This window comes from Mauremys reevesii, linkage group 1 (genome assembly GCF_016161935.1).
Source record: "Mauremys reevesii isolate NIE-2019 linkage group 1, ASM1616193v1, whole genome shotgun sequence".
NCBI lineage: Eukaryota > Metazoa > Chordata > Testudines > Geoemydidae > Mauremys > Mauremys reevesii.
In genome coordinates this window covers 127,725,346-127,977,809 of record NC_052623.1, presented here as the reverse complement: position 1 = coordinate 127,977,809, position 252,464 = coordinate 127,725,346, and the positions used below count along the sequence as shown (strand labels likewise).

General features: G+C 43.8%; 5 protein-coding genes and 1 long non-coding RNA gene across 17 annotated transcripts; 3 read left to right on the top strand and 3 right to left on the bottom strand.

The window, feature by feature from the left end:
- Positions 1 to 10,741: 10,741 nt before the first annotated feature.
- ASMTL (acetylserotonin O-methyltransferase like) lies at positions 10,742 to 68,382 on the top strand. 4 transcript variants are annotated; one of them, XM_039527914.1, is made up of 14 exons: positions 10,742 to 10,829; positions 17,777 to 17,908; positions 19,995 to 20,042; positions 20,779 to 20,843; positions 23,867 to 23,928; positions 28,178 to 28,286; positions 36,987 to 37,413; positions 40,958 to 41,120; positions 43,305 to 43,489; positions 48,997 to 49,129; positions 50,773 to 50,916; positions 51,778 to 51,900; positions 54,445 to 54,674; positions 68,124 to 68,263. In XM_039527914.1, the coding sequence occupies exons 2-13, from the start codon at positions 17,900 to 17,902 to the stop codon at positions 54,660 to 54,662; spliced, it is 1,686 nt and encodes a 561-aa protein (XP_039383848.1). In that variant the 5' UTR covers positions 10,742 to 10,829; positions 17,777 to 17,899; the 3' UTR covers positions 54,663 to 54,674; positions 68,124 to 68,263. The 4 variants fall into 4 exon arrangements, with proteins under 4 accessions (XP_039383848.1, XP_039383834.1, XP_039383838.1 ...); XM_039527900.1 differs by lacking the exon at positions 10,742 to 10,829 and adding an exon at positions 15,437 to 15,590; XM_039527904.1 differs by lacking the exons at positions 10,742 to 10,829; positions 54,445 to 54,674 and adding an exon at positions 15,437 to 15,590 and having other exon boundaries at positions 68,124 to 68,382.
- On the bottom strand, positions 67,536 to 73,008 carry LOC120399565. Its single transcript, XR_005595230.1, has 3 exons — positions 72,953 to 73,008; positions 70,688 to 70,738; positions 67,536 to 67,730 (listed from the first exon to the last, which is right to left on the bottom strand). It is a non-coding gene; the product is annotated as an uncharacterized LOC120399565 (long non-coding RNA).
- Positions 73,009 to 74,013: 1,005 nt separating this feature from the next.
- On the top strand, positions 74,014 to 78,796 carry SLC25A6 (solute carrier family 25 member 6). Of its 2 annotated transcripts, none has more exons than XM_039499205.1 (4): positions 74,014 to 74,197; positions 75,595 to 76,081; positions 77,021 to 77,161; positions 77,660 to 78,796. In XM_039499205.1, exons 1-4 carry the CDS (start codon positions 74,087 to 74,089, stop codon positions 77,815 to 77,817), a joined length of 897 nt encoding a protein of 298 aa, XP_039355139.1. In that variant the 5' UTR covers positions 74,014 to 74,086; the 3' UTR covers positions 77,818 to 78,796. The 2 variants fall into 2 exon arrangements, with proteins under 2 accessions (XP_039355139.1, XP_039355133.1); XM_039499199.1 differs by lacking the exon at positions 74,014 to 74,197 and adding an exon at positions 74,931 to 75,011.
- Positions 78,797 to 85,399: 6,603 nt separating this feature from the next.
- On the bottom strand, positions 85,400 to 186,431 carry LOC120395898 (granulocyte-macrophage colony-stimulating factor receptor subunit alpha-like). 5 transcript variants are annotated; one of them, XM_039520729.1, is made up of 13 exons: positions 186,379 to 186,431; positions 112,857 to 112,969; positions 110,191 to 110,308; positions 109,869 to 110,002; positions 106,438 to 106,564; positions 105,646 to 105,775; positions 105,378 to 105,553; positions 104,302 to 104,456; positions 94,693 to 94,728; positions 91,837 to 91,975; positions 90,227 to 90,326; positions 86,976 to 87,066; positions 85,400 to 86,065 (listed from the first exon to the last, which is right to left on the bottom strand). In XM_039520729.1, exons 3-13 carry the CDS (start codon positions 110,273 to 110,275, stop codon positions 85,994 to 85,996), a joined length of 1,245 nt encoding a protein of 414 aa, XP_039376663.1. In that variant the 5' UTR covers positions 110,276 to 110,308; positions 112,857 to 112,969; positions 186,379 to 186,431; the 3' UTR covers positions 85,400 to 85,993. The 5 variants fall into 5 exon arrangements, with proteins under 5 accessions (XP_039376663.1, XP_039376655.1, XP_039376642.1 ...); XM_039520721.1 differs by lacking the exon at positions 186,379 to 186,431 and adding an exon at positions 124,386 to 124,497; XM_039520708.1 differs by lacking the exons at positions 112,857 to 112,969; positions 186,379 to 186,431 and adding an exon at positions 124,386 to 124,556.
- LOC120395922 (granulocyte-macrophage colony-stimulating factor receptor subunit alpha-like) lies at positions 157,403 to 187,380 on the bottom strand. 3 transcript variants are annotated; one of them, XM_039520740.1, is made up of 10 exons: positions 187,024 to 187,376; positions 176,157 to 176,274; positions 175,835 to 175,968; positions 172,304 to 172,430; positions 171,508 to 171,637; positions 171,240 to 171,415; positions 170,844 to 170,998; positions 161,044 to 161,079; positions 158,176 to 158,314; positions 157,403 to 157,592 (listed from the first exon to the last, which is right to left on the bottom strand). In XM_039520740.1, the coding sequence occupies exons 1-10, from the start codon at positions 187,138 to 187,140 to the stop codon at positions 157,579 to 157,581; spliced, it is 1,146 nt and encodes a 381-aa protein (XP_039376674.1). In that variant the 5' UTR covers positions 187,141 to 187,376; the 3' UTR covers positions 157,403 to 157,578. The 3 variants fall into 3 exon arrangements, with proteins under 3 accessions (XP_039376674.1, XP_039376689.1, XP_039376682.1); XM_039520748.1 differs by having other exon boundaries at positions 157,522 to 157,592; positions 158,185 to 158,314; positions 187,024 to 187,375; XM_039520755.1 differs by lacking the exon at positions 161,044 to 161,079 and having other exon boundaries at positions 187,024 to 187,380.
- Positions 187,381 to 219,450: 32,070 nt separating this feature from the next.
- LOC120395279 (interleukin-5 receptor subunit alpha-like) lies at positions 219,451 to 251,899 on the top strand. 2 transcript variants are annotated; one of them, XM_039519532.1, is made up of 12 exons: positions 219,451 to 219,750; positions 220,759 to 220,920; positions 230,742 to 230,890; positions 231,052 to 231,199; positions 232,071 to 232,179; positions 232,261 to 232,448; positions 233,792 to 233,928; positions 240,825 to 240,969; positions 245,435 to 245,534; positions 246,300 to 246,390; positions 247,581 to 247,647; positions 248,258 to 251,899. In XM_039519532.1, exons 2-12 carry the CDS (start codon positions 220,848 to 220,850, stop codon positions 248,344 to 248,346), a joined length of 1,296 nt encoding a protein of 431 aa, XP_039375466.1. In that variant the 5' UTR covers positions 219,451 to 219,750; positions 220,759 to 220,847; the 3' UTR covers positions 248,347 to 251,899. The 2 variants fall into 2 exon arrangements, with proteins under 2 accessions (XP_039375466.1, XP_039375465.1); XM_039519531.1 differs by having other exon boundaries at positions 247,578 to 247,647.
- Positions 251,900 to 252,464: the final 565 nt, after the last annotated feature.

Below are 252,464 nucleotides of genomic sequence, written 5' to 3'. Positions count from 1 at the left end.
ACTGGTCACTCTTCCTAGCTGAGGGTCACACTGGTGCCCACCACAGGTGCAGATTGCATGTCTGGCACCCTTTTTGGCAGCAGGACCCTGCTGATCAGCCACCTAGACCCTGGAACCAGTGCCACAGCCCCTCCTCCCCAGTTACTTAGACATGTGCCCCCCGGAGTCCACCTAGCTGGGTGATCCCTAGTTTCTCAAGTTACTCTGTTCAAGGACCACATGGCAGGTAAAGTAAGGAACACAGGCTTAGCAAAATAACTTCTTAAACACACATTTTATTCTTAGACTGCACAAAGAGCAGTACAGATCTAGGCAAAACAACAAACACTTGAATGCAGTCCCCCACCAGACTGATCTGATCTCTATTCTTGATCCAAGATCTGTCCATGTTCTGGCTAGGAAGGACTCCCTTTTCTTCCCTGCAGCAGTGGTCGGCTTCCTTTGCTTTACTTTTAAAAGCAATTTCTGACACCTTTTCCTGCTTCTCTTCTTATGCTGGGATTTTCCATTCTCCAATGCCACCTCTCTGGGCTGGTGTGCATAAACGTTGCTAACAGTTAATGGTTTCACTAGTAGCCCCCTATTGTTCCTCTAGAGTAGGACTATTCAAGATAGATGGCACTGTTTCAGCTTCTCAGACATCAGCCTGGTCTACACATACATTTTGCTGGCATAGCTATCTTGGTCAGGGATGTGATTTCCGCCCCGCCTCTTACTGACGTAGTACACCAGAAAAAGCCCTGTTGTAGATGCAGTCATGCCAATAAAAAAGTCAATTTGCTAGTATTGCTTACTCTCTTCGTGGAACTGGCATTAAAGAATTCTTTAGTCAGTATAAATTAAATCTCCAGTAGGGAGATTTGTTGGTATAGCTCTATTGGCAAACTCTTTCAAGTGTAGCCAATTCTATAATCTGTGTTTTGCCCCAGAATGGAAGTTCTAATTCACAGTGACTGTCACAGCTCCAACTAGTGTTCATAAAACCAAATAGCATTCATAACTGGACACAGATATATTCCCCAAACAGTCACAGGCACCCTTTGATAATTGATGTCAAAAGAGAGACTAAGCATTTTAAGGTTCTCAGACTTACTGAAAAACTTTGTCCAACCTCCCCACTTCCCCCACAAAAAAACCCCCCAAACAAAACTGATAGTAGCCCATGCAGCAATTTTGTGACCATACATTAAATATGAAGTAATCTTCATAACGGTCAGGAAAGCATGGCTTTTGCAACTCTCAGAAAGTTCAGATTTAATGTCATCCTGTCATAATAAATACGACCACAGAGCTCCCGTTTGTTGGACTTGCCACCTCAGAAAGCAAGATTTGGGTTAATATTTTAAAAAATCCAAGATGGAGTGGGAAAGGTTCTGAAAGCTAATTGGAACATTTTGTGCACATCCACATCGATAGACAATAGGATGTTCTAATACCACAGTTATGCTGCAGATACAGGGCCTTTAAGGGGTGACTCTGGATTTATGCCAATGTAACCAAGAGCAGAACATCACCCACACTATACACTTCCATGTATTCACAAAGTGAATTTTGAACTTCACCTTCCCAAATGCTGCCAAATTCTGCTGCCAAATCTATTAACAAGTCTTTACACTATACATCAGTGAATACTTGAGGAATAAATATAGTTCCACTTTGTATTGTGGCTGATATCAGGTGAACAAACACTAAAGCATATTAATTATTATCAGAGTCCCCTATCTGGTATTCCCCAATGTTGCCAAATGTTGTGATTTTATTTTTTGTGATGTTTAGTGTTTTTCTTAAAGCCCCAGAATTAGGCTGGAATTATGCTATTACCCCAAAATCTTCAACTGTCATTTTAAAAAAAATTGAGCTATTCTGGTAGAAGAGAAAACCTTGAAAATGTGAAGTAAGTGCACTGTGAAGGATGAAAAACCAGAAGGCAAAGAAAAAGAACTCAACATTTATTTCAAACAATCTCATGATTTTTGAACATTTTTGATTAGCTGCTCTTATCTGTAAGGCTTGTACATTACCACAGCTGAGACTCAAAATGGGACCTTCATGGTCCACAAGAAGTTCTGATAGGTTAGCCAAAGTAATTCTCCCTTTGGCTAATCTAATTAAAACTGTTCAAAGTTTGTCTGGCCAGCCATTAGCATTAAGAGTGGCTTTCTAAATTTGGGGGGAGAAAATTACACTCTGGTTCAGAAGGACTGCTGGCAATTGTGTTCAGCTGTCACATCATAGTTAGAAACAAGCCAATTGTGGTGAACCCACCAGCAGGGAAGGGGTTAAGAAGAGCCTTTGGGTCCAGCTGGCCCCACTCCGTTATACCTGCAGCCAATGTCAGGCCTGGAGGGGAGCTTGGGGCTGACAGGTGAAAAGGCAAGAGCCAATGGCCACCCTACCTGAGGAAAGGATCACTAGCTTGCGGACTGAGGCAGCCACCAGGGATGAAGCACTGTCTTCTTGGCTGATAGAGAAAGAGGCCTAGGAGCACCCAGCCTGGGAGGAACTCAGGTGACCAAAGCACAGAGACCTGGGGGGAGCGGGGGGGTTCTGACCCCACCAAACTTATGGCTGCCCTGCCTGGAGAAACCTGGGGACCACAGCAGGATACCACCCAGAGTCCATGAGGGGGCACTACTAAGAGACAAGCCACCACAGGAACTTGGATCATAAGGGCCATGCCCCAAACTAAAGGGAAACAGTAGGAAGTAGCCCTGGGCAGTGAATGTAGACTCCCTGCTGTAGACTCAGTACTCGGAGTGAAATAAACAGGGCCTTGGGCTGGGACCATAGGCATAGTTTGACTTCTGTACTTGGAGGGACAGCTTCAGTCAGGCCAACTATATAGGGTGGAGGAGGAGGGCACAAATTCTGCAGCTGCCTGATATTTGCAGTTTGTGGGGGGAGCAATGCCTCCCCTAACCTGCAAATTATCTCCATGGTTGGGACTTGGTAGAGTCCTTAAAGACTAAGGCACCTTGATGACAGAAGCAGGGGCAGGAAGCCAGGCACTCCAATCACTAGACCGGTTGGCTTTCCAAGCCCCACATTATGTCACTGAAATGTATCTAAAGTTTTCAAGGTCAAAACCAAGCCATTTGTATATTAAAGGAATACAGAAATATAATGTTAGATGTCAGGTGACATTTTTTTTTAAAGAATGTTTTTAACTCCTTCATATCCATAAGATACTGAACAGATTTACTACTAACTTTCTAGAAGATTGTCTGTGCACTAACTGTATGTAGTGTAAGTTTTGTGAGGATAAACTTTAATCTTCATATCTAACAAAGGGATTTAGCCCTTGATATGGGACTACTCAGATACCAAAAGTTATGCACATGCTTAAGTGCTTTGCTTGATTACGTCCTTAAACCTTGTTACAACTACAAATCTCAACACAGCCTAAATATGAAGCTATTACCTATGCCCTTTTATGTCCTTCATCCTGCAAACACTTACATACATGCTTAACTTCTCATATGCTTAAAGTCAAGCACGTATATAAATGTTTGCAGGAATGGGGCCTTAAACTTTCAACAGAAATGAACAAGAAATTATAGTTATGCTATGGTTGTTACTTAAAAGCTAAGAAGCTTGGGGGATATAGAGCAGGGTTTCAAACAGGGGTCGCCGCTTGTGTAGGGAAAGCCCCTGGCGGGCCGAGCCGTTGTGTTTACCTGCCCCATCTGCAGGTCCAGCTGATTGCGGCGCCCACTAGCCGCGGATCGCTGCTCCGGGCCAATGGGAGCTGCTGGAAGTGGTGGCCAGTAAGTCCCTCGGCCTGCGCCGCTTCCAGCAGCTCCCATGGGCCTGGAGCCGCGATTTGGCTGGACCTGCGGACGGGGAAGGTAAACACACCAGCCCAGCCTGCCAGGGGCTTTCGCTACACAAGCAGCTTCCCCTGCTTGAGAAACCCTGATATAAAGAAAACTGAAGTAATATACTGCCATCTTGTGGCTAATTGAATGAGAAGATATTTAGGGAAAAAAAGAACATACTGGTGGTATGCCTAAGTATAGGAAACTACTGAGTTAGGGCTAATAATTAATTTTACAGTAGTGTTAATATTTTGCCTGAACTGGCAAATGTTTCATCACCAATATCCTTTGCAAAAGACCTTTACTGGAGTTACACTATTTTACTTCCTATGACCATCACAGTTTGCAAGGTAAAAGTCTTTGAGGAACAGAGACTTTAAAAAGTTAAATAACTTTTGTTTCACAAAATACCGAATCTAAACTGCTTTATGGGCTCACTGCTGTGCAAATTTTAAACAATGTCTGTTTCATTGGTTGCACAGACCAAACAATAGTTTGATTTTGCCAACTTATTAATTTAACTTGTTTTTGAGTAGAAGCTGTATTTTTTCCTCATAGTTTTCATTCTGGAAAACATAAAGTTACATTTCTAACACTGAATGTAATAAGAAGAAAAGAAAAAATCTGAGTCATTTTGTTTTAAGGTTTACAATATTTTAGTGACTAATTCTGGAATCCTTTGTCCTTGAAGACTAGAAAGATGAGTCACTAAAACAAGAAATATATTTAAAAACATTGGGCTAGTTTCAGCTCTTAGTTTTACCTGTGTAAAGCTATTAACTTCAGTGTGGTTGCAGAGGTCTAACTGAGAAAACAGAATTTGGCTTATTTTTCTGATGTCTGCAGAATTAAAGGGTTGTTGATGTTTTGGTTTGGTTTTTGGTTTGGGGGTTTTTCTTTACAGAAATCAGTGTTAACTCTGCAAGTACAGTTAAAGGATTACAACATTTGTGGTTACAAATGTCACAAACAAACTGCTTTGTAGTTTCATGAAAAAAATACCTCCAGCTTTAAAAAAAAAAAAATTAATGTATTTTCTCCATTGTCCCCAGTTTACATTCTCAGGCACATTGCAAAAAAAGCCCTCCTGAGTACATTTTATAACATTAAACAGGAAAAAAGTATAGATCTATCAGCTTAGCTGCCACTCACAGATGCTATTTTCTTCTTATATTACTATATTTCTATGGCTAATCAGATTATTAACTGGACCTTCAGATAAAATGTATTTGATCTGTCTCATAAAAGACCCATAATGTGATTGAAACCCTGACGGAATTAGCATGAGCGTGAGGGTTTATCTTCATTGCAGCGTTAACTGAAGTTATTGTTAACTTAAGTGTTGTAGTCTAGCTTGACTGAGGCTGCAAAGTATGTGAGCTACACAAAGCAAGTGGATTAGCAGCACAGAGTGGCTTCATCTCCACTACAATACTAGCCCGAGTATCAGCACCCTGCAAGCTTACAAATGCTAGAGATTTTGTGTGTGCGCAGCTGTCAGGTTGGGGCAACACTTGAGTTATTATATAATTCAAGCTAACAATGGAGTGAAGACAAGTCCAGAATGTGACTATCAAACAGATGTTGCGAGACTTGGGAGAAAAAATACACGGGTGGGGAAATATAGATATATTTACAGAAAGAAGAATTTGGAGGAATTTCCAAATAGGGGAGCTAAAACATTCCCATCAATAGGCATAAAAGTAGTGGAAACCAACTCTTTAAGGCCAAATGTCTGCCACAGAGAAGTGGGAGAGAGTTGAGATAATATTTCTCCTTCTCGCCAACCCATCAGTAGCCCATTGTGCACACAATATGCAATTGAGCTTCCCTGTCAGTTTGGGAGGAGTGGATTGGTGATGGGAAAGGGGAGAGAAAGAGGTGGTAGAGCTGAGATAGATTGCTTCACCGTAACCTCTCAGCACCTGGAAATCTGGGGGAATTTTCCCGAAGTAAGTTAATGCTGACAGTATGGCCGCAAGAAAGAAAACACAACACACAGTCAACTTGTAGAACTCGTTGCCAGGGGATATTGTAAAGGCCAAAACTATAACCGGGTTAAAAAAATTAAATAAGTTCATGGAGGATAGGTTCTTCAATGGCTATTAGCCAAGATGGTCAGGGATGCAACCCACCCCATTCTCTGGCTGTTTATAAGCCATAGAGTACCAGAAGCTGGGACTGGATGACAGGGGATGGATCACTTGATAATTGCTCTATTCTGTTCATTCCCTCAGAAGACAGGATACTGGGCTAGATGGATCTTTGGTCTGACCCAGTATGGCGATTCTTATGTTATGTTCTAATATCATTGAGATAATGTGCTAGCCAAGGCGAGACAGGTTTCCTGGCTACTTCCCACTCCAAGAAAGTGCTCACAGCCCTTGAAAGCTGTAAAGGACTGTGACAGGGCAGCTGCCCCTCACTGGCTGGCAAAGGATTAATAGCAGCCCTTGGAGCGGCTGTGCAGAACCCAGACAACTAGAGGAAGGCTTAGAGGCAGCCAATCAGGGCTAGGCTGGGTCCTATAAGAAGGGCTGCTGGGCAGAGAGGAGCTCAGTCTCTTCCTGGAGCTTGAGGGAGAAGGACTGGCTGCCTATAAGGAGAAGTACCTGGGACAGAGCAGTGCTGGGCAGGGAGCAAGCAGAGCTCCAGCCTGGCTGGCTCCCAGACTGTGGCCTTGTGCAGGGCTTCCCAGAGGGGGCGGGGGGGGGAAGTGGGGCAATTTGCCCCAGGCTCCGCAGGGGCCCCCACGAGCATGGCTGAGGCTCCCTCCACAGCCCCGTCTCCTCCTCTCCCCTCTCCCGGAGCCTCAGCCCATCCAGCAGCATCCCGGACAGCTACAGCATGGCTCCGGCGGGGCCCCTGAGCCCTGCCCCGCTCAGAGCGGCATGGTGAGGGGGCGGGGCTGTGAGCTCCAGGCTGAGCGGAGGGAGCTGAGCTCAGCGTGGAGTTCCCAGCCTCGCCCCCTCACCACGTGGCTCTGAGCGGGGCAGAGCTCAGGCCCCGCCGGAGACACGCTGCCTCTGTCGAGGAAAGGTCCTGGATGCGCTGAGGCTGCGGGTGAGAGGGGAGCCAGGGGTAAGAGGCCAGGGCTGGGGGGGTTGGCTAAGGGGCAGGGAGTCCTGGGGACAGGGAGGGGGCAGAGGTTGAGGGGGCGATCAGGGGACAGGGAACGGGAGGGTTGGATTGTGGGCATTCCAGGGGTCTGTCAGGATTCAGCGAGGGGTGATAGGGGTTGGGGCAGTCAGGGGACAGGGAGCAGGGGTGGGGTCCTGGGGTGGTAGTGGATGGTCTCTGGGGGACGGTGAGGGGGCAAGGAGCAGGATGGGTCAGGGATTCTGAGGGGGCCAGGCAGTTGGGGGGCAGGAAGTCGGTGGGGGTCAGATAGGGGGCAGGGCCAGGCTGTTTGGGAAGCACAGCCTTCCCTACCCTAAAGCTCATTCAGCAGTTTGAGGCTTGCAAAAGATCCAAGCTGTTAGCTTTTCCATTAGGGCTACCATCCCTTTCACTTCTCAAATGCCAAATTATAGTCTATATTTAATTTCAGTGCCTTAGGGGGATTCATGTCAGGGGAGGGTAGCTTCATTTAAAATTAGTCACTGGGGGTGGGATCACAAGAGAAGAGCAATCCTACACCACCTACCTCCTTCCCAACCCTACCAAGGGAGACCCGCCCCCTTACACTTCCTGAGGCTCCAGAGGGGTTAATTCAGTGGTTCTCAAACTTTTGTACTGGTGACCCTTTCACATAGCAAACCTGTGAGTATGACCGCCCCCCTTATAAATTAAAAACGCTTTTTTGTATAATTAACACTATTATAAATGCTGGAGGCAAAGCAAGGTTTGAGGTGGAGGCTGACAGCTCGCAGCCCCCAGTAATAACCTCGTGACCCCCTGAGGGGTCCTGACCCCCAGTTTGAGAACCCCTGGGGTAATTTAATTTTACACCCTATGTCCATTCACATGCATGTGCTATTTTGAGCATTTCAGTTTTCACAACATAGGCTCATCCCAGATTTGGAACAAGCTCAAATGCTCAGTTTGTGGAGTATGTACATAAGATATGCTAAAGACAAACCCACAGTAACCGTCTCCAGTTTGTGAGGGACCCCATGGAGCCAGTCTCTAGGAAACAGATAAATGCATGGAGGTTAAGTCCATTACTGGCTATTAGCCAGGATGGGTAAGGAATGGTGTCCCTAGCCTCTGTTTGTCAGAGGGTGGAGATGGATGGCAGGAGAGAGATCACTTGATCATTACCTGTTTAGGTTTACTCCCTCTGGGGCACTTGGCATTGGCCATTGTCGGTAGACAGGATACTGGGCTGGATGGACCTTTGGTTTGACCCAGTATGGCTGTTCTTATATTCTAACCTAAATGAACCCAAAGTTATGGAGACAGATATGAGTCAAGGAAGCCAGCAGAGTATCAGAAACCTGGAAAAATCTCTGACTGGATGGGCTCAGGCGTTTGGTCACAAACTTAGGTGGTTCAAAAAGTTTTGGATTTTTTTTTAAGCAGAATTTTTTTATTGTTTCTTTAAACAATCAAACACAGCAAGCAGCAGATATTTGGCCACACACTTCTGAAACCCCAAACCATATTCAGGATATGGCAGACTAATTTCAGCTTTTCAATTAAAAAAACCACAACAAATTTTGAAGGAAAGCAGACGTTGTCCGTGATTTTTTTCTGCTTTTTAAAAACCCCTAGTTTTCGACCCAGAAATGGTTTTGACGGCACATATTTGTCCAACCCTTTTAATAAGCTTTAGTGCCTTTTAGCACTAGCTGATTCTGAGAACCAGTGATACCTTGTAAAGAAGTTTTCTCAGAACTGGATTTGTGCCGAGATGCAGAAGGTTCATTTTTCCCAGGGCCGCCCATGGGGGGGAGCAAGTGGGGCAATTTGCGCTGGGCCCCACAGGGGCCCCCACGAGAATATAGTATTGTAATTTTTTTTATGAAAGGGGCCCCCGAAATTGCTTTGCCCCAGGCCCCCTGAATCCTCTGGGCGGCCCTGGCCTTGTGTAGCGAAGTGAAGACTCACTGTTGTGGCACCTCCTACTGGAAGTCTTGAGAATTAGCTTTTCAGCATCAGAGCGCCTCCTGGTGGCCAGTGTCTTGCCTGCTTCAGGTCCCCTGTATCCCTCCTGCATCCCGGTGACCTCTATCTCAGGGTTCTGCCCACTGCAGTACTCCCACATGCTGGGTCTCCCCTCCCAGGCAAACCCCCAACCCTCTCACCTACCTTGCTTCAGTGGCTACTGCCAGTCAGCATCTAGCCCCCACTCACTGGGGCAGACTGCAGTTTGTAATGGCCACTCATCATTGGCAAGGGGTTAGGACCTGCTGCCTCTGCCTATTCCCAGGCTGCACCTCTGTAGCCCCAGCACTGTTGTAGGCCTTCAACAAGGCCTGCAGCCTGGGGGTTTACCAGGCTGGAACTCCCTAGCTTGCTTGCCCTATTCCCCAGCACTGCTCCAGTTCAGGTACCTTCCTCTCAGGCAGCTAGCCCTTCTCCCTCCAGGGCTGGAGAGAGACTCCCTGCCTCAAGCCCGCCCATGATTGTCTCCCTGGGGCAGCCCTTTCCCAGGGCTGTTTTAACCCTGTCAGGGTCGGAGGGGGATGACCACCCCGCTACACCTTGATACAGGGGTCAAGTAGGTGCTGGGGCTATGGGGAAGTGGCCCAGGGAAAGCAGGTAGCGGCAGAGGGGAAGGAGAGGCAGTGAGCGGCTACCAGCTATAGGGTCCCTGGGTTGGGGCCCAGAGTAGCGGGTGGGCCTTCCCCCCGCTCTTTGCCCCACTGGCTGCCAAGAGAAGTGGCCAGCCAAAGGACTGCAGTTTGCCCCTGAGTGAGGGGCTGGACCGGGGCTGCAGTTCACCAGTGCGGTGAGAAGCCGGGCGAAGGACTGCCGGTTCCCCCGGAACGGGGGAGACAATGGAGTTGGGGCACAGCTGGAGGGCCATGCCCTGAAGAGGACACCGTGGTCCGGGAGTGATGCGGTCCCCACAGACAGTGGAGATGGTGTTGAAGTAGTGACGGAGAGTGAGACACCACAAGAGGAGGGCACCCTGCTGATAGAGCTAATTCCCGGAGCAACCAGTAGGAGGCATAGCTCTTAAGCATTCTTTGGGCTTAGAGTAGAAACCTTTGAGGAGTCTGGGCGCTCCTTCTGTATGTGGCTCTCCTCTGAATCATGCACTCTCTCACACTGACCTCTGCAAGTGCTGCAAGAGGGAGGAGAAGGACCATCCCCATTGCTCACAGCAGGGTATGTGAGAGGCAGGAACAGAGTCACCCTGAGCTGCTGGATTCTTTAGCTCCTTCCTCTCCTTTCCCCTCCTGTGAGAATGGCTTCAGGTTTGCCGAGGGGAGGGAGAAAGCTTTCTGTAGAAGCTCTAATTGGTTACTCTACCCCAGGAGGTGGGCAAGTGGGGCAAGTAGCCAACAAGAGGCGATTTTCCCCCAAGTAGCACTCAAATTCACTAGTAGGCTGGACCTTATTATGTTGCGGCGAGGCTGGCTCCAGCCACAGCCAAAATCCTGTCACTTGCAAAAAAAAAAGATCATGAAAGTTGGCAACATTGGCCCCTTCAAGATTTAATGACCCTCTGTTGTTAACTCTGTGCCACCATTCGTTGGAGGTAAAAGAATAACAGAGAAGGCAGCAAACTCCTCATTCAAAATGGAGTCTGCAGACTGACACAGATACACATAAAGAGCCCCCCCAATGTCAAACAGAATTCAGAAGTTGTACATAGATTCCCCAAATTATTGCTGTAAAGGAGACTGAACAGCCAATGCCCATGGCCCTGTCAAAATAAAATTTGCCTTCAAAGGCAAACCCAATGCTTAAAAGATCCTTAAAAGAGGCTGACTATATTACCTTTTGCAAACAGATCTATTCTGATGCAGAACCTCAGCAGTTCAGCTGCATGGTTAAATGACTTGAGAGAAGACTGTATCAGATCATTCACAGAGAGTCACCTTTGGGATAAGAAAGGTAAGAGATTAAGCACTATTCACCCAGACTCTTTTGGGAGTACTATTCTGAGCAGGGAAATCCAAGAAGAAAGGGCCTACAACTCTTCAGGCTGTAAGCTCATACGCAATGATTTCCTTGACTGTTTGGGAAACAGATTGTAGGCTATAAAAGGAATGATGGGCCCATCCTTTGTAGTATGGGATTCTGAACCCTGTTTTTGAAACTTACCTTAGGTCAAAAAATTTCAAATGTGGGTGCCTAAAGTTAGGTTCTCACATCCATACCCTTAAAGCTATTTAAGCACCTAACTCTCATTGGTCTCAATGGGAATTAGGCACCTAAATGCCTTTGAGGAGCTAGGCCCTAAATCCATATTTCGGTACCTATCTATGGCTCTCATTACCAAAGTATCTAAGCATTTCACAGTCTCTACTGAAGGGAAGTGGTATTGTGTTCATGGTACAGATAGAGAATTCACACACACACAGAGACTAAGTCCACAGAGAGAGACTAAGTCCAAGATCATACAGGAAGTCTGTAGCAGAGTCCAAGGTTAACACCCTAACTACTGGACCATCCTTCCTCTCAGGGGCTTCTCCCCTAAATGTGGCATGACTTTCAAATGTACTAACTTTAGGCACCCATCTATTACCGCATTTCTATATATACACGTGATACTGTCACACATGTGATCAACTGCAGCAACTAGGCAGGAGACAGTGCAGAGGGGCCTCCTGAGAGACACACATACTTAGTGAGCCTGGCTTGGAAACCTGCAAGCTTCTATTTGCTAAAATAGAGACTAGACTGGAGAGGGCACCTAGGCACTAGGCATGAAGAGCCCTGATTCTTGACTGGACTCCCCCATGGACTCAAACAACCACCACTATTTTTCACCTTGAACTGTCACTGTTTAAATCTTTGTACCATGGTATTTGCAATCTTTCCCTTTCCTGCCAGCCCTAGTAAAATACCCTTTCCCTTAGCCCAGTATCTGAGTGGTTATGGGATCGGGCACAGAAGGTGAGGAGTGCAGAAAGTCTCTCCTTTGGCAGCAAGTCCCTCCGTCCGAGAGGGACTGAGGGACCTGCCGCTGAATTGCCGCCGGTTGTCAGCAAGGGAGAGGGGTAGCACGTCCGGCTCTTCGGCGGAAATTCGGCGGTGGGTCCCTCAATCCCTCTCAGGGGGAAGGACCTGCCGCTGTTCTTCGGCGGAAGTTCAGTGGTAGGTCCTTCTCTCTGAAAGGGATTGAGGGATCCACCGCCGAATTTCCGCCGAAGAGCGGCAGTAATTCAGCGGCAGGTCCTTCCCTCCCAGAGGAACATGCCACCAAAGAGCCGGACGTGCCGCTCCTGTCCCTTGCCTCGGGCGCAAAAATCCCTAGTTATGGCTCTGCCCCCATAGCAGCTCCCCTGGCATCCTGTCATCTCTGTGTAGTGGAACTGCATAGTTCTCCTGATAAGGGAGTTTCAGTATTTGCAGAGACACTGTATACAAATAAAGTAATTCCAGTAAACCCAAATTTAAATAATTGAGGTTACTCTGAATTTACACAGGTGTAAATGAGAGTAGAATTTAGCCCTTAAAACATTCTCTGATATTTCACAGTTATCACGATGATGAGCATCGTGTAAGAACATAGGCAAAAAGGAAGAGATCTAAAACTGGAATACCAATCTTCCGATACAGTAAAAGCCTTTACAGTTCAGAGCTTTACATTCACCTCTAATTCTTACCTTGCTTTTTTCAAAATATAGTAGGTTTGAAAAAGTTGAGTTTCACAACTAACCTTGGATGAGCTAATCTTTGACCAGAGTATCCACAGTAGGCAGCCACGTTTCCAATAACTACTGCTGTCAATGTTCTTCATCTCAGTCAACTCACTGGAATCTCACACTTATACTTTTAATTTCTGAAAATCTGCAACTGAGTGGTTTATAATGGTTACCTGTCAATAATAAATTTTCAGAACTCAAAAGTATAAGTGTGAGACTCATCTACTTCTCCTCTCTGTGTTAGCTTATTTTACATTGCTTAGCTTGTTCTCATAGGGATATTTGAACTTTGCCACATATATACCACCATAAGTAACTATGGAGTCAGGTTGATTAGCAGTAGGGAGGAAAAAAAATCTTTCAAACTTTTGATTAATACAAGCACTATTTAAACAATTTGATCATTACTTCTTACTTTACTTGAATAAACAGATACAACTCTGCTCTCTAGAGCAGCACATCACCAAAATACAATATCATTTCCTGAAATCATATGGGGTATTGTGTGAAATAATGACTTTGGATCAGTAATTATTATGGTCCAAATCCCAAGAAGAACTGATTATTTGAATTCTATTAACTTCAATGGGGAGTTGCAGCAGTTCAGTAGATGCTATACACTTATTAGGATTTGGTCTGATATTAATACTCATGGTGAGAAACTGGTCAGACTAGATGATCATAATAATCCTTTCTGATTTCAAAAATCTGTGAAAGTACTCACATGGACAGTTCCATTCACTTTGGTGAGACTAAATGTATGAGGAATTGTTCATTAACAGGAGTGAAAAGCTCACAATCTGGCCCATAAGAAGACAGACGAGGGACTGGGATATCTGGACTTCATCATTTACAGATGTTTCAGTCTCTTTTCTGGAAAACAATTGCTGCACATTTTATGGTTGCAGAAATATTTTCTTTTGTCTGAATTTCCTATAATTGTTGCCAAATGAAAATTCTACCACTTTTGTACTGATGCTTATTTTGAAAGGTATTTTCCCATTTATTTATGCATACCTACAAGTGGTCTTCATTTGTGATTTTGATTGGTTTCCACTTACATAAACCCTTTAATGATTTTCCATGATTATTTGTAACTGAGTTGGCATACGGCCAGATAATGAAAATATTAATCAGTTCCATGTCTAGAAATTTCTTGCAAATGTATGTTTAGGGTTTTTATTTTGAAAAAAATATATAGGTAGGGTGACCAGATGTCCTGATAAAATCAGAACTGTCCCGATATTTAACCCTTTGTCCCATGTCCTGATCAATGTACGATCGGGACACCACTTGTCCTGATAGTCAGGTAAGGAGGCAAGTGGGAGGGAGGTAATGACCTCATAAGTGCTCCAGGGCTGGAGCATCCATGGGGAAAAATTGCAGCCAAGCTCCTCACTTCCTTCTCCCCGCAGCCTCCAGTGCTTCCCACTGCCTAACAGCTGTTTGGCGGCGCTTAGCGCTTTCCAGGAGGGAGGTGGGGAGGAGCGGGTATGCAGCACACTCAGGGGAGGAGGTGGAGAAGAAGCGGGGCAGGGGCAGGGATTTGGGGAAAGGGGGTGGACTGGGGGCGGGGTGAGGGTGGTGCAGGAGCAGGAAGAGGCGGGGGTGGGTGAGTACCCACCCAGCAGAGGGGAAGTCAACGCTGGGGGGGGGGTGAAGAGGCGAGCAGTGGGTGGGGGACTGAGGAGGGACGCAGCAAGCCAGTGGCAGGCTGGGGGATGAGGCAGGGCGCAGTGGGGGGGCTGAGTGGGCAGGTGGCAGGACCAGGGGCAGAGTGGGGGAGGAGCCTGGGAGGAGCGGGGGTGGACTGTGGGCAGGGCTGATGGCACCCCACTGTGTCCTAATATTTTAGTGTGGTGATCTGGTCACCCTATATATAGGGTGTGCAAACCCTCACATTCAGCATCATGTGACATGAGAGTCAAGGATGAAGATATTATCTAAAGATGTTAAAAAATTCTACACCTTCTAAAGTACCCAAACACTGGAAATAAGTCAGGAAATGAACTGTTAAAGGATCAAGCTAGCTCCTTGCTGCCATGTATCTTGATTAGCCCATGGGACTCAGGGCAGGTCGCCACTTAAAAAGCTGCAATAACACTTTAGTGAAGATGCTTCTAGGCGAACAGGACAGGAGAGCTTCTCCCATCAGTGTAGTTAAGCCACTTTCCTTTTCAGACCGCTGAGCAACATCATTTTCCTGAAGTGTGTAGTGTAGACCAGCCCTCAGTGTTATTCAAAGGAAAGCATCCTGCAGAACAGATTGCAGTCTTGCCAACTCACCAGTTCATCAAATGTCTCGTAATTTTCTGAAAGCCTCAGCAGCTGGAATCAAGAGTTTGCAGGTGAAGCTCAGCATTAATTAATAATAAAAATTAAATAATAAAATTTAGCCCTTGTGGTGGCAGAGAAAAGGTTGAAAATGCAAGGTGAGTGTACCTGTGTATTTCTCCTTTTAATCTCACAATTTTTAAACCAGGCTTTTCATTTTGGAGCCTGAATAGTGATTTTTAAGCACTTTGAGGTTCCCAATACTGCAGGTGGAAGCTGAAAACTGCAAGACTGACTCTCCTGGACTAAATCCGCCCCTGTATCCAACTTTCCAGCCGTCTGTCTCTCCATTCCCGCCAGCTACTTTGTTGCATTAGTATTTTGTACCCCCCCAGTGTGGATAAGTGTCTGTCTGTCCCATTTCGAACGTGCCCAGCTCGCCGGGGCAGCTTCCCCCTGGGCCCCGCCAGGAGCGCTCGCGGCTCCCCCCTGCAGCGCGCCCGTCCCGCCCTCCCGGCCCGGAGGCGGGTCCCACTGCCCCGCTCCGCCCCGCTCGCTGCGCCGTATAAACGCGCCGCTCGTCGAGCCTCAGTGCCGTGCGGGGGAGATCCCGGGCCTTCCCGCAGCCGCCGCGGCCATGGTGCTGAAGCCGGTGATCGGGAAGCTGGTCAGCAAGAGGGTGGTGCTGGCCAGCGCCTCCCCCCGCCGGCAGGAGATCCTCACCAACGTGGTGAGTCCGGGGCAGCGCCGCCTGGGCCCCCTGCCGTTAGTGGGCCATAGTGGGGTGAGGGCACTCGGCGTATGGCTACATTGCAGAGTCTGCCCTGCACTTCGACACCGGTGCTGGCGCTGGGCAGGGGCTGCACCCCGTGAGGTGGGAGGGTGCTGGAGCTCCAGCCTGGAAGTCTCCACAGCAATTGACGAGCCCCAGTCAGCCGGCACCACCCACCGGCCGGTCCCTGTTGTCTAATTGCGGTGGAGACATACACTTTCCAATGCGCTTGCAAGGATGCCCAGCCCTGCTTGGCCATAGCTCCCACATGCTCCCTGGAAATGCCCCTGCAGCAGCTGGGCTCCTCTGTGGCAAACAGGAGAGTGGTTTAACAGTCTGCCTAGTGGCCATTATGCCCCTCTTCCCTGTTGTTGCCGTCTTGACATTTTTAAAGTTGGAAGACCTGTGTTTCTGGGTTTATATGTGACCAGAAGAACAATATTTTTTAAATAAATGGCACTTGAGTAGAGTCTTGGGGCAGGAGGCAGGTTATGCAACTGGGAAGTAGCCTGCTGGTGTGGCTGGGGCAAGGAAGCTGAACAAAATGAAGTTCTTAGGAACATACCATTGGGTGATGCCAATTCCCACAGATAAGACGTGAAACTTGTTCGGTCAGCCTATCGGGTGGTCTCAATACATGCAACAAAGAGCAGAGGAAGAGGGCTGTTTGGGGTAGGGAATGCAGCTAAAATAGTAATGTTTTATCTTGTTACTGTTGTAAGCTGTCTGTGAAAAGGGTGCCTAAGAATACAATACACTGTGCCAGATTCTCAGCTGGTGTTAAGTGGTGAATTTACAGTTTATATCAGTAGAAGATGTGGCCCTGTGTATTGGTTTTGCATTACTGCCTTCCAGGAATTTTTGGGAAAACCCCATCAAGTGTTAATGTCAGTCATACAGTGTTATAGTATCCATGAGACTTATTTTTTTTTATTTTTACACTTCATCTAAAGAATTGTGTTGCACACATTTTGATCAATACTTCATATTAACAGTGATGGGTAGAAGTAAAAACAGACAAACAATGCTAGCGTTTTATTTGCAGGGGGAGGAAGTGAGTTGAGGTTGTTTGCACTAGATCACATCACATAATCCCCAAAAACCTTTTGATTTATGCTTTTTCTCAGCCACACTTTCTTCCCCCCACCCCTTCAAACATACCATAGATTGTGTCTCGGCGTGAAATCCTGTTTTCATTGAAGTCACTGGTGAAACAAGATTCAACCTGTAGTTTGGAGGCAGGAATTAGGGGGAAAAAATCCAGAAAGCTAAACAGGTTGCAGTGACAAAACTAATATGTGTATTTCTGGCTACATGTGAATGTTTACATTTAAGCATAAATTTGATAGTTGTGTTTCGGTTAAATGTTGTGTAGCAAAACTCATACTTACAGAGATTTATCCACAGTGCAGCACAAGTAAATGCCAAGATTATATCTACTGAAGACTTCACGGCACAGATCTAATTTACATGGGAAGCACACAGATACTACAATGATGGGTGTTATAGCAAACACAAAAGAAGAGAGATGTCATGCATTTGTGGTTAGGTTGTTACATGCATAGCTGACAAGAGTAAAATGATTATAAGTACTCCAAGTGTAAAACTTTTGTTTGTCATGGATAGATTTTCTTGCCTTTATCTTGAGATGTTTACATATTGAGAGTAAATTCAAAACAATTCAATACAACAGGGTTTTTGCTTCTCAGATGAAACGCACACAATCAGAATTTAGGTTATTTGTTTTTTTTTTAATTTTGATTGTATACTGCTGATGAGTGAAGTTTGCAGTGTTTGCCCTAGATTGTTATGTTTGCAATAGATTTGTAGTTCTAGAGTTTGTTTATATGTTGTTACCAATATCTATCCTTTTCTTTCTCTCTTGAAGACAATTGACATTTTATAGTAGGTTAATTTTTAAAAATAAATAACTAGATAATTTTCACTGATATTTCTCAGATTAGCTTCCACTCTATTCTAATTTACTATTTACACGATTAAATATAATTTGCACTGTAGAGGAAATGAGACGTAAAAATTTAGAATAAAAAAAAAGCAAAATCCACTTAATCTGTTTCTTTTATGGGTTCCTTCCAAAAGACTTGATGATGCTCACTGCATTGCCTTTCCTTTGTATATTATAGGGTCTCCGATTTGAGGTGGTTCCATCCTGGTTTAAAGAGACCCTTGAGAAGTCATCTTTTGCAGCCCCTTACGAGTATGCCATAGAAACAGCAAAGCAGAAGGCACTTGAAGTGGCAAATAGAATGCATCTAGTGAGTCTGTCAGCTATTTCAATAGTCAAATCTTTGTGTGGTATGTTTGTGTGGTATGTGTTGTTCTCACTATTTATTACTGTTATGTGCACTTGTAAAGGTAGTAAGTATACAGGTGCATTTGCATCCTTTAAGCAAACAGACCCATTTTCCCCATGTCACTATTGTGGCAACTACCTGTTGAAATGGGCTAGACTTGCTAAAAGGAACTCCAATGTCTTCAGTTTGTGAAAGGCCAAAACCGCAATTACAGACAGCTGTGACAGCAGGCAGAAGCTTTAAATTGAGGTATAATTGCCAAGTCCTGCCAACAGCCAACTATACAAATTGAGACCGAGATAGTTAGACTTCGTCCAGGATTTCCAGGCACTTGGTGAGCAGAGATGCAATTCTATTTAGGTCCTATGAGGAGATACAGAACTGACCGTCATTGGCATGCCGATGATACTGTAACCCATCATGCCTTGCAGTCTCTGAGTGGCTTCAGGTATTGCTTGAATAAGAAGTGTGACTGGAGTGAGCAGTGTGAGCCTTCATAAATTAAGCAAAAAAACAGCTGCCCAGCACGCAGCCCTCTGACCTCATTCTGAAAACAATGAACTAAAGCAATTTGGTCTGCCTCTCCACTAGTCCCATATTCAAGCCAATAGGGCCTTGTGAGTAATGTTGTCGAAATCCAGTAATAGATTTATCAGCATAATATTAGACTTCTGCCTCCTGCCCTAATATGCTCCACCACAGTAATTAAGGCTGGTTCTGTGCCACAACCAAGCCTGAAGCTCAACTGATTAGGTTAAAAAAAATCCTTATAGGCTGTCGTTTGCTACTGGTGTTGATCTGCAAATATTTCCTTAATGACCTTCCTCTGGAAGGGAGGAATAGAGACTAATCCTTTTCTGAGATCGATTCACATATACTGAATGTGCCCTACCAACACAGTTGCCAAATGACACTATCTGCCAGCGCAAATATTGAATTATCTCCTATGTAAATGATTACACAGATTCATATCTGTTTCTGTCACTTTCTTTTTCTGACTATGGTGTGATATTAGGGGAGTGGATTTCAAACCTTAACAAGAATATAGTGGACTTTAATTGTGGAATAGTATTAAAAATTTTCCTGCTACTTCTTATTTTTCTTAGTCCATCCAGACAGATTTTGAGCACTTCCTATGTACAGGATTTAGTTAAGTAGCATATGGATGTAGGTGTACCATTTAAAACTAATCAGTATGTTAGTGCTTTCACTTTCTATTATGAGATCAAATCTTGCACTGTTTCCCAGTAGAGTTCCTACTCTCATTTGCTGTATTAACTTTTACTTAATATATTAAGACTAGAGCCTTCTCTATTTATGAAAATAAGCTGCCATAAGAAGCAGTAAGTTTCTGTCAACAGTTGCTTCCATCATGAACAATAAATAAATGTAAGTCTTAGCCATATTACATCGTAAAATAATAAACTGTAGGGTTAGTGTCTGAAATCATCCAAATGAAATGTAGGCAAGCAAAAAATCCTGGACAACAAGAACAGTTTGCAGTTTGAGAGCAGGGAGAGGGAAGAAGGAAAGGGCTGAGAGAATTCTATAAAACCAAACCTTAGAACTCCTTTTAATGGCTGGATACTTTTAAATTCAGGTGGTTTAGGGGTATGCAAGTACACTTAAGGACATCTATAACAATGGCATTGTGGTACTCATGTTTAATGTGTTTCAATGATTTCTGTATCCAATACACTTGGCTTATTACAAAAAAAGGTTGTTTTGTAACTGGCAGCCTTGAAACTCAACCTATGCTTGGAGAGTTGAGTTGGGATCTAATCTTTCCTGAGTGCACTTCATCATCAATACAAGTTCTGCAGGCAAAATCATACCCTCAGTTATTTCTGCCCACAGTCCTTGCTGTCCCTGGTTTTTCACAGATGTAACTGAATTCTGTTAAGGATTCTTAGACTTCAGCTACCTCCTAGATATATTTAGATCAATACCTTTCAAGTGGTAAAGCTACAGTGTCTTGAGTTGGATATTCTGGGGTTTTTTGTTGATTGTTTTTTCCTTTTTTTTTTTTGTCTCCTCATCTTTCCAGAAACACCTTAGAACTCCAGATATTGTTATAGGAGCAGACACTATTGTGGTAAGAATATTTGTGTATTTTAGCAGTAGTTTGAATCATGTCTGACCAGTGCCTAAAACTCTCTTGTTGGGGTCTAACTTCATAGAAATTTAAAGATGGAAAAGGCCTGACTACTCATCTAGTCCATCCTCCTGTCAATCCAGAATTCTCCCTATGGTATATTTTCTAGTACTTAGCCTGGTTTGAAATGTCTAAAATGACAGGGTTTCCACCACTACCTTTTTTTTTTTTTTTTTTTTTTAGACCTACTCCATATTCCATAATCAGTATCGGGCTTTCTACTATGTTGGAAGAGGCACTCAGTTATTTGACAGCTGTGAGCATCAGGAAATGTGCATTGCCTAAGCAATGCCATTTAAGACATTTTTAACAGCCAACACAAATGGTACTCTTACTGGTAGTCTCAGCAAAGAGGGTAAAGAGAGAATTATGATAGACACTGAATTAGCCACTCACCTCTGCAGATTCTTCTGGCAGTCACAGGGTGGAGGGGAAGCTTGCACTGATAGTATGTGCTCATGTCTCCAAGGTTCTTATCTAGTGCTTTTTATCCATAGGTCTCAAAAAGCTTTACAGAGGAGATCAGTATCATTATATGATACTTAACATTATACTTTTCAGTAGACTGATGTTGCTGGCAGGGCTGGCTGAAATCTCGGTTTGAAAAGTCTGTGTGACTGATCTCAATTTCAGCATATTAGAGATACACTGCGGAGTATTTTTCTTTCTATTTCAGAGTGTCGGAAAACAGATTCTGGAGAAACCGGTTGATAAACAAGATGCATATAAGATGCTGTCAAGGTTTGTAGTTTTAAATAAGATTAGATGAGTTAATCAGGCAATTCTATAATCAGGCAGTGTTTTCTGAAGCAACTGGCACTGCAAAATTCTATAACATTCATGCACAGAGATGCATAAAAGATAACAATATATATGCTTGGTGGGGCTAGGACCATCTTTTTGTTCTGTGTTTGTACAGTGTGTAGCATAGTGGGGACTTGATCCATAACTGGGACTCCTAGGCAGTATAATAATACAAGATAATAAATAAAATATTATTACAAGTTACTAATCTGTACAAGGGATGTGAAATATGGTGTGCTTAGAATCCATCGCTTTGAATTTCCTGACTTGTGTCCTTCTAGAGTCTCAATAACAATGTTGCATTAGTATCATTAGGATAAGTTCTTTTTTATTTGCATTGCAATTGTTTTATTATTGACTTCCTTAATAATAAAGTTCTTTAACAGTACAAGCATTTGGTATTGGTCCTTTGCCTCTCCTCAGGTGTGGTTTGCATGATGTGTGTACTAGGAGAAAACTAATCAGGAATTCCTTTATTTGGAGCCACATTGTGCTCTCCTTTACAGTAGCAAAAAAATTTTTTGATGGAAGTACACTGAATTTACATTGGTGTAACCAAGAGCAAAATTTTTGCCTTTTTTTTTTTTTTTTTACTGTCCTATCTTATTCCCCTGTCATACATTGAGGTCCTTAAGTCATCTCAGGCTTCTATTTCTCTCCTTTGAATGTAGTTCAACCATTTGAGCTTAATGATGCCCTCTTCCCCATGTTTCAGACTCATTCTGTTGCTTACCATATGTGAGCTATTTCATTAATGCAATTATTTCTTTCTGCAGCTCATCACTTTTAATAAGCACCAATTACACAATACTGTAGCCTGTTACCAGGCTAGCACACTTGAATTGATTGTCACTCCATCTCTTAAAGCTCTAATGCTGTTAGGCTGTTATCCTGTCCTGAGGCCTGAAGGAGAAATCAGATTGTATCTCAGTCTGAAGAAACCATGTTTGCCTTCCAGAGGCAACTCAGTTACCTACCTTTTTTCCCCTTAAAGGTTTGCAGTTCCTAGATCATGGCAATAAACATTTAAGTAACCGTAAAAAAAAAAAAAAGTCATCAAAGTGAATGTGTTTGTGCCAGTTTTGTGAGAAGTAAGCTTTTAGTGTAAGACAAATATCCAAGATGATAAGTACATAGTAAAAATTCATAAACTAAGAAATACTTGCCTACAGTAGTCATGTGTGGGAGGAGTGCAGCTCTGGGTTATTCAGGTGGGACTAGTAAGTAGGAGGTTACACGGTCACATTTTCTCAAGGCTGCCATTCTACCATTTTTAGAATAAAATGGTGTCTTTGTTAAAGAATGATATGTGAAAAGTCTGCTGATCATACTTCTATTGTGTAGCAAACTGCCAGTGACATGACTTATTGAATATGAGCTGATGAAAGAGACAGACTAATTTAGGAAAAATTCACTGGACGGAACACATGGCATATGGCTTTCTGGGAACTTTGCTTTGTGGCTCTAATTTAGATTTTGTGCTGTTGAATTAGGTTTCTCCATTTGATGGAGACATAAAAAGTAATGGTTGTTCAGAGCAAGTGAGTAAGGGCAGAATGTGATATTATCAGGAGACCAAACATATCCCACCAAACTCATGAAAGACTGGAAAGGGTCTTCTGATTTAGTACATAATTTTGCTTGAAATTATACCATGTTTGGTGGCTCCCAGAAAATAGTCACTTTTGCACTAAACTTACAAAGATGTTAGTTTATATTAATTCTGATCCACAATCTTGTGAGCTACATTACTAAAAAAAAAAGTCATCCCAAAACTTTTAAAACAAGCATGGATATGCAATATATTTGAAATCTTTGTTTTTTTTTCTTCAGGATAATCCCTGTTGGGGTCATTTTGCATCCGGTGCTAGCAGTGTAAATTCTTGTCTCTTATCTGTGTGTTAATTATCATAATCAGCTACACAAACTTTCAAGGGGCCAGAATGGACGATTTATATTGAGTAGTTTCATGCTTCACAAGTAGTTTACTTCAATGGGACTAACTAGGGTGGGAGGTACTATCTGATATGAGTTAAGGGTATCACAATTCAGCGTTAGGATACTATTTCATAATCAGACTGCCTAAGAAGTTAAGCTGTCTTGCCTCAGTTTACATTGGTTCTGCTTACACATCTATGAACTGTACAATTTTCGCGCTCTCTCTCACTTTTTAAAAAAAAAATGTTCAATGTTCCGTGCAAAGAGGGTAGTTAACTACTCAGGAAAGTAAAGTCCTTTTCATGACAAAATAAACAATATCAGTTCAAGCTTTCTGCACTTCCCTGCTGATATTTCTGAGCCATTCTTTGAAAGCATCATCCCTAGGCAGGTGCAAGGGACAGTTCATTCTCCTTGTTCCTTTGCAGCCTGATTCTGCCACTCTCAGTAGAGCTGAGTGGTACTTTGCTCCATCAATAGCCCGGTTGAAATGAATGGGAATACTGGTGTAGCAAGGTACCAGTATTCCCATTCAGCATGAGGAAAGGTTGTATAACCTAGCCCTTCATGGATTTTCTTTTTGCTGAAGCTGTCTATCAGAATGCCATTTATGATGGTGATGATCTTGTTTTGCCCATGAGATTGACACTTCTCCTCTGGTATAGTAAAATAATAAAACAAAACAAAAATCCTAATTTTACCTCAGTATAAATGAACATATTTTAGGCCACTGAACAGCCAGCAGGTGTTAATGTTTTGGGGACACTAAGCATTGAAAGATTCCAATTACTGTACCAATCCTTCTGCACCATTTTGTGTTTTAGCTCTTCACCTTTGTGAAAGAAAAAACAAAACCCAATGTCCTGTGTGTAAGGATATGAACCAGAGCTGGTATTTTTCTGTGGTGTCCGTTGGCTTATTTGTGGAACACTCTGTAAACCTGTGAAATAGTAATGCAGTGATGCATTAGTGAAGAACGTACTTCATAAAACTCATAGTGATTCTTCATTTTTCCCTCATAGGTTGAGTGGGAAGGAGCACAGTGTCTTTACGGGAGTGGCCATTGTTCACTGTAGCAGTAAAGGTAATTGCAGAGAAGTGTGCAGATACCTATGTGGTAAAGTCGTATGTTCTTACAGACATATGTTATCGAATTCTACTCTAATTGTGAAGATGGAACCCTTTCATACAACATCTGATTCTGCCACCCTTTCCCATACTGAGGAGTGGATTATCTGTAATTAAATAAAATGAGCAAACAGTCCTACAAACAAAACACTATGCTGCACATAAAGGATGATGAGAGAATGGATGCCAGATGTTAGTTGGATCACATAATGCATTACTGAAGGGCACTCAGATATTATGGTGTTGAGTGGTATAAGAGCCTATTAAGAATAGAATAGGCACTTAATTGAACTCAGCAGGGCTACTGAAAGAGCCTGATCCAGTACCCACTGAAATCAGTGAGAGTATCTCCCCGCTCACTTCAGCGGACGTTGGATCAGGCCCAGAGTAAACATGAGAGGTGGCAGAATCTGATCCATAGTCCTTTTTCTTGCTGGGCTTTATTCTGGTGAGAATGAAGGGACTGTTGTTCAAGTATGGTGAAGATTATCACATGTATGGGTCCTACTTAGTTTCTTAATATCTAGGTTGTAAAGAGAATGGATTTCTAGAAAATTACTTTTCATTATTAGTAGCAGTTCTAAAAAATCCTGTTGGGTGGTAAGTGAAATAATGGTTTGTACATTACCTTTTAACTGCAGTCCTGGGTTTGAGATTGACCTGCACCATATTTTGTTTCATAAATAATTCATTCAGATTAGTGGATTTCTGATCAGTAAGAGATTTTTCCATCAAATTATGACGACTAACAGGGTCTCATTGTTTCCTTGTACTCTCCCATTGGTCTGTCTATATCCATCTGTTGTCTTGTATCTTATACTTAGATTGTAAGGTTGCAGGAACGGTCTTTGTTCTATGTCTGTACAGCACCTAGCACAATAGCATCCTGGTTCATGACGAGGACTCCTAGGCAGTATAACAGCAATAATAAATATTATAGTAAATATTATAGTATTACCATCATTCCAGACATGGGGTAAAATCCTGGCACCCTTGAACTTGATGGCAAAGCTCCCATTGAGTTCAGTCAAGCCAGGATTTCACTCAGGAAACTCCCAGAAGTATCAGTTTTCTGAAATTTGTCCAAACCTCTTGCCCCTCTTTCTCTGTTTGCAATTGCCATACAATTCCCTGAAAAGCTTTTTTCAGAATAAATGCTTTTACCTTTAAAAAATAAACCAGTTGTATCAGCAGCCCAGTGCCCATATTAAAAAAAAATGCAGTGGTGGGAGAAACTACTGTAAAAAAAGTTGTCAAGTGGTTTTCAAAGGGTTTAGATAAACAGTAATTTAAAATATATATATTCAGATTAGTGGAAAATGACTATGGATCAGATTCTGCCACCTCTCATGTTTACTCTGGGCCTGATCCAACGTCTGCTGAAGTGAGCAGGGAGATACTCTCACTGATTTCAGTGGGTACTGGATCAGGCTCTTTCAGTAGCCTTGCTGAGTTCAATTAAGTGCCTATTCTATTCTTAATAGGCTCTTATACCACTCAACACCATAATATCTGAGTGCCCTTCAGTAATGCATTATGTGATCCAACTAACATCTGGCATCCATTCTCTCATCATTCTTTATGTGCAGCATAGTGTTTTGTTTGTAGGACTGTATGTGTGTGTGTGTGTATGTATGTATGTATGTGTGTATATATATATATATATATATATATATATATATATATATATATACTCTTACTTTCTTCTTCTCTTTTTTTTGCTTAAAAAAAAAGAAGAGCCTATATATAATATATATATATAATTAGTGATCCAGTACTATTGACAGTATGACAGCAGATTCCATTTTGTTTGAGTATATGCACTTAAGCTAAAGCAGAATTTGATGAATAAAAATATTCCCCAGAATATTGCAATCAGAGAGAAGCTTGTGGAGCACACCATTTATCAGTTAGCAGCCCATTAAAAAGCCTGTTACCAAGCATCTTACTGAATGACCATACTGTCATCCTGAAAGGACATTGTCAATTTATGTTCAATAACTTATGCATAATTGTTTTTACTCACTGTTTGTAACCATTTATGAAATCATTAAGTTGCTTTATGAGAAATGTTAATGTTTTCCATCACTCACGCTGTAGTATTTGGATAAAACTCTTATCTCTGATCCATACTGCAGTTCTCTGGCGTATTCTGCCAAGAAACTTCCACTTCTGTCAGAATATTAACTAGGGATCTGCAGTGCAGATAAGAGGAGAATATTGCTCTTAGTTTGGTAGGGAACAAGGATGGAAACTTAATGCTCTATCATTAATTAGGGCATCGTTTGTTACCAGTATATGTATGTGGGGCAGTATGCTTCAAATCCCTTAGCGCAACCCACATGGGCTCTAATTCCAGCACTCAAAGGCATTTTTCCATGCAGCAAAATCCGCCCCTAGTGCTGCACAACTCTGCATTGCAGGTTGCTCACAACCAGCTTCCAGCTAAAAAAACCAAAAGTGCTTGTGTCAGCTTAAAAGGGGTATTACAACTCTGCACTACTCTTTACTGCTGCAGAGGAAATGATAGGATAAAAGGGATTGTTGGATGAAAGAGACTGCTGCTTGCAGCTATTGTATGTGCTTATATGCACTGCTGCAGTTTTATGCTGTGACACATTGCTAGGTATAATGGCATTCACAATGTTAGCGGAGTGACTACTACATTTCTTTTACTCTGTTTTTGATTGCATGTCCACTGAATCTGATTTTGAGCTAGGCAGATTTCTTGCCAGTGCAGGCAATCAACCAGTAGTCCTACAATGACAGAATTAATTCTGGGAGCATTCTATAAAGGAGGAATAAGATCCTCCTCTCCAAATTTTGTCCTACTATGATCTCTTTCTCCCGCTCCACCTGGGTAAGTAGTTACACGCTGTGACTCTGCAGAATTAGATAATGTGGGGTTTTACTCACTTTGGGTTTCTTGAATAGATATTCCACTGAACTTGGCAGTAAGCCCTTTTGTTGCTTACTCCTGGGGGAATTCTGCACCAAACAAATAAAAAATTCTGCGCACAATATTTTAAAATTATGCATATTTTTTGTCAGAATAACACAATATAATCAAGCTGGTTTCAATTATTTTGCTAATTTATTTAAACTGCAATACAGTGGATGGAGAATGGGAATGGGGAGCATTGGAGGAAATCGCCAAGCCCCCTTTGTCTAATAGTAATGTAGCTGTATTGACCGTTTACTTCTAGTTATTAGTCATCAAATATATGCAGCCATATGCTCAGTGTTGCATCATAGGCAACTGAAGAGGAAGTGAGGGCTGGGGACTCAAACTCACAATTTATATTGGCTACTGACCATCTCCAGAGGTCAGTAGCAAACAGTTCATGGAGCACATTTTGATAGGAAACTTTTTCAGTCCAAACATTTAGACCAGTTCTAATCACTAAAGCACCACACTGTCCTTTACAATACGGCTCCTTTATACCACTCTGGCAATGTAAAGGAGCCTTAAAATGTTTACACCTGTTTTATACTCCTGGGGGAATTCCCTAAGAACAATGGGAACAATTCACTAAGCAGACAGGCTGCTGCATTCTGCTCTGCCTGAGGGAACAGAGCCTGCCCCATGCCTACCTCTTCAGAAACACCCCAAAGCCCTGCCCCTCCATGCCGAGCGTGCTGCAATAGCGAGCGAGAGGGACAGAGTGTCTCTCTCTTATGCACGACTGCCCAGCCCCCTTCCACCTCCCCAGTGGTGAAGTATGTGTCCACCAGCTGCTCTGGGTGCCCAAACCAATCTGCCTGCATTGCTGGGGTGTGCATGACCTCTCTTGCGACTTCCCTTTGCTTCCCCATCAGAAGTCCTTTTTCTGCAGGGAAGCAAAGAAATCTGCAAGGTCCATGAATTCTGCGCAAGCACAGTGACACAGAATCCCCCCCCAGGAGTAGCATATATCTATACAGGAATCTGGACCTTTCACTGACAAAGGCCATGAATGAGGGAGGCAAGGAAGTAGGTCAGATTTTTGAGCCCACTAACCTTAAAAGCATCTCTTTTAAATACAGTAAATCTCTTTTAAATCCTAAAATAGAATCAAAAGTCTGTCTGTCTATACATTTCTTGGATGAACAATGTCAGTTCAGAGTATTCAAAAGGTAAACCATTTATCAAGATTTATTTTATCCTTTAGTCTCATTACTTTCATGTTACAATTTTTTGTTTACAGTAGGATTTTTTATTGTAGATAATCGTCTGGAGACTGAAGTCACTGATTTCTATGAAGAGACAAAAGTTAAATTTGCTGAACTGTCTGAGGAGCTTTTATGGGAATATATTCACAGTGGAGAACCAATGTAAGTAGGTTCTAACTTGAGTATAGGCCTTAAGACATTGTTGACCTCAAATACGAAGCAAGCAGTATGCCGTGTCCTTGGGGGAAACTGGCCATGTGTATATGCAGTCATTGATGTGCTGCGTGAAGCAAAAAGGAAGTTAATGTTGCATTCACAACATTGACTAGCATTTGAATTCCCAGGGTGGAACTCTGAACCCAATCTTTTTAAAACTGCTAGCAGTCTTTTTTTTCCAATAGCTTCTTAATTTGAAAGCTCAGGCAATGGATGACCCAATGGAATTGTTCAGTATTCTGTTTCAGGCCCAATTTTAGTTTAATTATTGCCTGATCCAATGAAGATAATTGGAACCCATCTACTGACTTCAGTAAGCAATTAAACAGATTGTTAGTGTGAAAAGAATTAGGCCCTATATGTATATAGTATGGAAAGTTGGAAGAGCCTTAGCTTATCCTTACACTTACAGTGAACTGTATCCTGCATTCTGTGAGGCACTTTCAACTCCTCCTGAAGTCCACTGGTGTTTAGGACATGCAGCAGCTCACAGTAGTGAGGATCTAGAGCCAGTTATCATTGCATGTCCCAGGTACGAGTGTACTACCTACAGCAGAACTTCTACAAAGCGGAGAAAACACATTCTGTCTTGCATTTGTTATGTGTTAATCAGCACTAATAAATGTCCATGTTGAACTAACAGCTTAATCAAGATATCCAGAGAGCTGGAAGGAGTCTTTGCTTAGATTTATCTATGAGATGAGTCTTTAACAGCTACGACTTCTACCTGTAAACCAATAATGGGGCAGCGGCAGCTGAAGGGACTGTAATGTTAGAGCTTCTCATCTCTATGGAAAACTCTGCAAACACATAAAGAATCAGTACAGAAGTGGCTGCACTGCTTTCAGTGGAAGGCAGGTCTGGGATTAGCAGGGTTACTGTAGGGAAGGGGTATGGTGTGCAAATTACATGGGGAAATTGACAGACTGTATTCCCACATTAGTTTGATTCTAGCCAGTGCTACTTGGCAGGGGTAGGTAATAAAAAAACCCAGTAGACTGTAAACCTAATTTAAAAAAAAAATACAGTAGAAGGTTTGTATTGCTACAGAGAAAGATGCACGTTTTTCTGTTGTATGGATTTGTACTCGTCATGACTCACAGTGGTCCATTCTGGCCTTGGAATCTATGATTATCCAGTCTGACCTCCTGTGTAACATAGGCCATAGAACTTCCCCAAAATAATTCCTAGAGCAGATCTTCTAGAAAAACATCCAATCTTGATTTTAAAATGGCCAGTGATGGAGAATCTACCCACAACCCTTAGTAAGTTGTTCCAGTGGTTGATTACCCTCACTGTTAAAAACATGCGTTTTATTTCCGGTCTGAACTTGTTTAGCTTCAACTTCCAGACCATAGCTCATGTTTTACCTTCTTGTGTTAGACTGAAGAGTCTATTATCAAATATTTATTCCCCATCCAGGTACTTAAAGACTGTAATCAAGTCACCTCTTAATCTTCTTCTCTTTGTTAAGCTGAATAAATTGAGCTCCTTGAGTCTATCACTATAAGGCATGTTTTCCACTCCTTTAATAATTCTCATGCCTCTTCTCTGAACCCTCTCTAATTTATCAACATCCTTCTTGAATTGAGGACACCAAATCTGAAAACAGTATTCCAGTAATTGTTACACTAATGCCAAATAGTATAACCTCCCTGCTCCTACTTGAGATTCATGTTGATCTATCTCAGGATTGTTTTAGTCCTTTTGGCAGCTGATTATTCACCACAACCTCCAAATCTTTTCCAGTGTTATGGCTTCTCAGCATAGAGTCCCCCACCCTGTTAGCATGGCCTGCATTCTTTGTTCCTAGATGTATACATTTACATTTAACCATATTGAAAATGCATGTTATTTGCTTGTGCTCAGCTTACCAAATGATCCAGATCACTCTGTCCTTTTTGTTGTTTACCACTCCCCCAATTTTTGTGTCATCCTCAAACTTTGAGTGATGATTTTATGTTTTCTTCTAGGACATTGATATAAATGTTAAAGAGTGTAGGGCCAAGAACTGATTTATGTAGAAGGCTACTACAAACACACCTACTTGATAACGATTCGCCATTTACAGTTACATTTTGACATCTGTCAGCTAGCCAGCTTTTAATCTGTTTTAATGTGCTCCATGTTCATTTTATATTATTCTAAATATTTAATCGAATTGTCATGCAGTACTAAGTCAAACACCTTGCATCAACACTATTGTGTTTATCAACCAAAACTGTAATTCATTAACTTTGACATGGGTGGAGTATACTCCTAAACAATTGCACTTTAACTAGAGGTAGTTTTTTGTCTCAAAAGTGTGATCTGTTTGTTTTTTATTCTTCTGGGGAAAGTCGTACCATTGAGGTAATGCTTGCTTGGTGTTCTCATTAAAATAAATGGTAATAATCATGCAGTGGATCAGAGTTTGAGACTAATGGAGTCTTTCATCTCCAAGTCAGCCTGGGCTGAACCCTCTGGTGGTGTGGGGTTGAAAAGTATTTCTGGTGCTGAGACCCTTCTAAATAATGTAATAGGCTTATTGACAGCTCAGAAAAGAGCAGCATTGCTGTGCTGTGGAGAACTTTTTCCAGCCACCTTTGGATACATGGAATATCGCACAATGAAGCATCTTGTAGAATGTAAAAAGCGGGAGGGAAATAAGAGATGAACCTTCTTGATTTTGGAGAATAACCTTTCATATTTCTAAATCAACTGAGTCATTTTGTCTTATTCAGCTGACGTTTGTAAATTCATTTTAATTTGTGAATGCCGTTAACATTCCCTCGAGAGAGAAGATGTTAAATAAAATTGAACCTAGCACAGATCCTTAGTCTTTACAGTCCATCAACCAGTATCAGGCCTTCTGTGTCCTCCCTTTTATCCAAGCCTACTTGAATAAGGTTTTCAGGAAGATTTCAGGAGACACTTAAATGCTTTATTAACATTCAGTTGTATTAGATTTGCCGTGTTCCCTGTTCCTCTCCCTCCACTTCCCCCTCCACCCCGACCACCCTCCACTAATTAGCCAGCATTCTTAGAATGTCATGAGTGTTCATGGAGACAGGTGGGTTTGTATAAAATTTAACTAGCACTAATCAGTCCAAGGCTGGGGAAGTGAGAAATCTAAGGCAGCTATGGCGCTTACACATTATGTATCTATAAAAGAATTGCCAGATCTGTCACATAGCCCAGTACTGCATGATTTTGTAATCCATTATACTACATATACTCTACACCCAGCTATGGACCAGATCATTGGTCCCTGCTCCACCCCCCTTCAGCTATATCTACAATACCATGCCCAGAAAACTGTGTAGAGCCAGTCTATACAACTTGTCTACACAGTCTGTTCCAGCCCTCTGCTAGCACGGGAGCTGTGATGAAGGTAAAAGGGTAAGTTTCCAGAGTGCCCTCAGGGGTTGTTACTTTTAGCATAAGTAAGTTAGTGCAGCCTCAGAGCTTGTGGTAGGAGCTGAGCTGGCCTCCAGCTGACCCTGAGATTGGGAGAGTGCAAAGGTGATTTTGAGCTAGATTTGTCCCAGTCCTCTAGAGTGATGCAATAAGCATAGATCTGAAGATTTGGCTCTATAACTCTTAATTTCCTGTCTTGTATGTTTAAAACCTCAACCTTCGTGTTACGTTGGCCTTGCTTTTGGCTAATAATTAATAATATAATCACATTTAGTGGGATAAAAGGAACCAAAGTGAATTTGACCCAAACAGGAATAATTAAATCTGGGCCAGGAGCAGTTTGTTACAAAGAATAAGGGGATCACTTGGGCTGTTTGGGGAAAACAATACATTTTTTTTTAGAGTGCAGATTAGCAGAGAAATTCCCAGTATGCTTTTGGGAACTCTGATTTAGTGAACTAATCTCCCTTGAGTATGCAGCTGATGAGAAAGATGAGACTTGAGGGACAAACTATTGGGATTTTTAGATAGAATTTAAGGCTTAGAATGAGAAGTCCAGGTGTTGTGACTATGGCCTCTGGAAGAGTGAGAGAGCATTGCTGAAGCACAGATGCAGCAGAGCTGCTCTTGGGAGGATTTGGAAAGCACATCTTAGCTGTTATTTCTGCTACCAGGCATTTGTTAATTCACAGCGAGAGATCCAGGTGGGCTTCTGGGGGTCAAAAGTTCACATAATCTATTCTGCCCCTGTCTGAGACAGATCAGACTGAAAACTGTATACCTGAGAGGAGGGGAAGCATCTGCTCTGGGTTTGTGTGGGAGCAATTGAGGATACCAACCTACAAATTACATGCAAACCAACGGATGCCCTGGGAGGAGGAAGTCTTTCTTTCATCCATCTTTTCCTGTCTCTATTTATATAGGCTAAAGCAGTCCTTTACTGAAGAACTTGTTCGGACATTACTTATGCTCCAACTAAGAAGCTTTTTCTTGTGAGGGTCCAGCTTCATGATGTCGTGGCCAACTTGGTCATTACACAGAATACCAAAAAGCTAAGCAACATCTGTATTATTGAGGATTGCATCAAGTTGCTGGTGACATAGTGGACAAAAAAATAACCAACAACACTGTAATACAAAGATTGGCATAATCGGTGCTTCTGATATTTACTAGACCTCTCTGAGCCAGGGTCTAAATCTACAAGCATGAAGCAGATATAAAAAATGATGTGGAAAGCTCTGTTCTGGGGCAGCATATTTGTGATGAATCCAGCTTCTCTCCCAAACTTCTGGAAAGGGTGCTGAAATGGCTTCTGGGGCTGTCCCTGGATTCTGCACAGGGACTCTTTCATATCACTCTCTAGGTAGTGGGTGTCAGACAAATAGGAAGCCTCCCAATCTTTTGGCTGCTGGTGGGGAGAAAATAAAACGCTGTTCTCTCCCTCTGTGGTTCCCCCCCTGCTCTCCTTCCCACCCTGGAGCTTCCTAGCTGCTGTGAGTGTCTTTACTATCTCCTTCCCCCCAGCTGTCCAAATAGTTTTGGGGGTGGGAAGGGCTGGGCCTCAGCTATTCTATACCTTCTGGCTTCTGTGACATTACATAGGGGGTCCTATCTGCTACTCCCTTGCTCCAGCTTCAAATTTGGAATCTCTTCTCTAGTGATAGTGAATAGCTCTAGTGCAGTGGTTCCCAAACTGGGGTTTGTGAACCCCTGGGGGTTTGTGAAATGTTACAGGGGAGTCTCGGGGGGCGGGGGGAAATCCCTAATGGCGGACAGAGTTGTCCCTAGGGACTCCAGGCAGCACAGGGTCAGCAGCCTGGAGTCCCTGGACTTCCAAGAGCTAAGTAGATCAAAGCAAGCCTATCTATCACACTGAGGTGATTTAACTTTCAAGACTCCTTATAAGAAATGGAAAGGGAAGTGGATATTTTTTGCTGTTTTTTAAACTAAATAGGCAGCTAGTATTTTTTTTAAAATATTATGAAGAACAAGTTTAAGCTTTGTTGTAACGTGCGTTGTTTGCCTGGACTGCTCAAGACCTGAATGCTTGTGTAGGAGGAACTCTTTTTGAGTTGATTTCTTAAAAACCTTCATGCCGTTTCACATCTGATACTCTTTGATGAAACATAGGAGCCTTGTCTTATAACAGGCTTATTCAAAGTGATACAAGCTATGAAAGTGAGATCTTGGAATAGTGTTGCCGTTTTCATAATGTAATAAAAATACTGATTAGTTAATAATAATAATAATTAATAATAAATAGTGTGTAATCATGTCATAAAAACAAATTTTATATTTTCAAGATCACTGCTTTTATAATTTATACTCAGGTAAAGGAAAAAATCCCTGGAAATTCTCATTTTTAGGAGGGGATTCGCAAGACTTGACATTTTAGTGAAAGGGGTTCACAGGTTGTTAAAGTTTGGGAACCACTGCTCTAGTGCCTTTCTCTGCTTCTGCTCTTAATTCCCAAGCAGCAGCAAATTAATATGAATGTGATTTCTGTTAATTTCATTGCCCTCCACAGGGCTTTCAGTAGCAGCAATTATTCTTAAAAACCTCCAATGACAACTTGCCTAGGTAATTTGTTCCAGTGCTTATCTATCTTTACAGGGAGGAAGTTTTTCTTGATGTCCAACCTAAATCTCTCTTGCTGCAATTTAAGCACATTGCTTCTTGTCATGCCCTCACTGGTTAAAGAGATCAATTTATCACCCACCTCTTTATAACAACCTTTTATTTACTTGAAGACTGTTATCATGTCCCCTGCCCCCCCAATCTTCTCTTCTCGAGACTAAACAAACCCAGTTTCTTCCATCTTTCCTCATAGATGATATGTTTTAGACTTTTTATCATTTTTGGTGCTCTCCTCTGGACTTGCTCCAATTTGTTCACGTTTTTCCTGAAGTGTGGTGCCCAGAACTGGACACAGTACTCCAGTTGAGGCCTTATCAGTTCTGAGTAGAATAGAAGAATTACTTCTCATGTCTTGCTTACAACACTTCTGGTACTACATCCCAGAATGATGTTCACTTTTTTTGCAAAAGTGGTACATGTTGACTTATATTTAGTTTGTGATCCATTATTACCACCCCCAGAACCTTTCCGCGGTACTCCTTCCTAGGGAGTCCTTTCCCATTTTTGTATGTGTGCAACTGATTGTTCCTTCCTAATTGTAACACTTTGCCTTTGTCCTTATTGAATTTCATCCTATTTATTTCAGACCATTTCTCCAGTTTGTCAAGATCATTTTGAATTCTAATCCTGTCCTTCAATGCACTTGCAACCCCTCCCAGCTTGGTATCATGAGCAAACTTTATAAGAAATAGTTCAATGCTAAAGCCAGAAAAAGCCATTGCAAACTGTCAGTCTCTGCACCTGCCTATCTAGGAGGACAGCACTGCTTGGTTCATATTTGTAAAGTTATCATTGCAACCACCAGGGCTAGATATTTAACTCCTTAAATGAAAGCTTAGTCTGCACCCATGGCACTTTCTCGTCCTAGCATCACACTTGCCAAGAAAAGCTTCCTACCTACCACCGGAGCGTAGGAGAGCGGATTTTTCAAACCCTGTGCTTAATTATAATCCATAGCAGAGATAGGCACATGGACAACCTGTGGGTTTCAGCCCCAGGCTCTCAACGAATAAAGGCCAAAGTTACAGCTTGCATAAGCAGGCACAGTTTTATTGAAGTCAACCTTGCACCCAGAGTTAATTTGGAACCTGGCTTAACCCATCAAGTTTCTGGAGTTGGATCTGATCTCTGTATGAAAAGACAGTTGCCCTGCTGCCTCTTTGTACCTGTCAAAGCTGTGTTAGCCATTTGGCTCCAGTCCAGTATGGCCTTTCACAGTAGCTAACATAGTAGAGATTATCCTGCCCATTTACCCATTGTTACACAGTTGAAGTATCACTCATAAATACAATTTTTGGGACATGATTTCTAGGTTGTTTAACAGATGAAAAGGGAGCATTCCCGTGTGCTGTAATTTTTGAGCCCCCACCTTTAGAAGTATTCTCCTGAAATATGGATACTGCATCCCTTTTCATTGCTTGTAGAACGTATTGGATGTGCACATGGCTTCCCCTTGACCTCAGGAGGAATCACATCCAAGGGCAGTCAGTGAAGCATGTTTTTTGGTACAACGCTGACATTAGTGAGTTGCATTTTTTTTTAAAAAAGAGAATGTTTAACAGTGGTTAAAAAGTCAAGGTCCTCAAGGGCATTCTTATTAATTGCAAGATCCAATGTAGGTGAATTGATGTAGTCTGCTGCTCTTGCATAACTGATAACCCTAAAAGACTGCTTTAGAAAAAGGTCTGTGATCGCCACATATCAGTAAATTCATCTAGTCTGAAATGTCAACAAGGTGGTAGTTCACTGCTAGAGCTTAAAAAAAAGCCATTGTGAAAGTGTGTGTAAAGTGTAAATATTTACCAATTCCTTGAAGTTTAGCGCTGGAGGAATTATTAGGAAACCAATGGGAGGGAATTTTCATTCATGTCAGTGTATATAACTTTTCACTCTACAAATAGAAACTGTGGCTAGGTAGTAATATGTGGCATTGTGTGCAGTTACGTACAGGCAGATGGTGAGGCACTAGGGTAAAAGCACTTCTGCATGTGTTGTTGATCACAGTGAATTTATGCCCAGGGTAAACCTTGGTAGTTGAAAGTCTGACAGCACCTCTTGCAGTGGGAAAGGACTGAAGTAAAATGCTAGAAAGGGGTTCTCCCCTGAAGTCCAGTGCTCACTTTTTATCAGATCTTCCTTAGCAAAATAATGTGCTTGCTGTGGCTGGCCACAACGTAGCTCATGCATGTCACCTCAGTGAAAGTCAGAATGACATTACACTACTGGAGTGTTAGTCCGCTTACTAAAAAGTCTTGGACCAGGATCTCATTGATTTCACCAGGGTTGAATATGGACTAGTGGGTAATGATGGCTTTCTCATTTGAACTCAGTTGTCTAGTGTTATGTAGTGAAAGAGCAAACGTTATTGTTGTGATTCCAAAGCTGCAGTGTTGAACCAGGACTGTTTTAAAAAAAAGAAAATTAGTTTAATCCATCTCTAGCTTTAACACACTAGTTCAATCAAGGCAAAGTTCTGCCATTTCCATTCTTCTAAAACATGTTTATACACCTGGATCTACAATCAGTACTAAGTGGTTACTCCTTTCCTCCATCCCCACATTCACTCTTAACCATTGTCTTAACTAAATGTCTGTATTTTTCCCCCCGCAGGGACAAAGCTGGTGGTTATGGAATCCAGGCCCTTGGTGGAATGTTAGTAGAATATGTTCATGGAGACTTCTTGAATGTGGTGGGCTTTCCTCTGAATCACTTCTGCAGAAAGTTAGCGGAGTTGTATTATCCACCCCTCAAACATACTATACAGCATGTCAAGCATGACTCTATCCCCTCCGTCGAGACTTTTGAGAACCTCAGTGACGGAGAGAGTGACTCTTCAAATCCCATGCAGCATAAAAGTGCTAACACATTAGAGAGGAATGGGGTGCCCCTCTCAGGAGCCGTTCATACTCCAGTAAACAGTGGTAGCATCAAGCCTGTTTCTACAGTGGCTGTGGAAAATCAGAGTGGAGTGAGGGAATATCCAACTAAATTCCCATCAAAAATTGTAGAACTTACAGATGGCTTCAGAGCTTCAAAGGTAAAAAAAAAAAAAATACCGCTCCTTGATCTAATTTTCTCTGCACTGGTGAGCTAATATAATTCAAATTTGTATTTTTAAACATTTATGTGTAGTTTGGAGGTTCTAATAATAAAGCAGTACTACAGCACTATGCATGTGTATGGGGAACAGCCCAATTCAAACAAATGATCAAATGCATTTATTTTACTCTAATATTCATTCTGATTCTATGTGTGTTATGCAAGAGAATGGCATCTTCCAGCAGCTGCACCAGTGACCAGACTGTAGTACCAGTGCACATTCCAGTAAGAGGCTCGAAAACAACAGTAACCTCAGGGATTTACTGCACTGGGCTAGCAAGGGCAGCAGAATGCCTAGGGGCATTTTGAAAAGTACCTTTTAGTGATACAAATACTGTCTGTGCATGTTTTGTTACGACATTCCAAAGCAGCAGCCAATTTTCCCTCTAATTTTTCCCACGGATATGCAGAATGAATTTTGTTATGTGCACCCAATATGGAGGTGATGTGTGACTCCCCACAGCTCTCTCTCCCTGCAGCAGCACCTTGGCTGGGGGTGAAGAGGCACCTCTTCCCGCGGCAGCTCTGGGCCAGGGCTGGGTTGGGCCTGGGGGAGGGGCGCCACTCCCCCTGGCTGCAGCAGGTCCTGGACTGGGGCCAGGGGAGGGCCGCCTCTCCCCTGGGCCAAGGGAGGGGCGCTTCTGCCCCTGGCCATGGCAGGTCCAGGGCTAGCCCTGAGCACCTGCACGGCACTGAATATGTTGCTGTGTGGCCACGCAGCTTAGAGGGAACTTAGGCAGCAGCATGGAGGGACATCTTAAGAAGTGCCCTTAATAATGAGCACCCTTAGATTTAAGGCAAGTAGCAATGCCCCTCTGAAACATAGACCTAGAATGCCACTGAATAAATTCTCTAGTGCATTTTTCTTCAGATCTGATCCTAACAGGTGCTGAGCACCTGTATCTCCTATTGATTTCAGAAAGTGGAGGAACAAAGGTGGGAGAGAGGAGGGGCAAAATCAGGATGGGACAGGGACATGTATATAAGAGGAAAGAGATGATTACATAACGTTAAAATATTATGTACTTGTAACATTTAATTCATAGTAATCAGAACTATTATCTAAAACAACATAAATGATGAGAGAAATATATATTATGGAAATGTCCATAGTGGCTCCTCTCCTACGGCTGTGTTGAGATTTGCACTTGAAGTAATATTAAAATCTTTTTTCATTGTAATTATTTGAATTTAATCTCCGTTTGGCACAATAACACTTCAGAGGGCAATGAACTTTCTATGTAACTTTTTTTTAGTGAATGTTCCCTGTTAACTTCTGCAGAGGAAACACTTGCAAAATGCCCCAATTTAAAATAAATACCGGTATTTTTATATATATATGTAATGTCTGTTGTTCTCTACCTTATTCCTTTATCCTTCCATGTATTTGTATTGTAGGTTCCTGTAAGAACCGCCTTCTCTTGATTGCTCAGATTTTGTTTTTTATCTCTACTTTTCACTGAAATACTTCTGTAAGAATCTCTTGTGTGTGAACCAGGGCTGTGGCTGATGATCACAATGCAGTAGCTTGTGTTGGGCCTTCATGAAGACATGTGCACAGAAGCTAATATTCATGTGCACTCTAGCAATCAGCTGTACCTGGAAACAGATAAATGGATAATTTTAATCACTGCCAGGTTTTCTATTCAGAGCCAGACTAGTGCGACTGAAGAAAAGGTAACAGCAGTGAAGAAAGAGAAGATGAAATAAATACCAAGTATTCTAACTGGAAACGGAGAGAGATGTGGTCTCTTCACAAAACTCTGAACCAGAAACTCCTGGGGTGAAATCCTGGCCTCACTGAAGACAATGGGAGGTTGCTGTTGACTTCAGTGGGCACAGGATAGGATTGTTGAAGTCTAATCCCAATTTTGACACTCTGCGACTTTGGGCAAATCTCATCCTATGTCTGCCTGCACTGCCCCTTCTATAAAATGGAGACAATAATGTTGTGAAGCTAGTTAGTTTGTAAAATGCTTCAAAGACTGAAAGTATAATGAAAACTAACAGCTAAACTGTAATTCAATTCAATTTAATTTGACCTTTACATGGGTTCAGAGCCCTCACAATGCAGGCTGAAATCAACTACAAGCAAGAAAAACCTAGTAATCATCTTTATTAAAATGATGTCTAGGAACTTTTTGCTTGGTCCTGCACTCAGTGAGGTCAGTGGAAGTTCAGGGTTAAATTTGGTTTGGTTTGGTTCCTCTGTAACTATACAGGACCCAACACATCTTGAATGGGACCTTTGGGTGCTATCATAATTTAACTACTGGCTCTATTTGTTAATGTTATGCCAATAACCTAATTTTCAGTGCTGACTTACAACTCAGAGGCCTTGAGCTGGCCATTAATCATCTTCTACCACTACTATTAAGAAACTGTTTAAACACTTGCTGTGCTCACCAGAACCTTCCCCTCTCTCTGGCTAAACGTAATAACATTTTTGACAAAACCGTGTATATTTTTGAATGCAGCAATGATTTGGAACATGCATTAACAACAAGAATCGTATTGTTAAATTTAGGCAGGCATGTTCATTTTTGTGGCATCTTGGAGACAATCTCAATTATATATTCTACCTTCACCCCCAAAATAGCAAACATTTTAAATATAAAAATCACGAATATGAAGCCCCTACATTTCAGCTGCAATTTTTCCATCTGATTTCTAACAGAATTTCAACCCTCTTCTTCCCTCTCCACTCTGTGTTGATTTTTTTTTCTTTTATAGTTCCTCAGAAACAGTATTAATTGAAGGAACAGTGCAACCTAATCTCAGCTATGAAGGTGCATATTGTTGCATAATATAAAAATTCCTCTCCAATACAAGCATGTACTATATAAGTTTAGTTAAGGTGCTCATATGTGCTTGTGGGTTTTTGCTGTTTTTGTTTTGTTTTTTAGAAAATTAGTATGGAATGAATTATAGCTGTTAAAACAAAAAAATACATTTTGAAGAAATTTCAAATTATTTTCTTAGGAAAATCAACTCAAATTAGATTTGATGTGTTTTCTCTATGGTCCCAATTCCGAAGCATACTTGAACCCATGCTGACCTTATGAAACGTATTTAAAGCTAGTCATGTGCTTAAGTATCCTGATGAATAAGAGTCTAAGACACAAACCCTGAAGTAGGCATTTCAAGTTCTTTCAAGCTTTAACCAGTAATTTTTTTTTTCATCTAACATTGTTACCATGGCAAAGATGCTGACATCTCTGGTATGATGCCAGGAACAAACTGTCCCAGAAGTAACAGGGCTGAACTGAAATGTTCTGCAGGAAAAATTCAACAGACTCAAGCAGTTCTAAAGTTCTTTATGGCATGGTTTTGCCTTCACACAACTACTATACTCTGAACTTAATTCATACCTCTGGAAAGCTTTCCAGAATGTTTGTACTTTTGTTTTAAAACAAATGTGTTATTTTTTTAGTTGTAGTAATTTTTAATTTAACTCAATAATGTATATTTCATATACACAGGCTTTGTTTGTGGCCTCTAAACTGAAAGTGTTTGATCTTCTGAAAGATAAATGTATACTGAAGGCTGTGGATGTTGCCAATAAGATAGAAACCTCTGTGTGTGGAACAGAAAGACTGCTCGATGCTTGTGCTTCTCTTGGATTGCTGGAGAAAACCCATCAAGGTGACTTTTTTACTGTAAAACAATTCACATGTAGGGGACCGGGAGAGCTGGAAGAAGGAACTTCTAATGTATTGTCCACTGTGAAAACTAAGCTGTTTGTACCTGTTCACTGGGGCTCTACAGGAAACTTTACTAGTCCTTGGCAAATTAAACTGTTATTAATTATTAAGTATTATTAATAATAATTTTGTTTATTATGGTACTGCTTACGAGCCAGTGAAGATCAGGGCTCCACTGCACTGTGCAAACACAGAGAAGTAGCCTCAAAGCGCTTGAAATCTAAACAAACAAGACAGACACAGTGTAGGGGAAGGGGTGTAACACACAAGCAATGTGAAGGCAGCAAATGGCATGTTAGTTCCATGACTTGGAGGGATGTGTAGGTTTAGTTAGAAGGGGATCAAAGTCAAATCAAAGTTCCCCCAAGCCAATGGCTTGTTGAGCTGAGGGGATCAGCTCCGTGGAAAAGGGAAGGGGAGCTTAGGGGAATGGAGCAGAGGAGAAGAGAGGCAAGTGTGGAGTGAAGTTGAGGTGAATAGACTGTTAGGGAATGGGAGAAGGAGAGGCCATGTAAGAGTAAACACCTAATCGGCACAGGGCAGAGACAGTCAAGTCAAATTTAGAACCATCCTCTGGATGTCCAGAGATCCCTGCTGTGGCTGCTTCTGCCCCTGCCAGTTGGGGTGTCTGGCTGGCTTCACTCTGCAGCTTTCCTCCAAAGCCGTTTGTTCCCAGAAGAAGGAGGAGAGGTTTCCTCTGCACAGTTCTGGGTCCAGGAGGATAATGGGAGGAGGGGTGGCCCTGGCTGTGTTTCATTTTCCCACCCTCACTCCCTTTGCCCCAGTGCAGCAGTTCCTGCTTTGGCTGCCTCTGCTCCTGCCTGCTTCTGTCTCAGTGTGGGCCAAACAACAAGGGACAAATTTTGCTCTGAGTTTACATTAGTGCAGGACCACTGATTGCAGTAGTGTAGCCATGGATGTGACGGAGAGAAGACTTTCAGAATGTGGCACTGAAACTGGACAACAGTCAACTATTGCAACTTATAATTGCCAATATTTTAAGATACAAACAGGTGATGGAACAATTAAGAAGCTCAGCCTTCCCTTTTCAATCTGCACTACGTAATTTTAAGTTCCCAGATACACATCACGTAGTAATAAACCTTTTAAAGATGATGAAAAGGTGCCTAGCAAAAGAAACCCTTGAGCAACTTATCAACTGGTTTTGTTAAGAACAAAGCCCTAAAGGAAGACTGTAGATTGAGAGAGGCTTAAATGCATATGATTTAAGAACAGTGGGGAAAGGAGAGGAATAAGATTCAAAGGCAAGTGCATCACAGGGAATGGGGAGAATCCCTGGGTGGCTTCTCCCACTTCTGGGAGCCTGTATGGCAGCTGCACTCTGGGCAGGGAACTGCGTGCAGAGCTGACAGGACTCTTCCCCCCCACACACTGCCTGACTTAGGTCGGTGGAAGCACTTCTGGTGAGGATGCGCACCGCTGACACAAGGAAGGTTGTGTGGACATGCACCACCACAGTAATTACTGCAGTGGCTGTAAATCAATCTAATATAGGTCAACTTAGGTTTGTAGTGTAGACATAGCCTATGCTTGTACAGCACCCAGTGCAGTGACATTCCAATCCTAATTGGGGCCTTTTAGTAAAATAAATATTCACTACTACTACACGTTACTTATTGGCTTTTAAAATCCAATTAAAAAAAGAGAGCACTTTTAATTTCACAATCACTGAGACACATTACAAGCAGGGAGGTGGGCTTTTCTCAGTAATAACTTCTGGTTTGTGTCACATCTGTAACATGAAAAGCAAGAACATCTAAATCTATTCTTTGGTATCTTAACTGCAAATTGCTGTTTTGTGTTGAACTTGCTGTGATGTGGATAACATATGGCTATGCAAATCAACTGGACAGTGTGTACAGACTGAACAAAGCAAATGTAATTTTTTTTTTAATTAAACATGTTGCAGATCAAGAGACAGGTCATCAGCTGATGTAAATCTGCTGGAGTCAGGGGAGCTGTCCATCCTACACCAGTGGAGAATCTTACCGCAAACATTTAACTGAAAATTATACTCATTTGTATAGCAAATTTAGTCACTAGTTACATGGCTGCTGCTACAACACTGCAAAAAACTAGTTAACAGTTTTTTTTCGCCCTTAAGGTTACAGTAATACAGATTCAGCTAACACATATCTGGTGTCAGACAGAGAATATTCACTTCATGGCTACATTATCCACTCTAATGACCGTCTTTGGCATCTCTTTACACACCTGGAGGCTGCTGTCAAAGAGGGGACCATGCAGACACATCGGGCTTTTGGAAAGGAAACAGAGGACTTGTTTCAGGTAATGCAAACTCTGGTCCTTATTTTGTGTTTATGCTACTTGTGCACTGATGAACAGGAAATAATTATCCAGTTGGGAAAACCATAGGGCCCAGGAAAAATTGACTAATGAGAATTGCAGACTGAGCACATCATAGATTCTAGGACTGGAAGGGACCTCGAGAGGTCATCGAGTCCAGTCGCCTGCCCTCATGGCAGGACCAAATACTGTCTAGACCATCCCTGATAGACATTTATCTAACCTACTCTTAAATATCTCCAGAGATGGAGATTCCACGACCTCCCTAGGCAATTTATTCCAGTGTTTAACCACCCCGACAGGAACTTTTTCCTAATGTCCAACCTAAATCTCCCTTGCTGCAGTTTAGCCCATTGCTTCTTGTTCTATCCTTAGAGGCTAAGATGAACAAGTTTTCTCCCTCTTCCTTATGACACCCTTTTAGATACCTGAAAACTGCGATCATGACCCCTCTCAGTCTTCTCTTTTCCAAACTAAACAAACCCAATTCTTTCAGCCTTCCTTCATAGGTCATGTTCTCAAGACCTTTAATCATTATTATTGCTCTTCTCTGGACCCTGTCCAATTTCTCCACATCTTTCTTGAAATGCGGTGCCCAGAACTGGACACAGAACTCCAGTTGAGGCCTAACCAGCGCGGAGTATCATCACACAGATCATTTATTCACATTCCTAGATTACAATAATCGGAAATGTCTCAAATACCAATATATTTGACTCTTTAAGGCCCTGATCCTTCTCCCATTAAAGTCAATGGCAAAACTCACATTGACTTTAATGGTGCAGGATTGGGCGGTAGGGTGTTGAGGCAATTGAAATGTCACAGTATAGTTACCAAAACCCAGAATTAATATCTACAAGGTATGTACTTCATCTCTCCTGAAAGCTTGTCATCCAAAACTGATTTCAGTAGAAGACCAGAAATATTTCAGCACTTGAGACAAGATCTGAGCTTAACTTTGCTCCTGACCAGAATCTGCTTTGACACCAAACTTATTCTTCCTTTATCTGAGCATGTCTATAAATCTGCCTTGCATTGAGTCAAAGATTTTCAGAATTCTCCATCCCTTGAGTCTCCCTCTAAGTATTTGTCTCACTTATTTCTATCTCAGATGCAATTAGGGTCATATATATCATGCCATTTGTAGCTTTGCAAGGACTATACAATTTATCCCTTTGCCAATATTCTCTTTGCACTACAAATATCCCACAAATGCCACTCCCCTGCCATATTTTCTCTCACATTTTGTGTGCTTGTCACAGAAGGGGGCTGGAGTTGATGTGGGGGGCGTGGGGAAGCAGAGGGCATGCAGCAGCATGGGTGGCAGAGGTCCAGGAGCTAATGGATTGTCTGTAGAAGAAGCTTGGAGGGCTGTAGGGACTAAGAGTTTCTTTCTGCAAGGTGCTGAGTGCCTCTTGAGAGGTGTTGGACACCCTCAACTTCCATTGACCTCAGAGCTCTAAGGTTGGGAGGGCCTAAATATATATAGGGCCTTGAGATCAATGAACACCTTGATTTGAACCTAGAAATGAATAGGGGCCAGAGTCTTTGGATACAGGTGTAACATGTTAACACTGCTAAGCAAATTGGCTCATGCATTCAAAGCAGTTTTCAGCATAGCCCTATGCAAAAGTTATTAAAGCAATCTATTCTAGAGGTTACAGTGGCATGCATAACTATAGCAAGGGAATGTGGGAGACAAACAGCTGCTTGCTCTCAGTGGCTCAAAAGCTACAAAAATGGGAAGCAGGCATACTGTGCAGTCTCCTCATCCAGTCCTATGTTGTGGTCTTCCTACTGAAAGCCTTCAGCCAACAGTGGTTCTTAACCTTTACTGCAGCCTGCACTCCTTTGGTTCTCAAAAATATGTTCTCACACCCCTTATCAAAAATCGTTGAAGTAAGTTCTTTAAATCTAGATATATTGTAACTATAGAATGAAAGAGAGAGAATTATATATTTATTTTAATTTTGCAGTTAACATTTAACGCAGTAATCGTTAAAAAATGTATAATGTTAATAAATACACAGGCTTGATGAAACAAAGTAGTTGTACTTATGTACCTGTGCTTAATTTTGTGTTTTCGATCATTTTCTTTCTAAAAAAATCTGGCATGTCTCACACCCCCAGAAAGGGCATCTCGCACCTCCAGGGGGTGCGTGCACTCCAGGTTAAGAACCACTGCCCTTGATGGGAGAATATTGACTTGAGGACACTGAGCAACCCCGTCAAGTGCTTGCATGAACTTGGGGGATCAGAATATACTTCTTCCCTGTGCACCATGACAGCAGTGGAGATCAGTTGATGGACTCTCATTTCCAGGGTCTAGATCTGAATATGGGGAAGCCAGGGGCAGCTGTTTCTATTCCCTCACCTCTGGAATGTGCTTCCTACATTCACCTGGTACACTGTGCCAAGGTCACACTCTGATAAAGTCCAACCGTTTGCTCAGGTTTCACCCACATGTTTGAAGGGTAAGACTGAGTCTGTTTACTTTCACATCAGTCAGTTACTCTTTTTCTGTATGTAACATTTATGTAAGTGTGCTTAGAGGGATGGTGAGAGGCTTCTTAAAAATCATGGACTATCTCCTCTCACCCAATAAACATAGCATTTTATAAGTATTAGCTAATCAGTGCTGTCAGCATCATTTAGGTAAGTATTCTCATTTTACAGTTGCTCAAACTGTGGCATACGTAGGGTAAGTGACTCAGTAACAATCTCACAAGGAGTCTCTTTCTACTAGGCATTTATTTATCTTATTTCATTTCCCTATGATAGTCTTCCCAAATTCCTCTTTTCTAAACTTCAGGGAATCAGAAATGCTATGGCCAAACTTAGAAATATCAGGATTTTTAAGGGACCTCAAGAGGTCATCTAGTCTAACCCCCAGCTCAAAGCAGGACCAATCCCCATACAGATTTTTACCCCAGTTCCCTAAATGGCCCCCTCAAGGATTGAGCTCACAATGCTGGGTTTAGCAGGCCAATGCTCAAACCCCTGAGCTATCCCTCCCCCTTCTCACTGCCTCAGGCAGGAAGATCATATTCCTTCTTAGATGGCCCAGAATTCAATTGCAAACTACCTTCCTGGTTTTCCAAACTCTTTGGGCTTTCTCCACACACTTTAGCTGCCTTTCTCTAGCATGATCAGTAGTCTACTTCCATCTACACTACCATCTTTTCTCTGTGTCTCTTCTCAGTTGAGAGGGTGGGACACTCTCGCTTCTTCAAATGTCTGTCTGGGACTCTTTTTTTCCCTCCTTTCGCTCAGCCAGTTAGCCTCTCTGAAATTACAGATTAATACAAAAATATACTCTGCTCTACACTGAAAATCACTGCTAGAGCCCAGGAAAGCAATCTGTTAAGAAGCCATTTCTTTTCTTTGTATAACTTCCAGTTACATAATGCCTGCTAAGAAGTTCCTGCTGACAAAGAATTATAGATATAAATAAATGTCAGCATTCAGTGAAAACAATTGGGAAACATAGCAGGAAAAAACACAACCCAAAAACAATTTAGAAGCAAAGATTCACTCCTTTCTCTCAAAATAAGTTTACAGTATAAACAGACACCTAGCTCTCTTGAATGGAGCTTAATTATTATATAAATGCATATGCCACAGGTATAACTGGTTAAAGAAAGCATTTTGTTATCCCCTGATGGATTGCCTCTTTCTCTGTGCCATACTGCCCTGGCTCCAGCCAGCAGGGGTGCTCAAGCTGAATTCCCGTTGTTATAAAAGAGGGGGCAGTTGGCAGTCGTTTCTTGGAAGGTCTCCAGAACTCTGGAGCTTGGTCCAAAATAATCGGCATTTGGTGACCTTCCTAGCATGCTGGAAAAGACATTTGTTTGATCAGGTTTTTAGAGTGGGCTGACGGTATGCTTCCCACAATGATGAAGGGGTGGAAAGGACTTGTAGATGGCTGGCTGGCTAGTTCCTATTGAATTGACCATTTAAAATCTGCTTAGATTGAGTTATTAAAGACAGGCTGGGTAAAGTAATATCTTTTAGTGAAAGAAAGAAGCTTTTGAGCTACACAGAGCTCTTCTTCAGGTCTGGGAAAGGTACTTAGTGTGGCACAGCTAAATAGAACATGTAACCGATGTTAACTACTTAATCTAAACAATCTATTATAAGAGACCATTCAAGTGAAGTGAACAGTTAACATCTCTGCAGTCATATGACACAAAAGGGGGGTTACAAATTGTTGTAATAAGCCATAAATCCAATGTCTGTCTTATTAAAACAGTGATTTTTCTGGTCTAGCTAAGTTATGAATTTAAGCTCCCATGCTCATGTTTTTCAAGGTGTTAGGCAGGTCCCTTTTTGAGGATGAGGACTGAGAAGTCAGATATGGAGTGATTTGTTCTGTGAAAAGTGTTCACCCACTGGTGTTAAGCTGTTTTTGGCTTTTTTCTGTGTGAGTTCATTTGAGAGTCTGGTTTCACGCCCAGAGTTGTTGCGGCATTTAGTGCACTGTTTGAGGTAAACCACATTTTGTGATAGACATGTGTAGGACCCATGGATGTTGAAAGGTGTGTTGTGGGGGTATTGATTATCATAGCAATGGAGGTATGGGTGCAGGTTTTACACCTGTTGTTCTGGAAGGGTCTGGTGCCACTTTGAGTTGGTGAGTACTGGTCTATATGGAGCTTGTTTCTGATGTTTAGTGTGGGTTGTAATTGATACCCCGTACAGGTTTCAGTGTGTGGTGATAGGTGAGAACTAGGGGTGTGAGGCTAGAGGCTTTTTTACTTCTGTATTGAAGCAGGTTCTTTTAGGGTGTTTGGGTGGCCTCTTCTATGATGCAATCTACTTCCCTGGTGGAATTTCATTATTTGGTGAAGGCGGCTTTAAGTGTGCTAAGGTGTGTATCCCGGAATTTCTCCTTGGAGCACATTCTGTGGTATCTGAGTACCTGGCTGTAGATAACTGATTTCTTGGTGTGTTTAAGGTGGTTACTGGATCTGTGAATGGAAGTGCAGTGATCCATGGGTTTCTTGTGTGTAGCTGTCTGTAGGGTTCCATTGTTGAAGCTGATTGTGGTGTCCAGGAAGGTGATGCACATGCAGGAGTGTTCTAGAGAGTTTGATGGATGGTGGTGGTTGCTGAAGTTGTGATGGAAATCTATGATCAGAAATGTGTTAACTACTTTTGCTAAACAATCTGTTCCAATCTAAATACAATCTTGTATTTAGCTGTGACACTGCATACATTTCCCTGACCTGAAGAAGAGCTCTGTGTAACTCGAAGGCTTGTCTCTTTCACCTACAATCTTGGTCCAATAAAAGATATTACCTCACCCACCTTGTCACTCTCATATTCTGGGACCAATGCAGTTACAACAACAGTGGCAAATAACATAGATTGTCTTATGGTATTAATGGTGTGGTAGAGCACCGAGATTCTTGGATAGGCATCTTTTCAGTTATTTAAATCACAATAAATTAAGTGCATAAATAAAATCTTTGTATTCTGTTTTTAAGGATTCCTGTTGTCACAGTGTGGAGGCAAAGCGGCGCTTCATGACTGCCATGCATAGCATTGCCAAATTGACAGCAAGAGATGTGGCAACAGCTTTTGATCTTTCACCATTTAGATCTGTCTGTGATTTGGGAGGTATTGCTACTAGACTGACTTGTATACAAATTAATGAAATATACATACATCATAGTTTTAAGAAAATCTAATAAAAAATTACAATTGTTGCTCTCTAACTGGTAAATTTTCTGCTGTTATTAGCTTTGATAGAAAGCTAAAATGAAGTTAAATGGAAGTACACTCGCTTAAAATACTGTTCATTTACTTTGAGTATGGCTGTTAAGTCGGGGGAAGGGTTTCCCCCAGGAGAAGCAATGTGGTTCAGTAGCTGGGACTGGGAATTCCATTTCCAGCTCTTCCATTGCCTTACTGTGTGATCTTCACATGTTAATTATGTCAAGATTTTCAGAAATGATTGACATTTGGATGCCTCTATTTTTGGTGCGAAACTTGAGTTATTTTAAAGGGGCCTGCTTTATAGAGGGTTTACAGAGCATTTTCTGAAATCCAGGGCCCTTTCAGGTGTCTTTTATTGGACACCCAAAATGACTAATCACTCTTGAAAATCTTGACCTTGGTCACTTGTAAAATGCTTACCCACCTGTGTAAAGAATTTGGAAAAGCACTATGGAAGTGCTAGGGTAAGCAGCCTGGTGGGCCAGGCCGGTTTGTTTACCTGCCGCATCTGCCAGTTCGGCCGACCGCGGCTCCCACTGGCTGCAGTTTGCCGCTCCAGGCCAATGAGGGCTGCGGGAAGCGGCTCAGGCTGAGGGATGTGCTGGCCGCCACTTCCCGCAGCCCTCATTGGCCTGGAGCGGCAAACTGCAGCCAGTGGGAGCCGCAATCAGCCGAACCCGCAGATGCGGCAGGTCTGAGCAAACTGGCTCAGCCTTGCGGGCCGCATGCCAAAGGTTGCCGATCCCTGGATTAGAATTAAAATTGTAATTGAATTTAGAAAATTTAAAAACTTTCAGATACAAAATCTCTAATTGGATAAAAATCCAAGATGGCCCCCACAAGTATTTGGTATTGTTTTGTAGCTTAGCACTGCAATGTCCCAATTCCAGTCTTCAAAGGGATCCAGTTGGAGAACCACCATTCTCTAGGGTATGCTGTCTGTAGGAATCAGCATGGAGTTAATGCTATTCCTAGCTGTGCCTGCACCTCCACTGAGAGGGCGTATTATGTAGGCAAAAGACTGTGTAAAAGAGAGCTCCTGAGAGAACTGTGCTGCCCAGGGGGTGGGAGGGTGGACAGCACATAGGGACCAGCACAGTCCACGGTTGGAACTGCTTTTACCAGTGAACCTCCACAGAGTTTGGAGCTCCTACTCCTTTCCTTGCATCCTTTGCCCCCTAACGGGAGCACTATTCAAACTATACAAGAATTGCCAGTAATAATAATGCCTAGCTCTGCATCCATAGTTTACAAAGGAGGTCAATGTCATTAACCTTGGGGAAACTGAGGCACAGAGACAGGAAGTGACTTGCCCACATAGATCCAGCAGGCTAGTGGTAAAGCCAAGAATAGAACCTAGGTCTCCTTAGTCCCACTCCAGACCTGTGTCCACTAGGCAACACTAGCTCCCAAGTCCCCTATAGAGTCTCTTGGCCACCCCCATCCTTAACTTAGTGCTATTGTATTTGAGTAAGGTACAATATGAACTTTTGTCTGCAGATATAAAGGAAAAGATTCACTTAGTTATTTTTTACTTACTACAGGTTGCACTGGAGTTCTGGCCCATGAGCTAGTACAAAAATACCCAAACCTAAACGTAACTGTATTTGACCTTCCAGACGTCATTGCAAATGTCTCTTGCTTTCAGCCTTCAGGACAGCACATAACTCCAGTGATGTTCATAGCAGGTAACTATTAGGCTGACAATCCTGGTTCACTGTGCAGCATGGACAGAGCACACTGGTCTGCTCCAGCGAAAGTGTGAGCAGAAGCTATGTCTGGGGGCAAACAAGATTAAGCACAAGGCAGAATCCTCCATGTTGAGTGAAAGTCTTAGGTCCTTGCATGTTACTTCATTTCCTCATAAGACAGCAGGGTAAAAAGAGACTGGGTGAGAGTGGAAAATAGTGGTGACTGAGGAGACATGGCTTAAGTGATACCAGTGAGGGGCCCTGGCTGGACACTCCTCCTGTGTATGCCGTATTAACTTGCTTGAGGATACTTCCATTACCAACACAATTCCATTTCATTTCTTGACTCAGGCTTCTACATGGTTCATTAACTTCACAGTATTCTTGACATGAATTGTCCTTCTCTCACCATGTCTTCTGTAACTGCAAATCAAAATATTGCATGTGTAGCACAGTGCATAACCAGTGCTGAAGCCTTTATTCATGACTTCATGTCTTCTTAACTATTGAAACTCTCTACCTTGGCTCACCAGTTCTGAGTTCTGAATTCCAGCAAATGTAGGAAGTTGCATACAGAAAAACCTGTCCTCATCACCTCTGCTGGCTCCCTATTTATTTTAGGATGCAAACTGTGGTTCCTCTCCTGGTTTCTAAAATGTTTCATGGACTTGCTAATTGGAGCAGAAGAAAGTTCAAAACAAATGTACATTAAAACTAAACTGACACTGAAATTATTTTACTTTGTATGTTCTGCATCCCAAACTACATCCATACTATAAATAAACATCCATTGTTCCCTAAATATCTTTCACTTTGCTTTGTAGAATTGTATCATACCAAGTATACATTTTCTAACAGGTGACTTCTTCAAAGATAATCTTCCAGAAGCAGATCTTTACATCCTTTCGCTAATTCTACATGACTTGAATGATGAAAAGATTCACATATTGTTAAGCAAAATATCAGCTATTTGCAAACCAGGTAAGGGTTTTTCATCTTTTTTTTTTTTTCCTTGGGGTATGTCTGCACTGGCAAGTTTTTGCGCAACAAGTTATACCACTTCTATTAAACCGCTGTTGCGTGTCCACGGTGAGCTTCTTGTGATGGTAGAGCGCATCCACATTAGCAGCTCTTGGGCAAAGACAGCAGTGCATTGTGGGTAGCTATCCCACTGTGCAACTGGCTGCAGGGTGCTTTGGGAAGGGTTTGCAATGCCTCATGGGGCAGGCACAGCATCACATGATGCAGGTTTCCCAATTCCATCCTACTACATTGCCAGCTGCTTTTCAACTGGTGTGTGTGTGTGGAGGGGTGGGAGAGACAGTGTGTTTTGTGGGACAGAGAGTGTCTCAGCATGCTGTCTTGTAAGTTCAGACAGTGGCAGGAAGCAACCAGTACTGAGGCAGGGGGAACCCCTGACATCAGCCCCCGCCTCCTTTCCCTACTCTCTGCAGAGCGGCCACTTGAGGGATTATGGAGGCCAGCTGAGTGCTTTCTGCACTGTAATGTGTTTACACTGCCAATACAGCGCTGGAGTCTCTGTGCTTTAAGGATTACAACTCTTGTTGAGATGGGTTTTTTTTTTTTTTTTTTTGCAACACTGCAACTGCGGAGTTTCTGCGCACTAAGTGGCTTGGCAGTGTGTACACCTCGGGAGTTACACTGCAGAAAGCTGCTTTACTGTGCAGTAACTTGCCAGTGTAGACAGGGCCTTAGTGTTTCCAGCATAGTGCTTAATAGCAGGAGGATTTTATGGGTAGCGGTTTACGACTCCAATTAAAAATGAACGTCTGTCATCAATTTTTTTCTTCCCCATCTTAAAATAGAAGCCTTTACAAATTGTGTTATGGCACAACATACTAAGAAGCAAAAGGTTATCAAGGCTGTCATTGTGCAAAGGAACCATCAATTCACTTATTTATATTTAATTTCTAAATCTATCATTTATATAAAAATGATACCTATTTTGATTGTCTCTCTCTCTCCCGCCCCCTTAGTGTGTTGCTTTCCATCATCGACCCTGAACCTATAAACACTTACGCATATGCTTATATTAACTCATGAGAGTAGTGCATAAATGTTTTCAGGATCGGGGTTTGATGGTAAACTCTTCAGGAGATGGGGGCTGGGTTTTTTTCTGTGTGTGAATAGTGCTTAGCATATTCTGGATGTTATCGGAATAAAAATAATGACGTGTTCCAGAAATATGAACCTCACATATGCCCAGAGCCATCCCTAGGGTATGGCAAAGCGAGGTGACCGCCCCCTGGGCCCAGCGCTTTGGGGGCCTCGCACTTGGTTGGGAGGCAGGTGGGGGGCAGGCAGGGGGTGAGGAGGAGCCCCCCCCTACCAACCTTCCCCTCCTCCCAGTGCCTCCTGCCAACTGGCAGGCCCCCCCGATCAGTGCCTCCCTCTCCTTCTCATTTTGCTATGACTGGAGGCGCTGTGGGGGGGGAGAGGAGGGGAGCGAGGGAGCAGTGTGCTTGGGGAGAGGGCGGAACTTTGTGGGGAAGAGGCAGGGCGGGGGTGGGAAGAGGCGAGGTGGGGATGGGGTCTTGGGGGAAGGGGTGGAGTAGGGGTGGGGCTGAGGGAAGCACCCCCGCCCCCGGCAGATAGAAATTTGACGCTTATGTCCCGGGCCCTGCACCCGCCCCCAGGGAAGGCTCTGCACCCCTCTAGGGATGGCCCTGCATATGCTGTACCATACCCTATGCGCAATATAAAAATGCCAAAGGGAGGAGGGAACTAGTAGAAGGACTGAGGAGGAGAAAGGTGATAACCAAATGATAACTGCATTTGCCAGGATGGAGAACAGGAGATATGACAAAAAGTTCTTGCAAGCAGTGGATGTAGAGAGCAGTAAGAGAAAACCAGGGCCGCTTGCTTCAAAGGACAGTTTGGAATACCTCGTGGCTAAATATTGCCGCAAAGGAGTCTCTGTGATTGGCCGATGACATTTATAGGGGAGGCCTTAATGATATCATTAGCTGATAACTTTTACTTCAAGTAGTAACCATGCTGTTTGCTGAATCACCCCTGTAAACCAAAGGGAGGAATGCCTGCTTTCTCGTATGCCTTACTATCTTCCTAATCTAGCAGGAAATGGTCACTATAGTGGCCTTGAATCCTTTTCTGTGAAATAGAATTACATCTGGTCTGTATGAAATACTTTAAGACAATTCTCCAACACCTTCATGTTTTATACCTTTAGAATAGTCTATTGTTAGCTTGAGAGAATGTGCTTTGACAAGCGATAAAACCATAGGTGGTTTCAGGGTTTTTATGTTTTCTGATTTCTATATGAAAGTTCCCTAATCCTCCTAGCATGAAATAACTACCTTTCCACTTCAGGGTAAGAAATGAAAGGGAAATGCTGTCCAAAGGCTCACACAGTGAACTCATTAACACATCAATCTTAGGTACACATCTTCCCCATTTATAACAGCATTTGAACCAACAGCATTGCAGTTTGGAAGCTAAGAATATTTTATTGAACCATTTTTGGTTGTTGTTTTGAAAACACAGGAAGTGCCTTGCTACTGGCAGAAATTGTGCTTGATGAAGAGAAGACACGCCCTCCTAGAGCAGTATTACAGTCTCTCAGTATGACTGAAGGAAAGCAGAGAAATGGCTCAGAGTATAAGCAACTACTGGAGAAATATGGATTCACCAATGTGCAAATTAAAATTACAGGAAACATTTTAGATGCGATTTTGGGCTTTAAGAAAACTTCTGCCCATTAGTTTGCACTGCAAGTAAGTGTGGCACTGAGCTTTTGTAACTTAACTTTCATACAGCTATCAACCAGCCATAATATGGATTGTTTTCTCAATTGCTTAGGTATAGTATGAACTGTGTATATAAAGTACTCTAGAAAATGGTCAAAAGCTGCAGAAATTTTCTTGCTCCTTAAGCAACTTATTCAGTAGTTACCAATCATTGCATTTGTCTTTACAAAAGTGCACTTTGCACAACTTCGGCAATTTTGGGGTGCTCTCTCCTTTAGCTCATTGGTCCTTAGTGCTTTGCTCAGAAGTAGAGGAGGGAAACAACCTTGAAATGCATGTTTTTGCAAACAGGAATAAAAAAAGAAAAAGGTGGGATTGTAAGAAGTCTTAGGATCATAGGCAACTGCCCCTTTGTCACTTAGGTGATTGTGAAACTCCCACCCATGTGACAAGGATCTTTACTACTGTAGACTCAGGTCCTACAGTGACCATAATTTCACTGCAGCCTCTGTAGAGGCTGTCTTACAAGTGAATTGGCCACCCACGTGCTCTCAAACTGAGAGCCTGACTCATACCACTCAAATACAGCTGTTCTTGAGAGAAGAGTCCACGTGGTAAAAGGTTAGGTGATGACATCCTCTTTCTGGCTGTTACAATAACTCCTCACTTAAAGTTATCCGGTTAACATTGTTTCATTGTTACGTTGCTGATCAATTTGAGAACATGCTCATTTAAAGTTGTGCAATGCTCCCTTATAACGTTGTTTGGCAGCCGCCTGCTTTGTCCACTGCTTGTAGAAAGAGCAGCCCATTGGAGCTAGCTGGTGGGGGCTTGGAACCAGGAATCCGCTCCCTGCTATGGCAGCCGCCCAGTTGCCAGCAATTCAGCTGTCCCTCCCCCCACTGCCTGTGCTGCTCCTGCCCTCTGCCTTGGAGCTGCTCCCAGGAGCCTCCTGTTTGCTGAGCGGTGGAGTGGGGGAGAGAAAGAGGGGTGCTAATGTCAGGGTGTTCCTGTCCCCCGCTCCTGCCCCTCATCATCATAGAGCGGGCTGGGACAGAACAAGGCTCAGGACGGAAGGAGCTTGCTGGCAGCACCTGCTGTCTCAACTTGCTGATCTACTTAAAAGGCAGTGTACTTAGAGTGGACTCAGCATACTTAAAGGGGCAATGTGTGTCTCTCTCACACACATATGGTGTGTGTCTCTGCCATGCTGTCTTCCCTCCCTCCATTTGTGCTGCCTTGTAGAGTGTGAGGCTACATAAACAACGTGTTAACCCTTGAGGGCTCAGCCGAGTGCTAGTTCATCATTTAGCAGTAAGGCATTCCCTGGGAAATATCCCATCCTCTTCCACCCTCTGACTTCACCACCTCAACCAAGCTTCACAATCATCATTGCTATGTATAGTATTAAATTGTTTGTTTAAAACATATACTCTGTGTGTGTGTGTGTGTGTGTGTGTGTGTGTGTACACACACACACACACACACACACACACACACACACACACACACACACACACACACACACACACACACACACACCTCTACCCCGATATAACGCTGTCCTCAGGAGCCAAAAAATCTTTCCGCATTACAGGTGAAACCGCATTATATCGAACTTGCTTTGATCTGCTGGAGCACGCAGCCCCACCCCTCTGGAGCGCTGCTTTACTGCATTGTATCCGAATTCATGTTATATTGGGTCGTGTTATATCAGGGTAGAGGTGTATATAATATCGTGTTTTGTCTGGCGAAAAAAGATTCCGTGGAACCTAACTCCCCCCCATTTACATTCATTCTTATGGGGAAATCTGATTCACTTAATATCGTTTCCCTTAAAGTACCATTTTTCAGGAACATAATTACAAAGTTAAGCGAGGAGTTATAGTATTTCTTATATAAATACTAGTGCTCTTCCCTTCTTTCCAACTCCATGCTGATAGAAGGGGAATATAGAAAAGCCAGTTTTTCATTCTGTGATTTTTAATTGGAGGGATAAGTATATATTGTATGTCCAGATTATCAACTAATTTGTCACTGTGGTTTTCCCCTATTTCATATGCTGTTTTTTTTTTCTGATATCTCTTCGATTGTGAGTTTTTTCATATAAAACATATTTTGCTAAAGCTGTCGTGGAACTCCCCTGCCTGTAAATAAAGCTACTGTTTTTTCATCTCTGGGAAGTTGTGAGTTTACTGGCTGCAGCAGATTTCCATAGCAATATCGCCACTCAGCCAGGATAAAAGAGGAGAGGCTGTACTTACACTCAGCTGCTGACATCAGCAACTTTCAAAGATGCTTTTAGGAAGGGCAAGAGTTACATAGTTTTGTCTGGTGGAGTTTGTCTTCTCAAGTGCACCATAAATGTCTGTCATTAACATAATTACTTTTCTCTTTGAGCACTTAGCAGGGTAAAGGGGCCCTGATAAGTTAAATTATCAGCGAGGGGCATATTTATTACAATATGTTTCAACCATGCAAATTCATCATGAATATTTGTCACCCTCTACTTACCCATGTTTTCCAATAATGATGATTTACCTGTAGCAGTTTCTTGCCCTGGATGAGTAGAATTTGGTAAGGTTGTATATCCAGCTACTGAAAACTAAATAAACTAAAAACAAGTTTCTCTCTGTTTTGGTACCAAAAAAGGTCTCTTTCTACTTTTAATTGATCTGCATTGAAAAAGATAGAAGTTTTACTGTTTGATTCTGTCTCACCAAGCATGTGACTGATTTACATAAGCTGTAAAACTATCATATTCTACCATACTGTCAAATTAATATTATGCCCTCTAATTATTGTGTACTCACTTATTGTTTGTAAAACTTTTTTATAGAACACTGTTGGCTAAAACATAAACTCAGTGTCTTAAACTAGAAAAGCACAACATTATATATTTACTCCACATTAGTCCCTTGAAGATAGGTGTCTGCATTAACTTTAGCTTTGCAGAATTAGGTGTGGGGGGAGGGAGCTTACCGTTTGAAAAGTCCATATAAGACATGCATATGAAGCAGCTGTTGAAACAAATAACATTCTTTGTGAACCGGGACAGCTAAAATCATTTTCGCTAACTGGTTTTGAATGTCTCACAAAGGGTGGCTAATGAGCTGCAGGAGAATGTGCTTTGCTCAACAGCGGGTGTCTGTGTGCTGCTAGCTTGTCTCCAAACTATTTCAGAGAGATTTGCTGACATGCAGGAAAGATCAATGCTGTATGTCTTTCAGAGAGCAGAGAGGAAAGACATTTGCAACGTTTTCACTTGCTGTTGACAGGCCTATTACTTCCATTGCCAAGACACCCACTGAGTTCAGTGGAAGTATAGTGTGTGCAAGGAATTCAGGGTTGGGCAGGGCAGGGAGAGGAGTTTATGATCATTTTAAATACTACAGAATTACTGGGAGAGTGATAGACATTCCAAATACTAGATCAGGGATAGTCAACCTATGGCACGGGTGCCGAAGGCGGCATGCGAGCTGATTTTCAGTGGCACTCACATTGCCTGGGTCTTGGCCACTGGTCCAGGGGGCTCTGCATTTTAATTTAATTTTAAATGAAGCTTCCTAAACATTTTAAAAGCCTTATTTACTTTACATACAACAATAGTTTAGTTATATGTTATAGACTTATAGAAAGAGACCTTCTAAGAACGTTAAAATGTATTACTGGCACGCAAAACCTTAAATTAGAGTGAATGAATGAAGACTCGGCACCCACTTCTGAAAGGTTGCTGACCCCTGTACTAGATAGACCAATAATCTGATTTTTATAAAGGTACAAACATTGATATGCCACTTCCCTGGACAAAATTCATTTCTATTCACTATTGTTATAATGACTGGGTCGTAAAGTTTCCTTATTGAAAAAACTGTCTGAACAATGTTTAAGTCAAGGATAATTTTGAGCTATTAAAATTAATTATCCAAATCTGCATAATCTTTAATGAGGGATTATTTTGTATCATCCAGATGTCTGAACTGTTGCCAATACTAAAGTCCACTTATTTGCTGTTTGGTGGTAAGCTGCTTCACAGTAGTAGGAATGCCCATGTTGATATGAGGAACTCCACCCACTGACATGAATGTAACTGTTTGTGTCTGCGTGTCTGATTTCATATGCATGAGAGGATGTTCATATGAATTCAGTTCACTTATCAGAATTTCATCCAACACGTTTATTTGAATGTGGGATCATTTACGGATGTCTGTATAAATGGCATAGAGGAAGTCCAGTGTAGACAAATCAGGTAATGGAACTGTTATGTCTGAGAGACCAAATAGATCACCAAATGAATGTAAAAAGGTGTAAAATATTGAGGATTAAAAGGTCAGTAGACACAGGGAGGGAAATGAGAGAAAAGAGAGCTCAGATGCTTACTCACTGAATGATGAGCTGAGAAGAATCCTTGAGGGCTGTGGGGGGATGTCTGGTAAGACAAAGCAGAGTTGTGTTTGGATTTTTTTTTCCCTAACCCAATAGAAAAATGGCAACCCTAGCACGCTCACTACAGATATTAACTACGTTCTGTGCCTGGGACAGCAAAGGGGCTGTGGTGTGGCTCAATCTGAGCCTCAAGTGCAGGAGTTTAGGCAGTGTTGTCTAAAGGCTGTGCCCCCTCATCCCCTTCTTGGATGCCAGTTCAGTTTTGGATCGGTTTGTCGTTGTGCTGGGATGGAGCAGGGGGGCTTCCAGGCTTCTTCATTGCATCCCCTGCTGTCTTTCTACCATGATGGGTTGTTAGGAGAGGCATCACCTCCTCCCTGACATTTCCCATATCTCCAACGGCCTTATTGGGGATGGAGTTAAGGACTCCATTTCTGAGGCTAAGTGTTGGGGTTGGTCAACTACAAAGCAGGTTTGTGGCTGCAGCCTAGGCAAGCGCCCCCCCCCCCCCTTTTTGTCCTCCCCGATATACTTTCAAGCCCTGCCTGCTGAGAAGCACTCTAGCAATAGCAGCATCCCTGGCCCACAGAACTGTATCAATGGGCCTAAACCTACTACCATGGAAGTCAATGGGAGTTTTGCCATGTTATACTTGAAGCGAGGATTAAATCGGTTGCTGGAGGGAATGGGGGACCCTAGGCAGCAGCAATAACTTCCCTCACTTTTGGAGTACTCCAGCCACCAGGAGCTGAAGACTAGGTTCATGGTTCCAGTTGAGCCCATTTGATGAAGAGAAAAAATGAGTACAACATTGCCCTTGCACAGAACCAGCCTATTAAAATAAATGAGGATTATGGGTAATCTGTAACAAGATTAGTTGCCATTCTTAGAAACGAGAACATAATCTGCAGTGGCCCTGACACACAGGTCGTCATCTGCTTTTACTTGAAGCATTTATATTGTGCAAGTCCAGACTTACCTTTTTCTCTTTCCCCCACCCCCTGCCCTTCCATTGCAGTCACTGTGTAATACTTGGGCCCATTGCTATTTTCCCATGTTCTTATGCTATTCTAAATGGAAACCCTTGTGTATTATTGCTGCCTTGCTGCAAGAAATTTTAAAATTAGCTTTTATAGGGCTGTCCTATACGTTTCTACCTCTGATTTCTCTCTGCAGCTTTCCAAACATACAATGCCTGATTCACTGCTGCGTCGCTCCTGTTTTATAGCAATGTAACTTCATTAATTTCATTTGAGTTACACTGGTGTAGAATTGGGCTAATGCAAAGACCATTACAATCATTTCCTCCTGACCTTCTGCTAAGAGATCAAAGAGTCTCACCTAGTATTTTCCGCTGCTATAAGGATAAGGGTGACAAACCTTGAACCCAAGTTAGGCTTAGATAGGGTTCAAGGCTTTTCTCGAGAAGGATCTTCGTTCCTACTGTAAAATACTCCTTACCTGTAGTTGTTTTGTTTTTTCTTCTTCGAGTGATTGCTCCAATGCATTCCAGTTAGGTGTGCGCGCGCGTGCAGCTTCTCCGGAACTTTTCCCCTAGCAACCCCGGCGGGCGCTGGGCGCCTGGAGTGGCGCCGCTATGGCGCTAAATATATACCCCAGCCGGCCCGTCCGCTCCTCAGTTCCTTCTTACCGCCCGTGACGGCCGGTCGGAACTGTGGAGTGCTCTCTGCCCTCCACCACCCTAGCCTTCACTCTTCGTTTTTTGTATATATATAGTTAGTTGTATAGTTAGTGTTTCAGTTATTATAGTTATCTTAGTGTAGTTGTTCTAGGTAGTAGTTGGTTAAGGGGGGTTTCCCCCCCCTTTTCCCTCCCCGGTGCGGGCTCATGCCCAGGGCACCGGGCTTCAAGCCCTGCGCTGTGTGCCAAAAGCCTATGCCCGTTGGCGATCCACACGACGCTTGCCTCCGTTGCCTCGGAGAAGGACATCGCACCGACAAGTGCGTTATCTGTTCTGCTTTTAAGCCACGGACACGCAAAGAACGGGACCACAGGCTTAAGCAGATACTTATGGAAGCGTCGCTCCAACCGGCGGCACCAGCGACGCCGGCACCGAGAACCTCCTCGGTTCAGAGCGCACCAGCGGCACCGGGCCGCCCCGGTACCGAGGTCCCGCAGGCCCCACCCCCGGCGCCGAAGACCCGGCACCGCTCGCTCGCCGCGGCGAGAGCGTGGGCTTCGCCAAAGCCGTAGCTAAGTCCCGTGCTGAGGACTCAGCTAAAGTGCTTGTGCCGCCTGCGCCCCCAGTGGTGACTGCGCGCAAGGCAGACACTGTGCCGTTGACTCCGCCAGGTCCGTCGAGTCCGGCACCGCCGCGCTCCCCGGTGCCGTCCGGAGTTGAGCCAAGGCTGCCGACGACGCCGGAGACGTACTCCGCCGCGCGAGAGCTAATTCAGCTCGTAGAGGCACCGAGCCTCCGGCCCCCGGCACCGCCGGTGCGGGCTGTTCCGTCGGCTGGAAAACCGGCGAGGATGGTCCGACCACCATCTGTGGACCACCGGCACGGTCGGCACTCTCGGTCCCGCTCGCGCTCCAGGACCCGTCGCCGCTCACCGTCCAGCCGGTCGAGATCTCGGCACCGCTCCCCATCGCGGTACCGCTCGCCATCTCGCCGCCGGTCGCAGTCCCGGTACCGATCGTCATCCCGGTACCGGTCGCACTCCCGGCACCGGTCAAGGTCCCGATCACCGTCGCGTCGGCGCAGCCGAGGTCCCGCCCCGGTGCCGTTCCGACACGGAACTCCGCAGCCGCTCCGGCACCGCAGGTCCGGCTCCCGGTCGAGCTCCCGGAACCGGTCGAGCTCCGGCACCGCGTGGCCGTTGGTCGAGTCTCCTCCCGGTACCGGACGGACGGACACCGGGCCTCCAGACCATCCGGCAGTATTCCGCAAGCCTCGGTTTCGGGCTCCGCCCCACCCTGGCCGTCTCGTCCGGCATCGGTCGCCTCTGGCGCGGACAGCACCGGCTCATTGCCGCCAACCCCACACGACCATCCTCAAGGTGCTCAGCAGTGGGGATTCTGGGTGCCCTGGGGTCATCACGAAGCGCAAGGCATTCCGCTTCCCCCACGAGACATCGCCGCGGAGCGCAGGGTGCCCGAAGCGTCGATCAGTCGCCCTCCGGGGTCACCTCCCCGCGAGCCCTCGATGCCGCGGGACCACCAGGCCCCCGTCCAGCCTGACCTGGCTGAGGCGCCTCTAACGGCCCCTCCAGTGGAGGCCATCGGACAAGCAATGTCCTCGTCGCCGTCCCGGACGAAGCGGTGGCTGGGACTTCTGCTAAAGACCCGCCCCATTGACCTCAAGGCCCACCAGGAACTACTCCGTCGGGTGGCGGCGGCCATGGGCCTTCGGTGGCAGAGGTCCAGGAGGATGAGGACCCCATAACTAATGTGGTCGGTTCGGACACTCCAGTGCGCGTGGCACTGCCTTTTGTGAAGACCATACAAAGAACGCGGCCACGCTCTGGCAAACACCGCGTCCATCCCCCTGCGCGGGGTAGGCGAAGTACTCAGCCCCACGGGCTATGAGTACTTATACTCGCGCAACCCGGACTCGCTTATGCGTGCAGTCTGTGAATGGCCGTGAGCGGAGCGGTCAACCGGCCCCGGCGCCCAAATCCAAGGACGCTCGGAGGATGGACCTGCTAGGCCGTAAAGTCTACGCCGCGGGCGGCCTGCAGATGCGCATAGCCAACCAAATGGTCCTCCTGGCCAGGTATGTGTTTGACATCATGACATCCCTGGCAAAATACACCGAACTTCTGCCGACAACTTCCGCCAGGAGTTCTCAGCGATGCTCGAGGAGGAAAGACGTCCTCACGTTCGTCCATTACGGCTGACCCTCGGCGGCGGACTCGGGCGCGGACAATAGCGACAGGGGTGACGATCGTCGCATCTCATGGCTGCAATCCTCTCGCTCCCACAAGAGGTGCAGTACGCTGCAGGACCTGCCGTTTGACACGAAAGGCCTATTCTCCGAAAAGACCGATTCGCGGATACAGACCTTGAAAGATGGGCGTGTCGCCATACGAACTCTTGGCATGCACACGCCCGGCTCCATAGCGCAGGTCTTTCCGGCAACAGGCCCTCGGTCCTTCCGCAGCAGCGTTACCGCCCGTACCGTCTAGGCGTCAGGGTCAAAATCACCGGCGGCCTTCGGGTAACCGTCGCAACCAGTCCCAGGCCTCTTCCAAGGGCCCGCAAGGGTCCAAGCAGGCCTTTGATGGGACGCCGAGGACGGCCCAACACTCTCCACCTCGGATCCGCCCCGTTTGTTTTCCAACCGCCTCTCCTATTTTCGTCCTGCGTGGTCCCGAATAACATCGGACAGCTGGGTTCTTCAGACTGTCCAGTCGGGATACCGTCTACAGTTTGTTTCGCCCCCTCCTTCCCACCCACCCTCCCTGTCCCTCTTCAGGGACCCATCTCACGAGCAAGTCCTCCTGCAAGAGGTCCAGACTCTACTGAGCGTGGGTGCCATAGAGGTAGTGCCTCCAGACAGGCGGGGCAGGGGATTCTATTCCGTTATTTCCTTATCCCCAAGGCGAAAGGAGGGTTACGTCCTATTCTGGACCTTGAGCTGAACAAATACCTGCTCAAGCCCAGGTTTCGCATGGTCACCTTGGGGACCATCATTCCCTCTCTGGATCCGGGAGATTGGTTTGCCGCCCTCGACATGAAGGCGCTTACTTCCATGTCGCAATTTACCCTCACAGGCGCTTCCTTCGGTTTCTAGTCAACAAAGACCACTACCAGTTCGCCGTGTTACCTTTCGGACTTGCCACGGCACCGAGGGTGTTTACAAAGTGCATGGCAGTGGTAGCAGCAGCCCTCCGCAGGCGCCAGATCCACGTCTACCCCTATCTGGACGACTGGTTGATTCGGGGGCAGTCGCAGGGGCTAGTACAGCGACAGGTGGCGGAAATCCTGTCCCTCTTTCAACACCTCGGACTGCTTGTCAATGCCGAGAAGTCTACCTTGCTCCCAGCACAGCGGGTGGAATTCATCGGCGCGATCCTCGACTCCTCGGTGGGCCGCGCCTGCCTGCCACGGTCTCGGCACCTGACAATGGTCTCCCTCATCAGGGAGCTGGTCAACTTTCCGACCACGACGGTGCGGTCATGCCTCCGCCTCCTCGGTCACATGGCATCGTGTACATATGTCACCGCGTACGCGCGACTCCACCTCCGTCCGTTCCAGTCGTGGCTGGCGTCGGTGTACCGCCCGCACCGCGACCACATCGACATGGTGGTCACGGTCACGAGACCGACCCTCGAGTCCCTCCGCTGGTGGCTCGACCCAGAGATCGTCTGCGCTGGAGTGCCGTTCCACCCTCCTCGTCCGTCCGCGACGCTGACCACGGACGCCTCGGCACTCGGTTGGGGGGCTCACCTGGGGGGCCTTCACACTCAAGGCCTCTGGTCGCCCCAGGAGCTCGCTCTCCACATCAATGTCCGCGAGCTCCGGGCGATCCGTTTTGCATGTCACGCCTTTCGGTCCAACCTGCAAGGCCGCTGGGTGACAGTATTCACGGACAACACAACAGCACTAGCCTACGTGAACAAGCAGGGCGGAGCTCGCTCGTCCCCCCTCTGCAAGGAGGCGATCCTCCTCTGGGACTTCTGCGTGACCCACTCCATTCACCTGGAAGCGTCCTTTCTTCCGGGAGTGCAGAACACGCTAGCCGACCGCCTCAGCAGGTCGTTTCTCTCCACGAGTGGTCCCTCCGTCCCGGCGTGGTACACGATTTTCCAGAGGTGGGGTTTCCCGGGTCGACCTCTTCGCCTCCAGGGCGAACAGGAAGTGTCTCCAGTTCTGCTCGTTCGAGGGCACTCGCCGGGATCTCTGTCCGGCCTTCCTCTATCCGTGGCAGACTCACCTCCTCTATGCCTTCCCTCCGTTTCCGCTAGTGCACAGAGTGCTCCAGAAGCCGGAGGATCGAGCCACCATGATACTCGTGGCTCCGGCCTGGCGCGGCAGCATTGGTACACCCTGCTGCTCGAGCTCTCCGTTCGGAGCCCATCACCCTCCCATTGTGGCGGACCTCATCACACAGGACTTGGCAGACTCCTCCACCCCAATCTGCAATCTCTCCATCTTACAGCCTGGTTCCTGCGTGGTTGACCCACGCAGAGAGGGCTGTTTGGCAGCCGTACAGCAGGTCCTGCTTGAAAGTAGAAAGCCTTCCACCCGTACTACATACATGGCGAAATGGAAGAGGTTCGCGCTCTGGTGTGACCAGCAGGGGCTCAACCCATTCGTGGTACCCATCACTACCATCCTGGACTACCTATGGTACCTTAAGGAGCAGGGTCTGGTGGTTTCCTCTTTGAGAGTCCACCTCGCCGCGGTGTCCGCCTTTCGTCCGTCGGCGGAGGGTCGGACCATCTTTGCCAATCCGATGGTCTCCCGCTTCCTGAAGGGCCTCGACCGCTTGTACCCGCCGGTGCGTCGCCCTGCCCCGACCTGGGACCTGAACCTCGTCCTGGCCAGACTCACGGGTCCTCCATTCGAGCCTATGGCCACGTGTTCTCTCCTCTACCTCTCCTATAAGACGGCCTTCCTGGTTGCCATAACATCGGCAAGGAGAGTCTCGGAGCTACGGGCATTGACGGTGGGCCCTCCCTATACCGTCTTCCACGCGGATAAGGTGCAGCTTCGCCCTCACCCGGCCTTCCTAACAAAGGTGGTCTCGGCCTTCCACCTTAATCAGGACATCTTCCTCCCGGTCTTCTTCCCGAAGCCCCACGCTTCGCCCCGGGAGCAGCAGCTCCACACCCTCGACGTCCGTAGGGCACTGGCGTTTTACATCGACCGGACAAGGCCTTTTCGGCGTTCCACCCAGCTCTTCATCGCAGTCGCTGATCGCATGAAAGGCGAGCCAGTTTCTACCCAACGCATTGCCTCCTGGGTGACCCAATGCATCCGGTCGTGCTACGAGCTAGCTCATGTGACTCCATGCCGACTCACCGCTCACTCTCGAGCGCAAGCCTCGTCCGCCGCCTTCCTGAGCCATGTCCCCATCCAGGACATCTGCAGAGCGGCTACCTGGTCTTCGGTCCACACCTTCGCCTCCCACTACGCGTTGGTGCAGCAGTCTAGAGACGACGCAGCCTTCGGCTCTGCAGTTCTACACTCCGCCACGTCTCACTCCGACCCCACCGCCTAAGGTAAGGCTTGGGATTCACCTAACTGGAATGCATTGGAGCAATCACTCGAAGAAGAAAAGACGGTTACTCACCTGTAGTAACTGGTGTTCTTCGAGATGTGTTGGTCCCATCCCTTACAGACCCGCCCTCCATCCCCACGGGCGGTGTCGGCGGGAAGAAGGAGCGGAGGAGCGGACGGGCGGCTGGGTATATATTTAGCGCCATGAGCGGCCACTCCAGGGCGCCCAGCCCGCCGGGGTTGCTAGGGGAAAAAGTTCCGGAGAAGCCGTGCACGCGCGGCGCGCACACCTAACTGGAATGGATTGGAGCAACACATCTCGAAGAACACCAGTTACTACAGGTGAGTAACCGTCTTTTCTTTTCTATGCTAATCATAACTTGCTCTCTGTAGGTATATGGGCATCTTTCCCAGACTGGCAGGGTTTGATTCCCCTGCATATGTTTTGTCCACGTTGTGTTCATGGCATTCAGATGTCCCCAGTGTTTGAGTGATTTGCTGTAGGATATTAGTTGCCTTGCTATTCATGGTTTCCTTGCAAAGTGTCCAGGAGGCCCCTTCAGCTGTTTTAATACAAGGCTGGCTCAGTGGCCTAGAAGTGCCAGCCTTGCTTTGCTCCACATAGCAACCCTTGCAGTGTGATCAGGAGCAGCAGTTCTGCCTGTGCAGGTGGAGGACAGTTGCTGGGATGGGAGGGAAAAACATTCTAATACAGAATCTGTATGTATTCTGGCTGTATGTCCAAATGAGCACTCACGTATTTCAGAAGGTGTAAATCTGCCTCAGTTATATACAGCTAAATTCTCTGCTGGTGAGAATTTGGCATGCTCTATGTACACTCTGTAAGGCAGGGTTTGGGACAGGACTTTATCCATTCTCAGCCAAAAGGAATTGCATGTCTTCAGCTGATTTATTGTATTATTTATTGAACTCCAGCAGCAAGCTCAACCCCTGACAGAAAGGGGATTGGGTCCCCTAAATGTATACATCAGAGCCCTGGGCTATATGCCTCTCAAAGCTTCTCACCTGCCAGTAGGAGCCATACTGTCATGAGTGCCTCTGAGGTAATCGTCGCAAGGGGCAGAACATAGATATGGGATTTGATTCACTGTTGTCCTGCACCTTGTGCAGGCATTTATATCAGTACAAAATGAGTGTAAAATGTTACCTGTTGGTCTGATTTGTTAGCATTTTACACCCACTTTGCACTGATGTAAATGACTGCACAGGGCACTGGAGAAGAGCAAGTACAATAATGTTCATTTGGTCAGCATTATCTTACTCTGATATTCCCTACTGGGTGGAAGAGGCAGGAAGATGCACTGGAAAATAGCATCACCATAGTCTCTTCCCTCTATTCTCATACCTGGGCCTTCCTCATCGCAAAGAACTCTATCCCCACGGAAGAGTTGTGGAGGGGCTTCTGTAGGATTATCACTTTCTGTGTTTGGACAGTGCTTAGCACAGTGCTCCCCCATCCTTAGTCCTCCAGTTGTCCTCTGAAGATTACTGCAATATAAATGTAAACAACAGGTTTAAGAGAAGATATGGACAGTGAGTGACACTGAAGTGGCCTTACCCCTATTTCTTCCGCACAAACACACCCCACCCTAGGTCCACCAGATCTGAGTCCCCCTCTCACAGAAACTGAGGTGATCTAGCCCATAGTAGTTGTCCCCTGGATCTTGTGAAAGGAAGTGAAATTGTTTTCTCTACAAGGAGCTAATGTATACAGTATGTATATAGTGATTTTGGTCTAGTAACTTGAGAGTACATCTGAAATGCAAAATTAGACCACTAGTATTATAATTTATGCATTTTATATGGCAGATGTAATTTTTTTAAATCTGATCGTAGATTAGTATTATGGTATTTTTTGTTTGTTTGTTTGTTTTAAATTAGGTTGTGGCATTTTGCGGGCTGAAATGGTGTTGGATGATGAGAAGAAAAGAAGGAGCACAGGTTTACTGCAGTCCTTGAACATGCTTGTCCAGAAAGAGGGAAAGGAGAGGAATGGCTCCAAATATAGATGTTTACTGGACCATCATGGCTTCACAAATGTAGAAATTAAACTGACAAGAACTGTGTTAGATGTTGTCTTCTGCATTAAGAAATAAAGAAATTGTATTTGGCAATAAAAACCAGAACACATCAGCAATCACATCTGATTTTTATTATAGGATTGGTTTCCCATCAGCAGCTTATGAAAGAGATATGTGACTTTGGGAGCTTTCTGAAACTACTTCAATAATTGAGAGAGATTATATGTATTCCTAAATGTAAGTAAAATGCCAGAAGCTACTCTCTCCACTTGGCAGCAGTAATGCTCTGGCTGCATTGAATTGCTAGTACTTTTTAAAGTTACCCCATAATCAGAAGACACATCAACAGTCATACAATAATTTTGGCATTGCTAATGAACTACTTTGTTTCTTTGTGTTGGGGGTATGTAGGCTGGCCTTATTTCTAGACCAGAACATGCTGCCATTCCCCACCAACTCTCTCCCTTGGATGTTAGTGCAGTTCTCCATGTTCTTCAAGTCCTTGCTTGTGTTGATTCCATTCTAGGTGTTTGCGCCCACGTGCACAGTCATCAGAGATTTTTTGCTTTAGCAGTATCCATAGGGTCAGCAGTGGCGCCCTCTGGAGTTCCATGCACATGCATCAGTCTATTAGGCACCGCTGGCTATACGCCCTGTCAGTTCCTTCTTACCGCCTGTGACGATTGGTCAAAGCGCTTTCTCTTGCATCGCAAGAGTGTTAACGCTTCTTAAGAGCTCATTGTCTGTCTTTGTATATAGTTCTTGGGTATTTACAAAAAGAATGAGTCCTTGTGGCACCTTAGAGACTAACAAATGTATTTGGGCATAAGCTTTCGCGGGCTAAACCCTACTTCATCAGATGTATGCATGGAAAATACAGTAGGAAGATATATGTATACAGAGAACATGAAAAATGGGGATTGCCATACCAACTCTAATGAGACTAATCAATGAAGGTAGGCTATTATCAGCAGGAGAAAACTTTTGTAGTGATGATCAGGATGGCCCATTTCAAACAGTTGACAAGATGTGAGTAACAGTAGGGGAAACATTAGCATGGGGAAATAGTTTTTACTTTGTGTAATGACCCGTCCACTCCCAGTCTTTATTCAAGCCTAATTTAATGGTGTCCAGTTTGCAAATTAATTCCAATTCTGCAGTTTCTCATATTTAGGTATTTAGTTAGCCATTAAGTGTTAGTTATTTCCTCATCCTGAAAGCAAAAGGGGGTCTGCGACCTGTGTTCCATCCAAGGTGCGCGCCTGGATGGCTGCATAAGAGTACATCGAGGGCTGTGCAGCTAATTAGTGGAGCTGTGTCTGGCTACTGCCGGTTTGTAAATAGTGCCCTTGCTTTGGGTGGAGCGGGGCCACCCCTGCCAAGCCATGCCACATTGCCCCTGGCTGGCCCCTTGCTCTGGGGCCTGACCTCCCTGCACCATGCTCCACTGCCTCCATGGGGACACACTAATATGTTTTGGGCCAGGCCCACAAAAGGTTAATCTGGCCCTGCACTCCAGCACTGGTTCAGTCTGCGTTCAGACTGGTTCAGCCTTCCAGGGCCACCCTATTACAGCTGCCGCTCCGCCTAGATCTGCTGTCCCAGAACCACGCTAGTCTTCTGCATCAGAACCTGGCAACGCTGCACCTGATGGCTTGGCTACTGCATGGTTAAACGTGGAGGAGCAGGAGTGCTGGCCAGCGTCCAACGGGTTCTGTTGGGCAGCAGAAAACCCTCCACCACAGCGACCTACCGGGCCAAATGGAAGCGGTTTACATGCTGGACCTTGGCTAAAGGTATTTGGCCCAAGAAGGCCTCGCTGCAGTTAATCCTGGACTACCTTCTGCATCTCGAGGTCCAAGGCCTGCAAATCCAAGGCTATGATGGCTCCTCCTTTATCAGTGTTATCTTGGGAACATCTCAAATCCACCACCACTACCATCCTCCTCCCCATTTAACAAGAACCCACTTCGCCATTATTTCCCTAATTCTCTCCAAAAACATAACATGCCAGTTCTGTACATATTCCCCGTTGCTCCCAAAGCCTTCTATGAACCTAAACTTTATCCCACCTCCAAATATGCCAGTGTAACAGGTAAAGGAAGGTCACATAGTGAATCTTAGGTCTTCAAAGTGGGGAGGTGGAGGCAATCAGGCTATCAAAGACATCCCCCCCCTCCCCACCAAATGACTTGAACCAACACTGGGAGAGGACTAAAGAAGGTGCAGAAATACAGGCGAAAGAGATCCCAGGGTCAGAAGTGAAAGGGGGAGAATGAGAATGATAAAAAGTATGACAAAATGGGAAAAGGAAAAAGAAAAAAGGGAATAAGAAAGTGATAGCTCTAGAGACAAATATACTGAAACAGTGAAGGGTGAAAAATATATAGAAACATGCTGATAAAAAACATTAAATGGTATGACCTTTGTAAGGTTTGCAGGAGGTTGGAGCCCCAATCTGATGCATCTGATCTCCTAAGGTGCACAGAACAGGACATTCAGTTGTGTCTAGCTAAACAGTTCCAAATCATAGAATTGACATATGCTATTCTCCAATTTTTACAAGTCAGCACAACTTTTAAGTCCTAGAAATTGAAGTTGTTTAAATATGTATTCCCCCCCACCATATTTTCATTTTAAAAACCTAATAAATTCAATACAAAACATCATATTAGAAGACGTTAAAGTTGCATGCTTAAGCATCAGAGTGGGGTTTTGTTTTCCTTTTTTCAGTCGGGAAGAAGGGTTGGGTGGAAAATGCCCAATTTGATGAAACCAAAACTTTTCATGGGTATGTATCAGTTTCAATTAAATTTTCACTGGAAAAGGGTTCATTGTCCAGGATGAACTTTCTAGTTAAAGTATGTGTAGGTTCCCTGAGGGGGGTCACAAGGTTATTACAGGGGGGGTCGTGAGCTGTCAGCCCCCAACCCAGACCCTGCTTTGCATCCAGCATTTATAATGTTGTTAAATATATTTAAAAGTGTTTTTAATTTATAATGGGGGTCACATTCAGAGGCTTGCTATGTGAAAGGGGTCACCAGTACAAAAGTTTGAGAATCACTGCAATATCCTAATTGTTAGGGGATTTAGCTCTGAAGTACAAGATGCAGGTTCAGCTCCCAGCTCTCCCTGAAAAAGGTTGCATGTGCCAACCTTGTGCATGTGTATTGATCCAGCAGCAATTAGATCGGTATGGGCACTGAAGTCTGCTCCTGTGAATTTAGTTACAAGAGCAGGTCCTAAAATAGCATATAATTTCCTCAACATTCTTAGATGCATATAGAGCATCTTGTTATATGACACTTTAGAATAAAAGGGCACTGTCATTTTGAAATGTAGTAAACTACATAAATGAGTTAACAGTTGTTTCATGGGCTGCAATTTTTGTGGTTATTCAATCACATTTTCCTGGTTTTAAAAAAATGTTTTTCTTTGTTTCATGTTGTATGAAAGGTCAACACAAAAGGACACATAAAAATTAGAGGGAAAACAATTAAACTAGCTACACACAAAGTGCTGTCGAATGCACAGCTGAAAAAATAAACTTTTTTTGTCTAATCTCTTTCAGATATAACCTAATTTGACATGTTACTTTTAAAAATAGTAGGTATAATGTCAGACAGAAGTGTGGCTTGTAAGTTTGCAATATACTTTCAGCATACAATAAAGTGTAACATGGGAATTGATAGCATGTACAGGGTACATAGGTTTGCAGTAAAGGCCCAGCCCTGGTCTACAGTACAAACTTATGTCAGTATAACTACATTGCTCAGGGCGATGCAATGACATCGTCGGAACTGTGTAGACAGTGCTATGTTGATGAGAGGGCTTCTCCTGTTGACCCAGCTACTGCCTCTTGGGGAAGTGAAATACCTATGCCGATGGGAGAAACACTCCCGTTGGCATAGGCAGCATTTTCACTAAGCGCTACAGCAGAGCATGACTGTAAGTGTGCCACTGCAGGACTGTAAGTGTAGACAAATCCCCAGTTTTGCAATGGGCTCTATGGACGCAGATCTCTACTGCCATGTAGCACCCACTGTGTTGTTTTATATTCAAGTAATCCACAAGTCTTAATAATAATCAATTGCTAGTCATTTAACAACAGTCTTTATTAGATACATTGTTAACATATACACAGAGCATTTTAACTCCAGGCAATCTATCAGCCTAACCTAAAATCAACTACTTCCCACACCATGAAGAATCTATTCATTCTCTTAAAACCACAGTAACACCACACCCACATAGAATTCACTGCAGGTCAAACCCCTAAATTAGCTTTCTGAGTAACTGTCTCATCTCTGAACTCCACTGAAGAAAATATTCACAGCTCACCTAGCTTCATAATCAACTGGATCATCCTCTGAACTGAATAACTTTGCTGATAAAGCCTATCGGATATATAGTTTACTGCCTCACCCCTGAATTGCATCTAAAGTTGTGCTGCAAAAGAATTGCATCTAAAGTTGTGCTGGAAAAGAAAATGTATATACTACATGGCTGCTGACAAAACTATTAGATTGCATATCTTCGGGAAAAAAAGGGTTATCAATTGCAAAGTATAATTTAGTAAATACATGGCCTTTATAATAATTAAATTAATGCAGGTACTTAATGTTATAGATAAAATTGTATACTTTATTTTTTTTAAATAATGTGATTAAAGATTGCACCACAACATACCTGCATAAAGACAAAGAATTAAGGTTGCATATATCCGAGGGGTAGCCGTGTTAGTCTGGATCTGTAAAAGCAGCAAAGAATCCTGTGGCACCTTATAGACTAAGACGTTTTGCAGCATGCATCCGACGAAGTGGGTATTCACCCATGAAAGCTCATGCTGCAAAACGTCTGTTAGTCTATAAGGTGCCACAGGATTCAAGGTTGCATATGCAACCTTAACATTTAACTGTGCAGCCTCACCAGTCTCTCAATGAAGCATTTTTTCTACTATTAAATAAATACGTAACATGATTCTCAGGGTTCTCGTGGCCATTTTGTTAAAAATTTATATTTTAACCTTTGGTGGCACCGAAAGGCATGGGCAATGACAAATCTACTGAGGCAGAAGAGTCATGAAGACAGAAGGAGGAGCAAATGGGAGGGTTTTTTTTTGGGGGGGGGGAAGGGCATTAAAATGCTCTACTCCATCTGTTGCCCCAGAAATCAATGGGGCTGCTCAGCGTGGGTAAGGCTGGCAGAAACGGGAGCTACATAAATCACCGAGGAAGGCTTCCTAGCCCCAGTTTAACGTGAGCTTAGAAGCGGCCAGCGCGTTGTAGCGCGTTGCTAGCCGCGCTGTCCCTCTGTTGAGACAGCAGCGTGTCAAACGGCGCGATGGAGACATGGCACAGCTGGCGGCCGGGGGAAGCAGCTGCAAAGCAACCAGGTAACCCGCCTTCCCCGCGTGTCACACTCGAGAAACGCGGCGCGGGAACCGGCACCTGCCGGGCAGGGAGCGGAGCGGGGCGGGGCTCCGGGCGGGAGTGAGCGGGGCCGGTGCCCGCCAGGACCTGCCTCCCGTCACCAGCTCCAGCCCCAGGCCGGGGAGCGCGCGCGGCGGCGGGGCAGGGCTCGCGCCGGCAGTTTGAAACAGACACGTCACGGCGAACGCGCGGCGCGGCCGGGAGCGGGGTCCCGCGCGCGGAACTCCAGGGCGGCTCCTCCTCTCTGCCGCCGGGCGGCCAATGGCGCGGCGGGGGCGGGGCCGGCGGGGCCGGGCGTTTAGCTCATGCGCGGAGACGCTCCTGCCCCTTTTTGTCCGTGCGTGGCGGCTGCGGTGTTTCCCCCCCCAGCGGCTCCCGGCTCAGCGCGAACATGGCGGACCAGGCCCTCTCCTTCGCCAAGGACTTCCTGGCGGGCGGCGTGGCCGCGGCCATCAGCAAAACCGCCGTGGCGCCCATCGAGCGGGTCAAGCTGTTGCTTCAGGTCAGCGGCGCGCGGGAGCCGGAGGCCGGGAGGGCGGGAGGGCGTGTGGCCGGCCGGGGCTGAGACCGGGGGACTGGGGCGGCGGCGCGTGAGCTCTTGTCACACAACGCGCGTGCACGAAGGGGCGCAAAGCGCTGGGCCCAGCGCGCCCGTCTCGTGCCGTTGCCGCAGCAGCAGCAGCAACGCGGGGGTTGGGAGCGCGTTCGCCGCAGCCGGTGCTAGTAGCCGGTTACTGGAGCGGGTGGAGGTCACGTGGAGGGAGGGAGGGAGGGCGCGCGGAGGAGCGGAAGCCAGTTCTTCCGCTATGCGGCGCGTTGGGAGGAGGAGGGGCCTGGCGCGCGGGGGGGCGGGTACGTTTGGAGGCGGCTCGCTGTGTCCCACTCCTGTCGTAGTGCGACAGTCACGTGACGGCGGGTGGCGCCGGCGTTGGTCCGTCCGGGCGGGGTTCCGCAGCCAGCGGCGGATTCCTCCCCTGCCCCCGCCTGTCGCCAGAGCCCTGGCGGCGCGTGGCCTGTGCGCGCCCCCGTCGCCATGGACACCGCTCCCGAGGGCCGCTGTGCGCGCGCGTCCAGTCGCCGTTTGCGGGACCCGTGACCTCGCCGCGCGCGCCCCTGCGGTGTTGGCCGGGGAACGGCCTCCGCGTGTCGGGTCTGGCTTCGTTGGGACCCAGGGCCCCCGCCTGGGGCCGATCGCGGCGCCCCCGTCAGTAGCTCGAGTCAACAACGCCGGCCCGAGGCGGCGGCGGGGAATGAGCGGCGGGGCCGTAGAGCTGCCAGGGAGAGTGGCCGGCTGGGGGGAGGGGCCTTTATTTGAAGTTAGTCGCTTACATTAAACTAAACATCTCACCTCGGACCTTTGAGCTCAACGTTCAGCGCGTGAGCTCATCACCCTGGTGCGGGTTTCCCCGCGGGTCAGTCCTCCGGCCGAGGCAGGCGGTGAATTTGTAAATAAACTAGTAGAAAATTCTAAACCCTGGACCTAGGCCCAGCTATTTGGCTTATGGAGGTCTCCTTTCACGTTTTTCTTTATGAATGTAAATAAGTCACGTCCTCTTTAATTCCTGAGTTGTGTTGACCTGGAGGGACTGCCAGTGTTATGTACAAGCAGAAAGCTTCTATTATAATTGTACTAGAAAACTCTGTCCATAGTCCCCAGTTATGAAAGAACTTGGTTTATAGATATTTACAACCACTTTTGAAAATGTGCGGTAAAATTAACTTGTGATGGGTGAAGGATTGTATACAGTTCGATAAATGATTATTTGGACCAGTTATTCAAACTTAGTGATGACCCTTACTTCTGTTCTAGCATGAGTATGGACTAATACTGATTTCCACATGTAGTGTTTATTGGATATGTGATCAAAATAATAAATGTATTAAATATTTTTTTTACAGGTACAACATGCAAGTAAACAAATTGCTGCTGACAAACAGTACAAGGGTATCATTGATTGCGTAGTGCGTATCCCAAAGGAGCAAGGAGTTCTGTCCTTTTGGCGTGGAAATTTTGCAAATGTCATCAGATATTTCCCCACTCAGGCTCTCAATTTTGCTTTCAAGGATAAGTATAAGCAAGTGTTCTTAGGAGGAGTGGACAAGCACACTCAATTTTGGAGGTATTTTGCTGGTAATCTGGCCTCTGGTGGTGCAGCTGGTGCCACTTCTCTCTGCTTTGTCTATCCTTTGGATTTTGCAAGAACCCGTTTGGCTGCTGATGTTGGAAAAGCTGGTGCCGACAGAGAATTCAGAGGTCTGGGGGACTGTCTAGTCAAAATTACCAAGTCTGATGGTCTGCGTGGCTTATATCAAGGGTTCAATGTGTCTGTGCAGGGTATCATCATCTATAGAGCTGCCTACTTTGGAATCTATGATACAGCAAAAGGTAACTTATAGGGGGACCTGGAAAGTTGCACAGGCAACCTTAATTTTGGGCATTTCCTAACTTTTGAGTGCTTGACTGCAATATGAAAGCTTTAATGTAGCTTTTTGTATATAATTTCATTCTGTGCTATTGCTTTGGAGATGCATATAAAAATCTGTGGTAATTTTTTTTTTTTATTGGAGCCATTACTATCAGCCTGCTTCTAGTTAGTGGTGCCACTACTTGTTTTATTGTTAGTCAAACTACCTTTCAGAATTAAAGACCTAAGTGTAGAATCTTGCTATCCTGTCAATGTTTAGTACAATACTGGAGAAAACACTATTTACATCTTTTAAAAATGTAGAATGCTATTTGTGGATTGACAAAGTATTTGTGGACTACGTATGGTGATAGAGCAGCTTACCACACTTTTAGCAGAAACAAGTTCCAATAATGGGATACAATAGCTTCAGTTTTTTTTGACTTGATGGATTACTGAGGTATATCGCTGCTATCACAGTAATACAGGTTATATTTCACTTAAACAAGTTAGTGTTTTTATGGGCTATTTCAGCAAATTTTACTCTAAAGGCTATGAATATTTGACCACCTCTCCTTCCCCCTTCTATTTCTCAGTCTGCAAAAGTTTCCAAGATACTCTTAAAAACAACATATTTCAAATCCTTGGGCGATTCATTAATAAAAATACTTTTTCTAATCAGTTATAAAAACAAAAGCACTTTATCTTTAATCTAAATTTCTGAAACAGTATATTAACGATCTTTGGAAGAGAAATGTAAGTGTGGTCATGGTGCAGCATTTCATGCATTGCCATCCTTATGGTATACTGAGTTGCTTTCTCTTGTAAAACTTTGAATGATAGCTGCTTTTCTATAATGTGAGAGTTTGAGGAGGGAGTGGGTATAAAACTAGAAGTTATGTTTGGTGTCTTTATTCCAGGCATGCTCCCAGATCCCAGAAACACTCACATTGTGATAAGCTGGATGATTGCACAAACAGTGACTTCTGTGGCTGGTGTTGTCTCCTATCCTTTTGATACAGTGCGGCGTCGAATGATGATGCAGTCAGGACGTAAAGGAGGTAAGGTCTTGATATTTATTAGTCTAAAACTTTTGTTCTGCAGTTTAGCAATGGTAATGATACTTGCCAGTGCTTTTGACTTGGTGCAAAAGCTGGTAACTTCAGTTTATTTTTTGAGCAGCTTTTAATTTTCTTAGAACAAATCCATCAACACATTTTATATAGTGTGAAACCGATTGTCTTAAGCAACGATTGTCATAAGCATTTAAAATCACAAGACTAGCTTTTAGGGAACTAGTACTTTGTAATATTTACAAATGAATTTTTGGTACTTGTATTTAGGATGCTGTTTTTATGTAGGACAGTGTTGATCTTTATGTGGTATGGGTAATGGCAAATAGGTAATGCCACACGAGCAATTACAGCGTCATGACCATTTACTGTCTCAATTAGGTTTTAATAAAATTGAAGTTTTCCCATTATAACATTATTTGCTTCCGTATTTTTCTTAACTGCAACTTAATCTAAATTGGGGGAAAAAAATTCATTTCTCCACAGCTGACATCATGTACTCCGGAACAATTGACTGTTGGAAGAAGATTGCAAGGGATGAAGGAGGAAAAGCTTTTTTCAAGGGTGCATGGTCCAACGTTCTCCGAGGCATGGGTGGTGCTTTTGTGCTCGTGCTGTACGATGAATTAAAGAAAGTAATTTAAAAACAGCCTAACTAGAATTGGAAACCAAGTTGAGTAGATCATGTAGAATAACTTTACCATTATGGACCATTGACCTTCAAGAAATTCCTGTGTTGTCTTATTTATCGGGGCCAGATCATGTTGGTAGATGGGGCTAGAAATTTATCAAGGGAACTGATCCATTTCAAGATTGCCTTTTTTTGCAGACACTGAAACTGTCAGTTTCAGCATACTGAATTTTCTGTGTCAGTGTTGGGATATCAGTGGAAGTAGTTCTGGGTCCACAGAAGCAGTTTGGGCAAAGAAAGTTGTTTGGTTTTTTCTATATTTGCCCTCCGATCATTCTCTAGTTTCCTGTCTTATAGGACCATAAAATTGTTTGCGTATTTGTTTAACAAATCATGTCTATTCCACATGTACTTAAGCACTCTGTACCATTTTGCACAGCTGAACCTTTAGCAAGTATGTTCTTTTAAATTGGGGCATTCTGCTGTAAAACAATAAACATACTTACTCTGTTGAAACTAATTATATTGAAGCTTTGGCTCTCCTGGGGAACTTTTGCAAACATCTCTTCATAAGAACATTCCAGTTTCACCTTATACCTTCACTGCTTGAACCAGCACATTACAACATGGTACATTCATATTATCTCTATAAACAGGTTTAGGTCTGGTAAATGCTTGGATGGGACATTTCCATGGAAGATGTAGGTGCTGTACACAATGGTGTCATGAGGTGGCAAACTTCCATCACTCATTCAATTCTCCACGTTTGATATAAAGAGTATACTGTGCTACTGGAGGTGGTTTTTTGGATGAGTTTGTCTTGGCTTGGTTCTCAGCTACCTGGTTCCTAGTGTAAAGTCATTTTCTGTGGTAGCAGCTTAAAGGTCCCAAACAGGGATTTAAATTCCATTCTACTAGTAAATCACTGCTGCAGAGTGATCTCAGACTATGCTCTAATTCTGACTCTCTGTTTCATAAATACTTTGCATGTTGTAAATTATTGGAAAAGCTGCACGGCAGCTAAGAATAATACTCCCTTGCCTTTTATTTTTTAGGGTTTTTTGTGTGTTTCTTTTTAAATAAACAAGCTTTTCGCCAAGACCTAAATATGTTTTAAGTTGGGTGACTTGTCCACATTTCACTGTAAAGGCATTACTGCTCCCTGTAAGCAACGGCGGCTTGAAAATACTTACGTTCATAGTATCTGGTATCACCCTTGGATTACTTTTGATCAATGAGTGCTTCAGAGGAAGGCGAAACTTAAATTGAGCTTAAATTTATTTTGTGATAACATTTTGTAGGGGAGGGAGAGGCTTGATTTCCATAGTAATCTAAAGGACTATGTAGTTGAGAATACTTGCAGTGGAGAGGCTATAAAAAAGCTGTAACAGACAGACTTGATTTCCTTGGTGGAGGAGCTGTGTATGGCCAGCATAAGCCATCTGTACTTTAATTGCCCCCATTGCTGTAATGGTTCAGCCCCTATAAAACACTTTACAGCACAGAAATCATTTAGATCCTTCATTCCCCTTGTCATCCAGGCTGTGCCTTCTCTGCTTAGCCTGTGCTAGTTGCAGCAACGAATCTGCCCATAGATCTCTGTAGTCCTGTCATTCACACCACAAGGTTTTTGTTTTTCTCAGTACAGAATAAATTAGCTTGGGGGGGGAGGGGGAAAGCTGGGTTTTCTGCATCAACAGAATGGTTTACTAGTCAATTATACTTGTCCAAATACACCAAAGGCAATTTATGTTGCACGTTATTACTGATGGTGTAACTTACATGTGTGACAAGCAAAATAGAGCCTGCGTGATCTTAATTATTGGGGACAATAGTGTGTGAGGAGTAAAGAACCTATATGGCTGTCAATCCCAAGTTGAGTTGGTAGTTGTGGAAGGCAAATACTCCTTTTCAAAACTGGCAACATTGATATAATAAAGATAAACATGGAAACCTCTTTGTTCCTCTTAGCAAAAAAAGTATGACTTTTCTAAGAATCATCTCTAAAATGGGTTGACCTACATTTTTATGCTGTACAGAGACCTGATGTATTTTTTTCCCCAAAACTGCTTTGTGAAGTAGAGAACATAGGAGGGAAACAGGAAAAAGAAAATAATATCCCCCGCCTCCAAAAGCCCCCTTCACAAATGGAAAAATATGTTGGGGTATTCCCCGATGGGAAAAGGCTGGGAGCCATTATTATAACCCGGGGTGGGCAATAATTTTCACAGTGGGGCCACTCCGAATTTTGATATGTCATCAGGGGCCACACATTTCTACTATGTTAATGGAGGGGGTTCAGGTCTGGGAGGGAGTTTGGGTGCAGGAGAGACCTTTGGGCTGGTGCAGTGTTGGGGTATGATCTCTGAGAGGGAGTTTGGTGCAGGAGGGGGTTCTGACCAGGGGCTGGGTTTTGGGCAGGAGTGTGGTGAAGTCTCTGGCCGGGAGGTGCTTATACAGGTGGCTCCCAGCTGGCAGTGCAACAGGGCTTAGGCAGGCTCCCTGCAGGCTGTGGCCCCACCCTGCTCCCGGAAATGGCTGGCTGCTGGCACCGTGGCACGTCTCTGCGTGCCTCTTGCCGGGAGGGGGGCAGCAGGTCTCCATATGGTGCTGGTGCCTGCAAGCATTGGTTCCGCAATTCCCATTAGCTGGTTTCCAGCCAATGGAAGCTGTGAGGATGGGGATGGGGGCAGTATACAGAGCCACCTCCCCGCCAGAGGCACGCAGAGACATGCCTCTGCCAGCAGCAGCCGGCCGCTTCCGGGAGTGGTGTGGGGCCACAACAGCCAGGCAGCCTGCCTGAGCACCCCACGGTACTTTTAGCGGCCTGGAGGTTGCAAGGGGGCAGCCAAAGAGCCTGGTGGGCTGGACAGAAATGTTAGATGGGCCAGATTTGTCCCTTGAGCCATATTTTGACCACCCCTGGTACAACCTATAGTATAACCCTGGGCACTAGATGCTCAGGCCACTTGGTCTATGATTTGGCTAATGATACTTCCTCTGGAGGCTTGAGGTTCACAGACATTTGTCAGAGTTGAAGCTGGATTTCTTCCAGTACCAGTTAGCCATTGATTTTAAGGTTTTTATGTAATGTAATCACATTCCTAGATACATGGTACATCTTCCAGTAACAAACATGATTAACTCATGCAGGTATTACTGCTAGCAAGTATGTTGGTTATCTTCAACATACTTAATGGTGTTATTTCTCATACTAGTTTCTGCAGAGCTGACAGGTCCTGTAGTGTTGGGTTCTCATTGCAAGCTGCTGTTTCAGATGTCAAGACTACTTATTAAAGCAGTTAAAAATAAACAGGATCCATTCTAGTTTCCTCCTTTAGGGGCCACTGGTAATGAAGGTGGAGAGAATACAAAAGGTACACCAAATAATTGTCAGCACTCCTCAGTAAGAAAAGACCAAAATCTGCTGCTAGCACTGGAGCAGCCACTGTGATTGGTATAGTATTGAAATGTTTATATATTATATATTTTTATGTATTTTATATATATATACACACACAAACTGGAGGAGGGGGACCTAATTTTTTAAGGGAGCGTTGATGGAACTTGTATCCCCTTCATCTCTGCTGTAAATTACAGCCTGTATCACTTTTCATGCTTTCTATGATTCTTTATCATATTTAGCAACAGCAGCTTTGTGTGATTATACAGTGTGGGAACATAGAACTCAAACAATAAATGAGAAATTTAAAAACTTTTGTTTTCTGTATTATTGCAAGAATCAATTTCTATTCAAATGTATCGAATCACAGTTAAATTTAAAAAAAAAAACCTAGGAAAATGGGCAGCATTGAGATATTCAGAAATTTATACTCAAAAAGAGTTTATAATTGGAACTCACCTACTACTGCCATTAGTCAGTCTTTTGGATCAGCTGTACATGCTGAATAAGAGAACGTTTCAAAAAGTATAAAAACTAGCCAGTCTTCACAAAGCTGGCCTTTAAATATTTCAATTATATGCATATTTAATACTTTCCTCCCTCTTAATTTTCACATATGTGTTTCACTGGACATTAACTAATCTTTTATTTTTTTTTTACCCTGGTTATATATATGTGCCAACTCAGTTTAATGGGAATAGGACACATACCTTGAAAAATCAGGCCCTAAACATCTCAAGTTGGGCATCCAAAATTAGTGGACATGTGACCATTTTTAGCCTTACATTTTTCTGCTCTTCAGTTGCACTTTTGTAAAGGGGCTAGTAATACCACCTTTCTTCACTGGCATGTTATGAAGATAAATTTGTTAATGTTTGTGAAACAGAGGTAAGCACATGTTTAGTACGGAGTTTAAAAAAACATTTGAATAGCTATCAGCTCAGTGAGCAACATCTGTCTTGCACACCAATGAAGCTGTGATCTTGTGGGAAAAATATAGAATATGATCATATCATTAAAAACTCACAATTCTTATGCACAAGGGGTCAAATTTAGATTTGACAGGCAGCCTTTATTCAGACATTTCCTTATGTATGAGTGCACTGCTTTGCAATGTATGTTAATTTTCTTTTAACAGTTTTATATGAATTTCCTAGGTTTCAAAAAACAAACAAAAAACCAAACTGAAAATAAACAACAAATTGAGTTGTGTGGAATCATATAGACCCTTTACATGGGTTATCAGCAAAGACTATAACCTTTAGATCCAGAACATTGATTTCTACCACTTAAAATACAATGGAGTAACCTAGAAAATAACCACCAGCTACTGCTGCGTGGACCAGCCACAAAAGTGAGATAAGACACTTTGCCAGTGGGTTTCATAAATACTTGCTAGACAGCAGAAGAATGATCAGACTCAAGAATCCCTGATTCTAGTCCAGGCTTGGGGGAAGAGGGGGGAAGAGTGTTCTCTAGTGGTTACAGACACTTTCCCTTTTCACTCTGCCCCTGCCCTTAGAATGCACTCCTTCAGCTGGTCTTATCCCCATCCCTCCAAAGCCTGCCCTATTTCAATCCTGCTGCAGTACAGACTATCTCTGCCCTGGCCTACCCCTTCCTGGACCCTGTCTCTGCCCCCTCTGCATTCCAATCAGGCTGATTCCTCCTGGATGTCAGAGAACACAGGACAGTCTCCCTGCTCTCAGTTCCTGTGTCAGGCACCACAGTGTCTCCTGGCAGCCAGGAGGAAACTTACAGGAAAAGGCTGATGGAAGTTGAGCCACTAATAATTTATGAATACTGTATGTTGACCTAGTTATTAGGCTTAACCAAGAGATCTTTAATGACTTGAAACTTGAAAAAGTTTCCACTCTTTGTATGACTCTAAGTCTAATTACAAAGGATGAATATGATGTAAGCAAGGTCTGAATGAACTCTCCCCTGACAGCTAGCTGGCAGAGAGAGAGACTTCAGGAGCAAACTGTATTTGCGCAAACACGCCTACTCTGTTTAGATATCCAGCAGATAGTGCAGTGTTGCTCAAAGTGATCAACTTTGGCCAGTGTTGGGTTACAAATCACTTTAGTACTGAATGCAGGGGAATTAAATGCTGTTATCAATGGTGTCCTTGTATGAATAAAGGGGAGCAGGACTGTGATTAACCTGTCCCAAATGAGGGGGTCACCCTCAGCTGAAAGGACCTCGTTAAGCCAGGTGCTCGAATGCCAGAGCATTGTGAAAATAAGAGGGGTGGGGATAGGTATCCCAGCCAGGAGGTGTGGACTTTCCTTAAGGGTCCCTGGTCTGGTTTAACTTGTTCCTCCCCAGTGTTTAAAGCTAAAGCTAAATAGACTTTATTAGGAGCCTTTTGTTATGCTAAGTACTCAATAAGGGGTGAAATCACTTGTGGTAGAGCAGTGTTTCTGCCCAAGCTTAAAAAAAATCACTAAGAGACTGACCTACAGTGGTCACAGTAGAGAGGCAAGTGGCAGCAGAAGGTGACTGATGGACGGCTGGTGGGAGTGACCAGTGAAAGTGGAAAGCAGTTGGCCGGCAAAAGTGGTGAGCAGTTGCCCGGTGGGAGGCAACAAAAAGCAGCAGCTGGCAGGGCGGCCAGGTGGTGAGGAGCAGTGGCTGGTGAGGCGGCCAGCCAGAGCAAGTGCTCAGATGGCGGAGCAAACCAGGTGTCTTTTTCAGCGGGTGGGAGGTGGACTCACACAGATGCAGCTCTGAACCCTGGGTCCTCAATGACCAAGGACAACTACTGTGAGTGGGATATGGTGAGGGAGCAGAGGGGGACACAGTAAAGGAACTTTTGGTTGTAGAACATGAGGCAGAAGATGCTGCCCCACACACTCTGGGGTGGGTGTCCTCACAGTTTTAGGTTTATAAAAACTGCTTGTGGCATTTTCCCTAATTATTGTTGAGTGACTTCTCTCCTTTCATTAAAAGTTTCTTTTCTACACTCAGACTGTGTGTTTGCGAGTGGGGAAGTATTGCCTTTCAGGCACCAGGGGTGATGTGTAATTTTCCCATGTTATTGGGTAGAGGCTCAGGTTGGTACTGTGTTGTAGTGTGGAAAAGGAACCCTTAGATATTGAACCCTGCCCTGGCTGCTGCCGGCTCCGCGTGTCAGAAGGCTTACAATTAAAAAAAACCAACACAAGCATATAGGTACAAAATTAGAAAGTTTAATCTCATTTTGTTCCTTGGCCTAACTAGGGACATAAAGTGTAACAAGAAAACATTTTACAAATAAATTAGAAGCGAGAGAAAGACCAAGGACAGGGATTGGATCTGAGGCCATTTTTTTCAACATCTTTATTAATGATCCAGATGATGGGATGAATTGCACCCTCTCAGCAGGTTTGCAGATGACACTAAGATGGGGAGAAAGGTAGATACGCTGGAGGGTAGGGATAAGGGTCCAAGGTGAGCTAGACAAATTGGATTGGCCCAAAAGAAATCGGATGAGGTTCAACAAGGACAAGTGCAGAGTTCTGCACTTAGGAAGGAAGAATCCCATGCACCGCTACAGGCTGGGGACCAACTGGCTAAGTAGCAGTTCTGCAGAAAAGGACCTGGGGATTACAGTGGACGAGAAGCTGGATATGAGTCAGCAGTGTGCCCTTGTTGCCAAGAAGGCCAATGGCACATTGGGCTGTATTAGTAGAAGCATTGCCAGCAGATCGAGGGAAGTGATTATTCCCCTCTATTTGGCACTGGTGAGGCCACACCTGGAGTATTGTGTCCAGTTTTGGTCCCAGCACTACAGAAGGGATGTGAACAAATTGTAGAGTGCAGCGGAGGGCAAAGAAAAAAATTAGTGGGCTGGGGCACATGACTTATGAGGAGAGGCTGAGGGAACTGGGGTTATTTAGTCTGCAGAAGAGATGAGAGGGGGGGATTTGATAGCAGCCTTCAATTACCTGGAGGGGGGTTCCAAAGAGGATGGAGCTCAGCTGTTCTCAGTGGTGGCAGATGACAGAATGAGAAGCAATAGTCCCAAGTTGCAGTGGGGGAGGTCTAGGTTGGGTATTAGGAAACACTATTTCACCAGGAGGGTGGTGAACCACTGGAATGGGTTACCTCGGGAGGTGGTGGAATCTCCATCCTTAGAGGTTTTTAAGGCCCAGCTTGATAAAGCCCTGGCTGGGATGATTTAGTTGGTGCTGGTCCTGCTTTGAGCAGGGGATTGGACTAGATGACCTCCTGAAGTCTCTTCCAACCCTAATATTCTATGATTCTATGGTAGGCCCACTATTCAATGAGAAGAGAACAACAATAACAGAAAACACAGCAATGACCCATGTATTAAATGCCTTTTTTGTTTCATAACTTGGCCAAATTTGGGTTGATATTCTTAAGGATGAATAAAGCACATTCTTGTCACCACAGCAACACCCCTGCTGAATTTCCACCAGTTTCAAAGCAGGGAGGTACTAGAGATTGTAAATGAAAAGGTTGTAAGAGGTCTTTTAATATGGGCAAAATAACATTTTTTTCGCTAAAGTTGTTCTAACAAATTACTGAAATGTTTTGTTTTTTTTAAACACTCCAAGAATATTCACCCTCAAGCAGACACGCAGCATGGAAAAGCTTCTGTCCAAATGTTCAGATTCGACAAAGTTATAAGAAACTGAAAGAGGGTCTTATAACAGAAGTGTCAGGCAACATTTGTAGGGGAGAGAAAGGGAGCGAGTGTGCAAACATACAAAATTGCCATGAGGATTTGTAGTTGTTTGAGTTGGGGAATCCAAATGCTTCATTTTGCTTTTAGAAGTTACTTAATTTCTTCAACGGTGGTTATTTCTTCAGTTTCATATTTTGTGGGTGGTAGATCCATCCATTCCCTCTATTGAAGAGAGGAAAAAAAATCTCCCTTAGTTTCATACATGAGATTAACTAGAGATTTACCACTTGAGACTTCAGTTTATTCATTTAATGGTTAAAGGTATTTAATGGAAATATTTCATTTTTTTCCCTTTAATTTTTCTTTATGATCCCACCTCTTGGTTATCAGAGAGTTATCATTAAGAGGAAAACAACATTGGTACACCGGTATTATGATACCTCAAAGGCAAAATCAACATTATATTGTTTTGCAATGTAAAAATGTTTCCAGAAAACAATACATTCATATCTTCCAGCTAAGAGCCAGTCATGTTTATTTCAACACTATTCATGTGATGATCAAGAGCTAAATGTCAACTAGCCATGTCACACGGAATAAAAGTAAAGGAGGTGATTTGAATACTGAACTTCTCTTTGAGTTCTCCCAGACATGGTAAAGAAAAATAAAGTTATTCTCAGTCTGTGAACATCTCTCTGTTGTGTAGTTTTCTATTAACCCAAATAGATTGTAGATAAAGGATGAAACACTTTGGTTCTTAAAGTTCTTAAACTCCAATTAATGTGAATGGAAGTTCTGCAGTCTTTACTCAAGCATGTTAAGACTGTATGAAGAAGCAAAACTGAAGGACTGACAAAAGAATTCTCTTTATGTTTTGGCCCTAGTCACGTGACACTGGTCAGAAGTACCTGTAATTGACCAGTATCAATAGTCACTCAGCATTAGAATGGGAGAACCAGTGGGCTGGAACAATTGTTTAACAGCACACAACACTGAACAACAGCAAAGAAGAATTCACATCAAACTCTCTTAATGTTTATAAATTGAAATGCAAACCTCGACTTTTTGTATCAGACCTTCCAGTCTGTGATAGATCCTTACAATCAACACATTTTACATAAGGAAAACTTACCTGTATATATTTATCAGATATTTGGAAAAGTTCCCCAAATTTGTTTTTTGGTTGCGGAACTGGAGAAAACATTTTTTTCAAACTGCAGTATCTTTGGGAACAAGAAGAAATGGTGAAGAAAAAAACATGGGTACAGAACATGCACAAATATTTTCTGTTTTATTACATGTTTGAGACATTTCTTTTTTTCCCTTTTCAAGGTACAATGAATCAGTGGAGGAACTGAAAATTTATGCTTGGTTAGTGTAGAGTGGATTAACATCAATTGATTGTTTAGAATTTTGATTACTACTACTTGTGACTGGTTAAAAAAAAACAAAAACAGAAAGTCACTCTCTTCTAATACTGAATAAGGAACTTGATTAGAATAAGGAAACCATTTTAGGCCTGATTCTCCATTGCCCTGAACTTTATGATGCCATTTACATCATTGCAAAGTAAATGTAAAATGCTATCAAATAGAAATGATAGTAATTTACATTTATTTTGCATTAGTGTAAATAACCAAACAGGTGCAGGGCAATGGAGAATTAAGCTCCTTATTAAAGCTCTTCTGTTTCACTTGTAGACCTTCTGGCCAAAACTTGCTCCACTGCCATCCAACTGACCTGGCTTCCTGCTACAGTGTTAAAGAAAGAGTACAAATATTATTTGATAGGATTTAATAAATAGGAAAGCATAGTTATAGACATGTCACTGATTTCACTACTCCAGGTGTTTACTTATATAAATTAGATTGCAAGCTTTTTGGGATACAAAACTGTAGAAAAGATAATTTTTGTATGTGACTGCACATTATTAAGATTGCAAAGTCAAGCACTCATAGGTTAGGAAATGCCAGTATTAAGGTTGCCTGAGCAATCTTAGTTCTGCCCTCTTGTGTGCATGCATTACAATATAGTCTTTAATTACATAATCTTATATTATTTTTCAGAACTCCTGCCTCATTTAATTCACAGGATGGACCTGCTCAGGGTTGTGTAGTGAATGAGACTACTGTGTGTAGGATCCCTGGCTCATTTGTTGCAGAATTTGGAAAGTGTGCAGTGAATGAGGCAGGGCTCACAGGAAGAGAAAAGGTGGTCTCCAGGTTGAGGCAGTTGAACGATGCCCTCAAAAACTGAATTCTATCCCTGCCTCTGCCAGAGTTCCTATGAGATTCTGTGCTCACTTAAATTAAACTTTCCACAGGTGGTCACTAATTGTGTGTTCCACTTTTTAAGAGTACCTGACTTGAAATCCTTGGTCTGAGCTGCAGAAGTGCTGAGCACTCACAACTGCAACTGAAGTCAATGGAAACTTCACTTTGAACACATGAAGTTCTATATAACTCTTGAGTATTCTGAAAAAAAAGGTCCTAGATGTCTCAGATTGAGCATCCAAAATTAGTGGTTAGTTATGACCTTAACCTCTCTGTGCCTCTTCTTCCCTCTTCTGTAAAATGGGAATAAAATAGCCCCTTTCATCTTACAGGGGTATTGTGAAAATAAATTCATTAATATTTATGAAGCACTCTAGGGAAGATACTATAGTAATGAGCACCATGTAAAAGCCTATTAAAAATCAGTAATTCTGTCTTCACAGCAGGATTAGAATATTGTGCAGTAAAAAAGGCCTGGGGCCCACAGACTGAATAATGAGGATAAAACAAAATAATGACTAGCGGTTCATTAAATGTGCACCATTCTGTGCACTGAATGAGGCAGAGGTCCTGTGGAAAAAATGGTATGTGATCATACAATTAAAGACTGTATCATAATGCATATGCAGAAGGATGATAAATCAAGGTTGTACAAGTTGCCATTTTCTAACATCTGAGTGCTTGACTTTATCACATTAATGTGATTTAATGGATTTTTGGTGTGTAATTGCCTAAGTTTTTTAAAAAGGCAGTTGAAAAAAACCAGAAATTCCATCATATGGCATCAGATTGACACCTTCATGGATCATCAGCAGGTTTGGAACCTTTCAACCTCCACCACATAGACCTCTTCCATTTCAGCTAATAGATAACTGATACCAATAGTAGGTTGTTATCCTCTGTGGACCAACATTAGAGGGAGATGTGACACTTTGACAGTGGGGTTCACAGATTTTGCTGACAGCAAGGGAATGATGAGACTCAGGGATCTTGGGTTCCATTTCAGGCTCCGGAGGGCAGAGACTCTTCTGTCCATCCCACACTGGCTTTACCCCTTCTTCCCCATTCCCCACAACCTGTCCCTCTCACAGTCCTATCTTTATCCCACCACTAGCTACCACTCCCATTCTCCTCACTAGCCTGTTCCAGTCTCCACTCCTTAGGCATCTGATCCCAATCCCACACTTTTTGTCCAGTAAGGCCCAGCCACTATCCTCTCCAACTCCCAACCTCCTTGCCCAGCCATTACTAGTCCTCCCTCTCCTCATGCCTGAGTTCCTTGTCCCCAGTTGTCTTGCTCAGCCAGTCCCAGTTTCCTCCCCTGCTCCCAGTCTCTCTCCTGGGGCTTCTCGTCCAATCTCAGTGTTCTCACCTCCCCTGGCTGCTTGCCCCAGTCTCATTGCCCTGTTAGCCACAGTTCTCCTCCTGCAGCCCAGCTCATTGTCAAATCTCTCTCCCCTCTCCACACCTTCTCCTCATCCCACTGGTTTTCAGTCCCAATCTCACCCAGTTTCTCATCCAATCTCAGTTTCCCCCGCACCCATTCTCTCCCTGTCTTTCCCCCATTTCTCTCTTTGGCTCCCAGATGTAGTTTTGCCCAGCCAGGCCCAGTTTTTCCCCCAACACTCCTTGTCCGAATCTATTCCCCAAGACTTCTCATGCAATGCCTTACATTAGGCTCTTGATCTCCCTGCATCTGAATCACACTCCTCCCTCCTCCATGTGGCCTGAGTGCTAGCAGGGGGTCATTGAGAAGACAGGGGAGATGGGCTCTCTAATCTCAGTTCTGGTGTTCAGCCCCACCTCAGCTCAGAGCAGCTGGGAGCAGCCATTATAGGGAAAGGAAGGAAGGAAGATTAATTCATTTCAATGTAGCATGGAAAATTTCTGTCCAAATGGTTTGGCAAAGTTATAAACAACTGAAAACAGGGGTCTTAGAATGGGAAGAGTTGGGCAACCTTAATAAAAACTGGTGGTAGCAGTTCCTGCTAATATATTGCAATTCCTTTATAAATATCACCCTGCCAAAAAAAAAAAATAAAAAAATAAAAAAATCAGGCACTTAAGGTTGTTTTTTGGGGGTATATATATGTGTCACAAAAAGTTTTACCTTTTGCAGAGAAAAAATATTACCAGTACCACAAGGATTGTTCCAAGTGCTATGAGGAGTAAAACAATTGTATATATAAGAACTGCATCATCTGGGTTACCTTAAAGAAAGACAGTTACAAAGGTTATACTTTTTTTGCATAGTAAAGATGAGCACACATGGCTATGTCAAATAGCTGCTTAGATGACTGATAGCAGTGTATGCCAGCATGATAAACCTGCTTGTGTAATCTGATACTTTTCTGTCTGATACTTTACTGAGTAAAGGACTGAGGAGCAGATAGAATTTATAAATCCAACAGAAGCATAGATCAACCAGGGCCATGGAGCACAGGAGTTTATGAAGACTCCATCAGAAGACAAAAGAGGAGGATATCACAACCCAATGGCCCCCTCCCTCAGGTCCCCTGGGGAGGCAGATAAGCACTACATGTTGCTAATGCTGTTGCAAGCATCGCAAAGCATGTTGGGGAGGGTCAAGGGTGTGAGTGTGGAATGGAAGTTTCCTTTGCAAGTTGCAGAAGCCAGAGGGGGAAGGAGGAAGAAAGCAGAGAATGGGTTAACTCGACACTCTAGCTCGCTCAAGCAAAAGATAAGGCACTGACTCCACCCAAAGGCCGCAGCTCACAGCCAATGCTTGGCTGCCTGCTGAAAAAGACAGGGGCCTGGAATCCACCAACCAGCCGTAAAAAAGAAAAATTCAGCTAAACAGACCTGCAGAGGCAGCCCATAATGAGCGAGACAAGCGAAGGCCAGCACGGAGAAAAACAAAGAGGACAAGAAAGTCTAGCTGCTCTGTTTTGGAAAAGTTGAGAAAACCACAGAAAGATGGTTTGGACTGATACAAAGAGCATCAGGAGTAAAGGTCCCTGAAAGAAATACCCCAAAAGAACCCAGAACATAAAAACCCTCCTAAGAGCAGGAGCAACTAGGAGAACACAGCAAACCCGAGACGACCTGGGCCCAGGACAAGAACTCCCATCCACCCCTCCCCGTCTTCTTCTTATGTTACACGCAGTCTTGGCCAGCCTTGGGTTGTGCATGAGTATGAAAGTGGGTCAGGGCTTGGGGTACTAATGCTTTCTTTCTTCCTCTGAGTGACGTGGGACCAGTCCCAACACTCACTGCTGTTATTTTATTATTTTATCAATAAAGCTATAAACTTAAACACTTGGTGTGTTTCGTCATCTCCTGCCCAAACAATCCTGCAGCCTCAGCCAGATAACCTGACACCCCAGGCATATTGGTAACGAAAATCTGTCACACGGATACAGAGAATGAGGATGAGTAGGAGAGGACATGGAAGTGGAAGAAGAGATGACAACTATGAGATGGTAGCAAAGGAAAATGTGTTTATGATATGCCACACTCATCGTGGTAGCTGAGCCCTTATTGCTATTTCAGCCTTAACTCTTTCTGGCATTCATTACCATAGTATTTGAGTGCGTCCCAAGTATTAAAAGGTACATAGTATCCTCCCTCACTTCCTTCTGAGCAGGCAGGAAGAAATATTTGAATAGAATTAAGATTCGTTTGTGTCTGTGAAGGTGAGACAGTAAGTGAAACAGACAGGTAATTACCGAGGGAAAATTAAATAAAAGAAATACTCACCATCCATACCAAACTCAATGGGCTCACTCCATTCCCCCCAATTCTGGCTTATAAGACAATTATATCCTTTTGCTCTGATTTGCAAGGTGTATTTTTCTTTGACATTGTAATTCTGAAATGTGAAGCTTGTTCCTGGTACCTAGAAACAAAGCAATTATTAGCATTGTTATTAATAATAAGAACAACATGTATTATGGTAGTGCCTAAGGGCCAGCCAATAACACAGCCCCATTGTGCTAGACACTGTACAAACACAGTACTTGTCTTCATTGTATATGTAGATGTTAATAACATGTACATTTTCATTTGTTGATCCCAGCTTTACAAAGAGTATATTTGTGCCTGCTTATGGAAACAGAATATGGTTGTGACACACTGTACCTCAAAAAGGCACCAGGAAACCCTCATATTCATCATTCATATGTGGTTGTGATATTTCATACAAAGCATGCCATATAAGATATCATATGAAAGGTCACGATCTGCTGAAACCCCTTGTTCTGTCCAAATATTTATATCACCAGTGTGTATGAAGTTATGAGATTTTGCTGTAGGGTTACTGAAATATGCTGTAAATTTGCTAGTGACATACAAAGGACTCCCGCCCAGGAGTGTGTTCAATGATCATTAATCAGCCAGGGACTTATAATTAAAGGATTTACAATTCAATGATAGTTGCCAAAGCACCACACAATGGGGACAGCTCAACTCTATGATTCAGTTGCACAAGGCCACACAGGGGGCATTGCTCAACGCGGTGACTCAGCAAAGCCCACCAGCAAGTGTCTTTTAGGCACATGGATTGAGGATATAAAATAGGGAACAGTGACAGCATGCCTTTGCCTTTCTCCTCCCCCACCTAAGCTGGCAGCAACAAGAACTCAGAGAAGATGTCCTCCCAATGCTATTCACTGTCTCTGCTAGACATTACTGTGTTTGAGTCCACCCAATAGCTCATATATATTGTAAAGACGTACACTACTTTATGTTACTAGGATTTAGTGCCTTTAAGATACTGTTCTGCTAACTCTTGGATGGCTTTCTGGATTGAGGTGAAGTATACAGGTCAGATTCCTGTTAAAGTGAATAACTTGGCATATATTGGAACCACAGTAAATAAGATACTGAGGCTCCTAGAGAGCTTGAAGTTTTCTTTGTCTAATTTAAATGGTCCTAAGGTTTTGATGTTGGGTTTTATGTTATTTATTTTCTACCAGACATGGGAAATTATTGCAAAGAATGGAACAAAATTTGTTTTCCACCTTTTGCAAAACAACATCAAAATATGATAAAGAGACAGAATTTATTTTATTTGTATTAGTATGTGTGAGAAACCAATAGAAAATGGAAGGTTTTGAAAGGTGTGTGGAGTGCTAGGGCAGTGGTTTTCAATCTGTGGTCCACGGACCCCTTGGGGGTCTTAAGATTATGTCTAAGGGGTCCGTGAAAGGTTTTCATTAGCATAGGTAGAACAGTCATTTTCAACCTGTGGGTCTGAAGACTATGTCTAAGATTTCCAAGAGGAGTCTGCATCTCAATTTAACATTTTTAAGGGTCAATCCAGATTACATAAATCCTTGATTCTAACCTAACAGTTTGGAATATGATATATTTAAGAAAACTGATACATAAAGATACCTTTTAGTATGCTGCTGTGACAGTAAGCCAGTGAGGGTTAAGCAAAATGAGCAGGCTAAGTGACCCAAAATCAACCTTAAGGACATATTAGACAAGCATTGCAATGGTAAACAGGGCCATTCCTTGCTGATAGTTATCAAAGCCATGTTAAAGTAGAGAAAGTAGAGAATTAGAAGAAGATACTGAGTGTATTTGTCTGTGTTTACCTAGATCTTGTTAGATGTTAAAAATGTGACCAGATTAGTTTGTGGATGCTAAATGTCTGTTCCTTACTGTTCTTATATTCTACTGATTCAGGGATGAAAAAGGAATATTAACATTTAGATGAAATTTGGGGTGTAATAATACCATTATCTTTATTTCTCTTTGAAATTTGTAGTAAACTACCTATGAACTATTGAATGGTTAATTGCCTTATGCTACTGAATGCAGCTAGTTGTGTGCTTAGGAAATAGAGATTTACTTCAATGCAACAATGTATATTACCTATTCTTCATCCAAATATCCTGGACTGTCCCTGCAAATTCTTATGGAAGAATTTGAACAAAATCTATACATGGACTGGCTATTGGACTATAACCTATTAAACTGATTCTGGAAAGACTTTTTGCAAATTAGAAGCTCACCATTTCTGCTATGAAACTGACCTAAGACCTTTATTCATATCTTATGTATAATGATCTTGTAACCAAAGTAACTTTTTATTTTGTTTTTAAATAAATCTTAAATTAGCTAATAAAAATCGGCCGTAAGCGTGTACTTGAGTCAAATTTGAAATATTCATTTACCTGATGATTAATGTGTCCAGTCTCCTGGGACTGATAGAACTTCATATATGGTGAATAAGATTTTAAGTAATCCTCACCATCTATGACAGACATGGCTGTCTGGGTGGGAGCCAAAGGCTGGATTGCTTAGGGGGAAACTCTATTTTAGCTTCTTGGTAACCAGTATGGTATTACAGAAGCTGAGTGGTCTAATTTGGTGAACCTAATTAGAAGAATAATCCATCGGTTTTGGGGATCGTCTGCACCATTCTTTGCTGTTGGCCCTGATTGAGCAATCTCAATGGCCCCTCCAGTGACCATGGTCACAGCTACTTGAGTGTTATACTGACACCAAAACTATTTAGGCAGTAGTAACAATATTTTACACTGCACGAGACTAAATGCTAAGCTGGGACAAGACCATATTTTAGTATGGGAAGAGAATAGTTACCGTAGGACACTCATTGCAGCTTTCCTTGGGATTGGCCTGCAAAACAAAGAAAAAACTTTATTATTTTATTATTTGTTTTGTTACTCTGTAATAATGCAATTCTTTCCTTCTTTTCCTTTTTGATTATTTACTTGCTTGCTTGGTTCAGAAGAAGGTGCAACTAGAATTTACAGTGTCTAAGATTCCAATATTATGCAATAAGTTTCCTCCTATCACATACAGATATCCTTGGTTGTAATTAATGACTGGCAAACCTGGCGAGTCTCCTCCAATAACTCGCCTGAGTTTGGTTTCTTATTCAAAGTTTGGGCTTCTTGCATTTCAGGTTAAAAAAGAAAGGAAACAAAGCTTTCTTTCTTTCTTTCTTAGACAAGCAATTGCCTGATGTTGGTGCTGAAATAAAGTCTCCCTCACCCTTGCCCTGTTTAACTGTGACATCACAAAGGAAGAGGAGACTGAGGCTGAGACTAAGGCTGGTTCCTTGGGTGCATGTGTGACTACTCTTGCTTGCCTTTTGTTCTTTCTACTGTAAGCATGGTCTGAGTGCGTTCTCCCCAGACATGTCATGATGCACAGAGAAAAGGACTTCAGGAGCAAACAATGTTTGCATAGACATACTTACTTAGTATTGTGCTTAACATGCCCTAAACGGGGGAGCCATCCTAAACAGAACCTCACTTGCTAAGCAGAGGGTAGGGATGCCAAATCCCAGTCATGAAAAGTATGAATGAGGCTAGGTGTTCCTACTGTGTGGTGTGGACTCGGCTCAAAGAGTTCTAGATATTATTTGACTGTAAATATGAGCAAATGGCCCCCATAAATGGAGAAGAGACAAAGTCTCAGGGAGGCAATCAATACCCGCACTCAAGAAGGAGTGCTTGTATCTAATCAAGAAGAATCATCAACTGGGGGAAGTGCAGGACCAGCTGTTAGAACCATGCAGGTGCTACCAGGCCATGTTGCAGTAAGCACATGACATCCCCCGTGCATGATACCTAGGGAGAGAAAAGGCATTGGGTCAGATATTAGCCCAATTCTACTGGCCAGGCATGCACTATGTAGTGAGAGAATGTTGTTCCTCCTGCCTATAGTGTCAACTATCTAGCAGCAGAGGGATCACCAAGGCACCCTTGGTCCCTCTGCCCTTCATTGTGACCCGCCTTAAAAAGAATAGGGGTGGACATGGTTGGACTCTCAGAAAAAACTGCAGCAGGGCATCACTATATATTAGTGAGCATAGACAACACAGCCAGGTATCTGGAGGCTCTTCCTCTCCGCTTCCCAAAAGCGTCAGCTATAGCTCCAGAACTCTTGAAACTCTTCTCACAGGTAGGGTTTCCCTGTGAAATATTAACAGACCAAGGGATTAATTTCATTTCCCAACTGATGCAGGAATTATGTTCCATTCAGAAGGTCAAGTATCTGAAGACTTCGGTGTCCCATCCACAAACAGCCAATCTAGTAGAACGGTTTCATAAGACCCTGAAGGGGATGTTGACGCACTTTGTCAGCAACAACCCCAAGCAGTGGGACTGGCTACTCCTACCACTTCTATTTGCCACATGGGAGGTCCCACAAGCTGTGACGATGCGGTTTTGGTGGGACCCAACTGAGAGTGCCAATTCAGGACAAATCGCTTAAACGGGGCAGCTGGGGTTTTTCCACCTCTAAGACAAACCAAACCAGCCAGACAAAGAGGACTTTGGTCTCACCTCACCGGCTAACCACAACTCACATAAGCAATTCCCTTAGACACTCCAGTTTCCCGGTATCACCACCAGTGCCACTCGTCCTGGGGATGAATGGTTATGAAAACCAACACCCCAATAAAAGAAAAAAGGTTCTCTCGATCCCAAAGAATCAAGCCCCAGACCCAGGTCAACATACAAATTAGATCTTACCCACAAATCACGCTGTTACCAATCCTTTAGAATCTAAAATCTAAAGGTTTATTCATAAAAGGAAAAGGATATAGATGAGAGCTAGAATTGGTTTAATGGAATCAATTATATACAGTAATGGCACAGTTCTTAGTTCAGGCTTGTAGCAGTGATGGAGTAAACTACAGGTTTAAATCAAGTCTCTGGAGTACATCCCCTGCTGGGATGGGTCATCAGTCCTTTGTTCAGAGCTTTAGTTTGTAACAAAGTCCCTCCAGAGGTAAGAAGCAGGATTGAAGACCAGATGGAGATGAGGCATCAGCCTTTTATAGGTTCTTCCAAGGTGTAAGAACACTTCTTTGTTCTTACTGTGGAAAATTACAGCAAAATGGAGTCTGGAGTCACATGGGCAAGTCCCTGCATACTTTGCTGAGTTACAAGGCATATCTGCCTTCTCTCAATGAGTCAGTTGTGTAGCTGATGGTCCTTAATGGGCCATCAAGCAGGCTAGGCAGAGCTAACACCAACTTGTCTGGGGTGTCACCTAGAAGCACAGCACAAATTTGAAATACAGACAGTATAGAGCCAATACCGATAACTTCAACTACAAAATGATACATACATATAGACAGCATAATCATAACCAGCAACCTATAACCTGGTCTTAGACACCTTATATGACCCCCTTTACATAAGATTTGGTGCCACTACAGGACCTTGGTTGCAACCATATTCTATATGGTCCCAGATTATATCAATAACGTCACACAAGCCTCTAAGGAGTTTTCTCCATCTGAGTTGCTATATGGTCACCAACCTGTTGCAAGAAGGGTGGGAAGAAGGGTGGGAAGAAGATGATTTGGGGGCCTTAAACATAACCCAATATATCTTTCAGTTAAGGGAGCAATTCAGAAACAGAAGGATGTTTGCCAGAGAGAAGTTGAGGAATGCCCAGCACACCCAGGAACAAAATTACAATAAGGAGGCTACAGACTTTTCAGCCAGGTGACCGTGTTCTTCTGCCTTCAGCCAAGTCTAAATTAATGGTCTGATGTCAGGGTCCATTCAAACTGGTCACGCAGGCAGGGCCCATAGACTATGAGATCAAACTACCCAGGAGGAGGAAGGAAACCAAGGTCTACCACACGAACCTTCTCAAACCTTGTAGGCATGGGAAGCCCTGCTGATAACTCCTATTCCAGCAAAACCAGAATTGGGACCCCAGGGGCCAAGCGGTGAAGCTCCAGCAACAGTACCAGGGGGTGAAGGACTCTCCCCTGCACAAAGGAAACAAATTCTCCCACTAATTGGGGACTTTTTTGCAGTGTTCTCCAACCTCCTGGGGAGAACACGGTTGGTTCAACATCACCTAGAGACTACCCCAGGCCAGGTAGTCCAAGAGAACCCTAGACTCTTATCACGAAGGATATGGGAAATGGTCTGAGAGGAAGTACAAGAGATGCCGAAGATGGGGATGATTATAGAATCCAAAAGTGAATGGAGGTGCACCATAATTCTAGTTCCCAAGCCAGACGGTATGGTTTGATTCTGTTGACTTCAGGAAGGTCAAAATTCTACGTCTACCCAATGACAAAGTTGGACAAGTTATTAGAATGGCTGGAACCAGCGAAGCACCTGAGTGGTACTGACCTGACAAATGCTTACTGGCAGATCCCCTTATCCCCTTGCTCACAAGAGAAAATGGCTTTGTCCACCCCTTTTGGGCACTTCCAATATAAGACCATGCTTTTTGGCCTCCACGGAATTGTTGCTACCTTCCAACGGCTTATGAATAAGATCTTCAGTCCCCACCATCAATATGCTGCAGCATACTTCATCAATACCATCTACAGTATCACCTGGGAAGACCACTTATGGCATTTATAGGAGGTGTTAAAAATGCTATAGGAGGTATGACTTGCAGCCAACCTGGCAAAATATAAGGTATCTGTGAGCGAAGTGACCTATTTGGGGTACTGTGTAGGAGGTGGTTGATAAGGTCTAGGCATGTCCTGTGCCCCAGACAATGAGGTAAGTCAGACATTTTCAGTGCTTCACTTGGCAGGATATTATGAGTGGTTTATCCCCGGCTTAGCCTCAGTTGCAGACCCACTTATGGACCTCATAAAGGGCAACAACCCTAAGAAAATCCATTGGCATGGGAAGTGCAAGGAAGCGTTCAGAGAACTGAAAACATGAATATTCCAGGCAGCCATGTTCTTCAGCCCTGCTTTTTTTCTTGGGAATTCATACTACACACTGATGCCTTGGACATCAGTCTCAGCGCTGTCCTTTCACAAGAGTTTGAAGGGAGAGAACACTATGTCCTTTACCTAAGTAGGAAGCTAGTCACAAGGGGAAAGTAGTACTCCATTATTGAAAAGGATGCATTCGCTGTCAAGTGGACAGTAGCAGCCCTCAGGTATTACCTGTTACACAGCCCCTTGTCTCTGATCACTGATCATGCACCCCTATGCCGGGTCCAGTCCATGAGGGATACAAACTCTTGTTCAACCTTATGGTTTCCGAGTATAATACTACATGGGAAAAGACCATGCTAACATAGATTTATATTCACAGATCAGGGATGGAGACAACTCAACCCCAAATGGGTTTCCCATCTTGAGGGGTAGGGTATGTGAAGGGACATGCCCTCATCTTGGTATGGAAGAGGCTAACTATCTCCTCTGTGCCTGTTCCATGCTAACAAGACACACCTGCAAGGCTTGTTCAGCCTGGAGTGGGAGGAGTTTAAAGGAGGGAAACCTACCACAGGAAGGGACAGTAAAAAGGAAGAAGGTTGCTCCAGCCAGGGACTGTTGGCAACAGAGGGAGTCCAGCTGAGGAGGAGATAGCTGCAAGATGCACAGCTCTGGAAGCCGCCCTGATTGATGGTAAAGCAATACACCCTAGAAAGAAGGGTAGAAGGTAAACCCCATGACAGGGCAATAGATTCTCAGAGACTGAGCCCTTAGAGCTGACTCTCTAGGGGCCACCTCAGAAGCTGATCCTTGTTCCAGCCAGACCTTCCCCTCTTGTAAAGGGAAGGGAAGAACAGGAGCCAAACTTCAGCTTGTGGGCAGTAGGCATAAGAACATAAGGCTACAGAGAGATTCCCCAAAGGCTGCCAAAAGGGGAGTAGAGGGGGTAAATGATGGACAGTGGGACTCAGGGGGATGTACTTCAGATTTCATTGCTAATATTGAGGGAACAAGATACTGACTTTCTAACCTGGTATAGAGAGCAAGGGCGAAAAAGGCTCTAACCTTGGTGGAAGGAAAAGCCAACAGGTGGAGTCCAAGGGTGCTGGAACCTTTGGTGAAGTAAAAGGGCCAAGGCCAAAGTGCCCCCTTCCTCTTCACGACTGGCTGCTCTAGTGGTGAGCCAGCTGCCCTCTTTTCTGGCACCACAGCAATTCCTGGTGAGCAAAAGGTTTAATTGCAGCATCACTCCCAGCAGAATCTATTATTCTGCGGTGAAAAGGAAATCTGTGGGGGACATGAATTCTGTGTTTATGTTTCTTTTGTTAAAGGGAGGGGGGGCATGGTTCTGGCCTGTCCCACTTCCGGTGCCAGTGGAATCCACTGGCCTACTGGTGTGGAAGGTCATAAAAGAGACTTGAGAGGTGCTGATGTGAGTCCATGCTGGCATACAGGAAGCCCTCTGATTTTAGGGACACTGGGATACAATAGTCCACCATTTCAGTCTTAGAAGTAAGGATTTTGAAGATTAGGTTGTAGTTTTTCCTTTTTTATATAGGTGGATGAGGAGAACTTGATTTAATGATGCTGTTTCAGCACTGACTTCAGGGAAGGGTCTTTAAAAGATGTTCTGGGTGGGTGGGGGGATGGAGGAAGGAGAAGCAGATGGGGAGTTTTGGCCTAACCAGATCCAGGCAAGGCAGCTAACTCTTAGGAAAGTGAGGGATGGTGCCAGAGGCTATTGCATTGTGGAAAGAGGAAGGCTGCCAGAGACTGGCAAGATGTTTCCTGAGAGGAAGAATGCAGTCTTTAAGGAGAGCCCAAGAAATGGAGATGGGCCCAAGCTGCAAAGTTCAGAGACAGATCCAAACCTCCCTAAATTTGGAGGATGACTGGATCTAAGGTTTTAATCTGGGTCTCTCTTTACAAGGAAACAGTTAAAATCAGACAGTACTTAGAATCAGTCATGCTGAAGCATAGCATAACAAAAGCGCTCTCATTTAGGATTCTAGGCTGCCATCATGTGGTCATTTTATTTCATTATTTCAAAGATAAAGTATCTTAAATCTGCTCATCCTTGTGCTGGAGCACAGCAACTGGCACTCTCTACTGTGCACTGTACTAGGACTGGTAGGCTGAAGATCTAAATTTCACTTTCAACAGGATTAAATTCCTCACTTAATTTTATATAATTATCCCTTGGTCTGATACTCTGCCCTTCTAGTTCATATTTTCCTTTTATGCGTTGGTACTGAGTTCCTTTTATATAACATCTGAAGGCTACACTCCTTAAACCAATGGGAGTTTTGCCTCAGTAAGTATTGAGGGCTGGTCTACACTGAAAAATTAGATTGATCTTCTATATTGTTCAGTGTGTGAAAAACATACACACCTGAGTTTTGTAGCTAGTTTGACCTAACCCCTGGTGTAGACACTGCTAGGCTGATGGAAGAATTCTTCTCTCAAGCTAGCTACAACCTCTCGGAGGGCTGACAATTACAGCGATGGAAAATCTGCATCAGTTGCTGTAGGAAGTGTCTTCACTACTGCAGCTCCATAGCTGTGCTGCTGTAGTGTCTGTAATGTAGAGAAGCCCAAAGCGCTTTATAGTTAAACTATTACCTTCAGGCATCTTTGATTTCCCTCTTACTCTAAGTTCCCTAATTGAATACTTTATTAACTGTCTAGCTTTTACTGACTTGCATTACTGTTTAGAGATGAAAACCCCAATGATCAGCTTCAATCCTGAGCTACTCCCATCAGAATCAATGAGAGCTTTACCTTCTTTTCCCAGGGCTGAATTTGGGCTTATGAACATCACATCACAGTCTTGATTTCACCTTGCTCCGAGTCCCTGTCAGTTGTAGTAACCCAGTGCACAGTTAGCATCACACCAGTTGAATACAGAAGGCATTAAAAGGTTGGTTAATTAGTGCAAATCCCTGTCTCCTGGAACAAACTCTTACAATCAATTTATCTCGTGTAAGAAAAGTATAGTCCATACAAAAAGCTACTTTAAAAGAATGTTAAATGTGCAAAGGTGAAGCACTGAAAATGTCAAAGGTTGTCTGTACCATGGCCTTTATAATGGAAACACATAGGAACATCCCTGACACAAAGGACACCCCCTGCCAAATGCCATATATGAAATTACACACAAAACACCTGTGTTAAAAGAACTTTATGTTTACAAAGTCAAGCACCCAAAATGTAGGTAACACAAAAATTGAAGTGCCTGTGCAAACTTAATTTGGCCCCTTCGTAATATGCGTTATGATACAGTCTTAAATTATGGATCACTACTAGACCAGCACTAGAAGGGGATGGGACACTTTACCAGTGCATTTCACAGACAGTTGCTGATGGCAGAAGAATGTAGAAACTCTGAGATCCTGGGTTTCATTGCAGGCTCTGGAGCTGAGTGTTCTTTACTGGACAAAGACTCTTCTGCCCATTGCCCACAAACATGACCCATTCTGCCCTTCCCCCTCTAACCTATGCGAGTCCCATAGACCCCCCACACTGGCTGCTTATCCCAGTCCCATTCTCCTCACCTAGTCAGTCCCAGTCTCCAGTTCTCAGGCTTCTGATCCCAATCCCAGGCTCATTGTCTAGTGGGTCCTACTCTCACCCATCCAGACTCTCGCTCCGAGTCTCCCCCACACCCAGTCCTAGTTTTCTGCCCTGTTCCCAGACGCAGTTTTCTCTTTGCACAACCAGTGCCAGGTCCTTGTCCTGACTCCCAGTTCTGTCTCTCTCTCCCTGCAGCCTCTAGTCACCCCCACACACACTCACATTCCCCATCCCTGATGGTTCCCAGTTCCAGTCTTTATTCCTGTGCTTCTCATCCACTCTGTGTCCTTACTTCCCTGGTTCCTTGTTCCAGTCTCTTTGCACAGCCAGTCCCAGTTCTCTCCCTGCACTCCAACTCATTGTCAGATCTGTCTCTCCTCCCAAGCACAACCTCCTTCTCTCTGCCCCATTGGTTCCTAGTCCCAGTCTCCTTTCATCCAGTCTCAGTCCCTGCTCACTCTCTTTCTCCCCCCACCCCACCTGTTTTCTCAGCTCCCAGTTCCATTGTCCAGTCCCACCCTGCCTGGAGCAGCCATAACCTTATAGCCCTGTGCTGGAGCATGCTCAGCAGCTCTGTGGGGATGACAAGCATGCACAGTCTAGTCAAAATTAGGAGCTGTGAGAGGCTCAAGTATACTCAGGGAGTCCAGAATTTAGCAAGTCTCTACTGAGCAAGTGCAAACTGTGATTTTTTCAAAGGCTTCTCACCTGGTCAAATTTGGGCAGATTTTCACAGGGATTGTAAAAGGCACATCCTGACACAAAGGACTCTGTAACAGGGTGCTGGCTTAAGAGGCACTGAAGCAGCCACTGTTAGCTCAGAACCTGCTAGCATAGCTCCCATCAAGGGGAACTGGCTGGAGCTGACAGGGTGTGACTCATTAAAGGATCCTGAGAGCAATCACCTGTGAGCCTGCTGAGAGGAAGGCCTATAAAGCTGGCAGGAAGAGGGAACAGGAAAGTGAGGAGTGAGGGCCTGTTGCTCCCAGCTGCTGTAAAAGCAAGGGGTTCCCTAAGGGGCTACCTGACTGGTACTGCATTGTATATAGCTGTATATATGTGGTGGTGGGAAAATACTGGGAAATAAAAGGGCACTGATGTGTGAAAGAGTGGTCTGCAAATTTGTACCACAAGCAATGAAGTACTCATCTACAGACACCCCCTGCCAAATGCCTCTGGGTGCTTCAAGTTTCCAAAGAAAACATTATTAGAATTGTTTTAATATTGAAAAACTGTATTTTTCTCTAGTCTTGTTTTGAACTATTTTGGCTAATACCTGCTATGGAAAATTTCAGCCCAAATAGTTAAAGTTTGGCAAAATTATAAGTAACCAAAAACAAGGTCTTAGATGGGGAAATGTTGGGAAACCTTAATAATAGGTGGTGCTATCAGCCTTGCCTATAATATTATATGGGTTGTCATTGCACAAAGATATATTTGGAGGTGGGGATGAGTTAAATTAGTGACTCAATCGTCTAGTGACCTGAACTCTTAGGGCTAAAAGCTTTAAGAAGCTGTTTTCACATCCCAGGACAATGAATGGCATTGTAAGCTGGGGTTTTCACCTGTTCCAGTGGACAGGAAATTGTAGTGTCTAGTTCTCTCCACTGTCTCTGTGGATCATGCTGTTGGATCCGAGTTCAGAAAAGTAATTGCTGTGTTAGGGTTAGCAATGATGTGAGAGCAAGTGTAATGCTGGAGAGAAACAAAAGGAGTCAAGAGAGTGGGCACAGAGAGTTGCAGGTGCTGAAAGACAGTTATGGGGACAAGGTTAGCAAATGAGGCAATAAAGTATGTAGCATGCAGGAATGGCTGGATCTAAAAGGACTGCATGACAGATGGGGAAGGGAAGGTGACTCGTAGCGTAGGAGAGGTTTATGTTTGTTGATATATTATAGATTGATAAACAGAAAATAAATATTCCTAGTGAGAGTCATTCAAAAAGTTACACTTACGTTAGTTTTCTTATTTCGAATGTCAATTTGATACTTAAAGCAGCCATCTCCATTTCTTTCCAAATGGCTTAGTTGGGGCCATTTCCATTGCACTATACACTCTGCTCGGTCTTCAGAACAGCTTACAGTGATATTTAATGGAGGAGTGAGTTTTTCTAGAATAAAATAATCACTATTACATCCAGGGCCGCCCAGAGGGGGGGGCAAAGGGGGCAATTTGCCCCGGGCCCCGGGCTCCGCAGGGGCCCCCAAGAGAACAGCGGAGGGTCCCGCCTCCGCCCCTCTCCTGGAGCCTCAGCGCATCAAGCGCCGAGTCTCTGCCGGGGCCTCTGAGTCCCGCCCCGCTCAGAGCCGCGTGGTGAGGGGGCGGGGCTGCGAGCTCCAATGGGGCCTGAGCTCAGCTCCCTCCGCTCGGCGTGGAGATCCCAGCCTCGCCCCCTCCCCACGTGGCTCTGAGCGGGACTGGGCTCAGGCCCCGGCGGCCACACGCTGCGGCTGTTCAGCAAGGCGCTGAGACTCCGGGTGAGGAGGGAGCTAGGGGTAAGAGGCTGGGACCGGGGGGGAAGCGGGGGCCGCCGCCGAAGCACAGCCCAGTCTTCGGCGGTGGGGGGCCCCTTCCGTTCCGGGACCCGCCGCTGAAGTGCCCCGAAGACCCGTGGCGGGGACCCTCCCCCCGCCGAATTACCGCCGAAGACCGGGCTGCACTTCGGCGGCGGGTCCCGCTTCGGCGGTAATTTGGCGGCGGGGGGGCCCCCACTGCGGGTCTTCGGGGCACTTAGGCGGCGGGTCCCGGAACTGAAGGGCCCCCCGCCGCCGAAGACCCCGGGCCCCCGGAATCCTCTGGGCGGCCCTGATTACATCTGATAAAGAGTCAGCTTTTGATAAAGGATCAGTTCACATTTGGAATTATATCTTTGCAACCATAAGGGCTAGAAACAGCTTTTAAATAAAGAAATATAAAAGCCTATGTTCTGGAGCACAGCTCTGAAACAAATGCAGGCCCTTCTCCCAGTGAAGAATGGTTCACTCTACTTGTAGTAAAAACGGATATTAAATAGAAAAAATATTTTCCTTACCAATTTCATATAAGTCGATGTACTCATCATAAAACTGAATCTCTGATTCGTTGCTGGACCCATTCACCAGGAAGTAAACTTCCTCTTTAATGTCTTTCACATCTTGAAAACTGCATGCGATATGTCTTCCAGGTGAATCTCTTATGTAATGTGGACACTCTTGTACATCTTCTTTCCTGCATATACCAAAATGTTTCAGTTAAACATGAGAAATGTCATCTGTCAAATGTGAATTCAAAACTTCTTTGAGCCAATGAAAACTCTTTACTTTGAGTATCCCCAGAAAAGAAAATATTGGGTATCTTCTGGAGCATTCCTGCCGGCCTTCCAAGTGCAATTCATGAAGGAAATGTTGTAAATCACACAGGAGAAGTTTTCAACAGATGTTCCATTCATGCCTGGAAAACAAGAAAAGTTACATGTGTATTTATATGTTACCAATTGGTTTTGTGAAGAAGAAGAAGAAGGTGAACTAATGGTACAAGCAGGTACAACTCTGCACACAGTGGGTCAGACCCAGAGAGAATTTGAGCATCTGCAACTTCTATTGATGATTTTAGGTCCCTAAGGATTTAGGTGCCTAATTTTAGGCACTGAAGTTTGAAAACTTTTGCATTCCATTAACCATGGTGATTAAATCTAGTTGTCATAATCATTAACAATATGACTCAGTTTGTATTAGTCAGCCAGAACGAGGTTCATGTTAGCCATAAACTGCTTCAGGAAGACGCCTAATGTGGTCACTGTTTTATTTTGCTACGCACCATTTTAACCCTCAGTTTCTCTCTGAGACTGACATAAGAAAAGCAATTGTATCACACACAGATGTTTCTATCCTGCAATTTACTGTGCAAAAGTGGACCCTTCCTCTGCCACAATGTCACTAGCACAATTGAGACCACAGTTTGTTACAAAATGGCATCATTGTAGCAGATTTGCAAAAGCATTTGTAATAAAAAATGAAATCAATGATAACTTCTAGAATGAAATGTATTCTGACAGTTTTTTTTCTCAAAATATTGCAGATAGACAAAACTTTTCACAAACACTAATGCATTACCTTGAGGAATGAATCTGCCTGCTGCTGAATATAAAGTGTGGTTGTGCGTTGCTTCAACTCGAAATAATGCCCCCTTATGTATAGGCTTAGGGTGGCTTATGCTAAACACGTAGGTTTTATTGTACACCTGAAAAATAACATGCATTTGTATTAATCCTTTGTTTTTCCTTCCCAGTTTTAACTGGTTCTAACTATGGGAAAAGTCCAAACATAAGTCAATTGAGACCAGTAGGATGTCTCACAGTGTGTAAAGTTAAGCACAGGTGTAAGTCTTTTCAGCGTTAAGGTCTTTGCATAGTTCCAGCTGCTTGAATTGCTACAAGGAGAAGTGCCATGGGGTGCAATCAGTAACCTCTCCTCCAGTGCCCTCCCACCTGACTCCATGGAGTTCCTTCAACAAAGAGTATAGAAGCTTTTGCAGGGATCAAATGATGGTAGCAGCAAGCTCCCTCTGGGAAGGCAAGGGTAGATCTGCATCCACAGGATTCCCTCTGTGAATGACTTCCTGGGGAAGGTTCTGAGCCTGAATATTTAATAGTTTCCCCATGAATTTGCAAAACTATTGTATGCATTATCAAAAGTCTTTCAAAAGTTTGTTGTTGTCCCAAGAATTATAAAATGTTTGCTGTCTGTAGATTTGTCCAACAATATATGTTACAAATCAATACATCCAATTATTGAAACAATTTATATTCTGGAGCTCATTTACACCCAGAAAGATTAGCAATGTTGGCCTTAATTCACTACTATATTACTGCAGTTTTACATCCAACAGTTACATCAGAATAAACTAGAGTGACACAGACGGGACTCAGGACCATCATTTTTAAATGAAAAATTCTCAAACACCAAGAAATCAGCGCTACGATCCCCTTTGAGATCATAGTCTTGCAAAATGAAAATCAGTACATGAGGAAGCTGAAATGTTGAAAATGCATCCTGGTATATGGGAAAGGCAGCTCCTATTTGAATGTAGAATGGAAGCAGTCCTGACTCACAGAGATGTAAAGGTAAGGTTTTATTTGTTCTTTTTAAAAAAATGTAAACAGGAGTCTCTTGTGTTTATCATGCATTCACAACAAGAGCTATATTCCCTGTGGCCTACTCCCCATCATAAGATTTGTCCTCTCCCTGGGCAGAATCAGTCTTAGAGTAACTAGCTATCTTAGGTAGTGATATGGCCCCCATCACCGTAGCATCTGATTGCCTCATAAGCTAGTGAGTGTTTCCATTTTGTAGCTGGGAACTGAGGCACAGAAAGACTAAGTTACTTGACCAAGGTCACACAGAGAGTCTGCGGCAGAGCAGAGACAAAGTTAGTGCCCTAGCCCCTGGACCATCCTTCTGCTCTGAAAGCTCTCACTGAAAGCACATTCACAGCTATAGAGTGTATGAAAGTGTGATGGGTATTTCTAAAACGACTATTTAAATCTGATACATTCTTATACAGCCACCTCCCCTTAAGTCCCAAAGCTCCTCTGTGGGGCCCTGCAGGATTCCAGCACTGCAGCAGGGGCAGGAGAGATCAGGGCTTGGGTAGGAATCGTGCTCCATTAGATTCTGACCCCTCTTGGCCAAACACAAGCAAGCCAAACAGAATTTGGTAATTTCCTGCAGGGGCTCTGCAGGAAAGGGTTGTGTGACAGTTTGGAAACAAGGGCCTTCTGCTTGGACACCCCTTCCCTCCAGTGGATTCTCAGGGATTCTCAGTGTATCTGAGGATCTGGCCAAATCACCAGCTACTTCTATGTGAGGGCAAACCCCACAGCCAAAGAGAAAAGAGGAAATTTTGCAAATGACTCGTTCCAGACTTTCTACTCCCCTGCATGGCTTATTCCTGCATAGGGAAGCTTCACGCACTAAGGTATCCAGGCAGTTCTAAACAAAACCTTTTCCTCCTTGTTCCAGGCAAACATTTCAGTAAATTCTCTGATTCTCAAAAAAAGGCTAACGCCAACAGTGCTGCTGTCCTGTCAGACAGAGAACAAGATGTGAAACAAATAAAGTTGCCCTCTGGCAGCCACTGTCTCCAAACAGATCAGACCAGTTATCCATCTGACCCCGTCTCCTGTCTCTGAGAGTGGCCAGCAGTCAATGCTTCAAAGAAAGGTGCCTGCTAAATGAATGAGCTCTATATTATTAGAAGTCTTCTCTCCCTATAGGTTTGTATAGACTGATCAAGTCACATCTTAATCTTCTCTTTGATAAGCTAAGTAGAGTGAGCTCACCAATGGCTCAGTTCCCCACACTGCCTCTCTTAGGTCAGTGGAAGCGCTCCTCATGAGGACGTGCACCACAGACCCAGGGAGGCTAGTGTGGACATGTAATTACTGCAGTGGCTGTAAGTCACCCAAATATAGGTCGACTTACGTTTGTAGTGTAGACATACTCTAAGTCTTTTCCAGCAAAGCAGGTTTCCCAGACCTCAGATCATTCATGTAGCTCTATCCTGAACTCTTCAATTTTCAGCATCCTTTGAAATGGTGACACCGGAACTGGACACAATATTCCAATAACAATCTCACCAATGCTGTACACAGAGCACCCTCTGCCTATTCAATATTCTCTTGCTTATATATCCAATAATCACATTAGTGCTCTCAGAGTATGTCTACACAGCAGCTGGGAAGTTTGTCTGCCCAGTCTGGAAATTATACTCATGCTACCTCTGCTCAAGCTAGCACCTAAGAATAGCAGTGGGGCTGTGGTTGTATGGACAATGGGTCAGTCTAGTTGCCTGGAGACTGAGCAGGATTGTATTTGAGTGCCTAGCCCAATATGTCACCTATGCTGCCAAAGCCAGACTGCTATTCTTAGGCATTAGCACAAGCAGAGCTAGGGTGTGAATATGTACCTGCACTGGGAATTGCACCTCTCTGTTGCTGTGTAGACATACCTGTGGCACAGTGTTGCACTGGCAACTGGTTTTTAACATTAACCCAATATCCTTTTCAGAGTCACTGTTTTCTAGGATAGAGTCCCTCATTCTGTAAGTGTGACCTACATTCTGTGTTCCTAAGTGTATAACCTTGCATTATGTTGCATGAACATGCATGTTGTTCAAATGATCCCACTTCCCCCAGTCATCTACAGCTCCCTGTATAACTGACCTAATCCTTACTATTTACTATTCCAACAGTTTTTACCAGCATTAAATTTACATTTTTTCCAGATCATTGATAAATATATTGAATGACATTGGACTAAGAGGTGTTTCTAGTTGGTTTCTTCAGATGATGTACCTCACTGGGAATTGAACCTGCCATAATATATGTAATAAAAGTCCCTAAGAACTCTGGAAACATATTGTCATTTTCTAGGTTTTTATGATACTACAAGTGATACATATACGTTTTGTCAATAGATGGAGTAAATAAAAGGGAAAAAAAGTACAGTTAATTATTCTGTTAATAAGTAAATAGAAAACTTACCGTTTTGCATACGAAACTCTGGCCTACTTCCATACAACAGGTGTATTCAGTAAAACTGACACTGCTGTCCCAGGTCAGCTTTAGTTTTACGGGATCCAGAGTCAAGTTGGCAATGGGTGAGGATGATGAGTTTGCTGAAAGTTTTATGAATTAATATCAGAGAGGATGCAATAAGATTTTTAAAAGTTTTCAGGTGCAGAGGCTAGTATTAAGCAGGCCTGCTATGACAACACATAGCATAACTGGATGGGCAAATGTCCAGGTGAGTGAGATGAATTAAACCCAGTCCTTTAAATTATCTCAATTAAAGTATTATACTTACACTCTGTATACAAAATGAGAGCATGCAACCTAGGAAATAACATGACACAACAAAGCATGGAAATAAGTCCTAGAGTGGCAGCCATCCTCTTGTTCTTGGAAATAGACAGGAATGAAACCTACAAGAGAAGAAACAGATGCCAAAGCACACTTAGGTTTCTGTAAAGTGATTGATTTCTTTTAAGGACAGAATCAAAGACTGTTTTTATTAGTCACTAGAATCAGCTAAATACATCACACATATGCACCAGCAACAAGGCCCAGTAGCTAAGGCATTGTGCTGGTACTTGGGAGACTGGGGTTCAATCCCCTTCTTTGTCACTGTGACTTTGGGCTGGTTGCACCTATCTCTGCTTGGGATGTGCAGCCATGTACCCTTCTCCTGGAGTCAGGAACCTAAGCTGTTGTTTGCAAGAATGGCAGAAGTACCCTCCTAATTCTACACAACGCAGAGGTGGTGGTAGCCTTATAACCTTTAGCCCTGTGGTTAAGACACTCAAGTGGGAGACCCCAGTTCAGTCCTTCCCTCTGCCTGCTGTGGAGAAGGGATTTGACTTTGGGTTTCCCACCTCTCCTCTGACTGCCCTAATCACTGGACTGTAGAGTCAGTCACAAACTCTCTCACTCGGTGTCTATTTCGTTTTTTAATTATGAAATATGAAGTGGAACAGCTTCAACAAGAGAGATTGAGAAAGCCTCACAGGAGACTATCCCAGAGCCGAGTGGTTGGGGCCTGCATCTGAGGGGTGGAAAGCCCAAGTTCAAATCAGTTCTTTTCTAAGGGTGGAAACTGAACCAGCGTCTTCCACATCTCAGGTGAGTGTTCTAACCAGTGGACTAAAGGTTACAAGGAAGGCCACTGCTGCCTCCTTCCTCCCTCGGCTTCTCTGTATGGCTTAAAGCCTACTGGACTGGGCCCCGCAGGCGAGGTAGGTGGGACATTGCCTAGTTTCACCTGGTTTGAGGATTATGCAGGCATGAGATAGGCACTGGCCATCAGTATTGAGGCAGCGATGTGCACAGCCAGAGACAGAAATGTAGACACCTTGGGGATTTTAACAGCAGAAAGTTTGGCACTGAACAATTTTAGGCACCTCCAAAGTTAGGTGGCAGCTGAGTAGCGATTTTGAGGATTTCTGTGGTGAGGATAAATACGTTAAAGATTGTGAGGTGCTCAGATATTATGGCAACAGGGACCATCTACTTATTTCCTTTGTAAAACCTTCTGAGAGCTATTGATTAAAAGCATTTATATAAGAGTTTAGTGTTAGCATATAGGCTTGTTTGTCAGCCTGAGATAGAATTTGGGGTTTGACTTTTTGATACTCTTATATCCTATACTAATCTGTGTAAACAAAAGACAGAGACAGTGTGTGTTACATCTGCCCTCAGGCAGATAGGGTGAAAGAGATAAGAGATGGAACTAAAGTCTTACAGGTATGGTGGGAGTGTAATATATGAGCATATGGTGGAAGGCTGCCTGGCTCCTTTCTCAAGCCAAGGTCAGGCAACCAGTTAGGAGGAGCAAGGGTGGCCAGGCATAAGACACATTAAAAGCCAAAGAAAGGCCTGGCCTTGGCCAGAGCACAACCTCAATCCTTACGCCTCCCATGGGATCAAGACCCAGACCCACGTCCCTCCAAAACAGAACATGACCATAAATTGCAAGGGGTGGGACTGTGGGCATGCATTGCAGGTATGTTTGGGCCTGCTAAGAAGAAGGAATAGGAAATAGGGAGTGGAGGTGGGAAGAGGGACATAGCAAGGTTCTGCAATGTCAGAACTGGGAAGGGGGACATGGGGTAAATGCTCTGCAGCGTCACAGCTGGGAACGGGACATTGGGAAACAAGACTGTGGCATCAGAGTTGTGGTATATATGCTTGCTTGGAACTAACCCCAGTAAACATTGCATTGCCTGTACTTGGGACTTCTGTCTTCTGCTTTCTGTCTGCGTGACAAGAACCAGGGAATGGGGTGGCGGGAAAGCCCTCTAACATTAGGTATTATTATTCTTGATGCCATCTATTATTTCATATCCCCTCTTATTCCTTTCCTGTCTACTTGAAACATTCTTAGTCTTTTCAATCTCCTTCTATGGGAATCTTTTCATGGCTCTGATTATATTTGAATTCTTTGAATCTGTCAATTTCTTTTGAGAGAAGGTGATTGGAACTGAACACAGTTTTCCAAGTGAAGGCATATTATTGGTTTATATAAATGTATTATAATATTTTCAGTATCATTTTCTTTCCCTTTACTTTTATGTCCTTACATTTGGTTTGCTTTTTTGACCATTGATGCATATTGAGCAAAGGACTATCCACAGTGGTTATAGTTAATTTTGAACTCAGAAACAAGGAGCTGAGATTATCATTATTCCTTCCAATGTGCACTATCTTGCATTTGCTGCAGTGAGATTCATCTGCTGCCCTGAATGTCTCTCATGGTCCTGTCTCCTTCCTGACCCTTCTCTCTGTCCTGATGAACCTAAAGAATTTTGTGCCACTTTCAAATGTGGTCACCTCACTGTTCATCCTTTTTTCCAGAATGTTATTAAACATATTAAAAAATACTAGTCCTAGTATGGAACTGTAACTTGTCAGACAATGTTTTCCTACTTTGTTCCTTGCCTCTTGGTTTCTGATCCAGGAATACTCAATCCTCACCTTGGACACTTTAGTTACTTTAAAAGTCTTTTGCGAGGGACTTTGTCACAGGCTTTTTGAAGGTCCAAATATATTACGCCATCTGCTTCTTCTTCATTACTTCTGTTGACATGCTGAAAACGTTACAGTAAATCAGAGCGGCATGATTTTCCTTTTTCAGAAGCTTGTCCTTTGAACCTAACATGTTCATACAGGTCTATTTTAATTCTGTTTTGAATTGCAATTTTAACCGATTTACCTGGGACTGAAGTGAGATTTCCCAATTTCTAATTCCTTATATCTCCCTTAGTACTATTTTTGAAAGAGTGGTGCCCTCTAGTATAATAGCAAATTTTAATGAGCGATTGTATACTCATTAGCCTCCCAGCCACTTGATTCTTCCTCTTGGGTGTGTGCCCTCTCATCCTGATGACTTATTGCTCCTTAGTTTATCAATTTGTTACATCACCATCTCTTTTTACACCTCAGTCTCTTTCAGTACCTCATCTTTATTACCTGCAAAGAGTAAATGTCCCCTCATGATCCTTTCTGGTGAATTGTGATGCAAAGAAATCATTTTGTTCTTTGCAATGTCCTTTTCCTCCTTAATCACTCCCTTTACTCCCTGGTAGTTGAGTGGACACCCCAATTCATTCACAGACACCCTGCTTTTGACACATTTAAATTATTTCTTATTTTTTTAATGTCTTTACCAACTGCTATTTAAAATCTGATTTAGCCCACTTACCTGTCATAGTTTATACTGCTTTCAACGGACTTCATTTGGATGTATTTCTATTTTCTGAAGGCAATTTGTGTGGAGAAATAAAATCTTGTATCTTGACATATTTTTTTCTTATCTACCTGCTTTCTTTTTTGTTTAGGACCATTCAGAGTTGCCTTTGTCTTTGTTAAATAAATAACCTCCATACTAGATCTAAAGATTTTCACTTTTTCACTTTTGACTTTAGGGACTTTTTGACTAGCTTCCTCTTTTGTTATTAAAAAATCCCCTTTCTACAGTGCTTATTTTTTGGTATGGCTCCTCCACCCATGGATGGTGAAATTATCTATATTTCTATGCATTGCTATTTGTCATTGGCTTCACTGTTTTATCCCTTCCATTAGAAATCCCCCTTTTCAGTTCCTTAACACTTTCTCTTACAAAATACTCTAGAGCTGAAAATACATTTGTTCCAAAGATCTCAATCAGGAACTTTACATACAGAAATCTCTAGAATTCCTGAACAACTGTTCAAACATTGGCTATTTTTGTAAATCTTTGTGAAATCTAAGGAACAAACTATTTGAAGAAATTCAGTTCAACAGTTTCTCAGTTCTAATCAGACCAAGTATCCATGTATTGCTGTATTAAATTTTCTTGGACTGCTTCCATGCGGGATGAGTGGAGATGATCTCTCCTCAGGAGCTGCAAGTGACTCAGCTCCCCACCAATCTCAGAGGGTCTGCCGAGACAGAGGCCATCCCCATGGAGGCCTCTTGCCTCCATCATTCTGCCCTCCCCGATCTCCAGCTTTCTGATGGCTTTTGACAGCACTGCTCCTGGTGGCTTCCACACTGCCCTGAGCTCCTCCCTAAGGGGAACTTCAAAGAATGGAAGTGAAAGTCAAGCAAGCTGCTACAGACGTGGCCTGTTGTAACCTTTGAATCTTTGTCACACAAATTTGGGGAGGGAGAGGGCACTCTCCCCCAGAAAACATCCCTAGCTATCTGTGGGGAAATAACACCAATGTAGGAGGTTCCTGGTGTGGTATCTCCTATGCCAATCCCCAATCTATGAGTAGCAGTATGGTTGGAAGAAAAGTGCTGTGAGCAGGTCTTTCCTACACAATGTTTATCTCCAGCTACCAGCTACCAGAACACCCCCTTTTTCTTTATAAAATATTTCTTACTTGTGTTCACTTAATCATTTTTGATATTTGCAGATTTGCAAGAAGTGGCTGCCTTAGTACAAATCAGAATTCACTACTTAAAAAATCACTAAGTAATTCCCAACAAAAATTATCCGGAGTTACTCAGTATCTGTTAGAAATGGCTTAGCTTTATATTACTAATCCTCAGTAAAACTATTTTCTTGTCATTTATTAGTGATTAAATGATTCTAGGCAATCACTAATAGATGCTAAGTAATAAGTTTGCTGGGAGTAAGTATTTAGAAACGGAGTAATTTTTAACAAATATTAAACAATTCTGAGCAATTCTAAGTAACTACTGGTAAATGACAAGTAGCTATTTTGCCTGATATCCAGTAAGTAATACATTTTGAGGTTTGGAGGTTTATGTTTTAATGGGGTTGCTGGGTGTAAGCTGGATTTGGATTTCAGATTTAAGTTCTGGTCCAAATTTAGTAAAAAGAAAAAAAAGAGAGAGAGACAAAACTTTCACTGTGCTCTCCAGACTGTTTAATTTTGAAAGAGTTATTTTTGCACTTTAATAGGAGGGTAGGAGTAGATCACACCTCCATTTATCTTACAGCCTTTCTTTCATCTGCTCATTATTCTGCTACATCTCTCTTTTCTGACCCCTCTTCTACTCTTGCTATGGCTTTGATCCTGTAAAGATTCACACATCTGCTTAACTTCACCTGCATGAATAGTCCCAATGAAATTAAGTTCATGCTAAGACTTTAGTGCCTTGGACTCAGTGGGCCAGATCGAGAGGGAATGTATAAAAGTGTAAATAACATGTTGGCAAGTAGGTGCAAGTCTAAGTTTGTGTAACAACACTGAGCAACCCCATGTTACACCTGCTTAGACTCCCTAAGAGTCAGTTAGACTCGCATCTAAATTTAGTTCAGAGTGGCTAATTGTGGAATACTAAACAGGAGCTCCATTATTTCACTCTTCTCATAGGAAACTGAATTTCCTCAAAGACATCGATACTCAGACTGAGGCTTGTGAGCAGTAGTGGCTCTTTAATGTGTCTCCTGCGTCTCTCTGCAGTGTATGATATTAAAACACGATGTGATTTAATAATTAACCAGTCTAAGTTATTAACCAATCCGGATGCTTTCACTATGTTATTAACCAATTGCAGTTGATAAAATAATCCTTGGTCAGTCATTCTGCTATGATTTATATATATATATAAATGTATTTATATATATATATATATATATATATATATATATATATATAATTTCCCCTGTCATTTAATATCTTGTTTTATTTATGAATTTAATCCTGTTTAAATATGAATATATTGTACTACTGTAAATGAAACAATGAATTCACACAACTGTGGCTCTTTTGGGTGATGCTGAAATCTAGGGAACACTCCACTAATTTGGCTCCTGAATTACTGAAGTCTGAGTATCACTGTTATAGGAGGAGAAAACTTTTCTTTCCTTCAGTACCTGTTTTGCTGTTAAGGAGATTTTCTCCTTTTTCTCTTTAGAAAAACAACTACAGTACAAAGAAACACTAATTACTGGAATTTTTGGTCATGATGAGAAAAGTTCTTCTCTTACATAAGATTTTAATTGCTCTCAGGGGAGGTTAATATCGCAAAATCAAGGAAACGGAAATATGAGTTTTTTATTCTGTGAATTGTTTTTCTTAAGACCTTTCTACAGTACAATTTAAAGCCATTTCAGGAGAAATGTGATGAAAGTGAGAATACTCTGGAAGCCTCTCCCTACTGGGCTTGGGATTGTTACACAGGAGCCATTCAGGACTCAGAGTCAAAGGGGGATGAGAGGAGAAAGAGAGAGAGAGAGAGAGAGGGGTGGGGGCGATTCTAGGGCAGACGGGGTTGGTGGAGCCCTGGCTTCAGCCAGTATGAAGTCTGTCTTACCTTTGTCTCTCTTTGCTAGCCTAAGGACTTCCCAACACTGTTTTCCAGTTGACTTTTAAAACTCATTCCATTTTAGAAAGGATGCCTGGTGTTGTTGTAAATACTTAATGAAGCACATTGATCCCTGAAGAGGGTAAAATATCTCTCAACAGATGTCTACCTTAGTCAGACTCTCTGTTCAGAGCTCATGGTGAGAAATGGAAGGGGTGGAGCCTGAAGGCCTGGTCTCAGAGGTGTTGAGGCTTTGCGGCCTATCCTGGAGGAAAAGTGAAATTCCTTGGGGGTATGGGGCACTGAAGAGGTACTCCCAGGAGACTACTTCAAGTCTGGGGCATAGAACAGTCCCTGTAGATCCATGACAACTGGTTACAACTCATTACAATTTTGTAGTGCAGACAGAACCTAGCCATATCCTCAAGCTATATCAGGGCCGCCCAGAGGGGGGGGTAAAGGGGGCAAAGGGGGCAATTTGCCCCAGGCCCCAGGCTCCGCAGGGGCCCCCAAGAGAACAGCGGAGGCTCCCGCCTCCGCCCCTCTCCTGGAGCCCTGGCACATCAAGCGCTGTCCTCAGACAGCGCCGCAGCGTCTCTCCGCCGGGGCCCCTGAGCCCCGCCCCGCTCAGAGCCGCGTGGTGAGGGGGCGGGGCTGGGAGCTCCGGGCTGAGCTCAGCTCCCTCCGCTCGGCGTGGAGCTCCCAGCCCCCCCCCCTCCCCACGCGGCTCTGAGCGGGACGGAGCTCAGGCCCCGCCGGCCACACGCTGCGGCTGTTCCGGCGAGGCGCTGAGACTCCGGGTGAGGAGGGAGCCGGGGGTAAGAGGCTGGGGCCGGGGCGGGGGGGAAGCGGGACCCGCCGCCGAAGCGCAGCCCGGTCTTCGGCGGCGGGGGGCCCCTTCCGTTCCGGGACCCGCCGCCGAAGTGCCCCGAAGACCCGCGGCGGGGGCCCCCCCCGCCGAATTACCGCCGAAGACCGGGCTGCGCTTCGGCGGCAGGTCCCGCTTTGGCGGTAATTCGGCGGCGGGGGGGGGAGCCCGCCGCGGGTCTTCGGGGCACTTCGGCGGCGGGTCCCGGAACGGAAGGGCCCCCCACCGCCGAAGACCCCGGGCCCCCGGAATCGTCTGGGCGGCCCTGAGCTATATTAGAACCTTAAACATTTCCACAGGGCACCCTGCATTTCAGGGAGAGTAGTTTCGTACCTACTGTTCTTCAAAGCCATGTTAAACCCAGGTTGGGACAGCCAAGATATACTGTTAATGCAGTGCAGACAGACCATTGCCAAGACCATCTCTTTTTAAACACTGCAGAATTGTTCTCATGATATCATTATGTGGCAACAATACAGGCACAGCTGCTGGGATGAGAGTATGCGGAAGCTTCAGTACAAGTCACACAGAGTGCTAGAGCTGAACAGAAAGTTGTGAAAATTCGACACAAAAGATGTTTTCTATCTCCCTCCAATGACGTGTTCAGGAGTCTTAGGCCTGGTCTACACTACGCGTTTAAACCGATTTTAGCAGCATTAAACCGATTTAACGCTGCACCCGTCCACACAACGAGGCCCTTTATATCGATATAAAGGGCTCTTTAAACCGGTTTCTGTACTCCTCCCCGACGAGAGGAGTAGCGCTGAAATCGGTATTACCATATCGGATTAGGGTTAGTGTGGCCGCAAATCGACGGTATTGGCCTCCGGGCGGTATCCCACAGTGCACCATTGTGACTGCTCTGGACACCAATCTGAACTCGGATGCACTGGCCAGATAGACAGGAAAAGCCCCGCGAACTTTTGAATTTCATTTCCTGTTTGCCCGGCGTGGAGCTCTGATCAGCACAGGTGGCGATGCAGTCCCAAATCCAAAAAAGAGCTCCAGCATGGACCGTACAGAGATACTGGATCTGATCGCTGTATGGGGAGACAAATCTGTTCTATTACAGCTCCGTTACAGAAGACGAAATGACAAAGCACTTGAAAAAATCTCCAGAGGCCACAGCAGGGACTCAGCACAGTGCTGCGTGACAAGCGTAACGGAATGCCAAAGAATCAAATGGACACTCATGGAGGGAGGGAGGGGATACTGAGGACTCCAGCTATCCCGCAGTCTCCAAAAGCATTTGCATTCTTAGCTGGGCTCTAAGTGTCTGAAGGGTCAAAAACATTTTCCTGGGTGTTTCAGGGTGTATGTTGTCAATTTACATCCTTCACCCCCGCCCCCGAAAGAAAAGGGAAAAAAATCGTTTCTTGCCTTTTTTCAATGTCACCCTATGTCTACTGCATGCTGCTGGTAGACGGGGTGCTGGAGAGCTAAACAGCAGCATCCTCTCCCCTCTCCCCGGTGGCAGATGGTACAATACAGAAGGACTGGTATCCGTTCTTGTCATCAGCCTGTGAGTGCTCCTGACTGGCCTCAGGTGAGGCTGGCCAGGGGCGCCTGGGTAAAAATAGGAATGATTCCCGGTCATTCCCAGTAGATGGTACAGAACGGCTGATAACCGTTCTCATCATAGCAACTGGGGGCTGACCTTCATCAGCCCCCTCCCTTTCATGTGTAAAAAAAAGCTTCTGTACTGCCTGTACTCTCATAGCAGCGGGATGCTGGGCTCCTCTCCCCCATACCGCTTAATGTCCTGCCTGGACTATCATAGCAGCTGGAGGCTGCCTTCCCCTCATTTTATCTCACTAACAAGTCACTGATTCTTATTCCTGCATTCTTTATTACTTCATGACACAAATGGGGGGGACACTGCCACGCTAGCCCAGGAAGGTTGGGGAAGGAGGGAAGCAACGGGTGGGGTTGTTGCAGGGGTATCCCCCGTGAATGGCATGCAGCTCATCATTCCTGCAGGGTCTGACACAGAGCAGCTGTGCTCTCTGGTTCTCTGATACACTGGTTCTCTAGTACACTAGCCCCATATTCTAGGCAGGACTGATTCTATTTTTAGATACCATAAAGGAGGGATTGACTTGGGGAGTCATTCCCATTTTTGTCTTTGTGCCCCCAGACAACCTCAGCCAGGGGCACCCATGACAGCAGCAGACAGTACAGAATGACAGATAACTGTCATCTCATTGCCAATTTACAATGGCAGCAGACGGTACAGAACGACTGATAACCGTCTCTGCTATCATGCAAAAGCAAATGAATGCTGCTGTGTAGTGCTGCTGTATTGCCTCTGTCAGCGGCATCCAGTACACATACGGTGACAGTGACAAAAGGCAAAACAGGCTCCATGGTTGCCATGCTATGGCGTCTGCCAGGGCAATCCAGGGAAAAAGGGCGCAAAATGATTGTCTGCCGTTGCTTTCCCAGAGGAAGGAATGACTGACGACATTTACCCAGAACCACCCCCGACAATGATTTTTGCCCCATCAGGCACTGGGATCTCACCCCAGAATTCCAAGCAGGGGGGACTGCAGGAACTATGGGATAGCTACGGAATAGCTACCCACAGTGTAACGCTCCAGAAATCGACGCTAGCCTCGGACCATGGACGCACACCGCCGAATTAATGTGCTTAGTGTGGCCGCATGCACTCGACTTTATACAATCTGTTTTACAAAACCGGTTTATGTAAAATCGGAATAATCCCGTAGTGTAGACGTACCCTTAGATACTGTTGGTCCCTCTTCTTAGCTCTTCCTAACCATCGCTCTCTTGTTCATCTGCATGTTTGTATGATGCTGCTGTTGGAAACGTTCACAGGCAGCACTGCAGAATGGACTTTGTCCCACCACTGAACAAAGACTAAACTCTACTCTCAGGATCAGGACATGTTGGGAATTCACTGGGGGTAATCCTGGAGCCTTTAAAAGTTCACTCTTCGTTTTTTAAATAATGTATTATGGGGTGAATACAGGACCACAAAAAGTGCCAGTTTCGCCCGAGCAACCTTACAAGTATCATGACCCCTTTTACAGTCTGCTCAGGGTGAGGAGCATTCCTCGCACCACTTTTGAGTCAGCTATTGGTACAATACTAGTGTAAATAGGGCTCCTTTATAGCTAACTGGCCATTATTGGTGTAGCACTGGCATCTCTAGAGTCTACCTGAAATAGAGCACCTCCCTCCCTGGTTAATATTGTCAGCAGAGTCATGACTAGCTGGAACCCCCTCAGGGTAAACTAGAACGAGCTGCTGGAGGGCATTTTCAGTGAGAGCCTCTTGGCTCTGGTACTTGCTTCCCTTGTTCTGCTGATAGGCTGAGTGGAGCTGAGGAAAGTTTTCAGTTCACTGGCAATTTCAAAAAATAAAATCGTGGGTCATGCCAAAATGATTTTTTTGAAATGTTTTGGGAATCAAAAAATAAATAATAATTTCAGGTTACATGAAATATTTCATTTGACCAAAAGCTGAACATTTCATTTTGACCAAATCTGCATTTTTCATCAAATAAAAGTTTTGACTGAAAAATTTCACCCAGCTCTAGTCCTGAGTCTGACGACTGTTAGGATCTGCTGCAAAGGCCATCTGTCTACTGGGGCTTTCAGGGAGGGAATAAGGTTTGAATGGGATGGGGGTTGCGGGTGGGATATACCTTTGTATATAATTTCATTTTGTGATGTGTGGACTATGGGTTGCTCCTTGTGTGATTATTCTTTGGATGGACTGTTGTTTTAAATAACCTCCAGGTCACCCAGAGCTGAGGAGAGGCGTTGGAAAAATTTAAATCAAAATAAATAAAATGCACAAATAAATGGAAGAGCCATGGACTTGCACTGAATTCCTAATGTACATACTGCCCTCTTTGAAACCTTGCATTTATATGTTACCTTCTGTGATTAACTATGGCCTGGTCTACATTAGGAAATTAGATCAGTAGAACAACTTTGCTCAGCGATGTGAAAAATCCATACCCAGCAGCAATGCCGTCAAACCGACCTAACCCCCAGTGTAGACAGTGCTAGACCAATAAGGGAGCATTTCCTGGCGTAGGTAGACTCTTCACTGAAGTGCTACAGCGGCCCAGCAGCAGTGGTGAGCTGTGCTGCTGCAGCATTTTAAGTGTAGACAAGCCCTATTACTATTATTATTTATATGTTTTCAGTAGCACCCGCAATGTGCTAAGCAAAAGGAGAACTATACTCTGAAGCAGACAAAACAAAGAGGACCAAACAGCAAGATGGAGGGTAGGGGAAGGATGTACGCCACACAAGCAGTGTGGTGAGGTGGTAATTAGCCATGTTCTGATTGGGCACTCTTGTTAAAACAAGGTTTGGGTTTTTTTAAAATTAGTATAAAATATATCGACTTTTCCCAGGTAACTCCCAACCTTGCCACAATCAGCTGGTTAGTTTCTTGTCAGCACTACAATAGAAGTGGGTCTTCGGGAGGGACTTCAGTATGAAAAGGATCAGATAAGAAAAGGTGTTCCAGGCTTAGGGAAAGGCATAGAGGAAAATGTGGAGATGCTTGTGGGAAAAGTGTCCAAACAGGGCATCAAGACAAGTATTATTGGTAGAGTGAAAGAGACGGGGTGGATGCAGTGACATGGAAATAATAATCCAAATCTATCTCAGCTTCCCCTCAAGATGCAGGCTAAGATGGGAAAGGATCTTGGAAATGTTAGTTCTTACTAGGTGCCATCCTGCTGGAATGGATGTGTCCATTTTCCACAGATTGATTCCGGTCCGCCTTGGTGAGATTATACAATAGTGATTAACTGATTCCAATAGCCCTATATGCAACTTTCAAGTAATAAGGACTATCATTACTTTGGCCAGTATCACTGGGTAAGTAGGATCAGCTTGGCTTTCATATGGGAGCAAATATCGACAAACTCATTTTTATTAGGTCTTTAATGAGAGAGCGCCATCTGTGGAGAGAGAAAGGGATGGAAGACCTACTTTTAGATTCTAATTCCTAGGTCTGCCACTGACCAACTGTGCAATCTTGGGCAAGTCACTCATGCCTGTTTTACGTGTATAAAAGACTATAAAAACATAGACCTGGAAGGGACCTCCTGCATCATCAAGTCCAGTCTGCTGCTATCACAGGCAGCCCTGGCCTATACTCCCATTAATAAACTCCATTTTGAAACCATTCAGGTTTCTTGCCCCTACTACGTTTATTGGAAGGCTGTTCCAGAACCTCTTTCTTCTGATGGTTATAATTAGGTGCTGTCAAATGATTAAAAAAATTAATCATGGTTAATCATGCAATTAATCACTTGCCCTGGCCCCATGCCACTCCTGGAATCGGCTAGCAGTGCCCCGGGGGCAGGGGTCTCCCTCCACACACTGCTCCTGCAAGCACTGCCTCTGCAGCTCCCATTAACTGGGAATGGGGAGCTGTGGCCAATGGGAGCTGCAGGGGTGGTGCTTGCAGAGAGGGGCCGCACACGGAGCCACGTGCCCCCCGTTTCTCCCCAGGGGCTGCAGGGGCACATTGGCCCCTTCCAGGAATGACATGAGGCCACACTATTCCACCAACTGGGAGCCACCAGAGGTAAGTGTTACCCAGCAGGAGGCCACCCTCCAAGCCCCAGCCCTGAGCCCCATCCCGGAGTCAACACCCCATATCCCCTCCCGCACCTCAAACCCTCTCCAGTATCCCAAGCCCCATCCCTGAACCCCCTTCCAGAGCCAGCACCCCAGACTGTCTCCTGCATCCCAGCACTCTGCCCCAGGTTCAGCCCAGAGCCCCCTCCCACACTGTGAACCCCTTGGCCCCAGCCCAGAGCCCGCACCCCCTCCCAAACCCCTACCCAAGTCCGATGAAAGTGAATGTGTGTAGGGGGAGACAGAGTGATGGAGAGAAGGGGGGATGGAGTGAGCAGGGTGGGATTAATTTTTTTGAGTTAATCGCGTGAGTTAACTGTGATTAATCAACAGCCCCAGTTACAATGTTTCTAATTTCCAGCCTGAATTTACTGATGGCTAGTAATTACAGAAAGCAATCATATCCCCTCTCAGCCTTTGCTTTGATAGGCTAAACAAGCCAATCAGAGTCTCAGGGGAATGGCAAATTAAAATTTGCCATTCCCCTGAATTGCACCTGTTCCAGCTGAATTCCTTTTTCTTGAACATAGGTAACCAGAACTGTACACAGAATTCCAAATGAGGGCTTAGCAGTGCCTTGTACAATGGCATTCGGACTTCTCTATCTCAAATAGAAATGCCATTTATAAAATAATACCTTACAGAGGTGTTGTGAAGATAAATGGAAGCTTATAAATTGCTTTAAGATCCTAACAGCACCATATATGCACAACATTTACTATTAAAGGATTGAAATAAAATTAAAAGCCAGGATACATATCAGTCATTGAAATATACATTCAATTCATGCTATTCCTAGAACTGATTCACTCTATGGAGCGATCTGCAACTTACCAAACACAAACTCATGTACAGGAGACAACATACAAATGCTTCCAGTTAGATTATTTTGTAAAAGAAGAAAGAGATAGCAACATTTCTCCTGGATACACAAAATAGATGTCAGAGCAAGTCCAACATACAAGGGAAAATATTGCTAATGTTTTTCCTGGACCTGGCAGGCAGTGCTGGGAATCTGATCACTCCCTTTACTCAAATTTGTCCTTAACTTCAGATCATAAATCCTAAATAATAATGTCATCACCATCCTCAAATCTGCACTTGGAGGTAGATGAACACAATCTAATATAGGTTTTTTCCATTGCAAATGTTTGTGTTATGTCATAGGAGTCTTGAGAAATAAAAATAACAATAAAAAAACTCAAACAAGCAAACAAAAAACAAAGACAAAAACTAGCTTACCTCCTCCTTGCAAAAGGCTGGTATCTTGTTTACCTTAAGATCTTGGGTCTGAGACTCAGAGATGATTGAAATGCTTGAGACTGAAGCTGTCGTACTGCTGCGACAATACTTTATCATTGCATAGTATCCGATTCATGGGAAGTGTTGCAAGACTGATATTGAGACAGTTCTTTGGGTCATTTCCTTTGCAGTTTCCGGAACTTCTTTAATCTCCTTGTTTGCAGAATATAAATAATTTCACACAAAATGAACATCAACTTAATTAATAAGACACCCTCTTCCATTTCATCCGGTCCATTTGTGCCTTTGAGTCTACCATTGGATGTAAATGTACTTATAGAAAATGTATGTCCTATAAATAAGCCTGCTTCCACAAACAATAGTTTGCCTGCAAGTTCTTCTCACTGAAAGAGCTTTCTGTTCCAATAAGTATCTTATCAGACAGGACTAATACAAACACAGCAGTATAATTGTGTGTAATGGGATCAAGGCACCTCAGTGTATTTGTTTAACACACATCTTTCTCTACACTGAACTGTGAAACAAACATTAGTATTTATTACTATTACCATATCAAATCAAAAATACAAGGCAAAATTAATGAGTTGAGGACAGCCTATTTGTTATTAATTATTACTATTATTTTATTATTATAGCACATATAGGCCTCAATCAGGAGTCAAGGCCCTATTATGCCAGGTGCTGTACACACATATAATAACAATAATACCATCACTGCCCCACAGAGCTTACAATCTATACCATATCTCTGCATTTCTCTGCTTTTGTCACTTTTAAGTCTCCTCAACCTTAATTTTGTTTGTATAAGGTTTTTAGTCTTTAATTTCCTGGGGGCTATGACTGCAGTAAAAGAAAACATATATTTACAGGTAACTCACATATCTACATTGCATATTGTATCTAATGGTAGGAGAAAATACAAACACACCAATCTTCACAAACCTGCAGTGCTTTTGGCTGCTTGGATCTCCTATAGTTGGATTCTCAAAAGCAACTTTTCCCTCTATACAAATTCAAGCAGATGTTTCCTCTTCTTCAGGGTCTCAATTCCTCACTTTCAGCCACAACAACAGTGGCGAGGGGCCTGCCGGATATTATTCACTGTGCAAAGTTATTCATGGTAGCTGCAGAAGTAAGATTCTTTTTCCCGCTCTTTCCTTCTCCTTCTCACATCATCTCATCCTGAGTTCTTTACAGACTTTATGAATCAGATTCTGATCTCTCTTATAGTGGAGTAAATCCGGAGTAACTCCAGAATAGATTTACTCTGGCTTTACACCAGCATAACTGAAATCAGAATTTGATCCTATATATACATAGAATAACTCCCATCTTCTCCCCGCCCCACACACTTTAAAAGATTATTTAGGTTGCAAAATCAAGCACTTGATCTCCCGTGTGTCAGTTCTGTGCCCTGAATAAAGGCAGAGGTTCTGTGGAAAAAAGTAGCATACGATCATGTAATTATATTATGTATTTTATTGCATACATACAAGGGAGCAGAAACAGGTTGCACAGGCAACCATAAATCTTGCATTTCCTAGTTTTCAAGTAGTTGACTGGCCAACCTAAATAACATTTTCAATATATTTTAATGTAACTTTCTAGGTATTTTTTGTTTTAATAGGAAATAAGAGGATATCAAATTATATTATGTACCAACCATCCCCTCATAAATTATCATGAGGACTGAACACTAATTTTTCAGCACCTGAGTACAAGCTATTACCACTTGAGCTATAGCCTAACAACAAAAAGAACAGGAGTACTTGTGGCACCTTAGAGACTAACACATCTATTTATTCATAAGCTTATGCTCAAATACATGTGTTAGTCTCTAAGGTGCCACAAGTACTCCTGTTCTTTTTGCGGATACAGACTAACACGGCTGCTACTCTGAAACCAGCCTAGCTACTGGAGCTACAAGTATGTCCTGGGGGCTTATCTACACACCAATCTGCACCTAAAGAATTAAATCAGGTTTAGTTTGCAGCTTGTATTATTTTGGTGCAAGTCTATGTGAAAGTTTGGAATAAAAGTGTCCTATTTTGACTTTGCTTCTCAGTCTAGAGCACTTTTAGTCTGACTCTCACTGAAATAACAAATGGTGTGAATTAAAAGTGACAGTTATTTCAGTGCAAGTTTGTGTGTAGACCAGCTTTCACATGACGCTGCAGCAGAAAGCCACAAGAGATCTTTGTTTCAAATACAAAGGAATGAGACTATCTTCCAGAATCTCAGAGTTCAAATGTAGAGGAAAGTTACCCAACAGTCACTATTATTACTATTTCCATTGCTGTGATGCCACCATGCTTCCAGCACAGCAACTCTACCCCAGGAGCACACTGCCTCAACTTTCCCTGTTTCCAGGATTTACCAGGTTATAGCTCTCAAAAGGCATCCAACAGACCTGCCTTTCCCATGGCATCTGGCAACCAGACAACTTTTCCTCCACTCGGATCATCCCATGGTGCCATCCACTTCATCACCTGTCATAGTTCAAAGTGGGAGGAGGACCTGTCTAAAGAAATAGAAAAGCAGACGTCAGAAACTAGTTTCCAGACGTCCGGCACCTATACACTGCACAGGTCAGAAGCGGGTAGCACAAAGCAACACAAACTGAAGTTGAGACTGAACAATGAAAGATCTGCTGCTAATAATAAACAATAAATGACTTCATTGGCAAGTAAGCACCCAATATACCTGGATCACCAAGACCTGGCTGGATGACACCACAAGCCTTGTGCTAGCCCACTGTGTCCCTCCAGGATACTCGGTACATCACAGACCCAGAGAGGAGAAGGCAGATGGCACTTCATTCATCTTGTCTGCACGCATTAAATGCAAGAGAGGTGGTTCAGGTAAGGTAACTTCATTTGAATTCATTCATCTGACAGTAGAAGCCAGAACCAAAGCAATCTGATTTTATATTCATTTACAGACCATCACAGACTAAATGATGCATAAAGGAGCTCACTGATACCTTGTTGGCTATGGTGGTGAAATACACAGACTTGTCTTCCTGGGAGATATCAACATGCATATCAACAAGGCCAGAGATGCAAAATCCCCCAAAACTGATCTTGGCACTTGCTTCCCTAGGACTTTCATAGATCACCCCTGGTCCAACCCACACAGCCAGTCACATTTTGGACCTGATATTCAGCCTAAATGTCAAGATCATAGACATCATAATCCAGCCACTGTCTTTGATAGATGACTACCTCATTAAGGCAGTTGTCAGAGACCATCCAGCTCCCCAGGAACAAGAAAGACAAATGATCCTGATTCAACTTCAAAGGCTCATGGACTCTGACAAATTCCAAAGCCTGCTAGAAGACAGCAGCACTCCATCCACAGGACAAGGAGTAGATGTGGTGAGTCATTACCATTCTTCACTGACCTCGGCCACTGACACACTGGTCCCTTCCTCTCCATTGCCCACACAGATCTCCTGGGTTTTCTGACCCCCTGCACCATATGAAGATAGGAATGGAAACTTTGAGTGTTGATGGCAGGGTGAAAAAAGGCTGAATCAAACAGGATGAAGCCCAGGGTGGTAAACCTTTTCATCAATCCTGCGTACCTACAACCTGCATCAAAACTGAGTACAAGTGCTGTGAAGAAATATTATCCCACTTTGCTGAAAAGATTACACACTTTCAGGAAGCCTTCTCAAACAGCATGGATCCACTCTGCCTATACCTGCCATCCACAGCCCACATGCCTTCCCAGAATTCAGTACATTCACTAACCAAGAAGTTCTGGACACCCTAGAGGAGTCTTGACCCAAAACTTGTGAACCTGACCCATGCCCTTCCTGGCTTGTGAAAAACAGTCATGAAAAACTGGTGCTACTCCTGATGGAAATAGATAATGTATCATTTACAGAGGAATCTTCCCTTTCTTCTTCAAACATGCAATAGTTTAACCAACACTGAAAAAACCCATCCTGGATGCATCAGTTCTAGCCAAATACTGCCCAGTATCAAACCTCCTGTTCCTGAGAAGCTCATGGAGATGCTAGCCAAGGCCAACTACAAACTCATCTAATTGAAATTAACATTTTAGACCTGGTACAATCTGGATTCAGGGAAGAATATGGAACTGAAATCACTTTAGTGGCATTGATGTGTGATCTTCTGTTGTCAGTGGATAGAGGACAGACATCCATTCTCATCACCCTGAACTTCTCTGCAGCATTCAGCACTGTTGACTGAGATACTGCTGTCCCACCTGAGATAAATGGCATGGGCCCAGGGTAATGCACTAAAATGTTTGAGTCATTCCTGGGGGGGATGCACCCAATGAGTAGTGATGGGAAACAGTACAACATCAACAGGCCCTCTCATTTCCAGAATTCCACACGGATCAATTCTCCCCCTCGTCATTTTCAACATGTACATCCAGCCAGTAGTTGAACTGATCAGACAACATGGACTCAACTCCCAGCACTATGCAGATGACACGCAGCTCTACCTAGGGTGACCAGATGTCCCGATTTTATAGGGACAGTCCCGATTTTTTGGTCCTTTTCTTATATAGGCTCCTATTACCCCCACCCCCGTCCTGTTTCTTCACACTTGCTGTCTGGTCGCCCTAGCTCTACCTAACCTTCACTATATCTGACCACACAACTACCACCCACAATGGCTCAGCGCTTGGACAAGATCAGCTCGTGGGTGAAGAACAGCTGACTGAAGCTGGCTGTTGAGCAAAACAGAGGTGATGTTGGTGAGCATAGGAAAGAATTTTGAAGAGTTTGAAACTACGATGCAATCTCTTTGGTCAATTCAATCTGTTGTCTAGTACTCTTGGATTCCTTGCTGGCACTAAGCAGCATCTGCAAGTAATGCTTTCTACCATCTTCAAAGGGCTAGCAGACTGTCCTGGTGGACAATGACCTGGCTTCAGTTATTCATACCTTTGTCACCTCTCATCTAGATTAAAGCAATGCAATATACCCGAGTATGAAGCCACCAGTGCTTAGGAGACTTCAACTAGAATGCTGCAGTGCATCTTCTCAGCAACACAGGATACCGCGAGCACATCAAACCTATCCTCCAGTCTCTACACTGGCTTCCCATAGAATTTTGAATCAAGTTGAAGGTCTTGAGCCTTATCATTAAGGCACTCCATGATCTGGGGCCACGGTATCTAAAAGGTCATCTAAAGCTCCAGGATGAAGACTGTGGCTGACAACTGTGCACCTCTATTCTAATGGGACTTTCTACCACAAAGTAAAGCTCGTCTGTGTAAGACACAGAAATTTCTTGTGGATCAGTCCAAGGCCTTGGAATAAACTCCCCTGAGAAATAAGGATAATCACCAATCTCACCATCTTCCATTCCAAGTGGAAGGTACATTTCTTTGACCTTGCCTTCTCTAACATAAATAAATAGCAACATGTGGATTTAAAACAAAAACACCTGCAATAGACCTAAATCAAGACACTTCATTGTATATGCTTCTCCCCATGGGGAGAGGATGAGAGAACAAACAAAGCATGATGGATTTTAGAGATATTGGTCAATGTACTACTGGAAGATGCTCAGATACCATGGTGGTGAGAGCAGTGTCAAAACCTATATAGAATAGAAAGTTATTGCTTAACCATCATTGTAAAGATTGTGCCATGGATAAAAAAAATAGATACTTGCCTAACACCACAAAAAACAAACAAACAAACAACCAAAAAAACCTGTGGCTGGATGACTTCTTTTCCCCCCTTAAATTAATTTATGTTTGTTCAGACTATTAAATCTGAAGTCCTGACAATTACTGATGACATGTTTTACTACGTATTCACTTGACACTTGGAGAACTTCTTTGTGATGAGTTGAACTACTATCATTGTTAGCAAGAAGTATCATTTTGTATGTGTCTGTTGACACAGAATTGTAAGCTCTTTAGAGCAGGGACCAGGTCTTCCTATGTGTTGGCACAGTGCCTAGTTCGTCTGCCTCTGTGGTAAGAGATTGCTATGTACTAGCACAGGTATGCTGTTCTTCCAAAGTAAAAATGTATATTAATTGAGGAACAATCAGTATCTTTTCTTCTTTGTGAACCCACATATCTATTTCACCATACTTTTCATGTAAAACAAAATAGGAAGTGGCTAAAATGTAGTCTGACTCATTTAAACCCAGAAAAAAGACTCAGAAAAAGGAAACTGTGGATCCACCCCCACTACATGTCAGAGTAACTGATTGTGTGCAAATAAGGCCCTAAGCTGCTTTATGAAAAAGAGAGACGTAACTTAGGCCTGCTCTACACTACGGATTTAGGTCGACATAAACTGTCTTGCATTGACCTAGCTCTGGAAGTGTCTTCACTTAAATTTGGGCCCCGTTGACATAACTGCCTCTCTATGGTGAGTTAGTAACGCCACCTCCCTCAGCAGCATACAGTCACGGTCGATGTAATCAGATTGATGCAGTGTCAGTGTAGACACTGCGTTGCTTGTGTCAACTGTTACTGGCTGTCAGGAGCCATACCACAATGCCCCACACTGACAACATAATTGATACAAATGCTCCTGGTGAGGACATGCACCACTGACACAAGGAGACAAGTGTGCACTTTCACAAGTGATTTAATAATTGCTGTGGCTGTATGCCAACGAAAGTGGGGTTGACATAATTTTGTAGTGTAGATATGGCCCTATGCCCGGATCAGGACTTAGTGGCCTAAATATCTTTGAGGATTTGGGCCTGAGTGATCATCACCTTACAGAAGAGCAGGAATCAAAATACCTGACTGAGAAATATACCTATAAATATGGCTCAAATATTATTAAATGAATTGAGTTGTGATGGTTTATTTAAAAAAAGGAAGGAAGAATGCGTTCCCTAAATTTGCTCACAATTTCACAAAATGGTGTAGAAAACTGACATTCTAGGAATACAAAATTGCCCCAAATTAAATGGCAAAAATGGTCACATGAAATTAAAAAAAAACACAATAACAACAACCAAAGCACCATGCTTTTTACAACTCTAGGTGCTCTACTAATGCAACTTTTCAGATGATCACCCTCTTGTGGGTTACACATAAACAGAGATGGGCCAGAGCTGCAAAATTCAGATCCCAATTGTCAACAGCCTACCCCACAATTCCCGGGATATTTACAGGCAACATTTTGGTTTGGCCCATTATAGAGATAGGACCTGGCCACTCGATTCAGATTCCAAAACTCCTCCAAGTGTTAGCTCTGGGAGGGCATTTCAGGTCGTGGCCTTTGGTTCAGACCCTTCTCCAGCTCAAGGCTGTGCCTTCAGTTTGTTCGAGTCATGGTATAACTCAAACAAACAGACAAAAAAAACAACAACTGTAGCATTAATTCAGTAGCCAGGTTGAGAAATCAAGAATTTTCAAGTCAGGCAGTTCCAGACGTTAAGGCTGAGCACTCAACGCTTTTCCAAGCCAGTGCTGTGACTTTTCACAGAATTATTCATGCAACTGGAACATTTCCAAAAATTCATAGCGAATCATGGAAACCTCAATTCTGGTGATTTTACAATTTCACTTCCTATTTTTCATGTCTTGCTTCTTATTAAAAAAGCTATTGCATAGCGCTACAATGACTGCTGAAGCTAAAGAGCTCAACACTCCTTAGTTGCAAAACTTAGGGTTGTATCTCTAACACTGTAACACACACAAAAATGCCTTTCCCTGAAAAAAAGTGACAATAAGCCTCATTCTCCACAGCCTTGAACCTGTTGTAATCATTTACACTTGTGCAAAGTGACGGCAGAGTGGGTATAAAATGCTGCCATTATGATTTTGATAGCTTGTTTCCAGGCTAATATTACAAGTGATGTAGTTGTGCCGCTGTAGTGAGTCTGGTGAAGACACTCTAAGTTGGCAGGCGAGAGCGCTCCCGTTGACTTCATTACTCCACCTTCATGAGACATGGAAGCTATGTCAGTGGGAGAAGCTCTCCTGCGGACACAGAACTGTCTACACGGGCGCTGGGGGAGGTGTAACTTATGTTGCTCAGGGGCGTCCTATGGTTCTGTTTCCTCTTAAAATGGAGGTGACCTAGTCACCATCCCCTCAAAACTTTGGGGTGACTGTGGGAGGAGTCTGAGTAAATGAAATCCCTACATACAGGAGCGTTTCTGGGGACTTCTAGGGGGGAAGGTAAGTTAGTTAAAAGGGAAGCAATATTAGAGATAGATCTATCCATAGCCCTCCTCCACACGAAAATGCTGCGGCCAGAATCATTTTTCTAGTTTGTTGCTTTGACCATGTCACTCCTCTTGGAGTTACTTTCCTGTTCCTCATCATGCTGTGCATCAAAGACTGAATATTTTTCTTTTAAGGCCCTGTATAACTCAGCCCCCTCCTACTATTGCTCTTCATCTGTTTTTCTTGTTAAAATGGGGGTGACGACACACACTTTCCTTTATATAGCTCTGAGGTTATTGATGAAAGTGCTGTATGAAAGCTAAATATTTTTATCTGGGTCTTGGTGTCTGCCAGGATGTGTTTGATCCATGGGCAATTACAGACCTCACTGATGGATGTGCTATTCACCTTTCATTCAGGGTAAATGGAAAGAGCAATTAAGCTCCCTTATGGAGAAAAAGAGCTGAAACAATAGAAGCTCCCTCTCACAAAATGGAGCAGCAAGGTAAATCCTGAATAAAAGCTGGACCATGTGTCCCTAGGAGAACTGATTGCAAATGCAGGGGCTGGGGCCTTGATTTGGTTGCAGCTATCTGTCTGTGTGTGAAAGAAACCAGAAAGTAAACAGACCATCAGAGGAGCACTGGTGACTGTGAGGGTGGCCTTGAGAGAAAGCCAAGTGGGAGAGAGTCTTTTGGGCACAGGACTGGCTGGAAAGTAGGCTTGGATTTCTGAATAAGGAAACTGCCTCTTGTTGTTTGTTCCTACTGTGTTCAGGGAAACAGGACTTTGTGTACATTCTTTGTAAATAAGCAGGATTGCATCAAAGAAATACCTAACTAGTATATCTGATTTCAATATCTAACATAAACAGCCTAGCTAGGCTCCACATATTGTCTAGCTGTTTGGGCCAAGGGGCAACAACATTATCACTATCATCTCTGACCTGGTCTTCTTTCATGTTCCTCTCCACTCTGTCCACTCTGCCAAATTCAAAGGCCCCATTTTCAATACCCTTTTCATTTCTACCTCTCACAAACATCTTCCTGCCTTCTTCCACCACATTACACCTGTTGGCTGTATTTTGGGTTCCACCCAGAAACTATGGGTGAGCTCCTCACCCTCTCTGTAGTCTCTTTACAGTGGGTGAAAGGGCTAGTGTGCTGTAAAAGTACCCTAAATGCCACAGGTCTGGCTGTGGGATGATGCCTCTGGGACAGGCACTGCAGATGGCAGCTCTAAGGCTCTCTCCTGAAAGCCCTAGAGCAGGGTTGTGCTTGTTTCAGGAGCAGTATGTGACCAGGGTGGGGCTGCAATGTGCAGCACTGTGGAGATTCTAGGCCAGGGAGGCTGCTGTAACTCACATGTGCTTTGGGGGCTGTTGATATTACACCTCGGGTCCCAGAACAACCCAGGATTACACCATTGTTCAGTGGTTTAAAGCTGTCAGCTGGAATATGAGTTCTAGGCTGTGCCGGGGAGACAGCTACTGGGGGGGCATAATTCCAGCACTTCAGTGTCTGAGGGTGTAGGTCTAGAACCCAGGACTATGGGAACCCTGGACCTCTGACATTGCCACTCAAGGAGGTAGGCAAAGCATTAGCTCTGTAAACCTGGAAGGTCAGGCCACCCCCAGGCTGTGCTACTGGCACACTCAAGGCCTGTGGCCACCTGCTGCCGAAGTGAGGTTGGTGAGCTGTCTGCAACTGTACAGACTTCTTGCTGCTGCTACATTGGACTCTGTTCATGCCACTTCCTGAAGCGTGTATCCAATCCTACTCCTGCTCCTCACTCCTATCATGCTCCTGCTCTGTGTCTGAGCCTTGTCTCTTTCCAGTTCCTGCCCTTTCACCTCGCTCCTGACCATTGGATACAATCCTGGTTCTGACTTCTGACTCAAGCCTGGGCTCTGGCATTTGGTATCTGATCCTGTCTCTGATCCTTAGCTTAGGTTCCTGGTCCTGGCTGTGCCTCTACTGTCTGGCTCTGATCCCTTCTTCAGTTCCCTAACCTGGACCCCTGCTCTGCCCACTAGACCTGACTCCTGCGCCGACTGGTAGGCAAGACTGCCTATGTCCTGGTTTCTAACACTGAGCTTGGGCAGATGTACACACGTGCTAACGCTGCTCGAGCTAGCATGCTAAAATTAGCATTATAGCCATCGCTGAGTGGGTCAGCCACCCAAGTATGAGCCTCCTGACCCCCTAGATCTATACGTGGGCAGCTAGCCTGTGCTGCTAAGTGGTCACACTGCTATTTTTAGGCTCTAGCTTGAGTAGAGCTAGTGCATGTACATCTACCCGAGCTGGGAATTACACCTCCCCGCTGCTGTGTAGACATACTCTTAGTGGCACAGCACAGAATCTCGCTCCATATTTTCATTTTTAAAAAGTCTTTAGTCCTTATATTTATGAAGATGACCTTCAAAATGTGAACCAGAAACAGGTGAGGCAATGTTTTCCTGATGAACGACTTTTAGTTGTTTCAAAGGAGCCTAAATCTAAAGCCCAGTGATGTTGACTGAAAGGGAAATGTAAAGTATTTCTCAGCTGAGCAAAATATGCAGCAGAAGAGAGATGATTGTGCAGATCTTCTAAACCGATCTACTGTGAATGGTATGTCACTTTAGCATTAAGAGTGAGAGCAGCCTGGATGACGAGCATACCTAGAAGAATACTACCCTGAAGTAAAATCTTCAGAAAGTCTTAGCAACATATGAAGTATTTTTATTTGTTTTTTTTTTAAAGTAAAGCTGAAAAAAAGAAATCGGTCAAACAGTTTATGTTCTTATCATTCAAAGAGTGGCTGGAGTTCTTACTACGTGGAATCGTCTTGTAACAGAATAAACAGCACTTGTGCAATGTCCAGAGTTCTCAGAAACTTACATTGCACTTTTGATAGCACATATTGTTGAAGAGATCTTATGAAACAATGCAACTTCTTTTTCTCCGAACGATGCAAACTCAGCTAAGCGAAGAGCTGCAGTCACATCTCTCTTCAGACACCGAGTTTTATTGTAAAATAGGATTAGAATGTTGGGTATGTTCAAATAACAGTAAACGTTCTAGTAGTGGACTGTCCACTGTGGCCTAAATGATGAAAAGTGATTTTGGGCACCCAACCTGAGATATCTTTTCAGGGCCTGATTTTTCAGAAAGTGCGGAGTACTCCCTCCGCAAATGTCCCAAACCACAGAAAAGCCACTTGTATTTGAAATGTCAAATTAATCCAAAAGCAGCCAATTTCCTAGGATTTTATATATGGAATTCTCTAAAATTTAAGATAACGTGTTTCCTTTATGCCCATCAGTTGCCTGTCTGCTGTGACCACACACTCATGAGAGAGAAGATTTGGTCAGGAGTTTATCTGTCACCTCCATGCAGCAGATTTCCTGTTGTATGGGTCTTTGGAAAGCTACATGTGCCGTCCAGCACCCTTCCACATGCTGCTGGAGAATTAACTTCCCTTTTCCTTGTCCAAGTTTCCACCCTCAGAGCTGACCCAATATAATAGTAGGGGAGTGATAATTTGTATTATGCCTGTTGTGAAGTTATTATGCCTGGGAAGTCGTTATAACATTAGTCCACCAAGGAGCATGCAAGTAAACACAGTGCCAACATGTTTCTCATTGGAAATATCTCGTTTTCTTTGATTCAATTTAATTATAATTCTCTGGGTGTTGATCAACTCACCATTTAGACTTTGCCTCCAGCAGATGCTTGTTCAAACTCTGTGCTCGGGAACTGCCTTAATAGAGTTACTTAAAAGCTCTTGTTGTTTTACAGTCTGCAATTGTTTTGGGCTAGAGCCACAAAGAGGCGTATGTGTGGCAACACCCAACTTCTAGGCACTTTGCCATCTGGTAGAAGCCTCAGTCCAGGCTTTCAGGACAATACCTGGGGAGGGTTAGTCACCTAAGAAAGGGATCCTTAGAAGTCTGCATGTTGAGTGGGCAGCTGTCTAATCTAGCTAGGAGTGAAAAGCAGAGGAAAGAGGTGGGGCTTATGGCCCAGATTCACAAACGTCCTTAGGCACCTAACTCTGTTGATCTAGTCCACAGGCATCTGACTGATGCGCTGGAGGGAAGCAGCTATCTGGGCTCAGAATTCTGAGCTGTGCACGTGTAACCCACACATCTCCTGGGTGTGGAGTTCTGTCCCGTTTAGTGGCACTAGGGAGAGGGAGATATATATAAAAAAATGATTCTGCTCTGCAGCCTCCACTAACAACCCATTGGCTTTTAGCTCATGTGGTAGAGCTCATGCACTTAGCTGCAGAGGTGCTAGGTTCAATCCCACCCACCAGGGTCTGTTGGTGTTATACATGCTTGCCTGGAGTTATATGCCTAAGGCAGGGCCAGCCCTTCCTTGCAATAAAAAAAGAGAGATTCCTCCAAATCCTCCTATTGTAGCCAATAGCCCTGTGGCTATGGCACTCAGCTGGAATGCGGGAGATTCAAATTCCTGCCCTACCTGATTTGGAGCAGAAACTTACACCCTGTTCTCTTACTTCCTATTGGCTATTCTGGGCGTGGTTCCCTCCATTTTCTTCTGTTGGAGCTGTTCCACTTTGTATAAGTAATTAAATAGTAACCGGACCAGGGATTTGAAGCTGGGTCTCGCGCATTTCAGCTGTTCCCTGAACTGCAGGGCATTCTGGATAGATGCACACAGCCAGCTGAATTCCCAACTTGCTCACCCTCTGCTGTGTTTTGTGTGTGAGGCCTGATCCTGTAGGTGTGCTTTGAAAACACCTAACAGATCAGGCCCCGCTGGGGTGATAGGCAGGGGAACGCCTAGTCTGAATATCCTGCCATGCCTTAAGCACGAGTGGGAGCTCCAAGCAGCTCCTTAGTTGTGGGGCAGCATCAGGACTTAGGCAGCTTTGTGCATGCCCACTGGCAGAAACTTAGCCACCTAAGATACTTTATGCACCAGTAAGGTTAGCAGTAGCTGAGGCATAGTTCTGAAGATGTCAGTGGTGCCTAAATCTTGAGCTGAGGCATTTAGATGCCTCTGTATCTTTGTGGACAGGGCTGGCTCCAGACCCCAGCGCGCCAAGCGCGTGCTTGGGGCGGCATGCCGCGGGGGGCGCTCTGCCTGTCACTGGGAGGGCGGCAGGCGGCTCCGGTAGACCTCCCGCCAGCCTGCGGGAGGTCCACCGGAGCCGCGGGACCAGCGGACCCTCCGCAGGCACGCCTGTGGGAGGTCCACCGGAACCGCGGGACCAGCGACAGGCAGAGCGCCCCCCGCGGCGTGCCGCCGTGCTTGGGGCGGCGAAATTGCTAGAGCCGCCCCTGTTTGTGGATCTAACCCTTTGTCTATTAGTGAACTTCCCTGTCTAACATGTTGTTATGAGCTACTCTGCCAGAAATAGCAATAGCTTTACTCAGTGTTCCAGTGCTGTGGCTTTGAAAAGGAAACCCTTATTATTTTGTAGGAGAAACGTCTACAATACCCTAGAGGACTGCTCACTCTGAGGGAGAGGAGCTAGCCAGCAACTCTGACGTCTCTTACCATCAGCTAGGTTGACTGACAATGAGATTCCACAGGAGTCTTAGTTCTGTCTGGCCAGAGAGGTGAGACAGCTATCCACAACCTAGAGAAAATTTCTTAGGGTCCTTGTCTGGATTACACTGCTATCTGCTTTTATAAGCCACCAGAGATGGCTCAAAGGGGAGTACAGCAGGTGAGTAGTGTTCCTAAGGGCAGACTTAAAAAAGAATTCAGTGCTGTGAGGGTTCTTAGTGGACATTTCAAATAAAGTTCCTCAATTTCATTTTCGGGGGTGTTTGTGTGTGTGGGGAATAATGCACTCCAAGCCATTATAAGCAATGGACAACTAGCATCATGTACTTTAAAGACAAGAAATTATGCGTAATTCAACTCATATAAAATGTAATAGCTCCCAATTGTTTTAGAAGAAATGACTGCAAAAGAAAAAGAACATATTACTATAGAGTGAAGAAGTATTGTCTTTTTTTTGTTAAAGGAGAAAAAGATGAAATTTACTTCAAATGCAAGAAAAGCCCAGTTTTTGTCTCACTTTGTAGTTCTATAACAATCAAAACAATAATAACAACGCCATCTAGCTCTTTAGAGCTCGAATATTGCTTTCATGCAGACATACATTGAAACAAGCTGTGAGCAAGGCTTCCCACCAGGTGGAGGACTTTCTCCTGCAACTGAGAAAACCATGACCATGTAATACACACAACCCAGTGTAATGGGGAAATACAGATTTGTTCTCATTTGGCACATTACTTTTCCTGAATCATGAGCTTCACAGGTAAATGTAAATCCTTTCCACTCTTCTGTATTCTCCTTTCATAGGTCCACTCCGAGTTGTCTACTAGGACAAAAACAAATGGCCCAAACTTCCAACCCCAAATGCTTTATAGCTCATATGCAGACAAAGTGCAGCTGAAGTTGAGAATGTTAATGAGCTGTGGCAGACTTAGCAAATTTTATCATAGATCAGGGCCACCCAGAGGATTCAGGGGGCCTGGGGTAAAGCAATTTTGGGGGCCCCTTCCATAAAAAAAATTGCAATACTATACAATACTATATTCTTGTGGGGGCACTTGCGGGGCCTGGGCCAAATTGCCCCACTTGCTCCCCCCCCCCACGGGCGGCCCTGGGAAAAATAAACCTTCCGCATCTTGGCACAAACCCATTTTGAGAAAACTTCTTTACAAGGTATCACTGGTTCTCAGCACTAAAGCTCATTAAAAAGGATGGACAAATATTTTCCGTCAAAACTTTTTTTGGATTTAAAACTAGGGGGGTTTAAAAAGCAGAAAAAAATCACGGACAATGTCTGCTTTCCTTCAAAATTTGTTGTGGTTTTTTTAATTGAAAAGCTGAAATTAGTCTGCCATAACCTGAATATGGTTTGGGGTTTCAGAAGTGTGTGGCCAAATATTTGCTGCTTGCTGTGTTTGATTGCTTAAAGAAACAATACAAAAATTCTTCTTAAAAAGAATCCAAAACTTTTGAACCACCTCAGCTTGTGACCAAACGCCTGAGCCCATCCAGTCAGAGATTTTTCCAGGTTTCTGGTACTCTGCTGGCTTCATTGACTCATATCTGTCTCCATAACTTTGGGTTCATTTAGCTTAGAACATAAGAACAGCCATACTGGGTCAAACCAAAGGTCCATCCGGCCCAGTATCCTGTCTACTGACAATGGCCAATGCCAAGTGCCCCAGAGGGAGTGAACCTAACAGGTAATGATCAAGTGATCTCTCTCCTGCTATCCATCTCCACCATCTGACAAACAGAGGCTAAGGACACCATTCCTTACCCATCCTGGCTAATAGTCATTAATAGACTTAACCTCCATGCCTTTATCTGTTTCCTAGAGACTGGCTCCATGGGATCTCTCACAAACTGGAGACGGTTACTGTGGGTTTGTCTTTAGTATAGACTATGTACATACTCCACGAACTGAGCATTTGAGCTTGTTCCAAATCTGGGATGAGCCTATGTTGTGAAAACTGAAATGCTCAAAATAGCACATGCATTGAATGGACTCAGGGTGCTAAAATTAAATTAACCCAGGGGTTCCCAAACTGGGGGTCGGGACCCCTCAGGGGGTCACGAGGTTATTACTGGGGATTGTGAGCTGCCAGCCTCCACCTCAAACCCCGCTTTGCCTCCAGCATTTATAATAGTGTTAAATATATAAAAAAAGTGTTTTCAATTTATAAGGGGGGAGTCACACTCAGAGGTTTGCTATGTGAAAGGGTCACCAGTACAAAAGTTTGAGAACCACTGAATTAACCCCTCTGGAGCCTCAGGAAGTGTAGGGGGGCGGGTCTCCCTTGGTAGGGTTGGGAAGGAGGTAGGTGGTGTAGGATATTGCTCTTCTCATGTGATCCCTCCCCCAGTGGCTAATTTTAAATGAAGCTACCCTCCCTTGACATGAATCTCCCTATGGCACTGAAATTAAATATAGACTATAATTTGGCATTTGAGAAGTGAAAGGGATGGTAGCCCTAATGGAAAAGCTAACAGCTTGGCTCTTCTGCAAGCCTCAAACTGCTGAATGAGCTTTAGGGTAGGGCAGGCTGTGCCTTCCAAACAGCCTGGCCCTGCCCCCTATCTGACCCCCACCCACTTCCTGCCCCCCGACTGCCCGCCCCCCTCAGAATCCCCGACCATCCTGCTCCTTGTCCCGTCACCATCCCCCAGAGACCCCTCCCCAACCACCACCCCGGGACCCCACCCCTGCTCCCTGTCCTCTGACTTCCCTGACCCCTATTTCCCCCCCCCCGACTGAGTCCTGACAGACCCCCGGAACGGCCACGATCCAAACCCCCATTCCCTGTCCCCTGACTGTCCCCGGGACTCCCTGCCCCTTATCCAACCACCCCGGCCATGGCCCCTTACCCCTGATTCCCCTGTCACCCAGAGCCTCAGCACATCGTATCCAGGAGTGTCCTGGAACAGCGGTGCAGTGTGGCTCCAGCAGGGCTCCTGAGTTCTGCCCCACTCAGAGCCGTGTGATAAGGGGGGGCTCCTGAGCTCCTTCCTCTGCTCAGCCTGGAGCTTGCAGCCCCACCCCCTTACCACACGGCTCTGAGCGGGGAGGAGCTCAGGAGCCCCGCCGGAGCCATGCTGCAGCTGTCCAGGGACACTCCTGGATGCGCGGAGGCTCCAGGAGAGGGGCAGAGGCAGGGTTGGGCCGGAGCTGGGGAGGGGGCCCTGCAGAGCCCAGGAGCTGGGGCAAATTGCCTTACTTGCCCCTCTCCCCCACCCGGGCGGCCCTGTCATAGATTAATAGATTCCAAGTCCAGCAGGGACCATTGCAATCATCTAGTCCAGGGATCAGCAACCTTTGGCATGTGGCTCACCAGGATAAGCACCCTGGAAGGCCGGGCCGGTTTGTTTAACTGCTGCGTCCGCAGGTTCGGCCGATCGTGGCTCCCACTGGCTGAGGTTTGCCGCTCCAGGCCAATGGGGGCTGCAGGAAGATGTGCAAAAGAAGAGAAGTCTAAATAAGCCACACAGGAAAGATATCAGGCCAGCACCTTAGCTGTAGTAAATCAGCGTAGCTCAATTGACTTTAATGGAGCTCTGCTGCTTTAATCCAATTAAGGATCTGCCCCATATCATGTTTCCCTGTATGTGGCATATAAGAAGATATGGAAATGAAAGGACTGCTTCCAGCAATAGAATGTACATGGAAATACAATACCAATGCCTCTAGTCATGACTAGTTCCTGCCATCATGAAAATTGACAGTGTGATCCAGTGGAAAGAACAATGGAGTGGGACTCAGGAGCCCTGGGTTGTCTGCCTGGCTCTGCCTCTGACCTGGTGGACAGGTCAGTTCCCGTCTCTGTACCTCAGCTTCCCCACCTATAAAATGGGGGGAATGAAATTATCTCCTTTGAGAAATACAATGAAAAACGCTATCTGAGAGTGCAGTATTAATTCATTGTTACTATTAATATTACACCGAGGGAATGACACTTACATTGGGAGGGGAAAAGGAGAGATGAATTAGTCAGCCACCCAATCATTCTTATTTTATTCATGGAATTTCTCAGGGCTAAAGGTTCTCTCCCTGATCCCTCTGTGCTGGCTTTATTACTCCTGTTCTACCCTCTTCGATGTTGAGGACCTAGGGGCAGGGCAGGCCAGCATGGGAGGGGTCAGAGCTAGTCTGGCAATTCTGGGCAGGTGGCATGGCCACTAGGGAGATGCTTCCACCCACTGCAAATTAGAGCAGCCCTGGAGAGCAGTTCAGTCCCTGGCTAGTCCCAGAATTGGAGGAGGCAAATGTGGCACAGGCAGACCAGGTGCCAGCTTATGGCAAGGTCCCCAAGCCTCAAGCATGCTGACAAATACATAGTGGGATTCAGTCTGGCTCACCTGGGTGTTAATATTGTTAAAATACATAGTAGAATTATAAGAATTAGGGGTGTCAAACAATTAAAAATATTATGATTAATTGTGAAATTAAACAATATAATTTTGATTGGAGTTTTAATCACACTGTTAGTAATAGAATACCATTTATTTAAATATTTTTGGATATTTCCTACATTTTCAAATATATTGATTTCAATTACAACACAGAATACAAAGGGTACCGTGCTCACTTTGTATTATTATTTTTATTATAAATATTTGCACTGTAAAAAAGATAAACAAAAGAAATAATATTTTTCAATTCACCTCTGTAGTGCAATCTCTTTATTGTGAAAATGCAACTTACAAAATGTAGATTTTCATTTGCACTCAAAACCAAAACAATGTAAAACTTTAAAGCCTATAAGTCCACTCAGTCCTGCTTCTTGTTCCGTCAATTGCTAAGACAAACTACTTTGTTTACATTTACGGGAGATAATGCTGCCCGCTTCTTATTTACAATGTTACCTGAAGGTGAGAACAGGTGTTCGCATGGCACTGTGGTAGCCAGTGTTGCAAGGTATTTATGTGCCAGATATGCTAAACATTTGTATTACCCTTCATGCTTTAACCATCGTTCCAGAGGACATTCTTCCGTGCTGATGATGCTCATTAAAAAAATGTGTTAATTAAATTTGTGACAGAACTCCTTGAAGGAGAATTGTATGTCTCCTGCTCCATAGTTTTACCTTCATTCTGCCATATATTTCATGTTATGGCAGTCTTGGATGACAACCCAGCATATGTTGTTCGATTTAAGAACACTTTCACTGCACATTTGACAAAACACAAAGAAGATACCAATGTGAGATTTCTAAAACTAGCTACAGCACTCGAACCAAGTTTAATAATCTGAAGGGCCTTCCAAAATCTGAGAGGGACAAGGTGTGGAACATGCTGTCAGAAGTCTTAAAAAAACAACATTCTGATTCGGAAAGTACAGAACCCGAACCACCAAAAAAGAAACTCAACTTTCTGCTGGTGGGTCTTACTTAGATGATGAAATTGAATGTGTGTCAGTTCACATTGCTTTAGATCATTATTGAGCAGACCCTGTCATCAGCATGGAAGCAGTTTAATCTCTCTCCTTTAGTATGGTAGATTTAAGTCTAACCAGTGTTTTTAGTACTGCGAGAATCCTCTTTCAATGTTCTCTTTTATTATGTTATTTTATTTTATTTGCTCTGGAAGGAATCTGAATTTACTTTCTCCCTGTCCTGTGATGTCATTGCTGTGCTAAATGTTCTTCTTATGCTAATTTGGCATTTTTAGAATATTCAGACTGCTTTCATTATTATCATTTCTCCACTGAAATAGAAAGGAGGATTTTAGCTATTAATCAGTGTAGTAAGAGGAGGCCCTGAGATATAAACCTTGGTATCAGAGGCCTGGTATGAGGCCTGAGGCCTAAACTAAAGTAATGGTCAAGACTTTGCTAACATAAAGCAAAGTTAAGCTGTGAGCCAGAGGCTTGCCTTGCTCACAGAAGCTGGCAAGGAAAGGGCTGATGCTGCAAGAAGATACGTACCTAAAAGGTACTGAACACTAGATATCAGAACATTCACATACTTGCACATTCCACACAGATAACAAAGAACAGGCTGGCCCATCCCAATGACAGGGGCAAAAGGGTAAAATGATGGATAGAGTTGTTTTGATCGAACCAACATGTACAAGGTGAGAGGCGGCACCTTAATACGTAGAGAGGTTGAACCTTGCTGCGTAGAGGGGTGGCCCCTCAATACGTCAGGTGTGATGTGTAACTTGTTTGTATCTGTGTATAAGAATGCAGCCTGGGGGCGGTGTCTTTGTCCGGCCTAGGGGGCAGTGGAAAGTCCCGCCACTGACTGAGCCAGGTCCATGGCCAAAAGGCACTTTCTCGTAGTATGCCCTGAATTAGGCTAAGAAACCTACAGGGAACTGCAATTGTGTCCGAGGTCGCAATAAACCTAGCCGACGTGGCTTTGCATCTTACTGGACTCTGTGGTTATTGGGGGTTCTCGTCGGGTCTGCTGTGTCAGCTATCTGCAGAGCTGGGGCAGCACACAGAGGGAACTCACGCACGCAGCCGAGTGATATCAATATTGGAGAGAGCAGAGCACCACACCGGTAGCACTCTGACAACAATCAGCAGTATGCAGATGATGCTTGGAGTAGACAGGAATCTGTTTTTTCAGAATTGTTAGTTTCACGTATACTTCAGAAAGGCCGGGAAACCCAGGGAGTTTCTAGCTATTGTGGATAGCGAAGTCACATTATTGTATATTAAATTATTTTTTTACTTATTCATTCTTTTTTGTCTGGCTGTGTGTGTGTGTGTGGGGGGGTTTCTTGTTATCATCCCCCAGGTTAAGGAGAGTTAGTCATATCTCCCTATGAAAGATGTTTCCCATAGTGCTGAGTCAAACAGAGAAACTTGCTCAAGAGCAATATAAAGGTCCTGAGGGTCTAGGAAACTTGACTCTGTTGATCTATTTCATGCACAACTTCTTGTTGGGATTTTTAGAACCATCCCTTTCCCTAGTCAAAGAGGTCAGAAGAATGATGGTAATTAAATGCAGCTCTATTTCAGTGCAGTAGGAGATGGACAAAGGAAAATGTGCCTTGTGCTGACAGTGGGATATAGCCTTCGGCTCTAACCCTTTTGAAGCACTTTAATAGGTTTGCTTGGAGGAACGACTCCAAGAGTTATCTGAGACAAGCAGCATGGTCTAGGACAGTGGTGGGCAACCTGCGGCCTGCAGGGACGTGCTGGCCGCCGCTTCCCGCAGCTCCCGTTGGCTGGGAATGGCGAACTGCAGCCACTGGGGGCTGAGGGGGGCCGTGCCTGCAGATGATCAATGTAAACAGACTGTCTCGTGACCCACAATCAGATTACCCTGATGGGCTGCACGTGGCCTGCAGGCCACAGGTTGCTCACCACTGGAGTAGTTTGTGGAATAGACTGAGAGTCAGGAGATGTAGGTTTTGCTCTCCACTCTGCTACAGAATGACCTTTGGCAAGTCATTTTAGCCATTTAGGGCCTGATTTTCAGAGATGTTGAGCATATACGCTTTGAATTGTTATCAGACACTGAAACTCAGTGGAAACAGAAACAGTAGCAGGCAAAATTTAAACAATTAATTGTGGAGGAGAAGCTGCCAAATAACTTCAGCAGAGTTCAGGAAAAGAAAATCACAGAAGGAAAATAAACCCAGTCTAGTAGGAAATCCAAAAACTCCTGGAGGAAATGAGGTTCAACAAGGACAAGTGCAGAGTCCTGCACTTAGGAAGGAAGAATCCCATGCACCGATACAGGCTGGGGACCGACTGGCTAAGCAGCAGTTCTGCAGAAAGGGACCTGGGGATTACAGTGGATGAGAAGCTGGATATGAGTCAGCCCTTGTTGCCAAGAAGTCCAATGGCGTATTGAGCTGTATTAGTAGGAGCATAGCCAGCAGATCAAGTGAAATGATTATTCTCCTCTATTCGGCACTGGTGAGGCCACACCTGGAGTATTGTGTTCAGTTTTGGTCCCCCCACTACAGAAGGGGTGTGGACAAATTTGAGAGAGTCCAGCGGAGGACAATTAAAATGATTAGGGGGCTGGAGCACATGACTTATGAGGAGAGGCTGAGGGAACTGGGGTTATTTAGTCTGCAGAAGAGAAGAGTGAGGGGGGATTTGATAGCAGCCTTCAGCTACCTGAAGGGGAATTCAAAGAGGATGGAGCTCGGCTGTTCTCAGTGGTGGCAGATGACAGAACAAGAAGCAATGGTCTCAAGACCATCCTGGGTAGCTGCAATGTCGCTCCAGCTAGTTCTAGCATGCTAGTGTGAGTTCCACTAACACAAGTCTATCTACCTGGGTCAGGAGGCTCTCTCCCAAGGTTTGTACAGGTATGTTTGGTCCTGCAGCAAGATGGACTAGATGATCTCTTGAGGTCCCTTCCAGCTCCACATTTCTGATTCTATAACTATTCTATAATATATGATTCTATAATGAATAAGGAAGTCTGGCGTCCCTTCGCTGAGCAGTAACATGCTGCAGCAGAACAAATCAAATAGCCACACCCATGGAGTTCCTTTATACAAAACAAACACATACCCAAACCTCCCCTACCAAGTGCTTTCCATTCCTAGTGCTGAAGCTAGCATAGCTTCCTCCCAGAAGGTTTTCTTCAAAGTCCTTTTTTAAATGGAAAAGCCCAGTCCATGAAAACAAAGAAATCAAAGAAACAATGGGAAATTTGCCCCTTCTTCTGGAAGATTCTCCTCAGCCTGTCTAGGTTGCTCCAACCTCTTTCTGGTGGAAGAAGGCAGAATTTATATGGCCCCTTGTCAAATGTAGCTTACCTTAAACCAGGACTCCCATGGGCTGCTAGGAAACTATATTTCTCAGCAATCTCTCATCACTGAGGCAACAGAGGTGTTCTAGCCACTTTACTCTGGGTATTCTAGTCTTAGGACTTGAATAGAGTTGGGTTTCTCTCCAAAATGACATACAGCCACTCCAAGGTGTCATCGTCCCTCTCAGGAATTGTGTTCTAGTCCACAAGAATCAGTGACAGTGTTGCTATGCTGTAACCAGGACTATGTAACCTGTACTAGCCTAGTTGACCTGCCTGGAGAAAAAGGCTAGATACTATGGTTGAAAATTTGGGGAAGGAGGGTGATGCCTAATTTCCAAGAAATAGTTTTGTGTAGTATCTTGCCCTTCTCTAGCACATACCCTCTCCAGGAAGTAGTTCAACAGTAAACCACAGAAAGGGTGAACAAATATGTTTTGAAGTCACATTGGATTCTTTCTAGAGACCCAGTATGTAACTTGCGAAACATGCCCAAGTTCCCCAAACCTCTGCTGAGTGGAATGGAGAAATGGAAAAATGGGTGCCTGTCAGTGCCCTCTGCAACTGTCCCAGCTCTATCTGACTGGACTCAACCTGGGTTTTACAGTCCAACCCAATTCCCATTAAATCAATGGCAAAACTCCCACTGATTCAATTTGGAGATGAATTAGACTCTATGGACCTGATCAAACTCTGGTTTAAGCCATTGGGAGTCTTTCCATTGGCTTTACTGGGAATTGGGTTGGGCTGTAAAACCCCACTTATTCTTGCTCACTCCTCTCCCCCAGGCTCACTCCATGGCTGTTTAAAGAAATTCATTCTTGTAGGCCTCTGGGATTAGCGAGGAGTAGCTGGAGCAAGGGAGAGCCCACATCTGACTTGCTGCACAACTAGCGATGCTCAGGAGAAAAAACGTTCCTGATTTAGATTTCTAAATTGCTACCTTGTGAAAAATCAAGTTGTTATTTTTGGAGTGGGAAATGTATTCATATGTAATTATTACTTTAATTTATTATTTTCTGTCCACCATCTGATTGCATTGTGTGCATTAAATTACATGGCACAGAGCAGACAGCATAAACAGCACCACTCCTTGTATTGCCCCAGCCAGGAGAAAAACGTCCCCAGTGATGGGCCATAGTCCGGTGATTGGCCAAAAAGATCTGTCTGGCCCCCCAACCTATGATGCCACCTGGGGAAGCTAATACCCCAGTCATGGACCCTCCATCCAAAGGGTTCTTCCCTCAGTCTCCAAGAGTTGAAGTCTAGGAGTAAGAGGCTGCCTCAGCCATCACAGTGATGCATGCAGGAAAACACTCTCTCTTAGCGGATGTCTATCCTACAGCCATGGAGTGTGATTGCATTTCATGCTGACACGCCTGAGAGAGATTAGTCTAGCTCACTTGGGTACCAAAACAGTGAAGCTGCAGCAGTGAGCACTTCAGCATGGGTCTTACAATTACTAGGTGTAGAGGGGTGAACACCTGCTTCTGCCCTGAAGGGCTTGAAAGAGGTCTGCAGTGGTAAAAGCAGCCCTGGAAAGGGCTGCAGCTCTGAAAGCTGGGCTGACTGGGGAAGTGGCCACAGCTGGGCCACACCCCAATCGGGCCCCAGCTGGCCTGTATATAAAGGCTGGGAGCCAGGAGCTCAGCAGTATTTCTCTGTGTTCAGAATGGCCAGGCTGCATGGAGCTTAACCAAGTGCCTAGCATGGAGCAGGTCTGGGGAAAGGCCAAGCCCCGGCCTAGGAAAGGCCCAGGCTGCAGGTCTAGGGTACGGCTAAAGGGGCACTTGGGTTGCAGGAGGCAGCAGGTCTGAACCTCTGTGCCTGTGATGAGTGGCTGATACTGCAGTCTGCCCCAGTGAATGGGGGCTAGATGGAGACTGGGTGGTAGCTAGGACTGAGGTGAGGTGGGGATAGACAGTGGGGGTTCCCTGGGGTGGGGAGACCCTGAGAGAAAGGGGTTACTGCCAAGAGGCAGCACCCCAGGTAAAAGGGCCCCAGAGTCCGGGAGGAACACAGGGGCCAGCGGCAAGTGGAACACTGGCCTGCAGTGGGTGCTCCGGATACTGGATGAGCTAATTCCCTGAGACGAGCAGCAGGAGGAGCAGTAGGGGTGAGTCCTGCACCGTCACACTAGGCAATAACTGCACGCTGTCATGGCATCATAACTTTGGTACTCCAGCTAGCTACGTCTGCATGAGCTGCAGACACACCCTCTGATTGCACTATAGACCTACCCTGAGGTAGTCAGGTCTGAGACAATGTAGATCAAGTCCAACTTGATAGTTACTTGGAATGGAGAAGCCACGAAGTGTGCAGAGCACCAGTGACTAATACTTAGCTCTTAATTTTTCATCCATAGACCTTTAAGCACTTTACCAAAGAGGTCAGAATCGTTATTTCCTTTTTACAGATGGGGAAACTGACACACAGAGTGATTAAATGATTTGCCCAAGGTCACCCAGCAGGCCGGTAGCAGAGCTGTGAATGGAACCCAGCTCTTCTGAGTCTCACCCCAGTGCCCTATCGACTAGGGTTAGGCTATACTGTAATAGAAGCTCACACACCGAGAAGGTCGATTGCTGCATTCCTCACTAGAGGCAGATTATACTCATATAGCAGTACAGCCAGTAATCAGTATCCATGTTTTCTCCTCTTTCCCACACTGCTCTCTTTAGAGCTCAACTAGCTCTCCCACAGCAGTGAAACATTTCTGTTTGGACCATTGTAATGTCACTTTCACGCCAATAAAACTTTAAGGATGTGATTTTCCCATCTTACTCTGCTGATGTAAAGTGAAGGAATTAGAATCACGGTGACATGAGAAAAAGACCTCAATGTCAATCTCAGCCCCATATATTTAATTGTACTCCGTGCATGTGACCGTAAATACATTTCGCTTAGGGTACATTTTTTTTGAGACTATGGTAAAGTATTGAATCATATACATTACAATTCTGGGTGTTACTCGGCCATTATATCACCTATCAGCACAAAAAAATAAATACAGTATTGTTCTTTTAAAATTAAATCTGAAAAACAGACAAAGAAGCAGTTGGTTTAAGTGACTTGCTCAGCATTACACAGGGAATCTGTGGCAGAGGTAGGGCTAGAATCCAGGTCTCCAGGGCAGCATTCAATTGCCTTAACCACAAGACCATCCTTTTCACCTCTGCCTCATGCACTGCACACCTTCCAATGTCTTCAGCAAATGAAGCAGGGGTACTACATTCAACAGGCTCCTTCTCTGCACAATTCAGATTTGACCTCAGAGGAGATGCATCATATGTACTGAATGAGGCAGGGGTTCTTTGGAAAAATACAATGTGATCATGTAATTAAAGACGGTGTCATAAGGAATGTGCAGAAGCAGGTGAATCAAGAATACACAGGCACCCTTAATTCTGGCATTTCCTAACTTTTCAGAAATTGACTTTGCAACCTTAACATTCTGTAAAGTAGATTTTGAATACAATTTCCTACATTTTCAAAAACTAAAAAGAAAAAAACCCTCAAATTCCCTCATGTGGACCTGTATAGACCTCTGACATGGTTCCTCAGCAGGGTTGAGATCTTTAGCTCAATAGCAGAGTTCTCTACCACTGCAGCTAATGAAGTAACTAGTAGCAAGAGAAGGTTGTATTTGTGTATGTGGCCATGCCACTAGAGGGGATTGGCGACACAGTCTTTGCCAGCAGTTTTCACAGCTATTTACTAGACAACACAGGAATGTTGAGACCAGGTGAAAATGCCCTTCCCCTCCTTGCTCCTATCTTCCTCCTGTTCCTGGCTCCTGTCTTCTTAAGATACACTTTAAGACACCTTCCTCCTTCCCCTGCATGCTGGGCTCTGGCAGGGGGAGCATTGAAAACACAGGGCAGGCAGGCTTCCTACACTCACCCTCCCCCCAATCAAATTTTAAATCCCTACTCCAAATCATGGAGATGTTAGAGATTGTCATGAAACAGATGTAAGCACTTTTTAAATATGGGAAAAACAATGTATGTTTCCTTAATCCAATAGTCAGACACGTCCGAACCATTTTAGCTGAACCTTTCTCCCATATATACCAGACACTCGGGATGGAAAATAATAGCTTGAACAGTTAAAATTTGACAAAGTTATAAACAACTACCTACCCAGCCTATAACCAGGCCCCCAGAGAGGAAGTCCTGAACAATCACCAGTCAAAGGTCACTATTCTCACACAATTTAATTACAATTTTAAAAATATTTTAGAAAATATAATTAACAGAATAAACAAGATGAAAGCTGGACAATTCCAGGAACTAAGTTAGGTAAATCTGATATCAAAAGTGAAATTGGTAGCAAAAGTCAAGTTCCATCTGCTAGGGCTGGAGCTCTTTTGTTGATCTGTTTCCTTTTTATTTGTTGCATACAGCAAGACACATGAGGCTGTACTAAGTTCTGTACAATCTTTCCTAGAATCAGAGTTTTTATTTTTGAAACTACAGTGTGTGTTGATTCATTTAATTTAATTTAAGTCTTGGAAGTTTCTTTAAAGACAAGAGCAGATAGCAAGATACAGAGTGGTTTGAAAACTTTCTCTTCCAATGAAGTCAGGGGAAGAGATGGTAACAACTGACTGTTAGAGTCTCAAAGAAGATGACACTCAAAGCAGTCTGGAGACTAAACACCAAAATCTTGTATGTACCCACACTCCCAAGTCTTTAGGGATTGGTTTTGAATTTGATCCCATGCAGGTAGTGAGAGGCTGCAATCACTGCCATCTGCAGTTTTGTCTTGAGAAGAAGGGACTCTCATACATTAATTCCTCAGGCTGTCAATACATAGCCTCACAACATGACCTCTCTAGGATTGGGGTATCTTATGGAGGTGCTTGGGCCAAATCCCAAATGATAGGCAGGCTCCCAGGCTGGAAAATGTCCTGCCACAATGTTAAGTATAACTTTGAAAATATGCGTGACTAAGAGTTGCTATTTTAAATCGTATGAGCCCGCATCTTAAAACTGTAACATTATCTATGTTGGTTATTTAATTTTTCCTAAATATTTCAGAACATTACATAGCATAATATAATATCACTGCAAGTAGGGTTAGAAAAACCTTTTTCCTCAACCTTAAATACAGTGCAAGTGCTAGTCATGTTCTAATTATGCAGATGTTGGTAGTGACTCCACAATTTAGCTTGCTCTGAGCTTTGCATTTAAAGAAGTAATAAAATCTCCATGTTTCACCTTTTAAGGATTGAATTTAGTTTCCAAATCTGGCACTTGAAATGTCCAGTTTATTTCTGTAGTGAAATGCTCACTTTTTCAGAGAAAACATTTAAAAATGCTGTGGTTGGATAGGATGTGGTTGGATAGGAAAGGAGCACTGAAAGTGGCAGGGGTCCTATGGGAAAAATAATATGTGATCATACAAATAAAGGTTGTATCACAATGCATACACACAATGGGTCTTAATATAGGTGTGATAAATGAAGGGAGAGGAGCTCCCTTTTATGGACACCTAGCCAGCCAGCTAGCTATAAAATCCCTTAGTAGCTTTACTTGTAAAGGGTTAAAAAAAAAAAGTCCACAGGTAAAGGAAGGAAGTGGGCACCTGACCAAAGGAGCTAATGGAAAGGCTAGAACTTTTTTAAATTGGGGGGAAAAAAAAACTTTCCCTTTGTGTCCATTGTTGTTCTCCAGGGAAGAGGGCAGCAGTTATGCTGTGAGAAGCTGAAGGCCAGGTATGAAAATGATGAGAATCATACCTAGAAATTTCTTATTTGGAAACTCAGATATGTAAGTACATCAAAAATGTATAGAAAGATGAGATTAGGTTAATGTCTTTTATTTTGTAAGGCTTGTGGACTCCTCTGTGCTAACCCCAAATGCTTTTGTTTTGCTTGTAACCTTTAAGCTGGACCTCAAGAAGCTTATTCTTGATGTTTATTTTTTGTAAGCAGGATTTTTAAATCTAGTAAAAGCCTAAGATCCAGATGTATTTTTTTCTTTGTTTTTAATAAAAAATACCTTTTTTAAAGAACAGGATTGATTTTTGGTGTCCTAAGAGGTTTGTGCACATATTTTTAATTAGCTGGTGGCAACAGCTGATTTCTTTGTTTTCATTTCTCATCTCTTCCCTGGAGTGGGGTGAAAGGGCTTGAGGGTACCCCACAGGAAGGAATTCCCAAGTGCGCCTTCTTGGGTTCTAAGGGGATTTTGCATTTGGGTGGTGGCAGCATCTACCTAGTCAAGGTCAGAGAAAAACTGTAAAGTTGGGAGTTTAATAGAAGCCTGGAGTGGCAAGTATTAGTTCTTAGAGTCCTTGCAGGCCCCCACCTTCTACACTCGACGTTCAAGAGGAGGGAATCAGCCTTGACAATAGGCAACCTCAATTCTGCCATTTCCTAATTTCCCGTGTGGGTCCAGGGACAGAAACCCCCTGCCCCGTCCTCCTGCAACTAAACGGGGGCTGCCTGGAGAGGGATAGGCTCTGCCAGGTTAGAAATTTGCCCAAGACACACCATATGATGAGCATGTCCATACCAGATTGATCGCAGTGGGAGTTAATAATGCACGTGCCATCCGTCTCCCACCAGGGCAGACACGACAAGTATACTACTGGTGTAAACCCAACAAAGAGAATCCATAGAAGAGAAAACATCACCATAGCCACATGGAATGTAAGGACATTGAGACAAATAGGGAAGTAGAAAGAACTTACATAGGAAATGGAACAATACACCTGGCACCTCCTAGGAATCTCTGAGGTCAGATGGAAGAACTTTGGAGCGGTACTAATGGAAGAAGGCCATGTACTCTATTACAGTGGAGAGGACAAACATGTCAACAGTGTAGGATTTCTTGTGCATAAAGATATCAAGAATTCAGTATTAGGATGCCGCCCAATATCCAGCAGGCTTATTTCCATCTGACTAAAGGCAGTACTGTTTAATATCACAGTGGTACAAGTCTACAGTCCTACAACAGACTATGACAATGAGCAAATTGAAGATTTTTACAATCAGCTCCAAGACATCATTGATAAGGTAAACAAGAAAGATATCCTGTTTGTACAGGGAGATTGGAATGCTAAAGTGGGTACCATAGGTGCCGACTCCGTGGGTGCTGTGGGCCTGGAGCACCCATGGGGAAAAGTTATCGGTGCTCCGCACCCACTGGCAGCCAAGCTCCCCAGCCTCCACCCCCTCCTGGACTCCTCCTGCCCCAAGCACGCTGCGATCCCCTCTCCCAGCACTTCCTGCCTGCTGCCTAACAGCTGTTTGGTGGTGCTTAGTACTTTCTGGGAGGAAGGGGGTGGAGTGCGCTATGGGGAGGAGGCAGAAAAGAGGCAGGGCAGGGGTGGGGATTTGGGGGAAAGAGGTGGAATTTGGGCAGGGTGAGGGTAGGGCAGGGGTGGGTCCAGTGGTGAGTGGGGTGTTGAACACCCCCAGGGCACAGGGGAAGTTGGTGCCTATGGTGGGTACTGACGCACAGACAAATTGGCGAGATTATTGTGGTCCTTTCTGTAATGTGGTAACCAATGAGAGAGGATTGAGACTTCTGGAGTTTGCCAGCTATAACAATCTGGTTCTTGCAAACATGTTAGGAGCACATAAAGCAGCCAGACGATCAACATGGCACGTACCTAATGGTCTACATCACAGCCAGATCAACTACATCATGGTGCAAAACCACTTTCATTCTGGGATTAGTAGAGTTAAAACAAGAAGTTTCCCTGGTGCTGATATTGGAAGTGATCATGACCTTGTGATGCTCAATTTTTGGCTGCGACTAAGGAAAATCATCAGGCCAATGTTCACCAGAACTGAGTTTGACTTAGCAAGACTAAGAGACCAAAACATTGCAGAGTCGTTCCAAGCAGTGTTTGGCAGAAAATTTGCCCCACTGCTTGCTCTAGAGGAAGATGTAGAAACAATGACCAACAATTTCAATGCTGTAATGAATGAGACAGCAATGGACATCCTTGGGAAACATTGTAAGAAGACAAAACCATGGGTCACAAATGAAATACTACAAACGTGAGACATTAGAAGACAACTTAAGAGAAACAAGAACAACATCGAGGGAGCTGATAAATATAGAGCGATTGGCAGAAAAATCAAGAAAAGAATGAAGGTGGCCAAGGAAATATGGATTGTAAAACAGTGCTCTAAAATTGAAGAGTGTATCAATAATAAAAATAGCAAACACACCTTCCAGGTTGTAAAAGATCTGACGAAGGAAAGATAGACCAAATCTAACGCAATTTAAGACAAAGAAGGGAACAGTCTTACAGAAGAAAGGGACATCATCAATAGGTTGACAAACTACTGCTCTGATCTATGCAACTGCCAGAAAAATTGAAATCCTAGTGTCTTAGGCAGCCCAGATTCAACAGAAGAGGACAACTTTCCAATACTGCATGAAGAAGTGGAGACAGCTGTGAAATCACTCAAGAACAGAAAAGCTACAGGTATTAACATCCCAGCTGAACTGATGAAATTCAGAGGAGAAATAGGAATAGATGTACACACCAAGAGCTGTAACAAGATCTGGCAGACCAGTGAGTGGCCCTCCACCTGGACAGAGTCACTTATCATCACTCTGCCAAAGAAAGGCAACCTACAATTGTGTCAGAATTACCGGATCATAAGCTTAATTAACCACCCCAGCAAAGTGATGTTGAAAGTCATATTGAACAGATTGAAGCCACAAGCAGAGAGCATCATCACTGAAGAACAGGTTGGCTGTTGTGCTGGAAGAAGTACCACAGAACAGATTTTCAACCTTTGTGTACTATGTGAGAAGTACTTACACCACCAGCAGGACATCTACCACGTCTTTGTTGACTTGAAGGTGTTTGACAGAGTATGGCATGAAGCTCTCTGGGCAACCATGAAGAAGTACAATATTGGTTGTAAGCTTATTCTTACCATTAACCAACTGTAGGCCAAGGCCAGCAGTGCAGTTCTTGTCAATAGCATAATAGGAGACTGATTTCATACCACTGTTAGGGTTTCTCGATACTACCCGCCGGATTGGCAGGTAGTGTTCGATGTATCAGGGATCGATTTATCATGTCTCATCTGGACATGATAAAGTGATCCGCGAATCGATGCCCGTACTCCAGCTTGGCAGGAGGAGTAAGTCGAGTCGATGGGGGAGCTGTGACAGTTGACTCGCTGCCGTGAGGACGGCCAGGTAAGTCGAACTAAGATACTTGGACTTCAGCTATGCAAATAGCTGAATCTTAGTTCGAACCCCCAGCTAGTGTAGCCCAGGCCTTAGAGTCTGGCAAGGCTGCCTTCTTTCACCCACATTGTTCAACATCTACTTGGAGCGCATAATGACTGATGCCCTTGAGGATCACATATGCACAGTCAGAATCGGGGGGTGATCAATCTCAAATCTTCAGTTTGCTGATGACACTGAGCCTGGCAAGCAGCAAAGATGAACTTCCCAACCTTGTGAAATGGTTGGATGAAACCTCCACAAAATATGGCATGGAAATCAGTGCAGAGAAAACCAAACTGATAACAAACAAATGTGATGGGATCATCTCACATATCACTGTCAGTGGACAAGAGATGGAGACAGTGACACAGTTCAAGTATTTGGGGGCAATCATCACTGATGAAGGACCCAAGGCAGAAATTCTGGCAAGAACTGCGCAAACAACAGCAGCAGTGGCAAAGCTAAAGCCAGTTTGGAGGAATAAGAACATCTTCCTGGAATCCAAACTGAAACTGCTGCATGCATTGGTCATCTCCATTTTTCGGTATGTGTGTGAGACATGGACCCTTACGTCAGAACTTGACTGGAAAATACAGGTAGTAGAGATGAGATACTTCCGTAAAATCCTGGGCATCTCCTACTTCAACCACATCACTAACGAAGAGCTCTGCAACATCATCACCCCACTACCCCCCAAACCTTCTCCTGCCCCCTGCAGATGCCTGGGGCCATTTCCCTACCCCCTCCCACAGAAGAGCTGCTTAGGGCACCAAAATGGCTAGTGATTGCCCTGTATATATACCAAAATCGCACAGGGCATGGTGGAGAGAGGCTACACCAGGGACACACCACAGTGCCATGTGAAAATTAAGGAGCTCAGGCAAGCCTACCAAAAGACAAAGGAGGCAAAGAGTATCTCTTGGTCAGAGGCCCAGACATGCTGCTTCTATGATCAGCTGCATGCCATTCTAGGGGGGGACCCTACCAGTACTCCAACACTTTCTGTGGACATCTGCAAGGTGGCAGCCTCAAGCAACACAGATGAGGATTTTGTGGATGAGGAAGAGGAGGAGAATGTGCAGCAGGCAAGTGGAGAATCCATTCTCCCCGGCAGCCAGGACCTTTTCCTCACCCTGGAGCCAATACCCTCCCAGCACCTATGGTTCCCGGACCCTGAAAGTGGAGAAGTCACCTCTGGTGAGTGCACAATTGTAACGACACTACATGGGTTAAAAGTGATTGTGTTTAATGTTTGATTTGCCCTGAAAAATTGGGATGCATTTGCGGCCAGTACAGCTAATGGAAAAGTCTGTTAATGTGGCTGGGGATGGAGCGGGAATCCTCCAGGGACATCTCCATGAAGCTCTCCTGGAGGTACTCTGAAAGCCTTTGCAGAAGGTTTCTGGGGAGGGCTGCCTTATTTCGTCCTCCATGGTAGGACACTTTACCACGCCAAGCCAGTAGCAAGTGGTCTGGAATCATTGCAGCACAAAGCATAGCAGCGAATGGTCCTGGGTTTTGGTCCCATGCATGCAACATTAGGTCTTTATTTTTCTGTGTCAGCCTCAGGAGAGTGATATCATTCATGGTCACCTGGTTGAAATAGGGGAAGTTTTGTAAGGGAACATTAATAGCCTCTGTTTGGTGATCCCAGACACATTAGACCCCAGGCATGCTGGGCTGTTTGTGCTTGGCTAAAAGGGATCATCCCAGAGAATAGCTACACAGAGGGTGGGGAGTGCTGCACATCCACTCCAAAACCACAGCCCCTCCTTTTAAACAGCAACCGCAGCCCTCCTTTTAAATGGCAAACACAACCAGCATTGGTTACTATGGGAAAGGAGGGTGCTGAAGTTTGAAACCATTCCCACGTTATGAACGCGGTAGAAGCCAACCCTATGTACCCTTTGGCTTACCATGGCTGCCACACTCATAACCATGGTAGCTGAGCACTTATTGCTATTTCAGCCTTAACTCTTTCTGGCATTCATTGCCATAGTATTTGAGTGCTTCCCAAGTATTAAAAGGTACATAGTATCCTCCCTCACTTCCTTCTGAGCAGGCAGGAATAAAATATTTGAATAGAATTAAGATCTGTTTGTGTCTGTGAAGGTGAGACAGTAAGTGAAACAGACCGGTAATTACTGAGGGAAAATTAAATAAAAGAAATACTCGCCATCCATACCAAACTCAATGGGCTCACTCCATTCCCCCCAATTCTCACTTATGAGACAATTATATCCTTTTGCTCTGATTTGCAAGATGTATTTTTTTTTGACATTGTAATTCTGAAATGTGAAGCTTGTTTCTGGTACCTAGAAACAAAGCAATTATTAGCATTGTTATTAATAATAAGAACAACATGTATTATGGTAGTGCCTAAGGGCCAGCCAAGAACGCAGCCCCATTGTGCTAGACCCTGTACAAACACAGTACTTGTCTTCATTGTATATGTAGATGTTAATAACATGTACGTTGTCATTTGTTGATCCCAGCTTTACAAAGAGTATATTTGTGCCTGCTTATGGAAACAGAATACGGTTGTGACACACTGTACCTCAAAAAGGCATCAGGAAACCCTCATATTCATCATTCATATGTGGTTGTGATATTTCATACAAAGCATGCCATATAAGATATCATATGAAAGGTCACGATCTGCTGAAACCCCTTGTTCTGTCCAAATATTTATATCACCAGTGTGTATGAAGTTATGAGATTTTGCTGTAGGGTTACTGAAATATGCTGTAAATTTGCTAGTGACATACAAAGGACTCCCGCCCAGGAGTGTGTTCAATGATCATTAATCAGCCAGGGACTTATAATTAAAGGATTTACAATTCAATGATAGTTGCCAAAGCACCACACAATGGGGACAGCTCAACTCTATGATTCAGTTGCACAAGGCCACACAGGGGGCATTGCTCAACGCAGTGACTCAGCAAAGCCCACCAGGATGTGTTTGGGCAAGTGTCTTTTAGGCACATGGATTGAGGATATAAAATAGGGAACAGTGACAGCATGCCTTTGCCTTTCTCCTCCCCCACCTAAGCTGGCAGCAACAAGAACTCAGAGAAGATGTCCTCCCAATGCTATTCATGGTCTCTGCTAGACATTACTGTGTTTGAGTCCACCCAATAGCTCATATATATTGTAAAGACGTACACTACTTTATGTTACTAGGATTTAGTGCCTTTAAGATACTGTTCTGCTAACTCTTGGATGGCTTTCTGGATTGAGGTGAAGTACACAGGTCAGATTCCTGTTAAAATGAATAACTTGGCATATATTGGAACCGCAGTAAATAAGATACTGAGGCTCCTAGAGAGCTTGAAGTTTTCCTTGTCTAATTTAAATGGTCCTAAGGTTTTGATGTTGGGTTTTATGTTATTTATTTTCTACCAGACATGGGAAATTATTGCAAAGAATGGAACAAAATTTGTTTTCCACCTTTTGCAAAACAACATCAAAATATGATAAAGAGACAGAATTTATTTTATTTGTATTAGTGTGTGTGTGAAACCAATAGAAAATGGAAGGTTTTGAAAGGTGTGTGGAGTGCTAGGGCAGTGGTTTTCAATCTGTGGTCCACGGACCCCTTGGGGGTTTTAAGATTATGTCTAAGGGGTCCGTGAAAGGTTGTCATTAGCATAGGTAGAACAGTCATTTTCAACCTGTGGGTCTGAAGACTATGTCTAAGATTTCCAAGAGGAGTCTGCATCTCAATTTAACATTTTTAAGGGTCAATCCAGATTACATAAATCCTTGATTCTAACCTAACAGTTTGGAATATGATATATTTAAGAAAACTGATACATAAAGATACCTTGTAGTATGCTGCTGTGACAGTAAGCCAGTGAGGGTTAAGCAAAATGAGCAGGCTAAGTGACCCAAAATCAACCTTAAGGACATATTAGACAAGCATTGCAATGGTAAACAGGGCCATTCCTTGCTGATAGTTATCAAAGCCATGTTAAAGTAGAGAAAGTAGAGAATTAGAAGAAGATACCGAGTGTATTTGTCTGTGTTTACCTAGATCTTGTTAGATGTTAAAAATGTGACCAGATTAGCTTGTGGATGCTAAATGTCTGTTCCTTACTGTTATTATATTCTACTGATTCAGGGATGAAAAAGGAATATTAACATTTAGATGAAATTTGGGGTGTAATAATACCATTATTTTTATTTCTCTTTGAAATTTGTAGTAAACTACCTATGAACTACTTGAATGGTTAATTACCTTATGCTACTGAATGCAGCTAGTTGTGTGCTTAGGAAATAGAGATTTACTTCAATGCAACAATGTATATTACCTATTCTTCATCCAAATGTCCTGGACTGTCCCTGCAAATTCTTATGGAAGAATTTGAACAAAATCTATACATGGACTGGCTATTGGACTATAACCTATTAAACTGATTCTGGAAAGACTTTTTGCAAATCAGAAGCTCACCATTTCTGCTATGAAACTGACCTAAGACCTTTATTCATATCTTATGTATAATGATCTTGTAACCAAAGTAACTTTTTATTTTGTTTTTAAATAAATCTTAAATTAGCTAATAAAAATCGGCTGTAAGCATGTACTTGAGTCAAATTTGAAATATTCATTTACCTGGTGATTAATGTGTCCAGTCTCCTGGGACTGATAGAACTTCATATATGGTGAATAAGATTTTAAGTAATCCTCACCATCTATGACAGACATGGCTGTCTGGGTGGGAGCCAAAGGCTGGATTGCTTAGGGGGAAACTCTATTTTAGCTTCTTGGTAACCAGTATGGTATTACAGAAACTGAGTGGTCTAATTTGGTGAACCTAATTAAAGAATACTCCATCGGTTTTGGGGATCGTCTGCACCATTCTTTGCTGTTGGCCCTGATTGAGCAATCTCAATGGCCCCTCCAGTGACCATGGTCACAGCTACTTGAGTGTTATACTGACACCAAAACTATTTAGGCAGTAATAATAATAGTTTACACTGCACGAGACCAAATGCTAAGCTGGGACAAGACCATATTTTAGTATGGGAAGAGAATAGTTACCGTAGGACACTCGTTGCAGCTTTCCTTGGGATTGGCCTGCAAAACAAAGACAAATCTTTATTATTTTATTATTTGTTTTGTTACTCTGTAATAATGCAATTCTTTCCTTCTTTTCCTTTTTGATTATTTACTTGCTTGCTTGGTTCAGAAGAAGGTGCAACTAGAATTTACAATGTCTAAGATTCCAATATTATGCAATAAGTTTCCTCCTATCACATACAGATATCCTTGGTTGTAATTAATAACTGGCAAACCTGGCGAGTCTCCTCCAATAACTCGCCTGAGTTTGGTTTCTTATTCAAAGTTTGGGATTCTTGCATTTCAGGTTAAAAAAGAAAGGAAACAAAGCTTTCTTTCTTTCTTTCTTTCTTAGACAAGCAATTGCCTGATGCTGGTGCTGAAATAAAGTCTCCCTCACCCTTGCCCTGTTTAACTGTGACATCACAAAGGAAGAGGAGACTGAGGCTGAGACTAAGGCTGGTTCCTTGGGTGCATGTGTGACTACTCTTGCTTGCCTTTTGTTCTTTCTACTGTAAGCATGATCTGAGTGCATTCTCCCCAGACATGTCATGATGCACAGAGAAAAGGACTTCAGGAGCAAACAATGTTTGCATAGACATACTTAGTATTGTGCTTAACATGCCCTAAAGGGGGGAGCCATCCTAAACAGAACCTCACTTGCTAAGCAGAGGGTAGGGATGCCAAATCCCAGTCATGAAAAGTATGAATGAGGCCAGGTGTTCCTACTGTGTGGTGTGGACTCGGCTCAAAGAGTTCTAGATATTATTTGACTGTAAATATGAGCAAATGGCCCCCATAAATGGAGAAGAGACAAAGTCTCAGGGAGGCAATCCATACCCGCACTCAAGAAGGAGTGCTTGTATCTAATCAAGAAGAATCATCAACTGGGGGAAGTGCAGGACCAGCTGTTAGAACCATGCAGGTGCTACCAGGCCATGTTGCAGTAAGCACATGACATCCCCCGTGCATGACACCTAGGGAGAGAAAAGGCATTGGGTCAGATATTAGCCCAATCCTACTGGCCAGGCATGCACTATGAAGTGAGAGAATGTTGTTCCTCCTGCCTATAGTGTCAACTATCTTGCAGCAGAGGGATCACCAAGGCACCCTTGGTCCCTCTGCCCTTCATTGTGACCCGCCTTAAAAAGAATAGGGGTGGACATGGTTGGACTCTCAGAAAAAACTGCAGCAGGGCATCACTATATACTAGTGAGCATAGACAACACAGCCAGGTACAGGGCCGCCCAGAGGGGGGGGCAAAGGGGGCAATTTGCCCCGGGCTCCGCAGGGGCCCCCAAGAAAACAGCGGAGGCTCCCGCCTCCGCCCCTCTCCTGGAGCCTCAGCGCATCAAGCGCCGAGTCTGCGCCGGGGCCCCGCCCCGCTCAGAGCCGCGTGGTCAGGGGGCGGGGCTGCAAGCTCCAATGGGGCCGGAGCTCAGCTCCCTCCGCTCGGCGTGGAGATCCCAGCCCCGCCCCCTCACCACGCGGCTCTGAGCGGGACGGAGCTCAGGCCCTGCCGGCCACATGCTGTGGCTGTTCCGGCGAGGCGCTGAGACTCCGGGTGAGGAGGGAGCCGGGGGTAAGAGGCTGAGACCGGGGCCGGGGCCGGGGCGGGGGAGAAGCGGGACCCGCCGCCGAAGCGCAGCCCGGTCTTCGGCGGCGGGGGCCCCTTCTGTTCTGGGACCCACCGCCAAAGTGCCCTGAAGACCCACGGCAGGGACCCCCCCCCGCCGAATTACCGCCAAAGACCAAACTGCACTTCAGCGGCGGGTCCCGCTTCGGCGGTAATTCGTCGGCGGGGGGGGCCCTCACCGCGGGTCTTCGGGGCACTTAGGCGGCAGGTCCCGGAACTGAAGGGCCCCCCGCCGCCGAAGACCCCGGGCCCCCGGAATCCTCTGGGCGGCCCTGGCCAGGTCTCTGGAGGCTCTTCCTCTCCGCTTCCCAAAAGCGTCAGCTATAGCTCCAGAACTCTTGAAGCTCTTCTCACAGGTAGGGTTTCTCTGTGAAATATTAACAGACCAAGGGATTAATTTCATTTCCCAACTGATGCAGGAATTATGTTCCATTCAGAAGGTCAAGTATCTGAAGACTTCAGTGTCCCATCCACAAACAGCTAATCTAGTAGAACGGTTTCATAAGACCCTGAAGGGGATGTTGACGCACTTTGTCAGCAACAACCCCAAGCAGTGGGACTGGCTACTTTTACCACTTCTATTTGCCACACGGGAGGTCCCACAAGCTGTGACGATGCGGTTCTGGTGGGACCCAACTGAGAGTGCCAATTCAGGACAAATCGCTTAAACGGGGAAGTTACAGCCCAAGGCTGGGGTTTTTCCGCCTCTAAGGCAAACCAAACCAGCCAGACAAAGAGGACTTTGGTTTCACCTCACCGGCTAACCACAGCTCACATAAGCAATTCCCTTAGACACTCCAGTTTCCCAGTATCACCACCAGTGCCACTCGTCCTGGGGATGAATGGTTATGAAAACCAACACCCCAATAGAAGAAAAAGGGTTCTCTCGATCCCAAAGAATCAAGCCCCAGACCCAGGTCAACATACAAATTAGATCTTACCCACAAATCACGCTGTTACCAATCCTTTAGAATCTAAAATCTAAAGGTTTATTCATAAAAGGAAAAGGATATAGATGAGAGCTAGAATTGGTTTAATGGAATCAATTATATACAGTAATGGCACAGTTCTTAGTTCAGGCTTGTAGCAGTGATGGAGTAAACTACAGGTTTAAATCAAGTCTCTGGAGTACATCCCCCGCTGGGATGGGTCATCAGTCCTTTGTTCAGAGCTTTAGTTTGTAACAAAGTCCCTCCAGAGGTAAGAAGCAGGATTGAAGACCAGATGCAGATGAGGCATCAGCCTTTTATAGGTTCTTCCCAGGTGTAAGAACACTTCTTTGTTCTTACTGTGGAAAATTACAGCGAAATGGAGTCTGGAGTCACATGGGCAAGTCCCTGCATACTTTGCTGAGTATGCTCTCAATGAGTCAGTTGTGTAGCTGATGGCAATAAGCTCCAATTGATGCTCCAATAACTTGCCTGAGTTTGGTTTCTTATTCAAAGTTTGGGCTTCTTGCATTTCAGGTTAAAAAAGAAAGGAAACTTAAATCTTCCTTCTTTCTTCCTTCCTTAGCTAAGCAATTGCATGATGCTGGTGCTGAATTAATGTCTCGCTCCCCCTGGCCCTGTTTAAATGTGACATCACAAAGGAAGAGCAGGCTGAGGCTGAGACTGAGGCTGGTTCCCTGGGTTCCATATGTGGCTACTGTTGCTTGTCTTTTGTTCTTTCTTCTGTAAGCATGGTCTGAGTGAGTTCTCCCCTGACATGTAGTGATGCATGGAGAAAAAGACTTCAGGAGCAAACTATGTTTTCATAAACACATGTACTTTGCCTAGGTGAACAGCAGATGGAGCTGCTTTGCCAAAATGATCAATTCTGCCTGGTTTTCAGTTACAAATCACTCTAGTATTTGAGTGCCGGGGTAATGAAATGTTGTTATCCATATTAAAGGAGTAAAGGCAGCAGAATTGTGCTTAGCATGCCCTGACTGAGGGAGTCATCCTAAACAGAACCTCACTTGCTAAGCAGAGGGCAGGGATACCAAATCCCAGTGATGAAAAGAGTGAAGGAGGCCAAATGTGGTGTGGCTCAGGGTGGTGTGGACTCTGCCTGAAGAGTTCTGGACACCATTTGACTGTGCATATGAGCAACTGGCTCCCATAAAGGTAGAAGAGACAGAGACTCAGGAAGGTAATCAATACCCACACTTTGCACTCAAGAAGGAGTGCTTGTATCTAATCAAGAAGAATCATCAAATGGGGGAAGTGCAGGACTAGCTGTTAGAACTAGCTGTCAGAACTTTGACTGAATTATGCTCCCTTCTGAAGGTCAAGTCCCTGAAGACTTCGGTGTCCCATCCACAGACTGACGGTCTAGTAGAACTATTTTTTAAGACTCTGAAGGGGATGTTGATGTGCTTTGTCAGCAAGAACCCCAAGCAGTGGGACTGGCTACTCCTACCACAAAGTTACAAAGTTCAGCCACTGAGGGTTACCAAAAGAAACTACACCATCTACTCAAGAAACTCCCTGAAAAAGCACAAGAGCAAATCCAAACAGACACACCCCTAGAATTCCAAGCAGAGGTATTCTATCTGCTATCCAAGATCCATAAACCTGGGAATCCTGGACGCCCCATCATCTCAGGCATTGGCACCCTAACCTCAGGATTGTCTGGCTATGTAGACTCCATCCTCAGGCCCTACGCTACCAGTACTCCTAGCTATCTTCGAGACACCACTGACTTCCTGAGGAAACTACAATGCATTAGTGATCTTCCTGAAAACAACATCCTAGCCACTATGGATGTAGAAGCCGTCTACACCAATATTCCACACAAAGATGGACTACAAGCTATCAGGAACAGTATCCCCGATAATGTCACAGCAAACTTGGTGGCTGAATTTTGTAACTTTGTCCTCACCCATAAGTATTTCACATTTGGGGACAATGTGTACCTTCAAATCAGCAGCACTGCTATGGGTACCCACATGGCCCCACAGTACGCCAACATTTTTATGGCTGACTTAGAACAACGCTTCCTCAGCTCTTGTCCCTTAATGCCCCTACTCTACTTGCACTATATTGATGACATCTTCATCATCTGGACCCATGGAAAAGAAGCCCTTGAGGAATTCCATCAGGATTTAAACAATTTCCACCCCACCATCAACCTCAGCCTGGACCACTCCACACAAGAGATCCACTTCCTGGACACTACAGTACTAATAAATGATGGCCACATAAACACTACCCTATACCGGAAACCTACTGACCACTATACTTACCTACATGCCTCCAGCTTTCATCCAGACCACACCACTTGATCCATTGTCTACAGTCAAGCTCTACGATACAACCGCATTTGCTCCAACCCCTCAGACAGAGACAAACACCTACAAGATCTCTATCAAGCATTCTTACAATTACAATATCCACCTGCTGAAGTGACGAAACAGATTGACAGAGCCAGAAGGGTACTCGGAAATCATCTACTATAGGACCGGCCCAACAAAGAAAGTAACAGAACGCCACTAGCCATCACCTACAGCCCCCAACTAAAACCTCTCCAGCGCATCATCAAGGATCTACAACCTATTCTGAAGGAGAATCCATCACTCTCACAGATCTTGGGAGACAGGCCAGTCCTTTCTTACAGAGAGCCCCCAAACCTGAAACAAATACTCACCAGCAACCACACAACAAAAACACTAACCCAGGAACCTGTCCTTACAACAAAGCCTGTTGCCAACTCTGTCCACATATCTATTCAGGGGATACCATCATAGGACCTAATCACATCAGCCACACTATCAGAGGCTCGTTCACCTGCACATCTACCAATTTAAAAGCAGCAAAGAGTCCTGTGGCACCTTACAGACTAACAGACGTATTGGAGCATGAGCTTTTGTGGGTGAATACCCACTTCGTCGGATGCCCACTTTCGTATTCACTCACGAAAGCTCATGCTCCAATACGTCTGTTAGTCTATAAGGTGCCACAGGACTCTTTGCTGCTTTTACAGATCCAGACTAACACGGCTACCCCTCTGATACCATCTACCAATGTGATATATGCCATCATGTGCCAGCAATGCCCCTCTGCCATGTACATTGGCCAAACCAGACAGTCTCTATGTAAAAGAATAAATGGATACAAATCAGACGTCAAGAATTATAACATTCAAAAACCAGTTGGAGAACACTTCAGTCTCCCTGGCCACTCGATTACAGACCTAAAAAGACTATTACAACAAAAAAACTTCAAAAACAGACTCCAACGAGAGACTGCTGAATTGGAATTAATTTGCAAATTGGACACCATTAAATTAGGTTTGAATAAAGACTGGGAGTGGATGGGCCATTGCACAAAGTAAAACTATTTCCCCATGCTGCTGCCGTGTCTGTACTATAGAGAAGCCCCGAGCCCTTTATATTTAAACTATTACCTTCAAGCATCTTTGATTTCCCTCTTTCACTCTAAGTTCCCTAATTGAATACTTTATTAACTGTCTAGCATTTACTCAGGGGCGGCTCTAGGTATTTTGCCGCCCCAAGCATGGCAGGTAGGCTGCCTTCGGCGGCTTGCCTGCAGGAGGTCCCTGGTCCCAAGGATTCAGCGGCAGCCTGCAGGAGGCAGGGCCGGCTCCAGACCCCAGCGTGCCAAGCAGGCGCGTGGGGCGGCATTGTCGGGGCAGGGCGGCATTTGGCTCCGGCAGACCTTCCGTAGTCATGCCTGCGGGAGGTCCACCGGAGCCCGGGACGAGCGGTCCTGCTGCAGGCATGACTGCGGAGGGTCCCCTCTTCCCGCGGCTCCGCTTCAGCTCCAGCAGGCATGACTGCGGCGGGCGCGCTGGTCCCGCGGCTCGGACCGAGCTCCCGCAGTCATGCCTGTGGATGCTCCACCGGAGCCGCGAACCAGCGCACCCACCGCAGACACTTCTGCCCCGGCAGCGGGACCGGGGAAGGGCGGCGCACCGCGCCGCCCTGCTTGGGGCACCGTAATTTATAGAGCTGCCCCTGGCAGGAGGTCTGCCAAAGCTGCAGGACCAGCGGGCCCTCTGCAGGCATGCTGCCGAAGGCAACCTGCCTGCCGCCCTCGCGGCGACCAGCAGAGCACCCCCCATGGCTTGCCGCCCCAGGCACAAGCTTGGCGTGCTGGTGCCTGGAGCCGCCCCTGCATTTACTGACTTGCTTTACTGTTTAATAGAGATGCAAACCCCACTGACCAACTTCAATCCTGAGCTACTCCCATCAGAATCAATGAGAGCTATATCTTCTCTGATGGGGCAAGGCCAGATGGCTACAGTAAAGTAGTGAGGAACAGGTATGTTAGCCCCAGGCTAAACAAATCCCTGGTACCATGGTAACCAAATGGCAGTTGCTCCAGGTTAATCAAGACACCTGAGGCCAAAGGAAAACTATTTCCCCATGCTTATTCCTCCCTCCCCACCCCCCCGGCCAGTTCCTTATATCTCCTTGTCAATTGCTGGAAATGGGCCATTTTCATTACCACTACAAACAGTTATTTTTCTCTCCTGCTGATAATAGCTCACCTTAACTGATCACTCTCCTTATAGTGTGTATGGTAACACCCATTGTTTCATGTTCTCTGTGTGTGTATATATATCTTCCTACTGTATGCATCCGATGAAGTGGGCTTTAGCCCACAAAAGCTTATGCTCAAATAAATGTGTTAGTCTCTAAGGTGCCACAAGTACTCCTGTTCTTTTTACAAGAATTGAAGTGCCTGTGCAAACTTAATTTGGCCCCTTTGTAATATGCATTATGATACAATCTTAAATGATGGATCACTACTAGACCAGCACTAGAAGGGGATGGGACACTTTACCAGTGAGTTTCACAGACAGTTGCTGATGGCAGAAGAATGTGGAGACTCTGGGATCCTGGGTTTCATTGCAGGCTCTGGAGCTGAGTGTTCTTTACTGGACAAAGACTCTTCTGCCCATTGCCCACAAACATGACCCTTCCCCCTCTAACCTATGCGAGCCCCCCACACTGGCTGCTTATCCCAGTCCCATTCTCCTCACCTAGTCAGTCCCAGTCTCTGCTCTTCAGGCTTCTGATCCCAATCCCAGGCTTATTGTCTAGTGAGTCCTACTCTCACCCATCCAGACTCCCACTCCGAGTCTCCACCACACCCAGTCCTAGTTTTCTGCCCTGCTCCCAGATTCAGTCTTCTCCTTGCCCAACCAGTCCCAGGTCCTTGTCCTGACCCCTTGATCTGTCTCTCTCTCCCTGCAGCCTCCAGTCACCCCCCCACACACACTCACATTCCCCATCCCTGATGGTTCCCAGTTCCAGTCTTCATTCCTGTGCTTCTCATCCACGCTGTGTCCTTACTTCCCATGCTTTCTTGTCCCAGTCTCTTTGCACGGCCAGTCCCAGTTCTCTCCCTGCACTCCAACTCATTGTCAGATCTGTCTCTCCTCCCGCAACCTCTTTCTCTCTGCTCCATTAGTTCCTAGTCCCAGTCTCCTTTCATCCAGTCTCAGTTTCCTCCTCCTACTCACTTTCTTCCCCCCATCCGTGTTCCTCTCTGAGACCGAGTCTCCATGCCCAGCAAGTCCCAGTCTCCTCTCTTGTCCCAATCTACTCCCCCAGGTCTCCCTTACAATGCCTTGGGTTGGGCTCTTGTGGCCTCTGCATTTCAATCAGATGGCCTCTTCCTCCTCCACAGTGGCAGGACACCAGCAGGGGTGCACTGAGAGCACAGGAAAGGCAGATGCTCAGCTCCCAGTTCCATTGTCCAGTCCCACCCTGCCTGGAGCAGCCATAACCTCATAGCCCTGTGCTGGAGCATGCTCAGCAGCTCTGTGGGGATGGCACACATGCACAGTCTAGTCAAAATTAAGAGCTGTGAGAGGCTCAAGTATGCTCAGGGAGTTCAGAATTTAGCAAGTCTTTATTGAGCAAGTGCAAACTGTGATTTTTCAAAGGCTTTTCACCTGGTCAAATTTGGGCAGATTTTCACAGGGATTGTAAAAGGCAAATCCTGACACAAAGGACTCTGTAACCGGGTGCTGGCTTAAGAGGCACTGAACCAACCCCTGTTAGCTCAGAACCTGCTAGCATAGCTCCCATCAAGGGGAACTGGCTGGAGCTGGTAGGGTGTGGCTCATTAAAGAAGCCTGAGAGCAATCACCTGTGAGCCTGCTGAGAGGAAGGCCTATAAAGCTGGCAGGAAGAGGGAACAGGAAAGTGAGGAGTGAGGGCCTGTTGCTCCCAGCTGCTGTAAGAGCAAGCGGTTCCCTAAGGGGCTACCTGATTGGTATTGCATTGTATATACGTGGTGGTGGGAAAATACTGGGAAATAAAAGGGTACTGGTGTGTGAAAGAGTGGTCTTCTGCAAATTTGTACCACGAGCAATGAAGTACTCATCTACAGACACCCCTTGCCAAATGCCCCTGGGTGCCTCAAGTTTCCAAAGAAAACATTATTAGAATCCTTTTAATATTGAAAAACTGTATTTTTCTCTAGTCTTGTTCTGAACTATTTTGGCTAATACCTGCTATGGAAAATTTCAGCCCAAACAGTTAAAGTTTGGCAAAATTATAAGTAACCAAACACAAGGTCTTAGACGGGGAAATGTCGGGAAACCTTAATAATAGGTGGTGCTATCAGCCTTGCCTATAATATTATATGGGTTGTCATTGCACAAAGATATATTTGGAGGTGGGGATGAGTTAAATTAGTGAATCGATCATCTAGTGACCTGCACTCTTAGGGATAAAAGCTTTAAGAAGCTGTTTTCACATCCCAGGACAATGATGGCATTGTAAGCTGGGGTTTTCACCTGTTCCAGTGGACAGGAAATTGTAGTGTCTAGTTCTCTCCACTGTCTCTGTGGATCATGCTGTTGGATCCGAGTTCAGAAAAGTAATCGCTGTGTTAGGGTTAGCAATGATGTGAGAGCAAGTGTAATGCTGGAGAGAAACAAAAGGAGTCAAGAGAGTGGGCACAGAGAGTTGCAGGTGCTGAAAGACAGTTATGAGGACAAGGTTAGCAAATGAGGCAATAAAGTATGTAGCATGCAGGAATGGCTGGATCTAAAAGGACTGCATGACAGATGGGGAAGGGAAGGTGACTCGTAGCGTAGGAGAGGTTTATGTTTGTCTATTTATTATAGATTGATAAACAGAAAATAAATATTCCTAGTGAGAGTCATTCAAAAAGTTACTTACGTTAGTTTTCTTATTTCGAACGTCAATTTGATACGCAAAGCAGCGATCTCTATTTCCTTTCAAATGGCTTAGCTGGGGCCGTTTCCATCGCACTATACACTCTGCTGGGTCCTCAGAACAGTTTACAGTGATATTTAATGGAGGAGTGAGTTTTTCTAGAATAAAATAATCACTATTACATCTGATAAAGAGTCAGCTTTTGATAAAGAATCAGTTCACATTTGGAATTATATCTTTGCAACCATAAGGGCTAGAAACAGCTTTTAAATAAAGAAATATAAAAGCTTATGTTCTGGAGCACAGCTCTGAAACAAATGCAGGCCCTTCTCCCAGTGAAGAATGGTTCACTCTACTTGTAGTAAAAACGGAAATTAAATAGAAAAACATTTTCCTTACCAATTTCATATAAGTCGATGTACTCATCATAAAACTGAATCTCTGATTCGTTGCTGGACCCATTCACCAGAAAGTAAACTCTCTTTGTAATGTCTTTCACATCTTGAAAACTGCATGCGATATGTCTTCCAGGTGAATCTCTTATGTAATGTGGACACTCTTGTACATCTTCTTCCCTGCATATACCAAAATGTTTCAGTTAAACATGAGAAATGTCATCTGTCAAATGTGAATTCAAAACTTCTTTGAGCCAATGAAAACTCTTTACTTTGAGTATTGCCAGAAAATAAAATATTGGGTATCTTCTGGAGCATTCCTGCCAGCCTTCCAAGTGCAATTCATGAAGGAAAAGTTGTAAATCACACAGGAGAAGTTTTCAACAGATGTTCCATTCATGCCTGGAAAACAAGAAAAGTTACATGTGTATTTATATGTTACCAATTGGTTTTGTGAAGAAGAAGAAGAAGAAGGTGAACTAATGGTACAAGCAGGTACAACTCTGCACACAGTGGGTCAGACCCAGAGAGAATTTGAGCATCTGCAACTTCTATTGATGATTTTAGGTCCCTAAGGATTTAGGTGCCTAATTTTAGGCACTGAAGTTTGAAAACTTTTGCATTCCATTAACCATGGTGATTAAATCTAGTTGTCATAATCATTAACAATATGACTCAGTTTGTATTAGTCAGCCAGAACGAGGTTCATGTTAGCCATATACTGATTCAGGAAGACGCCTAATGTGGTCACTGTTTTATTTTGCTACGCACCATTTTAACCCTCAGTTTCTCTCTGAGACTGACATAAGAAAAGCAATTATATCACACACAGGTGTTTCTATCCTGCAATTTACTGTGCAAAAGTGGACCCTTCCTCTGCCACAATGTCACTAGCACAATTGAGGCCACAGTTTGTTACAAAATGGCATCATTGTAACAGATTTGCAAAAGCATTTGTAATAAAAAATGAAATCAATGATAACTTCTAGAATGAAATGTATTCTGACGGGTTTTTTTTCTCAAAATATTGCAGATAGACAAAGCTTTTCACAAACACTAATGCATTACCTTGAGGAATGAATCTGCCTTCTGCTGAATATAAAGTGTGGTTGTGCATGGCTTCAACTCGAAATAATGCCCCCTTATGTATAGGCTTAGCGTGGTTTATGCTAAACATGCAGGTTTTATTGTACACCTGAAAAATAACATGCATTTGTATTAATCCTTTGTTTTTCCTTCCCAGTTTTAACTGGTTCTAACTATGGGAAAAGTCCAAACATAAGTCAATTGAGACCAGTAGGATGTCTCACAGTGTGTAAAGTTAAGCACAGGTGTAAGTCTTTTCAGTGTTAAGGTCTTTGTTTGCACAGTTCCAGCTGCTTGAATTGCTACAAGGAGAGGTGCCATGGGGTGCAATCAGTAACCTCTCCTCCAGTGCCCTCCCACCTGACTCCATGGAGTTCCTTCAACAAAGAGTATAGAAGCTTTTGCAGGGATCAAATGATGGTAGCAGCAAGCTCCCTCTGGGAAGGCAAGGGTAGATCTGCATCCAGAGGATTCCCTCTGTGAATGACTTCCTGGGGAAGGTTCTGAGCCTGAATATTTAATAGTTTTCCCATGAATTTGCAAAACTATTGTATGCATTATCAAAAGTCTTCCAAAAGTTTGTTGTTGTCCCAAGAATTATAAAATGTTTGCTGTCTGTAGATTTGTGCAACAATATATGTTACAAATCAATACATCCAATTATTGAAACAATTTATATTCTGGAGCTCATCTTCACACCCAGAAAGATTAGCAATGTTGTCCTTAATTCACTACTATATTACTGCAGTTTTACATCCAACAGTTACATCAGAATAAACTAGAGTGACACAGACGGGACTCAGGACCATCATTTTTAAATGAAAAATTCTCAAACACCAAGAAATCAGCGCTACGATCCCCTTTGAGATCATAGTCTTGCAAAATGAAAATCAGTACATGAGGAAGCTGAAATGTTGAAAATGCATCCTGGTATATGGGGAAAGCAGCTCCTATTTGAATGTAGAATGGAAGCAGTCCTGACTCACAGAGATGTAAAGGTAAGGTTTTATTTGTTCTTTTTAAAAAAATGTAAACAGGAGTCTCTTGTGTTTATCATGCATTCACAACAAGAGCTATATTCCCTGTGGCCTACTCCCCATCATAAGATTTGACCTCTCCCTGGGCAGAATCAGTCTTAGAGTAACTAGCTATCTTAGGTAGTGATATGGCCCCCATCACCGTAGCATCTGATTGCCTCATAAGCTAGTGAGTGTTTCCATTTTGTAGCTGGGAACTGAGGCACAGAAAGACTAAGTTACTTGACCAAGGTCACACAGAGAGTCTGCGGCAGAGCAGAGACAAAGTTAGTGCCCTAGCCCCTGAACCATCCTTCCGCTCTGAAAGCTCTCACTGAAAGCACATTCACAGCTATAGAGTGTATGAAAGTGTGATGGGTATTTCTAAAACGACTATTTAAATCTGATATATTCTTATACAGCCACCTTCCCTTACATCCCAAAGCTCCTCTGTGGGGCCCTGTAGGATTCCAGCACTGCAGCAGGGGCAGGAGAGATCAAGGCTTGGGTAGGAATCGTGCTCCATTAGATTCTATCCGCTCTTGGCCAAATACAAGCAAGCCAAACAGAATTTGGTAATTTCCTGCAGGGGCTGTGAAGGAAAGGGTTGTGTGACAGTGGGGAAACAAGGGCCTTCTGCTTGGATACCCCTTCCCTCCAGTGGATTCTCAGGGATTCTCAGTGTATCTGAGGATCTGGCCAAATCACCAGCTACTTCTATGTGAGGGCAAACCCCACAGCCAAACAGAAAAGAGGAAATTTTGCAAATGACTCGTTCCAGACTTTCTACTCCCCTGCATGGCTTATTCCTGCATAGGGAAGCTTCACACACTAAGGTATCCAGGCAGTTCTAAACAAAACCTTTTCCTCCTTGTTCCAGGCAAACATTTCAGTAAATTCTCTGATTCTCAAAAAAAGGCTAACGCCAACAGTGCTGCTGGCCCGTCAGAGAGAGAGCAAGATGTCAAACAAATAAAGTAGCCCTCTGGCAGCCACTGTCTCCAAACAGCCCTTTATAAAAAGGTATGCTGTTATCAGGAGGACGCTTGTACTTTTTCTGTATCTACCAGATGCAGTGGATCACAAGAATTGTGCTAGGAATTTCTGTATTGGATCAGACCAGTTATCCATCTGACCCCGTCTCCTGTCTCTGAGAGTGGCCAGCAGTCAATGCTTCAAAGAAAGGTGCCCGCTAAATGAATGAGCTCTATATTATTAGAAGTCTTCTCTCCCTATAGGTTTGTATAGACTGATCAAGTCACCTCTTAATCTTCTCTTTGATAAGCTAAGTAGAGTGAGCTCACCAATGGCTCAGTTCCCCACACTGCCTCTCTTAGGTCAGTGGAAGCGCTCCTCATGAGGACGTGCACCACAGACCCAGGGAGGCTAGTGTGGACATGTAATTACTGCAGTGGCTGTAAGTCACCCAAATATAGGTCGACTTACGTTTGTAGTGTAGACATACTCTAAGTCTTTTCCAGCAAAGCAGGTTTCCCAGACCTCAGATCATTCATGTAGCTCTATCCTGAACTCTTCAATTTTCAGCATCCTTTGAAATGGTGACACCGGAACTGGACACAATATTCCAATAACAATCTCACCAATGCTGTACACAGAGCACCCTCTGCCTATTCAATATTCTCTTGCTTATATATCCAGTAATCACATTAGTGCTCTCAGAGTATGTCTACACAGCAGCTGGGAAGTTTGTCTGCCCATGCTGGAAATTATACTCACGCTACCTCTGCTCAAGCTAGCACCTAAGAATAGCAGTGGGGCTGTGGTTGTATGGACAATGGGTCCGTCTACTTGCCTGGAGACTGAGCAGGATTGTATTTGAGTGCCTAGCCCAATATGTCACCTATGCTGCCAAAGCCAGACTGCTATTCTTAGGCATTGGCACAAGCAGAGCTAGGGTGTGAATATGTACCTGCACTGGGAATTGCACCTCTCTGTTGCTGTGTAGACATACCTGTGGCACAGTGTTGCACTGGCAACTGGTTTTTAACATTAACCCAATATCCTTTTCAGAGTCACTGTTTTCTAGGATAGAGTCCCTCATTCTGTAAGTGTGACCTACATTCTGTGTTCCTAAGTGTATAACTTTGCATTATGTTGCATGAACATGCATGTTGTTCAAATGATCCCACTTCCCCCAGTCATCTAGATAACTGACCTATCCTTACTATTTACTATTCCAACAGTTTTTACCAGCATTAAATTTACATTTTTTTCCAGATCATTGATAAATATATTGAATGACATTGGACTAAGAGGTGTTTCTAGTTGGTTTCTTCAGATGATGTACCTCACTGGGAATTGAACCTGCCATAATATATGTAATAAAAGTCTCTAAGAACTCTGGAAACATATTGTCATTTTCTAGGTTTTTATGATACTACAAGTGATACATATACGTTTTGTCAATAGATGGAGTAAATAAAAGGAAAAAAAAGTACAGTTAATTATTCTGTTAATAAGTAAATAGAAAACTTACCATTTTGCATATGAAACTCTGGTCTACTTCCATACAACAGGTGTATTCAGTAAAACTGACACTGCTGTCCCAGGTCAGCTTTAGTTTTACGGGATCCAGAGTCAAGTTGGCAATGGGTGAGGATGATGAGTTTGCTGAAAGTTTTATGAATTAATATCAGAGAGGATGCAATAAGATTTTTAAAAGTTTTCAGGTGCAGAGGCTAGTATTAAGCAGGCCTGCTGTGACAACACATAGCATAACTGGATGGGCAAATGTCCAGGTGAGTGAGATGAATTAAACCCAGTCCTTTAAATTATCTCAATTAAAGCATTATACTTACACTCTGTATACAAAATGAGAGCATGCAACCTAGGAAATAACATGACGCAACAAAGCATGGAAATAAGTCCTAGAGTGGCAGCCATCCTCTTGTTCTTGGAAATAGACAGGAATGAAACCTACAAGAGAAGAAACAGATGCCAAAGCACACTTAGGTTTCTGTAAAGTGATTGATTTCTTTTAAGGACAGAATCAAAGACTGTTTTTATTAGTCACTAGAATCAGCTAAATACATCACACATATGCACCAGCAACAAGGCCCAGTAGCTAAGGCATTGTGCTGGTACTTGGGAAACTGGGGTTCAATCCCCTTCTTTGTCACTGTGACTTTGGGCTGGTTGCACCTATCTCTGCTTGGGATGTGCAGCCATGTACCCTTCTCCTGGAGTCAGGAACCTAAGCTCTTGTTTGCAAGAATGGCAGAAGTACCCTCCTAATTCTACACAACGCAGAGGTGGTGGTAGCCTTATAACCTTTAGCCCTGTGGTTAAGACACTCAAGTGGGAGACCCCAGTTCAGTCCTTCCCTCTGCCTGCTGTGGAGAAGGGATTTGACTTTGGGTTTCCCACCTCTCCTCTGACTGCCCTAATCACTGGACTGTAGAGTCAGTCACAAACTCTCTCACTCGGTGTCTATTTCATTTTTTAATTATGTAATATGAAGTGGAACAGCTTCAACAAGAGAGATTGAGAAAGCCTCACAGGAGACTATCCCAGAGCCGAGTGGTTGCGGCCTGCATCTGAGGGGTGGAAAGCCCAAGTTCAAAGCTGTTCTTTTCTAAGGGTAGAAACTGAACCAGCGTCTTCCACATCTCAGGTGAGTGTTCTAACCAGTGGACTAAAGGTTACAAGGAAGGCCACTGCTGCCTCCTTCCTCCCTCGGCTTCTCTGTATGGCTTAAAGCCTACTGGACTGGGCCCCGCAGGCGAGGTAGGTGGGACATTGCCTAGTTTCACCTGGTCTGAGGATTATGCAGGCATGAGATAGGCACTGGCTATCAGTATTGAGGCAGCGATGTGCACAGCCAGAGACAGAAATGTAGACACCTTGGGGACTTTAACAGCAGAAATTTTGGCACTGAACAATTTTAGGCACCTCCAAAGTTAGGTGGCAGCTGAGTAGTGGTTCTGAGGATTTCTGTCTGGGGTGTGGTGAGGATAAATACATTAAAGATTGTGAGGTGCTCAGATATTATGGCAACAGGGACCATCTACTTATTTCCTTTGTAAAACCTTCTGAGAGCTATTGATGAAAAGCATTTATATAAGAGTTTAGTGTTAGCATATAGGCTTGTTTGTCAGCCTGAGATAGAATTTGGGGTTTGACTTTTTGATACTCTTATATCCTATACTAATCTGTGTAAACAAAAGACAGAGACACTGTGTGTTACATCTGCCCTCAAGCAGATAGGGTGAAAGAGATAAGAGATGGAACTAAACTGTTACAGGGTATGGTGGGAGTGTAATATATGAGCATATGCTGGAAGGCTGCCTGGCTCCTCTCTCAAGCCAAGGTCAAGCAACCAGTTAGGAGGAGCAAGGGTGTGTATGTGAGCAGGCATAAAACACATTAAAAGCCAAAGAAAGGCCTGGCCTTGGCCAGAGCACAACCTCAATCCTTACACCTCCCATGGGACCAAGACCCAGACCCACGTCCCTCCAAAACAGAACATGACCATAAATTGCAAGGGGTGGGACTGTGGGCATGCATTGCAGGTATGTTTGGGCCTGCTAAGAAGAAGGAATAGGAAATAGGGAGTGGAGGTGGGGAGAGGGACATAGCAAGGTTCTGCAATGTCAGAACTGGGAAGGGGGACATGGGGAAAATGCTCTGCAGCGTCAGAGCTGGGAACGGGACACTGGGAAACAAGACTGTGGCATCAGAGTTGTGGTATATATGTTTGCTTGGAACTAACCCCAATAAACATTGCATTGCCTGTACTTGGGACTTCTGTCTTCTGCTTTCTGTCTGCATGACAAGAACCAGGGAATTGGTGACGGGAAAGCCCTCTAACATTAGGTATTATTATTCTTGATGCCATCTATTATTTCATATCCCCTCTTATTCCTTTCCTGTCTACTTGAAATATTCCTAGTCTTTTCAATCTCCTTCTATGGGAATCTTTTCATGGGTCTGATTATATTCGAATTCTTTGAATCTGTCAATTTCTTTTGAGAGAAGGTGATTGGAACTGAACACAGTTTTCCAAGTGAAGGCATATTATTGGTTTATATAAATGTATTATAATATTTTCAGTATCATTTTTTTCCCTTTACTTTTATGTCCTTACATTTGGTTTGCTTTTTTGACCATTGATGCATATTGAGCAAAGGACTATCCACAGTGGTTATAGTTAATTTTGAACTCAGAAACGAGGAGCTGAGATTATCATTATTCCTTCCAATGTGCACTATCTTGCATTTGCTGCAGTGAGCTTCATCTGCTGCCCTGAATGTCTCTAACAGTCCCATTTCCTTCCTGACCCTTCTCTCTGTCCTGATTAACCTAAAGAATTTGTTCCACTTTCAAATGTGGTCACTTCACTGTTCATCCTCTTTTCCAGAATGTTATTAAACATATTAAAGAATACTAGTCCTAGTATGGAACTGTAACTTGTCAGACAGTGTTTTCCTACTTTGTTTCTTGCCTCTTGGTTTCTGATCCAGGAATACTCAATCCTCACCTTGGACACTTTAGTTATTTTAAAAGTCTTTTGCGAGGGACTTTGTCACAGGCTTTTTGAAGGTCCAAATATATTACGCCACCTGCTTCTTCTTTATTGACATGCTGAAAACGTTACAGTAAATCAGAGCGGCATGATTTTCCTTTTTCAGAAGCTTGTCCTTTGAACCTAACATGTTCATACAGGTCTATTTTAATTCTGTTTTTTATAGCAATTTTAATCAATTTACCTGGGACTGAAGTGAGATTTCCCAATTTCTAATTCCTTATATCTCCCTTAGTACTATTTTTGAAAGAGTGGTGCCCTCTAGTATAATAGCAAATTTTAATTAGCGATTGCATATTCATTAGCCTCCCAGCCACTTGATTCTTCCTCTTGGGTGTGTGCCCTCTCATCCTGATGACTTATTGCTCCTTAGTTTATCAATTTGTTCCAGCACCATCTCTTTTTACACCTCAGTCTCTTTCAGTACCTCATCTTTATTACCTGCAAAGAGTAAATGTCCCCTCATGATCCTTTCTGGTGAAGAGTGATACAAAGAAATCATTTTGTTCTTTGCAATGTCCTTTTCCTCCTTAATTGCTCCCTTTAGTCCCTGGTAGTTGAGTGGACACAGCAATTCATTCACAGACACCCTGCTTTTGACACATTTAAATTATTTCTTATTTTTTTTAATGTCTTTACCAACTGCTATTTAAAATCAAACTTAGCCCACTTACTGCCATCTTACTTTTTACCTGTCGTAGTTTATACTACTTTCAACTGAATGACTGGTTTTCTATTTTCTACTTTCTGAAGGAAATTTGTGTGGAGAAATAAAATCTTGTAGCTTGCCATATTTTTTCTTCTTATCTACTTGCTTTCTTTTTTCTTTAGGACTATTCAGAGTTGTCTTTGTCTTTGTTAAATAAATAACCTCCATACTAGATCTAAGGATTTTCACTTTTTCACTTGTGATTTTAGGGACTTTTTGACTAGCTTCCTCTTTTGATTTCCAGCTACCAGAACAGATCCTTGGGGCCACTTGGCTGCAGCATAATTTTTTATAACATTTCTTACATAGACTCTGCCCAGTGCAAAGACAGCTAGTGGGTTATCTCTGAAAGCACCTCTTGCACTGTGAGCCCCTTAGCAGCAACCAGGCTCAGGATGCACAGAGCTATATCCCTGCAAATCCCCTGATTAAGGGTTCAGGCAAAAGGGATACTACAGCCTAACGTGGGAATCTTCCCTTTCTACACCTTCTGCAACCCACCCCTCTAAACCAATGAAGTCTTCCCTCTACATCTCTCCCAGCTGTGCTCAGGGCCACTGCATTGCCTCTGTAATCAGAGGTCCTACAAAATTCCTTTTCTTTATAAAGTTTTTCTTACCTGTGTTCACTTATTCATTTTTGATATTTGCAGATTTGCAAGAAGTGATTGCTTTAGTACAAATCAGAATTCACTACTTAAAAATCACTAGGTAATTCCCAACAAAAATTATCTGGAGTTACTCAGTATCTGTTAGAAATGACTTAGGTTTATATTACTAATCCTCAGTAAAACTATTTTCTTGTAATTAGTGATTAAATGATTCTAGGCAATCACTAGTAGATGCTAAGTAATAAGTTTGCTGGTAGTAAATATTTAGAAACAGAGTAATTTTTAACAAATATTAAACAATTCTGAGCAATTCTAAGTAACTACTGGTAAATGACAAGTAGCTATTTTGCCTGATATCCAATAAGTAATACATTTTGAGGTTTGGAGGTTTATGTTTTAATGGGGTTGCTGGGTGTAAGCTGGATTTGGATTTCAGATTTAAGTTCTGGTCCAAATTTAGTTAAAAAAAAAAAGAAAAAGAAAAAAAAGAGAGAGATAGTGAGAGAGACAAAACTTTCACTGTGTTCTCCAGACTGTTTAATTTTGAATGAGTTATTTTTGCACTTTAATAGGCGGGTAGGAGTAGATCACACCTCCATTTATCTTACAGCCTTCTTTCATCTGCTCATTATCCTGTTATCTCTCTCTTCTGACCCCTCTTCTACTCTTGCTATGGCTTTGATCCTGCAAAGATTCACACATCTGCTTAACTTCACCTGCATGAATAGTCCCAATGAAATTAAGTTCATGCTAAGACTTTAGTGCCTTGGACTCAGTGGGCCAGATCGAGAGGGAATGTATAAGAGTGTAAATAACATGTTGGCAAGTAGGTGCAAGTCTAAGTTTGTGTAACAACACAGAGCAGCCAAACATTACACCTGCTTAGACTCCCTAAGAGTCAGTTTAGACTCGCATCTAAATTTAGTTCAGAGAGGCTAATTGTGGAATACTAAACAGGAGCTCCATTATTTCACTCTTCTCGGGGGAAACTGAATTTCCTCGAAGACACCGATACTCAGACTGAGGCTTGCGAGCCACTAGTGGCTCTTTAATGTGTCTCCTGCGTCTCTCTGCAGCGTATGATATTAAAACATGATGTGACTTAATTATTAACCAGTCTAAGTTATTAACCAATCCAGATGCTTTTACTATGTTAGTAACCAATTGTATTTGATAAAATAATACTTGGTCATTCATTTTGCTGTGGTTTTTATATCTTTCTATATATTTCCCCGGACATACTGTTTAAATATGAATATATTGTACTACAGTAAATGAAACAATGAATTCACACTAGTGTGGCTCTTTTGGGTAATGTTGATCACTAATTTGGCTCCTGAATTACTGAAGTCTGAGTATCACTGTTGGAGGAGGAGAAATATTTTCTTTCTTTCTGTATCTGTTTTGCTGTTAAAGGAGATTTTCTCCTTAGAAAAACAATTATAGTACAAAGAAACAACACTAATTAATGGAATTTTTGGTCATGATGAGAAAAGTTCTTCTCTTACATAAGATTTTAATTGCTCTCAGGGGAGGTTAATCATCACAAAATCAAGGAAACGGAAATATGAGTTTTTTATTCTGTGAATTGTTTTTCTTAAGGCCTTTCTACTGTACAATTTACAGACATTTCAGGAGAAATGTGATGAAAGTGAGAATACTCTGGAAGCACCTCTTGCACTGAGACAGAAGGGTTAAAATATGTCTCTGGAACTGAGCAGGAGGTCTGAGGTGTTTGGGTCACCTAGCTGTCTGTGGTAGTATGAATGCACCATCAAGAGCTGGTTGGAATCAACACATACAAATGGAGGACCCAGAAAAGACAACAGGAACTCTAGTGTCTGAACATTAACACTGGTTCTGGCAAGCTGAACATGTGAACAAGCATGTCTGTGTCCAGAGATCAAAGATGAGATGTGATAGGAGATTGTGTTAGGACAAGGTTCACAGACACACAGAAGCAATTCAGGACTCAGAGCCCTGGCTTCAGCCAGTCTGAACTCTGTCTTACCTTTGTCTCTCTTTGCTAGACTAAGGACTTCCCAACGCTGTTTTCCAGTTGACTTTTAAAACTCATTCCATTTTAGAAAGGATGCCTGGTGTTGTTGTAAATATTTAATGAAGGACATTGATCCCCGAAGAGGGTAAAATGTCTCTCAACAGATGTCTACCTTAGTCAGACTCTCTGTTCAGAGCTCATGGTGAGAAACGGGAGGGGTGGAGCCTGAAGGTCTGGTCTCAGAGGTGTTGAGGCTGTGTGGCCTATCCTGGAGGAAAAGTGGGACTCCTTGGGGGTATGGGGCACTGAAGAGGTACTCCTAGGAGACTGCTTCAAGTCTGGGACATAGCACAGTCCCTGTAGATCCATGACAACTGGTTACAACTCTTTACAATTTTGTAGTGCAGACAGAACCATAGCCATATCCTCAAGCTATATTAGAACCTTAAACATTTCCACAGGGCACCTCGCATTTCAGGGAGAGTCATTTCATATCCACTGTTCTTCAAAGCCATGTTAAACCCAGGTTGGGACAGCCAAGATATACTGTTATTGCAGTGCAGACAGACCATTGCCAAGACCATCTCTTTTTAAACAAGTATCAGCGGTGTAGCCGTGTTAGTCTGGATCTGTAAAAGCAGCACCTTATAGACTAACAGACATTTTGGAGCATGAGCTTTCGTGGGTGAAAGCTCATGCTCCAAAACGTCTGTTAGTCTATAAGGTGCCACAAGATTCTTTTTAAACGCTGCAGAATCATTCTCATGATGTCATTATGTGGCAACAATACTGACACAGCTGCTAGGATAAGAGTTTGCCAAAGCTTCAGTACAAATCACATAGAGTGCTAGAGCTGATCATCGTGGGTCATGCCAAAATGATTTTTTTTGAAATGTCTGGGGAATCAAAAATAAATAATAATTTCAGGTTACATGAAATATTTCACTTGACCCAAAGCTGAACATTTCATTTTGACCAAATCTGCATTTTTCATCAAATAAAAGTTTTGACTGAAAAATTTCACCCAGCTCCAGTCCTGAGTCTGTTGACTCTTAGGATCTGCTGCAAAGGCCATCTGTCTACCGGGGCTTTCAGGGAGGGTATAAGGTTTGAATGGGATGGGGGTTGCGGGTGGGATATACCTTTGTATATAATTTCATTTTGTGGTATGTGGACTATGGGTTGCTCCTTGTGTGTACATACTGCCCTCTTTGAAACCTTGCATTTATATGTTACCTTCTGTGATTAACTATGGCCTGGTCTACATTAGGAAATTAGGTCAGTAGAACAACTTTGCTCAGCGGTGTGAAAAATCCATATCCAGAAGCGATGCCGTCAAACTGACCTAACCCCCAGTGTAGACAGTGCTAGACCAATAGGGGAGCATTTCCTGTTGGCGTAGGTAGACTCTTCACTGAAGTGCTACAGCGGCTCAGCAGCAGTGGTGAGCTGTGCTGCTGCAGCATTTTAAGTGTAGACAAGCCCTATTACTATTATTATTTATATGTTTTCAGTAGCACCCACAATGTGCTAAGCAAAAGGAGAACTATACTCTGAAGCAGACAAAACAAAGAGGACCAAACAGCAAGATGGAGGGTAGGGGAAGGATGTACGCCACACAAGCAGTGTGGTGAGGTGGTAATTAGCCATGTTCTGATTGGGCACTCTTGTTAAAACAAGGTTTGGGTTTTTTAAACTATTATAAAATATATCGACTTTTCCCAGGTAACTCCCAACCTTGCCACAATCAGCTGGTTAGTTTCTTGTCAGCACTACAATAGAAGTGGGTCTTCGGGAGGGACTTCAGAATGAAAAGGATCAGATAAGAAAAGGTGTTCCAGGCTTAGGGAAAGGCATAGAGGAAAATGTGGAGATGCTTGTGGGAAAAGTGTCCAAACAGGGCATCAAGACAAGTATTATTGGTAGAGTGAAAGGGACGGGGTGGATGCAGTGACATGGAAATAATAATCCAAATCTATCTCCGCTTCCCCTCAAGACGCAGGCTAAGATGGGAAAGGATCTTGGAAATGTTAGTTCTTACTAGGTGCCATCCTGCTGGAATGGATGTGTCCATTTTCCACAGATTGATTCTGGTCCGCCTTGGTGAGATTATACAATAGTCATTAACTGATTCCAATAGCCCTATATGCAACTTTCAAGTAATAAGGACTAACATTACTGTGGCCACCATCACTGGGTAACTAGCATAAGCTTGGCTTTCATATGGGAGCAAATATCGACAAACTCATTTTTATTAGGTCTTTAATGAGAGAGCGCCACCTGTGGAGAGAGAAAGGGATGGAAGACCTACTTTTAGATTCTAATTCCTAGGTCTGCCACTGACCAACTGTGCAACCTTGGGCCAGTCACTCATGCCTGTGTTACGCGTATAAAAGACTATAAAAACATAGACCTGGAAGGGACCTCCTGCATCATCAAGTCCAGTCTGCTGCTATCACAGGCAGCCCCGGCCTATACTCCCATTAATAAACTCCATTTTGAAACCAGTTAGGTTTCTTGCCCCCACTACTCTTATCAGGAGGCTGTTCCAGAACTGCTATCTTCTGATGGTTATAATTAGGTGCTGTCAAATGATTAAAAAATTAAGCATGATTAATCGCACAATTAATTGCCTGCCCTGACCCCATGCAGCTCCTGGAAGCAGCCCGTGTGGCCCCGGGGACAGGGGTTTCCCTCTCCACACTGCTCCTGCCTGCAGGCACTGCCTCTGCAGCTCCCATTAGCCGGGAAAGGGGAGCTGTGGCCAATGGGAGCTGTGGGGGTGGTGCTTGCAGCCAGGGGCAGCACATAGAGCCATGTGCCCCTCATCTTCCCCCAGGGGCTCCAGGGGCACATTGGCCCCTTCCAGGAGTGGCATGTGGCTGGGGTAAGCAGGGAGCCTGCCTTAGTGACAGCCACACTATGCCGCCAACTGGGAGCCGCCAGAGGTGAGTGCTGCACGGCAGGAGGCTGCACCCCAACCTGCAGCCCTGAGCCCCATCCCCGAGCCAGCACCCCATACCTCCTCCTGCACCCCAAGCCCCAGCCCTGAGCCCACCCTGAGTCAGCACCCTGTACCCCTTCCTGCACCCCCAACACTCTGCCCCAGCCCTGACCCCCCTCCCAGATCCAACACCCCATGTCCCTTCCTGCACCCCAACCCCCTACCTGAGCCTGGTGAAAGTGAGTGGGGGGGGGGAGCGAGTTATGGGGGGGGATGGAGTGAGCAGGGCGGGGCTTTGGGATAGGAGCAGGGCCTTGGGGAAGTGGCGGAGTAGATCCTGGGTTGCCTTTAAATTCAAAAGTCTTCTTGGGCATAAAAAGGTTGGAGACCACTGGTTTAGCATATCTGGCACATAAATACCTTGCAATGCTGGCTATAAAAGTGCCATACAAATACAGGTTCTCACTTTCTGGTGACATTGTAAATAAGAAGTGGGCAGCATTATCTCCTGTAATGACTGGCTGAACAAGAAGTAGGACTGAGTGGACTTGTAGGCTCTGAAGTTTTACATTGTTTTGTTTTTGAGTGTAGTTATGTAACAAAAAGAAATCTACATTTGTAAGTTGCACTTTCATGACAAAGAGATTGCAATACAGTACTTGTATGAGGTGAATTGAAAAATACTATTTCTTTTGTTTATCATTTTTACAGTGCAAATATTTATAATAAAATATAATATATACGTTTATTTCAATTACAACACAGAAACAATATATATATATAAATGTAGATGAACCTCCAAATATTTAATAAATTTCAATTGATATTCTTTTATCTAACAGTGCGATTAAAAATGTGATTAATCACATTTAAAATATATTAATCTCGATTAATTTTTTTGAGTTAATGATGTGAGTTAACTGTGATTAATCAACAGCCCTAGTTGTAATGCTTCTAATTTCCAGCCCGAATTTACTGATGGCTAGTAATTACAGAAAGCAATCATATCCCCTCTCAGCCTTTGCTTTGATAGGCTAAACAAGCCAATCAGAGTCTCTCCTTCTAAGATAGGATCTGCACCTGTTCCAGCTGAATTCCTCTTTCTTGAACATGAGTAACCAGAACTGTACACAGAATTCCAAATGAGGGTTTAGCAGTGCCTTGTACAATGGCATTCGGACTTCTTTATCTCAAATAGAAATGCCATTTGTAAAATAGGGATAATAATACTTACCTTACAGAGGTGTTGTGAGGCTAAATGGAAGCTTATAAATTGCGTTGAGATTCTAAGAGCACCATATATGTGCAACATTCACTATTAAAGGATTGAAATAAAATTAAAATCCAGGATACATATCAGTCATTGAAATATACATTCAATTCATGCTATTCCTAGAATTGGTTCACTCTATGGAGCGATCTGCAACTTACCAAACCCAAACCCATGTACAGGAGACAACATACAAATGCTTCCAGTTAGATCATTTTTTAAAAGAAGAAAGAGATAGCAACATTTCTCCTGGATACACAAAATAGATGTCGGACAAAATAAAGCAACCCAACGGATGAGGGAAAATATTGCTAATGTTTTTCTCGGACCTGGCAGGCAGTGCTGGGAATCTGATCACTCACTTTACTCACATTAAGATATGTATCCTTATGATCCTTCAGATCATAAATCATAAATAATTATGTGTCATCACAATTTTGGCTAAGACCATCCTCAAATCTGCACTTGGAGGTAGATGAACTCAATCTAATATAGGTTTTTTTCCATTGCAAATGTTTGTGTTATGTCATAGGAGCCTTGAGAAATAAAAATAATAATCATCCCCCACAAACAAACAAACACACAAACAAAAGACAAAAACTAGCTTACCTCCTCCTTGCAAAAGGCTGGTATCTCGTTTAACTTAGGGTTTTGGGTCTGAGACTCAGAGATGATTGAAATGCTTGAGACTGAAGCTGTCGTACTGCCGCAAAAATACTTTATCATTGCATAGTATCTGATTCAAGTGTTGCAAGACTGATATTGAGATAGTTCTTTGGGTCATTTCCTTTGCAGTTTCCGGAACTTCTTTAATCTCCTTGTTTGCAGAATATAATGTTTTTCCTGGACCTGGCAGTCAGTGCTGGGAATCTGCAGAATATAAAGAATTTCTCACAAAATGAACATCAAGTTAATTAATAAGACACCCTCTTCCCATTTCATCCAGTCCATTTGTGCCTTTGGGTCTATCATTGGATGTAAATGTACATATAGAAAATGTATGTCCTACAAATAAGCCTGCTTCCACAAACAATAGTTTTCCTGTAAGTTCTTCTCACTGAAAGAGCTTTCTGTTCCAATAAGTATCTTATCAGACAGGACCAATGCAAACACAGCAGTATAATTGTGTGTAACGGGATCAAGGCACCTCAGTGTATCTGTTTAACAAACATCTACTCTGTATTGTGAAACAAACATTAGTATTTATTACTATTACCATATCAAATCAAAAATACTGCTTGGATAACAAGTAAACAATAGTATAGACGGCTGAACTTTAAATATGCACCCCTGGGACTGCTTCCCCTCTCACACGGATTTCACACATGTGAAATTGCATTACCCTTCATTCGAGTCACTCCTGAATAGAATTACTCTTCCGTGAACACATGAGGAGAACCAGGCCCAACAACTTGAAATACTAACTTGCACATATATCTAGAAGTAAAAATGAACATTGGTTTATTAGGAGTTGCGCCACAGTTCGGGATGTGTGCTGTATCTGTTCATAATCGTAAAAACTCAGTTTAAGAAGAGAAAAAAATTGATTTGAAACATACTGTCATAAGTATGATCATAAATACGATCTTTATTCTCCATTCAGTGCCCATTCATTTCAGGGGGTCATACTTGTGTCCTGCAAATCTTACTACAGGCAAAATTAATGAGTCGAGGACAGCCTATTTATTATTAATTATTACTATTATTTTATTATTATAGCACATATAGGCCTCAATCGGGAGTCAAGGCCCTATTATGCCACGTGCTGTACACACATATAATAACAATAATACCATCACTGCCCCAAAGAGCTTACAATCTATACCATATCTCTGCATTTATCTACTTTTGTCACTTCTAAGTCTCCTCAACCTTAATTTTGTTTGTACATGGTTTTTAGTCTTTAATTTCCTGGGGGCTATGACCATAATAATAAAAAAACCCATATATTTACAGGTAACTCACATATCTACATTGCATGTTATATCTAATAGCAGGAGAAAATACAAACACACCAATTTCCTCAAACCTGCAGTGCTTTTGGCTGCTTGGATCTCCTACAGTTGGATTCTCAACTCTTCCCTCTATACAAATTCAAGCAGATGTTTCCTCTTCTTCAGCGTTTCAGTTCCTCACTTTCAGCCACAACAACACCGCTGAGGATCCTGCCAGATATTATTCACTGAGCAAACTTCATCATGGTAGCTGCAGAAGTAAGATTCTTTCTCCCCCTCTTTCCTTCTCTTTCTCAAATCATCTCATCCTGAGTCTTTCACAGACTGCATGAACCAGATTCTGATCTCATGTGGAGTAAATCTGGAGTAACTCCAGAATGGATTTACTCTGGCTTTACACCAGCATAACTGAAATCAGAATCTGCTCCTATATATACATAGACTAGCCCCCCTCTCTCCCCACACATTAAAAGAAGATTATTTCAGTTGCAAAATCAACCACTTGACCTCCCGTGTGTCAGTTCTGTGCCCTGAATAAGACTGGGGTTCTGTGGGAAAAAAAGTAGCATATGATCATGTAACTAAAGACAGTATTATAATGCATACACACAAGGGAGCAGAATCAGGTTGCACAGGGAACCGTAAATCTTGCATTTATTAACTTTCAAGTAGTTGATTGTCCAACCTAAATAACATTTTTAATGTATTTTAATGTAACTTCCTAGGTATTTTTTCTTTTAATTGGAAATAAGAGGATATCAAATTATATTATGTACCAACCATCCCCTCATAAATTATCATGAGGACTGAACACTAATTTTTCAGTACCACAGTACAAACTATTACCGCTTGAGCTACAGCCTAACAACAGGAGCTACAAGTATACCTCTACCTCAATCTAACACTGTCCTCAGGAGCCAAAAAATCTTACTGCATTATAGGTGAAAACGCTTTATATCGAACTTGCTTTGATTCACCGGAGTGCACAGCCCCACCCCCCCTGGAGCACTGCTTTACCACGTTATATCCAAATTTGTGTTATATTGGGTTGCGTTATGTCGGGTAGAAGTGTATATCCTGGGGGCTTATCTAAACACCAATCTGCACCTAAAGAACTAAATCAGGTTTAGTTCTCAGCTTGTATTATTTTGGTGCAAGTCTGTGTGAAAGTTTGGAATAAAAGTGTCCTATTTTGACTTTGCTTCTCAGTCTCAGTGTACCCAGAAGCCTCCTACTGCAAGACAAACCCAAGAAAGAAACCAACAGGACTCCACTGGCCATCACATACAGTCCCCAGCTAAAACCCCTCCAACGCATCATCAGGGATCTACAACCCATCCTGGACAATGATCCCTCACTTTCACAGGCCTTGGGTGGCAGGCCAGTCCTTGCCCACAGACAACCTGTCAACCTGGAGCATATTCTCACCAGTAACTGCACACTGCACCATAATAACTCTAACTCAGGAACCAATCCATGCTACAAACCTCGATGCCAACTCTGCCCACGTATCTACACCAGCGACACCATCACAGGACCTATCAAGATCAGCCACACCATCACCGGTTCATTCACCTGCACGTCCACCAATGTAATATATGCCATCATATGCCAGCAATGTCCCTCTGCTATGTACATCGGCCAAACTGGACAGTCCCTATGGAAAAGGATAAATGGACACAAATCAGATATTAGGAATGGCAATATACAAAAACCTGTAGGAGAACATTTCAATCTCCCTGGACACACAATAGCAGATTTAAAAGTAGCCATCCTGCAGCAAAAAAACTTCAGGACCAGACTTCAAAGAGAAACTGCTGAGCTTCAGTTCATCTCCAATTTTGATACCATCAGCTCAGGATTAAACAAAGACTGTGAATGGTTAGCCAACTACAAAAGCAGTTTCTCCTCCCTTGGTGTTCACACCTCAACTGCTAGAAGAGGGCCTCATCCTCCCTGCTTGAACTAACCTCATTATCTCTAGCCTGCTTCTTGTTTGCATATATATACCTGCCCCTGGAAATTTCCACTACATGCATCCGACGAATTGGGTATTCACCCACGAAAGCTCATGCTCCAATACATCTGTTAGTCTATAAGGTGGCACAGGACTCTTTGCTGCTTCTCAGTCTAGAGCACTTTTATTCTGACTCTCACTGAAATAACAAATGGTGTGAATTAAAGGTGACAGTTATTTCAGTCCAAGTTTGTGTGTAGACCAGCTTTCACATGATGCTGCAGCAGAAAGCCACAAGAGATCTTAGTTTCAAATACAAGGAATGAGACTCTCTTCCAGAATCTCACAGTTCAGATGTAGAGGAAAGTTACCAACAGTCACTATTATTACTATTTCCATTGCTGTGATGCCACCATGCTTCCAGCACAGCAACTCTACCCCAGGAGCACACTGCCTCAACTTTCCTTGTTTCCAGGATTTATCAGGTTATAGCTCCAAAAGGTATCCAACAGACCTGCCTTTCCCATGGCATCTGGCAACCACTCGGATCATCCCATGGCACCGTCCACTTCATCACCTGTCATAGTTCAAAGTGGGAGGACCTGTCTAAAGAAATAGAAAAGCAGACATCAGAAACCAGTTTCCAGACATCCGACACCTATACACTGCACAGGACCACTGTCTAGGCACAGGTCAGAAGCAGACAGCACAAAGCAACACAAACTAAAGCTGAGGCTGAACAATGCAAGATCTGCTGCCAATAATAAACAATACATGACTTCATCAGAAATTAAGTACCCAATATACCTGGATCACCAAGACCTGGTGAATCATTACCATTCTTCACTGACCTCGGCCACTGATGCACTGGTCCTCAAATGGTCCCTTCCTCTCCATTGCCCACACAGTTCTCCCAGGTTTTCTGACCCCCTGCACCGTATGAAGAGGGGGGTGGAAACTTCAGTATTGATGGCAGTGAAAAAAACAGGCTGAAATAAAAAGGATGAAACATAACGAATTCTTCAAAGCCTATGCTGACGCTGTCTTACAGGCCAAAAGTATTTTCCTTTCAGCCTCTGGAAAAGCTGCCCAAACTTGCCCCAAGGAGCTACCGAGGGTGGTAAACCTCTTCATCAATCCTGTATACCTACAACTTGCATCAAAACTGATCACAAGTGCTCTGAAGAACTATTATCCAACTTAGCTGAAAAGATTACGCACATTCAGGAAGCCTTCTCAAACAGCATGGATCTGCTTTACCTGTAAATGCCAACCACAGCCCTCCTACCTTCCCAGAATTCAGTACATTCACTAACCAAGAAGTTCTGGACACCCTAGAGGAGTCTTGACCCAAGACTTGTGAACCTGACCCATGCCCTTCCTGGCTTGTGAAGGACAGTCATGAAAAACTGGCGCTACTCCTGATGGAAATAGATGATGTATCATTTACAGAAGGAATCTTCCCTTTCTTCTTCAAACATACAATAGTCCAACCAACACTGAAAAATCCCACCCTGGATGCATCAGTTCTAGCCAAATATTGCCCAGTATCAAACCTGCTGCTCCTGAGAAGCTCATGGAGATGCTAGCCAAAGGCCAACTACAAACTCATCTAATTGAAACTAACATTTTAGACCTGGTACAATCTGGATTCAGGGAAGAATATGGAACTGAAATCACTTTAGTGGCATTGATGTGTGATCTTCTGTTGTCGGTGGATAGAGGACAGACATCCATTCTCATCACCCTGAACTTCTCTGCAGCATTCAGCACTATTGACTGAGATACTGCTGTCCCACCTGAGATAAATGGCAGGGGCCCAGGGTAATGCACTAAAATGTTTGAGTCCTTCCTGGGGGGATGCACCCAATGAGTAGTGATGGGAAACAGTACAACATCAACAGGCCCTCTCATTTCCAGAATTCCACAAGGATCAATTCTCCCCCCTCGTCATTTTCAACATGTACATCCAGCCAGTAGTTGAACTGATCAGACAACATGGACTCAACTCCCAGCATTGTGCAGATGACACGCAGCTCTACCTAGGGTGACCAGATGTCCCAATTTTATAGGGACAGTCCCGATTTTTTGGTCCTTTTCTTATATAGGCTCCTGTTACCCCCCACCCCCGTCTTGATTCTTCACACTTGCTGTCTGGTTGCCCTAGCTCTACCTAACCTTCACTATATCTGACCACACCACTACCACCCACAATGGCTCAGCGCTTGGACAAGATCAGCTCGTGGGTGAAGAACAGCTGGCTGAAGCTGAATTTGAGCAAAACAGAGGTGATGTTGGTGAGCACAGGAAAGAATTTTGAAGAGTTTGAAACTACGATGCAATCTCTTTGGTCAATTCAATCTGTTGTCTGGTACTCTTGGATTCCTTGCTGGCACTAAGCAGCATCTGCAAGTAATGCTTTCTACCATCTTCAAAGGGCTAGCAGACTGTCCTGGTGGACAATGACCTGGCTTCAGTTATTCATACCTTTGTCACCTCTCATCTAGATTAAAGCAATGCAATATACCCAAGTATGAAGTCACCAGTGCTTAGGAGACTTCAACTAGAATGCTGCAGTGCATCTTCTCAGCAATACAGGATACCGCGAGCACATCAAACCTGTCCTCCAGTCTCTACACTGACTTCCCATAGAATTTTGAATCAAGTTGAAGGTCTTGAGCCTTATCATTAAGGCACTCCATGATCTGGGGCCACGGCATCTAAAAGGTCATCTAAAGCTCCAGGATGAAGACTGTGGCTGACAACTGTGCACCTCTATTCCAATGGGACTTTCTACCACAAGGTAAAGCTCGTCTGTGTAGGACACAGAAATTTCTTGTGGATTAGTCCAAGGCTTTGGAATGAACTCCCCTAAGAAATAAGGATAATCGCCAATCTCACCATCTTCCATCCCAAGTGGAAGGTGCATTTCTTTGACCTTGCCTTCTCTAACATAAATAAATAGCAACATGTGGATTTAAAACAAAAACACCCTCAATAGACCTAAATCGAGACACTTCACTGCATATGCTTCTCCCTATGGGGAGAAGATGAGAGAACAAACAAAGCATGACATATTTTAGAGATGTTGGTCAATGTACTACTGGAAGATGCTCAGATACCATGGTGGTGAGCACAGTGTCAAAACCTATATAGAATAGAAAGTTATTGCTTAACCACCATTGTAAAGATTGTGCCATTGATAAAAAGAATAGATACTTGCCTAACACCACAAAAAACAACCAACCAACCAACCAAACAAACCTGTGGCTGGATGACTTCTTTTCTCCCATAAATTAATTTATGTTTGTTCAGACTGTTAAATCTGAAGTCCTGACAATTACTGATGACATGTTTTACTACATATTCACTTGACACTTGGAGAACCTCTTTGTGATGAGTTGAACTACTATCATTGTTAGCAAGAAGTATCATTTTGTATGTGTCTGTTGACACAGAATTGTAAGCTCTTTAGAGCAGGGATCAGGTCTTCCTATGTGTTGGCACGCCTAGTTCGTCTGCCTCTGTGGTAAGGGATTGCTATGTACTAACACAGATATGCTGTTCTTCCGAAGTAAAAATGTATATTAATTGAGGAACAATCAGTATCTTTTCTTCTTTGTGAACCCACATATCTATTTCACCATACTTTTCATGTAAAACAAAATAGGAAGTGGCTAAAATGTAGTCTGATTTATTTAAACCCCAGAAAAAAGACCCAGAAAAAGGAAACTGTGGATTCACCCCCACTACATGTGAGAGCAACTGATTGTGTGCAAATAAGGCCCTAATCTGCTTTATGAAAAAGAGAGACATAACTTAGGCCTGCTCTACACTATGGATCTAGGCCGACGTAAACTGCCTTGCATTGACTTAGCTCTGGAAGTGTCTTCACTTAAATTTGGGCCCCGTTGACATAACTGCCTCTCTATGGCCTGGTCTACACTAGGACTTTAATTCGAATTTAGCAGCGTTAATTCGAACTAACCGCTCAACCGTCCACACCAGGAAGCCATTTAATTCGAACTAGAGGGCTCTTTAGTTCGAATTTGGTACTCCACCCCGGCAGGTGGAGTAACACTAAATTCGACATGGCTAGCTCGAATTAGGCTAGGTGGATGCAAATCAAACTTAGTAGCTCCGGGAGCTATCCCACAGTGCACCACTCTGTTGACGCTCTGGACAGCAGTCCGAGCTTGGATTCTCTGACCAGCCACACAGGAAATGACCCGGGAAAATTTGAAATCATTTTCCTGTCTGAGCACTTTGAATCTGACGTCCTGGCTGGACATCGGGGCGAGCTCCGCAGCACCTGCAACGATGCAGAGCTCTCCAGCAGAGGAGTTCATGTTATCTGTGAATAGAAAGAGGGACCCAGCATAGACTGACTGGGAACTCTTCGATCTGATCGGTGTGTGGGGCGAGGAGTCTGTGCTTTCGGAGCTGCGCTCCAAAACAGGGAATGCGAAGACCTACGAGAAGGTCTCCAAAGCCATGAGAGACAGAGGATACAGGCGGGATGCAATGCAGCGCCGCGTGAAAATCAAGGACCCCAGACAAGGCTACCAAAAAAATCAAAGTGGCAAACGGACGCTACGGAGCCTGCCACCACTGCCCCACCAGTGACCGTGGACTCTGACGATGGGACAGTGTCGACGGCCAGTTCCATCGTGATGTTCACGGACGGGGAAGATGAGGAAGGGTTTGTGGAGGACGAGGCAGGCGAGAGCGCTTACAACGCTGGTTTTTCCGACAGCCAGGATCTATTCATCATCGTCACGGAGATCCCCCAACAACCCTCCCCGGCCATTAACCCGGACCCTGAATCACGGGAAGGAGGAGTCGGTAAGTGCTTTAACCATGTTAACTTTTATTCTTAATATAACAGGAATCTTAACTGTGTGAAAAGGAGGTCTCTCTAGATATGGGGATAGAACAGAAATCATCCTTGGAGATCTCCACGAAGCTCTCCTTGCGTTAATCGAAAAGCATCAGCAGGAGGTTCCTGGGGAGAGCTGCCTTATTGGGTGCTCCGTGGTAGCACAGTTTCCGCGCAAGGCTTTCATGAGGTTCTCTGGGAGCACTGCCTCCCCGAGCACGGCTGCATCGGGCCCTGTTTCGTGCTAGCTTTCACGCAGCATGCACTCTCTATCTCCTTCAGTGACCCTCCTCAGGGTGATCTCGCTCGGAGACTCCTGCATCTAATTAGGGTAATTACTGTAATTTTACGCCTGGTCCAAAGTATTTTAAAAAAATCTACGGACAGACGGCAATTCTGGGAAAACGGGCTTGAAATGATTGTCTGCCGTTGCTTTCCCGGAGGAAGGAATGACTGGCGACATTTACCCAGAATCCACCGCGAAAATGATTTGTGCCCCAGCAGGCACAGGGGTCTCAACCCAGAATTCACAGAGACAGCCTAGACTCAGTTAATTGTTCGCCAAAATATATCTTTGCAAGGAATTCACTCCCTGTTTCCCATCTCACACCTTCCACTGTCTCCAGACCTGCCACAGCATCCCCATCGCAGAGGCTGGCAAAGATTAGGCGGCGAAAGAAAAAGACAAGGGACAAGATGTTCGAGGAACGTATGGGCTGCTACCTAGCAGAGGCGGACCAGCAGAGCCAGTGGAGGGAGACCGTCTCTCTGTGCCAGCGCTCACACAGCGAACGGGAGGAGAGGTGGCATGAGGAAGACAAGCAGGCGACTGAAATGATGCTTGGACTAGTGAGGGAGCAAACGGACACGCTCAGGCGCCTTGTGGATGTTCTGCAGGACCGCAGGAGGACAGAGACACCCTACAGTGTATCTGCAACCGCACTCCCCTGCCACAAAGTCCCATACCCCTCACCGAAAATAATCAGGAGGAAAGGCGGCCGGGGACGTGAATACTGTCACTGCACCACAGCACAGTGCTCAAGTACCCAAAAGCTCTCATACCCTACATTTGCCGAAGTCCTTCACTTCCAGACTCACAGTAGTCCCAATCCCAGTCCCATCCCCTAACTGTCTACTTAATTAATAAAAATGCTTTGCTGTTAATTACTGTTTCCGTTCTGTTTTTTCAAAGAAGACTGTGTTTGAATGGGGGGCGTGGGGAAGGGGTTGGTTAATTGCATAGGACAGTCACCTTTCCCAGGGTACAGACACGGGGGCAGGATCAGCAGCGAGTCACACACACGGTGCAGTCAGTAGGCACCCTGGTCGGTTTTTGGAGGTGGTTTCCAGGATCTGTGTGGGCGGGGGAGATGTGACTTTGCAGCGGGGGAGGGCGGTTACAGATCTTATACAGCGGTCCTTGTCCTGGACCGCTGAGTCACGCAGCTGAGGAATCTGTATCCGTCCTCCTCCACCACAAGGTCACATATCCGCCCGCACACAGAATTCCATAAAGAGGGATGGCAGGCTCCATTGAAAGAAGCATTCCGGCACTGCGGACTGCTCTAGGAGCAGGAGCCTGTCATTCCTTGAGTTTAGAGGCGGTCTTTACATCACCACACACCCTACCCAGCACAGCCTGCGTCCCAGTTTCAACCCTTTCACGAAAAGTCATGAATAAAGAAACCTTTGTTAAGTAATAATGGGACATGTATTTTATTTTTACACGTGTGCTGGAAGTGGGGGTAACGGGGTGAACGGGGTATGTAACCGAAGAGGAGAGTCAACAGTAACTGGGTAAAGAAACAGGGGCAGGTTCAGCTTCTCTGTAAAGAAACTGAACAGTCACAGGTCACGCTGCTCGCTGCTCGCTGGTATTTGAAGAGTTCCTTGTCGCTGTCCCAGGCGCCTGTATAGGGCTTCATGAGCAAGTGCATTAGCGGGCAGGCTGGGTCCCCGAGGATGACTATAGGCATCTGCACATCCACAACAGTTATTTCGTGGTCCGGGAAGAAACTACCTTCCTGCAGGCATCTGAGCAGCCCACAGTTCCTGAAAACACACGCATCATGAACCTTGCCCGGCCACCCAACGTTGATGTTTGTAAAACATCCCCTATGGTCCCCCAGTGCTTGCAGCACCATTGAAAAGTAGCCCAATTTCTCAGCAGCTGACTGTGGAAGAGGTGGACGATAAAGTGCGAGGAGGAGAAAACGGCGATGATCGCAGTGGGCTCCATGCTTGCAGTGCTGTGGCGTCCGCACTGTCACTGACCAGAAAAGTGCACGAACAGATTGCCCGCAGGCGCTTTCAAGGAGGGAGGGAGGGAGGTTGTGATTGACGGTTCAATGACGACACTTACCCAAAACCACCCTCGACACATTTCTCCCCCCAGCAGGCATTGGGGGCTCTACCCAGCATTCCAATGGGCAGTGGGGACTGCGGGAACTGTGGGATAGCTTCCCACAGTGCACCGCTTCCAAAGTCGACGCTGGCCCCGTGAATGTGGACTCAGAAATTCGAATTAGTGTATTTAGTATGGATACACAAATTCGACTTCATAAGGTCGAATCCACAAATTCGAACTAAGTTGATTCGAAATAGTCTTGTAGTGTAGACAAGGCCTATGGCGAGTTAGTAGGAGTAACACCACCTCCCTCAGCAGCATAGAGTGACGGTTGATGTAATCAGATTGATTCAGTGTCAGTGTAGACACTGCATTGCTTGTGTCGACTGTTACCTGCTGTCAGGAGCCATACCACAATGCCCCACACTGATAACACAATCAATACAAGTGCTCCTGGTGAGGACGTGCATTGCTGACACAAGGAGACAAGTGTGCACACCCAGAATTGATATAATAACTGCTGTGGAATGGTGTGGAAAGAAAGAAGAGCTTTTAAGTACATCTATTAAGGCAGTTCCTGAGCTCAGAGTTTGAACAAACAGCTGCTGGAGGCAAAATCCTGAAACAGTGAGTTGATCAACACCCAGAAAATTATAATTAAATTGAATCAAAGAAAATGTGATTTTTCAAATAAGAAACATGTTGGCACTGTGTTTACTTGCATGCTCCTTGGTGGACTAATGTTGTAAAGACTTCCCAGTAACAATAGGCATATTACAAATTATCACTCCACTACTATTCTATTGGGTCAGCTCTATGGGTGGAAACCTGGACAAGGAAAAGGGAAGTTAATTCTCCAGCAGCGTGTGGAAGGGTGCTGGATGGCACATGTAGCTTTCCAAAGACCCATACAACAGGGAATCTGCTGCATGGAGGTGACAGATAAACTCCTGACCGAATCTTCTCTTTCATGAGTGTATGGTCACAGCAGTCAGGAAACTGAGGGGCATAAAGGAAACACGTTATCTTAAATTTTAGAGAATTCCATATTTAAAATCCTAGGAAACTGGCTGCTTTTGGATTAATTTGACATTTCAAATACAAGTGGCTTTTCTGTGGTTTGGGACATTTTCGGAGGGAGTACTCCGCACTTTCTGAAAAATCAGGCACTGAAAATGTATCTCAGGTTGGGTGCCCAAAATCACTTTTCATCATTTAGGCCACAGTGGACAGTCCACTACTAGAACGTTTACTGTTATTTGAACATACCCAACACACTAATCCTATTTTACAATAAAACTCAGTGTCTGAAGAGAGATGTGACTGCAGCTGTTCACTTAGCTGAGTTTGCATCTTCAGAGAAAAACAAGTTACATTGTTTCACAAGATCTCTTCAACAATATGTGCTATCAAAAGTGAAATGTAAGTTTCTGAGAACTCTGGACGTTGCACAAGTGCTGTTTATTCTCTTACAAGACGATTCCATGTAGTAAGAACTCCAGCCACTCTTTGAATGATATGAACATAAACTGTTTGCATAACCATAAACTTCACTTGCATCTGAAGAAGTGGGTATTCACCCACGAAAGCTCATGCTGCAAAACGTCTGTTAGTCTATAAGGTGCCACAGGATTCTTTGTTGCATAAACTGTTTGACTGATTTCTTTTTTTCAGCTTTAGTTTAAAAAAACATACACAGTAGATAGATTTAGAAGATCTGCACAATCAGCCCTCTTTTGCTGCATATTTTGCTCAGCTGTGAAATAGTTAACATTTCCTTTTCAGTCAACATCATTGGGCTTTAGATTTAGGCTCCTTTGAAACAACTAAAAGTCGTTCATCAGGAAGACATTGCCTCACCTGTTTCTGGTTCACATTTTGAAGGTCATCTTCGTAAATATAAGGACTAGAGAGTCTTTAAAAATGAAAATATGGAGCGAGATTCTGTGCTGTGCCACTAAGAGTATGTCTACACAGCAGCGGGGAGGTGTAATTCCCAGCTCGGGTAGATGTACATGCACTAGCTCTACTTAAGCTAGAGCCTAAAAATAGCAGTGTGACCACCTAGCAGCACAGGCTAGCTGCCCATGTATAGATCTAGGGGGTCAGGAGGCTCATACTTGGGTGGCTGACCCATGCAGCGATGGCTATAATGCTGGCTCGAGCAGCATTAGCACGTGTGTACATCTGCCCAAGCTTGGTGTTAGGAACCAGGACATAGGCAGTCTGGCCTACCGGTCGGCGCAGGAGTCAGGTCTAGTGGGCAGAGCAGGGGTCCAGGTCAGGGAACTGAAGTGGGGATCAGAGCCAGACAGTAGAGGCAGAGCCAGGACCAGGAACCTAAGCTGAGGATCAGAGACAGGATCAGATACCAAATGCCAGAGCCCAGGCTTGAGCTGCAGTTGGAGTCAGAAGACAGAACCAGAACTGGTAGCCAATGGTCAGGAGCAAGATGAAAGAGAAGGAACTGGAGAGAGACAAGGATCAGACACAGAGCAGGGGCAAGGTAGGAGCATTCTTGGCTGAGCTCTCAAAGCCTGAACGGTCAAAAACATTGTCCCGGGTGGTTCAGGGTATATGTCGTCAATTTACACCCTTCCCCCGCCGTGAAAGAAAAGGGAAAAAAATCATTTCTTGCCTTTTTTCAATGTCACCGTATGTCTACTAGATGCTGCTGGCAGACGCAGTGCTGCAGTGTTACACAGCAGTATTCCATTGCCTTCCCTTCCTGATAGCAGATGGTGCAATAGGACTGGTACCCATCGTCATCATCCCATGAGTACTCCTGGCTGGCCTCGGTGAGGTCGGCCGAGGGCACCTGCGCAAAAATGGGAATGACTCCCGATCATTCCCTTCTTTAAGCTTTGTCTCCTGGAGATTCAGTCCTGCCTGGAATATCATAGCAGCTGGAGGCTGCCTCCCCCCCATTTTATCTCAATAAAGTCAGTGTTGTTTCTTATTCCTGGATTCTTTATTATTTCATCACACAAATCGGGGGATAACTGCCACAGTAGCCCAGGAGGGGTGGGGAGGAGGGAAGCAATGGGTGGGGTTGTTGCAGGGGCACCCCCTAGAATGGCATGCAGCTCATCATTCCTGCGGGATGTCTGGGGCTCTGACCCGGAGCGGCCATTTGCCTCTCTGGTTCTTTAGTAGGCTTGCCTGATATTCTAGGCAGGACTGACTCTACCTTTAGACAAAACGTAAAGAAGAGAATGACCTGGGGAGTCATTCCCATTTTTGTCCATGCATCCCCGGCCAACCTCACCAAGGCCAGCCAGGAGCACCCATGACAGCAGCAGACGGTACAATAGGACTGGTAACCGTCATTGCCAATTTGCAAAGCAGCAGATGGTACAATATGACTGGTAAAAGCAACAAAGAATCCTGTGGCACCTTATAGACTAACAGACGTTTTGCAGGCATTTTGCAGCATGAACTAATGGGTTCTTACCCACTTCTTCGAAGATGAAGAAGTGTGTATTCCATCTGAAGAAGTCTGAAGGGTATTCACATGCGCATGCTGCATAAGCGTCTGTGTGTCTATATAGTAATGCTTTATTTAGCCACTTTACAGATCATATGACTGGTAACTGTCTCTTGTAACTTGCAAATGCAAGTGAATGCTGCTGTGTAGCACTGCAGTACCGTGTCTGTCAGCAGCATCCAGTAGACATATGGTGACAGTGAAAAAAGTCTGAACGGACTCCATGGTTGCCGTGCTATGGTGTCTGCCAGGGCAATCCAGGGAAAAGGGCGCAAAATGATTGTCTGCCATTGCTTTCATGGAGGGAGGATTGCCTGACGACATTTACCCAGAATCACTGTTTTTGCCCCATCAAGCATTGTGATCTCAACCCAGAATTCCAATGGGTGGGGAAAACTGCGGGAACTATGGGATAGCTATGGGATAGCTACCCACTGTATAACGCTCCAGAAATCGAGACTAGCCTCGGTACATGGACGCACACCGCCAAATTAATGTGCTTAGTGTGGCCACGTGCACTCGACTTTATACAATCTGTTTCCAAATACCGGTTTCTGTAAAATCAGAATAATCCCGTAGTGTAGACATACCCTTAGACAGCTCACCAACCTCACTTCCTGGCTTAGGCAGCAGGTGGCCATAGTAACACAGCCTGAGGGTGGCCTGACCTTCCATGTTTAGAGAGCTAATGCTTTACCTACCTCCTTGAGTGGCAATGTCAGAGGTCCAGGGTTCCCACAGTCCTGGGTTCTAGACCTACACCCTCAGACACTGAAGTGTGGGAATTATGCCTCCCAGTAGCCAGGTTGAGAAATCAAAAATTCTCAAGTCAGGCAGTTCTAGAAGTTAAAACTGGACACTCAACCCCTTCCCAAGCCAGTGCTGTGACATTTCACAGAATTATTCATGCAACTGGACCGTTTCCAAAAATTTATAGTGACGCATGAAAACCTCAATTCTGGTGATTTTACAATTTCACTTCCTATTTTTCATGTCTTGCTTCTTTATTAAAAAAGCTATTGCATAGCACTACAATGACTGCTGAAGCTAAAGAGCTCAACACTCCCTAGTTGCAAAACTTAGGGTTGTATCCCCAACACTGTAACACACAGAAATGGCCTTCTCTAAAAAAAAGTGACAATAAGCCTCATTCTCTGCAGCCTTGCACCTGGTGTAATCATTTACACTTGTGCAAAGTGACGGCAGAGTGGGTGTAAAATGCTGCCATTATGATTTTGATAGCTTGTTTCCAGGCTAATATTACAAGTTTACGTCAGCTCTTGATTCGTGAATTTCTGAGGGCTAGTCTAAAAGCTCTACAGTGACACAGCTGCTCTGATGCAGCTCTGCCACTGTAGTGTGTCTGGTGAAGACACTCTAAGCTGGCAGGCAAGAGCTCTCCCAATGTTAATTACTCCACCTTCATGAGAGGTGGAAGCTATGTCGGCGGGAGAAGCTGAGCTGACCTGGACCCCTGCTCTGCCCACTAGACCTGACTCCTGCTCCGACCGGTAGGCCAGACTGCCTATGTCCTAGTTCCTAACACCAAACTTGGCAGATGTACACACATGCTAACGCTGCTCGAGCCAGCATTATAGCCATCGCTGTGTGAGTCAGCCACCCAAGTACGAGCCTCCTGACCCCCTAGATCTATACGTGGGCAGCTAGCCTGTGCTGCTAAGTGGTCACACTGCTATTTTTAGGCTCTAGCTTGAGTAGAGCTAGTGCATGTACATCTACCCGAGCTGGGAATTACACCTCCCCGCTGCTGTGTAGACATACTCTTAGTGGCACAGCACAGAATCTCACCCCATATTTTCATTTTTAAAGACTCTCTAGTCCTTATTTACGAAGATGACCTTCAAAATGTGAACCAGAAACAGGTGAGGCAATGTTTTCCTGATGAACAACTTTTAGTTGTTTCAAAGGAGCATAACTCTAAAGCCCACAGATGTTGACTGAAAGGGAAATGTTAACTATTTCACAGCTGAGCAAAATATGCAGCAAAAGAGGGCTGATTGTGCAGATCTTCTAAACCAATCTACTGTGAATGGTATGTCACTTTAGCATCAAGAGTGAGAGCAGCCTGGATGATGAGCAGACCTAGAAGAATACTACCCTGAAGTAAAATCTTCAGAAAGTCTTAGCAACATATGAAGTATTTAAAAAAAAACAAAAAACAAACTAAAGCTGAAAAAAAGAAATGAGTCAAACAGTTTATGTTCATATCATTCAAAGAGTGGCTGGAGTTCTTACTACTCGGAATCGTCTTGTAACAGAATAAATAGCACTTGTGCAACGTCCAGAGTTCTCAGAAACTTACACTGCACTTTTGATAGTACATATTGTTGAAGAGATCTTATGAAACAATGTAAATTGTTTTTCTCTGAACTATGCAAACTCAGCTAAGTGAACAGCTGCAGTCACATCTCTCTTCAGACACTGAGTTTTATTGTAAAACAGGATTAGTGTGTTGGGTATGTTCAAATAACAGTAAACGTTCTAGCAGTGGACTGTCCACTGTGGCTTAAATCAGGGGTCCCCAAAGTGGTGCCCGCGGGTTCCATAGAAACCTGGAAGCCATGGCACCCATGGAGGCATCTAAATGCGCCCGCATCCTGGCTGGTGGTCGAGCATTCCGTGGCGATGCCACTGGATGATGCCACTTGCTGCCAACAAGCGACGTCATCCAAAGGCGGTTACGCTGAGAGGCCGCTGAATTTCGGCAGCATTTTGGCAGATGCTCAACTGCCGCCACGGTCCTTTGTCTGGCCCCCACCAGACTAAAAGTATGGGGACCACTGGCTTAAATGATCAAAAGTGATTTTGGACACCCAACCTGAGATACCTTTTCAGGGCCTGATTTTTTGAAAGTTCGGAGTAGTTCCTCCGAAAATGTCCCAAACCACAGAAAAGCCACTTGTATTTGAAATTTCAAATTAATCCAAAAGGAGCCAATTTCCTAGGATTTTAAATATGGAATTCTCTAAAATTTATGATATCATGTTTCCTTTATGCCCCTCAGTTGCCTGACTGCTGTGACCATACACTCATGAGAGAGAAGATTTGGTCAGGAGTTTATCTGTCACCTCCATGCAGCAGATTCCCTGTTTTATGGGACTTTGGAAAGCTACATGTGCCGTCCAGCACCCTTCCACACGCTGCTGGAGAATTAACTTCCCTTTTCCTTGTCCAAGTTTCCACCCATAGAGTTGACCCAATAGAATAGTAGTGGAGTGATAATTTGTAATATACCTGTTGTGACTGGGAAGTCTTTACAATATTAGTCCACCAAGGAACATGTAAGTAAACACAGTGCCAACATGTTTCTCATTTGAAATATCATGTTTTCTTTGATTACATTTAATTATAATTCTCTGGGTGTTGATCAACTCACCATTTAGACTTTGCCTCCAGCAGATGCTTGTTCAAACTCTGTGCTCAGAAACTGCCTTAATAGAGTTACTTTAAAGCTCTTGTTGTTTTACAGTCTGCAGTCGTTTTGGGCTTGAGCCACAAAGAGACTTATGTGTGGCAACACCCAACTTCTAGGCACTTTGCCATCTGGTAGAAGCCTCAGTCCAGGCTTTCAGGACAATACCTGGGGAGGGTTAGTCACCTAAGAAAGGGATCCTTAGAAGTCCGCATGTTGAGTGGGCAGCTCTCTCAGCTAGCTAGGAGTGAAAAGCAGAGGAAAGGGGTGAGGCTTATGGCCCAGATTCACAAAGGTCCTTAGGCACCTAACTCTGTTGATCTAGACCGCAGGCACCTGACTGATGCGCTGGAGGGAAGCACCTATCTGGGCTCAGAATTCTGAGCTGTGCACGTGTAACCCACACATCTCCTGGGTGTGGAGTTCTGTCCCGTTTAGTGGCAATAGGGAGAGGGATATATATACCTCTGCAGCTAAGTGCATGAGCTCTACCACATGAGCTAAAAGCCAACTAGCTTTTATATATATATATATATATATATACACACACACACACAAAAAAGCTAGTTGGCTTTTAGCTCATGTGGTAGAGCTCATGCACTTAGCTGCAGAGGTCTTAAGTTCAATTCCCCCCCACCAGGGTCTGTTGGTGTTATACATGCTTGCCTGGAGTTATATGCCTAAGGCAGGCCAGCCCTTCCTTGCAATAAAAAGAGAGAGAGTCACCCAAATCCTCCCATTGTAGCCAATAGCCCTGTGGCTATGGCACTCAGCTGGAATGCGGGAGATTCAAATTCCTGCCCTACCTGATTTGGAGCAGAAACTTACACTCTGTTCTCTTACTTCCTATTGGCTATTCTGGGTGTGGTTCCCTCCATTTTCTCCTGTTGGAGCTGTTCCACTTTGTATAAATAATTAAATAGCAACCGGAGCAGGGATTTGAAGCTGTGTCTCACGCATCTCAGCTGAGTTCCCTGAACTGCAGGGCATTCTGGGTAGATGCACACAGCCAGCTGAATTCCCAACTTGCTCACCCTCTGCTGTGTTTTGTGTGTGAGGCCTGATCCTGTAGGTGTGCTTTGAAAACACCTAACAGATCAGGCCCCGCTGGGGTGATAGGCAGGGGAACGCCTAGTCTGAAAATCCTGCCATGCCTTAAGCACGAGTGGGAGCTCCAAGCAGCTCCTTAGTTGTGGGGCAGTATCAGGACTTAGGCAGCTTTGTGCATGTCCTCTAGCAGAAACTTAATCACCTAAGATACTTTATATACCAGTAACATTAGCAGTAGCTGAGGGATGGTTTTGAAGATGTCAGTGGTGCCTAAATGTTGAACTGAGGCTCCTATTGGGCAGTTAGATGCCTCTGTATGTTTATGGATCTAACCCTTTGTCTATTAGTGAACTTCCCTATCTAACATGATGTTATGGGCTACTCAGCCAGAAATAGCAACAGCTTTATTCAGTGTTCTAGTACTGTGGCCCTGAAAAAGAAACCCTCATTATTGTGTAGTAGAAACCTCTTCAATCCCCTCTGAGGGAGAGGAGCCTCTGACGTCTCTTACCATTAGCTAGGTTGACTGACAATGAGATTTCACAGGAGTCTTAGTTCTGTCTGGCCAGAGAGGTGAGACAGCTATCCACAACCTAGAGAAAATTTCTTATGGGCCTTATCTGGATTACACTGCTATCTGCTTTTATAAGCCACCAGAGATGGCTCAAAGGGGAGTTCAGCAGGTGAGTAGTGTTCCTAAGGGCAGACTTAAAAAAGAATTCAGTGCTGTGAGGGTTCTTAGTGGACATTTCAAAGAACGTTTCTCAATGTCATTTGTGGGGGGGGGAGGGGGGAATAATGGACAACTAGCATCATGTACTTTAAAGAAAAGAAATTATGCTTAATTCAACACATAAAAAATGTAGTAGCTCCCAATTGTTTTAAAAGAAATGACTGAGGAAAAAAAAAGTAAAAAAAACCGTATTACTATACAGTGAAGAAGTATTGTCTGTTTTTTTGTTAAAAGAGAAAACAAATGAATTTTACATTAAATGCAGGAAAAGCCCAGTTTTTGTCTCACTTTGTAGTTCTATAACAATCAAAACAATAATAACAACGCCATCTAGCTCTTTAGAGCTCGTATATTGCTTTCATGCAGACATACATTGAAACAAGCTGTGAGCAAGGCTTCCCACCAGGTGGAGGACTTTCTCCTGCAACTGAGAAAACCATGACCATATAATACACACAACCCAGTGTAATGGGGAAATACAGATTTGTTCTCATTTGGCACATTACTTTTCCTGAATCATGAGCTTCACAGGTAAATGTAAATCCTTTCCACTCTTCTGTATTCTCCTTTCATAGGTCTACTCCGAGTTGTCTATTAGGACAAAACCAAATGGCCTAAACTTCCAACCCCAAATGCTTTATAGCTCATATACAAAGTGCAGCTGAAGTTGAGAATGTTGATGACCAGGAGCTGTGGCAGACTTGGCAAATTTTATCACAGATTAATAAATTCCAAGGCCAGCAGGGACCACTGCAATCATCTAGTCTTACCTCCTGCATAAACCTAGCCATAGAATTTCCCCAAACTATTTCATAGAGCATCGCTTTTTTAGAAAATCATCCAGAATGTAAGAAGAACATCTTAAGCAGGCCCCCTCTGATCTTAAGCAGGCAGTCACAAAAGAAGAAAAGTCTAAATAAGCCACACAGGAAAGATATCAGGCCAGCACCTCAGCTGTAGTAAATCAGCGTAGCTCAATTGACTTTATTGGAGCTCTGCTGCTTTAATCCAATTAAAGATCTGCCCCATATCATGTTTCCCTATATGTGGCATATAAGAAAATATGGAAATGAAAGGACTGCTTCCAGCAATAGAATGTACATGGAAATACAATACCAATGCCTCTAGTCATGACTAGTTCCTGCCGTCATGAAAATTGACAGTGGCAGGCAGTGTGATCCAGTGGAAAGAACACTGGAGTGGGACTCAGGAGACCCGGGTTGTCTGCCTGGCTCTGCCTCTGACCTGGTGGACAAGTCAGTTCCCATCTCTGTACCTCAGCTTCCCCACCTATAAAATGGGGGGAATGAAATTATCTCCTTTGAGAAGTACAATGAAAAATGCTATCTGAGAGTGCATTATTAATTCATTGTTACTATTATTACACCGATGGAATGACACTTACATTGGGAGGGGAAAAGGAGAGATGAATTAGTCAGCCACCCAATCATTCTTATTTTATTCATTGCATTTCTCAGGGCTAAAGGTTCTCTCCCTGATCCCTCTGTGCTGGCTTTATTACTCCTGTTCTACCCTCCTTGATGTTGAGGACCCAGGGGCAGGGCAGGGCAGGGCAGGCCAGCATGGGAGGGGTCAGAGCTAGTCTGGCAATTCTGGGCAGGTGGCATGGCCACTAGGGAGATGCTTCCAGCCAATGCAAATTAGAGCAGCCCTGGAGAGCAGTTCAGTCCCTGGCCAGTCCCAGAATTGGGGGAGGCAAATGTGGCATGGGCAGACCAGGTGCTAGCTCATGGCAAGGTCCCCAAGCCTCAACAGAATGCAGACAAATACATAGTGGGATTCAGTCTGGCTCACCTGTGTGTTACTATTGTTAAAATACATAGTAGAATTATAAGAATAAGGGGTGTCAAACAATTAAAAAATATTATGATTAATTGCAAAATTTAAAAAATATAATTTGATTTCAGTTACAACACAATACAAAGGGTACCGTGCTCACTTTGTATTATTATTTTTTATTATAAATATTTGCACTGGTAAAAAGATAAAGAAAAGAAATAATATTTTTCAATTCACCTCTGTAGTGCAATCTCTTTATTGTGAAAGTGCATCTTACAAAATTTAGATTTTCATTGGGTCACAGAACTGCACTCAAAACCAAAACAATTTAAAACTTTAAAGCCTACAAGTCCATTCAGTCCTACTTCTTGTGCTGTCAATCGCTAAGACAAACTACTTTGTTTACATTTATGGGAGATAATGCTGCCCGCTTCTTATTTACAATGTCACCTGAAGGTGAGAACAGGTGTTCACATGGCATTGTGGAAGCCAGTGTTGCAAGGTCTTTATGTGCCAGATATGCTAAACATTCGTATGACCCTTCATGCTTCGACCACCATTCCAGAGGACATTCTTCTGTGCTGATGATGCTGATTAAAAAAATGCATTAATTAAATTTGCGACAGAACTCCTTGGAGAAGAATTGTATGTGTCCTGCTCCATAGTTTTACCTGCATTCTGCCATATATTTCATGTTATAGCAGTCTCAGATGACCACCCAACATATGTTGTTCAATTAAGAACACTTTCACCTCAGATCTGACAAAACACAAAGAATGTACCAATATGAGATTTCTAAAGCTAACTACAGCACTCAACCCAACTTTAATAATCTGAAGGGCCTTCCAAAATCTGAGAGGGATGAGGAGTGGAACATCCTGTTAGAAGTCTTAAAAGAACAATATTCCGATTCGGAAAGTACAGAACCCGAACCACCAAAAAAGAAAGTCAACCTTCTGCTGGTGGCATCTGACTGAGATGATGAAAATGAACTTGCGTCAGTCCACATTGCTTTGGATCGTTATCAAAAAGAACTCATGATCAGCATGGAAGCAGGCTAGCCAGTGTTTTTAATACTCTGAGAATATCCTCTTTCAATATCCTCTTTTATTATTTTATTTTATTTTATTTTATTTTTTGCTCTGGAAGGCATTTGAATTTAACTTTCTCCCTGTCCTGTGATGTCTGTCCCATTGCTGTGCTAAATGTTCTTCTTATGCTAATTTGGCATTTTTGAATATTCAGACTGCTTTCATTATTATCATTTCTCCACTGAAATAGAAAGGAGGATTTTAGCTATTAATCAGCAGTATGCAGATGACGCTTGGAGTAGACAGGAATCTGTTTCTTCAGAATTTTTAGTTTCACGTATACTTCAGAAATGCTGGGAAACCCAGGGAGTTTCTAGCTATTGTACTCATGTGGATAGTGAAGTCACATTATTGTATATTAAGTGAATTTTTCACTTATTGATTCCTTTTTGTCTGGCTGTGTGTGTATGTGTACTGGGGAGAGTCTTTATTCTCCAGGTTAAGGAGAGCTAGTCATATCTCCCCGTGAAAGATGTTTCCCATAGTGCTCTGTCAAACAAAGAAACTTACTCAAGAGCAATATAAAGGTACTGGGGTCTAGGAAACTGATTCTGTTAATCTATTTCATGCGTAACTTCTTGTTAGGATTTTTGGAACCATCCCTTTCCCTAGTCAAAGAGGTCAGAAGAATGATGGTAATTAAATGCAGCTCTATTTCAGTGCAGTACGAGATGGACAAAGGAAAATGTGCCTTGTGCTGACAGTGGGATATAGCCTTCGGCTCTAACCCTTTTGAAGCACTTTAATAGGTTTGCTTGGAACCACTCCAAGAGTTATCTGAGACAAGCAGCATGGTCTAGGACAGTGGTGGGCAACCTGTGGCCCATGGGGACGTGCTGGCCACCGCTTCCCGCAGCTCCCATTAGCTGGGAATGGCAAACTGCAGCCACTGGCAGCTGAGGGGGGCTGTGCCTGCAGATGATCAATGTAAACAAAATGTCTCATGGCCTGCAATCAGATTACCCTGATGGGCTGCACATGGCCTGCAGGCCACAGGTTGCTCACCACTGGAGTAGTTCAAGGAATAGACTGAGAGTGAGGAGATCTAGATTCTGCTCTCTACTCTGCTCCAGAATGACATTTGGCAAGTCATTTTAGCAATTTAGGGCCTGATTTTCAGAGGTGTTGAGCATATAAACTTTCAATTGTTATCAGACACTGAAACTCAATGGAAACAGAAACAGCAGCAGGCAAAATTTAAACAATTTATTGTGGAGGAGAAGCTGCCAAATAACTTCAGCAGAGTTCAGGAAAAGAAAATCACAGATGGAAAATAAACCCAGTCTAGTAGGAAATCCAAAAACTCCTGGAGGAAATGAGGTCCAACAAGGACAAGTGCTGAGTCCTGCACTTACGAAGGAAGAATCCTATGCACCACTACAGGCTGGAGACCTACTGGCTAAGCAACAGTTCTGAAGAAAAGGACCTGGGGATTACAGTGGATGGGAAGCTGGATATGAGTCAACAGTGTGTCTTTGTTGCCAGGAAGGCCAAAAGCATATTGGGCTGTATTAGTAGGAGCATTGCCAGCAGATCGAGGGAAATGAGTATTCCTCTCTGTTGGGCACTGGTGAGGCCACACCTGGAGTATTGTGTCCAGTTTTAGTCCCTGCACTACAGAAGGGATCTGGACAAATTGGAGAGAGTCCAGCAGAGGGCAACAAAAATTATTAGGGGGCTAAAGCACATAACCTCTGCGGGGAGGCTGAGGAAACTGGGGTTATTTAGTCTGCAGAAGAGAAGAGTGAGGGGAGATTTGATAGCAGCCTTCAACTACCTGGAAGGAGACTCCAAAGAGGATGGAGCTCGGCTGTTCTCAGTGGTGGCAGATGACAAACCAAGAAGCAATGGTCTCAAGTTGCAGTGGTGGAGTTCTAGATTGTATATTAGGAAACACTATTTCACTAGGAGAGTAATGAAGCACTGGAATGGGTTACCTAGCGAGGTGGTGGAATCTCCATCCTTAGAGGTTTTTAAGGCCCAGCTTGACAAAGCCCTGGCTGGGATGATTTCGTTGGTATTGGTCTTGCTTTGAGCAGGGTATTGGAGTAGATGACCTCATGAGGTCTCTTCCAACCCTAATCTTCAATGATTCTATAATTCTATGAAAACAACAAAGAGTCCAGTGGCACCTTAAAGACTAACAGATTTATTTGGGCATAAGCTTTCATGGGTAAAAAACTCACTTCTTCAAATGCATGGAGTGAAAATTACAGATGCAGGCATTATTGTAAAGACACATGAAGAGAAGGGAGTTACCTCACAAGTGTAGAACCAGTGTTGATAGGGCTAATTCGATCAGGGTGGATGTAGTCCACTCCCAATAATTGACGAGGAAGTGTCAATTTCAGGAGAGGCAAAGCTGCTTTTGTAGTGAGCCAGCCACTCCCAAATTAATGGTGTTAAATTTGCAAATGAATTTTAGTTCTGAAGTCTCTCTTTGAAGTCTGTTTCTGAAGTTTATGCCCAAATTATGCCCAAATTCTGAAGCTTATGCCCAAGAACCACTGTGAGAATTAAGGCCTCAGGTTTTAATGATTTCACAAGGTGAAATAATTTACGAGCCTGCTAAAAGGATACATTGCTGTATACCAAATGGAAGCTAACATATAACGAAGCCATTTTGAAAGAATATCCACTGAAGCAATAGTAGGAATTAAGTGTAAAGTAAAAGAGAATGGTGTCCTGTCAAAGGAAGAGATTTGCTAAATGAATAAATGATTTTTCTTCAGAATTCAGTTGTTTACAATGGGCCCATTCCTAAATGTCTTACTCTGGCAAAGTAACTGGGAGTTTTGACTGAGTTAGGACTTCAGGTAAGGGACATGTATGATAATACAGAGAAAAAACTGAGCATATCATAAAAACTTTCCTTGTTCTCCTACACTGCACAATCATATTCCTTCATTCCTTGCTCATATTTATTCTAAACAGATAAAGTGCTAAAGCAGTAGAAGAAATTTCTAACTATAAGCTACTTGTTACCCTGAAGAGAGGAAGGAGGGCCCTGCAGCTAGATAATGTTTTGGGAGATCTGGATTTAATTCCTGGCTATGCCATAGATGTTCTATAAGTCTGTCTGCACTGCAATTGGAGCTGTGATTACAGAACAGGTAAGCATTCCCTTGCTGGTGTTAATCTAGCTAGTCTTGCTCAAAAATAGCAGTGAAGACACAGCAGCATGAACAGTGTGGGCTAGGAACATGAACAAGACCTAGGGCTCCAGGCAGGCTGGTACAGTCCAGGCTGCTGCATCCTCCCACTATTTTTAGCTGCAGTAGTTTGGACAAAGCTAGCAGGAGAATGCCGACCTGTGCGGTAATCGTACCTCCAATTGCAGTGTAGACAGACCCTGCATGGCCTTGGGTAACTCACTTAATCTCCCTGCTTCAGTTCTCATCACTAAAATGGGGATAATATCATGCTATTGCTCCCACTTTTTTTCTTTCTTCTCTAGTTAAATTATAAACTGTTTAGGCAGGGATTGCCTATTACTATGCATGTATGCAATGCCCATTGGGGCCCCAATTTTAGCTGAGACCTGTTGGTGCATTTGTAATATAAATAATAACAGCAATAATACTGAGCTGGCACTTTAGTGAATGAAGATGCTACTACATCGATGATAGAGCTTCTCCAATCCCATCAACATAGTTAAGCCTCCTCTGGGAGAGGCAGTTGCTATGCTGTTAGGAGAAACTCACCTGCCAACATAGCACTGCCTACACCAGGAGTTAGGGCCGTTATACTATGTTTCTCAGGGGGTGTGGATTTTTCATTACATTAGTTATACCAATGTAAGTAGTGTAGACCTGGCTTTAGAATAGTTAAGCGCTAGAACAGTTATGTAGGGGAGGATGTGGAACAGGTTAGACAAACACCAGAGATGTTCTAGGTATGCTTGGTCCTGCAACAAGATGGACTAGATGATCTCTTGAGGTCCCTTCCAGCTTGACATTTCTGATTCTATAACTGTTCTATAATGTATGATTCTATAATGAATAAGGAGTCTGGCTTCCCTTCTCTGAGCAGTAACATGCTGCAGCAGAACAAATCAAATAGCCACACCCATGGAGTTCCTTTATACAAAACAAACACATATCCAAACTTCCCCTACCCGGGGCTTTCCATTCCTGGTGCTGAAGCTAGCATAGCTTCCTCCCAGAAGGTTTTACTTCAAAGTCATTTTTTAAATGGAAAAACCCAGTCCATGAAAACAAAGAAATCAAAGAAACAATGGGAAGCTTGCCCCTTCTTCTGGAAGATTCTCCTCAGCCTGTCCAGGTTGCTCCAAGCCTCTTTCTGGTGGAAGAAGGCAGAATTTATATGGCCCCTTGTCAAGCATACCTACCTTAACCCAGGACTTCCAAGGGCTGCTAGGAAACTGTATTTCTCAGCAATCTCTCATCACTGAGGCAAGAGAGGTGTTCTAGCCACTTTACTCTGGGTATTCTAGTCTTAGGACTTCAATAGAGTTGGGTTTCTCTCCAAAATGACATACAGCCACTCCAAGGTGTCATCGTCCCTCTCAGGAATTGTGTTCTAGTCTACAAGAATCAGTGACTTTGTTGCTATGCTGTAACGATGACTATGTAACCTGTACTAGCGTAGCTGACCTGCTGTAACCTGTACTAGCATAGCTGACCTGCCTGGAGAAAAAGGCTAGATACCGTGGGAGGGGTGGTTGAAAATTTGGGGAAGGAGGGTGACGCATAATTTCCAAGAAATAGTTTTGTGTAGTATCTTGCCCTTCTCTAGCACATACCCTCTCCAGGAAGTAGTTCAACAGTAAACCACAGAAAGGGTGAACAAATATGTTTTGAAGTCACATTGGATTCTTTCTAGAGACCCAGTATGTAACTTGCGAAACATGCCCAAGTTCCCCAAACCTCTGCTGAGTGGAATGGAGAAATGGAAAAATGGGTGCCTGTCAGTGCCCTCTGTGTCTGTCCCAGCTCTATCTGACTGGACTCAACCTGGGTTTTACAGTCCAACCCAATTCCCATTAAATCAATGGCAAAATTCCCACTGATTCAATTTGGAGATGAATTAGACTCTATGGACCTGATCAAACTCTGGTTTAAGCCATTGGGAGTCTTTCCATTGGCTTTACTGGGAATTGGGTTGGGCTGTAAAACCCCACTTATTCTTGCTCACTCCTCTCCCCCAGGCTCACTCCATGGCTGTTTAAAGAAATTCATGCTTGTAGGCCTCTGGGATTAGCGAGGAGTAGCTGGAGCAAGGGAGAGCCCACATCTGACTTGCTGCACAACTAGCGATGCTCAGGAGAAAAAACATTGCTGATTTAGATTTCTAAATTGCTACCTTGTGAAAAATCAAGTTGTTATTTTTGGAGTGGGAAATGTATTCATATGTGATTATTTATTACTTTAATTTATTATTTTTCTGTCCACGATCACAGCATCTGATTGCATTGTGTGTATTAAATTACATGGCACAGAGCAGACAGCATAAACAGCACTACTTGTATTGCCCCAGTCAGGAGAAAAATGTGCCCAGTGATGACTCATAGTCCGGTGATTGGCCAAAAAGATCTGTCTGGCCCCCCAACCTATGATGCTACCTGGGGAAGCTAATACCCCAGTCATGGACCCTCCATCCAACGGGTTCTTCCCTCAGTCTCCAAGAGTTGAAGTCTAGGAGTAAGAGGCTGCCTCAGCCATCACAGTGATGCATGCAGGAAAACACTCTCTCTTAGCGGATGTCTATCCTGCAGCCATGGAGTGTGATTGCATTTCATGCTGACACGCTCGAGAAAGATTAGCCTAGCTCACTTGGGTACCAAAACAGTGAAGCTGCAGCAGCGAGTGCTTCAGCATGGGTCTTATAATTACTGAGTAATAACTGAGGTGGCCAGTCTGCACTGAACTGCACGCTGTCATGGCATCATAACTTCGGTACTCCAGCTAGCTACGTCTGCATGAGCAGCAGACACATCTTCTGATTGCAGTATAGACCTACCCTTAGGTAGTCAGGTCTGAGACAATGTAGATCAAGTCCAACTTGATAGCTACTGGGAATGGAGAAGCCATGAAGTGTGCAGAGCACCAGTGAATAATACTTAGCTCTTAATTTTTCATCCATAGACCTTTAAACGCTTTACCAAAGGGGCCAGAATCATTATTTCCTTTTTACAGATGGGGAAACTGATGCACGGAGAGATGAAATGATTTGCCTGAGGTCACCCAAGAAGCCGATACCCAGCTCTTCTGAGTCTCACCCCAGTTCCCTATCGACTAGGTCACACTGTAATAGGAGCTTACCCACCCAATTCATCAGGAAGGTGGATTTCTGCATTCCTCACTAGTGGCAGCTTCTGAGTTGTTTTTAAGGGTAGCCCTGACCTGAACAAGTTGCAGCAGTAAACCTAGAAGTTCTAGTATGGTAGCCACCTAGCTGAATTCACACTAGGGATTTACTAAATGCCATCAATCTAATGGCTGCCAGGAACTCCCTATCTATGGAAGGCTGTCAGTGTATTCATTGCAGCTTAGTAGTAAATGTGTTTATTTTTTAAAAAGTCAGAATTAATATTTCCCCAAAAAGTTTTGAAAATTAAGTTGAGGATCCAAATTCAACATGTTGTTGAGATAGACACAGAGAAAATTTTCTCCTAAAAGCAGATGCTGTGTCAGTTTCTGTAAACACTTCAAATCTGGGGTGTAGTGGAAAGGTTAAGTTAGGCTCTAATTTAGATTCTACGCATATAGCAGTACAGTGAGTAATTAGTATCCACTTCCTCTCCTATCTTTCCCACACTGCTCTCTTTAGAGCTCAACTAGCTGTCCCACAGCAGTGAAACATTTCATTTTCAACCGTTTGGACCGTTGTAATGTCATTTTCACACAAATAAAACTTTAAGGATGTGATTTTCCCATCTTACTCTGCTGATGTAAATATAAGCAAAACAAAGAAAGACACCCCTTCTCCCAGAAATGTACCTTAGGACAAGAAACAGATCCAGGAGAAAATGGAATGTCAGAAACGTGACACCCAGTTTCTCTTTCCCCTACCAGAAGCGATGAGAACTGGAACTTTGCCATGCTTAGGGTATGTCTACACTACAAGCACTACAGTGGCAGAGCTGCAGCACTGCAGCTAGGTTACTATAGTGTACACAACTTGCTACAGTGACAGAAAGGGGTTTTCTATTGCTGTAAGAAATCCATCCCCTTGAAAGGAAGTGTCTATACTGGACCTTCGGTTGCCTTAATTACATCTCTTAAGGTGTGACTTTTTCACATCCCTGAGCAACATAGCTCAGTCGACCTAAATTTGGTTCTAAATCATTAGTTATACAAGTTCTAAATCAGCAAGGTACTTATGTGTCCACTTGACACACATGAGTAGTTCCACTGAAGTACCTTGCTGAACTGGATACATATTTCTGTTCAAAATGATGATATATTAAGGACGGAAGACAGAACAATGCTGAATTACTATGGCTCTTGAGTTGCTGGAAACATTGTCAGTTTGTGAACTCCCAGTCAAATACATCTACTATCTCCAGTAAACATAAGTTTCATTTCCTTTTTCACTTAAAGAAACCCCCGTGGGAGAAAATTGTTTGAAATGGCTGTCTGGGTGATCAGCAATGATAACATTGAGTGGTTGCAGAGCAGAAGACAGAAAGGAAAGTAATACAAACATTAATACACAACTTTTAATTCAATGTACAATTAATGTACCTTTTTCTCGGTCTGGCTTCCAGGCTGGGCGGGTGGGTCTGTGGGGATGCATGTGATCTGGACCTAGAAGCAGTCAGTCTGCACCCAGATAGCCTAGAGTAAAGTTAGTTGTGCCTTGCTATTTGAAGGAGCAGTCTGCTTTGTCTCTCTCTGTTTTTGCATTCTTGTGTGCTATCATTCTAAGAAATAAAGTAGTGTTAAGTTGCAACCTTCCAGCAAGAGTATTTAATGTTTTCATCAACCTTCTCCATCTGTGTGCTCTGAACATAACATGTTTAAATCCTACAAAATGGTTCATTTTTCTAATAAATGAAAGAGACTCATAAGAAAAATTTGCCGTGCGTCTAATGGATAAAGCACTGAACCTACGTTTAAATTTGCATTATTAGTACTTGATCTATGATTATGGGCCATGTTCTCAGTTAAGCACATGCAGCTCAATTGATCTAAATGGGGCTGCACAGGTGTAATAAATTTACCCTTATGAGTCTATTCTACTGAATATAACTGTTAAAAGATGCATACTGGAGAGAAATTACTTTTGAGTGTCTGGATCCATGCATCCTGCCTAAGTCCATGGCCAGCACTGAAAAAAAAATTCTTTAGTGAAGCAATTAGAATCACCATGACATGAGAAAAAGACCTCAATGTCAACCTCAGCCCCACACATTTAATTGTATTCTGTGCGTGTGACCATAGATACATTTAGCTCAGGCTACATTTTTTTTTAAACTATGGTAAAGTATTGAATCATATACATTACAATGCTGGGTGTTACTTAGCCATTGTAGGACCCATCAGCACAAATACAGTATTGTTCTTTTAAAAGTAAATCTGAAATACAGACAAAGAAGCAGTTGGTTTAAGTGACTTGTTCAGCATTACACAGGGAATCTGTGGCAGAGGCAGGGATAGAATCCAGATCTCTAGGGCAGCATTCAACTGCCTTAACCACGAGACCATCCTTTCCATCTCTGCCTCATGCACTGCACACCTTCCAATGTCTTCAGCAAATGAAGCAGGGGTACTACAGACAACAGCCTCCTTCTCTGCACAATCCAGATTCGTCCTCAGAGGAGTTGCAGCATATGTACTGAATGAGGCAGGGATTCTTTGGAAAAATACATTATGATCATGTAATTTGTCATAAGGAATGTGCAGAAGGGGGTGAATCAAGAATACACAGGCAACCTTAATTCTGTCATTTCCTAACTTTTCAGTACTTGACTTTGCAACCTTAACATTCTGTAAGGTAGATTTTAAATATAATTTCCTACATTTTCAAAAACTAAAAAGAAAAAAAAACCGCAAAAATTTCCACATGTGGACCTGTATAGACCTCTGACATGGTTCCTCAGCAGGGTTGAGATCTTTAGCTCCATAGCACAGTTCTCTACCACTGCAGCTAATGAAGTAACTAGTAGCAAGAGAAGGTTGTATTTGTGTATGTGGCCCTGCCACTAGAGGGGGATGGAGACACATACTTTGCCAGTAGTTTTCACAGCTATTTACTAGACAACACAGGAATGTTGAGACCAGGTGAAAATTTCCTTCCCCTCCTTGTTCCTATTTCCCCCCAGTCCCTGGCTCCTGTCATCTTAAGCTGCCCTTTGTTCATATCCCCACTCTTGTATTTCAGCACCCATTCACTCCTGCCCCTATGCCCACTCCCAGCTCCTGCTCCTAACCTTGCTCCCCCACATGCTTCTATTTCCCCTTTTCCACTCTGCATCTCTTCATGCAATCCCCTCACCCCCATTACTTACCCCTCCGCATTTGAGTCAGACACTTTCCTCCTTTGCCTGCATGCTGGGCTCTGGAGGGGGAGCATTGAAAACACAGGGCAGGCAGGCTCCCTGCTCTCATTTCTGGCACCTGGCACCACAGTTGCTCCCTAGCAGCCAGAAGCTGCAATCGCAGAGAAAGTCCTGCTTGGCCCTTGCAGCACTGTGAGTCTTCGGAGAATTTAGCTGCCAAACTCTGACAAGTCTCCATTGAGCATATGTAAAATGAGATTTTGTAGAGGCTTATAATTTACCAAATTTGGGAAGCTTTTCACAGAAGTGGCAAAATGCACATTCCTGATATGAGGCCTATCTCTCCCCCTAGTCAAATTTTAAATCCCTACTCCAATACATGGAGGTGTAGAGATTGTCATGAAACAGATGTAAGCACTTTTTAAACATGGGAAAAACAATGTATTTTTCCTTAATCTGACAGTCAGACACGTCCGAACCATTTTAGCTGAACCTTTCTCCCAATATACCAGACACTCAGGATGGAAAAGATCAGCTTGAACAGTTAAATTTTACAAAGTTATAAACAACTACCTAGCCAGTCTATAACCAGGCCCCCGGAGAGGAAGTCCTGAACAATCACCAGTCAAAGATCACTATTCTCACACAATTTAATTACAATTTTAAAAATATTTTAAAAAATATAATTAACAGAATAAACAAGACAAAAGCTGGACAATTTCAGGAACTAAGTTAGGTAGATCTGATATCAAAAGTGAAATTGGTAGCAAAAGTCAAGTTCCTTTTGTCAAGAGGAGGCTGGTCATTCTTTCCCCTTCAGTTAGGGCTGGAACTCTTTTGCTGATCTGTTTCCTTTTTATTTGTTGTATACAGCAAGATGCATGAGGCTGTAGTAAGTTCTGTACAATCTTTCCTAGAATCAGAACTTTTATTTTTGAAACTACAGTAGCTGTTGATTCATTTAATTTCATTTAAGTCCTGGAAGTTTCTTTAAAGACAAGAGCAGATAGCAAGATACAGAGTGGTTTGAAAACTTTCTCTTCCAATGAAGTCAAGGGAAGAGATGGTAACAACTGACTGTTGGCGTCTCAAAGAAGATGAAACTCAAAGCAGTCTGAAGACTTAAGATAAAGTTCTGGTATGTATCCACACCACCAACTCTTTAGGGATTTGTTTTTTAATTTGATCCCGTAGAAAATGTCCTGCCACAATGTCAAGTATAACTTTGAAAATACACGTGACTAAGAGTTGCTATTTTAAATTGTATGAGCCCACATCTTAAAACTGTAATGTTATCTATGTTGGTTATTTAATTGTTCCTAAATATTTCAGAACATTACATAGCATAATATAATATCACTGCAAGCAGGGTTAGAAAAACTTTTGTCCTCAACCTTAAATACAGTGCAAGTGCTAGTCATGTTCTAATTATGCAGCTGTTGTAGCGACTCCACAATTTAGATTGCTTTGAGATTTGCATTTAAAGAAGCAATAAAATCTCCATGGTTCACCTTTTAAGGATTGAATTTAGTTTCCAAATCTGGCACTTGAAATGTCCAGGTTATTTCTGTAGTGAAATGCTCACTTTTTCAGAGAAAACATTTAAAAATGCTGCTTTTTTAAATGTTATCCTCTTTTCCTAATTTCTGTGTGTCCTCTAGCAAAATAATCAGAGTTCCCACCCACAGTAAACTGTCTCTCTATTTCACCCTCACATATACATAGTTTAAGAGAATATCTTATATATAGGTCTCTTGAGTAATTGCTTTAAACCATACAAAGATTAGCTGTCAGAACTCCTGAGATCTGTTACTTTCATATTCCGACACAGACTGCCTGCTTCCTTGATTCACCAGATGTGCTCTGCACGAACCCTGCAAACCTCAGAGCTGAGGCACTGGTTCAGCCCTTGGCAGCCCTGAGGATCTGCAGGTGTTGAACATGAGTGGTATACAATGGCTTGCCCCTCCTCCACCACTTGCACTAAATAGAGCTCAATCAGACCTGAGAATTGGGACTGTTACAACAAAGTCCAGAATGACATTTTGTATTCATGGTTTATGTCTTTTTAAAAAACCACTTAAAATGTTAAAACATTTTTTTTCACAGCTTGAAAATAACTGTAATGTCCTAACTCTCTTTTCAGCCTCAAACAGAACTGAAGCATTTTAGTTTCAAATTCAATTGAAGTGCAAAGTATTTGTAAGGGCACATGATACAATTACTCCTTCGATCATGCTTCTGCTTAGCCTTACCTGGTATGAGATGATTTCCGTTAGCCTGGCAAACGGAGAACCAGCAATAACTGGTAAGTTTTGTGACATTTAAAGTGATACATTTAAAATGATACAAAGAAGATGAAACTCAAAACAGCCTGATAAAGTTCTGGTATGTACCCACACTCCCAAGTCTTTAGGGATTAGTTTTGAATTTGATCCCATGCAGGTAGTGAGAGGCTGCAATCACTGCCATCTGCAGTTTTGTCTTGAGAAGAGGGGACTCTCATACATTAATTCCTCAGGCTGTCAATACATAGCCTCACAACATGACCTCTCTAGGATTGGGGTATCTTATGGAGGTGCTTGGGCCAAATCCCAAGTGATAGGCAGGCTCCCAGGCTGGAAAATGTCCTGCCACAATGTTAAGTATAACTTTGAAAATATGCGTGACTAAGAGTTGCTCTTTTAAATCGTATGAGCCTACATCTTAAAAATGTAACGTTATCTATGTTGATTATTTAATTGTTCCTAAATATTTCAGAACATTACATAGCATAATATAATATCACTGCAAGTAGGGTTAGAAAAACCTTTTTCCTCAACCTTGAATACAGTGCAAGTGCTAGTCATGTTCTAATTATGCAGATGTTGGTAGTGACTCCACAATTTAGATTGCTTTGAGATTTGCATTTAAAGAAGTAATAAAATCTCCATGTTTCAGCTTTTTAGGATTGAATTTAGTTTCCAAATCTGGCACTTGAAATGTCCAGTTTATTTCTGTAGTGAAATGCTCACTTTTTCAGAGAAAACATTTAAAAATGCTGTGGTTGGATAGGATGTGGTTGCATAGGAAAGGAGTACTGAAAGTGGCAGGGATCCTATGGGAAAAATAATATGTGATCATACAATTAAAGGTTGTATCACAATGCAGACGCACAATGGGTCTTAATATAGGCAACCTCAATTCTGCCATTTCCTAATATCCCTTATGGGTCCTGGGACAAAATAGGGCCCCTGTCCTCTTGCGTGGGTTGTGGAGGATTGCAAAGGAGAATAGAAATTGAGAGAACTTGCAGCCAGAGGGAACAGGGGATAGACCGGAGAATCGCACCATCACTGGTAAAAGGCAAGTCTACGTGATTGGGGACTCTTTACTGAGAAGAATAGACAGGCCTGTAACCAGAGCTGATCCACAGAACAGAAGGGTGTGCTGTCTGGCGGGTGCTAAGATATGGGATGTGGACCTGAGGCTGAAGAGGATCCTAACGGGAGCGGGAAAGAATCCACTAATTGTCCTTCATGTGGGAACAAATGATATGGCTAGATTCTCACTGGAATGTATCAAGGGAGACTATGCTAGGCTGGGGAAGACGCTTAAGGAAATCGAGGCTCAGGTGATCTTCAGTGGGATTCTCACTGTTCCTTGAGAAAAGCAACAAAGGTGTGACAAGATGTCTTTGGGATGTGTGGCCACTGGGAAGCATTCATAGACAGAAGACTGTTCTCTCGGGATGGACTTCACCTGAGTAGGGAGGGAAATAGACTTCTAGGATGGAGGCTGGCACAACTGATTAAGAGAGCTTTAAACTAGGAATTGGGGGGAGATGGTTGGGAGATGTCCAGGTAATCTCCATGCCGGATTTTAACATTGAGAGGGAAGGAAATTAAGTAAGAAAGGATACAGCTATGGGTAGGAGAATGGACATAAGGAGGAAGAGTAGTGTAGATACCAGTCTAATAGGTGATATTGGTGGTAGAATTTCTGGGCCTCATCAGGTAAGAATGTGAGCGAAGCCAAACAGCAAAAATTAAGATGTTTGTACACCAATGCGAGGAGGCTAGGTAACAAAATGGAGGAACTAGAGCTACTGGTGCAGGAAGTGAAACCAGATATTATAGGTATAACCGAAATATGATGGAATAGTAGTCATGATTGGAGTACAGGTATTGAAGGGTATGTGCCATTTAGGAAAGACAGAAATAAAGGCAAAGGTGGTGGAGTAGCGTTGTATTTCAATGATGAGGTAGACTGTACAGAAATAAGAAGGGATGGAATGAATAAGACAGAGTCTGTCTGGGCAAAAATAACATTGGGGAAGGAAAATACTAGAGCCTCCCCTGGGATAGTGCTTGGGGTGTGCTATAGACCACCGGAATCTGATTTGGATATGGATAGAGACCTCTTTAATGTTTTTAATGAAGTAAATACTAATGGGAATTGTGTGATCATGGGAGAGTTTAACTTCCCAGATATAGACTGGAGGACAAGTGCTAGTAATAATAATAGGGATCAGATTTTCCTGGATGTGACAGCTGATGGATTCCTTCACCAAGTAGTTGCTGAACCAACAAGAGGGGATGCCATTTTAGATTTGGTTTTGGTGAGTAGTGAGGATTTCATAGAAGAAATGGTTGTAGGGGACTACCTTGGTTTGAGCGATCATGAGCTAAGTCAGTTTAAACTAAATGGATGGATAAACAAAAATAGATTTGTGACTAGGGTTTTTTATTTCAAAAGGACTAACTTAAAAAAATTAAGGAAATTAGTTAGGGAAGTGGATTGGACTGAAGACTTTGTGGATCTAAAGGCGGCGGGGGCCTGGAATTACTTCAAATCAAAGTTGCAGAAACTATCAGAAGCCTGCATCCCAAGAAAGAGGAAAAAATTCATAGGCAGGAGACCAACATGGTAGAGCAAGCACCTCAGAGAGGTGATTAAGAAAAAGCAGAAAGCCTACAAGGAGTGGAAGATGGGAGGAATTAGCAAGGAAAGCTACCTTATTGAGGTCAGAACATGTAGGGATAAAAAGAGAGAGGCCAAAAGCCATGTAGAGTTTTCCCTTGCAAAGGGAATTAAAACCAATAGTAAAAGGTTCTATAGCCATATAAATAAGAAGAAAACAAAGAAAGAAGAAGTGGGACTGCTAAACACTGAGGCTGGAGTGGAGGTTAAGGATAATCTAGGCATGGCCCAATATCTAAACAAATATTTGCCTCAGTCTTTAATGAGGCTAATGAGGAGGTTAGGGATAATGGTAGGATGACAAACAGGAATGAGGATATGGAGGTAGATATTACTACATCCGAGGTAGAAGCTTAATGGGACTAAATCGGAGGACCCAAATAATCTTCATCCAAGAATATTAAAGGGACTGGCACATGAAATTGCAAGCCCATTAGTAAAAACTTTTAATGAATTAAGTTTAATGTAAACTCGGGGGTTGTACTGTATGACTGGAGAATTGCTAACATAGTTCCCATTTTTAAGAAAGGGAAAAAAAGTGATCCAGGTAACTACAGGCCTGTTAGTTTGACATCTGTAGTATGTAAGGTCTTGGGAAAAAATTTGAAGGAGAAAGTAGTTAAGGACATTGAGGTAATTAGGACAAAATACAACATGGTTTTACAAAAGGTAAATCGTGCCAAACCAACCTGATCTCCTTCTTTGAGAAGGTAACAGATTTTTTAGACAAAGGAAATGCAGTGGATCTAATTTACCTCAATTTCACTGAGGCATTTGATATGGTTCCACATGGGGAATTATTATCTAAATTGGAAAAGATGGGGATCAATATGAAAATTGAAAGGTGGATAAGGAACTGGTTAAAGGGGAGACTACAATGGGTCGTACTGAAAGGTGAACTGTAAGGCCGAAGGGAGGTTACTAGTGGAGTTCCTCAGGGATCAGTTTTGGGACCAATCTTATTTAATCTTTTTATTACTGACCTTGGCACAAAAAGTGGGAATGTACTAATAAAGTTTGCGGATGACACAAAGCTGGGAGGTATTGCTAACGCAGAGAAGGACCGGGATATCATACAGGAAGATCTGAATGACCTTGTAAACTGGAGTAATAGTAATAGGATGAAATGTAATAGTGAAAAGTGCAAGGTCATGCATTTAGGGATTAATAACAAGAATTTTTGTTTAAGATGGTGATGCATCAGTTGGAAGTAACATAGGAGGAGAAGGACCTTGGAGTATTGGTTGATCATAGGATGACTATGAGTCACCAGTGTGATATGGCTGTGAAAAAAGCTAATGCAGTCTTGCGATGCATCAGGCGAGGTATTTCCAGTAGAGAGAAGGAGGTGTTAGTACTATTATACAAGGCACTGGTGAGATCTCATCTGGAATACCATGTGCAGTTCTGGTCTCCCATGTTTAAGAAGGAAGAATTCAAACTGGAACAGGTACAGAGAAGGGCTACTAGGATGTTCCGAGGAATGGAAAACTTCTCTTATGAAAGGAGACTCAAAAAGCTTGGCTTGTTTAGCCTAACCAAAAGAAGGCTGAGGGGAGATATGATTGCTCTTTATAAATATATCAGAGGAATAAATACCAGGGAGGGAGAGGAATTATTTAAGATCAGTACCAATGTGGACACAAGAACAAATAGGTGTAAACTGGCCATCAGGAAGTTTAGACTTGAAATTAGATGAAGGTTTCTAACCATCAGAGGAGTGAAGTTCTTGAACAGCCTTCCAAGGGGAGCAGCAGGGGCAAAAGACATATCTGGCTTCAAGACTAAGCTTGATAAGTTTATGGAGGGGATGGTATGATGAGATAGCCTAATTTTGGCAATTAATTGATCTTTGACCATTAGCAGTAAATATGTCCAATGGCCTGTAATGGTATGTTAGATGGGGTGCGATCTGAGTTACTACAGAGAATTCTTTCCTGGGTGTTTGGCTGGTGAGTCTTGCCCACATGCTTAAGGTTTAGCTGATCGCCATATTTAGGGTTGAGAAGGAATTTTCCTCCAGGGCAGATTGGCAGAGATTCTGTGGGGGTTTCGCTTTCCCCTGCAATGTGGGGCATGGGTCACTAGCTGGAGGATTCTCTGCACCTTGAAGTCTTTAAATCATGATTTGAGGACTTCAGTAGCTCAGACGTAGGTTAGGGGTTTGATACAGGAGTGGGTGGGTGAGATTCTGTGGCCTGCGTTGTGCAGGAGGTCAGACTAGATGATCATAATGGTCCCTTCTGACCTTAAAGTCTATGATTCTATGTCCTGCAACTAAAAGGGGGCTGCCTGGAGAGGAATAGGCTCTGCCAGGTTAGACATTTGCCCAAGACACACCATATGATGAGCAAGTCAACAATGTCCATACCAGATTGATCGCAGCCTGGGTTAACCCATCTCCCACCAGGGCGGACACAACAAGTATACTACTGGTGTAAACCCAACAAAGAGGATCCATGGACGAGATAACATCACATAGCCATGTGGAATGTAAGGACATTGAGACAAATAGGGAAGTTGAAAGAACTTACATAGGAAATGGAACAATACACCTGGCACCTTCTAGGAATTTCTGAGGTCAGATGGAAGAATTTTGGAGAGGTACTAATGGAAGAAGGCCATGTACTCTATTACAGTGGAGAGGACAAACATGTCAACAGTGTAGGATTTCCTGTGCATAAAGATATCAAGAATTCAGTATTAGGATGCCACCCGATGTCCAGCAGGCTTATTTCCATCTGTCTAAAGGCAGTACTGTTTAATATCACAGTGGTACAAGACTACACCCCTACAACAGACTATGATGATGAGCAAATTAAAGATTTTTACAATCAGCTCCAGGAGACCATCGATAAGGTACACAAGAAAGATATCCTGATTGTACAGGGATATTGGAATGCTAAAGTGGGTACTGACACACAGGCAGATTGGTAAGATTATTGTTGCCCTTTCTGTAATGCGGTAACCAATGAGAGAGGATTGAGACTTTTGGAGTTTGCCAGCTATAACAATCTGGGTCTTGCAAACATGGTAGGAGCACATAAAGCAGCCAAATGATCAATGTGGCATGCACCTAATGGTCCACATCACAGCCAGATCGACTACATCATGGTGCAAAACCGATATCATTCTGGGATTAACAGAAGGAAAGCAAGGAGCTTCCCCAGTGCTGATATTGGAAGTGATCACAAGTTTGTGCTGCTAAATTTTTGGCTCTTGCTAAGGAAAATCATCAGGCCAAAGTTCACCAGAACCAAGTTTGACTTAGAAAGACTCAGAGACCAAAACATTCCATAGTCATTCCAATCAATAATCAGCGGAAAATTTGCCCCACTGCTTGCTCTAGAGGAAGATGTAGAAACAATGACCAACAATTTCAATGCTGTAATGAATGAGGCAGCAATGGACATCCTTGGGAAACATAGTAAGAAGACAAAACCATGGGTCACAAATAAAATACTACAAATGTGACATTAGAAGAGAATTTAAGAGAGACAAGAACAGCACTGCGGGAGTTGATAAATACATTGAGGGACTTGATTGGCAGAAAGATCAAGAAAGGAATGAAGGTGGCCAAGGAGATATGGATTGTAAAACAATGCTCTAAAACTGAAGAATGTATCTATAATAAAAATAGCAAATGAGCCTTCCAGATTGTAAAAGATCTGATGAAGGAAAGATGGACCAAAATTAAAGCAATTCAAGACAAAGAAGGGAACAGTCTTACAGAAGAAAGGGACATCATCAATAAGTCGACAAATTACTGCTCTGATCTATTCAACCACCAGAGAAATTGAGATCCTAGTGTCTTAGACAGCCCAGATTCAACAAAGGAGGATGACTTTCCAATACTATGTGAAGAAGCGGAGACAGCTGTGAAATCACTCAAGAACAGAAAGGCTACAGGTATTAACAACATCCCAGCCGAACTGATGAAATTCAGAGGAGAAATAGTAATAGATGTACTTACCAAGATCTGGAACAAGATATGGCAGACCAGTGAGTGGCCCTCCACATGCACACAGCCACTAATCATTACTCTGCCAGAGAAAGGCAACCTGCAATTGTGTCAGAATTACCGAACTATAAGCTTAATTAGCCATCCCAGCAAAGTGATGTTCAAAGTCATATTGAACAGATTGAAGCCACAAGCAGAGAGTATCATCGCTGAAGAACAGGCTGGCTTTCGTGCTGGAAGAAGCACCAAAGAACAGATTTTCATCCTTCATGTTCTGTGTGAGAAGTACTTACAACACCAGCAGGCCATCTACCGCATCTTTGTTGACTTCAAGAAGGCGTTTGACAGAGTATGGCACAAAGCTCTCTGGGCAACCATGAAGTACAATATTGGTTGTAAGCTTATTCTTGCCATTAAACAACTGTAGGCCAAGGCCAGCAGTGCAGTTCTTGTCAACGGCATAATAGGAGACCGATTTCACACCACAGTTGGAATCTGGCAAGGCTGCCTTCTTTTGCCCACACTGTTCAACATCTACTTGGAGCGCATAATGACTGATGCCCTAGAAGATCACATATGCACAGTCAGAATTGGGGGTGATCAATCTCAAATCTTTGGTTTGCTGGTGACATTGACGGCCTGGCAGGCAGCAAAGATGAACTTGCCAACTTGTGAAACGATTGGATGAAACGTCTGTAAAATATGGCATGGAAATCAGTGCAGAGAAAACCAAGCTGATGACAAACAAATGTGATGGGATCAGCTCACATATCACTGTCAGTGGACAAGAGCTGGAGACAGTGACACGGTTCAAGTATTTGGGGGCAATCATCACTAATGAAGGATCCAAGGCAGAAGTTCTGGCAAGAACTGCGCAAACAACAGCAGCAGTGGCAAAGCTAAAGCCAGTTTGGAGGAATAAGAACATCTTCCTGGAATCCAAACTGAAACTGCTGCATGCATTGGTCATCTCCATTTTTCTGTATGTGTGTGAGACATGGACCCTTACGTCAGAACTTGACTGGAAAATACAGGTAGTAGAAATGAGATACTTCTGTAAAATCCTGGGCTTCTCCTACTTCAACCATGTTGCTAATGAAGAGGTCTGCAACATCATCATCCAGTGTGCTGGCTGGGTCATACAAAGCCCTCCTGATGACTGTGAAAAAGCATAAACTGAAGTGGTTTGGCCATGTAACAAGATCATCTGGCCTATCCAAGATCATCCTCCAAGGGACAGTACAGGAGAACAGAAGAAGAGGTAGACAGAAGAAGAGATGGATTGACAACATAAAAGAATGGACAGGAATGGACTTCGCAGAGACTCAAGCACTGACACACAATCATCGGGGTGGAGAGAATTGGTTGATTGCTCATCAATGATGGTGCCCCAACAACCAATGTGGTTATGGGAGTGACGATGATGATGAATTTTGGACTGCTTTTCCTTGTATCCTTAATAATGGTCTTTTAGTGTAGGTTTTTGTCTGTCATTAATATTGGTGGGGCTTATAACATTGCCTATTATTAAAATTGCTCCCGGCACATCCAGTTCCAAGTTCCTCTACCAACAGCTCCAAGAGCTAGTCTTCTTGCTCAGGAATCCCAGTCACCCCTCAACCCTAACTTCCAGTCCCAATTTTCCTCTCCCCACCATGAGCCTTTAGTCTGAATCTGCTGCCCCCTTACAAGATCCTTGTCCAAATCTATTCTGCCCTGCCACCTCCCACTCACAGGTTTGTCTCTCATACAGGGGCATAGCCCTGGGTGGGCCTGAGTGGCTGCGGCCCACACACTTAGCATCCAGGCCCTCCCAAATTGGGGCCGTAGCCCCCCGAATTTACAGGCTGGGACTCCCAACTCTGGCTCAGTGTCTTTCAGCCTGGCCGCGTCTCCATCCTGCCGGCATTGTGCGCTGCTGCCCTGGTCTCTGGCCCCAGCAGTAGCCCCACAGGGGTTGCACCTCATGGGGGCAGGTCTAGGTGGGGCCATCATTGAGCACTGAGGCCAGAGACCAGGGCAGCAGCACATGGCACAGGCAGGAGAGGCACAAGGCTGGGCTGGCAGACACTGACACGGCTTTGGGAGAGGTGGCCAGAGCTCAAGCCCCAGTGGTACCTCCATCTACCCCATAGGTGCTCCCCACAACCTGTCTGCCCCAGGTGCCTGCTGAGCGGTAAGTTGGGGTGGGGGGAAGTTGGCCCCATCCTTCCTTCCTCCCTCACGCCATTCCCCAGGGCACCTGCACCCCTCCGATCCTTCCTGACTCACCCCTCACCAGGGCCTTCATCCCTCCTGTCCCCCTCCCCTCATCCCCCGTCATTGCGTGCCCACCCAGCTTTTCTGTCCTAGCTACACCACTGCTCTCATCCCATCTGAATTTGAATCAGGCAGCTTCCTCTTCCAGGCTGCTTGGGCCCAGCAGATGGGGCATTGAGAGCACAGGGGAGACAAGCTCTGCTCTCAGGTTTAGTGCCCAGAGCCCCGGGACGACTGGACCCGCCGCAGGCATGACTGCGGAGGGGGCACTCGTCCCGCGGCTCGGCTGGAGCTCCCGCAGGCATGACTGCGGCAGCTCAAGCGGAGCCGCCGGACCTGCGAACCGCCCGCAGCTGCGGGAGGTCCAGCCCAGCCGCGCGACCAGCGGATCCTCCGCAGTCATGCCCGCGGGAGGTCCGCTGCTCCCGCGGCTCCGGGGCGCCTCCCGCGCATGACTGCTTGGGGCGGCCAAAAAGGTAGAGCCGCCCCTGGGGACTTTAGCTGCTAAAATCAAGGAACTCTCAACTGAACCTGTGCAAACTGCAGTTTTTCAAAAGGCTTATAAATTGGCCAAATTTGGGTGGATTTTTATGAGAACAGCAAAAGGAATATCTGACACAAAGGCCATCCCGCCTGCCAAATGTCAGGTCCCTGCTCCAAAGCATCGGCTCTCTATAGTATTTCAAATAAAAGGTCTCAATACTTTTTTAAGCAGGTCAAACAATGAATTCTTTGCTAGCTTTGTTCTCAGAAATGGCACAACACTTCAGCTTTAGGCAAACATTGGACATGAACAATTTTAACACAAACAGTTAAAGTCTGGTAAAATTAGAAGCTACTGAAAACAGGGTCTTAGAATAAGAAGTGTTGGGCAACCTCAAGAATGGGCTGTGCCATCAGCCCCACCTATAATATATTAATTATCATTCATCTTACTGTATTTACAGCTTCTATTATGGCACCCAGTGAGCTGCACATTGTTAAGCATGACTTTGGAGTTATTCTCTCCTGGAACAGTAACATTACGGAAGAAACTAAGACATATTATGTGAAGTATGTTTTGATTTATAAGTTCGATACAGCTAAGGAAATAACAGTAAGTCACAACACACTTTACACATAGTTTTGGTAAAATAAGATAATGCCTTATTTAATGTCTGGTAATTTGCAGAGCTTTCCTTTAATAATATAATAATATTAATTGGCTATTGCATGGAACTCTTCATTATAATGCAGTTCTATGTTTTCTGCTTCCAGGAAAGACTTCAAGAAAAGGAAAAGATGATAAGACTTGGGTTACACTCTGGTTTCCATGCTAAAGTTAAAACACAGCTTCTTTCAAAAGAATCAGACGACATTATAAAGGAGAGTAACTGGACCGAATTTACTTACAAGGCACCGCCAGGTCAGCTAGTTTTCTGCATAGTGTTAGGATATTAAAAGTGTCTGATAAAAAAAGTTAGAGATGCACCAGTGCTGAAATCCTTACTAATATCTCTTTCTTGTGCTGGCTATTTTTTGGTATGCATTTCGGTAAAACACTAAGGGAGGATAATGATAGAGGTCTATAAAATCATGACTGGTGTAAATAAGGAAGTGTTATTCACTCCTTCACATATCATAAGAACCAGCAGTCACCCAATTCAATTAATAGGCAGCAGGTTTAAAATAAACAAAGGAAGCACTTCTTCACACGACGCACAGTCAACCTGTGGAATTCGTTGCCAGGGATGTTGTGAAGGCCAAAAATATAACTGGGTCAATAAAAAAAAAATTAGATAAGTTCATAGAGGATAGGTCCATCAATGGCTAATAGCCAAGATAGTCAGGGACACAACCCCATGCTATAGGCATAATGGGAGAGATGGGTAGAAGCATGCTACAATTACAAAATTACCACCTCTATTCTATTGACTCAGACACAGAAGCACCCCACAATCCTCTTGGATTTCCCTAGCAACTGAATGGATTATGGAAGTCCCATAGCACATGGTTCCTGGGGAATCCCAGGAGGGCTCCGTAAACTACTGGAATAGGAATTATTGAGTGTTTCTGCAAAGGTCTCAAAAGGGACCTCTGGCAATAGGAATAGAAATGTTCCCAATGCCCTATAACGAAAAGGCAGACACATCCTTTAACTCAATTCTAGAAACTTGGATTCCTCTCTCCCTCTCTTTCTCCTGGATTTGTACTGGCACCAATCACTTCAAGAATCAATGTAAAACAAGCAACATGCTAATATTCTTCTCTTTTCTTTCTTTGTTTTTTGGTTGCAGTATATATCCAAAATTTCTCATGCGTCATATATAACATTTCCAATTTAAATTGTACCTGGGACATTAAAACAGAAGCTCCTGAGGATGCTCAGTATTTTCTTTCCTACAGGTAAGGATCCTGTTAAAACAAGCACAAAATATTATTAAAAAATCATCTGAGTTTTACATTACTTCTATTTTCTTCCTACAGGCACAGTAGAGAAGAGTTTCAATGCCAACTATATTTAACAAATGCAAAGAACAAAAACATTGGATGTCACATGAAAGAAGTATATTTTAATCACGCTAATAAAATCAGATTTAATATAACTGTAAAGGAACTAAGCAACAGTTCAGAAAACCATTCCTATTACAAAAAATGTATACCTCAAAGACTAGGTAGGTGTTTTTCATTATTGCCTAGCATTGTGAAATGTTCAATTGCTTGTGATTTCCTGCAGGAGAGAGGTGGGGGTGGGGAGGAAGCATGACTCACTACATTCAAAGGGGTATATTCTGCTTTTAGAATGCATTTACATTTGTAGGCATTTGACATAAAGATCAAAAATCAAAGAATCTCTTATATAAATCACTTTTTCATTAAGGCTGTTCGAAATATGGTAATGATTGTTTTGTGAATAAAATGCAGATGTTTCAAAATCATTTCTGTCCTGCACAATTTGAAAAGTAAAGATTTTTAGTTTAGAACATTTTATGAACATCTTCATAGAAGATTTTTGTTTTTGAAGTTTTCATTTCTCCTAATTTCTTCCCCTATCCCCGCGTTCCCCCCATTTTAATCCTCTTTATTTCTTTTCTCCCTTTTTTGCCACCACAAAAGGGGAAATAAAAACAAAAACTAAAAACCAAATCCACAAAATTTTCATGTTGGGGTTTAAATAAAAAAGGAAGATTTTAAACTATACTTATTGGCAATATTCATTTTTTTAAAATGAATTTTCATTGAAACCTTTTGATGCAAAATGTTTCAGTTGAAGAGTTTCAGTGAGTGCTATTTGTAACTCTGTTGATAATTATGGCTGATCCAATAAGTTTTTTATTAATTTACTTCAATGAATTAAACCTGGGGAAGAGGAGGGAAAGTTTCCCAGAAAAGGTCTGAGTAGTTTCCTGGTTGGTTCTAGTTCACATCTCAGTTACAATAAATACATAGCCACTTTTTACATTATGAACCTAATGGGTTGTATTCAAACCTCAGTTACACTGCCATAAATCTGGAATAACTCTAGATGATCTGATGGTCCCTCCAGAGGCCTTAAACTCTATGAATTTATGAACTCAATTGATAACCGAGCAACAGAATTATTGGTACAGGCACTCCAGATTTACACCACTGTAACTTATTTCAGAAGATGGCCCACCATGTTTACTCTCATCTACACTCTGACCCAGATTCTGAATTCATTTACACTGATTTACATAACTGGGACTTACTGGCATCACCTCAGATTTACACTGTAACTGAGATCATTACGTGGACCTTTGAACTTATTTCTGGTGTGAATTGTTTGTTCAGACCCTAGGAAAACTTGTGCAGCAATATATTTTAGTTTAGCTTTAAGCTACACTAGACTATTGTGATTACCTAACCAAAGGTGAACAGCATACTTTACTTTGACTGAAACTGCCAAACAGAAGCTGCAGTCTGCCAGTATACTGCATTCCATTCACATGCCTGCTTGCTGAAAGAACATGAAATAATCTGTTTTGTTTATTGTCAGAGAAACTGAACCCTCCAATCAATGTGTCTATATCACTTGAAAACAGAAGGATTAAAATTAACTGGAAACCACCACCTACTATTGGTTCAGCAAAAAAAAATTGCTTTACATACCAAGTGAAAATTACAGATCTAGAGGTAATATACGGTAATCTTTCTTAACCAATATAACCTCAGCTCTATACCAACTAATTCCCTGCTCAAGTTAAACAGAATCAGGTCTTGGTTGAACTTCTGAGAAATCCCAAGCCCTGCAGCAAATGACCTAGCATTTACCATTCTTTCTTCTCAGTGGAGCTGGTCAAAAAGTGAAAACCTATTTTCATGAAGATGTAGAAAGTTTTCTTCATTTTGAAAGGAACCAGGTTTTCATTTGTTTTGTTTTCTTTTTTACTGAAAGCACTATAAAATGATTACTGATATTTTTCAGTTACTAAACAGCAGATTTTTTGGTAAAAGAAAAATCTTGATAACCATCTCAGTATTTTCAATTTTAAAAATATAGGCATTCATTATTTTGTGAAAAATGAAAAAAAAAATCAACAACACTGACAAATTTCCATGAGAAATGTTGATTGAAACGACCAGTTTGAATCTTTGTGCAATTCTACTTCTGAGTCATTGCTGATCAAAACTTCCTTAGCAAAGACTGGGGTGTTAGAGAGGCTGTCTTTGAGATGAGGTATTAAAATGAAGACTCACTTGTCATTTAAGAGCTTGTGATATGTTTTGCAAGAGGATGGGTATGTCCTGGTCAAATTGAAGATTTGCTATTTTACTGTACTCCTTTCCTAAATTTCTTCTACAGTTTCAGTATCTCTGAAACTGGTGAATAGAAATAACTGATCTCCATAGGCCTTGGCATAGGCATTTTGAGTGCTTGAGTGTATGGGGGTGTTATATGCATGCAAATATTGTCATCATTGCAATATTTAGTTGAAATTGTGAAAAAGTACATATCCTAAGCTCTAGGCCTTATGCATATGTTCCCTTAAAAATGCCTGCTAAATGTGTTTTTTGTAGTTCTTGCTACAGTTTTAAATTCATATACATATAGATAAGCAGGGGCGGTAGGCACCAGCAAAGCAAGCAGCTGCTTGGGGCAGCCCATTTTCAGAGGCTGCAGCCAGCAGGGATTCAGCCTGGAAGCTGAGAACCAACAGGGGGCCCTGGGAGCTGTAGTTCCTTGGTTAGCTCCCTGCCTATAGAGCCAGCCCTGGAGCAGAGAAAGAACTACATTTCCCAGCATTCCCTTGGCTGCTATCAACAGGAAAGGGAGGGGGAGGGAGTATGGTAGATGAAACCTCATACTGCAGCTTGCTGTGAATGGAGAGCTCACTGCTAGAGCGGGGTGGCACTGTGAATGGGGAACAAGTGTGCCCATGGAGTGGGTGGCTTTGGCCCAGATATCCCCTTCAGAAGACATCCCCAGACTGGATTAGGGATACTGGTGAGACCTCACCTTGCAGCCCCCAAAGAAGAAATTGGGTGGACTAAATGGACAGTGCCCCTCTCTCTCTGAAGCCTAGCAAGGGAGGTATGTGGATCCCACTAGCATTTAAAATGAAAAGTAAGGGAGGGGAGGCTCTACTGGACCTGGGCAGCTTTAGCTACAGTACCAGGCATGTAGGAGGATTTCCACTTCTGAGCCATGGAAGCAGAAATTGACTTTTCCTTTTCAGATTTAGCTAATATTCAGAAAGGGAATCTAGCACCTGCCTTCCAGATTTGAACACCCTCAAAATTCAGGAGTGCTCAAGCTCAGTTTGGGCAGCTGTTACTTCATTCCCCCAAATCAAATATACTGATCTCACTGTAACTTGCTGTAGAAAAAGTAGGATAAAATTGAGCAAGAAATGCGTTCCAGTGGTTTTTAGGACTGGAATTGCTATTTTCAACAGCCATTGCCTTTTTTTTTTTTTTTTTTTTAAGTTTTATTTGTTTAAAAGGAAGCCAGTGATATTGCATTGGCAAATTCCCCATAGAAACAAAGAGTGGAACAAAAGAATAATAAAGGCACCTCAACTTTTCCTCATTTATTGAGGACAGTCTTATAATATGCATCTAGATATCCTCCAATCACACAAGCTGAAAATTGTTCCACTTTACTGCAGTTATGTAACCATATGGGAACGAATCCTGTCTGTGTTTTGTGCACATCCAAAATTCCTGCTGAATGACCCACCCTGGGAGCAAGTTACCAGTGACTCAGGGCTGGGGCAGAAGGAGGGTGCAGGTGGTGGCGGAGAGAGCCCGGGGCTGGGGCAGCAGGGGGTTCGGGTGGAGGGGGCAGAGCCCAGGGCTGGAGCGGCGGGTGTGTGTGGGTGGGGGGGCACTGGTGGGAGGGGAGGGGAGGGGGAGCCCAGAGCTGGGGCAGCATGGGGTGTGTTGCGGGGGAGAGCCCAGGGCTGGGACAGCAGGGGGTGTGGGTTGGGGGAGGCCTAGGGCTGGGGCAGCAGAGGGGTGTGGGGGGAGCCCAGGACTGGGGTGGGGGCAGCCAAATTTTTTTTTGCTTGGGGCAGCAAAAGACCTAGAGCCGGCCCCGTAGATAAGCTTTGAAACAAAAGACACTGGAAGCTAAAAACAGAGAAAGGCCTCCACAATTCATGCTTGCAAAGCTAAGTGTAGACAGAACTCCAGGTGCACAGGAAGCAAGTTGTGGGAATTCTGAATTTTGTCTGTGCTCAGAATAGAGAGAGTGCCCTTCAGTGAGCTACTGGTGAGCTGGGTCCAATCTAAGCTAAAACCTAAGATTACAATAACATTGGAAAACTCTGGACAATGGACTGGAGTATTTTTGAACCCCAAGAAGGAAACATCCCTACTCAGAAAAGCACTTAAAGATGTGTTTAGGTGCTTTCTTGAACCAGGGCCTTAAAGCACAATGTTGCATTTTAACAGGAAATTAGTTGAACATAAAAATTTCAGCATGAATTTAATGAAGACTTGCCAACTTTCCATCAGATATTTTTTTCCCCTCAAAATAAAAATGTATTGGAAAAATAAACTAAATATGTAGTTCACTCTCAAAATATAGATTTAGGCTCCAGTCCTGCAAAGATTTACCAGTGCACTTAATGTTACACACATTGAACTCAATGGCAGTATTCACCTACATAAAATACATATGTAGGTCTTTGCAGGACTGAGATCATAACCTGTGTATTTCAAATGCCATAATATGTATGTGATAGCAAAAATCCTACAATAAAACATCCAGTCTTGGTTTTTTATGAGTGCTGTGAAGATCTGAAAAAAACTGCCCTGTATAGCTCAAGCATCTAAATTAGTTTTACTAATGAATACAGTGTAATATTAAAATGTTGTAATATTTACTTCAGAGAGGGACCTCATCTGCCTTAGTTTTTTTTAAAGCATCTGACACTATAAAATGTAAGCAGCTGAGCTGAAAAGTTATGTTCAATTTATATGGACCGCTAAATTGTAGGGCTGTCAATTAATGTCAGTTAACTCAAAAAAATTAATCACGATTATTAATCACACTTATAACAATAGAATACCAATTGAAATTTATTAAATATTTTTGGATGTTTTTCTACATTTTCAATATTGATTTCAATTACAACACAGAATACAAAGTGCACGGTGCTCACTTTATATTGCTATTTTTTATTACAAATATATGCACTGTAAAAATGATAAAAAAAAGAAATAGTATTTTTCAATTCATCCCATACAAGTACTGAAGTGCAATCCCTTTATCGTGAAAGTGTAACTTACAAATGCAGATTTTTTTTGGTTATATTACTGCACTCAAAAACAAAACAGCGTAAAACTTTAGAGCCTACAAGTCCACTCAGTTCTACTTCTTATTCTGCCAATCGCTAAGACAGACAAGTTTGTTTACATTGACAGGAGATACTGCTGCCTGCTTCTTATTTACAATGTCACCTGAAAATGAAAACAGGTGTTCGCATGGCACTTTTGTAGGCGGTGTTGAAAGATATTTATATGCCAGATAAAAATTCGTATGCCCCTTCATGCTTCAGCCACCATTCCAGAGGACACGCTTCCACGCTTATGATGCTTGTTAAAAAAATAATGCGTCAATTAAATTTGTAACTGTACCCCTTGGGGGGAGAATTGTATGTCTCCTGCTCTGTTTTACCTGCATTCTGCATATATTTCATGTTATAGCAGTCTCAGATGATGACCCAGCACATGTTTGTTTTAAGGACACTTTCACAGTAGATTTGACAAAACACAAAGAAGGTACCAATGTGAGATTTCTAAAAATAACTACAGCACCCAACCCAAGGTTTAAGAATCTCAAGTGCCACTCAAAATCTGAGAGGAACAAGGTGTGGAGCATGCTTTTAGAAATCTTAAAAGAGCAACACTCAGATGCAGAAACTACAGAACCCAAATGACAAAAAAAGTAAATCAACCTTGTGCTGGTGGCATCTGACTCAGATAATGAAAATGAACATGCATCAGTCCACACTGCTTTGGATCGTTATCAAGCAGAACCCATCATCGGCATGGAAGCATGCCCTCTGGAACGGTGGTTGAAGCATGAAGGGACATGAGCAGTGATGAGCTGCCAAAATCTTAACAACCGGTTCCCTATAAAAAGTTCTGATTTAAGGGGGGGAGCGGGGGAGGGGCTGGAGCAGGGGGGGACATACTCGTGGGGCCGGGGGCCCCTGCAGGGCCCGGGGCAAATTGCCCCACTTGACCCCCCGGCAGCCCTAGAGCTTGCAGCCTCCTCCCCCCTTACCTTGTCGGCAGCTCAAAGCAGCAGGACGACTCCGGAGCTCAGCTGAGCTGCCCAGCTGATGCCGGTGGCTGGCCATGCTGCAGCTGGGGGGAAGGGCCGGGGGAGCCTCAGCCTCCCCAGCTGGGAATCCTGGGAGCAACAGGATGGTCCGGCCCGCGGACTGGAGTTCTTTGCCCACCTCCTGGCCCTTTAACAACTGGTTCTCCACGGAGGTCTAATTTTAGCAACCGGTTCTTGGGAACCTGTGGGAACCGGCTCCAGCTCACCACTGGACATGAGAATCTTTAGCTCATCTGGCACATAAATATCTTGCAATGCCAGCTACAACAGTGCCATGCGAACGCCTGTCTCACTTTCAGGTGACAAGAAGCAGGCAGCAGTATCTCCTGCAAATTGTAACCAATCTTGTTTGTCTGAGTGATTGGCTGACCAAGAAGTAGGACTGAGTGGACTTGTAGGATCTAAAATTTTACACTGTTTTGTTTTTGAATGCAGTTTTTTGTACATAATTCTACATTTGTAAGTTCAAATTTCATGATAAAGAGATTGCACTACAGTACTTGTATGAGGTGAATTGAATTTTTTTGTTTTTTACAGTGCAAATATTTGTAATAAAAAATAAACATAAAGTGAGCACTGTACAGTTTGTATTCTATGTTGTAATTGAAATCAATAGATTTGAAAATGTAGAAAACATCCACAAATATTTAAATAAATAGTGTTCTATTATTGTTTAACAGTGCAATTAATCATGATTCATTTTTTTAATCGCTTGACAGCCCTATTAAATTGTTATAGGCCCATTCTTTGAAAATCACAATATAAAGTGGAAGTGTGCTAGTTGGATATTGTTGCCTTTATAACCCACATGAACTATTAGAACTGTACTTTTTCCTCTTCAAAAAAAAACACGTGCATTGCTCAGCATTTTCAAATTCGGTGCAAAAAGTTAGGTTTTAGCCAAGTCTGTATTTAGACACTTACACACAAGTACGCTGAGTGTGTGAGGTGCTGAGCACCTGTAGCCTTTGCTGAAGTCAACATGTGACTAGCTCTGTGCATAAGGAGGGCTCACATGAAACACATTGTCAGGATCGAATCTAAGTATTATACAACAAAGAATAAAGCCTGGAGGTGGGGGCAGAGAAGGATGAAGGTTATATCAGTGAAAGGTTGTTAAACAGGCTAAGTTTGGTATTTTAGAGGAAGATTTGTCAAAGCCCAAAGGACAGTTAGGTGCTTAACTTCCATTTGAAGTCAGTGGGAGTTGGTCATCTAACTGCCATGCATGCCTTTGAACACCCCCACCCCCGGAGATGTTTTAGCATATTAGCCTTTGTGGCATTTCTGGAGCGAAGGCTGAGATGGAGGTCAGGAAGGATTTGCAGGAGGAGAGTAAAGTCACATGGTTCATAGGGTCACAACTATGTTGTGCACCATGCTGAGAAGACAGCATGCTAAATCTTTTTAAAGGTGTAGTGTAGCTAGCACCTCACATGCTTCCCCAACACCACTGGAGTCATTCTGCCTTGCAAAATTATAATGATTCCAGACCTCATTGCTTATGTTATCACAACCTCCCTGCACAGCTCTCTGCCTTAGTTTATTCCTTCCACTATTGCTTCTCCTTGTCAGTAACAGTCCCCTCCCCTCCTTTTTTTCCCTGCCTCTTGTAAAGCATGTATTGTTGCGCATGTATGATAGTTGGCCTGAATTTTCATAAATAACTAATTATTTTAGATACCTCAATTTTTCAGTGTCCAACTTGAGAGATCTTAATGGGCCCTGACTTTCACAAATGCTGAACAGCCACTCTGAGGTCCCTTTTAAGGTTAGTTACCCCAAAATTGTGGCACCCAGAATTGCTAGTTATTTTTGAAAATGTAGGCTATTTCTTTAGAGAAACAAATACAAATCTGTGACAAAACCAAGCCAAAACAAACAGAACCCTAAACAAACAAAACCAAACACTAATAAAAACAAACGAGCTTGGCCTTAATATGTTTTTCAGGGCCACGCTAATAGAAAATTAAAAAGGAGTCATTACTCTTTGTATATCAAAATTCTCCTATTCTGTAGCTTCTCATCTTATCAGCTCCCAGGCTTTGCTCTTTTGTTTTGGAATCTGGCTTTTCATATACCCCAGCTAGTAATCAGACTGTGATTTACCATAAACACTGTAACTAAAATATATCTATATTAGGTTTGAAAGAGAGACAATGATATTTGAGGTCTCTAGTATTATATGTTTCTGAGTTGTATTGCTAAATCACTGAAACAAAAACTGTGCTAGCCCATAGATGTTTCTGAAGAGGAATATGTGCATCCAATTCATGATCCAGCAAAACAATATGTTATTCAAGTCAGAGCAAAGAAAACAACATGTATAAGTAACAAGTTTTGGAGTGAATGGAGTGAACCAGTTTTTATTAATGATGGTAAGTTACCAGACTTCTATGACTTTTAATATATAAAGGGAAGAACTTTAGCTGCCAAAAGGGAATGCCACTATAGGAATAGTGGGCCACGTCTTGGGGCCTGCCAGACTTCATGCAGTGCAGGTTGGGAGAAGGGGTGCAAAGATGGAGTGAAGTGCCCTAGTCATGGACCAGGACCACGTTGTGCTAGGCACAAACACAGGACAGAAACACAGTCCTTGCCCTCAAAGATCCCACTCCCCTGATCCTGGGGCCATTGTGTGCAGGGCTCTTCCTTTGGCTGGCTGCTAATTGTTCCAAGAGGGAAAACTACGACTGGGGGTTAGCACAGTGTAGGACCATCCCAGACCTGACTCCTTTCCTCCAGCCACTTCCCTTACTCTAAAGCACAGAGCTAGCTTAGTGGCCTCTTCATTGGCTCTGCATTACTGGAGAACATCCCCCTGAACTGGAGTGATCCTTCTGAGAGCAGAAACACTGGCCCTATGAACAAAATCCATCAATGGCACAAAGGCAAAGCAGCTGTATTGCCCTCAAAGGAGTTGGCCTAATATATTCAGCCCTGTTAATAGATCATGGGGACAATTTTTCATTCTGGCAGAGCTAGGAATGGGAGGGAGTAGGAAGTTAGGTTTATACCATCTTTTCATCTCTCCACATTTATACTTCCTTGCCCATGGCCCCAAGGGGACATTGCAACAGCCAAACAGAAATGGAGCACACGGATACTTGGCTACACCCACTATACCAGGGTTATGCCACCTCTTTGCTATCCAGGGAAACCTGTATGCTGGGGTATTCCTGATGAGAGAATCTGCTTCCTTTCTGGAATCTTGATGGTGTCAGTCTGGTGTAAAGGAGCCACAGAGCAACAGAGCACTTAGCCCTATATGCATATATATGGAAATATATATGTGTGTGTGTATGTGTGTGTGTGTGTGTGTGCCTGCGCACGAAATCCTACACATATCTAATCATTCCTTCAGTGTGTCCTTTAGGGGACCCTCCTCATCTGCCATCCAGTTTTCTGTGGCGCTTCTACAGGGCTCTGTCCTTGGTCCCCTTTTCTTCCCCATCTTTCCACCGTATCTCGCCCAATCTCATCCAGAAATACAAATTCAACTACCATCTCCATGCTGGTGACTCACAGATCTACCTGTCTGCTCCAGACCTGACTCCTGTCCAAATGAAGATCTTTGCCTGTCTTTCTGACATCTTCTTGTGAACACCTAGCCAACACCTAAAGCTTACCATGGCTAAAAGAGAGCTTTTAATCTTTCCTCCCAAACCCTTCTTGCTGCCTCCTTCCTTGATCACTATGGACAACACCACTATCCTGCCAGTCGCTCAGCCCTGTAACCCAGGCATCATCTTCAGCTTGGACATGAATCAGGGATGACTCAGGGGATGTAAAATAGGTAAACAAGACTTGATCCTTTGAGAAGAGAAAAAGGGTTTATTTACCCTCCACCCATAACTGCTAAGAAAAAAGAAACAGAAATTGAATAGCAGATTTCCCTCATATGAGTAGCTGGTTTCCTGCTCTTCAGATATGAGCAAATCTAAAAGAAATTGCAAAGGTGATCCTGTTAAAAACAGACATGGCTTATTGTAAACTTATGATACACCCCAGGGATAAGCACAGGATCTAAGAATTAACCATATCCAATAACAGCATCCTTGGATATTTGGGGAATATGTTCCACTGCTTCCTCTCCCTCAAAAGCCTGTTCGCCAGGCCCTCCTTCCTGCATTCCACCCTACAAGTACTCCTGGTCCTCTTTTTCCCTTCCTTCCCTCAGGAGTTTGTATGGTTTGTGTGCTAGGGTGGGGAGGTTGCCAGGAGCACCGCCTTCCTTCACCGATCCCTATTGGACAAAGTACTTAAACACATGCTTAACCTGAAGCATGCGAGCAGTCCCTGACTTCAGCCAGTCTATCTTCCTAAACCAGGGCCCTGGAGGACAGGGAAATGTGTGCTGTTTTTCCTTCCTGGGTCCCCAAAGAGTGTGGTCAGAAGGAGAGTAGACCTGGTGTTTTGGCTGGGGTAAGGAGTGCTCTGAGCTCTTTCTCTCTGGTCTGTCTAAGGAGACCTAGAGTTAGCTGAGTTGTTCACTCAGCGTAAAACCAGCCATTAAAATGGAAAGCAGCACACCCTGCTCTGAATTGATCTCTGGAACACACTTTTGAGAAAAATACCTAGTTCATCTTAAGGTGTATAAAGATTTGTTAAAGGCCATTCTTACATACAACTCTGCCTACCAGTTTGTAAATTGCTTGGTTTCTCCTGATTTCACAATAGAGCCATGTGAAATATATGCAGTTAGGCTCAAACTGGAAGCCCATATTCAAGCCCTTCATGCTCTGAAATTGCTCTGGGTTGGATCTAAAACCAGTTACACATCTAGCCTGACTGGAGCACAAAATGATGAAAAACCTGAGGGCTAACCTTACCTGGTTTCTGACATTTTGAGTTACATTCTGTGAGGTGTGTTGTTCAAAGGAATCTGAACCTAAGCTTTGGTTCAGTTTTGAGCCCCAACCCTAATTTAAAATAAATCCACATTAATAGGAGATATACCAATCTCCTAGAACTGGAAGGGACCTTGAAAGGTCATTGAGTCCAGCCTCCTACCTTCAACTCACAAGACTAATTTTTGCCACAAATCTCTAAGTGGCCCCCTCAAGGATTGAACTCACAACGGTGCATTTAGCAGGCCTACACTCAAACCACTGAGCTATCCCTCTCCCTTTCAAATAGGGCCTCCTCAGCCCATATCCAGTCTGAGCTAAAACCATAAAATCAGCTAGCCTTCACTCAAAGATGATGATTATTATTTGTAGTGTAGCAGTGCTTAGCACAATAGGTCTTGTATAAATACACATGAAGACAATTCCTGCCCTAAAGATTTTACAATCTAATCAGAAATGTAATGACACTTTTTGCTGAGTCTGGGAGTAAGTTTTGAATACACAAGGAACCTTGATTCAGGCACGTTTTGCATGGTTTCATCTTTGATTGCAAAGAATTGGAACAACTTTAGTCACAAGGTTAAAATGTACCCAATACACACTGAATGAACTACATAATGTATGAGCAAGTTCTGTGCTATAAAACCTGAACCTATACAATATTTACATCAAAAGCAGATGTCCCTACCATAATTCTATTGTGCATAGAATAGCAGCATAACAGTAATACTTCTGAAAGCTATAATAAATAGTAATAATAATAATTAATAATAAATAATAAATTAACATCTATCTCATATATAGCACATTTCATCAGCAGATCTCAAAGTGCTTTATGAAAGAGTTCGGTATCATTATCCTCATTTTGCAGATGGAAAAACTGAGGCATAGAGCAGCAAAGTGACTTGCCCAAGGTCACCCAGCCAGTCAGTGGCAGAACTAGGTATACACCCAAGGTTTCCCTCATTCCACTCCAATGCTCTATCCACTACCTCTCATAAAATCTCAGAGAAGTGTTCTTTGGATTTATAGCATTACAAAAAGAAGCATAATATCATTTGATTCAATAATTTATAGAAAAGAGGCCCTAGAGCAGGGGTGGGCAAACTACATCCTGTGAGTCGCATCCAGCCTGCCAACCATTTTAATCCAGCCCTCGAACTCCCACTGGGGAGTAAGGTCTGGGGCTTGCTCTGCTCCAGCGCTCCAGCCGGGGAGCAGGGCTGGGGGCTGCTCTGGGTGGCTCCCAGAAGCAGTGGCATGTCTCCTCTCTGGCTCCTATGTGTAGGGGCAGCCAGGGGGCTCCACTCCGCACACTGCCCCTGCCCAAAGCACCGCCTCTACAGCTCCCATTGGCCAGGAGCTGTGACCAGTGGGAGATGCAGCAGTGGTGCCTGCGGATGGAGCAGCGCACAGCAGAGCCGCCTGGCTGCACCTCCATGTAAGAGCCAGAGGGGGGACATGCCGCTACTTCCGGGAGCTGATTGAGGTAAACGCCGCCCAGAGCCTGCACCTTTGAGCCACTGCCCCACTCTCCAACCCTCTGCCCCAGCCCTGATCCCCCTCTCGCCCTCTGAACCCCTCAGTCCCAGCCTGGAGCACCCTCCTTCACCTTAAACCCCTCATCCCCTGCCTCACCTCAGAGCCCGCACCCCAGCTGGAGCCATCACCCCAGCCCTGATCCCCCTCCTGCCCTCCGAACCCCCCGGTCCCAGGCCAGAGCACCCTCCTACACCTCAAACCCCTCATCCCCTGCCTCACCTCAGAGCCCGCACCCCAAGCCGGAGCCCTCACCCCCTCCAGCCCTCCAACCCCAATTTCGTGAGCATTCATGGTCTGCCATACAATTTCCATACCCAGATGTGGCCCTCGGGCCAAACAGTTTGCCCACCCCTGCCCTAGAGTGTATAATGCACCCATTTATGGTTGTACCTTTTGAGGATTCTATATTCTCTTCACTTTACTAAAACTAACTTTCCCTCTTCTTTTTAAGAATATAAAGATTATAAAATGAACACCTGGAAGCTGCTCATACTAATTTTGTTTCCCTCCATGATCTTCACTGGAGGATTGCTGATATTTCTTTGTAGAAGGTAATATACATTTTTGGGGAGGGGCAGATGGGGAGGGAAAGGGGGAGTTGTCTTTCTGAGGATAAACAAACACTTTGATGAATCAATGTTCAATCAAAAACAGATCTTCCTTTTCATAGGGGGTTCATTATACTTAGAATAATCAGGTCATTGTGAATTAGGGGGCTACAATTCTGAAGACTAATCTGATGAGAGGCTGAGAGCCCATAACAGCTGCTGACTTCACTAGGGATACTGGGAGCATATGTGTACTGTTCCTTAAAAGCTGTAGCAGGAAGCCTGGCTGGAGGGGAACCTGGGAAAGTGCTAGGTAGAAGTTCTATAGTGAAGTAGAGAGAGGCTGGGAGACGAGCTTTTGGGACAATGTTGTTTTTCCTTTGCTAACAGTCACTTGATAAGTGCTAGAAGAAGCTGACCTTTTTCTGTGATAACAGACTGTTCAGCATCTTTCAGCAGGCACAGCTAGTAGGATTGAGCCTCCAGTGACTTGCCGAAGGCCACACAGCAGGGCAAGCCGGGGACAGAGAATAAAGTATGTTAGAACTTATACATTCCTGATACATTGTCCTAGCCTCAGACCAATAGACCTTGTTGCCTTTAGGCTGATGCTTCCTCTCTGTGTATACTGCTGGTTTACTTAACATGTTATTTTACATATGCTCACAAACAAGATAAAAATACCCTGGCGTGAACAATCTGCTCCTGCAGAAATTTAACAGCAATAACAACCCTGTGTTTTCATCTCTCTCTCTCTCTCTTTTCTAGGTATAAATGCATTGATCCTATACTCACACCTATCCCACACCCTTCAGACAGAATCAGAATCTGGTTAGCTTCTGATGCTGCTCTGTGTCAGGTACAGTACATATTGATCTTTTCCTCCCACAGTGCTATGTATGTTGTACATATAGGGCCAGGATGGTATGGCTGAAGAAATTTAGTCAGCTGGGCAAATAATAGCAAAGAAATATTCTGGAGTATTCTTCTATCTCTAGCTGATGGAGCGGCTCAGATCTAATTTTCCACACCCTTGATTCAGTGTCTCTGAATGTTTGAGCTGGAGAAAAATTAGGGGCAGCCATTTGCATTGGTGCCATTCAGAACCCCATGCTCCAGAGGAGCTCGGAGAGTGACTGTGCCTCCGGGACAGCCATGGCCATCTCCTAGCTGGGTGGCTGGGTGTATGTGATGTATGGGAGTGTGTGTGGCCCTGCCGTTCCCCTTTTGAGACACTGTTGAAAGAAGATATTAATATGTGGCTCTCCTCCTCCCTATCCACTAATAACACCTGTCCTTGACAATGCCACAGGATCCTCATTCTCCTATTGGATTCCATTCCATTCCAGATAGGTTCTTATACCACGCTTATCGCTGTAGTGTCTGAGTAGTGCATTGAGCAAGATGACTAACATCTGCCAGGTGTTTGTTTTCTCATCCTCTCCCCAGAGGGAGCAGTGTGTGGAGTGGAGAGCTTCGTTTGGGATTTTTTTATAAAGTCAAAGAAATGCACTCTGCGCTTAGAGCATAAGATGGTGAGATTTGTGATACTCCTTGGTTTCTGTGGGATTTCGTTCCATAGTCTTGGGCAGCCTCTCAGAAAGTTTTGTCCATGTCTTGCTCCCGAGGAGTAACTGGGAAAAAGGTCACACCACCCTCTCTTTCAGGAGACAAAAAACCCAGTCAGAACTCAGGGGAAGATGAGCCTTCTCTCCTCAAGACACAATATCTGTCTCTACTTCCTTCTGTGATTGGCCAAACTCATTTGCCACCTTTTCTCAGCTAAAAGGGCATTGCCATATTGCTTTCCTCAATAGAGCAGTGCAAATTAAACTGATATTTCTGTCCAGCACTTTGCTGTGGCCTGCCAAACCATAAGGACCAAGCCATGGTGGTTGTGTCTATGTTAAGCGTGTCCCTTAGCATCTGTAAGAGGTTTCTTTCAGAAGGCACAGAGCCTCTTTTTACTTCCGCAACCTTGTTTATTCATTATGTGAATGGAAGATCAGAACAAGCAGTTACTAATGTTGTATGTTATTAACACAGCAGGAGTATGACCTGGTTCTCCAAACTCCCAACATGCTGTTTGTCAGCGATCTGAGCACACCTGTCACAGGTAGGTCCAAGGAAACACATGCGTTTACTGACCTGCTGGTGACAACAAATGGCAGGGGTGAATGTTGATGGTGCTGACAGAAGAGGGAGATTGGTATATGGAATAAAGAGTACTTGGCAGATCCTGTATATGAAATAATGGTTCTGCACAGAGATGGGAGTGGGACACAGAAAAAAGGCTATTATTGTCAAGATGCCTGGAGAGACTTGCCCAGACCCAACCTGTTTTATCCACAAATGAGCCTAACCCCTGAAATAAGATAGTATTAATTATCTTGGGGCTAGAGTGTGACTGTGCCACAAGCCCACATTGCATAGTTACACTACCCCAGGAGCAGACCACAGACCATATTGGGATTCAGAGAGTGAGTTGGCTGGGGCAAGGAGTAAATTTGTTAGTCTCTAAGGTATCCTTGTTGTTTTTGGTGATACAGATTAACACGGCTACCACTCTGAAAATGTAGTTTCTGTTTCCCACTTTGCTCCAGTAATCTATCACAACCCTGTACATGACACATGGTTTGCACATGGGTAACAGAACTCAGAATCTGCTCTCGTTTGCTACACCACTGAGTGAATGCATTTGTGTGTAATAAAATTTTACTCAACAGAACTAAGTTTCAACACAAGTGAAGTGAACATGCACTCCGAGATCATGTTGGTCCCTCTGGAAAAGGACAAACACAAGGGGATTAACTAATGAAGATTCTTAAGCATCTGGAAAACAGCCTACATGTACTAGCATATGTATCCTGAGGGATGATAATCCTCATTGCTGTGTGAGTGGGTTATCTTTTCTGTGCTGAATTATCTTGTGGAGATACTCCAGCTGAATCCAAATAGGTCTGAGCCAGGAACCAGTCTGAGCCCAGCAATTTGACAGATCTCAAAAAGGTTCTACTAGTGACATTATGAGACTCCTGAAATGTGTATTTGGGTCACAAAAGCAGACACCAGAGACAGCTTGCAGTTTGTCTTTTACTACTCCTCCTCCTCTTAACCACAACACTATTATAGCGACATAATAGAGAGTTAAAGCCTGTTCAGGTGAAATGACGTGAGATGGTTTTTGGATGCAAATTAAGCTAGGATTTGGGATTAGAGTCGAAAGTCAAATCAGGGATAGTGTTTGGGTTTTCATTTCATAACACTGTTATCACATGAGATTGTGGCCAGAAGAACAAGATCAACTGTTTTTACAAGATCAATGGGTAGTTGTTAAACACCTGACTGATTTATGGGCAAGCTGAATTGTGGGCGATGACTGTTTTTTATAACATTCCTGGAGGTAACAGCTGTATAGAACTTTGAGACATGTATAATCTGATAACCTGTATAAACAATCATATTGTTGATAAGCAGACATCAGCAAAGAAATGATAGCCTTGTATAAAGATGTAAGATCCTTCAATGCTAATGAAGAGCTGGCTTTTGGACATTGTAACGGGGTGGCCTGCCCATTTAGGCGCCAAAGACCTGGAGGTGGCCACTCCCAACTAGTTAGTTTATGGGCCACACACGAGAGAGGGAAAAAAAATGGATTTCTACCAAGCCTATCTATAAAAGAGCAGCAGGAAGCCATGAGGTCAGAGAGACTCTGAACAAACAGAAAGATGGGACTTCAAAGCTCTCCAGGCAGGGAGAGACCCTGAGCAAGCGGGAGAAGGAATGCAGGGCTCTCCAGGCAGAGAGAGACCCTGAGCAAGCGGGAGAAGGAACGCAGGGCTCTCCAGGCAGGGGAGAAGCCCGAGGCCTTACAGCAGAAGAATCTGTTGCTGGAATCCAGAAACTTTTGTTTGGGGATTCTTATGTTTTGTCTGGGCTCAGAGGGTAGATCCTTTAACTTATTTCCACGGTTCCTTTCAGATTACTTTATTAAATGAAGATACGCTGACATTAATTAGAGAGTTTGGCTTCTTTTTGATGGGGCTGTTAAAGTGACCTCATTGTTACCTCATCAAAAGGGAAAACCGAGGCAGGCTGCAGCAGAGAGGTATGAAAGCAGGGTCTGAATGAGCTTTCCACTGACAGCTAGCTGGGGAAGGGAAAAGACTTCAGGACCAGACTGTATTTACATGAACACATCCACTCCACCTAGGTATCCAGCGGACCGCTATGTAGCTTCAAGTGATCAACTTTGGCTGGTGTTGGGTTACAAATTACTTTAGTACTTAATTCAGGGGTAGTTAAATGTTGTTATCTTTATTGTATGAGTAAAGGGCAGCAGAACTGTGCTAAGGTCACCCTCAAATGAAATGAACTCACTAAGTCAGGGACTCGAATGCCAGACCAGTGTGAAAGTAGGAGGGGGTGAGGATAGATGTCCTTGCCAGAAGGTGTAGACTCTATTTCAAAGCCCCACGCACAGTTTAATCTGCCTCTCCCCACTGTTCAACCATAGAGCTAAGTGAGTCTTTTGTTAAGTAATCACCAGAGCTTAAATCACTTGTTGTGGGACAGCATTTCTGCCCAGCTTGCTTCAGCAGCCAAACTCCCCCATTAAGAGATGACAATCACTGAGGCGAACCTCAAGAGACTGACCTGCAGCGATCACAACAGAGAAGTAGCGGGCAGCAGAAGGTGACTGTGTGTAGTGCAGCAGCTGGAAAGGTGGCCAGCAGAGTAGAACTGTAGCTTGCAGGAAGGTGGCTGACAGAGCAGCGACTGGTGGAGCGACAGCCGGCCAGTGAAGTGGCGGCTGGTGGAGCAGCCAGCATAACAGGGAGCGGCTGGCGGGGCGGCCAGCGGAGCAGTGATTGGCCAGCAAGGCAGTGAAACCAGAGCAAATGCTCGGAGGTGGAGCAAGCAAGGTGCCCTTCACCCCCCACAACCGGTAGGAGGTGACCTCACATAGATGCACTTCTGAACTCTGGGTGCACACTGACCAAGGACAACCACTGTGAGTGAGGTGTGGTGAGAGAGCAGAGAGGGGCATGGAAAGGGAACTTTTGGTTGTAGAACTTAAGATCCTGAGACAGAAGACACTGCCCCATGCATCTGGGGTGGATGTTTTGCTCACAGATTTATGTTTATTAAACCTGCTTCTGGCATTTTCCCTAATTAATGTTGGGTAACTGCCCTCCTTTCATTAAAAGTTTATCTTCTATACTCATGCTCTGTGCTTGGTGTGGGGAAATATTGACTCTTAGAGGCACCGAGGGGTGGTGTGTAATTGTCCCAGGTTACTGGGAGGGGGCTCGAGCCATTTCTGTGTTGTACTGTTGAAAAGGAACCTTTAGATATTGAACCCAGCACTGGTTGCTGCCAACTCCACCTGGCAGAAGAGCTATATTTACTTAACCGGAAAGGGGCACTACAGAACAGGCATGTCCACTTACAGACATCTGTAAGCAAAGTCTGAATGAACTATGACCTGACAGCTAGTTTGGGAGGGGGAGAGACTTCAGGAGCAAACTGTATTTACATGAACACCTACTCTGCATAGGTATCTAGCAGACAGGAGTTGTGTAGCTCCAAGTGATCAGCTTTGGCTGGTGTTGGGTTACAAATCACTTTAGCATTGAATGCAGGGGTAGTGAAATGTTGTTATCTTCATTGTATGACTAAAGAGGAGCAGAATTGTGCTGAACTTGTCCCAACTGAGTGGTCACCCTCAGCTGAAAGAAACTTGCTAAGCCAGGGGCTTGAATGCCAGACCTCTGGGACAGTAAAAGGGGTGGGAACAGGTATCCCAACTACAAGGCATGGACAGTCCCCAGTCTGGTTTAATCTGTTCTTCCCCACTGTTCAAAGAGAGAGCTAAATAGGCTTTATTAAGAGCCTTTTGTTATGTTAACAAGCTCAGATGAGATCTGAAACAACTTATGGTAGGGCAGTGTTTCTTCCCAGCCTGCAAAGAGCTGAAAATCACTAAGAGACTGATGTTCATAGTCACAACAGAGACAGCGGAAGGTGACTGACAGTCAGCTTGCAAGGTGGCGAGTCAAACAAGCGGCTGGCGAGGCCACCAGCGGTGAGGAACCATGGCTGGCAGGGCAGCCAACCAGAGCAAGTGTTCAGATGGCGGAGTAAGCTAGATGCCTTCTTCCCGGGGTGGGAGGTGAACTCACACAGATGCACCTCTGAACCCTGCATCCTCTTGGAGTGAGTGGGGCATGGTGAGGAAGCAGAGAGGGGCACAGAAAAGGAACTGCTGGTTGTAGAACTCAAAAACATGAGGCAGATGATTCTGCCCCACGCACGCTGGGGTGGGTGTCCAGCTCATAGTTTTGTGATTATGAATCCTGCTTGTGGCATTTTCTCTAATTAATATCAGTCATCTTCTGTCCTTTCATTAAAAGTTTGTTTTCTACACTCAGACTCTGTGCTTGGGAGTGGGGAAGTATTGCCGCTCAGAGGTGCCCAGGGGTGGTGTGAAATTGTCCCAAGTTACTGGGTGGGGGCTCAATCGGTTCTGTGTAGTATCACTGAAAAGGAACCCCTAGATATTGAACCTGGCCCTGGTTGCTGCCGGATCCACCTGGCAGAAGGTTACACATCAAAGCTGAGCAGATTTTGGAGCAAAGAGTTTCTAATTATACAATTTTCTGAATTGCCAGAACAAAGTGCTAACAAAGGGAGACAGCTTTAGGGAGTAAGAGGAGAAAGGAGGATATTTTCTGCTATCCTGTAGGTTATTTTTCAATATTTTTATAACTGAGTGGCAGTTCTGTGCTGTCCAGCTAGGGCTGTTTATTTTTTCCTATCTTTTAAAGAGCTTTTTCTCTCCATTTCCATACAATTGGCAGCAGTAAGAGTTTATTCTGAGGAAAACATAGTGAGTTGGCTCTCTGAACAGCTAGCTGGGGCAGTCACTGG

What these genes read in the sequence shown, in the direction of transcription:
- SLC25A6 (XM_039499205.1), top strand. Translation starts at nt 74,087, where the DNA reads ATGGCGGACCAGGCCCTCTCCTTCGCCAAGGACTTCCTGGCGGGCGGC. An exon ending in GGGTCAAGCTGTTGCTTCAG is followed by an intron (nt 74,198 to 75,594) that starts GTCAGCGGCGCG and finishes TTTTTTTTACAG; the next exon opens with GTACAACATGCAAGTAAACA. An exon ending in GCAGTCAGGACGTAAAGGAG is followed by an intron (nt 77,162 to 77,659) that starts GTAAGGTCTTGA and finishes ATTTCTCCACAG; the next exon opens with CTGACATCATGTACTCCGGA.
- LOC120395922 (XM_039520740.1), bottom strand. Translation starts at nt 187,140, where the DNA reads ATGATAAAGTATTTTTGCGGCAGTACGACAGCTTCAGTCTCAAGCATT. An exon ending in ATTTTCTGGCAATACTCAAA is followed by an intron (nt 171,416 to 171,507) that starts GTAAAGAGTTTT and finishes TGGTATATGCAG; the next exon opens with GGAAGAAGATGTACAAGAGT. An exon ending in TTCGAAATAAGAAAACTAAC is followed by an intron (nt 161,080 to 170,843) that starts GTAAGTAACTTT and finishes TTTGTTTTGCAG; the next exon opens with GCCAATCCCAAGGAAAGCTG.
- LOC120395279 (XM_039519531.1), top strand. Translation starts at nt 220,848, where the DNA reads ATGCTTCTGCTTAGCCTTACCTGGTATGAGATGATTTCCGTTAGCCTG. An exon ending in ATGTATACCTCAAAGACTAG is followed by an intron (nt 232,449 to 233,791) that starts GTAGGTGTTTTT and finishes GTTTATTGTCAG; the next exon opens with AGAAACTGAACCCTCCAATC. An exon ending in CTGATATTTCTTTGTAGAAG is followed by an intron (nt 245,535 to 246,299) that starts GTAATATACATT and finishes TCTCTTTTCTAG; the next exon opens with GTATAAATGCATTGATCCTA.
- LOC120395898 (XM_039520708.1), bottom strand. Translation starts at nt 124,502, where the DNA reads ATGATAAAGTATTGTCGCAGCAGTACGACAGCTTCAGTCTCAAGCATT. An exon ending in AGGCAGATTCATTCCTCAAG is followed by an intron (nt 105,776 to 106,437) that starts GTAATGCATTAG and finishes CTTGTTTTCCAG; the next exon opens with GCATGAATGGAACATCTGTT. An exon ending in CATCGACTTATATGAAATTG is followed by an intron (nt 104,457 to 105,377) that starts GTAAGGAAAATA and finishes ATTTTATTCTAG; the next exon opens with AAAAACTCACTCCTCCATTA.
- ASMTL (XM_039527900.1), top strand. Translation starts at nt 15,498, where the DNA reads ATGGTGCTGAAGCCGGTGATCGGGAAGCTGGTCAGCAAGAGGGTGGTG. An exon ending in TAGGAGCAGACACTATTGTG is followed by an intron (nt 20,043 to 20,778) that starts GTAAGAATATTT and finishes TTTCTATTTCAG; the next exon opens with AGTGTCGGAAAACAGATTCT. An exon ending in GCATATAAGATGCTGTCAAG is followed by an intron (nt 20,844 to 23,866) that starts GTTTGTAGTTTT and finishes TTTCCCTCATAG; the next exon opens with GTTGAGTGGGAAGGAGCACA.